A 253557-nucleotide genomic window follows, 5' to 3' on the forward strand; every position below is an offset into this window, starting at 1 on the left:
ACACCTCTAGAGGTCTTCTATAAGCAACAGAAGACCTCTTGAGGTCTTCCATAGGCAAGAGAAGACATTTTGAGTTATTTTATATGCAACTGAAGACCTCCTGAGATCTACTACAGACAACAGAAGACCTCTTGAGATTTTCTGTAGGCAACAGAAGGCCTCTTGAGGTCTTCTATAGGCAAGAGAAGACCTCTTGAGGTCTTCTATAGGCAAGAGAAGACCTCTTGAGGTCTTCTATAGGCAAGAGAAGACCTCTTAAGGTCTTCTATAGGCAAGAGAAGACCTCTTGAGGTCTTCTATAGGCAAAAGAATACCTCTTGAGGTCTTCTATAGGCAAAAGAAGACCTCTTGAGGTCTTCTATATGCAAAAGAAGACCTCTTGACGGCTACTATTGAAGTCTTCTATAGGTAACAGAAGACCTCTTGAGGTCTTCTATAGGACACAGAAGACCTCTTGAGGTCTTCTATAGGTAACAGAAGACCTCTTGAAGTCTTCTATAGGCAACAGAAGACCTCTTGAGGCCTTCGATTAGCAACAGAAGACCTCTTGAGGTCTTCAATATGAACCGAAGATCTCTTGAGGTCTTCAATAGGTAACAGAAGACCTCTTGAGGTCTATAGAAGACCTCAAGACCTCAAGAAGTCTTCAAGACCTCAAGAGGTCTTCTGTTACCTTATGAAGACCTCAAGAGGTCTTCTGTTACCTATTGAAGACCTCAAGAGATCTTCGGTTCCTATTGAAGACCTCAAGAGGTCTTCTGTTGCTAATCGAAGGCCTCAAGAGGTCTTCTGTTACCTATTCAGGAACACGAAGTCAAAGCCCTGTAGAATGAAACAGGTGGGGTGATATTTCCGGAACTATTTAACCTCTACCTCTCCTTATTCCGTCCACTCCAGACGGCATTGAGATCGTAACGTATGCTAACTATGTTGCCTAGACTTCCAGTAGGTGGCTTTTCAACAATTTGTGTAGCTAACTTTCATACAAACAAACGTCAACATAGTTCCATGTTTGGGTGTAACCCCACGCAATTTCATGTATCTAGAAAGTTTTAGTCATTAGTTATCTCGATCATAATACAAAGGTTCAATATTTCTAGGATATGTACTGATGTCAGTCTCAATGTAAAGATTGGGCGCCAGTAACTTTGTAGTGGGGAAATAGTGTGAGTCTTTGCTAAGTTTAAGTTGCTTTGCCTTCCAGTAGGTGGCGTTTCTAACATTTTTAGATTTTTTTCTCACATATCAGTTCTTCTCGATTGCAGATATTGAGAGGGTTTAAGAGTCTTTATCACGGAGCTTATCAGAAGTTACAAAATCCTGCCAAAATTGTAAACCCAAATTAATTCCTTCAAAAATTCCTTTTTCATTTCAGCCACCCTGACACCCCGTGAACGTGCCCTAATGGAAGCCAAATTTGAGATAATAACCTCAGAAGCCAGCTACCTGAAATCACTGAATCTCTTGCGTAATCACTACATGAATCATCCGGTATTTCGTGATCAAAATTTGGTCAACTCCCGCGATCGCAAGGCTCTCTTTGCCCACATTGTACCCGTTCACGAGTGTTCCGAACGTTTACTCTCCGAATTGGAGTCCTGCTGGCAGGATAATATAATGCTCATTGGACTCAGTAAACGTATTTATGCCATAGCAGAAAAGCATTTCCATGTCTATATCGGTTTTTGTGAAAATCAAGGTCGTATGGATCGCACTCTGAAGCGTTTACGCGCCAGCAAGGGTCTATTTGCTCAAAATCTCGAATTACTTGAATCAAGTCCGCTGTGTTGTGGTTTGAATCTCCATTCATTTTTAATGTTACCCATGCAACGTATTACCCGCTTGCCGCTGCTCATCGATGCTGTGTTCAGTAAATGTCATCCGAATGATGATGAATATGAAAATTGGAAAATGTGTTTGGCCATAATGAATAAAATTGTGACGCAATGTAATGAAGCGGCCACGAAAAGTGATCAGGCCTATGAAATTGAGAAAATTTCCCGGCAATTAGAATTTAATCCGTCGGTAATAAGGCCCTTGGCCATTGCGCCAGCCGGAGTATTGGCCCCCGGCACAAAGCCACGATACTTGGTGAAAAAGGGAGAATTCACACATCTAATATGGCGTGGTGATGATGCCAAGCTAACGTTTGGCAAGAAGTTCACCAAGACCACCATCTATGCCTTCCTCTTTTCGGATCTGTTGGTGTTGACAAAACGCAAAGGTGAGGAACAGTTTGCGGTATTTGACTATTGTCCACGCAATATGTTGACAATAACATCAGGTGATTCACTGCCACAAGTTCCAACCAAAGATTTGAATAGTCAGACTAGTAAAAATCTCATATTGATGACATTGCTAGAGAATCATCAGCGTAAAACAAATGAACTGGTAAGTTGGAAGAAGCTAGATGGGAAGAATATAATTTAATTTTGTCATTTCTGTCATTTTTTAGCTTTTGTCATGTCCCTCAGTGTCGGAGCAAGAAAGATGGTTACAGGCCATGCGGCCACCGGAGTCTGAGACTCCCGGCGAGAAACTCTATGAACAATGGGATTGTCCACAGGTCATTGCCAAACATGCCTATGAGAGCAATGAACCGGATGGCCTCAATTTGGAAATTGGAGATGTGGTTAATGTTACCAGAAAGTTACCGGATGGTAGGTTTTTGAGGGAAAGTTTTTACCTTTCTACAGATAATCTAATCAAAATTTCCACTTTTTCAGGTTGGTATCAAGGAGAACGCATACGTGATGGTGCCGTTGGTTGGTTCCCCGGAGATTATACCGAAGAAGTTAACTCTGCCCATGTTAGGGCCCGCAATCTCAAGCTAAGACATCGCCTGCTTACATTTACCGCCACCTATTTAGAGTCACAAAAACGCAATAAATGATCCAAAAGAAAAACCAGCTTATGGTCGACAAAAACAAACAACATGAGGGCTAACTAGCTCCCACAACCCCAAATCTAGCCTTTAATAATTTAAGCAAATCACAAAACTAAAGTAAGAAAAATAATATATTTTTATATAAGCTATTGCAATAACCCCCCATTACTTTTAATGTATTTATTTTATTATTTTTTGTTTGTAAACATGTGATATCAAATTATTAGAAATATTTGTTTTTTCGAAAGAGATAAAATTTGTTATTAACTAAAACTCATATGTATTTGTTTTAAATTTTTAAGGTTATGTTTTTCTCATTTGTTTATGATTTTTAAAATATATATGTCATATTAGTCAATAGTTTTATATGAAATTTATTAATAATAAAAAAATAGTTTATATTGGTATAAATGCATATATTCTCTAGACTTTCAATATTTTAAGTTGTGAATAAACTGAGAGATTTTATTGTAACGATAAGTTTTGTACAGTAGCTTTGTGTAACTTTAATCAAATAAATCTATCTATATATACATACACATATGTGTGTTAATATTTAAATATTTCCATATAACTTTTTAATTTAGTCCGAAATGTAAAAAATATACATACATAAAACGAATATTCAAAATAAAACAAAATACATATTATATTAAAATTTAGAAAATGTATTTTTTCATGGTAAGACCATAGACGAATGAATGTATAGACTAAAAATTTTCTCAGCTCTTAGCTTCGAAAAATTTTGAAGCAATAGATGTCGCAGACAGTTTTTTACGGGTTGATTGAAAGCTACTCGCTACTCACAGAAACCAAAATTCACAAAAATATAAAAATTTATGAAGTTATTATTTTACAAAAAATAGTTTTTATGTCATGTTCACACGAGCGTTTCAAGTACGTTGTTTGACTGTCGAACGACGTACATGAATTAACCCGTTTCCACGACACCATTCGTAATTAACAGAAACATAAACAAATTTTTCTTCATTTTTGTTTCCTTGTTTTCACGAAAATTTTAACCGAAAACACATAAAATATGCATTAAATGAATAGGAAAAGCAATAGACATTCCTTCAAATGTACATATCTTCTATATTTAACTACACACATTTCATTCATTTTTTCCATAAATTCTGAATAATTGTGTATTTTCAATATACTTTTATATGTATGTATGTTTCTGTTTTCAAAATTAAAGAGAGAGAGAGACATGTTAAAACAATATTTGTGTATACAGACTTTCAGTTATTTGTTTCTGATTTTTTACGCGATTTTGAACTAATGGACAACCATCTTCCTTCCGCATCTATATAAAATGTTTAGTTCATTAATCTTTTTCATTTTTTCTAAAAAATTTTGTGTTTTCAAAAAAATTTCAATTTTGAATTTAGACATCTCATAATTAATTTTTTCGATAAATTCTCTTATTTGTTAGGGATGGGACATACAGTGCCCGGCATAATTATTTTGACAAAATTTACATTTGTCATAAATGGCATATAATTATTGTCAGCATTCATATAACGGGATATTAACAGCTTAGGGGTTTTCTTTGTCCTCTCAGCTAAATAAAAATTAGTGGTTCAAAAATATTCCAGCTTTATTTGTGATTAGGTAGGCAAATGTTTAAAAAGGGAGGCAAACGCAAAACGGCATAAGTATATTGACATGCTATAATTATGTTACTTTTGGTACTTAATCGAACTTTTTGGTAACAAAATTAATTGATTTAGCTAAATTATTAACATTTAAGAAAAAATGTTCTTGAGAGTCATAGATTTTTAATTCAAATAGGGAATATTGGTGTCAAAAATTGTAGTGAAATTTAAAATTACAGTTTCGGTGATAAATGTAGCTATTGTTTAGACATTGCTGCCGTTATCTATTTATTTTAAAACGAATAAATCTCAAAATATTGAAAACGCTGTAAATATGGTCGATCTAGGCAGAAAATGTGAAATTACAGAAGTTGCTCTCCGGTAAATAGAGCAGAATTGCAAATCTAATCTTACTTAAGCACACAAATCCTCATCTTCTGAATAATTTCGATGTCAAAGCAAACTCTCTATTAAGACTAGAACCTCTAAACATTAGAAAAAAATCAATTTGAAATCAGTTTTTGCTATTCCACTCGATTTATAAATCATAGCCACAAAAATGTTCAATTAGATTTTCAATAAAAATCACTTGCACCCCACCAATCATTGTGGTAGAGCATATTGTGGACTGATAAAAATAAATTTGGACATAATTCATCTTAAAATATCCTTTTTAGTATGCTTGAGTGAAAAAACCGCCAAAAAGTTTGATATCTTTGTGAAATAAATGTCCTTCTGATGCTATTGCCATGCCCAAATATATCCAAGCATCAGAATATGTTGATCCGCCATTTAAAATACTGTGATATTTAATTTTTATCTATAATGCTGTGGACTATAATGAATATTTTGGCATTTTAAACAATATTTCATAACAACATGGTATTAAACCGATCGAAATGTTATGTATTCATTTGCAGAACACTGCTACTATGGTAAGCCTGAATTTTGTGGAGCAAGTTTGGGGCGTCTTTCGGGTTCAAACTTAAAGTAGTATCCTTCAAATATCACATTTGTAAGAGAAAAATGTTCTTACTCTCATTAAAAAGTGGAAATGTGGAAAATAATGGGAGAAAATCATCGAAAATGTTGTTTAGTGATAAATCCCTAAATCCTTGAAACATCGACCCGTAAATGGGTCCATAGCGGTACAGATGTGTGTGAAGCATATTATTTTTTACCGTAACTAATAATAATCATAAGTATAAATAAAACATTTTTAATTGTTGAGGTCTATAAATCAATAAAACAATTTTGTCAAAATACTTATGCCACGCAGTGAAATTTTATTTACATCACAAAAGTGGAAGCGTAAATTTAAATTGATAAAATTTATTACTAATTATAAGTACTCTAGTAAAGGATTAGCCAGAATATTTTTTCATATTTTTGTAGAAGACTAATCCGGTAAAAAACCAAACACATCATTTTTTCAAACTTGTCAAAATAATTATGCCGGGCACTGTAGTTATTCGTCGTTCAGAGAGTATTTCTACTCGAACAACGTAGAAAAATCGTCGTTCGTTCATAGAATTTTGTGTGGGGAAATAAGTAATTTATTCGTAGTTATGGGTCGAACAACGAATAGAGAACGAACGACGCGTCGCGACGTACCGTGGAAACGGGCTATTAGTTCATTTGTCTTACAGAGTACACGATCAAGTTGAAACATTTACAAAGACAGCCATCAAATTGTAGAAAAACGAATAAATTGTTTTCGAAGTCAAGTCAATTCCCTAGCCCCAGTTAGATGTGAGTAAGATGACTAGCCCCAACATCAATTGGTGCGACATCTGTTAGGCACAGAAAATCGGAGATTTTGTTGTCTATACATTTATTAGTCCATGGTTAGACCAGGAAGAAAATTAAGACAAATAAAAAAGTATCCTCCTGTGTAAATTGAAACACTTGTTATACCCTCAGAATTATGCTAACGAGGGTATATACACTTTCATACGGGCAAAATGTGTCTCATCGAAATAATGGTTTTAGACCCCAAGTATGTTTGGACGAAATGTGTTGCAGACAATTTGGAGTCGATTGAGCACTGTCCGTCTGTCTGGCTGGCTGGAGCGCACCATAACTCCCGAACGGATAAACCAATACGGTTCAAATTTTGGCTTTCGTAATATTTTAGCCAAACATAGTTAAAGTTCGAAGATGAGCTATATCGGTCCACTCCTTCCGGTACCTCCCCCACAAAAGTTCGAAAATGTTCGGAAAATTTGTGCGCACAATAACTCTTGAAGGGAATAACCGATTTGGTCCATACTTTGCCAATCGTGAAATGTGTACTAGACTTAAATAAGGTTTCAATATGGACTCAATCGGTCCACTCCTTCGGGTACCTCCCACACAAAATTTCGGAAAAGTTCAGTTTAGGGACATCTCTCGAATCGCTTTGATTTTTGTTTTAGCAACTTGTATTCACTGCTCTCCATGCGACGGTACAAGTTTCATCAGGGGCAAGTCCATACTTCCTGAGAAAATAACCTGAAAGTTGCAAAAACCCCCTATTACACCATGTGAGGTGGTTGGAGCGCAAGATAACTCTCGAACGGATCTGCAGATTCGTCCGAAATTTGGCCTTAGTAATATTTTGTCCAGACATAATTTAAGCTTGAAGATAAGCCATATCGGTCCACTCCTTCAAGTACCTCCCCCACAAAAGTTTAAAAATGTTCGGAAAAATTGTTCGTACGGTAACTCTTAAAGGGAGTGCACTATAGGTCAAACAGTCCATTTTACTGGCCAAAATTCAGGTTTCGCACATTGTATTTTCACTTATTTTGTGTTACTTTCTTGTAAGAAACACTTCAAATATAATAAAAATAAATTTTGTTTTTGTATGAGAAATTATACCGTTACATGGCAGGCTGCCAAATATGTATTATCCAAATATCTTTAAAATTTTTTTAACGAAATATGTTTACTTGTATACGTTCAGGGTGAAACAAAACCACAATATTAGCATAAGTAACGATTTGATTAGAAAGTATTCGATATCTATTTATCAAAAATGCCCTCCTATCATCATTTATGTGTATAAGTAGTTATTAAATGGGTGTTAACTTTGAATTTTCGAAGAAAGTAGAAATTTTTGAGGTTATGTACGGTTTTAAAGTCTCGGCAACGTTCGGCAATGAAAGTGAAAATTGAAACTGCTTCATTAACTCGTGCCGAATGCAGAAAATTTTATGTGATTTTGCGTAAATTTGCTCGACAAGAATTATACAACTTTTTTTAGGTTACCATATTTTCCATAATATTGATTTTTTTGAAGTCAGGGTTAAATCTCTTACCAAATAATGTTAGCCAAATTGGAGTCTACAGCATTCTGCTATGTTCTAAAGTCAAATTATTTACAAATCTTTTATAAATATATACAGTTATAGTCAAAATATGTCACATCATATTGTGGGATTTTCAATATAAAAATTTTAAGGCATATTCACATTAAAACTAAAACGAAACACTACAAAAAAAGCTTCTGAACTTATCGGACGTCGATGCCTTCAATTCTGTAGACAAATAACAGACCTTCCAGTTTTTGTCCCCAAAGGGTTAAGGTACCAGTTGTGTATTTGGTCCATAAAGGGTTAATTTTTTGGTCCACGTTGTTCCATTTTTCTCCCTGAATCTAAAAACACTATATTAACTTAAACCAAATACTTATTTTAACTTTAAGACTTTTGGCCAATAAAATGGCCCGTTTGACCTATAGTGGATTGGCCGCATTGGTCTATACTTTACACATCCTAATATATCTACCAGATATAGATTAGGTTCAAATATGGACTATATTTGTCCACTCCATCCGGTACCTCCCACACAAAATTTCGGATAAGTTCACTTTAAGACCTGCTATCGAAACACTTTGATTTTTGTTGAAGCAACTTGCATTCGCTGCCTCAATTACGATGGTAAACTTTTTTTAGGGGTAAGTCCATACTTCTTGAGAAAACAGCCCGAAGGGTGTAAAAACGCCCTATGACACCATCTGTTGTGACTGGAGATCCACTTTTAGTGGTATCTTCCCAGCAAAATGTTCGATGCCAAGGATGCTATTCAAGAATGGGTGCAAGTGAAATGGAATGTAATTTTTTCAGCATCTTCACTCATTCTTTTTACAAGAGCGTGACCCCCAAAAGATGCAATTCATTTTCAGATCCTAAGCATGTCATCTTTACTAACTCGATGGAATGGCATCTTCAACAATTCTTTGGAATGGCATCTATACCAATCCTTTGGCATGTCATCTTAACCAATTCCCAAGAATAGCTTTTTCACTAATCTTTGGCATGTCATTTTCACCAACCCTTTGGCATGTAATTTTCACGTCTTGTTCGGAAAATGGAAAATGCTGTATTGAAAAATGATTTTAATTTTTTATTTTATTAATTCAAAGGAATTAATGAAATAACTATAATTTATTTATCATCATAAAGTTTACATCTATATTTGCAGTTTGTTCTCGTTGTTGTAACAGTAGCTAATTGATCCTAAATTCTACGTACTACTGTCATCCACACTTAAAATTTATTATCCAACGTTTCAAACTTGGACAGTGCGTAGTCTGCTCGATGACATCAAACAACGAGGGTGCTTGACAATATCAAAGGGCTTTGCTAAATCAAGTGTCACTATCACTGTTCTATCGCACAGCTTGCTCTGAGTGAGTCTTCGGCTAATATGGAGATGGCCTTCAGCTCAGTTGTTGTGCTGCTTATGGATCCTATGCTATTGATCGGCAACTGGAAAGTTATTTCTGATGGTGGAAGAACTAAAGCCACAAGGGTCCTTGCTACGGGCGACAAAATCGGCCTGTAAGATTCACCTTTGCTGGCATCCTTTTCGGGCTTCAGTAGCTGACCTATTTTCCAGACTTCGGGAACGATGTGTTTGACAAGCGACAGGTTGTAGATTTAAGTGAGAAACTGGACTTCCGGCTGTCCCAGCTGTGGCAGTCTAAACACCGCCGCTGCACTGATTTTGTTTCATCTTACAAAAGCTTTTCTATTATCTTCTCATCACCAGTTCAGATTTCGACATGGACTCCAACGGCACTCCTTTAAGAATTTCTAGTTCGTGAACCTACATTTATGGTCTGTTCCTTTACTTTTGAAAGTGGTAAAACCGGCAAAAGTAGCAAAAGTTGTAAACTGCTTCCATATGAATTGTATGGTGTCTGAAGTAAAGGAACGCTTTTCGAGTAAAAATTTGTAAAACTTGAAGATTCTTGCACGTAAAGGAACAGAGCTTTAACTTGTAATTTTATAACAAAATTTTTGAAAATGTATACTCTTTTGTTTTGATGTCGCCACATGTAGGGATGTACAAATCGACTTGTTTTTTTTTTTGTAGTGATCTGTAAAAATGATTCAAATGCTGATGAAAAGATCGGATCTTTCACGACTTCCTTTGCATGGGTTTAAATGCTAATGAAAAGATCGGATCTTTCACGACTTCATTTGAACCAATGCAAAAGATCCAGTGAAATCATGGCATCTCATGGAACCACTTCCATAAAATTTTGGATTAAAGTTCAAAAGTTTTGCGGAGGAGGTACTTAAAGGAATGGACCGACATAGACCATGGGGGTGCCTAGGGACTTTTTACACCCTTCGGGCTGTTTTCTTAAGAAGTATGGACTTTGCCCCTGAAAAAACTTTTACCATCGTAATTGTGACAGAGCATGCAAGTTGCTTCAACAAAAATCAAAGTGATTCGAGAGCAGGTCTTAAAATGTACTTATCCGAAATTTTGTGTGGGAGGTTCCGGATGGAGTGGACAAATATAGTCCATATTCGAACCTGATCTATATCTGGTAGATATATTAGAATGTGTAAAGTATGGACCAAATCGGTCACTCCCTTCAAGAGTTATCATGCGCACAATTTGTCCGAACATTTTTGAACTTTTGTGGGGGAGGTACCTGAAGGAGTGAACCGATATGGCTTATATTCGACCTTAAACTTAGTTTGCACAAAATATTACATAGGCCACATTTTGGACCGAAACAGATCCGTTCGAGAGTTATCTTACGCTCCAACAACTACATACGGTGTCATAGGTTTTTTTTGCACCTTTCGGGCTATTTTTTTTCAGGAAGTATGGACTTGCCCCTGATGAAACTCGTACCGTCGTATGGGGGCAGTGAATATAAGTGGCTACAACAATAATCAAAGCGATTCGAGAGCTGGCCCTAAACTGAACTTTTCCGAAATGTTGTGTGGGACGTACCCGAAGGAGTGGACCGATTGAGTCTATATTGAAACCTTATCTAAGTCTGGTACACATTCCACGATGTGCAAAGTATGGACCAAATCGGTTGCTCCCTTCAAGAGTTATCGTGCGCACAACTTTTCCGAACATTTTCGAACTTTTGTGGGGGAGGTACCGGAAGGAGTGGACCGATATAGCTCATCTTCGAACTTAAACTAAGTTTGGACAAAATATTACGAAAGCCAAAATTTGAACCGAATCGCTTCATCCGTTCGAGAGTTATCGTGCGCACCAGCCAGACAGACAGACGGACGGACACACATACGGAAAACATAGACCAAAAGTTGTTCAAAACCCAAAATACTAAAATCGCGTGTTTAAAAACGAACTGTTGGTAAGCAGTATCCTGACTCTTTCCCCGTTCGTTATGACCATCCGCGGTTTCTGCGGTTAACCAATCCAACACAGCAGTCAATTGAACTTAGCCATAATGAAAGGAAAAAAGTACATGTTCGAATACTATAAAATTATGTGAACATTAAAATAAAACAATTTTCGCGAAAAATTATATTTTTCAAAGTTTTTTGTTTTTGTATATTCCCTGAATAAGATAAGCTTATATAAATTCCAAATTGTTTTTACATCTTCATTCTTTAATAATGGTGGTACGTCTCTTCTTTCATGCATATTTTTTTTAAGATAATTTTTAAGATAACTCAAATTTCAAAAGTGCATGATGCGAACGTTTGCGGACCATAATTACTTTTGATGATTTATGCACTGAAGTCTCCAACATCAGATCCAATCATAATATATTGCGCATATATGCTGCATTCTGAAAAAATCTAATTTTTATCAACTAAAGCCATTGAAATATTTAAATATGGAAGTATTTAAGAAAGACATTTACAAAATTGAAATATGTATATTTTGGTTCCAGCGTTCGCCAAATCTACTTATTTTATTTGTACTCATGTGCATTAGAGCTCATAAAAATCGCCAAAGATAATTGTTTTTGCATCTTCCCTCTTAGTCTATTGTGATACATCTCGTCTTCCATATACATATATCTTTTATGACAACTCAAATTTCAATGGTGAAAAACTACATGATGCAAACATTCGCGGACCATAGTTACTTTTGATGTTTTATGCGCTTTAATCTCGAATATCAGATTCAAACATAATACGCTACGCATAGTTGCGCCAATCTAAAATAAACACATTTGTCTCAACTGAAATCATTAAAACCTTTAAATTTGTTTCTGCAGTAAAATTGGAATAATTTATGTAAAACAATTTTAAAAAAATATTTTGGCAACGTTTGCCAACACTATTTTTTATCTTTGTTATAGCTGGGACTCTTATTTATCAGACCAATTCATAGCTTTCGATAAATGTTTGCGCCATTCGGAAAAAATCACGTGTTTTTCTGAAGTAAAATTGGAAAAATTTATGTAAAACAATTTTAACAAAAATTAAAAAATATTTTGGCAACGTTTGCCAACATTAATATTTGATCTTTCTTATAGCCGGGACTCTTATTTATCAGACCAAATCACAATTTTTGATAAATGTTTGCGCCATTTGGAAAAATCACATGTTTTTCTGAAGTAAAATTGGAATATATTATGTAAAACAATTTTAACAAAAATTAAAAAAAATATTTTGGCAACTTTTGCCAACATTAATATTTGATCTTTCTTATAGCCGGGACTATTATTTATCAGACCAAATCACATTTTTTGATAAATGTTTGCGCCATTCGGAAAAATCACGTGTTTTTCTGAAGTAAAATTGAAATAATTAATGTAAAAAAATTAAAAAAAATATTTTGGCAACGTTTGCCAACACTAAGTTGGCTATAAGTTTTAATATATTAATGGTTATAATTTTGTTTTTAAAATATTATTTTTGAGAATTTACAAAATGTATAAGATGTGGCGAAGCCTCCTCACCCATGGGGCTGCTATCGATATTGAATATTCTCCAACGGACTCTAAAACTGTAATTTACCATACTTCTTCCTTAAATATCAACATTATGCAAAAAAGGAACATGTTTTCTATTGAATAATCAAAAATGATTTTAAAATTCTAGCGGTTAATTGAAGTAGGTTCCTTGAATTTAGGTACAAAAACCGTAATAGGTATAACTAAAACAAGATACGTTTAGGATAATATTTGATTTTAACTTCACATTATAGTGTGGTATATCTATGGTATAAAGAATTTAAGTTAAACATGACAAATTTCTAACATTAACCCTCCACGCCCCTATCATGGCGTAGGCGCACAACCCCTTAAATATTTCATAATATTAATATATTAACATTTGCAATTGCTTTTTTCATGGGAATTATTGCGATTTATTTTCTTCAGTAGTTGTCTTCTAACGGTATAAAATGTGTTTTTGATAGAAGATATCACAAAAAATACCTACCATAATTATTTTCCCAATACCCTGAAAACACAAAACCGCGTGCGTCCGCTATCATACCTATGACACAATTGCCAACTTTTGGGGGATGATAGGTCATCATTGAACTCACAATTTTGCTTTTAACGGATTTTATCTAGCACTTGTATTTTGCGAGAAAATCGGCGCTGGCGTAGCCGCCCCAGTGGCGAAGGCGCCCCATGTTACCATATATGTTATAAATACATATGTACATATTTTTACTACACGACATTTACTGTTCAAATTCGAAAAATAAAAGCCCTGTTCCTTTACGTGCAAGAATCTTCAAGTTTTACAACTTTTTACTCGAAAAGCGTTCCTTTACTTCAGACACCATACAATTCATATGGAAGTAGATTACAACTTTTGCTACTTTTGCCAGTTTTACCATTTTCAAAAGTAAAGGAACAGACCAAAAATGTAACGCATTTCCTCAACTGTGCTTAAATTTGACGCCGTTCAGTATGCCTTGGCTTTGTACTCTTTCATCGATTGTTTTCGATTACCATGCACTCGAGTACTCGTTATCTGCCCATTTATTTTTCGATCTACAGATCTCTGGCTTTTAGTAGAGTTTTTATTTTGTTTATTAATTTGTTTTTATTAGTTTTTGTTTGTTTTTATTTATTAATTTGTTGTAAATTAATTAATTTAATTAAAATTAATTTTATATTAATTTAATTTCAGTTTCAAAGTCAGTTTACGCATCCCTAATTCATCAGCTGTTTGCGTTTTCCTATGTCACATTCGTAAACAATGGCCAGTTTGCTTTGATTTCATGTTTTATGATTGATTCTCTTTTGTGGTCTTTTTTCGGGCCGCAAGATGGCGTGTTCGTAGATGTTGTTGCCGTCTGTCCGTCTGTCAGCGTTGTTAAACAAAGGCACATTTGATAGAAGCGGAAGATTTATTGAAGATAGTAAATCGGGCAGAAAACTAAAATATCTACAGAAAGAAAAATATGCAAGAAAAGAATTCATCTAATGGAGCAGCTGGCTACATGCAGGTAAAAACCTAGAACAAACAAGGGTTGAGTTATCTCGGAGAATTGAAGTTATTGAGTCTGTGTTAGAAAGAAATAAAGGAATATGTTATCTAGTGAAGGAAAGACATGCCACCGAGCAAGTAGCATGAACAAATTTTAACACAACGTCTACACCATTTCCGACAATAGTAAGAGAAGAAAGCATTTGATCACACATTCTGGAAACATGAAAAAGAAAAAGGTTACAAATAAGTTAAAAAATAAATATATAATTAAATTAATCGATTAGATTTAAAGTGCAACAATGTTACCAATCGTGAAATTAAGACCGAGTTATGAGTTATGGTTTATGTGTTTGAAAACAATGGGAAGGAACCAGTCATAGAAAAGCCTCATCGTATAATAGAAAAGTGAAAATGAAAATGCGTTTCTTAGAAATTGCTAAACAATTCTAAATCGGAGATTAGCATTTCAATGTAAACTTATAATGCCAACTACTTTACAATCATGAAATAGTATGCTAAAGAAATTGGTACCAATGCAAGTGGCTTTACCATCCATTATCAATGCACAGTCTTTGAACACAACGTGTGCTCAACATCCATCGCGCTTACATTAGCATATCCCTAGGAAATTATCGAAATTCTGTGTAGATAAGTCCAAGGCCAAATTAAGTGTGTTCGTTTACTAAATAATTTGTACAAGTCCAGTAACTTCTTGTAATCGACTAAGGTATTTTACATTGTACTGTAGAGTAAACGAACAACATCCAGTAACAATGTGTACAAATTGTAAGTAAACGAACACACACATAGTGAAGAAGCTCGTTTTCACATGCCTTTCTAGAGGGCGCATATTTATTCATTTTATGTCATGACCTAGCCAAAGTAGTCTTCGGACCTTATGGCTATAGAGGATATAATACTTTTAGACGATCAGATAGTTGACTCATTCAAAGGAGCGGGTTGAATGGACTGGATTCGGATTGATCTGAAAATTTTAGCACAGGTATGTAGGTCTGGACAGGAAATCCATACTTTCCGAAATATAGGCTTCAAAAGATAAAAAATTCCCTTGGTGTGGAGATTTCAGACTTTCTCCTATGAAAGGGAATGGGAAAAAATCTCGGCTAACGCCAACAAAATTTTCGTTTAAATCGAAATTTTTTAAGTTCGATCCGAATCCAGTCCAAACATTCAAATTATGCCGCTGTTCAAATATAGTTTTACTAATTGCACCAGGCTTCGGAACCATACATCAGCACGGGTAGTATCATTGTTTTGTAAAGAGTAATTTTTGTTTGGCAAGATGTGGCTTTGTTGTTAAACTACTTAAGCCAAAGTAGCATCTGTTGGTCAATACATTCTTACATTATAATAAATTGTTCTTTTTATTTCACAACTGATGTCGTTTGTTGTATTTACGGCGGTGCCAAGGTAGACGAAGTCCTTTACTACCTCAAAATAATAGGAACCAACTTCAACAGTTGGTCCAAACTCAATGGACGCATTGCGCGTCGACACCATCAACTTGGTGTTTCCGCCGTTTACCGCCAGACCCACTTTAGCAGATTCTCCTTCGACCTTCATAAAGGTATCAGTTACTTCTTTTACTGATCGTCCCATGATGTCTATATCATCAGCATATGTAGATTGTGCCACTTCTTTTGACGGTTGCCTCTCGTATAACCTTGTAGACATATGCCCCTATAGTTAGAGAATACAGTCTTATCTCCTTTCTTGTGGACGGGGCACAGGATACTAAGGTTCCAATCGTCGGGTACTCGTTCTTCCTGCCAGATGGTGCTAACTAGCTGATGAATACACCTTATCAGCGTGTCGCCTCCGATTTTGAACAGCTCGGCTGGTAAGCCATCGGCTCCTGCTGCCTTATTATTCTTCAGCCGGTTTATTGCTGTCTTTACCTCATCTTGGCTGAGCGGTATACATTCAATACCATCTTCTGGGACTGGATCTGTGGTATCATCGTCTTCACTACTATTGGATACCAGCAGATTAGAAAAATGTTCCTTCCGTATTCTGAGCACGCTATCTGAATCAGTTACCAAATTACCTTGGTGGTCTCTACAGGAGGAGGTACCTGTACCAAAGCCATCAGTTTGATGCTTCAATCTTTGGTAGAATTTTCGGACTTCATTCTGGCTCCTGTACATCTCGCACTCCTGCTTTTCCATCTCTCTCTCATTCCTGCGGAAAAGACGTTTCTCCTCTCTTTTTTTCTTCCGATACCTCTCTTATGCGCTACTCTTTGCTACTGTTTGTAGAGTAGCCCTATATGCCGCATTTTTCCCTTTGGTAGCAGCACGACACTCCTGGTCATACCATGGATTCCTTGGTGGAGGTCTCTGGTATCCTAGTATGGATTTTGGCGCTGTTTGCATGGAATGGGCAATACTTTGCCATTGTGCTGATATGTTTTCGGGACGAGGAGAGCTTTGATTAAGCAATTGGCCCAGTTGAGTGGAGTATGCTGTGTCTATCTGTTGTGATTGCAGCTTACCGATGTCTAACTTTCATGTTGTGTCTGTCGTACTTTGTTTGCTACGTTTAACCGGGTGCGTACCTTTGCTGCAACAAGGTAGTGGTCCGAGACTATGTTTGCACCTCGGAACGCTATGTTATGGGCAGGACAACGGTCATATGTTTCTTCTAAGCGCTCATAAAATATATCATTGGTATGTTCGTCCTTGTCTTCAGTGGGAGCATGAACGCAAATAAAGCTGATGTTGAAGAATTTTGCTTTTATTTGTTTTAACCTCCGACCAACTACAAATCCGCAACATAACTCATGCTTTATGTCATGGCAGCTATAATACAGTGCGTTGTTGTGACGCCTTTCCCATTCCATCGTATTTCCTGTATGGCAGTAATGTCGGCCTTGAACTTTTCAAGTACATCTGCCAATGCGTAAACTGCACCTTCTCTATAAAGAGTGCAAACATTCCAGGTGCATATTCGCAGATCATGGCGCTAAAACTTTGCGGGGGTCGTCAACTTTAGAGGGATTTGTTTTTCTTTTCTTTTGTTTTTTCATAGAAGGCTGCTTTTTTCTAGGGGAGGGTTACTAACCCGGCGTTAAACCCAAGTTTGTAACGGTCTTATGGGTGAACGCGCGGCACATTTTAGGTCACTACCTTTAACGGATGGTAGTGGCAGCTACCTCAGGTAACACCACGGGGAGGTCAGTGTCCACTTGATATGTAAAAGGGGGCCAGATAAATCCTGGTGTTTGCCGGCAGGGATCGTTCCTTGGTATCTCTCATCCTCTGCGTCACCTACGCAGAATTTGACATTTATAATATTTTGTCAAACTTAGACCAAGTTTGAAGATGAGCCACATCGGTCCACTGCTTCGGGTACTTCCCCCATAAAAGTTCAAAACATTGCTCGTGATACCTCTCGAAGGAAGTAACCGATTTCCACATCGTAATACTTTTGCCAGACGTAGATCAGGTTCGAATATGTACCATATGGGACCAATCCTTCGGGTACCATCCACACACAAATTTCAGAAAGGTGCAGTTTAAGACCTTTTCTCGAATCGTTTTGATTTTATTGATTTCTTTGGGCTCAAATTACGAAGGTAGATTTTTTCTGGAGCAAGTCCATATTTACTGAGAATGTTCCGAAAGCTGTAGCTTCCCCAACAAGTTCAAAAATTATCCCTAAAATGGTCCAAACTTAGTTTAAGCCCGAAAATGCGAAAATGAGCAACATCGGTCCACCACCTGACACCTCCCTCACAAAAATTCATTTTTGTTAAGTGCATTTCAAGATCTGTACGAGGATCTTTGGAAAATTTTACAGAAGATATTCCTGTACAGTGACATTATATTTTTCGTGGGCAAGTCCGTGTTTCCTGACATAATGGTCCAAAAGCTCCAACTGAAATGACTAGTGGGAGCTATATCTATCCACTTCCAAAATAAATGTGTCGGTTCATACGTTCAGGCACCTCCTCTGCTACACTTTTGAGCTTTAATCTAAATCCATATTTTTTGTCAGTAATTCCACAAAAAAGCCACAATATTCTGAAACATTCTATATACATCGTACCTGTTCAACAAAAGGGTAGTAACTCAAAATTTTCTATCATAATGTATCGTTTTTAAGTGAAAATTTCAAAAATTTTGTTTACTGCCCTTCATGGTAGAACAAATATAAGGTAAAGTTAATACTACAACAAATACAACTCGAACAACAACCACAAAGGAATTTGTTTTTGTTTGTAACGTTACTGCCAGTTGTGTTTGTAAACAAAACAAGGAAATGTCTATAAATTATTGGAATTTAAAAAAACTAATAATTTTTCACATTTGGTTGAATATTTTTGGAAAACATGAATGAAAATTCGTTACATTTTCAATTTTTATGTTTCCACATCATTCCACTAAATGCATAATTTCTCGCAGAAAGTAGAATTCTTGCAGAAAAGTTTGGGGTCGCTGGAAATGCATAGAAAAAGGAGAAGCTGTTTCAATGTTTTGTTTTAGAAATCAAAGAACCACATGTTTATTTGGGCTTTATTTTTTTAAATTTTAACAAAATACCTCACATATTAGCAAACGTTGTATCGCCTCTACAAGCGGGGATTTACTGCGCGGCTTATCGTTCGAACTTGGAGGAGGTTACATATCATTGATATGAAGAAGTCTTTCTGGGAAATGGTTTTTTCCGAATGATATATTTTTTTCTCAAAAAATATATGTCCCTAATGTACATCGATATAGAAATAAATGTATAAAATGCCATATGAAATTTGACACTAACGTTACAACCCAGTTCAGTCAGCTGTGTATTGCTGCTACCTTTTCTTATTCTACCATGACTGCCCTTGTTGAAAAGGTGCGACATAATTTTTGGGGAAAGGATTTTGGTTGTGTAACCGGCATTCGAGGTGTCTGTCCATAGATGTACGTTTCAGTTCACTATTTTCGGAGTATATGTCTTTCGGCAAAGCCAACTGATACTTTTTATACCCTCCACCATATGGAGGGTATAATTAAATTTGTCATTGCGTTTGTAACACATCGAAATATTCGTTGGAGACCCTATAAAGTATATATATTATTGATCAGCATAAAATTCTATGTCGATTTGACCATGTCCGTCCGTCCGTCTGTTGAAATCAAGATACAACTCGCAATTTTAAAGATAGAGAGTCAAAATTTGGTAAAGAAGTTTTTATTACTTGCAGGATGGTTGGTATTGAAAATGGGATATATCGGTCCACGTTTTGATATAGCCCCCATAGAACGGTACCTCCCGATGTTCGGTATTTTTAAGATTTTAGCTTCATTATCCTACCAAAATGGCTGAAATTTGGTACGTAGTCTTCTTTAGGGGTAAAAAACTTTCCCCCAGAATTTTGTCGGTATCGGTCCACACCTTCATATAGCCCCCATAGAACGGTACCTCCCGATTTTCGGTATTTTGAAGGTTTTAGCTTCATTAACCTACCAAAATGGCTGAAATTTAGTACGTAGTCTTCTTTAGGGGTGTGAAACTCTTCCCCAGAATTTTGTCGGTATCGGTCCACACCTTCATATAGCCCTCATTGAACGGTACCTCCCGCTTTTCGGTATTTTGAAGGTTTTAGCTTCATTATCCTACCAAAATGGCTGAAATTTAGTACGTAATCTTCTTTAGGGGTATGAAACTCTATGTTTTAGCTTCATTATCCTACCAAAATGGCTGAAATTTGGTACGTAGTCTTCTTTAGGGGTATAAAACTTTTTCCCCAGAATTTTGTCGGTATCGGTCCACACCTTCATATAGCCCCCATAGAACGGTACCACCCGATTTTCGGTATTTTGAAGGTTTTAGCTTCATTATCCTACCAAAATGGCTTAAATTTGGTACGTAGTCTTCTTTAGCTTCATTATCACACCGAAATGGCTGAAATTTGGTACTTAGTCTACGTTGGTGGTATAAAACTTTCCCCCCAGAACTTTGTCGGTATCGGTCTATGCCTTCATATAGCCCTCATAGAACGGTACCTCCCGACTTTCGGTATTTTAAACGTTGTGGCCTCAATATTCCACCGAAATGACTGAAATTTGGTATTTAGACTTCGTCGGGGGTACTCAAACTTCGCCCTTTAAATTTGTGGGTATAGGTCCACGCCTTCATGTAGCCCCCATGGAAAGGTACCTCCCGATTTTTCGTATTTTGAAGGTAGGTCTTCAATATTCCACCAAAATGGCTGAAATTTGGTAGTTAGTCTTCAATGTGATATAAAACTGTTCGCCAGAAATATGTCTGTACAATGTCTTCTGTATTCCAGAAGAGTATTATCAGTATAGGTCCACGTCTTCCTATATCCCCATTGAAGCGTACTTCTTGATTTTCCGTATTTTTTAAGTTTTAGTTACATTCTCTTACCGAAATATAGGAAATTTGGTATTTAGTCTTCTTTGAGCCTAAAAACTTTCCGTCAGAAATTTGTCGGTATAGATCGACGTTTTGAAATAGCCCCCATAGAATGGTGCCTCACATTGTTTTACCGAAATTGCTGAAATTTAGTATTAAGTCTTCTTCATACACGAAAGGAAACTAATTATTCCAGTTTACTTCAATACAACTTGTGGTGGAGGGTATAACAAGTTCGGCCCGGCCGAACTTAACGCCTTTCTTACTTGTTTACTTATAAAAATTAGTGTTCTGTTCATAGGACATTTAGTTCCAACTTCTTAGTAGTTATAATTTAAAAAAAATTAGCAGTCGGGTACCACCATAAGCACATCCCCTGGCTTTTGACATCCCCTCGGTGTAGTGTTGGTGTAATTTCCAAAGTATTTCAGCCCTGAAAAAGTTCTCTATAAGTGGTGACATGACGTTTGTACTGGGCGACAAAAAGTGGTGCCATATTATTGAGCCAATATGAATCGGGTGCACTCATTGATATTAGAACATATAATCATTATTAATAAAATAATAAATGATATTTGAGCTTGAGGTCCTGAGACCTCGAAAAAACACAACAATAATATAATCATTATTTTTTATTATTTAGCAGCTGGAAAAGCCCACAAAGAGCATTGTTTAATTCTTTTGTTAAAAAATTTCTTCGATTTTAATAAAAAATCTCTAAAGGCTATATTTAAACACATACAACTCGCCCACTTATATTCCCTTCGAAAAGTAAAACTAAAATGGATGTAGATTATTTTATAGCTGTTACATTATTTCAAATCCTAAAATATCGAATACAACGACATGGTTATCGCAAAGTCTCGGTTTGAGGTCAAATTTTGTTGTTTTTATTATTGTTTTTAATTTGTGGTCGTCCACATTATTTTTCTGAAACGCACCAACAACTACACGCTGTTCTGATGAAGGCCCTTATCGGCAATTTCAATCTCTGCATCAAGCGAAAAGTACAAAAAACCCAAACAAACATACAAAAAGTCAATTATAAAAAAATAACAATCAAGTCCAGCCATTTATGGCAATGCGGAGTATTTAGTTCAGTATTTAGTCAGATCAAATGAAGAAGCTCTTAGTGAGTTGAACAGTTGTTGTGGAATAAATTTTATTATTTTCAAACAACAGGAGCACCATAAACATATTTATTTAATATTCATTTGTTAATGTTCTTTTACAGACAAAACGTATGATTAATCTAAGCAATTCATCAGATGAATATCACACGGCAAATGATGAATCCTTTACAACAATAAGTGCAACAGGCCAACAACAACAACAGCAAAGTGGTGTTGTGGGTGCAACACCGCCCACAACATTAGCAGCACGCAAACAATTGTCACCTGCCGATCCGAATGAACCGGCTAAACCTTTATCCGCATATGCATTATTTTTCCGTGACACAGTCAGTGCCATTAAGCAGCAGAATCCAAATTGTACATTTCAGGAACTGTCCAAGATTGTGTCTTCCATGTGGGAAGCCTTGGATCCAGTTCACAAAGCAGTATATAACAAGAAAAACGAGTTGGCCAAAAATGAGTACATCAAACAAATGAGAATTTATAGACAACAACAACCACAAACAGCAGCAGCAGCAGATGGAAGTGTGACAATACAACAAACGCAATCTCCTAATACCAATAAACAGTCCACAATATTTACTACCATGAATCTTAATCAACAGCAATCCGCAACACCAAATTTCAATCAAAATAGTGCAACAACACAACCACAAATGGCAGAGACAGTGGTCAGCAATAACCAAGCTCCGGCTACTGTAACAGCTGCCGCAACTGTTAATCCTCCTGCTGCCTCTTCGGGCGGCGGTGGTGACCAAGTACAAATTATCACTGATGGTGGGGAAGTCATACAAAAGTGCACCAGGGAAAATTGCAATAAAAGAGCCATCGTTAATCCCGATTGGGAAGATGAATATTGCAGTAATGAATGTGTAGTCATACACTGTCGTAATGTTTTCAATGCATGGGTTCAATCCAATTTGGAGGCTAAGAAGCAACAACAGCAACAAACATCTGAAATGCAACAGACACCCGGAGCTAATACGTGAAATTAGAGGGTGGACTACACCACACATTTTCTGGATAATCCACAACAGATGCTACTAACTTTCCACAAAACTTACAAGAAAACATTTGTAATGTTTCGTTTTAAATTATTTAATTTGTTTTTGTTTTTCAATCCGATAACCGAAGAACATCGATTTAAATGCTATGCAATTATTTTCACATTTGGATTTCATTGAGAAACACAAATAATTATTTTTTTTTATTAAATTTTGAATTTAATGTATTTTATAAATAAACAAAACACAACGTTTTATATAGCATATACATACATAGAAAATAAATTATTAATTTTAAGATAGAAGTTTGAAGTTTTCATTTGGAAGGGAGTAGTTTTGTGGGTTTTTGCTTAATGGATTTAGACCAATGCACAGTGCGAAATATGAGCACTTTAGCGGAACTTTACTAATAACGTTTAAAGTAAAGGGCGTAGATTCCTAAAATTTTGCAAAAATGTTTCTTATATTAATGGATATTGTGGGGCTCAAATTGGTCCACATAGGCCCGCGGTTTCCCGTAGCGTTCATGTAACGGCGGCTGTCGTTTTTACTTTTTACATTCATTTTTCAATCGATTTTGCTGCAAATTGGTATATTGAGTTTTCAGCGGAGAGAAAACTTATGTACAAAATATTTTCAATATAGGTTCGCGTTTTGGTATAGACCCCATTGAACGGTACCGGTCGATGGGACATATTTTAAATGTTACAGACACATTTTCCAACGTATTTGGTTGTATTTTGGCATTTTATGTTCTTCGTAGATAGAAAACCTCTGTGCGAAATATTAACATCGTAGCTACGCGTTTTTGGTATAGCCCCCATATGACGGGTTCCCTCATATTAGGTATTTTAAATGTTGAAGACAAAAATTGCAACAGATTTTGATGAAATGTAAATTTTAAGATGTTAGCGAATAAAAATCCTCCTCACATAAAAGCTGTCAACATAGGTCCACTTCTGGGTGAAGCCCCACAAGGAGTAAATGTCAATAATTTTTGTTTTCATTTGTAGCTATAATGTTTATTGGTCTATTTAGCAGGTCTGTACCATTAACTTTATTAATAAAGTCTCTCAAATCAAGGTCAGGTTGGAACTGCATTACAATTTTTAACGTCTATTGGTACTTGTACCACAGCATCCAAAAATGTTGCACTATATATAAATCATCAACATTTACAGGTCAAAACTATTAAAAATTGCGAGAGGATTCTTAATTTAACAGAAATCATTATTTGTTAATATTAGTGAGTCCATTTCTTCAAAACACAGTCAACAGCGGCGTCCATCGCCACGTTTACCTTCCACTTTCGAAAATGCAATTAAATGTTTCCGAAGTCATTTTAAAAAAACTTGAATTTCTCCGAAGACCGCACGTTACCGCAGCTGTTTTATGGCTTTGCGAACAGAGGAGACCCCAATCTTTCAGATCATATATATCTTAAAACGTGAATGTACGTGAATCACTTTTGAAATATCCACGGAAAATAAAATAAACTATTTTGAAAAATTCAAAAAATCACTTCTTTCTGATTAAAATTGCACGAAAACAAAATGAAAGTTTTTGCATTTTTTTAAGAGTAAAATATTATAATAGTTTTGTAAAATATTAAGAAAAATAAATCATGGCATACTGACCTACCATTTGTCCGCGCCACGCTATTTTTTTTAACGAATCCAAATTATATTTTTTAGAAAAAAAAAATATGAAACGAAAGTGCAACTTTAAGTGCATTTTTAAGTCGTTTCGCGGAGTAAATCGCCAAACTGAGTATGGGCCATTTGCATTGGAGTACTTAGCTAACGAATTCACTAAAATGTAATTAATTTTATGTACTTTCAAAATCCCTTAAAGTTCCACTAAACTTCCCATATTTCGCACTGTGCAATGGTGGGCAAATTGCGAGAGACTCATGTATTTTTTACACTTTTGTGTATGAGGCCGAGCATTTCTGCCCAACAGTGATTTAGACGCCAACTAAGTTTAGGCCAAATCGATTAAAATTCAGAGTCAATTTTACCACGTCCTTACGTCGATGTGGTTGAGTGGTGTACAAAATCTTGAAGGGATTAACCAATTTGGCTCGAATTTTGAACACGCTTACATCAAGATCGAAGATGAAGTTTATCAGTCAGCTTCTTTTTTAACGAAAATTAAACATTTCTGGATAAAATCGATTTGGTTCAAACTGTACACAGCGTAATATTTCTTTCAGACATAGATATGTTTCGAATACGGAATATATCTGTCCATTCTTTCGAATAACTCCCACACAAATTTTCGCAAGTCTTTTGTGAACTTTGCAATTGACTGATTGGCTGACTTCCGTATCGTCATTTGCTTTGTGTTGTTTAAACTTTGTTAAAATATTGTATAGCAACTGACAAGCTAGCCATTATTTTGGTTCGTGTCTCGGATATGTGCCTCGAATTAGAGGAGATTCAAGCCATTGTAGAATATTTGCATAAAAGTGTAACATACTTCTAGGTGCTGTTAAACACATCAAGATAGCGCCATCTATTGAATCACATGATTGAAAATCGAGGTCTTAAAATACGAGGCCTTAAAAATTATTAAAATTTCTTAAAATTCACTATTCACGGACACTGTGAATATTTAATTATGTTCAGACAGCACTAAAGTCATATTAATTTTTTTAATGTTGAAGTAAAAAAGTATCAGTCGGCTTGGCCGACAGAGATATACCCTCAGCCTGTGTATATTGAAACAATTCTTTCCCCAAAAAACGTATGTATTTAGGGGGTTTTAAAAATTTTGGGAGTATGAAACGACAATAATGTTGATTAGGATTAAAGAGCAAAAGTTTTGCGGAGGAAATACTTAAAGGAATGGATCGACATTGACCATTATGAAAGTGGATCTGCAGCCACAACATATGGTGCCATAGGGGGTTTTTACACTCTTCGGGCTGTTTGCTCAAGAAGTGTGGATTTGCCCCTGAAAAAACTTTTACCATCGTAATTGAGGCAGCGAATGCAAGTTGCTTCAACAAAAATCAAAGTGATTCGATAGCAGGTCTTAAAGTGAACTTATCCGAAATTTTGTGTGGGAGGTACCGGATGGAGTGGACAAATATAGTCCATATTTGAACCTGATCTATATCTGGTAGATATATTAGGATGTGTAAAGTATGGACCAATTCGGCCACTCTCTTCAAGAGTTATCGTACGCACAATTTTTCCGAACATTTTTGAACTTTTGTGGGGGAGGTACCTGAAGGAGTGGACTGATATGGCTTATCTTCGAACTTAAACTATGTTTGGACAAAATATTACTAAGGCCAAATTTTGGATCGAATCGACAGATCCGTTCAAGAGTTATCTTGCGCTCCAACCACTACACACGGTGTCATAGGGGTTTTTTGAAACTTTCAGGCTTTTTTTCTCAGGAAGTATGGTTTTGCCCCTGATGATACTTGTACCGCCGTATGGGGGCCGTGAATACAACAAAAATCAAAACGATTTGAGAACATGTCCTAAACTGAACTTTTCTGAAAATTTGTGTGGGAGGTACCCGAAGGAGTGGACCAATTGAGTCCATATTGAAACCTCATCTAAGTCTGGTATAAATTTCACGATGTGTAAAGTAGGGACCAAATCGGTTACTCCTTCAAAAGTTATCGTGCGCACACATTTTTCGAACATTTTTGAACTTTTGTGTGGGAGTACCCGAAGGAGTGGACCGATATAACGCATCTTCGAACTTAAACTAAGCTTGGACGAAATATTGCGGAAGCCAAATTTTGGACCGAATCGGTTGATCCGTTCGAGAGTTACCGTGCGCTGCAGCCAGACAGACAGACGGACGGACATTGCTCAATTGACTCCAAATTGTCTGAAACACATTTCGTCCAAACATACTTGGGGTCTAAAACTATTATTTCGATGAGGCACATTTTGCCTGTATGAAAGTGTATATACCCTCGTTAGCATAAATGCTGAGGGTATAAAAACGACTGATGAGCACGATAAAATACGAAATGAATATCCAATTTGGTCGAAACTTTGCACATCGTAAATGTTCCAAGAAGGTCTATACATTGGCCAACACTTTCGGAAACCTCCTCCACAAAAGTTCAAAATTATGGCTCAGGTGTAGGTTAGTGTTAATCGAACGAAGGTCCCTTAAACTCGTTCCATCGTATTTTAAACCCAGCTTGATAATTCGTATAAACGGACGTTTCGCCCCTTTGCCTATGTCGCTGTGATACATACAGATACAAATATAACCTCTGTTCCTTTACGTGAAAGAATATTCAAGTTTTACCAGTTTTTACTCAAAAAGCGATCCTTTACTTTAGACACCATACAATTCATATGGAAGCAGTTTGCAACTTTTACTACATTTGCCGGTTTTACCATTTTCAAAAGTAAAGGAACAGACCAATAGAAATTTAATCTATATATATAAAAATGGTATAAAAAATGTATAGTAATTCATAAAATGAGAACGGCTAGGCCAATTTCTGTAAAATTTTTTGTCAGTTATTCGAATTTTCGAGGAGAAGGTCTTTACGGAAGAAAATTTTGGAAAATCTCGCTGGAAAAGTCGGAAAATTGGAAAAATCGAAAATTGAGTTTTTGTATGAAATTTTATTCCTTAATAGCGAGACGAAGTTCGCCGGGTCCGCTAGTATTATATATTTTTTGCTTTAATTTCATAATTTTAGCAATTTTATTTTTTAACGACATGTAAAATTTCAGCGTTTTCATGGGTATGAAGAAAAATGAGTGTGCCAATTTCACTCATATGTTTCAATAGATGGCGCTATCCCGATGTATTTGCCAGTGTTGCCAATCATTTGTAAATGCATTACCATAACTTACATTTTGCAGTATACTTTTAGGCATAATAAACAAATGCCGAGTGAGTACATCTTTTTCTACCTAGCAAAATAAATTGGAAGTAGTGCAATGTGGACTAGTTCTGTCACGGCATGTTTTGATGCAGTTCAAACGGAGTAGTGAAAAAGGCACTCCATTCCTCACATTTTAACTGCATTTGGATGCAATCCAAAGAATCACATCCACTTGTCAGATTTTAACAACATCCGGATGCAGTTCAACGGAGTCGTGAAAAAGGCACTCCAATTCCTCACAATTTAACAGCATCCGGATGCAGTTTAAACGGAGTCGTGAAAAAGGCACTCCTTTCGCTACATTTTATTAGCAGTTGTTAGAGATCCCTACATGTACATAAATCAGTTTGTACATCTCTAAAGGCAGCGGAATACATTTTCCAATAAGAGATAAGCGTGTTAACATTTCCAAACATTTGTTAATACAAACTACATAATATTTAATTTGTGAACATTTTTCCGGTAACTCACGAGAAGAAAATTTCCGAATGGAGTGCTGTTGGAGTACATGTCGATATCTTAACTGGTGATGGGAAGACAACCCATTTAGCAAATGAAGTAAAAACAGTTCAGCTTGGAACAAATGGAGAGAGGAGGAAACACGCATGTTTGCGATTGAATTCAATGGAGAATTTTCATAATTTGTGTTGATGTAATAAAGTTCTTAATATTTTTGTTTTAAACAAATAATAAATGCATTTTATTTGTTCTGGCATATTTTGTAATGGCTTGCGCAATTTCCGCAGAATGTCTGTATCAAAACACGTGCTTTGGACTGCCTCCTATTCTACCCCAAAGGGTTAGTTAAAATGCAATGCCAAAGGGTCAGTTAAAATGCAGTGCCAAAGGGTCAGTTAAAATGCAGTCCCACAGGGTCAGTTAAAATGCAGTGCCAAAGGGTCAGTTAAAATGCAGTGCAATGGAGTGCCTCTTTCAGTAGCCACGCTCTTGTAAAAATCATGAGTGAAAATGCATAATTTGATGCACTTCCAGATCACTTGTACATATCATTTAACTGTCTCTTTGGAGGCAAACTTTTTGCTGGGTATGAATTCACTTATGAATTTTACAAGAGAGCGCGCAGCTAGGATGCACTCCATTTTCGATCCAAATCACAACTGTTGATGTAGTGTTTTAGATTGAATTTAAAAGCACCTTTCGGATTGTGTTTTTAATCAATCTAAAGATGCAGTAAAAATGCAAGCTACTGCGAAATATCCCAGAATAAATAAAATGCATTGTTTAATTGTGTAAAACAAGAATGCAAAGAACTTTATTATATAAATACAAATTAAAAGTTTCCATTAAATTCAATCACAATTGAGTGTACTTCCTCCGTTCTCCTTTTAATCCAAGCGCATCTGATTTTGCTTCATCATACTAAAGGATTTTTATGTTGCCTTCTCATCACTAGTTCAGCTTTCGAAATGGACTCCAACTCCACTCCATGAAAAATTCCCTTTCGTGAATTACCGCACAAATTTTCGCAGCCTAAATTTATATACTGGGCAATCATGAATATTTCCCTCGGAATTTTCCGCACGGAAAATAATTTTAAAAAGTGAAATTCTCTTAGAACCAATATTTGAAAACGTAGAAATCTGCTGGAATCACTTAATTATGAAATATTCTCGCTGAATCGACAAAAATATTCTCTTTTTGGACATAAATATGGAAATAAAAAATTGTGAAATTGGGGAAAGGGGACAAATTCCGCACGGAATTTTCATTCATGATTGCCCTGATTATCTTTAAATTGATACACTCTTTTTTGTTTTTAGAAAAAAAATGATTTCGCCACCGGCGCGTAGGGATTAACAAACTGACTTGCTTTGTAGGGATCATTAAGCATGTGCATATAAAATGTATCCAACGGAGTGAATTTTTCATAACTCCGTGTGGACTGCAACGAAGGATGTAGTGAAATCATAACTCCACATGCACAACTTCCAAAATTTTATGCTGGGATGCATATAAAAATAGGGATTAACTGATTATCTGGAATTTTGCTGAACAAAATAGGAATTTGTCTTGCATTATTGCATCTGGTTGGCAGTTTCAGTGTTTTTGTTTGAATTGAAAAATTTACTATTTCAAATACACCCTTCCCAGCTAACATTTTGTTCCGAATTTGGACAGAATTTCTGAAAAAAATTCCGAGTCTGATGCCAAATGCGGTACGAAAGTTATATCGACACCTCCAAATAATAGCATGCTAAGTCTGAAAAGTGACTTTTGCAGGAGAAGCTCTCAAAGTTTACAGTTTTCTTTGACCTTCACTACTATTCTGAGTAAACATTTGTTTATAACTTCTGTTCGGATTGACCGATCATTACCAAAATTTGACAGAATTTAAGTTAAAGGAAGTAAAATGTAAAAATGTTAAGAACTTGAAAACATGCTAAGTCGACTTAGCATACTATTGTTTGGAGGCGTCGATATGGACGTGGTAACCGAATTTGGAAAGAATTTTCTAAGGAAATTCTAAAAAATATTAGATTTTCGCGACGAATTCGGTCCGAATTCGGAGGTAAATTCTTGGAAAATTCGGAAAAAATAGATTTTCTGTTAGCAGTAACGATTGTGTAGACAAATTGTCGATAAACTTTCAAAAGCTTTCAATTTTGAATGTATTCCTAAACAAAACATACACACAAACCAAATCAAATCCAATATTGAAAATTTTTGTCGATATAACCTACAAAAATTTTTGTGTTGTTTTTATAACGACATACATATTTAACAATAGTCGTTAAAAATTATTTACGGAATACCAAGGTTGTTAATTATGTTGTTAAAATGAGTTTCTCGAAAAAATAACAATATCGCCTGTCGTTAAAAAGTTACAGAATAGGCCCACTAATGCCTTACAGGGTCTCTAGCAAAAACTTCATCATGCCATAACGCGAAAGTTCGACTAACGGCTGATCTGTCCTTTGGGATTCTTAATATACTCACCAAGGCCTTTCATCTCCAATACGAATTATGTCTGCCACAAAATTTGTGTTCACAGTGTTATTATATGATGCATATATATAAAAAAGCTAAAAATTGTATTTGCGAATTTCATAACCAATAACTTTGTTTTTCGATAACAACCAAATAAAAACATCCATTAGAAATCGGAACGAAGATTCTTAAGATACTTCAGAAAATGTGCAGAGATTCTTAAAAAAACTTTTAGCAAATCGGTCAAATTTGCAGGAAAAATTTAAAGAAATCGGTTCTAGAAAAATATTTGGAAAATCTCAGAAAAAAATCGGAAATCAGAGCAATCGAAAAAAATGCTAGCTGGATTTTTTTCACCATGATTTGAGAACTCTCCTCCAAATGAAACAAGCACAGACATGCTTTTTTAATTTTTGTAGCTCGTTTAGGGATTTATTCTTTTCATTTAATTTACCTTGCAAACACAACTTGAGATCAACCGCCAAGATAAGAAACACAATAATTAAATTGTTTTCGGCTATAATAATATAGTTTTAATTTTATTTGTATTCATACATAATTGGTTTTGTTGTTGATTTTTAATTGTAATAATAATAGTAATAATATTTTAATAATTATGATGTTTACTTATTTTCATTTTATTCAATAATGTTTGTGGTTTTTTTGGAAATTGAAAATAGGCAGAATTGGGAAAACTTATTTTCAAATAAAAAATAGACAAAACGTTGTTGTTGTATGTTATTAAATTCATAATTATTGTTTTTAGAGATAATTAAATATTTTATAAAAAACATATGTATGTAGATAGCTTAAATATACAAAGAGGCTTAAATATTACATAAATAATAGTAATTAATATTTATATTATATATAAAAAAGAAAAATGAAATTAATAATAAATCACTTTAGGGGGAGAGAAATTCATTCTTTCCTTTTTTAAATTGTAAAAAAATATCCAACAGAATATAAAAAATAATACAAAATACTATTCATATTTCTGTTATTTTGTTTTCTTAATAATTTGTTGGTGTTGTTTTTCACTTTTGTTTTTCGCAACTATAATTAATAAGTCGTTTCGCAGAAACCTTATACAAAAAAAAAAACAAGTTTTAAAAAGTAATTCCATTAAAAGCAGAAGAAAAAAACACAATACTTAAAAATTATGGCTTATGAAACTAAAACCGTTATGCGGAAGAAACAAACAAAAAAACAGGCAGAGTGTGTGTGAGAGAGCTTAAAGCTGTAAACAAAATTGTTGAGAAAATATTACCGCAAGAAAACAAAAATGAACGAAAATTTGTTAATTTTGAATAATTAACCAAAAAATATTTATAAAAAATAACAACAGAAGAAAAGCTTTAGAAAAAAATCTTATGATTAGAAAAATATGTTAATTTTTAAATTATATCTTAAATGGAGATTTCTTTATAGAGAATTTTTCACAAATCAACAGAGATTTGTTCCATTTAAAAAAAGCTTTTGTAAAAACTAGAATTGAGTGTGTTTCAGTTTTTGTTGGTTTAGATTTTAAGCAGGGATAGGATAGATCATCTGCACATAGCATATAGTTGTGAGTGGGTGTGTGAGTTTTGTTTTTCTTATTTATCTTCTTTAGCATAATTTGTTTTGAAGAGAGATACAGAGTTTTAAACCCGAAGGCAGTTTAATTATTATTAATTTTTAGTTTTCAAGCAAACGAAATTTTTTACCAAGCATTTCAATTCAGGTTTTTGTTTTTGAAAATTAATTTTTAGTTAAAGCATATTTATAGTTTGTTCAGAGCAACTGTGGGATTTTGAAGGTGGATGGAAATTATAATAGGAAACCCGAATATTTTACATTTACGAAATCCACTCGATTTCAACTGTCAATTCCATTGCTTGAATGTCAAATGAAATCCAATGGATTTCAGATGAGTTTTCATTTGACGTATACGCAAAGGAATTGATAGTTGAAATCGAGGGGATAAATGTAAACCAAGCATTATAGTCTATTTGCAAATCAAATCATAGACAGATTTACTTTGACTTTTTAATGAATCAAACGAGACTACATGAGAAATATAATTTGGATTGAAGGTAGAAAATTCTCAAAAAAAAAAACCCTTAATAGGAAAAAAAAACCTGAATATTTTGATGTTCCTTTAGGGTTTTAGGAAAAATTACTCTTATATTCCATCTGCATATCAAATCGTAGAAAGATTTACTCTGATTTTCTAATAAATCAAACCAAATGTCATATGAAAATTTGTTTACACAGAATGTAGAAAATGTTAAAACTGCATCCTAAAAGTATGCTATGAAATTATCACGACATAACACAATATAATAAACGTGCGTAAAGCTGGGTACACATTGTCAGTTTTGAATGACAGCTTTGTTGTTGCTTGCTAGTGTGGCCGTTCATTTTTGTCATTCATCATGCAACCACAAAATGTTTTGTGGTTGCTGGACGGTTGGACCGTTATCGATAACTGCGAAATATCGACATTCAAAACTGACAATGTGTACTGCTCTTAATAATACAACTGCTGCATGATGATTTAGACCAAATGTGTTCTTCTTTGGCACGGCGGTGTCGATGATTTTCGGCAATTTACACACACACGACCCGAATGCACAGAAAGAGCGTACAAAAGAGAACAAATGTTTTGATTTGTTATTGTTTTATAGCTTGCGTGAATACAAACTTACTAACACACTGTTATAAGTTGCCAATATTTTGAATTTTCTCCGTTCTCTTTTTGGTCATGTCTGATTTAGACACATGTTCAATACATTAAATATAAAAAAATGATTGTGACACGAGGGGAAATGGACTACGAACTTCTTGTTTTGACATGATTTAAATTGGTTTATACAACTCCATCCACCTTTTTCAAAGATTTCACTTTCAAATAACAAATTTATTTATTCACTTAAAATGTTTACCCTTGAAAACGATTTAAGTTGCCGAAAAAAAAAAACTGTTATAAAAATTCTTCAATTAACATCAAAATTTAACCAATCAATATTGTGTTAAAAAAAGCTTATAATTTATATTAATTTTCAAATTTGTTCCTGTTCATTATATTTTATATTTAATATTCATGGTTTTGTTATCATTTAATTCTAAATAATATCACCAAAAAAGGTAGTTTTGTTTTACATTTCAAATTGTATTTTAAATTATTATTCTTTTTTAATATGTTATATAACTTATGGGCTAAAACTAAATGAGGGGGAGGGGGAAGAAAAAGAAAGTTTTTTTTTTTCAATTTTCATGTGTTATTTTCTCCGATAAATTTTTGTTTATTTTAAACACAATTCTAAAATAATTCAAATTCATTACTTTTCACTACATTTGCATGCGCAATCATTCATGCTGCTGTTTTAAGTTCTTCTTTTCATTTTTATTTTCTCATTAAATTTGGGCGCGGGTTCGATTTGATGTAGTTTTTCCATATTTTTTTCTTTTTTACTTTTTTATTTATATAAATTTGTATTTTATTATTATTAATATTCTTGTTGTTGTTTGTTTTTTTGTAAGTATTGTGCTTTAGTTCATTAGTTATGTTTGTATTTCCTTTTACTAATTTGAAATGTTTGAGGGGGCTGCTATAAATAGATGTGGGGTTAAGGATATGGGGGGAGACTTTGAAAAGGTTTTTGTTCTTCTAACAAAATAAAAAATCAAACCTTTGATGCGCTGGTGGTTTTATTTTTTCTACAGTGTCGCGTCTCAACTAAAGCTTAGTAAACATTATATTTATTGTTGTTGTTGTTCTTGATTTTCGTTTAGTTCTTTATGTTGTTGTTGTTTTTTTAAACAAGCCTTTAAATTGTTTATGTTTTATTGACTAGAGTTATTTATGTTGTTGTTGTTGTTGCTATTTCTGATCTACTGTTGCGCGCCGCTGTAAAAGTTAAGCCAATTTTTCATTTTTTGTTGCTTTGTGAGTTATCAAAATAAACAAATAGCCAAGGAATACATGTTGTAACAATCGAAAATCGGGATAATTTTAAATAATCTGCAAAGAGAAAAAAATGTTAATTTATATTCTTATCAAAAAGGAATAGCAATGAAGGTTTTTGCTAGAAGCTCCATCTCTGGAGTAGCACGATTGTAGTGCAAATAAAAAAGGAAGGTTGGATAATAAGTCCAAAAGCAAATCAAATACAATAATCAAAATGAGTAGAATCATAAGACGCTTGCTGAACAGCGGCAAGGACACAGTTCTCAAATTCACAAGTTTTTGGTAGAAAGCTTGTTTTTTAATTGTTGACCACATTAATTTCCCACAGGGAGACCTGGACCCACAACTCCCCACGTCGGGAAACGGGAACAGGAACAGGCGTCTGCAGCGATACCCTCAATATACGACTCTCATACAGGCTGAACGAAAATTGTAGTGCCTTCCAAGCCGACATTTTTGCAATCAAAAAAGCCATAGAACTGATAGACAACATGAAAAGGGACATAGTTGGACCGGTGACTATATACGTTAATAGACCAGCGGTCTTTAAATCACTTAGTTCCCATACTATCAAGTCTGCGGCGGTTTTGGGCTGCCAGAACGCCCTGTAGACACTGAAATGAATCGTTACCTTGTGTTGGCTTCGTTCCAAGTCATTGCAATATTGAAGGAAATGGGCCAGTTGTAACAATTATATCGGGATAAGGCTAGTCAGATCTGACACAATGAATCTAGATGTAAGGTATTCAAGGCAATCTGGACAATTCACTCCAAACGAACAACAACTCCTCGCTTTCCATGAAAAAATCTCAACTAAAACAATTAAAAAAGTTGCAATCGACTTGGCCGACAGAGATATACCCTCAGCCTGTGTGGATTGAAATACCTTTTTCCCAAAAAAAAAAAAAATTATGTATTTAGGGGGGTTCTCAAAATTTTGGGCGTATGCACTGACAAAAGCATGGATAGGATTAAAACTCAAAAATTTGCGGGAATATCGATAGATAGGGCTTTTTAGCGAATATTTTCGAACTTCTGTGGGGGAAGTATCGGAAGGAGTGGACCTATAAGCACCACCTTCGAATTTCATGTAAAATTTGAAGAAATATTACAATATCCAAAGTGTGGACGAACGCAGTGTAGTATTCGGTTCGAGCCCTCCAGCCACTACATGTGGTGCCATAGGGTTTTTTACAGTTTTCGGGCTGTTTTCTCAAGAAGTATGGACTTGCCCCTGAAAAAAAACTTTTAGTGTCGTAACTGAGGCAGGAGTGAACAAATATAGACCATATTCGAACCTGATCTATATCTGGTAGATATTTTAGGACGTGTAAAGTATGGACCAAATCGGCCACTCCCATCAAGAGTTATCGTGCGCACAATTTTTCCGAACATTTTTGAACTTTTGGGGGAGGTACCTGAAGGAGTGGACCGAAATGGCTTATCTTCGAACCTAAACTAGGTTTGCACAAAATAGTACGAAGACCAAATTGTGGACCAAATCGGTTGATCCGTTCGAAGGGCTTTTTGTAACTTTCAGACTATTTTCTCAGGAAGTATGGACTTGCCCCTGATGAAATTTATACCGTTATATGGGGAGCAGTGAATACAAGTTAGTTGGCAGGTCCTAAACTGAACTTTTCCGAAATTTTGTGTGGGAGGTACCCAAAGGAGTAGACCGATTGAGTTCATATTGGAACCTCATCTAAGTCTGGTAGAAACTTCACAATGTGCAGTATGGACCAAATCGGTTACTTCCTTCAAGAGTTATCGTGCGCACAAATTTTCCGAACATTTGTGGGGGAGGTACCGGAAGGAGTATACCGATATAACCCATCTTCGAACTTAAACTAAGTTTGGACAAAATATTACGAAAGCCAAATTTTGGACCGAATCGGTTGATCCGTTCGAGAGTTATCGTGCGCTCCAGCCAGCACAAATTTTCCGAACATTTCCGAACTTTTGTGGGGGAGGTACCGGAAGAAGTATACCGATATAAGCCATCTTCGAACTTAAACTAAGTTTGGACAAAATATTACGAAAGCCAAAACCTAATCGATTCATCCGTTCGAGAGTTATCGTGCGTTCCAGCCAAACAGACATACGGACGGATCAACTAAATCAACTCCAAATTGTCTGAAACACATTTCGTCCAAACATACTTGGGGTCTAAAACCATTATTTCGATGAGGCACATTTTGACCGTATGAAAGTGTATATACCCTCGTTAGCATAAATGCTGAGGTTAGTTATTACTTACTTAGTTGGCCCATTACAGAACATTTGTTCCATAGACCGAACTAAGAAAAGATCTCCATTCCTCTCTGTTTTTCGCTTGACTTTTTGGAATACCGCGCCTTTCCATTTCTTCATCCACTTGTGTGCTCCATCGAAGCTTAGGCCTGCCGATTCTGCGTGCACCGCCATTTGGCATGTATTCATACGCCTTTTTAGCGGGTTCATCATCGCTCATTCTCATGATATGGCCTAGCCAACGCAATCGTTGCATCTCGATACGTTTAACTATATGCATGTCTTTGTATAGCTTATATAGCTCGTGGTTCATACGACGTCGATATTCACCGTCAACGCAAATCGGCCCGTAGATCTTTCGAAGAATTTTCCTCTCAAACACACCAAGCACTGCCTTATCTGCTTGCGCAAGTACCCATGCTTCGGAGCCATACATTAGCACGGGTAGTATCAGCGTTTTGTATAGTGTTATTTTTGTTTGACGAGATGTGGCTTTGTTTTTAAATTGCTTACTTAATCCATAGTAGCATCTGTTGGCCAATACAATTCTTCTTCTTATTTCACAACTGATGTTGTTTGTTGTGTTTATGGCAGTGCCGAGGTAGACGAAGTCTTTAACTACCTCAAAATTGTAGGTACCAACTTCTACGGTTGGTCCGAGCTCTATGGACGCTTTGCGCGTCGACACCATCAATTTGGTCTTTTCGCCGTTTACCGCCAGACCCACTTTCGCAGATTCTGCTTCGACCTTCCTAAAGGTATCAGTTACTTCCTTTACTGATCGTCCCATGATGTCTATGTCATCAGCATAGGCAAGTAACATGTGGCTATTAGTGTAAATTGTGCCATTTCTTTTGACATTTGCATCTCGTATTACCTTTTTCAGCAAAATGTTGTATAGGTCACACGAAAGGCTGTCTCCTTGTCTGAAACATCTTTTGGTACAAAATTCTTCGGAGAGGTTCTTTCCAATTTTAACTGAGGACCTAGTATCAGTTAAAGTCATCTTACAAAGCCGGATGAGCTTTGCGGGGATACCAAATTCAGACATTGCATGGAATACCTTTGATCGGAGGGGACTGTCGAATGCTGCTTTATAATCGACAAAAAGGTGAAATGTGTCGATCTGCATCTCTTGGGTCTTCTCTAGGATTTGCCGCAGGGTAAATATCTGGTCAATGGTGGACTTGCCAGGTCTAAAGCCACATTGGTATGGTCCAATTATTTCGTTGACCATTGGCTTTAGTCGTTCGCACAATATCCCTGACACTATCTTTTAGGCAATAGGGAGAAGACTTATGCCCCTATAGTTGGAGCATACAGTCTTATCTCCTTTTTTGTGGACGGGACATAGGATGCTCAGGTTCCAATCGTCGGGTACGCGTTCTTCCTGACAGATGGTGTTAACTAGCTGATGCATACACCTTATCAGCGGGTCGCCTCCGGTTTTAAACAGCTCGGCTGGTAAGCCATCGGCTCCTGCTGCCTTATTATTCTTCTGCCGGTTGATTGCTGTTTTTACCTCATCTTGGCCGGGCGGTATACATTCTATACCATCTTCTGGGATTGGATCTGTGGTATCATCGTCTTCGCTACTATTGGATACCAGCAGATTGGAGAAATGTTCCTTCCATATCCTGAGCACGCTATCTGTATCTGTTACCAGCTTACCTTTCTGGTCTCTACAGGAGGATGTGCTGTACCAAAGCCATCTGTTTGATGTTTCACTCTTTGGTAGAACTTTCGGACTTCATTCTGGCTCCTGTACATCTCGATTTTTTCACACTCCCGCTTTTCCATTTCTCTCTTTTTCTTGCGGAAAAGACGTTTCTCTTCTCTCCTTTTCTCCCGATATCTCTCTCGTGCGCTACGCGTTGCTACTGATTGTAAAGTAGCTCTATATGCCGCATTTTTATCTTCGGTAGCAGCACGGCACTCCTGGTCATACCATGAATTCCTTTGTGGAGGTCTCTGGAATCCAAGTATGGATTTTGCGGCTGTTTGCATGGAGTGGGCAATATTTTGCCATTGTGTTGTTATGTTATCGGGACAAGGAGTGCTCGCGTTAAGCAATTGGGCTAGTTGAGTGGAATATGCTGTGGCTATCTGATGTGTTTGCAGCCTATCGATGTCCAACTTCCGCGTTGTGTCTGTTCGTGCTTTATTTGCAACGTTTAGACGGGTACGTACCTTTGCTGCAACAAGATAGTGGTCCGAATCAATGTTTGCGCCTCGGAACGATCGTACATCCAACACGCTGGATGAATGTCTTCCATCTATCACAACATGATCAATTTGATTACTTGTTCTTTGATCTGGGCACAGACAGTTGCCCTTATGAATATCGAGATGATTAAATCTGGTACTGCTAACTACCATGTTTTTTGCAGCTGCAAAGTCTATCAGCCTCATACCATTGTCAGATGTTTCACTGTGGAGACTGAATTTCCCGACTGTTGGGCCAAAGATATTCTCCTTTCCAATTTTGGCATTAAAATCGCCTAGAATGATTTTAATGTCATGGGCAGGGCAACGGTCATATGTTTCTTCTAAGCGCTCGTAAAATATATCTTTGGTCTGTTCGTCCTTTTCTTCAGTTGGAGCATGAGCGCTAATAAAGCTGATGTTGAAGAATTTAGCTTTTATTCGAATTGCAGCAAGTCTTTCATTCACTGGGGTGAAGCTGGATACCAGATGTTTTAGTCTCCGACTAACTACGAATCCGCAACCAAACTCATGCTTTACGTCATGGCAGCTATAATACAGTGCGTCACCTTTAGGTGTTGTTGTGACGCCTTTCCCAATCCATCGTATTTCCTGTATGGCAGTAATATCGGTCTTGTACTTTTCAAGTACGTCTGCCAATGCGAAGACTGCACCTTCTCTATAAAGAGTGCGAACATTCCAGGTGCAGATTCGCAGATCATGGTCCTTAAAACGTTTGCGGGGTTCGTCAACTTTAGAGGGGTTTGTTTTTCTTTTCTTTCGTTTTTTCATAGTAGGCTGTTTTTTTCTAGGGGAGGGTTACTAACCCGACGCCCAAACCCAAGTTTTTAACGTTCTTATGGGTGAACGCGCGGCACATGTTAGCTCACTACCTTTAACGGGTGTTAAAGGCAGTTCCCCAGGTGACACCACGGGGAGGTCGGTGTCCACTTGAGATGAAAGAGGGACCAAGATAAATCCTGGGCTTTGCCATGTTAAAACCGGTCAGGACCGTTCCTTGGTATCTTCCATCCCCTACGTCACCCTAGTTTGTTATACGGTAGGAATAATCACGGGTCACTGTAGAATAAAATCAATGTTCTGCAAATAGTACTGCTTACTACTTACTGCAGGTTATGCGAAGATGAGGAAGAAACAGAGACAATCGAGCACTTATTAGGTTTGTCTTGTCACCCTAAAATTTGTAACAAATTGTACCAATTGTTGCTGGAAGGAACATGAACAGCAGAGATATTCGAGAGAGACATTTGACAGTTCTTTTACTGAAAACAATCAATTTATTGTGGAAATTGGAGAACAAAGTTACAAAATTGAAATTTCCTTTTTTGGGTCATCTTCTTTTTTTTTTAAATAATATAGAGTGCTACCGTGGTGCAATGGTATGCACACCCGCCTTGCACTCAGAAGGTCGATTGCCAGGCCAAGCAACATAAAATTCTTAACGATGGCAAAATACCCCTGAGTAATGTTGGCGACATTTCCTGAGTATTTCAGCCATGTAAAACTTCTCTACAAGTGGTGTCTTGAGAAACGCCGTTCGGACTCGGCGATAAAAAGCAGGTCCCATATCATTGAGCTTATATGAATCGGGGTGCACTCATTGATATGAGAGAAGTCTCCCTTATTTTATATAATAAAATATTATATAATAAAATATTACATTCTGAAATGCTTTGGTTCCTTCAATGACTTCCAAGTTTTTGCTGGGTAGATGTCTGTTTACTTTTTACAAAAGAGAAAAAATAACTCCTTAGTCCCAATTTACATTAGGCGAGTTTACTTGCGGCAATTGTCAGTTTGTAGGTGAGAGAGGGGGCTGAGAGGCAAAAGGTTACCATATGCCTCACCTCTCTCTCCATCAAACTGACAATTGCCGCAAGTAAACTCGCCTAATGTAAATTGGGACTAACTCTCTGAGAAAGTTTTTGATCCGAAATCGTAAAAAAAAACGTCAAATCGTCAACAAAATTTGGAAAATCGTCAACATGGTCCGATACTAGGTTTGGTTACCGTTTTTGCGATTTTTTGCTGATAGTTTTGTCAATAAGACTGACAACAACAAATATACAACCCACAGCAATAAATCTAACCCAATCTCACTTAAATACCGCTTTGAAAAAGCTTGCAGTTTTGCCTATGATTATCGAGTTTGAAGTAATGCAGCAAGGTAAAGCTGGGTACTCTTTACCAGTTTTGAATGACAGCTTATAGGTCAAATATCGATTGCTTGACAGTGTGACCCCGTCCATTTTTGTCGGTACACGTACATTTTGGTAGTTGGGCAGTCGGAAATCGATAAAAACTGTCATTCAAAACTGACTCACCGCTTAAAGTGGGCAGTAGGCAGTATTATACCTCTAAAACTTTTCAAGGAAAATTTTCATCCATTAACAATCCTAAACGAAAATTCTCAGCGGATGTAAATCGAAGATATGCGTCTAAATATAGCTAATCCGTCTGGAAATTGCTTAAAACATTAAAAAGCTCATAAAATCGAGTTTGGAACGTTGTTTTCCTTGAAGTCTATCGTGAAATGTTGGTCAAAATATAGTTATTGTCTTTTATCAATTGGACCATAAAATCGTCAAATCGTCATTTTTTATTTTGGGCCAAAAAATCGTCAAAATAATGAATGATAAATCGTCGAATTCGCAACACTGGTCCTACGTCCTCACGATCCAATCTCCGACAACTTTCTGCCAAACCGAGATAACAAGACTACTTCTTTTTTCCAATGGTTCTTAAGTAGTTGCAGGGAGAATGAACTCTACAGCGGCACATATATAAAGTCTCACATTCACGATTTACGATTTTTGTCGGTAACTCAAAAAATGAATTACTGGTCGGTACAACAAGTGACTAGATCTGAAGATTTGATATTGAAGCAACTAGTGAGTTGTGGGCAACTGCTAGGTGCCTTTCGAACTCTGGAAAGAAGCTCACGTTTGGCGACGTTACGCCGACTGATCCGCAGATGTGCGCAAATAATTTTAATCGGCAATATGTCGAGCACTCTTGGAATGACAGGGCAAAAACCAAAGTACTTTGTCGCATTAGACCTCTTCCCGCCGAGGATGAGGCATCCACCTCAATTTACAATGAAAGATGTTGCAAATGTCATTAAAGCTCAAGGCACTAACGGACCATCTCCATAGAAATGCCGAAAGAGCTGCATGAGTCGGGAGTTCAGTACACCTCATGAAAGTTCTCAACCTAGTCTTCGTCCCCGAAGTGTGGAAAAGGGGCAGGATGGCCCCGCTACTGAAGTCAGACAAAGATGACAGTAAGACAGCCTTGAACGCCATCTCCACAGATATTAGTCTATGCCTCAACCACAACAAGCCGTGCGATACGATAGTGTTGGTGGCGCTCGACTTATCAAAAGACTTGTTACTGTCAAACACTACACGCTGTTTGAGGAGATCTAGCAGACTACCCTCTGTTCCAGTTTGAAATGTTGGATAATCAATATGCGGGAGTACAAAGCCCCCTAGAGTGAAACCGGAAGGACGGCAACGTGGGGTGATATCTGCGGAAATGTTTAACATCTACGTTAACGTAACGCAGATGATTGTACCATCTTAGCGCCTGGTTATTTGTGAAAGGCTGAACTCCAATCATATCAGCCCATTCTGTAACAATAGTAGAGCCCCTACAACCATAACTCTAATATAAAATTTTGCTCTCCAATTTTATCTTCATTTCTGTAAAAGGGCAAACCATGCATCATGCTAGTACAAAATAGATCTCATTAGGACCGAAAAATCTGATACTCTGGGGCAGGACTTAATTAATGGCATGCATTACACCCGGAAGATTATCAATTTTGATCAGGTTAGTAGCTCGTCCAATAATGGAAGACAATACTATTTAAAAAGCGAAACCATGGCGTGCATATGAAGAATTTTATAATTCTTCTTCCCATTGACAAAACGAATATGAATCCCAACTTCATCCGAGAGAATCTGAATCGTTCCGCCCTTTCTGATCGAATTTCACTATGAGGAAGTGTCAGACCAACGAGGCTACTATGATGGCTGCAGAAGCTGATCTCAAAAATGTTAAACATGACATAGTTCCTAGTAGAAATCCCTTCCTTCCTAATGACCCCAGCCTTGGATTATTCACGAATGAATAATCTAATGAAACATCTTAAAAGAATATAAAATAAAACGTAAAAGAAACACTTGACCTTGAATACATACCTCAATTAAATTTAGAGTTCCAATGGTTTTATTCGTGAAGATAACCAACTTGATTTGTGGTATTTCCCCTCGATTTATAATTATCCAAGCATCATCATCGTCATCACCATCAACATTTCAATTATCATTTGTTGTAACCCTCGCTTTCTCTCAGTCACTGTCTGTCTGCTGCATCTACTGTGCGACAAGTGGTGTGGTTGGTTTAGTTTAACTTCTTTTATTCGATAATTTGTAATTCATTTATATCGGCCACATCGGCTGAATCTTTACAAAATGTGCTAGAACGTTCCAATTTTGATTCGACCACAATTGATGGATGATCATCATCATTGTTGGTTGCCGCCGCCGCCGTCGCTGCTGCTGATGTCTTGATGAGCAATTCAATTTTTTGTTTTACCGCCTGAGATGTATGATAGATTTCACCGCCCGTTGATGTCTTGTGATTGCGTAAATTGTTGTTGCTATTGTTTTGATTTGTTTTTGCATTGTGGGATTTTTTCAATTGCAAGGAATTCGGTCTTCTTGTGGGTATATTCGAGGGAGGGCCATTGTTGCGTAGTGTTGTCATTACCGAAGAGTGAGAGGCAGAACGCATAACAGGTGCTCCACCAACAGAGAGGTTGGTTTTATTGTTGGCCACTTTCGTGTCGCTATTTTGAAGGCGTTCCTTTTGCGATTGTTTCAGCAACTCTTCTTGTTGTTGTTTGTTCTTTTCCTTTTCGGCACGCCTTGCCAGAATTTCCCGAGATTTGGCCGAGAGGAAACTGTGTTTGGTTTGGGGTTGATTTTGTGTACTATCAGCAGCGGCTCCACCACTTTGACCTGGCACCGAAATGGAGCGTTTATAGAAATCTCGCGTTGACTGTGTGGAGGATACTGAGGAAAGACGACTTGTGGCTGATTTTGTTGTAGTAACTGATGATGGACTGGAACCGGTGGAGGTTATTTTCTGTTGCAGATATTTGGGCGCTCGAGGCCCTAGACTTGTGGGTCGAACTGGTTTTACTGTACCATTTGCCCGGGTCTTTTGACTATTGCAGGAATCACTTTTCAATCTAGTAGGCCTGCCTAGTCTATTCGAAAGTAGCGACTCCCTTGAGGCCGACTTATTGGTGATCACAGAACTTTTCATGCTATCATTTGTGGAGTCAACACAGAGATCGGATAGGCGTTCGTTATCGGAAGACTTGTTGGTTTTAGATCTGTTACGTGCCGTAGCAGATGTGAGGCTATCCAAAGACATGTTGTTTGTGGATTTTATGTTGGCGGCGGTGACCTTGCCGTTGAGATGTTTGCGGGCAGCTGGACTGGAATGACGTGAGCTTTCGCTGGATGAATGTTGGTAATTTTGTTTCTTGGCCAGATTGGCAGGTATACTTGAGCTGGTGGAACTGCGAACAGGACCATTGCCCACTGCGGGAGGATTGTGTACTTTTTTCGGTTCCAAATAGCGTGGCCTAACATCGGCCAGTTTCAAGGATTGGCTACGGCTTTTTGTGGTATGAATTTCAGAGACTTTGGTTTCCAGGGGTTTCTTTGGTTCAGTGGATTTAGTGGTTGCTGCTGTTGTTGTTGCTGCTGGAGCCTCGGATTTGGTGCGACGATGATGTACAATAGCTGTGCTGACACTGTTACGTTCGGAGGCCATACTACTTTGAGAGATGCCCTTTAATGCTTGAGGAACATGAGCCCGCGAATTGGATTTCAAAACACGACCTATAATGAGAAAAAAAAGATTTAATATGGATTTGAAGAGAATTTTTTCGGGCCTTGTACTTACTTGTTCCCTCTCTCAAATCATGATTTGCTTGAACTCCCCGTTCCGTAGTTTGTACAGCATCATGTGTTGTCTGTGTGGCTTTATACAATTGGGTATCCTGGGCCAATGCCCGCTTGGAGTGGGCCTGTATGGCTGCCTTAACCTGTTGCAAATCTTGACTTCGTGTACTGCCACCAAAGGAGAAGGCCTTTGAAACCGGTTTACCACGTTTGAGATCTAGTGGCTCTGTGAGGCGGGCCAGTGTTTGGATTTTCTTGCGCAAATCCAAGTCCATACGTTGCCAGGCGGTAACACGCATCGCCCTTGAGCATTGCCTGATAAGGCATTGTTCTACCGCCGATAGTATGGAACTTACCAAACGTATGTATTCCGTATCCCAGTCGAGATCTTCTTCCTGAAGACCCTGTAGTTCTTTGGCCAATTCTCCCAAACCAGGAGGCATTTGTATTACTTTGGCTTGGAGTACAGTATTGAGACGTGTTATCCTTTGATAACTACGACAAGCTTGATCGGGTGTTAAATTGGCGGCAGTACGCAACAGTACACCTTCGAGACGTGGTATATGGCAACTGCGATCGTGTCCCAAGGAGAGGAATGAATCGCTGGCTATTAAACTAGCGAAGTGATCGGCTATATAACCATAGGCGGCATCCAAAATGTTACGAACTAAATTCTCACAAACTCCACCCCAACGGTAGGAGGCCAATTGGGCCAGGAGATTATCGCAATCCAAAACGGTATCCAACACTGATTCGGAGGTCTAAAAGAAGAAATATGAATTTGAAACAGAGAACTTATTTATTTTTGTTTTGACTTACCAAATATGCCACAATTTGTTGGCGACATCTAGCCAAAATATCCGAGGGTAACTGGGCAAATTGCCGCGTAGGCCAAACCTTTAGATAGTGGCGACATGTCCACCTCAAACATTTCCTATAGAGATCATCCAGAGCATGATTTAATGCCACCGGCAATACCTGGAGTATACCATCAATGCAACCGGAACAGGGTTTGTGGAAATTATGACAATAATTGGTTTTCAAAGCATGGGCCGTGACTTCCTTGAGTCCCTCCAAACCCAGCAAATCTGCCAGGGCCGCCAATTCCATGAGACTTATGCCATCAGGAGGATGTGAGGCACCCGAATAAATGTGGCACAAAGCAAAATGTACGGCAGAATAGGAATATCCCTGCAGCGAAACCACACTGGTTGCCTGATTACCGGCCAACATGGCAGCAAAATATTGACAACGGGAACGTAAAATACACTTGTGGGCCTTGATTCTACGTCCATGGACCTCCACAATCATATCAGTGGCAATTTCTTGTAAAAACATTTTGAGCAAATCCTCTCCCAGTCTTCTTGGTTGCCGGCAAGACATTGACGATTCATCCATGCCGGAACGACTAATGCTCGAAGCCAAACTGGAATCGTTGCTGAGATCGGTTTGTATGTAATCCATGTTATCCAAACTCATGTCATTTGGTAAGGAGTTGGAAATTTCCTTGGAGAAATTGGGAAAGAGTCTTGAAAGGCTGCGTAGATTTTCCACTGAACTGGTGAAGTTTTGGAAACTGTTACCGGTGGAGCGAGACATGGTCCAGGAATGGGGTCTACCAGCCCTATGATTATCATCACGATAAAGGCGACTTATTTGCCTATGATTGGTGCCACCACCCACACTGGATGTCATGCGCTCCGGTGATTTTAGGTTTATATTTAATGGCTTATCCATATCGGAAAGTTTGACAAAGGTATTGCCGTCACCTCCGCCACCATTCGTTGTGTGGGATGTTTCGGCATGTTCATTGACAGTTTCCAGCAGCATTTTTTGTTTTTCAATTGTTGCTTGCAGTGAATCTAGACCAAGATTTTGGGCCACCTTTTTGGGTGAGGAGGTTTCCTTGGCCTCAACAATTGTCTCCATGATAATGTTGGATATGCGATTTGAGGACAGCGAGGAAGTAGAACCAATTGACAATGCCGATGTGTTGCTTTGCTGTAGGTGGGCCAAGGCTTCTTCAGTTTCTCGGGCGGCTTGTTCTTCATCCTGTTGAAAGGTTAGATCATCAGTATCTGTGGTCGAGAGCGGTGACAGATCTTTGGATAAAATGCCATCGGTAATGGAAGCCAAACTTGATTTATCAAAAGTTTCATTAATTTGTACATCCCGTCTTCGTTTCTTTATGCGATTCTGTTGGACATTTTGGCCACTTGCTGCATCATCTTCACGTTCACCACCTGAGCTGGTACTCAACTCTGATTTGGAGCCGGTGTAATCATCATAAGGTGATATACTGCTATCCACAGATAATGAAGAAGTTTTCGAAATAATTGGTATTTTGTCAATAATGCTCATTAGTCCTCCCTTGCCGGCCGAGGAAGAGCCTGCATCTCCATTATTTGTTAGACTAATGGATCGTTTATAGTCTGTTGGTGGCCCACCGCCAGTGCCGGTATTGCTATTACCCCAGGAGTGGCGTTTATTGGCCTCATGTTGGGCCCTTTGTTGCATGGAAAGCCTGCGTATGGCCGCCACTGTTATGGGTGGCTCGAAATTACATTTATAATCCAAAGATTTTGTTTCACCTCCAGCCTCTGGCTGGCAATCGCTGGAGATTTTATTTTGATTAGATTTTGACATAAGGGTCTCTGTAGAACTTGTTGCAGATTTTAATGTCATTGTAGCCATTGTTGTAGGTGCTGAGGATTCCTCCGCTTTCTTTTGTTGTGTGGTCGTCGTGGTTGTCGTAAGTGATGTGCTTAATCGTTGGGCCAGACTGAATGGTTCTTTGCGCAAGGGTTTCAGCGGTTTCTTATCACCATTACTAATGTCTATAAACATACTAAAGAGATTTTTCTGTGAGCTGCTATTAGAACTATCTGCTTGTTGGAGATTATTTTGCGGTTTTGCTGCCGCCACCTCCACCACTTCCTTGCCCTGCTGCTGCTTCTGTTGTTCTTTCGGTTTATATTCACTGGTGGATAGATTTACAAAGAATCGTGTTGAGCTGAGTGTGGGGGCAGCGTGAAATGACTTGCTCATGGGTGAATCAATTGCGGTTGATCTTTTCTCTTTGGGTTTCTTTTCCATGTCATCGAGGGAGACATAAAAACCACAACCACTTTTGTGTGAGCTAGTGGAATCGGAACGTTCTCTGAATTTGGAATTCGAGGTTTCCAAACTGGATGAGGAGCTGGTGCTTTTACGTCGTTCTCCCGTTGGTTGGCAGTCGCTCATATCGACAACCCACGATGCAATACCGGCAATGGGTTTGCGGGGTTTTGTTTTGTTACGCAACTCTACTTCGATTTCTTCATCATCATCGGCCAAGGGTTGAGTGGGTTCGAAATCCAAGGATGTAAAGCCACCCGAAACAATGGGACAATTTTCGGTTTTCCTTTTGAGCGAGGGACTTTCACACAACTTTTCCGGATAATCTGAGATCAAGGAGCCACCTGATATTATGGGATTGGCTTCATCAAATTTTGAGCGTTTGGGGGTCCTTGGCATGGGTATGGGTGAATCGGTGGCATCACTACAATATGCCCCTGAATCTCGGTGATGGGAAAACGATGAAGAGGATAGGGTATAGTCCCTATGTATTGATGAGGTATTCGATGAACAATTGGGTTCAATGTGGACAATGGAGTTGTGTGGAGTATCTGGTAGTAGGCATTTGTTTTTAATGGCAACAAGGTGATCATAATCCTCTATGCTTAACTTTTGATTGTGGCCCGTTGTGGAGGAACGATGTTCATGTTCTGACCACTGCAGGCTTGGGGCTGGACTAGATGAGGAATAATCTGTGGTGTAGCTGACATCACTGTGATTGTTGGTATGCTGGTGATGATGGTGGCCAGTAACATGTTGCGGATGATGATGATGGTTGTTGTGGTGGGTATTAAGTAACTTGTTGGCCAAAGGTGGTAAACCCATTGGCGCCGCTGAGTACTGCTGTTGCTGATATTTGCGCTCATTTTCCCTTTTAATGCGAAACATGTCCGATGAATCTGAGGAGTCTGCATCCTGGGGCAGGGTTGAGGAGGAAACATTGTTGTCCGATATTTTCATATCTTCTTCCTCTCCCTCCTCCTCGTCCGCTTCCACATCTTGTGGTGATGCCTTGTGATCCCTTTTCCACAACTTTTCCTCATCCGATAAATTACTTATGGTGGTGGTGTCATTTTGCTTATCATGATTTTCTTCTGAGCTACAGGAGGAATTTGAGGATCTGGGTCTTGTGCTGCTGGTGGTGGTGTTAATGGTGGTATTTGCCGTATCGGCGTTGGGACTAAGGGTTGCATCATCTTTAGATTTTACTTTGCACCGGGCAAATGATTTATGGAATGTTTCTAATTTCTTTGTGGGTGATTCATCTTCCAATTGTTCGCCATCATCATCCTTGCAGGACATGGTGGTGGTGGTGTCAGCTGCCGCTGCTGTTAGCTTCGTTTTGGGATATGGTGGCACTTCATCTTCATCGCACAGCGATGAGGCATCTATGAAACAGGCGCTGGTTTGTGAAGAACTCATGGGATTATCGGCTTTGCTTAGCAATTCCCTTTGCAACGACGAAGAACTTATGCCCTTGAAGAGCGATGAAGTGTCTGCCGTCAGAGGATTGTGGCCAGCTGAATAGGTTCTCTCCCTTACCATGGGCTCTAAATCTAATTCCTTATTTCTTAATGTGCTGGAGGAGCTAGACGATGCCACCCCGCCGTCTTCCTTTTCTTTGGTTTTTATTTTCAATTTATTGGGCGTGGTCAAACCCAAATTCTTTTCCAAGAAACCCACACAATAGTTGGTTAAATCCACATCTGCCTGCGGCACCACAGATGAGGAACATGTGGAGGAGCCTGCAATGTTGTGGGCATTAGGTGGAAATACCGATTCCCAGGAACCTGTCTCTGAGGATATCGACGAAGTTTCCAAAATCACAATTTCCTCATTTTGCCTTTGTTTTTCCTCCTTGGAGGCTGGTGGTGCGGTCACCACAAGCGGTGCAGACGACACCACTGTCTGCAGGGTATTGTTTAGTTTTAACTTTAAAGGTGTTACCACCAAATCACCGAATGCTTGCTTATAATCTTTGGCTGTTGACGAATTTGAGGCTGTGGAACAGCTGGCCTCCATGCCATTCAAAATGGTCGATGTACTGGAGGCAGCCATTTGATTTAGATTTTCCATTTCGGGACTGTTGTTACTGCTTACCGGCGAAAAGGTATCCCTTTCCTCATCGCCCAAATCCACTTCACAAGTTTTGGTGGACGAACCACTGCCTTGGCGTGGCAAGAGATCTAGGTTTTGTAAAGGTCGTCGCACCTCATCGCTGTATTGGGGTGCCGATGATGTGGTGGAGGAGCTTGTACTTGCCGTACATGTATCCGGCGTTACAGGTGTTGTTGTTCTACTGGTGGAACTATCCATTGTTGTTGTTGTAAATATCTATTAATACGAAAGAGAAGAGAAAAACTCTATCTAGGCTTATGAATGCATTTAGTAGTTGGGTTCGTTTTTGGTTGGTATTGTTTTTGTTGGTTGGTATTGTCACCGGACGGACAAGTGTGTGGTCACGTTTGTTTTTAACGTTGTTCCTTTGCTTAGCTTTTAGGATATATAGGTAATGTTGCTGGAGGTTGTTGCTGTTGGTGTTGTTGTTGTTGTCGTCTTTGTGTTTGCTTAGAATAATTAATGAGTAACAACAACACTGCTGATGATGATAATGATGGAGATTTTGTTGGCGCTTTGATAGCTGGCTTTTTTCGTATTTGCGTTTTTTTTTTGTTTTCGTTCGTTCGTATACGAGTTGTCTGTGGGGAAGTTGAAAGAAACTATTGTTGCCTCCTCTTCTATTTTGTTTAGGTTGCAAATATAGAAGTTCCCCAACAACACGAATTGTAATGATAATGTGGCGGCGTTTTTTCTACGTTTTAAATGGCAACAGCAGACAAAAGTTTTGCCCAAAAATATACCGGTCTATTGTTGTCGAACGACGAAGAACGCCTTGCCTTGGCGTATGGATAAACAATGGCAACTCCTCAGGCAAGCAAATTCTACACTATTACAACGACCGAATGAATGGTTGGTTGTTAGGTTGGCTGCCTGGTATGGTTGCTCACAGCAATCCTTTTTTGTGAAATATTTTAAAAATAAAATAGGCAGCGAAATCAATATCGGTGGCACAAAACCACTCGCACACACATACACTGGAGCAGTTTGTAACACTACCACATATAACTTCAAAGGTTTTTCATCTCTAGCCCAGTGTTTGATTTTGCTTATTCCGCCGCTGTCGTTGTCTTTTCAGGCCAACCAAAAAAAATTGAAAACAAAGTAAAATTGGTTTCTCTTCTCACTCACACTTTGCGGCTCTAGGGATGTGGTCGATAATGTAATGCTGCTGAGAGGAAATTGCTGTCCCAAAGTATCTTTAGGATTTTTTGTGCATTTCTGTTCTGTTTTTGGTTAGCACCCAATTTGTAAATGTAATGGTGGCTGTTGTGGCTTCAATGAGTATTGCCTGCCAGGCGGCGTTCGTTGCCTTACTTCCAATGAACGGGGTGTGAATGTGTTTATTGTTGTTGCTGTGGTTCGGTCCAGACACTTCTTAGATGGTATTTCAGTTGAAATACATTTTTTCTATTTAATCTCTTTCAATACTTTTTATTTTATTGGTGACTGATGATCCCGGTCGAACATAGATGCGGAGTATGTTCTTCCTTGTACGCCTTGTAGACAACAACTGTGTGGATGTCGATGTTGTTGTTGCTGCGGAGTGAGAATGTGGATACTTGGTGGTTGTACATGCATTTATCTTCTATTTCGTGTATCCTCCCCTCCTCTAAATTAATGTAGTAAGTGTTTTCTTGATTTGCTCGGATGTGATGATGTTGAGCTGTTGTGTTATTCGTTGTATTTACAATTCATATCTGTTTGGAGAGAAAGAAGAACAAAAACATAAAATTAAAAACACATCTAATTAGTTGTTAACAGAAACAAAGAGATTTTGTTTTAAATATATTTGGAATTATTGTAATGAGGGCACAATGACATGAACGTGTGGAAATGAAAAATATTGGAAGATTAGGGAAATAGAAACTTATAAACAAGGTGAAATATACTACAATAGGATTCATATCCATAAAATGACAGCAAATCCATCACCACACCGGATTATATAATACGGCAATTGGTGAAAACCAAAAGCTTATTTTATTTTGGTTATGTCGTGTGGCTTTAAAAGTGACTCCAAAATTTTTTCAAAAAAGCTTATATAAAAAACTTCAAAAGCTTTTTGTGCTCGAGCTTTCTTTGTCGAATCACCTTATAATTAAGTTTTTATCTAATCTTAGGTAAAAGTTCATCAAAATATGATACAGGGATACGAGGTTGTAAAAAGTCATAACCCCAGTATACAACCAGGAACATATACTTTAATTTTATCCCATCAATATGGATAATTTTTCCATTAATTTAATTTTATCCACCAGGATAACACTATCCACCAGCCTGGATAATTTTATCCACAGGGGCGGATAATTTTATGCATTAGTGTGCATAATTTTATTCAACAATGTGCATAAAATATGGATACTTTTATCCACCAATGTGGATAATTTTATCAATCAATGTGGATAATTTTATCCACCAATTTGGACAATTTTATCCATCAATTTGGATAAATTTATACACCATAGTGGATAATTGTATCCGCCACCATGGATAATTTTATGCACCAGCCTTGATAATTTTGTATACACCAACCATGTGGATAATTTTATCCAACAATTTGGATAATTTTATCCACCAATGTGGATAATTTTGTACACCATTGTGGATAACTACACCTACCAAGTCGTACAATTTTATCAACCAATGTAGATAAATTTATACACCAATGTGGATAATTTTATGCACCAATGCGAATAATTTTATCCACCAATGTGGATAACTTTATCGACCAATGTGGATAATTTTATCCACCAATGTGGATAATTTTATCCGCCAATTTGGATAATTTTATAAACATGCGCGGATAATTTATCTGCCGATGTGGATAATTTTATCCACCAATGTGGATAATTTATCCACCAATGTGGATAATTTTATCTACCAACGTGAATAAATTTATCCACCAACGTGAATAATTTATCCACCAATGTGGATAATTTTATCCACCAATGTGGATAATTTTATCCACCAATGTGGATAATTTTATCCACCAATGTGGATAATTTTATCTACCAACGTGAATAATTTTATCCACCAACGTGAATAATTTTTTATCCACCAATGTGGATAATTTTATCCACCAATGTGGATAATTTTATCCACCAATGTGGATAATTTTATCTACCAACGTGAATAATTTGGATAATTTTATCTACCAACGTTAATAATTTTATCCACCGATGTGGATAATTTTGTCCATCAATGTGGATAATTGTATCCATCAATGTGGATAATTTTATCCACCAATGTGGATAATTTTATCCACCAATGTGGATAATTTTATCTACCAACGTGAATAATGTTATCCACCAATGTGGATAATTTTATCTACCAACGTTAATAATTTTATCCACCAACGTGAATAATTTTATCCACCGATGTGGATAATTTTGTCCATCAATGTGGATAATTTTATCCACCAATGTGGATAACTTTATCGACCAATGTGGATAATTTTATCCACCAATGTGGATAATTTTATCCGCCAATTTGGATAATTTTATAAACATGCGCGGATAATTTATCTGCCGATGTGGATAATTTTATCCACCAATGTGGATAATTTATCCACCAATGTGGATAATTTTATCTACCAACGTGAATAAATTTATCCACCAACGTGAATAATTTATCCACCAATGTGGATAATTTTGTCCATCAATGTGGATAATTGTATCCATCAATGTGGATAATTTTATCTACCAATGTGGATAGTTTTATCCACCATTGTGGATAATTTTATCCACCAATGTGGATAATTTTATCTACCAACGTGAATAATTTTATCCACCAATGTGGATAATTTTATCGACCAATGTGGATAATTTTATCCACCAATGTGAATAATTTTATCTACCAACGTGAATAATTTTATCCACCAACGTGAATAATTTTATCCACCAATGTGGATAATTTTGTCCACCAATGTGGATAATTTTATCTACCAACGTAAATAATTTTATCCACCAATGTGGATAATTTTATCCACCAATGTGGATAATTTTATCCACCAATGTGGATAATTTTATCTACCAACGTGAATAATTTTATCCACCAATGTGGATAATTTTGTCCATCAATGTGGATAATTTTGTCCATCAATGTGGATAATTGTATCCATCAATGTGGATAATTTTATCCACCAATGTAGATAATTTTATCCACCAATGTGGATAATTTATCCACCAATGTGGATAATTTTATCTACCAACGTGAATAATTTTATCCATCAATGTGGATAATTTTATCCACCAACGTGAATAAATTTATCCACCAATGTGGATAATTTTATCCACCAACGTGGATAAATTTATCCACCAATGTGGATAATTTTATCCACCAATGTGGATAATTTTATCCACCAATGTGGATAATTTTATCCACCAATACGTAAAATGTTATAAAACAATGTGGATAATTTTATCCACCAATGTGAATAATTGTATCCACCAAATGAATAATTTTATCCACCAACGTGGATAATTTTAACTACCAATGTGGATAATTTTATCCATCAATGAGGATAATTTTATCCACCAACGTGGATAAATTTATCCCCCAATGTGCATCATTTTATCCACCAATGCGGATAATTTTATAAATCAATGTAGATAATATTATCCACCAATGCGTAAAATTTTATAAACCAATGTGGATAATTTTATCCACCAATGTGAATAAATGTATCCACCAATATGGATAATTTTATCCACCAACGTGGATAATTTTAACCACCAATGTGGATAATTTTATACATCAACGTGGATAATTTTATCCATCAATGTGGATAATTTTATCCATCAACGTGGATAATTTTATCCATCAATGTGGATAATTTTATCCACCAACGTGGATAAATTTATCCACCAATGTGCATAATTTTATCCACCAATGCGGATAATTTTATAAATCAATGTAGATAATATTATCCAACAAAGTGGATAAATTTATCCACAAACGTGGATAATTTTATCCACTAGCCTAGATAATTTTATCCACCATTGTGGATAATTTTATCCACCAATGTGGATAATTTTATCCACTAACCTAGTTAATTTTGTTCACCATCGCGCATAACTTCCAATCCAACAATGTGGATAATTTTATCTACGTCTACTGTGAAGCTTGGTTTAGGTCGGGATAATTTTATCTACCATTGTGGAAAATTTACCTATGTGCATCTAGGTTTTAAATAATCTCACCAAGAGTTCAAAAAAATATATATAAACCCTCTTTGACCTCAAAACCCTGACCCAAAAAGGTTTACAACAAAAGGAGACTTTAATTTTTATAAGGTTTTTAAATTATCATTTGATTAACGTTGTTGCTGTTGTTGCTATTGATGATTTTATTATATTCCCACACACGTTACCAAACAATCATTACACGATTCATTTCATCTTCCACCACACCACACACTCAATCGATTTTATACGGAAGTCATAAAGACGACGACGACGATTGAAACATGTCTGTCCGTCTGTCAGTTACATTGATCGTCATTTGCATGGCATGGAGTCGATTTGCATGTGTCTTTCCGTCATACCATATCTATGTATGAATGTTTGATTACATTGTTATTCTATTGTTGGGGACGGTGGCGGTGGCGGCGTTGTCGGTGGAAGCACTCTTTCATCCATCCATCCGTCCATACAAGTTTAACAACAAATATTTTACAATAAAATACAAATTAAAATCAATCGATTTGGTGTTGTTTGTTGTGTTTTTTTGTTAGTTTTCTTTTTTTTCTAAAGGTCAGTTACTAAATCAGAAAAAAACAACATACCTACATATATGGAGCGACCGACGACCAAACGCTTTGCATAAATCAGTTGTTTTACATGGAATTTATGTTTTTCCCCTGCTTCTTCTATTTCTATTCAAATACAAAAGGTTTTATGGTATGGAAATATTTACAAATTATCATAAATTCTGCCATAAATGGAAAAACAAGTGAAGTGAAAAAAATCGTGTACATAAAATAAACATATGGTCGGTCGATCGGCGGTGCTTACTAGCGGAAAAGTACAAATAAATTACATAATATAAATTAACGGAGACAGCAAATAACAAATATTATCATTCTATAAAGTGTTTTATAGATAGGGGTTCAAAAATTGAATGTTTTTGAAGGTGTTCTATTAGTAGAAGAACTTCTACGATATCTTCCAAAAGTCATCTACGGTCTTAATTAGATAAAAACCTCTTCTATGCATACAAGACCTTGAACATGTATTCAGATCTTCTACGGATCTTCTTTTGATAAAAAAAACCTTCTATGGAAAGAACACCTGCTATTGATCTTCTATGGATTGAAGGTCTTCTATATAATGACACGTGCATGAAATTTGTGGGAGTAACAGTCAGGTGTGGGGCTGCCAAGGTAGAATTGCTAAAGTATACATCCGGCAGATTAATAACTGTTACTCCAGGCCCATCATTTGTTTTGGCATTCAGTCCCATCACTGACTGAGCAGATTGATAATTCTATGTTTTGCATATCAGAATTAGCGAAGAGTGCCACGGTTCCCACAGAAATAACTATCATGTTATCTGGTTTGGCAAATGAAGTCACCTGAAGTAAACCCGTCTCGCGGTCATAAGTGCATAGCGTTGGAACAATATTCAAACCTGTCAGAAATCCGACCTGTGAACTGCCTCTTCTTGTCATCACCTCAAGATTCTTCCACTACGTCAACACAATAATGGCATGCTCTCGTTGTAATAGTGTTACCGTGAAAAGTCATCCTAATTATATGGTGGATAGGACTTCCCCACCCGCGCATATCAAGAAGGATCTTCATGATCTAGAGAATGAGTGGGTCAACGTTACAAGAAATAATCCCTATTTCAGGAAGCCTATCAATCAGGTTTGAATATCACTCTCACAGATGCAGTCGCAGATGTTAGAAATAACTATATGAGGAGGCAGATTTACTTGTGTAATGAAAGAGCAAAAATCAAAATACAGTCGGACCTCGATTATCCGTGATGCTAGGGACCGGAGGCATTACGGATAATCGATTTTCCCGGATAATGGAGGCAATGTTTTTATGCAGTTTTTGAATATATTTTTAAGTAAAAACGGCATAGAATTGTACAATAAACTCTGCAATTTTTATTATATTTGTAAAGGTCATCCACCAAATCTTAAAAGCACACACAATATCATCGTCATCAGATTCATCTGAATTGACTTTGTTCCATGCTTTTGGTGATACCATAAATACACAAATTGTGTAAAACGGGAGAATTTCCAGTTTTCTTTTGTGTACACTTTGTTTCCTTAGTAACTTTTTTTTTGTAGGTGTGCTTTCACTCCGGGATAATGGTGTTTACAGCGAAAACTAGAGGTAATAGAAAACAGACTAGCATTTCTATTCTATCCCCGATAGTGGAGTTTCCCGGATAATCGAGGTTCAACTGTATAACAATAACAACCACTCTCTTGGAGCACAAGCTGATGTCATATAGGCCTTCAAAATGGCCTTAAAAATAACCACACCTATAGAGCTCAAGATGGCCTGCAAAATATTCTTAAAAATACACATCACATTTAAGCCAAATAGGCCTCCAAATTTTCCTTAAAAATAACCACGCCTATAGAGCTGAAGAGGGCCTCTAAATAGCTATAAAATCCTTCAAAATATTCCTAGAAATATCCAAGCCTAAATAACTTTAAGAAGACTAACAAATAGGGTCCAAAATATTCCTAAAAACATCCACTCCTAAATAGATTAAAATAGCCTTAAAAATAACCTTCAAAATATTCCTAAAATATTCACGCCTAAATAGCTTAAAATAAACTCAAAAATATCCTTCGGCCATACAATGATTGAACAAATATTCAGCGTTGTAAAAACAAATTGAATTTGAAAGAGGAAAAGTTAGATGATAGTGAAGCCGCTCCACAGCCGATATGTCTGAAGAGCCTCTGCCAAAGGCGAAACATGTCACATAGTGGTGGTTGTGTGGGTTCGAATCTTCGACTTTCCTTTTTCACTTGCATCATTGCTCATTAAGCTCGATTCTATTGAGAAATTAATTAAAATTCCTAAAAATATTCACACATAAATAGCCTTAAAAATATCTTTCAAAATATTCCTAAAAATATTTACGCCTAAATAGCTTAAAATAGCCTTTAAAATATTCCTACAAATATTCAGCCAAAATAGCGTTAAAATATTTCTAAAAATATCCAAGAAAAATAGCCCCAAATAACCTTAAAATATTCCTAAAACTATCCACGCCCTAAATAGCTCAAAGTAGTCTTTAAACTATTCCCAAAAATTTAGCTCAAAATAGCCCTCAAAATATTCCTAAAAATATCCACGCATTAATAGCTCAAAACATTCTTCAAAATATACCTAAAAATATTTACGCCGAAGAGCTCAAAATTGCCTTCAAAATATTCCTAAAAATATCCACGCATTAATAGCTCAAAACAGCCTCCAAAATATACCTAAAAATATTCACGCCTAAGAGCTCATAATTGCCTTCAAAATATTTTTAAAAATATCCACCTAAAGAGCTCAAAATAGTCTTCGAAACATTCCTAAAAATATCCAGGCCTAAATAGCTCAAAATTGAACTCGAAATTTTCTAAAAATATCCACGCCTAAATTGCCTTCAAAAAATCCTAAAAATATTCACACCAATATAGCTCAAAATATCCTTAAAAATATTCCTAAAATAATCACGCCAAAAAAGCCTTAAAATATCCACATCTATCAAAATATTCCTAAAAATATCCACACCTAAATAGCTCAAAATAGTTATCAAAATATTCCTAAAAATATCCACGCCTAAATAGCTCAAAATAGTTATCAAAATATTCCTAAAAATATCCACGCCTAAATAGCTCAAAATAGTTATCAAAATATTCCTAAAAATATCCACGCCTAAATAGCTCAAAATAGTTATCAAAATATTCCTAAAAATATCCACGCCTAAATAGCTCAAAATAGTTATCAAAATATTCCTAAAAATATCCACGCCTAAATAGCTCAAAATAGTTATCAAAATATTCCTAAAAATATCCACGCCTAAATAGCTCAAAATAGTTATCAAAATATTCCTAAAAATATCCACGCCTAAATAGCTCAAAATAGTTATCAAAATATTCCTAAAAATATCAACGCCTAAATAGCTCAAAATAGTTATCAAAATATTCCTAAAAATATCCACGCCTAAATAGCTCAAAATAGTTATCAAAATATTCCTAAAAATATCCACGCCTAAATAGCTCAAAATAGTTATCAAAATATTCCTAAAAATATCCAAGCCTAAATAGCTTAAAATAGCCGTCGAAATATTCCTAAAAATATCCGTACCTAAATAGCTTAAAATAGCCTTAAAAATATTCTTCAAAATATTCCTAAAAATATTCACGCCTAAATAGCTTAAACTAGTCTTAAAAATATTCTTAAATTTTCCACGCCTAAATACCTTAAAAATATCCTTAAAAATAATCCTAAACATATCAACGCCTAAATAGCTTTAAAAAGCCTTATAATATCCATGCCAAATAGCCCCAAATGACCTTAAAATATACCTAAAACTATCCACGCCCTAAATAGCTCAAATAGTCTTGAAAATGTTCCCAACAATATAGCTCACAATATTCCTAAAAATATCCATGCATTAATAGCTCAAAACAGCCTTCCAAATGTACCTACAAATATTCACGTCTAAGAGCTCAAAATAGTCTTCGAAATATTCCTAAAAATATCCACGCCTAAATAGCTTAAAATTTAACTCGAAATATTCCTTAAAATATCCACGCCTAAATAGCCTTCGAAACATTCCTAAAAATATACAGGCCTAAATAGCTCAAAATTGAGCCCGAAATATTCCTAAAAATATCCACGCCTAAATAGCCTTCAAAATATTCCTAAAAATATACACACCTGAATAGCTCAAAATATCCTTAAAAATATTCCTAAAATATTTACTCCAAAATAGCCTTAAAAATATTCCTAAAAATATCCACGTCTAAATAGCTCAAAATAGCCTTCCTAATATTTCTATAAATATCCACGTCTAAATAGCTTAAAATAGCTATCAAAATATTCGTAAAAATATCCACGCCTAAATAGCTCAAAATAGTTATCAAAATATTCCTAAAAATATCCACGTCTACATAGCTCAAAATAGCTACCAAAATATTCCTAAAATAACCATGCCTAAATAGCTCAAAGTAGCAATAACAATGTTCCTAAATATCCATGCCCAAATAGCCTTCAAAATATTTCCAAAAATATCCACACCTAAATAGCTCAAAATAGGCTTCGAAATACCCCAAAAATTGCTCAAATAGCTTTCAAAATATTTCTAAAAATATCCACGTCTAAATAACTTTCAAACAATTCCGAAAAATGTTGCTTAAAATAGCCTTCAAAAGGATAACATTTGAACTTTTGGAAGTAAAATGTACAAAAAAATTTCTAAAATTTTACCACTTCGACTACATCGGTGATTCGAAGTATATACTACCTAGTGAATTGTATACACAACTAGGCCTATGATCAACTAAATTATGGGTTTATTCTAGTGGTTAATAGATAAATTCATCGTCTTACTCAACATCCAAAAGAAGTCCTACTACCTTCATGTATAATACAAGCTACATTCAATAGACCTATAAGGTCTAAGGAAGTCGATCCTCAATTCAGCTGCAAGAACAGACGGTATAGTGTTATATTCTTCCACTATCGCGAGTAAAGGGGTGCCGAATGCCGCTCAAATGAAGCATCAACTCACTTTAAAACATTCCCCTCTCTCTCTCTCTCATGAAAACATCTTAGAGTTGGCAATCAGAGAAGCATGTTGTTGAAAACAGTATAAACAATTCCCAACATGTCCATGCCAACCTACCAACAATAGAATAGACCAAATGTGTCTGCTGCCATCAAGAATTTAAGTTGGTATTTATGTGACTATTTAAGAAGTCCCATGTAATGAATGCTACAAGTACAACAACAACAACTACAATGTTGACAACCATCCATCTATTTCAAGATTCAAGAAATACCACAAATGACAACAAAAGCACTCCATACTTGTAGCCAGCATAACATGTTACGTGTAATTTCTGACAGGGAATGCGTAGGCGCGCAGATAGATCCCCAAGATGGTTGGTTTGGTGTAACATGGTTCGTTCGTCACACCAAACGGCCAACAAAACACATGAAGTAAATAATAGAAATGTTTATGGTACGTTCGTCCCCCACCTATTCGTGTCAAGTTATGTGAGGAAGTTCATAAAAGGCTTGACGGCTATTTTCTTTCACTTCTCTCACATCTTTTGTTTTATGGCCGTCCAGTTCACATTTCGCTACGTTTTTTTTTTTGCAGATTCTCAAGTTGTTTCGCATGTGTCTTTTACTTTAAACACCACCGCAACATCACATGTTTACTTTCAACTTGTATTTCAAAGAGATCTCCATTTGTCTGACATACTGCTTGCTAACTGACGACTGACTTCTAGCCCAGCTGATGGACTCTACTGGCAGACGTAGTGTCTCTGTTCATCTTTGTGGTCATGTGTCATGTTTCTAATGAAACACTTTTAAATGTAAAGAAATAAATCTGCACCAAAATGGACATGCGGGATGTGCGAATGAGCGAGGTATATGTGGTATAAGTGCGTGCGTGGTTATGGCCAAAGGCAGAAATCTGTCCATCTTCGTTAGTGTCATCCAACAACCACAACACAATTCAAAAGTAATTTTTCAAACCTCGCAAACGATAAAAAAAGATTTGTCAGAGAGTAACGGTTGGATTTATTTTCACACGATATTAAAGCGTAATGGAACCTGTCAAAATAGGATCATTGTAAGAGTATGAAATGAATAAATTGGATTCATAAATGTTGCCGATAGGAGTTTCTATAATGAAAACATAACTTTCTAAATTAAAATCTCTATTTTGACAGATATGTGAAAGGATGGATGTATAACGCTGTTTTTTTAGAGCAAGTCAATGCAGTTATGTTGACGAGATTTCACCCAGAGGGTCATGGGTTCAAAACTCCAGCACAACACATACACATAATACATTTTGGACTTTATCAAGTTAATCTTATATAACAAGTAAAAATAAAAAGGATCTTACAAGAAAAATAACAATATGAATGGTGGACCCTACTGTATAATGAACAATCCAATCAATCCTTTCGATAGTTACCACGTAAACCCGCTATTTATGCTGATCACCCTACGATTTTTAGAGCTTTTGCACCCATATTGACTTACCCGCGAAAAAACATATTTCTGTAAATAGTACGGTAAAACGATGGTCGTACAGCCTTTAAGGTGTACTTAAATTTTGAAGTCAAATTTACAAAATAGTTTTCAAAATATTACCAAAAATAACTTTCAAAAAATTCCTAAAAATATCCCGGACTAAATAGCAAAAAATAGTCTTCAAAATATTCTCAAAAATTTAGTTCAAAATAGCCATCAAAAATATTCAAAAAATATCCATATATCGTCAAAATATTCCCAAAAATACAGCTGACAATTGCCTTCAAAATATTCCCAAAAATATCCAAGGCTAAATAGCTCTAAAATATTCTAAAAATATCCACGCCTAAACAGCTCAAAATAGTCTTTAAAATATTTCTAAAAATATCCGCGCCTTTATGGATAAAAATAGTCTTCATATTTTTTAGAAATATCCCCGCCTGGTTAGCTCAAAAAAGCATCTAAAATATTTCCAAAAAATATCCACACAAAATAGCTCAAAATATTGCTAATAATAACCACGCCTAAATATTTCAAATAATTTTTCAAAATATTTCTAAAAATATTCGAAATGGCCTCCAAAATATTCCTAAAACCATCCACGCACAAACAGCTCAAAGCAGTCTTCAACATATTCATAAAACTATCCACGCCTAAATAGCTCAAAATATTCCTCCAAATATTACTAAAAATATAACTTAAAATAGCCTTCAAAATATTCCTAAAAATATGCACGCCTAAATAGCTCAAATATTCCACGCCTAAATAGCTTAAAAAGCCTATAAAATATTCGCAGAAATATAGCTCAAAATAGCTTTCAAAATATTCATAAAAACATCCACTCCTAAATGGCTCAAAAAGTCTTCAAAATATTCCCAGAAATATAGCTCAAAATATAGCTAAAACTGCCCACACATAAATAGCTTAAAAGCCTTCAAAATATTCCTAAAAATATCCACGCCTATATAGCTCAAAATATTCCTAAAAATATCCACGCCTATATAGCTCAAAATATTCCTGAAACTGTCCACGCCTAAATAGCTTAAAAGCCTTTAAAATATTCCTAAAAATATCCACGCCTATATAGCTCAAAATATTCCTGAAACTGTCCACGCCTAAATAGCTTAAAAGCCTGTAAAATATTCGTAAAAATATCCAAGCCTACATAGCTCAAAAAATTCCTGAAACTGTCCACGCCTTAATAGCTTAAAAGCCATCAAAATATTCGTAAAACTATCCACGCCAAAATAGCTCAAAATAGTCCTAAAACTGTCCACGCATAAACAGCTCAAAATATTTCTAAAACTGTGCACGTCTAAATAGCTTAAAAGCCTTCAATATATTCCTAAATCTGTCCATGCCTAAATTGCTTAAAAAGCCATCAAAATATTCCTAAAAATATCCACGCCTATATAGCTCAAAATATTCCTGAAACTGTTCACACCTAAATAGTTAAAAGCCATCAAAATATTTGTAAAACTATTCACGCCGAAATAGCTCAAAATATTCCTGAAACTGTTCACACCTAAATAGTTTAAAAAGCCTTCAAAATATTCCTAAAAATACCCACGCCTAAATAGCTTAAAAAGGTTCCAAAATATTTTTAAAACTGTCCACGCCTAAATAGCTCAAAATAGTCTTCAAAATATTTCTAAAAATATCCACGCCTAAATAACTCAAAATAGTCTTCAAAATATTCCTAAAAATATCCACGCCTAAATAGCTCAAAATAGTCTTCAAAACATTTCTAAAAATATCCACGCCTAAATAACTCAAAATAGTCTTCAAAATATTCCTAAAAATATCCACGCCTAAATAGCTCCAAATAGTCTTCAAAACATTTCTAAAAATATCCACGCCTAAATAGCTCAAAATAGTCTTCAAAATATTTCTAAAAATATCCACGCCTAAATAGCTCAAAATAGTCTTCAAAATATTCCTAAAAATATCCACGCCTAAATAACTCAAAATAGTCTTCAAAATATTTCTAAAAATATCCACGCCTAAATAACTCAAAATAGTCTTCAAAATATTCCTAAAAATATCAACGCCAAAATAACTCAAAATAGGCTTCAAAGTATTCCTAAAAGTATCCACGCCTAAACAGCCTTCAAAATATTCCTAAAAATATCCACGCCTAAATAGCTAAAAATAGTCTTCAAAATATTCCTAAAAATATCCACGTCTAAATAGCTAAAAATAGTCTTCAAAATATTTCTAAAAATAACCACGCCTAAATAGCTCGAAATAGTCTTCAAAATATTCCTAAAAATATCCACGCCTAAATAGCTCAAAATAGTCTTCAAAATATTTCTAAAAATATCCACGCCTAAATAGCTCAAAATAATCTTCAAAATATTTCTAAAAATATCCACGCCTAAATAGCTCAAAATAGTCTTCAAAATATTCCTAAAAATATCCACGCCTAAATAACTCAAAATAGTCTTCAAAATATTCCTAAAAATATCCACGCCTAAATAGCTCCAAATAGTCTTCAAAATATTACTAATAATATCCACGCCTAAATAGCTCAAAATAGTCTTCAAAATATTTCTAAAAATATCCACGCCTAAATAACTCAAAATAGTCTTCAAAATATTCCTAAAAATATCCACGCCTAAATAGCTCAAAATAGTCTTCAAAATATTTCTAAAAATATCCACGCCTAAATAACTCAAAATAGTCTTCAAAATATTCCTAAAAATATCCACGCCTAAATAGCTAAAAATAGTCTTCAAAATATTCCTAAAAATATCCTCGCCAAAAAAGCTAAAAATAGTCTTCAAAATATTCATAAAAATATCCACGCCTAAATAGCTAAAAATATCCACGTCTAAATAGCTAAAAATAGTCTTCAAAATATTCCTAAAAATATCCACGCCTAAATAGCTAAAAATATCCAATAAATAGCTAAAAATAGTCTTCAGCATACATATTCCTAAAAATATTCACGCCTAAATAGCTAAAAATAGTCTTCAAAATATTCCTAAAAATATCCACGCCTAAATAGCTAAAAATAGTCTTCAAAATATTCCTAAAAATTTCAACGCCTGAATAGCTCAAAATAGTCTTCAAAAAAAAAAAAAAATCCTAAAAATATCCACGCCTAAATAGCTAAAAATAGTCTTCAAAATATTCCTAAAAATTTCAACGCCTGAATAGCTCAAAATAGTCTTCAAAAAAAAAAAAAAAAAAAAATCCTAAAAATATCCACGCCTAAATAGCTAAAAATAGTCTTCACAATATTCCTAAAAATATCCACGCCTAAATAGCTAAAAATATCCACGTCTAAATAGCTAAAAATAGTCTTCAAAATATTCCTAAAAATATCCACGCCTAAATAGCTAAAAATATCCACGCCTAAATAGCTAAAAATAGTCTTCAAAATATTCCTAAAAATATCCACGCCTAAATAGCTAAAAATAGTCTTCAAAATATTCCTAAAAATATCCACGCCTAAATAGCTAAAAATAGTCTTCAAAATATTCCTAAAAGTATCCACGCCTAAATAGCTAAAAATAGTCTTCAGCATACATATTTTTAAAAATATTCACGCCTAAATAGCTAAAAATAGTCTTCAAAATATTCCTAAAAATATCCACGCCTAAATAGCTAAAAATAGTCTTCAGAATATTCCTAAAAATATCCGCGCCTAAAAAGCTAAAAATAGTCTACAAAATATTCCTAAAAATATCCACGCCTAAATAGCTAAAAATAGTCTTCAAAATATTCCTAAAAATATCCTCGCCTAAATAGCTAAAAATAGTCTTCAAAATATTCCTAAAAATATCCTCGCCTAAATATTTCAAAATAGCCTACAAAATATTCCTAAATATATCCACGCCTAAATAGCTAAAAATAGTCTTCAAAATATTCCTAAAAATATCCTCGCCTAAATAGCCCAATATAGCCTTCTAGATATTCCTGAAAGTATCCACACCTAAATAGCCCAAAATAGCCTTCAAAATATTCCTAAAAATATCCACGCCTAAATAGCTAAAAATAGTCTTCAAAATATTCCTAAAAATATCCACGCCTACCTACAAATTATTCCTAAATATATCCACGCCTAAATAGCTCAAAATAGTCTTCAAAATATTCCTAAAAATATCCTCGCCTAAATAGCCCAAGATAGCCTTCTAGATATTCCTGAAAGTATCCACCCCTAAATAGCCCAAAATAGCCTTCAAAATATTCTTAAATATATCCACTACTAAATAGCTAAAAATAGTCTTCAAAATATTCCTAAAAATATCCTCGCCTAAACAGCTCATAATAGCCTACAAAATATTCCTAAATATATCCACGCCTAATTAGCTAAAATAGTCTTAAAATATTCCTAAAATATCCATGCCTAAATAGCTAAAAATAGGATTCAAAATATTCCTAAAAATATCCACGCCTAAATAGCTAAAAATAGCCTTCCAAATATTCCTAAAATATCCTCGTCTAAATAGCCCAAAATAGCCTTCAAAATATTCCTAAAAATATCCACATCTAAATAGCTCAAAATAGAATTCAAAATATTCCTAAAAATATCCACACCTAAATAGCTCAAAAAAGCCTCCAAATATTCCCCACAGATTATAAACCTTTAATTATACAGTGATGATTATTCTAATGAGCGCTTACTAAATTCTCCCACGATGTTATTACCATTTCAAAAAAAACTTCTAATTGTTTTTGACAACTGATGATAGAGAGAGATAATTATCTCCCTAAAAGCATATCAATGCAACTCAAGCTTTGTTCAAAAAATATTTTGACAATAATAATACCGAATTATTTGTTCTTTTCAAACAAACTTCTCCAAAAGCCGTATAATTATATTTTAAGTAGCACTGCAGTTTCAGATCATTATTATTAATATTTTCAAATCGTTGTTCAAGGTTGTAAGCCATCAAAAAACGTACATACATTTTAATTCCGAAATTAATTTTATTGCAATGTTTAAGTTTTATTTCTGTAAGGCAATAAGCCAATTATTTATTGCTTTGTTGTGATGCATAATGACTTGGGAGCTTGGGAGGGAGTAATGCACAACAACAACAACAACAAAAAGAACTATAAAGAAGATATTTTGGGCGATTAATAAAATTCAATTAAAATGAATTGCTCAAAGCCAATGCCGCCGAACATATTCAAATCATTGTCATTTGTTTGGATTAATAGAAATACAACAAATCTTAGGGGAAGGAGTTGGGAAGGAAACTAATGTCTGTCTATTACTTTTTAAAGTAATTGCAGAGCCATATAATGCAAACAAAACACACATTTTAATATGTTGACCATTTTGGAAAAATGTGACAATGGATCTTAGGCCACAATGGCTTTGCATTTTGGGCATTTGGTAGGCAGGCAAACAATAGGAAATCACTGAGACAAATATGTCGTTGTTGTCGGTTGGATAAAGAAGATAAAAATATGATTTTTTATTGTCCAAGCTTTATAAACTTTTTTATTTGATTTAATTCTATTTGAAAAACCAAATAAATAAATAAATGCACAAAACTGAATTCCCACCAACTAACTGACCAGCCTTGTATTGTTCCCGTCGCCGACATCGTCGATCATCATCCATCGTAAATGGTATTTGAAATGCGCCTCAAACAATTGATTGGAATTTTTATTGGAAATGGAATTCACTGTGATTTTATCACTGAAATGGGGTGTTAATTCGACGCGGCCTTAAATGCAAATCAATGCAAAATAAAAAGACAAATTAGGTCTACAGTCAATTTGAATAGACATAAAGAAACAAGCTATAAAAATAAACAAATTACGAATAAAACTTGAATAGACTGATGGCTATAAATAGATTGTTAAAATAGCCTATAGAGCTCAAGAGAGGCTTGAAAATATTCTTAAAAAACGAAAATATGTTTAAAAACCCACGCCAATAGAGCTCTAGAGAGGCTCAAAAATATTCTTAAAAATCCACACCAAGAGAGCCTCGAAAATATTCTTAAAAACAACGCCAATAGAGCTCAAGAGAGGCTCAAATATATTTTTAAAAACCACGCCAATGGAGTTCAATGGAGGCTCAAAAATATTCTTAAAAAATCACGCCAAAAGAGCTAGAGATAGCCCAGAAAATATTCTTAAAAATAACCACGTCTATAGATAGAGCTGAAGATAGCCTAGAAAATATTCTTAAAAATAACCACGCCTATAAATAGAGCTCAAGATATGTAGTCTCGAGAATATTATTAAAAAACCACGCCTTAAAAAACTAAGATAGTCTCGAAAATATTCTTAATGTTCTTAAAAAAATAGGGTGACGTAGGGGATGAATGATACCAAGGAACGGTCCTAACCGGCTTTAACATGGCAAAGCCCACGATTTATCTTGGTCCCTCTTTCATCTCAAGTGGACACTGACCTCCCCGTGGTGTCACCTGGGGTAGCTGCCTTTAACAAACGTTAAAGGTAGTGAGCTAAAATGTGCCGCGCGTTCACCCATAAGAACGTTAAAAGCTTGGGTTTGGGTGCAGGGTTAGTAACCCTCCCCTAGAAAAAACAGCCTACTATGAAAAAACAAAAGAAAAGAAAAACAAACCCCTCTAAAGTTGACGAACCCCGCAAACGTTTTAAGGACCATGATCTGCGAATCTGCACCTGGAATGTTCGCACTCTTTATAGAGAAGGTGCAGTTTACGCATTGGCAGATGTACTTGAGAAGTACAAGGCCGACATTACTGCCATACAGGAAATACGATGGATGGCGTCACAACAACACCTAAAGGTGACGCACTGTATTATAGCTGCCATGACATAAAGAATGAGTTTGGTTGCGGATTTGTAGTTGGTCGGAGGTTAAAACACCTGGTCTCCAGCTTCACACCAGTGAATGAAAGACTTGCTACAATTCGAATAAAAGCAAAATTCTTCAACATCAGCTTTATTTGCGCTCATGCTCCCACTGAAGACAAGGACGAACAGACCAAAGATATATTTTACGAGCGCTTAGAAGAAACTAAAAATTATACTAGACGATTTTAATGCCAAAATTGGAAAGGTGAATATCTTTGGCCCAACAGTCGGAAAATTCAGTCTCCACAGTGAAACATCTGACAATGGTATGAGGCTAATAGACTTCGCAGCGGCAAAAAACATGGTAATTAGCAGCACCAGATTTCAACATCTCGACATCCATAAGGACACCTGGCTGTCTCCAGATCAAAGAACAAGTAATCAAATTGATCATGTTGTGATAGATGGAAGACATTCATCCTGCGTGTTGGATGTACGATTGTTCCGAGGCGCAAACATTGATTCGGACCACTACCTTGTTACAGCAAAGGTACGTACCCGTCTAAACGTTGCAAATAAAACAGGAACAGACACAACGCGGAAGTTGGGCATCGATAGGCTGCAAACACAACAGATAGCCACAGCATATTCCACTCAACTAGCCCAAATGCTTAACGCCAGCACTCCATGTCCCGATAACATAGCAACACAATGGCAAAATATTGCCCACTCCATGCAAATAGCCGCAAAATCCATACATGGATTCCAGAGACCTCCATAAAGGAATTCATGGTATGACCGGGAGTGTCGTGCTGCTACCGAAGAGAAAAATGCGGCATATAGAGCTACTTTACAATCAGTAGCAACACGTAGCGCACGAGAGAGATATCGGGAGAAAAGGAGAGAAGAGAAACGTGTTTTCCGCAAGAAAAAGAGAGAAATGGAAAAGCGGGAGTGTGAAAAAATCGAGATGTACAGGAACCGGAATCAAGTCCGAAAATTCTACCAAAAAGTCAAGCATCAAACTGATGGCTTTGGTACAGGCACATCCTCCTAATTTGGTAACTGATACAGATAGTGTGCTCAGGATATGGAAAGAACATTTTTCAAAACTGTTAGTATCCAATAGCAGCGAAGACGACGAAGATACCACAGACCCAATACCAGAAAATGGTATTGAATGTGTACCGCCCAGCCAAGATGAGGTAAAGACAGCAATAAATCGGCTGAAGAATAATAAGGCAGCAGAAGCCGATGGCTTACCAGCCGAGCTGTTCAAAAACGGAGGCAACACGCTGATAGGGTGTATTCATCAGCTAGTTAGCACCATCTGGCAGGAAGAACGAGTACCCGACGATTGGAACCTGAGCATCCTGTGCCTGTCCACAAGACTGGAGATAATACTTTATGCTCTGACTATAGGGGCATAAGTCTTCTCCCTATTGCTTACAAGATAGTGTCAGTCCGAACGACTAAAGCCCATGGTCAACGAGATAATTGGACCATACCAATGCGGCTTTAGACCTGGCAAGTCCGCCATTGACCAGATATTTACCCTGCGGCAAATCCTGGAGAAGACCCAAGAGATGCAGATCGACAGCCCGCTCCGTTCAAAGGTATTCCCAAGCCATGTCTGAATTTGGTATCCCCGCAAAGCTCATCCGGCTTTGTAAAATGAGTTTAACTGACACGAGATCCTCAGTTAAAATAGGAAATAAACTCTCCGAAGAGTTTTGTACCAAAAGAGGTTTAAGACAAGGAGACAGCCTTTCTTGCTGGAAAAGGTTATACGAGAGGCAAACGTCGCAAGAAGTGGCACAATCTACACCAATAGCAACATGTTACTTGCTTATGCTGATGATATAGACATCATGGGACGATCAGTAAAAGAAGTAACTGATACCTTTATGAAGGTCGAAGGAGAATCTGCTAAAGTGGGTCTGGCGGTAAACGGTGAGAAGACCAAGTTGATGGTGTCGACGCGCAATGCGTCCATTGAGCTCGGACCAACTGTGGAAGTTGGTTCCTATAATTTTGAGGTAGTAAAAGACTTCGTCTACCTCGGCACCAACAAACGACATCAGTTGTGAAATAAAAAGAAGAATTGTATTGGCCAATAGATGCTACTTCGGTTTAAGTAAGCAGTTTAAAAACAAGTAAAAAAGTATCAGTCGGCTTTGCAGACAGAGATATACCCTCAGCCTGTGTATATTGAAACAATTTTTTTCCAAAATACGTATGTATTTAGGGGGTTTTAAAAATTTTCGGCATTTGAACCGACAAAAATGTTGATTAGGATTAAAGATCAAAAGTTTTGCCGAGGAGATACTAAAAGGAATGGATCGACATTGACCGTTATGGAAGTGGATCTCCAGGCAAAACATATGGTGCCATAGGGGGTTTTTACACTTTACGGGCTGTTTGCTTAAGAAATATGGACTTGCCCCTAAAAACTTTTACCATCAAAGTGATTCGATATCAGGTCTTAAAGTGAACTTATCCAAAATTTTGTGTGGGAGGTACCGGATGGAGTGGACAAATATAGTCCATGTTTGAACCTGACCTATCTATTAGGATGTGTAAAGTATAGACCAATTCGGCCACTCCCTTCAAGAGTTACCGTGCGAACAATTTTTCCGAACATTTTTGAACTTTTGTGGGGGAGGTACCTGAAGGAGTGGACCAATATGGCTTATCTTCAAACTTAAACTATGTTTGGACAAAATATTACTAAGGCCATATATTTTGTACCGAATCGACAGATCCGTTCGAGAGTTATCTTGGGCTCCAACCACCTCACACGGTGTCATAAGGGGTTTTTGCAACTTTCAGGCTATTTTCTCAGGAAGTGTGGACTTGCCCCTGATGAAACTTGAACCGTCGTATGGAGGGCAGTGTATACAAGTTGCTAAAACAAAAATCAAAGCGATTCGAGAGATGTCCCTAAACTGAACTTTTCCGAAATTTTGTGTGGGAGGTACCCGAAGGAGTGGACCTATTGAGACCATATTGGAACCTTACATTACTCTGGTAGAAAGTTTACGCTGTACAGAATATGGACCAAATCGGTCACTCCCTTCAAGAGTTATCGTGCGCACAAACTTTCCGAACATTTTCGAACTTTTGTGGGGGAGGTACCGGAAGGAGTTGACCGATGTAGGTCATCTTCGAACTTAAACTAAGTTTGGGCAAAATATTACGAAAGCCAAAATTTGAACCGAATCGGTTCATCAGTTCGAGAGTTATCGTGCGCTCCAGCCAGCAGGACAGACAGACAGACGGACGGACATGGCTAGATCGACTCAAAATTGTCTGAAACACATTTCGTCCAAACATACTTGGGGTCTAAAACCATTATTTCGATGAGGCACATTTTCATCGTATCAAAGTGTATATACCAGAGCTCCAAATACTCGCTCCAATTCGCTCGAATTCCACTCGCGAGTGAAACTCTTCTCGAATTCGGGCAAGTTGAGTGGGGTAACTTGCCCCCTCCAAACCGCCAAACAAAAACTTACCCTAATACGAAAAAAACTTGCACCACCCCCACTAAAAAAAAATTTCACCCAACAAAATTTACCACCTCCCACCAAAGTTTCACTCGCGAGTAAATCGGAGCTCTGGTATATACCCTACTTAGCCTAAAGGCTGAGGGTATAACAAAGCCACATCTCGTCAAACAAAAATAACGCTCTACAAAACACTGATACTACCCGTGCTGATGTATGGCTCCGAAGCCTGGGTACTTGCGCAAGCAGACATGGCAGTGCTTGGTGTGTTTGAGAGAAAAATTCTTCAAAAGATCTACGGACCAATCTGCGTTGACGGTGAATATCGATGTCGCATGAACCACGAGCTGTATCTCGAGATGCAGCGATTGCGTTGGCTAGGCCATATCATAAGAATGGGCGAAGATGAACCCGCTAAAAAGGCGTCTAAATACGAACCGCTTGGCGGTGCACGCAGAATTGGCAGGCCAAGGAATAGATGGCGCAAACATGTGGATGAAGAGATGAAAAGGCGCGGTATTCCATAGTGCGAAGCAACAAATAGAGAGAATTGGAGATCTTTTCTTAGTTCGGCCTATAGAACAAATGTTCTGTAATGGGCCAGCTAAGTAAGTAATAAATAATAATTTTATTATACATTCCATAATTAAGAACTTGGTTCAGTTTACAGTCTGACATCTGTGGTTTAGAACGACATTTTCACATAAAAACGTTTTCCACACACCGATTATCGAAAGTAGTTTTGCGATAACAATATAATAAAGCAACTTTGTGACATATTTGCATTACAACTTCAAATGATACTTGAACTTCTGACCCACACAGAGTTTAGTGGTGGGTAAAAGAAAGAAAACAACAACATTATTTTACAAAAACTAAAGTGGGTCATAACTTCATTTTGTGTGTGCGCTTTGGTGGAAAGTTTAAAAAGAGGTTTAGTTTTATGAAGGTAAACAATTTTAAAGGTAGACACTATTCTACTAAACTGATAAAAACACACTCACACACACAAATGGTAAAGATAATTACCTTATTGTCAGGGTAAAACTCTTGAAAGTAGACCTAACGATTACAGTAGAAATATATTTAATTTTCTAAACGGATACGGATTTAGAACTTGTTTTACGATTCCTTACAAAATCCTAGATGCCTTTCTAATACGTCTAAAATTTTTTCTATAAAAATAAAAACGTTTGTAGTTGGTCTTTCACAAATTTACCAATTAGCATTCTATTGTCAGTAGTTGTAAACTTATGGTCACTTGTAATAAATCAAAATCTAATTGACATTCCTTTTTTCATTGCAATTTAATTTGATTGTTTTCTAAGATCGAAACCCATAATAAAAAATAAATAGTAAAATTTAAGTGTTTTTTCATTGTTATGTTTTACATGATTGTCCGTCCGTCCGCCTCTGCCCGTTCGTAGTTGTTAGTCTTCTCATAAAGTTTTATTTAATTCATTCAAACGTTGCTCATCGAACGAAGGGTTTGTCTGCCAACATGTCTAACTATTTCTATAATCGCCATGCCACGCCTCTTGTCACAACAACTCGCTTAGATAGCAACGCAAATAAATCGTGACAATATTTTAATCGCCTCACTCACATCTTGGATAAGACGACGTCGGTCGGACAACTTGCAGAGAATGGATTTTTAATGTTTCCGTCTCATTTAGCATTCTTTAGAGCATGGCTGGCTAAGTTCGACACTGTCTTTCTAATTCTAAACTGTAAAAAAAGAAAAGAATATAAATAAAAACTTAAATGTTTTTTTCCATGGAAAACATAAAAAAATGAAAGCGTTCAGTTCGGTCCCTTCAATGAGCGAACGAAGTTTAATGACATTTGCGAAAAGTAAGAGGGAAAAAAGTTCCAGCAGTTACTCCCCTAAAAAATACTTGACTTGCAAAATTTAAATTTGAGACATGTTCGCATTGTTGCAAAGTAAAAAGTTGGCAAATACAGCAAGTAAATAATAATGTAATGCAGAAATGGCATTATATAAAGGCGGTCGATAAAAGAGGGCAATGTCATAAACTGATTTATTTGAATAGTTATGTCCACCCCCACCCTCAGCCTTTAGGCTAACGTATGTACCCAACACTTTCATACGATAAAAAGGGTGGTCTCATCGAAATAGTTCTTTCAGAACCTAAGTATGCTTGGACGAAATCCGTTTCAGATAATTTTGAGTTGATTTTGCCCAGTTCGTCTGTCCGTTCGAGAGTAATCGTAGCCACTAGCCTGCCGGAGCTGCCTACGATAACTCTCTCAAACTCTCAAACTTATGTGAAATTGGAAAATGAGCCATATCGGTCCAATCCTTCCTCTCGAAGGGAGCAACTGATCATCGTACTATTTCTGCGAGACAGATCAGGTTCCCACACAACATTTCGCAAAAATTTAGCCTAAGGCCAGCTCGTATACATCCTGCCGATTAATAGCTGTACTACAGGTTATATGCCTAAAATTATCCCACTTTTTGAAGGTCTACTAGTCGTTATTACGTACTTTTATGTTCATTACTGAGCAGATTATTAGCTCAACGTTTTGGACGATCAATGAGGACTCCCCTAACAGGATTAGACAATCCCACGGCAGCGGGTTCTTTGTACCGGATTGACCCGGAACCACACAACATCATTGTTCCGGCCAGCGGCTGCCACCTCAGTGTACATATGTTTGTATTTGTTTCGTTTTTCTGTGTGGGGAGCAGCATATCCCGGAATGCCTGCTCCGAATCCTTTTGGTCCGTGCCGGGACGGAGGAAAACCCAGGACCAATATATTTGTGCACGGTTTGTCACATCAGCATCTTCACCCACATCCAGCATTCGATGAGATGCAATAGATGTCAGGAGTGGGTGCATCTAAGGGGTTGCTCTGGACTTATCCACGTGAGGGACTACGACAGGGACTATGTTGCTGCATGCTGTGTGAATACAGTCCCCAGTGAGTCGTCATCGGATTACGAAACACCCCCTGTCATCTGATTATGAGACTCCCCCGCAGTCCCCTCGACAACAACCGCACACGCAGCCTTTAACACCAGCCGTTGTTGTCCCAATCCCGGAAAATGCATCCTTTTTGCAATTTTATTGCAATGGACTCCAAGGTAAGATCGAGGAAATAGTAGACTTCATGAGTCGGAGGTATATCAAGGTCGCTGCGGTGCAAGAAACCAAGCTCAACAACAACTGTAGCTTACAACGTTGCGATGCTTACAACGTGCTAAGGAAGGATCGCACCACAAGTGGAGGTGGGCGATTAGCTTTCCTATTGCACCAGTCTGTCCAATACAGACCTATCTCGCTTGAGCCTGTCTCTAATGACCCGTACATGGAATGTATGGGGGTAGCAGTCAGGTGTGGAACTGCCGAGATAGAGTTGCTGAACGTATATATCCCGCCGAGAAATAGCTGTATCTCAGATTACGTGCCTAACATTAGCCCTCTTTTTTTAGCCCTGGGGGACTTAACTGCGCATCATGAAATGTGTCATTCGGCCCTCGGAAACGAGCAGAGAGGTAAAGCGCTGGCTGAGCAGATTTACAGCTCTACGTTTTGCACGGTCTATGAGGACGCCCCTACCAGAATTAGAGGAGAGTGTCACAGCTCGCCAGACATAACCATCGTGTCACCTGGTCTGACAAATGACGTTACCTGGCAACCCGTCATTTCCCTTGGATCAGACCATCTCCCCATAATTGTCTCCATTAGCAGGCCACCCGATATATAGGTGAATTGTGGGCAACGTTTAAGTCACTCTCGAACCCTGGAAGAAGGGAAGATAGGAACTCAGTCACGTTTGGCGACGTTACGTTGACTTACGTTGACTCAATCCCACGGCAGCGGGTTCTTACGTACCGGATTGACCCGAAACCAAAAGTGTTTCGACCAGCGGCTGCCAACACAGCATTATATGCTGCTACAACAACAACAATGTTACGTTGACTGACCCGAAGAGGTGCGCAAGTTATTTCAATCGACGGTTTGTCGAGCACCCCGAGAGTGACAGGGCGAAGAGAAGAGTATTACGTTGCATCAGATCTCTTCCTGCCGAGGAGGAACCACCACAGTTTACAATGGATGATGTTGCCAATGCCATCAGGAAGGCTAAATCATTTAAAGCGTTGGGCCCTGATGAAATCTCCATGGTAATGTTGAAGCAGGATGAGTATCTCACTAAAGTTCTCAACTTGTCGCTATCCACCCTCATTGTTCCCGAAGTCTGGAAAATGGGCAGGGTGATCCCACTACGGAAGCCCGGCAAGGATGCCAGCAAAAGTGAATCGTACAGACCGATTTCGCTTTTGTCGCCCGTAGCAAAGACCCTTGAGGCCTTAGTCCTCCCCAGTATCAAAAAAAGCTATCAAGTTCCCGATCATCAGCATGGATTCCGTAAGCAGCACAGCACGACAACTGCGCTGCACGCCATTACCACACATATTTGTCAGTGATGGTGGCGCTTGACTTATCAAAAGCCTTTGATACAGTCAGGCACTCCACGCTGTTTGAGGACATTGAGCAGACAACCCTCCGGCCAAGCTTGAAACGTTGGATAGTCAATTATATGTGTGGACGCCAGTCGCACGTGGAATTCAGGAACGAGAAGTCCAAACCCCGTAGAGTAAAACAGAGAGTTGCCCAAGGTGGGGTGAAATCTCCGGAACTGTTTAACCTCAACCTCTCCTGTATTCCGCCCCTCCAGACGGCATCGAGATCGTAACGGATGATTGCACGATCATGGCGTCGGGTACCTATCCTGATGACATCTCTGAGAGACTGAATAACTATTTAACCGATCTTACTACCTTTTTCCATTCGAGGAATATGCAGATTTCCGCCACAAAATCAACAGCCACTCTATTCACCACATGGACAGCGCAGTTTGGAAGAGAATTGAATGTCGTGGTCGACGGTAGCAGAATTCCGACCACAAACTGCCCCAAAATCTTAGGGGTCACATTCGACACTACTTTCACGTAGTGCGCGCACGCCACAGCTATCTGCGACAAACTGAAAAGTAGGAACAAGGTCCTCAAGTCCCTAGCCGGCAGCACTTGGGGCTGCAGATAAAGAAACCTTGTTGACCACATATATCGCGATAGGTCGGTCTGTGGTAAGCTATGCGGCTCCAGTTTGGTCCCCGAGATTATGTGATACGAATTGGAAAAAGATTCAAACTTGCCAGAATGCCGTCCTGAGAACAGCAACAGGGTGCCTCCACAAATCTTCAGTGGACCATCTACATGAGGAGGCAAAGATTCTTCCAGTAAAGCAACACAATGAGATGCTTTCGTTGCATTACCTGCTTGGATGTTACCGTGTTAGCTATCCCAATCACCATCTTGTGGGTAGGCCCGACACATTCAGGCAGATCAGGAAGGATATCCATGCTCTAGAGGGAGAGGTCCAACAATACAGGAGAGAACCCCTAGATCAACAACCATATCAAGCAGGTTTGAATAGCATTCACACGGACGCAGTTGCCAAGGCCTTAAGCAATTATAGTGTGAATAAAGTACTCGGAGTGCATCCCCCATCTATCGCTGCAGCTGAGGAGCGTCAGCTGCCACGACAAACCAGAGTAGTTTTGGCTCAACTACGCTCAAGATATTGCAGTCGCCCAAAATTCTTATTGGGCGGAAATCGATCGTGCCATGCAAGACATCTGCCCAGTATGCGGCATGGGCCCGCACGATACAAAACACCTTTTCAACTGCCCAGCCAAACCTACTCATCCAACTCCAGTGGATCTGTGGTTACATCCCAGAGACCCAGATCCAGATTGAACAGAAGAACGAACATACAAACATAATAACAAACACTGTACAACAACAACAGGATTAGAGGACAGTGCCATAAAGATTGTGTCACCTAGTCTGACAAATGACATAACCTGACAACCCGTCGTTTCTCTTGGATCAGACCATCTGCGAATATTGACTACATCGGACCACTCTTTCGGTTACCTCGCACACAAAGTTTGCAAAAAGTACAGTTTGATCCAAACTTTACACATTGTATTATTTATTCCAGATATATATCGGGTTCGAATATGTACTATATCGGTCCTCTCCTTCGGGTACCTCCCACACAAAATTTGGAAAAAGTGAAGTTTAAGAGCTTCTCTCGGATCGTTTTAAATTTTTCTTTAGCAGGTTGGCCTTGCGGCTCACTTTAAGACTGTACATCTTTTCGTGGGCAAGTCCTTAAGTTACTAAAATGGCAAATCCGCAAGACAACACTCGCAGGGGGTTCGTCAATGGTCCAAACTTTGCATATCGTATTATTTCATCCATTTATGTATCAGGTAGGAATATGGACTATATCGGTCCACTCCTTCGGGGACCTCTCTTCTTTTTTTACTTGTCTAGATAAAGGACCGTCTACAGGTTTTATATTAGGGTGGGGCGATTTGAACACCTTAATGGGCCCTTTGCGTTTCTGATTCCTGGGATTATACTGAACAAAAAAATCCACTAGACCATATGTCTACGGTGAAAATCGAGCCTCCCTTATTTGACTTGAAGTTTTTTATCCACAAAGTCAAAACTTCTTGAAGAAGCGTTCAAATTTTGTGATGTACTAGAGAGATCTTTATTGTTGTCTTGACTACAATTTTAGTCCTAGTGTTGGATCGAAAATCTCAATAATTTTCGTGTTATATGCCAAAATATCCAAAAAAACGTGGATTTCCACCGAAGGCATATCGTCTGGAGTAGTTGTTTTGCTCAGTACAAACCCAGGAATCAGAAACGCGATGGAACCATTAAGGTGTTTTTTCTAACATTCAAATCGCCCCGGCCTATTTTATATAAGAAACAAACAAATCGTTAAATTTTTCCATTGGCCACTACTTGTCCATAATTTGGGGTCAAACGAATAGTGCGTAGTTTGTAATTGTGGCATTGTTTTAATATTCAAAATATCTCCAAGGATGATTCGGAGGAATTCGATGATTTGTATTGCGTCTTATTTTTCTGCTCAATTTAAATAAAAATCAACGAGGTCTTTAATGTTTTGACCTCGTTCTAAAGAAGTGAAGAGATGTTTTTGACGAGAAAGGGAGAGGTTCGGTTGGTGGTTGTTATTTTGTTGCACTTGACGAATGAATTGTTGTTGCATTGCTTTGCCGCTTTTTTAAGTTTGTGTTTTTTTTCTTCTCGTTTAACGTTTCACTTACAAAATTTGCAATAATAAACACAATTTGGGGCAGGAGCGTGGGAAAATTCAAACTTTTGGAAGGGGAACCTAAAGATTTTTTTCTGTTTTTTTTTAGGATATTAGAAAAGAGATTTTGTATAGAATGGTTATACACTCATACCTCTTTATACGACATAGATACGTTCCCAAAATATCGGCCGTAAAGCGAAACGCCGTAAAGCGAGGCAATACATTTCATACAAATCCATATTAACAGTAAGAGATCGGTTCCGATTTATTGTAAAAATAAGGTTTGAATTCACAATTTTTAATGGCATCCTTGATTGAATAATTTTTCCACACCTCTTTTATTGAAGATTTGTCATCACTTTTGTTTATAACTTGATGTAAAGTTCTTCGTAAGTAATATGATTAAAAATTTGCAATGACTTCTTGATCCATAGGTTGAATAAGAGAAACGCATATTTCGGATGTCCTGGAACATTCTCCATTAGGAGTAATGCCTTGTGACTTAAATTTTTTTCTGCAAATAGGCTTTCACTACTGGACAAAAATTACTTTTGAACCAATCCACAAAAAGATATTTAGTCACCCAAGTCTTCTTGTTAGACTTCCGTATAACATGTAACTGCTTTTTGACCAATCCTTTAAAAGCTCTCGGGTTTTCGGACATACATATAAACCAACAATGGTTTAAGTTTGAAGTCTCCAGAAGCATTACCACAGAGCAAAGATGTGAGTTCTTCCTTGGCCACCTTGTAACCAGATGTAGATTTTTTATCTCTTGAAATAAAAGTTCGTTCCGGAATTCGCTTCCAGTACAACCCTGTCTCGTCAACATTAAAAACCTGTTCGGGACAATATCCTCCATTACGTATAATCTCTTTCAAAATGTTTGGATAATTTTTTGGTGAGTGTATGTATGCTTTTTTTTACAATTCATAGCAAAACGGTAAATTTCTTCTGGCCGTATAACGAGACACAAAGCGCCGTAAAGCGAAGGTGTTCCATAATTTAAACAGACCGTTATAGTGAAATGCCGTAAAAAGAGGGGCCGTATAAAGAGGTATGAGTGTAGTAGACATGGACACCAACACACGCTGACATAGGGGGTTGTTCTGAATGAAAACTCGCCGTGAGTTTTGTCTCTTTGTTGTGCCAACTTAAAGGGTTTCCTCTACTTATCACTTTCAAAACATCGAAAAAATTTTATTGGCTTATTTTGAAGTACAGAGTAGTACAAAGTATGCCACAAAAATTTTCAAGTCGATCGGAGCAAAAATGGCTGAGATATGACCATTCAAATTTAAGAACTCGTTGTATTTTGTGTGTAGATGCACAATTTAAAACGTGTTTTTTTCTCCAAATGACATTTTTGAAGTCGGTGCCAACGATAGCTCGAAAACGAAGGGAACGATCTTTATATAAATTGGCGAGCTTACTAAATACGTAAAAGTTTTGTCTTTAAGCGAGACAGATTTTTTAAAACATTTTTTGCCCGATTTTTGGACGAAAAGGACAATTTGTTCATTAAAATCGAAATCTGACAGTTCACAATTTTTTTTAAAACAATCTAATCTTTTTTAATTCTGTTCCGCTTAAAGACAAAATTATTAGGTTTTTAAAATGCCCACAAATATATACGGCAAAACGCTTTTACAAACAAGTAAAAAGTATCAGTCGACTTTGCCGACAGAGATATACCCTCAGCCTGTGAATATTGAAACAATTTTTTTTTTTCGAAAAAACTTATGTATTGAGGTGGTTTTAAAAATTTTGGGCGTATAAACCGACAAAAATGTTGATTAGGATTAAAGATCAAAAGTTTTGCGGAGGAGATACTTAAAGGAATGGATTGACCATTAAGGAAGTGTGACCCCAGCCACTACATAGGTGCCATAGGGGGTTTTTACACCCTTCGGGCTGTTTGCTCAAGAAGTATGGACTTGTCCCTGCAAAAACCTTTTACCATCGTAATTGAGACAGCGAATGCAAGTTGCTTCAACAAACATCAAAGTGATTCGATAGCAGGTCTTAAAGTGAACTTATCCGAAATTTTGTGTGGGAGGTACCGGATGAGTGTACAAATATAGTCCATATTTTAAACTGATCTATATCTGGTAGATATATTAGGACGTGTGAAGTATAGACCTGTTCGGCCACTCCCTTCAAGAGTTACCGTACGAAAAAATTTTCCGAACATTTTTGAACTTTTGTGGTTGAGGTACCTGAAGGAGTAGACCGATATGGCTTATCTTCGAACTTAAACTATGTTTGTACAAAATATTACTAAGGACAAATTTTGGACCGAATCAGCATATCCGTTCGAGAGTTATCTTGTGCTCCAACCACCTCACACGGAGTCATAGGGTTTTTTTTCAGGTTATTTTCTCAGGAAGTATGTACTTGCCCCTGATGAAACTTTTACCGTCGTGTAGGGGGCGGAGAATACAAGTTGCTAAAACAAAAATCAGAGCGATTGGAGAGCAGGTCCTAAACTGAACTTATCCGAAATTTAGTGTGGGAGTTACCAGAAGGAGTGGACCGATTAAGTCCATATTGGAATCACGTCTAAGTCTGGTAGACATTTCCCTATTTGCAAAGTATGGACCAAATCGGTTACTCCCTTCAAGAGTTATCGTGCGTACAAATTTTCCGAACATTTTCGAACTTTTGTGGGGGAAGTACCGGAAGAAGTGGACCGATATAACCCATCTTCGAACTTAAACTAAGTTTAGACAAAATATTACGAAAGCCAAATTTTGAACCGAATCGGTTGATCCGTTCGAGAGTTATCGTGCGCTTCAGCCAGCCAGACAGACAGACGGACGGACATTGCTCAATCGACTCCAAATTGTCTGAAACACATTTCGTCCAAACATACTTGGGGTCTAAAATCATTATTTCGATGAGGCACATTTTGCCCGTATGAAAGTGTATATACCCTTTCTAGCCTAAAGGCTGAGGGTATAAAAAAGGGTTTCGCAGGTAGCCATTTACCACAAAACTTCCAGGAGGACGGATTGGGGTAAATTCGAAGCTCTGACGGACTCAAAACTAAGTGGAAGTAACACTCTCCATACTGTCGAGGAGGTTGAGAGAGCTGTGGATTCCCTAACCAAAACCCTTCTGACGAGCTATGAGGACTCTTGTCCAATCACCTATCCGGGGAAGAAATCCCAACCGGTGTAGTGGACCAAACAATTAGCCAAGCTGCGTAAAGCAGCAAGGCAATCCTACAATAAAGCCAGTAAGACGAAACACAGTACGGATTGGGATGCCTACAAGGTCAATTTCAATAAGTACAAGAGTAAAATCAAGAAAGCTAAGCGAAATTCTTGGGTTAGTTTCAGCAAGTCGATAGAAGGAGTTAGTGAAGCTGCAAGGTTCCGTAAGATAATATCTAAGGACCCAAAATCCATAGGTAGTATTAAACGGAGCGATTCCTGGACTAACTCCGGTCTAGAGACTTTGGATCTGCTGTCAGGGGTTCATTTTCCCGGTTTTGTTGACTTCGACGGAGCCTTTCCAACAGCAAGTCACAGTCGAGTCCGAACTGTCGAAGATGAACAGCTGATTGACAGAATAACTAATCACACAAGAATTCGGTGGGCGATCAACAGTTTCCAGCCTAATAAATCACCGGAACCGGATGGTATAATACCGGCAATGCTACAGAATGTGGCTGAGTCGGCGCTATCAATCCTGGTAGAAATGTTCAAGGCTTGTTTATTGTTATCGTACATACCTGGTCTGTGGATGGAGGTTAAGGTGACCTACATCCCCAAAGCGGGAAGCCAAGTCATACTCTACCAAAAGACTACAGACCAATTAGTCTTTCTTTCTTTCTCTTAAAAACATTAGAAAGGTTACTGGATCTTCAGGCTTCATGCTGGCGTCCTTCCTCGATATAGAGGGGGCTTTCAATAACGTGAAGCTTGAATCAAGCCACAATGCTCTCAGGAATACAGGCATTTCCTCCGTCCTTGTGGAATGGATTGATGAGATGCTGAAGAGTAGAATCATCAACTCATGTATAGGAGAGAGTTCCGTGAGGAAATCTGTTAACAGAGGCACTCCGCAGGGAGGAGTTCTCTCACCCCTGCTATGGCTTCTGGTAATAAATGAAATACTTGCGTGCTTTGACCGGCTGAAGATCAAAGTGGTTGCTTATGCTGATGATGTGGTTGTGCTGATAAGTGGCAAATTCCTGCCAACCCTGTCTGACCTCATGCAAGGAGCCTTAGTACAACTTTCAAACTGGGCCCAGAAGAACGGTCTGGGAGAAACGCAAAATTCCCAATTTCGAGCCTCCAGTCCTGGACTCCATTGGGAAAAGCTGGGGATTGAGACCACAGATCGTACACTGGCTGTATGTAACCATGGTCCTGCCCATACTTACCTATGGTGGACTGGTCTGGTGGCAAGCTCTTGAGAACAAAGCGTTACTTTCCAAATTATCAAGTGTACAAAGAACCGCGTCACTGCTGATTACCGGATCGATTAAAAGCACTACTCAAGCTGCTTTAAACGTCATCCTGGATCTCCAACCTCTGGACATCCTAATCCAGTTTCAGGCGGCGAGAACTGCTTTTAGATTCCGGGAGTCAGGGTGTTGGCGTGGTTCACACTTTGGACACTCGAATGTCCTAAAATTAGTTGATAGTCGACTTGAGTTAGGTGACAAGTCATGCAAGTTTGACTCCTTAACTGTTATCTTCCCAAGCAGAGACGCATGGGCCGAGTGCATATCTCCTCTGGACGGTCTGGCAATTTAAACAGACGGGTCCAAGATGGAAGAAGGTCCTGGCGCTGGCGTCTACTGCGAGAATCTTACTTACTTACTTAGATGGCCTTTTACAGAACATTTGTTCCATAAGCCGAACTAAGAAAAAATCTCCAATCCTCCCTGTTTGCCAATCTGGGATATGTAGCTTTATGATATCTCGTTTCACTTGTTCGCTCCAACAAAGCTTTGGCCTTCCAGATCTGCGAGAACCTCCATGCGGCCCGTATTTATACGCCTTTTTAGCGGGTTCATCATCACTCATTCTTATCGCAATCATTCTTCGCCATCGCAATCGTTGTATCTCGATTCGTTCAACTACATTGATGTCATTGTATAGTTGATACAGCTTGTTGTTCATAAGACGCCGATATTCGCCGTCAACACAGATTGGCCCTTAGATCTTTCGAAGAATTTTTCTCTCGAACACGCCAAGCACCGCCTTATCTGCTTGAGCAAGTACCCATGCTACGGAACCATACATTAGCACGGGTAGTATCAGTGTTTTGTAAAGTGTTACTTTTGTTTGACGAGAGGTGGCTTTATTCCTAAACTGCTTACTCAGCCCAAAGTAGCATCTGTTAGCCAACACTATTCTTCGTATTTCACAACTGATGTTATTTGTTGTGTTTATGGCGGTGCCGAGGTAGACGAAGCCCTTTACTACCTCAAAATTGTAGGTACCAACATTCACAGATGGTGTGGGGTTTATGGACAGATTACGCGTCGATACCATCAACATGGTTTTTATCGCCGTTATCTGCCAGACAAACTTTAGCAGATTCTCTTTCGACTTTTGCAAAGGTGTCAGTTACTTCCTTTACCGATCGACCCATGATGTCAATGACGTCGGCATAAGCCAGTAACATATGGCTGTTCGTGTATATCGTTCCATTTCTTTTGACCTTCGCGTCTCGTATGACCTTTTCCAGCAGGATGTTGAATAGATCACACGACAGGCCGTCTCCTTGTCTGAAACCTCTTTTGGTAATAAACTCTTCGGAGAGGTTCTTTCCTATTCTATCTGAGGATCTCGTCTCAGTTTATGTCACTCTACAAAGCCGAATGAGCTTTGCAGACAAAATCAGACATGGCTTGGAACACCTTTGAACGTATAGGGCTGTCGAATGCTGCTTTATAATCGACGAAAAGATGGAAGGTGTCGATCTGCATTTCTTGGGTGTTTTCCAGGATTTGTCTCAAGGTAAATATCTGGTCAATGGTGGATTTGCCAGGTCTAAAGCCGCACTGATAGAGTCCAATAATTTCATTGACCATAGGCTTTAGTCTCTCACACAATATGCCAGATACTATCTTATATGCAATAGGGAGCAGACTTATGCTCCTGTAATTGGAGCACACAGTCTTATCACCCTTCTTGTGGACTAGACATAGGATGCTCACGTTCCAATCGTGGGGTACGCGTTCTTCCTGCCATCTGGGGAGAATCCACTAATTAAAAACTCATATACGCTTGACGATAATTGTGGTGTTTTTCAGGCGGAAATTCTTGCTATCAAGAAAGCAGCTGAATTGGTGAAAGGACCTTGAAGGCAGTCTTACAGGACCGGTGACTATATATGTCGATAGTCAAGCGGCCCTCAAGGCTATCAAGTCACGGACCATAAATTCAAGAGCTATTCTTGATTGTAGGAGAGCTCTGCAAGATATACACGATATCGTAAAGCTATGTTGGGTTCCGGGTCAGAGCAACATCATGGGAAACAAGGTAGCAGATGAACTGGCTCGAGGTGGCCCCAGGTCTATCGACTTATCAGTTGATGAAATCGTCCGGCCACCGATCTGCCACTACGTCGGCAAACTTCGGGAGATCTTCAATGAGAAAACACATCAAAGATGGCTATTGGAACCTGGTTGTAGGGTATCCAAGGCAATCTGGCCTGTGGTTTCTCGTCGAAGAACGACTTCCCTCCTCTCACTTTATAAGTTAGGGTTGAAAATCGCGGTGGGACTTATAACAGGTCACTGCAGAGTGAGGTCCCTAACTTCAAAATGGGACGACAGTGGCATTGACTACTGCAGACTATGTGAAGATGCGGAGGAGATAGAGACTGTCGAACATCTGCTGCCGTACACTAGGCAGATATGAGATAGACACTCTGACCTTCCTGTCTAACATTGATCCCATCGTCCTACTCAACTTTGCCAGTCATCTAGCATGGCTTGGCAAGGTCCTTAACAACCCTTAATAATCAGATTCTTTTCACACTTCCAGAAAATTCCTTGGCGTCAATCTCTACATCTCCTACACTCACCAACATCTCATCATCTCTATTCTATCATCCTCATCTCATCAAGCTGCATCAGCACTCTATCATCTCCTTCATCTTTAATCATCTCAACAACACACCTCCATCATCTTTAAATAGCCTACACAGGATGAACACAATGGACCAACGGTCGCCGAGTGAAGCAGTCACCTATTCTAATAGAGGGCTGCGCATCCTTAAACCTAACCTAACCATGCAACAAAAACTTATACTACACGCAGAGAAAAAATATTTTTCGCTTTTGTTGGAACAAAAATATTTGTTTTGGTTCCAAAAATGTATTTGTTTTGTTCAAACATTGTAATCCAAATCCAAAAATACCATCTTTTGTTCCAAACATAGAAAACAAAAACAACTTTCGAATTTCCGCAATATTGTAAAAATCGTTAACAATACCGATTGTAGGAACTATCATAATCTAATTTTGTTTACAAAAAGTATTGTCAACCCAGAAAACCAGCACAGAAATTTTTGATTTGAGTGTATATACTTCTCATATACACTTTTCACATAACTTGGATATAAATGTCGCGTATAATATTGCAATCACTGATGAACACAATACATGGTTTGCTGCATCGGCTGACAACAAAGACAAACAAAAAGCAACAAGCACCCACCACAACATAAGGAATAATTAAACGCCATAACAAACTCCGTTATAACAAAGCACAATGAAGATAGAAGAATGAAACAAAACAGAAACAAATAAAAACAAGAGTCTCATTGTTGGTATCCATACACACAAAAACAAAGATAAAGGCATCATGTCATACAAACAAAACTCACCATAATTGTTTTTTTTTTCAACACGGCATCGAATAGCAAGAGAAGAGAAAAAAATTTCGAAGAAAAGAGAGAACTATTGTCCAGTTGACAAAAACTATTTTTGGATTTAACAAAACCCAATTGTTGGAATTACAATACTACATTTGGAATTTAACAATATCTTTACAATACATATTTTGCTCTTCGAATATTGTTGGATCAATCATATTTTTTTCTCTGCGTGTACGATGTGCTCTTTCAGATGAAAGAAAGAAATTCTTAAAAATATTGGTAGTTTATTTGAAAAAAATTCATGAAAAATGAGTTTTTTGGTCTGCACAACTAGGGATAACCCCTTAAAGTAGAATATGAAAAAATTCACGGGGACTTTTTATTCACAATAACCTCCATAAAATTACCTATCTTCGCGAGATGCTGATTATTACACCGGTTGTGTACGTGAGGTACTCAGCAGTTCACAGGGTTAAATAATTCTGTCTGCGTATGTTGTATTGGGGTCCGTGACTGAACTACAGATTTGAAAATACTTGCCTTTTGTGCCCATTATAGAAAAAGAACTTGTTAGGTTTCACTCACCTGAAAAGAGAAAAAGAAAATTGTTAAAAATTGGTATTTAGTATTTTAAACATATTTTAAAATTTGTAGTCGAAAATTATTTTACAAAATTTAATCAAAAATGTTGGACAAAACTCTCGCTGAAAGATATTATCAACTGAAACCCCCCTTTAAACCCATATATTTTTCAGACCCAAAATTTCCCACTTATAAATATATTCCCCATATGTTGCTCCGCACCTGTTCTCCCCCCAAAAAATACATTGTTGTTTATATCGGTTGTTTTCGTTTATGGCAGCCAGCTAGGCTCTGTTTGGCTTATTTCACTACACTGTTGTTTACTTTGCAAGTTGCAACTTGCAACATAAAATTAAATCTTATTTGAAGACCTACATTCCCCCACATAGAGAGCTGTATGTCATTCGGCCCCATGTGCCTGCCCGGTATATACAGCAGCAGCAGCGGCAATAAACACTCGTTGATTTTTAGTTTAAAATTGCATGAGGAGGCTCTTGCTTGGAGAAGATGGTGTGAGAGAAGAAGTTGGTGGCGTAGGCAATGGTTTGGTTGGCATTTTCCAGCATGTGTTTTGTTTTCCAAACTCATTCATACGTTCGGACTAATGAATCTAGTGGCTGACTAGCGGGTTGTTTGGTCGGTCGGTCGGTCGGCTGTTTGGTTGGTTCGTTCGTTGGTAATAAATAAAAAGTCAAATAAAAAACACACAAGTCAGCAATAAAAAAAAGGTTAATTGGTCTTAAGTAGCAATAACAATAGATTCGTTTGGTGCAATTTTCCTGCCATTTCAGCCGGCACACAAACATGAATTCATTTTGTTGTTTTTTTTTTCTTTCTTCTCTTTGTGAAGGATACTTTCGCAATTTAAAAAAATATTTTTTTCAGATAAGGGGAAAGAGTGAATAGAAAACAAATGCAAAGAAAGAGAGTAGCTTTAAATCAAGGATTTATTGGCCAAGATTTTAGGCAATTGATAAAAATGTTAAACAACTTTTAGTTTCATTTGGATAAGGACAATTTATGTCCTTTAAAGTTTGCGAAATTTTCGAAGGTAGGAAAGGAGGAGGAGTTGGGACAATGTCAAAGATGGAGATATTGGCAACTTTGTAAATTATTTATGTTTAAGGGGTTATCCCTAGCTGTGGAGAACAAAACAAGTAAAAAAGTATCAGTAGTTTTTGCCGACAGAGATATAACCTCAGCCTATCTGAATTGAAACTATTATCTACGGACAGATCGAATGTATTTAGGGCCTTTTATGAATTTTGTGGCCCTTGTTGAACATTTGAACTTGCCGACAAGAATGTGGATTAGGATTAGTGTTGCGGAGGAAGTACTTAAAGGAATGGACCGACATAGTTCATTACAGAAGTGGATCTTATTTTTGATATATATCGCGCCCACTAGTCATTTCAGTGTGTCATCGTATAATTTTTGAACCAGTATGCCAGGAGGCATGGACTTGTCTACGGAAAACAAATATGGCTGTAAACAAGACCACAACGAACAGCATCGGTATACATTTCCAAAGGATCATCGAACAGCCCCCAAAACAGTACTTAGACACACATTTTGATTTTTTTGGGGGAGGTCCATTAAGGAGAAGATCCATATCGGCCATTTTGGAAGTTAAACTAAATTTGGGCCAAAGTTTTGAACAAATTGGTTGTCCCGTTCAAGAAATATCATGCATACCATTTTAGTGAAATTTTTTTTAAATACTGAGGGGGAAGTACGGAAAGTTGTTGCCCATCTTCGAACTGAAACTAAGTTGACAAAAAATATGACGAAGGCCAAACCCCATAGGGGTTTTTACACCTTTCGGACAGTTTTCTCAAGAAGTATGGACTTGCACCTTAAGAAACTTTTACCGTCGTTATTGAGGCAGCGAATGCATGTTGCTTCAACAGAAATTAAAGTGATTCGACAACAGGTCTTAAAGTGAACTTATCCGAAATTTTGTGTGGAGGAGTGGACCGATATGGCTTATCTTCGCACAAAATATTACGAAGGCCACATTTTGGACCGAATCGGCAGATCCGTTCGAGAGTTATCTTGCTCTCCAACCACTACACACTGTGTCATAGGGTTTTTTGTTTGTATCTTTTCGCAGGAAGTCCATAGGCTTGCTCCTGATGAAACTTATACCGTCGTATGGGGGGCAGTGAATACAAATTGCTACAACAAAAATCAAAGCGATTCAAGAGCAGATCCTAAACTGAACTTTTCCCAAAATTTTGTGTGGGTGGTAGCCGAAGGAGTGGATGTCGTAATTGAGGCAGCGAATACATGTTGCTTCAACAGAAAGTAAAGTGATTCGAGAGCAGGTCTTAAAGTGAACTTTTCTGAAATATTGTGTGGGAGGTACCCGAAGGAGTGGACAAATATAATAAATATTCGAATCTGACCTATACCTGGTAAATAAATTAGGGTGTGTAAAGTATGGACCACATCGGTCACTCCCTTCAAGAGTTGTAGTGCGCACAATTTTTCCGAACATTTTCGAACATTTGTGGGGGGGGGGGGGGTACCGGAAGGAGTGGACCGATATAACCCATCTTCGAACTTAAACTAAGTTTGGACAAAATATTACGAAGTCCAAATTTTGGACCGAATCGGCAGATCCCTTCGAGAATTATCTTGCGCTCCAACCACTATACAGGGTGCCGCCATAGGTTTTTTTGCACCTTTCAGGCTATTTTCTCAGGAAGTATGGACTTGCCCCAGATAAAACTTGTACCGTCGTATTGGGGGAGGTGAATACAAGTTGTTATAACAAAAATCGAACCGATTCGAGAGCTGGTCCTAAACTGAACTTTTCCGAAATTTTGTGTGGGAGGTACCCGAAGGAGTGGACCGATTGAGTCCATAATGCAACCTTATCTAAGTCTGATAGAAATATCACAATGTGCAAAGTATGGACCAAATCGGTTACTTCCTTCAAGAGTTATCGTGCGTACAAATTTTCCGGACATTTCCGAACTTTTGTGGGGGAGGTATCTGAAGGAGTGGACCGATATTGATTATATTCGAACGTCAAATTTTGGACCGAATCGGCAGATCCGTTCGAGAGTTATCTTGCGCTCGGACCACTGCACACGGTGTCATAGGGGTTTTTCACCTTTCAGGCTATTTTCTCAGGAAATATGAACTTCCCCCAGATGAAACTTGTACCGACGTATAGGGGGCGGTGAATACAAGTTGTTACAGCAAAACTCAAAGTGATTCGAGACCAGGTCCTAAACCGAACTTTTCCTAAATTTTGTGTGGGAGGTACCCAAAGGAGTGGAACGATTGAGTCCATATTGGAACCTTATCTAACCCTGGTAGAACATTTACGATATGCAAACTATAGACCAAATCGGTTACTATCGTGCGCACAAATTTCCCGAACATTTTCGAACTTTTGTAGGGGAGGTACCAGAAGGAGTGGAGCGATATAACCCATCTTCGAACTTAAACTAAGTTTGGACAAAATATTACGAAAACCAAATTTTGGACCAAATCGGTTCATCCGTTCGAGAGTTATCGTGCGCATCAGCCAGCCAGACAGACGGACGGACATGGCTAAATCGACTTCAAATTGTCTGAAACACTTTCGTCCAAACGTACTTGGGGTCTAAAATCATTATTTCGATGAGGCACATGTTACCCATATGTATATACCCTCGTTAGCATAAATGCTGAGGGTATAAAAACGTTCGATGGTCTCTGTCTATAGAAGATTGGTACACAAATATATTAAATACAGGCTTCCTTAAGTGTTCCTCATAGAATTATAAATAATCTTGCTTTATGTGAACCATAGCTTTTCTTCGAGTGTTACATAATCCATCACACTGAGCATTATGTGTGTCTCTGAATATTTCTTAAAATACATAAATTGTGTACCGTGTTGTATTGAATAATATGTTTGTTGTTTTTTTATGGATTTTTGTGAAAACAAATAATCATAATTCGTGATGTGCCCCCTTCTCTCTGCCGTGTAAGAAATATTCATGAAAGGCATAAAAATATTTAAAATGTTGTATTCTAAAGAGTCAATAAACTTGAACCGAACCGAAAAAGTGGTGGTGACTTGCATCTTTCACCGAGACTTGAAGGGGGGGCAATGATGAAGATGAACTTACTACAGTGGCTTAAACATTATTTACTTTTTTATTTACTTTATTTTCTTAAATGAAATATAATGCCTGTTCCAGAACCTGCAAGAATCTAGAAAATTGTACTACGATAACAATTTTTCCTTTATGTTATCGAAAAAAATAATAATAATAAAAAATTGTATATTCTTGAAGTTTTGGAACAGGCCAATATAAATAAGAATGGCTCCAAATGTACTAACAAATATGGATGTTCGGATTATCGAGTACAAAAATTTCGATAATTCGGACAATTTTAGCGGTGAATTAACTAGTCTCCGCATTATTAAGACTGTACTTTAATATAAGATACATAAACCAATGAAATAAATAATAAAAAAATCAAATAAATAAGAAAGATAATAAAATAAAATCAGTATAAAATATTTATAAAACATATAAGAAAAAATAAATAATAAAAAACTGTTAAATTATAAAATATACATATAATCAATATTTTCATATTGTGTTTTATCTATTTTAATAATCCTTTATTTTGCTTATTTTTTGTGTTTTAAATAATTTATTTGATTTTGTTTATTTTTAATTTATTTTATATTGATTTTATTTTCCTATCTTTTAATTAATTGTATTTATAATAATAGTAATTATTTTTAATTATTTTAATTTAAAATTTATTTTACATCATTTATTTGGCTTTTTTATATATTTAACGTATTTTTTAATTTTTTAGCATTCAACTTTGACTTTCATTTTAATTTGCTTAATTGATTTGTTATTAATATTACTTTATTCTACTAATTATTAATGATTTTATTTTTTAATTTTTATATCGTTATTTTTTATTTATTATTTCTTTTTTCTAATATATATTTTATTTAAATAAATGAAATAAATGCTATTTTTATTTTTTTATTATTTCTTAAAAATATTTTTGGCTGAAATAAATGTTGTTTATTTTAAGTTATTTTAAATTTAATTTTATTTATGAATGTTTTGCATGTTTTTACGCATTTTATTTAGTTTTTTTTTTTTTTAATTATTAATGTTTTATTAACTTATTATATTTCATTTATTTATTTATTTATTTTCATTTATTTGGCTTTTTTATATATTTTATTTTTTTTAATATTTTAACATTCAACTTTGACTTTCATTTTAATTTGATTAATTGATTTATTGACGTAGGGGATGGAAGATACCAAGTAACGGTCCTGACCGGTTTTAACATGGCAAAGTCCAGGATTTATTTTGGTCCCTCTTTCATCTCAAGTGGACACTGACCTCCCCGTGGTGTCACCTGGGGAACTGCCTTTAACACCCGTTAAAGGAAGTGAGCTAACATGTGCCGCGCGTTCACCCATAAGAATGTTAAGAACTTGGGTTTGGGCGTCGAGATAGTAACCCTCCCCTAGAAAAAACAGAAAAAACAACCTACTAAGAAAGAAAAGAAAAATAAACCCCTCTAAAGTTGACGAACCCCGCAAACGTTTTAAGGACCATGATCTGCGAATCTGCACCTGGAATGTTCGCAGTCTTTATAGAGAAGGTGCAGTCTTCGCATTGGCAGACGTACTTGAAAAGTACAAGGCCGATATTACTCCCATACAGGAAATACGATGGATTGGGAAAGGCGTCACAACAACACCTAAAGGTGACGCACTGTATTATAGCTGCCATGACATAAAGCATGAGTTTGATTGCGTATTTGTAGTAAGTCGGAGACTAAAACATCTGGTATCCAGCTTCACACCAGTGAATGAAAGACTTGCTGCAATTCGAATAAAAGCTAAATTCTTCAACATCAGCTTTATTTGTGCTCATGCTCCCACTGAAGAAAAGGACGTACAGACCAAAGATATATTTTACGAGCGCTTAGAAGAAACATATGACCGTTGCCCTGCCCATGACATTAAAATCATTGTAGGCGATTTTAATGCCAAAATTGGAAAGGAAAATATCTTTGGCCCAGAAGTCGGAAAATTCAGTCTCCACAGTGAAACATCTGACAATGGTATGAGGCTGATAGACTTTGCAGCTGCAAAAAACATGCTAGTTAGCAATACCAGATTTAATTATCTCGATATTCATAAGAGTACCTGGCTGTCTCCAGATCAGAAAGCAAGAAATCAAATTGATCAAGTTGTGATAGATGGAAGACATTCATCGAGCGTGTTGGATGTACGATCGTTCCGAGGAGCAAACATAGACTCGGACCACTACCTTGTTGCAGCAAAGGTACGCACCCGGTTAAACGTAGCAAATAAAGCACGAACAGACACAACGCGGAAGTTGGAAATCGATAGGCTGCAGACACAACAGATAGCCACAACATATTCCACTCAACTAGCCCAATTGCAAAGTATTGCCCACTCCATGCAAACAGCCGGAAAATTTATACTTGGATACCAGAGTCCTCCACCAAGGAATCCATGGTATGATCAGGAGTGTCGTGCTGCTGCCGAAGTGAATAATGCGTCATATAGGGCTACTTTACAATCCGTAGCAACGCGTAGCACACGAGAGAGATATCGGGAGAAAAGGAGAGGGGAGAAACGTCTTTTCCGCAGGAAAAAAAACAGAGATGGAAAAGCGGGAGTGTGAAAAAATCGAGATGTACAGGAACCAGAATGAAGTCCGAAAATTCTACCAAAGAGTCAAGCATTAAACCGATGGCTTTGGAACTGGCACATCCTCCTGTAGAGACCAGCAAGGTAATCTGGTAACTGATACAGATAGCGTGCTGAGGATACGGAAGGAACATTTTTCCAATCGTGTGGTATCCAATAGTAGCGAAGACGACGAAGATACCACAGATCCAATCCCAGAAGATGGTATTGAATGTATACCACCCGGCCAAGATGAGGTAATGACAGCAATAAACCGGCTGAAGAATAATAAGCCAGCAGGAGCTGATGGCCTACCAGCCGAGCTGTTTAAAACCGGAGGCGACGCGCTGATAAGGTGTATGCTTCAGCTAGATAGCACCATCTGTTAGGAAGAACGCGTACCCGACGATTGGAACCTGAGTATCCTGTGCCCCGTCCACAAGAAGGGAGATAAAACTGTATGCTCTAACTATAGGGGCATAAGTCTACTCCCTATTGCCTACAAGATCGTGTCAGGGATATTGTGCGAACGATTAAGCCAATGGTCAACGAAATAATTGGACCATACCAATGTGGCTTTAGACCTGGCAAGTCCATCATTAACCAGATCGACACCTACCACCTTTATGTCGATTATAAAGCAGCCTTCGACAGCCCGTTGCGTTCAAAGGTATTCCAAGCCATGTCTGAACTTGGTATCCCTGCAAAGCTCATCCGGCTTTGTAAAATGACTTTAACTGACACTAGGTCATCAGTTAAAATAGGAAAGAACCTCTCCGAGGAATTTTGTACCAAGAGGTTTCAGGCATGGAGACAGCCTTTCGTGTGATCTTTTCAACATCCTGCTAGAAAAGGTTATACGAGAGGCAAACGTCAAAAGCAGTGTCACATGTTATGAAGGTAGAAGACGAATCTGCTAAAGTGACTCTGGCGGTAAACGGCAAGAAGACCAAGCTGATGGTGTCGACGCGCAATGCGTCCATTGAGATCGGGCCAACTGTTGAAGTTGGTTCATATAATTTTGAGGTAGTAAAAGACTTCGACTACCTCGGCGTCTCCGTAAACACAACAAACGACAAAGCCACATCTCGCCAAACAAAAATAATGCTTTACAAAACACTGATACTACCCGTGCTCATGTATGGTTCCAAAGCCTGGGTACTTGCGCAAGCAGATAAGGCATTGCTTGGTGTGTGTTGAGAGAAAAATTCTTCGAAAGATCCACGGACCAATCTGCGTTGACGGTGAATATCGACGTCGTATGAACCACGAGCTGTATCTGCTATACAAAGACATGAATATAGATAAACGTATGGAGATGCAACGATTGCGTTGGTTAGACCATATCATAAGAATGAACGATGATGAACCCGCGAAAAGGCGGGGCCGACTATGTAATACCTTACACCAGTCGAAATATGTAAAAATGGAATAATTAGTATACATCCCAATACGCAAATTGGAGCCATATTTGGGGAAAATCGTTAAAATACCTAAAATCGGGAGGTACCGTTATATGGAGGCTACAAAAAAACATGGACCTATCTTAACAATTTTAAGTGGCGAAATTTCGTGGCCACTGTGAACCACATATGTAAAATTTCAGCTAGTTCAAGCAAAAAATGTGGCTAAGATCCCTAAAATACCTTAAATCGGGAGGTATCGTTATATGGGGACTATACCGAACCGTGGACCTATCTTGACAATTTTTAGTGGAGCAATTTCGCGGCCATTGAGAACCTCAAATGTAAAATTTCAGCTAGTTTGGGCAAAAAATGTGGCTAAGATCCATAAAATACCTTTAATCGGGAGGTATCGTTATATGGGGACTATACCGAACCGTGGACCTATCTTGACAATTTTTAGTGGAGCAATTTCGCGGCCATTGGGAACCTCAAATGTAAAATTTCAGCTGGTTTGGGCAACAAATGCGGCTAAGATCCTTAAAATACCTTAAATCGGGAGGTACCGTTATATGGGGGCTATACCAAAACTTGGACCGATATAGCCCATCTTCGAACTTGATCTTCCGACGGCTAAAAAAATGGTATTCCCCAATTTTCAGCGAAATCGGTCAATAAATGCGACCTGTATGTTGCGAACGGACGGACATGCATAAATCGACTCAGAAAGTGATTCTATGTATATCCCTAGAAGGAACTATGGGTCTATCTTGCTTCCTTTTGTATGTTACATACAAATGCACTAACACATAATACCCCTTACCACATAGTGGTGTAGGGTATAAAAAACAGAGAGAATTGGAGATTTTTTCTTAGTTCGGTGTATGGAACAAATGTTCTGTAATGGGCCAGCTAAGTAAGTAAGTAGGCATGTTCTGAGGATTTGTGTGTTACATGCCAGCGAATATTTTTCCAAAAGAAAAATTAACGGTTTTGGTGATATGGTGCGAAATGTATAAATATTATGGAAATTTTCGATATTTTATAAAATTTGAGGCATTAAATGTTATTTTTCGATTTCATTATTTCTCCAAATATTTTATTCTTGCCCTTATCTACAAATATGCTTCAGAGCTCAGATGAAGATTCACATAGGTTTCAGAGATATAGCCCAGAATTTCTTTAAAAAGTCAATATTTAACCATGTTTAGAAGGGGCCATAAAATCCTAAAGGGATCTTAAACAATATAAAACGACTAGGGTTTACGTCGTTTAGGTCTGTACTTTCAGCAAATCCTAAGCTCATATTGTTTACAAAAGATTACCTTAAAAATGTTGCACAGTGTTATCAATCGATGTTAACCATAGTGTACATTTTGTAAAAATTACGTTATCTTCTTTAATTTTTAATAATTTTTAATTATTACTCGGTGTGAGCCACTGTGTACATTCGTCTTTATCTTTGAGGCATTATGTTTTTCTTCTTGTTGTTGCCTCCACCACAAATAAGCATAATCACATATTCAAAGAAAAAATAAAAAAAAAAAACACATAAAATATTTACATAGGTCAGGTACAAATAAAACATGTCATTCATTTGTACCTACATACAGAGTCAAACAAACAATAAATTATGTAAATTTTGAAAAATAATAAAAAAAATATTACTAAGAGAAAATAATAAAAATTCAACAAACATACTCTTGAGGGCATGTAAACACCTGAGATTTTTACAGTGTTTTATTTAACAAAATAAATATATAAATTTTTGTTATATATGTATTATGACTTTTAAGTATTTCCAGTGTTTATTGGTTATTTAATGCATTGCCTTTTTCCCCACTATGCATTAACAATTAAGGTAATCAGTCCATCTGTCAATCATTCAATCAGTAGTGATTTTGGTGTTCATCATTAAGAAGATGTAGGAAGAAGGAAAAATAGAGATGATTGATTATACTTTTGATTTTCTTTATGGTTGGGGTTGGTTAATGTCTTTATAGATCTCAGCGTGTGGTGTCGATGACTTTAATTTAAATGCACAATCATACAAATATTTATGTTACATCATCACCGTGCCATTATGCAGATATTTTTTTTTTTTCATCCGAAAAGTTAATGGATCAACAAGAGAGGAGAAAGAAACACAATTTTGACAACTTATTTGTAAGGTAAATTAATTGAATAAAAAGTAAACATGAAGGAAAATAAAATATTTCTCCGGCTTTGTATTTCCATTTCAAAGGTGCAGCAAAAATTGGGTCAAAATTTCCACATGCTAAACAACTTAAATTTTAGCTGCTTCAATTAGCAACTTTCTCCACACCCAAGCAATTAAATTGAATAAAAAAAGAGAACCGCATCACCACCCTAGAGGCATAATTAAAATTGCAAATTATTGCCAATTGACATATCATTTTTAAAGGTGTTATAAATTCCAAAATGTCACAATAAATCTAAAAGACCGACAATGACAATTTCTCAAAAGAAAACAAATAAAAATAAACATTTAAGAGAAATAACAAAAAATTAAACAAGTCTTGTTAGAAAAAAAAAGAAATAAACATCAATTAAAGCAACAACAAAATTCTATCTCAAGAAAAAAAAAGAATTAAGATAGCCATCGATCATGAAGAAGAAACTGTTATACCGTAACGTTGTTGTGTAGGCAATGAGAATTATTTTCATTGTTTAATGGCAATTAGTGTGTGAAACACGATTTTATTGGGGAAGAAGGAGAATTATAAAAAAATACAACTTAAGAGAAACTTGAAATACCAAAAAGAAGACAACCGTCTTTAAGTTGTAAATGGATTTTTAACATAAAGGTTCTAATTACGACCAATTTTGCTTGAGGGCTTCATCATTCCGTCATGTTATTATTTTTTTAAGTAACAAAATTTAGACAATGGATATGTAATATTTTTATCGAAAATAAAAGAAATCAAATTAACATGTTTTAAAATTTATCTGATAGATTTTATTCAATTCAATTTTTGATTATTTAACGAATCATCGCCAAAATAAGAAAACAAAAGAAGACAAAGAAACATCAGTTGGTTTGAATGAACTATGAAGACCTTTTGATTTTATAAATTTATTAATGGTTGAAATTTGTTATGTATCCAAAAAAAAAAAAATGAAAAACACACACAAAAAATCTTAAAGACATAGATTAATTATAAAGTTACATGGAAAAATACATAAATAACAATCAATAAATAAATTAAACAACAAACAAAGAAACTTGTTACATACATAAGATACAGAAAAGAGCGGCAAAAACACAAACTGGTATATATATATTATGAAAATAACTAGACAGTGACTCACAAACTTATCAATTATAATGAAAAATTATCTAAACTATTCGATGTAAAATAAATTGCTTCCTGATACCAATAAGGCAAATAGTATTACATAAACTCTTAAGGTATTTAAATAAGGACGCACAGGACGCATGTTCAGGCTCTGGTCTACTCCTTATGTCAAAAGTTTTGTGAGAAAAATCCATAATGAAGAAGAAAAAAGAACAAAGGATATTTATTAAATACTAGCAGAACCGTGTCCGCTTTGCTGACCCCTCGTTTTGTTTTTAAATGCAAGTTTTTATTCCTTTTATACTTTACAATTCAAAAATAGGTATTATCTACCTCATTTATTCGGGTCCATTATCAAACCGGATTATTATTGAGTATTTTAGATTTATCAACAGATGCTATAATCTATAATCTTCTTTTTCATATCTTTATCCTAATGCGATCTATTTATAAAAGTTTGAAAAAAATTAGAAAGTCTAATTCTTCCGCTTGTTCATCAGTTTTCAAGATATAACATGTTTAAAATGTGGGCGTGGTCGGATATTTTGGTATATGTTGGCTAGGAGACCCAATCCCATTGTCTCCCAAAATTAATGCTCAAAGCGATGTGGTCAATTTTTGCATACATAGCCTTAAAAAAGGACATGGGAAGTGCCCCACGCCCTCCGTAAGGAATAAAAATATACACTACCACTGCAAACCTTGACAATTTTATCAAGCATTGGAGATATAACAAATTCCAAAAAAAGTGGCCGTGGTCGTGTCTTTAGGTCCCAAAGAAGTTCCTAGATGCTGAGATGCAATCACCATTTTTTGCAAATTAATTTTCAAGCCGATACTTCCATAATTTTTTCACATAATGTTTTAAAAAAAAATAGGGAACAGGGGTTGGTCATGGGACAACTTTCAACATTGTCATCAAATATCAGAAAACATGTTCAGTAGTTTTGTAGATACATTTAAAAAAAAAACGGGCGTGGTATTGTCTTTAGGCCTAAAATAATTGGTAGGAGACACAACCACCATTGTCTGGCAAATTTATTTTCAAACCCATACATTCGAATGTGTGTGAAAATAAATTGGAATTTAAATATTCGAAATTTTTGTAAAAATAGCGTTTTTAAAAACTATGCAATAGGGGAGGTACCGCGCCCACCGAAATTCAACAAAATATGTAGCCTATTTTCACGGGACAACCCTGTACATTCTCTGAAAATTTCAAGAAAATCGGTTCAGCAGTAGATCTAACACATTTAAAAAATGGAAGTAAGTAGTAGTTTGTAAATATTACATATTTAAAAAAGTGGGCGTGGTCAAATTTTCTTTACATAAAAACCTTACTTGGGCTATGACGAATATTTAATAATCGTCAATATTTTTCAAAAAATGTTATTCAATATTTATTTATGCACTCGGACCATAGATAAACACTCGTCTTTACGTCTTCATACAATTCACCATCCAAATGCTCTCTTCGTGTTCATCATTGATTCAGACATGTCTGATAGAAATCTGAATGAATTCTGAACATTCTATATGGGGTTATTCTGAACAATTTCCCGTGAGTTTTGTCTTTCGCCGTTTCAACTTAAGAAAGTGAGAAAACTCACGGGGAATTTACGTTCAAAATAACATAATAATAATAAGTAAAACAGTGTCAGTCGGCTTTGCCGACAGAGATATACCCTCAGCCAATTTGAAGTGAAACTTTCATCTACGGAATGTATCGAATGTATTTAGGGTCTCTTCAGGATTTGTGGCCCTTTGGACATTTGAACTTGTCGACAAAAATGTGGATTAGGAATTAACTGCACTAAGACACAAATGTTGAACTTTTGTTGGGGAGGTACCCTTAGGGAGGACTGATATGGGCCATTTTAGGAGTTAAACTAGATTTTGACAAAATATTAGGTGCTCCAAAGTGTGAACCAAATACCGGAAATTGTGGACCGGTATTGCCCCATGAAACTAAGTTTGGATAAAGCATGACGAAGACCAAATGTTGGACCAAATCGGTAGAACGGTTCGAGAGTTATCGTGGTCGCCACATATGGTGACATAGGGTTTTTTACACCTTTCGGGCTTTTTCCCCAAGAAATATGGACTTGCCCCTGAAAAAACTTTTACCGTTGTAATGGAGGTAACGAATGCAAATCGATTCAACAAAAATCAAAGTGATTCGAGAGCAGGTCTTAAAGTGAACTTATCTGAAATTTTGTGTGGGAGGTACCAGAAGGAGTAGACAAATATAGTCCAAATTCGAACCTGATCTATATCTGATAGATACATTATGAAGTTCAGAGTATGGATTACATCAGTCACTCCCTTCAAGAGTTATCGTGCACACAATTTTTCCGAACATTTTTGAACTTTTGTGGGGGAGGTACCTGAAGGAGAGGACCGATATGGCTTATCTTCGGACTGAAACTAAGTTTGCACAAAATATTACGAAGACCAAATTGTGGACCGAATCTGCAGATCCGTTCGAGAGTTAACTTGCGCTCCAACCACTCACTACACACGGTGTCATAGAGGTTTTTTGTAGCTTTCAGGCTATTTTCTCAGGAAGTATGGACTTGCCCCTGATGAAACTTATACCATCGTATGAGGGGCAGTGAATACAAGTTGCTACAACAAAAAACAAAGCGATTCGAGAGCAGGTCCTAAACTGAACTTTTCCGAAATTTTGTGTGGGAGTTGGCATAACTTAGAGGTTTTGGACAACTATGTCAGGAAGCATGGACTTAATTACAATAACTTCGATATAAGTATAAGTTTCGAAGCATTGCCAGGGACTAACAGCGAAACCGGTCACATAATTTGGTGGTTGTCTGGGTTCGAACCTTCGGCTTTTCTTTTTGACTTGCAAAACAATTTTCGATCATTACGCAACAAGAAAAATAGAAATTTTGTCAAAATATTTGTAGATCCAAATTTTGGACCAAATCGATTGCTCCGTTCAAGATACATTTTTTAGTGAAATTTTTTGAACTCCTGTAGGAGAGGTACCGGAAAAAATGGACCAATATGACCCATCTTAGAACAGGATCTAAGTTTGGGAAAAATATTACGACTGCCAAATTTTGGACTGCTGACTCTGGCGGCTCTGGGTATATCTCCAGTTCTAGGATTGTGGATGGTTCTATGGGTTGTAAGCATAAAAATACTGAAGTTAGTTGAGTAGGGATCAGTGTCACATGCTGGGTAGATGTTTTCCACGATATTATTAATTCTTGCTCTACTACGCACTAGAGTTGTGTCGTTCATGAACGAACCGGCTCAAAGGAACGATTCCGTGAAAAGAACGAACGGATTCGTATCCAGCTCATTCTTTTATATCGTTCATTAGATCCCCGATGGACGAGCCATTGCTGCTTACAAAATTAACAGCATTGGTTTTGCAGTCAAACTCTAAACAAACGCTGCGTTAGCGCAATCAGCACAAATTTCCACACAAAACAAACAATGATTCAGAGAGCTACTCTCGCTCAGTAACTCACCTCATTCAGTAGGACATATCGGTCATATCTTTCTTTTGCATCAGAAACAAAACCACCCCCATTAGCACACAAACAACAGTTGTGTCATTCGTGAACGAACATTTTCAAAAGAACGATTCGGTGAAAAGAACGACGGAGTCATATGCAACAGAGAACGAACGACTTCAAAAGAAAATAATACAGTCAAATGTATTGTTGAACGAAAAAGAGCCAACGAACGAAGTAAACGACCCGGATCTTTTTGGTGAACGGAATGAAAAAGATCGATCCGCTCAATGAACGAGATTGCCCAACACTACTACGCACGCACCATCCTGAGCGTAGTTAAGCCAAATGTACTTTAGTTTGTGGTGGCAACTGACGCTCCTCAGCACAGTGGTTCCGCCCGTGGACAAAAATCGAAAATTTGATGGAGACAAATTTTATTGCGATTGAAATAACTATTCTCTAAACATATCAAATTTTTAACATCCACCATTATTTTTGTATATTTACAGCGGTTATACGCCAAGTTAAGTCGAAAAATTGTGATTTTTATGTGAGGCCTTAAAAACGAAAAATACATCCGCAAAGCATTCGTAGGTTATGAGTAAAATTATAAAAAATTGGAAAGGTAAATGTGCAATTTTCAATAAGGAGACTTAATTTATATTGAGTTTTACTAATGTTGTGAGCATTTGTGATTCTCGAAATTTTTTTTAGAATGCAGGGGAAAGTTTCTTGTTTACGATTAAAAAAGTCCAGCTGCCCCCATCTGCCACCCGCTAATTTATTCCTCTTATACCACGCCTGTAAAATCGTCAAAATTCCGAAAATCGGGAGGTACGTTTATATGGGAGATATACCTAAACGTAGACCGATATTGACCATTTTCTGCATGGAGGTATTTGGTTCACTCAGAACTCAAAATGCCAAATTACAGCCAAATCAGTTGGAAAAGTTCGCTAAAATTTGCAAAATACCGAAAATCTGAGGGTACATTTATATGGCGGCTATACCAAAACGTGGACCTATATTGAATATTTTTTGCAAGGAGGTAGTTTATTCACTCAGAACTCAAAATGCAAAATAACATCCAAATCGGTTGGTAAATTTGGGCAAAATCGTCATAATACCAAAAATCGGGCAGTACCTTTCTATGGAAGCTATACCCAAATATGGACCTACATCGACTAAAAATGGTTTTCTATCTTTTTGTTATAAATCTACGTTTAAAATTTGGAGGCCGTAGCTCGATTAGAACTATTTTTGACACTCTTTTCCATAAAAGTGGACCATTTTGCTCAGCTGCGATAGATGGGAGATGTTTTCCGAGGACCGCATTCACACGATAGTTGTTTATGGCATTTGCGACTGCATCTGTGTGAATGCTATTCAAACCAGCTTGATAGGCTTACTGATCTAGGGTTTCACCATTGTGACGTTGGACCTCTATGTGTAGATTATGAACATCCTCCCAGGGTTGGTCCTATCCACTATATGTTTATTACGATAGTTCTCACGGTAACATGAGCAAGTACTGCAACGAGAGCATACCATTATGTTGCTGTACTACAAGAAATTTTGCCTACTCATGCAGATGGTTCACTGAAGACATGATGAGGCAGGCACTCCCGACATCAATTACATCTTACCCAAGCTTGAGTGGAGCACTATCTCACTATCTCAGAAAGTATAGACTTGTCCCCGAAAACGACAATTGGAAAACGACGTTGGAATAGGGAAGGTTAAGTTGCAGCAAAACGATCCGAGAGCTAGTCTTATAATCAGCTGATCCGTTCGAAAGGTCTCGTGCGATTTAGCCAGCCAGACGCATAGACAGGACTAAAAATCTAAAAATTTTCTAAAACTTATTTCGTCCAAAGATATTTGTGGTCGGAAACCATTATATCGATGAGGCACATTTTTAATCGTATCCTAGTGTTTGTAGCCACGTTAACATGCCACGCCAAAACCTTCCAATATTATGAACATATTTTTGATTCTGGTTCCAATATGTTTACACAGAGAAAAAAATTGGCGATAAAAAAATTATCATATTGACGAAATTCGATAAAATCATTTGATACAATAAAATTTTAATATTGACTAAAATATTTATCGATTTTTTTTATATTGAACTGATAAAATATTTCACATATTGACATATCAAGCAAAATGTGGAATATTTTGATAAATATAATAATTGTTCCACAAACATGCCATACGGGACAAGGGAGACTTCTCTCATATCAATGAGTGCACCCCGATTCATATTAGCTCAATGATATGGGACCTACTGTTTATCGCCGAGTCCGAACGGCGTGTCTTAAGACACCACTTTTGTAGAGAAGTTTTACATGGCTGAAATACTCAGGAAATGTCGCCAACCAAAATTTTGATATGACTGGCCGGGGTATCTAACCCACAACCTTCAGCGTGCAAGGCGGGTGTGCATACCATTGCACCACGGTGGCACCCTATATTTTGATAAATATTTTTGTCAATAGGTGAAATATTTTATGAATTTGTATTTTTTACTTTGTGCTCAAATAATTTTATTGAATTTTGTCAATATGACAATTTTTTTATCGCCGGAAAATCGATACATTTTTGATTGAGTCTTTGAATTTTATTATCAAATGGCTTACATTTTTTTCTGTGTACTTTCGAAAGTCGTATATAAATTAAAAATCAGTGATAACAAAAATTGTCATTTATGATTAGTGGAAAGAGAGGGATCACTAATCACTGTGTCTAATTGAATCTGATTTCAACATGTTTACTCTTGCATTACATTGTCAGATTCCACAAATTATTCAATGTTTTTTTTTTTTTTTTTTTTTTAAATTGCTAATACATATGATATGACAATATCTTAATATTATGGTTATGGTTATATGCATCATGGAATAAATTGACCATAACATAGTTGGGCAAACAACAAACTATTCTAAATGACTTTTATACAAAACAATAATTATTGAGAATATTTATTTCCCCTATAACATAGAAACATGAAATACCAAAAGTTAAATGAGCTATGATGTTCATGATGATGATGAGGAGATTTATTAACTTTACTAGGGTTTCTTCTTCTTGGGCAGCACTGACTTTGTAACAACAACGTTAAAGTTTTTGGTCGATTTGTCATCATCGTCAGCGTCTCATGTTGTAACTAAGCCTAACCATATAATTTTCTAAATTCTATTCAACTATGAAATGATGTCGTCGTTCATTTTTTATGAGAAGAGCCCTTGAAAATTAAGTACAAGTTTAGATACTGACTGTGGTGACGTTTTTGTAGGTTCCATAGAATTTTGATACACCATCACCACCAGCTTTTTTTTTTTTTTTTTTTTTGTGAAATCAAACCATTGACGCTGAGACGCAGAACATAATACCCCCATTTGGCTGTGCTATTGGTTGGTTATGCCAAACAAAGGAAATGAAATGAAACGTCGTGAAATAAATACCACAACAAAATAATCAAATTTAATATCAGTTATTGGTATCTGATTTAACATGATATTGTCATTTGTAGTAGCTGAAGATCTGTGATATCTGTAGCGCTTAATGCACAAAAGATGCTGTGGCTTAAATGAAGCTCAACAAAAGGTAAATATTCAATTAAAATTGTGGCACATCGAGCAGAGCAGAGTTATCGGTTGTGTGTTAATAACATATGACAATATAATTCACAAATGAAATGGAAACAGATACAAAATAAGGCGAGAGAGGCAGTAAAACCAGAATTAAAAGCGATAATTGAAATCAGTTCAATTTCATAGGCAAACAACAAACCAGCCAACGAACGCAACATGCATTTGGGCGTAATAGACAATGATTCATTTAACACATGTGGTTGGTTGGTGGTGGCGATGATTGGGATGAAACGAAAAATAAAATATATTTGACCTTTGAGTCAAGATTTATCTTCTCCCGCTACGTCTCTTTGTCTATCTCCTCTTTGATGAGTTAATATTTGAGACAATTTTGACATCATGGCATGATGACACATGATTTGCTTTTCTTCTTACAAAATCATATCTTGCATTTTGTCGTCATCAGTATTGTTTTTTGAAATCTTAATCATTTCAAGTACTTGGCGCTACCAAAAAAACAACGAATTTATTTTTGTTTAAATCGAGTTTAAAAACCATTCATATATCAAAAACAAACAAGCAATTTTACCATATTTAAAAATTTGAGAACACCCATTTAATGTTATCTCGAAAATTAAGTCACACTTTTAAAATAAATTGGTGGGATAACCGGTATATTCCGTTGAATAGGTTTATACAATATTCGAAACTGAAATGTTAGAATAAGTCACTGTGCTTAAATTTTGTTTCTTTTTTTTAATTTTATGCAAATTTAATTAGCAAAAAATAACACCAAAAAAGTGTGTTTGTTTTCGGTTTAAACGAATTCGTGGAAAGCTTAGCTCGTAAACACAAATAAAAAAGTTTCTATTGTTTATGGGTTATAAACGTGGTGGTCGTTGTGCTAGGTCAAGCTAATCAGCAATGAAATTCATGTTTATTTTTAAAGCTAAACAGGCATTTTTTTGTGGAAATGTAGATCCAGAACATGAAGAAGTAAATAAATATCAGCCGATCGACAGAGATATACCCTTAGCATAAACAACAAGTAAAGGTAGGGTCACATTAGGCAAATATTTGCTCAAAAGTGACAAATATTTGTTTGCCACAATCTGACCAGCAAATATTTTTCAAAGGCAAACAAGAAAACAGCTGATTTTGAGAAAACAAAACTATTTGGAAGCAAACAAAAATTTAACCAAATTGGTTTTAATGTGAACACCGTTCAGCAAATATTTTCCACCTTTTTTGACAAACATTTATTTGGTCTTACAATTTGTTTGTAAGAGCAAATATCTGCTGAAACACATTGTTGTCACATATTAAAAAGGGGCATTATGACCATAAAATGACGAAATTTCTTGTAAATATATAATACGAAGTCTCTAATTAGTGAATAAAGAAATAAATAAATGCGAGGTGAGGGATTTATATATATCGTCACCATAAATGCCGGAAGACATAACCCACAAAATCAAAACTTTACAGGAGAAGCAAAAAACGTTATAAAATGAAAAACTGGTTTATGGAATATAATTCTTATCAGGGCGAGTATTCGGGATATTATCAATCCTATACGAATCGGAGCAATAAATGAAACCAAAACAGTGGAAACGCTTGGTTTTGGGATGCGTTATTACAATAAAGTCTGCAATATTATCCCATTTTCCGAAATGCATTTTCTTGAATAGGATCGTTGTTTTTGAACGTAGAAGCTTGAAATTTTGCCAGAGCATGTATTTTAACTTTATGTATCAGATCCCGACAAAAAAAGGAATTTCGATTTGCGTGTGGGTTTCGTCTTCGGGCATTTTTGGTGACGATATGTATGTATATACATATATTCTCCTAGGTTCGTGATGTTCGAAATTAAACTCCTCCGAAACGGCTGGACCGAATTTGATAAAATTTTGTGTGTAGATTTGTTAGGCAGCGTAGTATGTCGTAATCTATTTTTTATCGTAAAATTGAAAGGGTGGATTTTAGCAAAACGCGAAATCTGAGAAATTATTAGACGTATTGGTATACATTACAAAAGTAATTGTGACGTAATTATTGGTTGTGGTTATAATTGTACTGCTACGCGGATTCATTTTTGTTATTTATAATCCAATACTGTCTTGAAAGCAAAAACTGACGTTTTAATCCCGATTATCTGTCAACTTTAACACACCTTCTTTCTTAAAAATATTACCATGGCAAACTGTAAATAGCTGCGGTAAAATATCAATTTTTTTGAAAAATTTTGAAGAAGCCAAACAAAGTACCGCATATCGAATTTCACACTGTATTACATTTAATTATTGGTTTTGGTTATTATAGTTATACTACGTGGGGTTTTATTTATACGCCCAATATTATCTTCACAAACTTCACCAACTAATTTGACAGAAAAGCGCGATATTTTTATAAAATCTTTAATTTTCATAAGTTAATACAAAAAAACTTCGTTTTCTATGTTTAAAAACATTACCTTGTTAAACTGTATATTATTTTCATTAATAGAAAACGTTTTCATTGCAAACGGTATTTACCCTTTTGGTTGAAATACAACGTTGACAACATTTAAATACAAATATCTTTGAATTCATAATAATCAAAATTGAAAGCTGCTTATAAAAATATTTTTCCAAGGCACAATGTCAATGTGCCATAATGCACATACATACATTCGCAACAATACAGAAATGAACTCATTCCGAGAAGGTGGTCTTTGATTTGCCTTCTCCACAATAAACAAACCGCCATTTTCATTATTTCTCTCTTTTTCTCTCTATTTTTCTCGGCCACATAATTTTATATTTGCTGGCAGTTTGCTCAAACAGTTTCTGGGTGAAAATATCTTTTCAAATGTGAACACACGGCAAACATGTTTGCCCATTGCGTTTTTTGACACTGTTTGAACAAACAAAATGTGTCAAATATTTGCCTGTAATGTGAACACAAATACAAATTTGTATGAAATTCACATTTGTTTGGGCAAATATGGGAAAACGAATTTGTAGCAAATATTTGCCTAATGTGAACTTACCTTAAGAAAAGCGTTAAGTTCGGTCGGGCCGAACTTTTTATACCCTCCACCACAAATTTCAAACCACAACCTTTAAAATACCGAAATTCGGAAGGTACCGTTCTATGGGGGCTATATGATGGCGTGGACCTATACCTACAAATTTCTGGGGGAAAGTTTTATACGCCTAAAGAAGACTAAATAACAAATTTCAGCTATCTAGGTGAGGCTAAAACGTTCAAAATATCGAAAATCGGGAGATATTGTATTATGGGGGCTATATCAACACGTGGACCTATATAAACATTTTATGGTAGAAATTCTTAGCCTCTGGAAACACTAAATACAAAGTTACAACCGATTCTTTGGTCAAATGGGTCTAATACATTCAAAATATATTAAAATGACGCGTACTTTATAAGGGGCCTTATGTGGGGGCTATACCAAAACGTGGACCTATATAACCCAACTTTGGTAGGAATGTTTTCTGGCCTCTAAAGACACAAAATACCAAATTACAACCAATTCTGTGGTCAAATCGGTCTAATACATTCAAAATATATTAAAATGACGCGTACTATATATGGGGGCTATACCAAAACGTGGACCTATATAACCCAACTTTGGTAGGAATATGTTTTGGCCTCTGTAGACACAAAGTACCAAATTGCAACCAATTCGGTGGTAAAATGGGCCAAATATCTTAAAAATTCTTTAAAACGACGACGCGTCACGCGTCATTTTGTATGGGGGCTATACGAAAGCGTGGACCTACATAGCCCGCTTTCAATACCAAAAGTCCTACGTAAATATAACATATTTTCCCAATATGTCATCAACCTACGTCAATCCGTTCGGACGCTAGAGTGATTTCCACAGACGGACAGACGGACGAACATGGCTATATCGATGTAGAATTACACGCTGATCAAGAATATATATACTTTGTGGGGTCTACAATGATTATTTCGAGTAGTTACAAACTTAATATAAAAAAAGCAAAACATGGGCTAGTTTTCCCAAAACAAATATGTTCCTCCCGACGTCTAAAATTATTTTGATTTTAAATACTGTGTTTTAGGATTACATTTTTCTGGAAAAATCTCCAATTATTACCACCACCGATATCTAATTAAACTATGGAATTCGATGGAAAACATATTGAAAATCAAGGAAACCAAAAAAAAAAAAAATAGTTAAAAATATTGAAAGGTGTAGTGGTGTACATTATTCGAATGAGTGCAGTTTAAGGACATGCATCAGACAGATCAGAATGTTTTTTCTACACACAGAAAAAATGGTCTCTCTAACATATCGCTCATTTACTCAAAGAGTGGCATAACTCAAAAAATGCGTTTTCTGAGATAGCAATTTCTATTTTTTCTGCGACTTCTATTTTATCTTGTGTCAAATTTTCGTGTTGATATCTCTAAAACTCTACGAGTTACAGCTCATTTACTACGAGTTTGGCATTAGACAACAAAAAAGTTTTATGAGTTTATGAAGCATTAAAACACTTCAAATCATGCTTGATCTTGCACAGAAATTTAGCAGTTATATCTGGCAAGCTGTTTGCCAAATATGGCCCATGTAGTTATTTTAGTTTTTGTGTAATAATCTTTTTAAGTTGGGAAGTCAAATTTCAATCGTCAACTTAAAACGCGTTTTTCTCGAAACTCGATTTTTTGAAATGTGTCACTCTTTGAGTAAATGAGCGATATGTATGTCCCAAAGATATTTAGCAGCAAACATATATTTGTTTACAAGCAGTCCCAAACATAACAACGCCTTTCATAAAGCAAAAATACTGTTTTTTTCTGAGAGATTAAAAAAAAACAAATTTGGCGAGTTTTTGTTTTTATTGACTAACAACCACCACACACCACCAGACAAAGCAGAGACAAATTTTGCTGTTATTTATTTATTTATTCTTTTATTTTGTAATTTTGTATCTTACCGTTTCTTCTAAAGATTTTCACTGTAGTGGTTATCGTCTTGTAAGCATAGCAGAACAATATGAATCATATGTACATACATACATGTTGAGTCTATCAGCGCTAGGTTGAGATATTAGATGTTGCCTTTATAGAAAGTACAAATTTGTAGTTGCGAAGTATTTGACTATACGAACTTTGTATTTTCGACACCAAACGCACTGTAGTTGTTTGGTTTGTCAGTTAACTAACAACAATTGTTGCGACAGCAGTAGTTGTTGTGTGTGCCCAGCTAACATTTTCTGAAGAAATATCAGAATTTCTGAAAAAATATCCGATTCTGATGCCGAATTCGTACCGAATTCGGTAAGGAAATTCTTAAAAAATATTGGAGTTTCGCGACGAATTCGGTCCGTATTCGGAAGTAAATTCTTGGAAAATTCGGAGAAAAATTTAGATTTTCTGACAGAATGCGATCCGAATTCGGAAGAAAATTCGATGAAAAATTTAGATTTTCTTAAGAAAATCCGTCCAAATTCGGAAGTAAATTCTGGAAAAATTCGGAGAAAAGTTCAGATTTTCTGAAAAAAATCGGAAACAATTCTGACGCTGACGCCTTTGATATTGACACAATACGTGTCGTACTGTACTGAACAAACCTCACTCAGAGACAATTTTCTTTTAATGTTCTATTTATGGAAGATTTTAATTTTAAACTTTCTAATGATTTTGCCTGTTGTTATCATTTTATGATTAACAGTAGAACAATGTGCAGAAGTATGTTGAAGCTATGAACACTAGCTTGAATTATTATATGTTGCATTTATATTAAACAAATTGTAAAATTGTATATGCGAATTTTATGTCCAGTCATTTTGTTCTTCGACATCAACCGAAAAAAAATTCCCTTAGGAAATCCATTAGAAATCGGAACGAATTCGGAATGACGATTCTTAAGATTCTTTAGAAAATGTGCAGAGATTCTTAAAATAAACTTATAGAAAATCGGTCCAATTTCTAGGAAAATATTAGAGAAATCGGCCACATTTCTAAAAAAAAATTCAGTAAATCTCAGAAAAAATCTGATATCAGAGCCCTCGGAAAAAAATGTTAGCTGGGTAGCAACAAATCACAACACAACCCCCCACCATCGTCTCACCTTCACATTGAGACTTTATCAACAAACCACCGATTTTTGGGCAAAAATCGATCCATTTTTTTTTTTGTAAAAATCGAAATTTTGACTTTTACAGGTCACTATTTTTGTTTAAAATAAATTTTTGAAAATTCTGTCTCGCTTAAAAACAAGATTATTAGGTTCTTAAAACGCGCACAAAAATATATGAAGATCGGCCCATTCCTTTTCGAGCAAGCGTTGGCACCGCAAAACGCGCTTTTACAAAAAATGGGTTTCGAAGGTAGCCATTTACCACAAAACTGTGTAATATTTTTCAACAACATAAATTCCAAAGGTAGTTTTAGATGTGCTCTTTCATAGGAATAAAGGATTTACCTAAAAATATTGGTAGTTTTCAGAAAAAAAAATATGAAAATTGAGTTTTTTGACCAGCACAAACCAGATAACCCCTTAAGTTTCTTTATGTATTTGGTTCCCAATACCCTTTGTAATGTTTGTTGTACGAGTCTTAATAAACTTAAGCTTAATTTCTCCATCTGAATGATGGAAAATATTTTGTAAATGAAAGAGAGACTCCCCCCACACAACCACCAAATTATGCGACAGGTTTCACATTTAGTTACGCAGTTCGTCGTGTATACACCCCACGTCAGTAGAATAGAACACCTAAAATTCTGTTAATGTTAGCTTATTTATCCCGAAGCGAATGAATCTACGTTTTTAATCTTGTACGGATTTAAAGCCTATGATGTTCCGTATCAAACACAGAAAAAATTATGTTTCTAGCTTTTCGCGAAATGATTTTCTGATAATTTTTCCGATAGTACTATGAAAAATAGGCATTTATTTTTGGTCATCAGGACAACAGTCATTTTATTTTCGCGAATTGTGGAGATATTAACGTCGAATTTTCTTTCAGTCGATAAAGCGGGGCTTTCTAATAATTTTTCACCAATTAAACCATATAAATAATTCCGCGGACGCCGAAATAACAGCGTAAACGGTTTTAAATTGACAGATTATTGAAACATCTCGGAATATCAAAAAGAGTCGCGCAGTTATGTCATATTTCTTCACAATAAGATAGAATATGACACAGACAACCTCGACGGATACATTCGAGTGCTGCGGATGCCGATAACATGGAACATTTTCAAAATAAGTATGAAACACTTATAAAAACCTTGATGTTTTGTTCAATAAAATGATTTTTCCGCGAACAATTCTGCCGTTTAAAGGTTTGGAAATATGCTCCACATTTAGAGGAAGATAATCTGATATGAAAACAACCGCTATTTTAATACACTGAGCAAAATTTTAGTAATTTTAATTTTTAAAAGCAACCTAAAACCTCAATTTCCATGACTGTGTTTTCCCGCGAAAACGGGGCTTTTACATATGCGAGTTCAGTTAAAAAAACGACTAATTCGTAAAATCCGGTATGGAGAGCATAATCTGGTCCATTATTATTGGAACATAACACTATTAAAAACAGTCGCGGACGCCGAAATAAGAACACATATAAAATGTAAAGTCCAAAGGGTGTGTTCAATTTGAAAAATGTGCTAAAATTTCCTTCAGTGTATTAAAATAGTGGATGTTTTCATATCAGATTACCTTCCTCTAAATGTGGAGCACATATCCAAACCCTTAAACGGCAGACTTGTTCGCGGAAAAATCATTTTATTGAAGAAAAATCAATGTTTTTATAAGAAATTTTGACGTTTTTCATACTTATTTTGAAAATGTTCCATCTTTTCAGCATCCGAAGCACTCGATTGTATCCGTCGAGGTTGCCTGTGTCATATTCTATATTTTTGTGAAGAAATATGACATAGCTGCGCGACTCTTATAGATATTCCGAGACGTTTCTATTATCTGTCAATTTAAACCCATTTACGCTGTTATTTCGGCGTCCGCGGAATTATTTATATGGTTTAATTGGTGAAAAATGATTAGAAAGCCCCGCTTTATCGACTGAAATAAAATTCAGCGTTAATACCTCCACAATTCACGAAAATCAAATGACTGTTCTATCCTGATGACAAAAATAAATGCCTATTTTTCATAGTACTATCGGAAAAATGATCAGCAAAATCATTTCGCGAAAAGCTAGAAACATAATTCTTTCTGTGATTGATACGGAACATCATAGGCTTTAAATCTCTACAAGATTAAAATCGCAGATTCATTGGTTTTGGGATAAATACGCTAACATTAAAAAAAAATTAGGTGTTCTATTCTACTGACGTGGAGTGTATATGTAGAATGTGGAAGTGGCTACGCCAAACCTACCATCGAACTTTGATTTTAAAAACGCAATGCGTTTTGTTACAACCATCATATGACGGTACCGTCCGCTTTGAGCTTTTTTACGGTATGCCTGAAAGTTTATATTTTGGCATTTTAGCGAGTAAGTAGCATTATGCCTTTTAATTTTTATTTTTTACTACTAGTATGTTTTCGATTTTCATATTTTACTTTTTTTCTTTTTTGTTTAATTTTTAATATTTTTATGGTTTTTATTTTTGTATTTTTAACCCTTTGAAACCCGAATTTATTCCGTAGAGATAAAAATATTTTTAATATTTATTATGATTAGTAGACGCAAAAATAAGTCCTCTGAGAAAAAATATTATAAATTCCTCGTGGTTAGGGAGTTACCAAATGTTGCCTGTGAACAACATTGGGCCATTGTGGTTATAAAAATTAACAAAGTTTGTTTCTTAAGCCTTTATATGATCGATATATTTTTTATTATTCATGATGTGGAAATGAATAAACTGATGAGTTTGTTTAATTATAGAGGAAAATTTATGGAAATGGAATGGAAAATTTGTCTATATTAATCATATATAGTTCACGAATTAGCCAATTTGAAATGCTCATATTGACATTTTACAGAGTAGACGCGTTTGAAAAATATTTTCTATTTTGTATGCAGACTCTAAACCTGGTAATATTGACCTTTATTCAGTATATACAATTATCATCATCGATATTTGAACAGATATTCGCTTGATATCTTACAGATTCCTAATATGTAATATGTATATTGACCAAAAAATGTGTTAATCTCCTCTTAATTCAAGTCTAATCTTTGAACAATAATATAAATATAACATTTTTCACAAGCCCCAAAGTCCCAATGACCCTTCGTATTTTATTGAATACCACTAACCAGCATTTTTGATTTCCACTAATGTAACTACTTTATTACCACAATGGCCCAATGTTGCCCACAGGTAACTTCCAAATGTCAAAAAATTATAACTATTGATTAGAGCTGTAAATTGTATGTTTGATTTTTTATTTTATTAGATCAACATCTCAGTAAGATTTTTCAAAAAATTTAGGCTGCAATTATTCAATTCGTTTGATATTTATCGGCATTTTATAAAATCACTAATATAACTTCGCCCATCTAGCTATTCTTTTAAAAGCAATTTTTTATTCTTCTGAAGTCAACCTACCGATACCTACTTAGTATACCTAAATATCTCAAACGGTGTGGGAAATACGCATGCACAAACATGCAAAATTGCCCACAGCGATGTTGCCTGTTAAAGGGTTAATAATTGTTATTATTTTCTTAATTTTTTATTGTTTAGATTTTTTTATTATTTTAGTAACTATTACTTTATATTCATATTTTTATTTTTTTTTACTTATTATTTTTATATCTTCAGCATTTATGCTAACGAGGGTATATACCCACTCATCGAAATAATGGTTTTAAACCCCAACTATGTTTGGACGAAATGCGTTTCAGACAATTTGGAGTTGAATTAGCATTGTCCGTCCGTCTGTCTGTCTGTAGCGCACGATAACACCTCGAACATATTAACCGATTTGGTCCAAAGTTTGGCTTTCGTAATATTTTGTCCTAACTTTGTTTAAGTTCGCCATATCGGCCCATTTCCTCGGGTACTTCCCCCATAAAAGTTAAATTTTTTCGCAAAAATTATGCGCATGATAACACGATATCTATTATTTTCATTTATTTATTACTAGTTTATTATTTTTATTTGTTGTTATATTTTATATTTTGTATTTTTATATACTTTGTATTATTTATTTATTCGTTTTTATTTTATTTATTTTTTTTAATTTGTTAGTTTTTTGTTTTTAAAATTTCCCAAGTTTTTATACAATTCTGCAGTGATAAACATCTAATTTTTTATATTTTGTTGTTTTTTATTTTATTAGTTGCTATACAAATAATAAGAAAATAAAAATGGGTTTCTTATTATTTTTTACATAATTTTTATTAAAAAATTGTTTCAATTCACGCATACAGAGGGTATATCTCTGTCGGGAAAGCCGACTGATACATTTTTACACTTGTTTGTATATTTTTTATTATTTTTATACGTTTTTTTATTTACTTATTTTTATTATTTAATTTTTATTATTTAATTTTTTTAAATTTTTGGTTTTTAATTTTTTATATATTTTGTTTTTAAACTAGTTGCTAATTTTATTTTCTTAATTGTTTATTTTATTAGTATTATTTATATTAGTTGTTTATTTTTGCTACTTTTTTATTTAATAAAATATTTATATTATTTAAAAAATAACAATCCGTTTATTTTTTTATATTTTTATTCTTTTATATTATTTTATTTGTTATTTTTATTTTTATTATTTCCTTTTTTAAATTTGTTATTTTTTTTTTATTTTTTTATGCAAATATAGAATATAAAAAAATTCCTATTTGGTTAACATATACTTTTTTATTTTTGTTTTTTTTTTTATTTTTTATATTCCATCGTTTTTTTATTTTTGTCATTTGCTATTAGACTATTTTGTTACTTTATAATTATTTAATTTTCTTTTTCAATTTTGTTTTTTTATATGTTATTTATTTCTTTGTGTTTTCTTAATTATTATTTTATTATATCTATTATTTTCATTTATTTATTATTATATATTTATTTTATTATTTTTATTTATTGTTATACTTTTTACTTTATATATTTTATTTTTTTTTTTTTACTTTTAATTAGTATTATATGTTTTTAATTTGTTTGTTTTTTAATTTGTTTTTTTTTTTTTATTTTTACTTTATTTGTTATCTATGTTATTATTTTTTAATTTTTTTCTTCTTATATTTTATTTATTTTTTATCATTTTTGTATTTTTAATTTTCCACTCTGGTAATTTTCTTATTTTTTTATTTACTTACATATATATTATTTTTTAATATTATTTATTTTTTGTTTACTTTTCTTTTTTCTTTTATTTTTTTTTACTTTTTTTATTTACAGACAAACATCGGTAAAATGAAAACGCAAAATTATGAATTAAAAGAAAAAGATAAGAAAAAGGCTTCAAAAATACTTCATATCTGCATATCTGCAAATTTGCAATAATGTTTGTACAAATAGAAGTTATCAAAATCAGCCGTTGTCTTCTAGCTATTCACATCCGATATGACTGATGAGCTGAATTAAACCACCGGCGGAACGATCGTAGCATATTGGTTGGGTGCGTGGGACTTCGCTAGAATTCACTTTTTCAATACACAACTCCTAAGGTCATGTTAGCTCGATTAATTCAATTAATATAATCATTTTAATTTTACCGATTTTTTCAGTAACTCAAAAATGGCTTTGAGAATCACACTGTCCACATAAAACTATTTGTCCCCTACACCCGGAGGGAACCAAATGTTTGACATCCGAGACGTCTACTTAAAGTCTGGAGTTTTTCCAACGCGTCTAACAGTTTTCGACATTGAGTCACGGACCTGGGTGGCACTGAATGTGTATAAAATAAAAGAATTTATTTGCTATTTAATTCTTATTATTCTTCAACTAATGGTAATGCAACAAATGTTTAAATTATTTTGCAAAGGTTTATCCGCCCATGGAAATTGATAGATTTAGGAGTTTTGTCCATCAAAGTGGGACTAACAATTGATACATACACCTTTGACTTTCTTCAAACTCACCTCATATAAATCATTTTGATAGCGTAAAATTTCCACTAGATTCTGCAGATGTTTTATAAAAAAATGTGTGTTTAAAATTTTTAACAATCAAAATAAACTTCAAATTTTATTTGTAAAAATTCTCACAAATTTCGCGGTGGCAACGCCTGTCACTTTTTTTAGCACCATAACAAATTCAATTAACACTCAAATTTCAATATTTTCATCTTCCTTGATTTTGTATTTTTTTCATGTTAACAAAAAGGGAAAGTGAATGGAAAGTTTCGTTTTATGTTTCGTATTTGATTTGGCGTTCTGGCGGAATTATCAAACGTGTCCGATCACAATATGGGAAATGATAACAATAAAAATAACTATAACTAAAATTCATTAATTGACAATAACAAATAAAACAACACAACAACAAAAAAAGTAACAACAATAACAATGAAAATTGATTACAAATATTTAAAATGTACGAAATTAAAAAAAAAATTAAAAAAACGAAACGGAAACCAAATTTATAACAAAAAATGGAATTCTGATCGTAACAACAAAAAACACTCACAAAGCAAAAAAACTAAACGCTAAAACAAATCAACGGAACGAGCGAGAGTGGCGTACGAAGGAAAAAAAAACAAAACATGAAAATTGTACCGCGCGGCATTTAGTTAAACAAAAAATCGCGTATGGAAAAAAGGCAGAACAGTTCCGCTACATTAAAGAGTGCTAAACAAACTGAATCATCCGCCGCCCCAGCCACACGTAGTGAAGTACTAACCCACTTTACACAAAAACATAATCACAATCATCAGCAAAGCAAACAAACAAACCAAAATTTCTACTACTGCTGTTCGCTGCTAACACTCTATGAAAAGAAATGACAACAAAACCAAAGCACATAATGCCAATCATATGTGGTGTTCTCTCTCGCTTGGAACTCTAAACTACACAATGACCGTTCATACATCGACCAAGCGTATGAAGCTATCTCTATTTACAAGTATGCATGGAATACCAGTGCAGATAGGAGCGTGACTAGAAAATGAAATATGAATCACAGAAATTTACCACAAATCTTGCAAATTATTTGGGGAAATATAGCTGAGAGCTGGCTGGGGCACGCTTACACAGATTATGAATAGGGCACTGTGAATTTCGAATCAAATATTTTTGTATACAAAATATTTCGAATCATCACCATCAAATATTTTCGTATAAAAAATATTTCGAATCAAATATTTTCATATAGAAAATATTTCGAATCAAATATTTTGGTATAGAAAATATTTCGAATCTATATTTTCGTATAGAAAATATTTCGAATCAAATATTTTCGTATAGAAAATATTTCGTATCAAATATTTTCGTATAGAAAATATTTCGTATCAAATATTTTCGTATAGAACATATGTATGTATTACGAATCAAATATTTTCGTATAAAAGTATTTCAAATCAAATATTTTCGTATAAAAGTATTTCGAATCAAATATTTTCGTATAGAAAATATTTCGAATCAAATATTTTCGTATAGAAAATATTTCGAATCAAATATTTTCGTATAGAAAATATTTCGAATCAAATATTTTCGTATAGAAAATATATCGAATCAAATATTTTCATATAGAAAATATTTCGAATCAAATATTTTCATACAGAAAGTATTTCGAATCAAATATTTTCGCATAGAAAATATTTCGAATCAAATATTTTCGTATAGAAAATATATCGAATCAAATATTTTCGTATAGAAAATATTTCGAATCAAATATTTTCGTATAGAAAATATTTCGAATCAAATATTTTCGTATAGAAAATATTTCGAATCAAATATTTTCGTATAGAAAATATTTCGAATCAAATATTTTCGTATAGAAAATATTTCGAATCAAATATTTTCGTATAGAAAATATTTCGAATCAAATATTTTCGTATAGAAAATATTTCGAATCAAATATTTTCGTATAGAAAATATTTCGAATCAAATATTTTCGTATAGAAAATATTTCGAATCAAATATTTTCGTATAGAAAATATTTCGAATCAAATATTTTCGTATAGAAAATATTTCGAATCAAATATTTTCGTATAGAAAATATTTCGAATCAAATATTGTCGTATAGAAAATATTTCGAATCAAATACTTTCGTATAGAAAATATTTCGAATCAAATATTTTCGTATAGAAAATATTTCGAATCAAATATTTTCGTATAGAAAACATTTCGAATCAAATATTTTCGTAAAGAACATATTTCGAATCAAATATTTTTGTATAGAAAATATTTCGAATCAAATATTTTCGTATAGAAAATATTTCGAATCAAATATTTTCGTATACAAAATATTTCGAATCAAATATTTTCGTATACAAAATATTTCGAATCATCACCATCAAATATTTTCGTATAGAAAATATTTCGAATGAAATGTTTTCGTATAGAAAATATTTCGAATCAAATATTTTCGTATAGAAAATATTTCGAATCAAGTATTTTCGTTTAGAAAATATTTCGAATCAAATATTTTCGTATAGAAAATATTTCGAATCAAATATTTTCGTATAGAAAATATTTCGAATCAAATATTTTCGTATAGAAAATATTTCGAATCAAATATTTTCGTAAAGAAAATATTTCGAATCAAATATTTTCGTATAGAAAATATTTCGAATTAAATATTTTCGTATAGAAAATATTTCAAATTAAATATTTTCGTATAGAAAATGTTTCGAATCAAATATTTTCGTTTAGAAAATGTTTCGAATCAAATATTTTCGCATAGAAAATATTTCGAATCAAGTATTTTCGTTTAGAAAATATTTCGAATCAAATATTTTCGTATAGAAAATATTTTGAGTCGAATATTTTCGTATAGAAAATATTTCGAATCAAATATTTTCGTATAGAAAATATTTCGAATCAAATATTTTCGTATAAAAAATATTTCGAATCAAATATTTTCGAATAGAAAATATTTCAAGTCAAATATTTTCGTATAGAAAATATTTCGAATCAAATATTTTCGTATAGAAAATATTTCGAATCAAATATTTTCGTAAAGAAAATATTTCGAATCAAATATTTTCGTATAGAAAATATTTCGAATTAAATATTTTCGTATAGAAAATATTTCAAATTAAATATTTCGTATAGAAAATGTTTCGAATCAAATATTTTTCGTTTAGAAAATGTTTCGAATCAAATATTTTCGCATTGAAAATATTTCTAATCAAATATTTTCGTATAGAAAATATTTCGAATCAAATATTTTCGTTTAGAAAATATTTCGAATCAAATATTTTCGTATAGAAAATATCTCGACTCAAATATTTTCGTATCGAAAATACGAAAATAATTCATTCGAATTATTTTCTTTCCGAAAATATTTTATTCGAAATATTTTCTATTCGAAAATATTTTATTCGAAATTTTTTCTATACGAAAATATTTTTTTCGAAAAAATTTCTTTAAGAAAATATTTTATTCGAAATATTTTCTATACGAAAATATTTTATTCGAAATATTTTCTATACGAACATATTTTATTCGAAATATTTTCTATACGAAACCGTTTTATTCGAATTATTTCCTTAAAAAAATAAGTCCTTCTAATTTTTTTCTTTACGAAAATATTTTATTCGAAATATTTTCTATACGAAAATATTTTATTCGAAATATTTTCTGTATGAAAATAATTCATTCAAACAATTTTTTTTTTCGAAACAAATTTATTCACAATATTTTATATACGAAAATAATTCGTTAAAAATATTTTCCATACGAAAATATTTTATTCAAAATACCACCGTACCACTCCTTGAGAATCGCAAAAATATTTCGAATCAAATATTTTCGTATAGAAAATATTTCAAATCAAATATTCTCGTATAGAAAATATTTCGAATTAAATATTTTCGTATAGAAAATATTTCGAATCAAATATTTTCGTATAGAAGATATTTCGAATGAAATGTTTTCGTATAGAAAATATTTCGAATTAAATGTTTTCGTATAGAAAATATTTCGAATCAAATATTTTCGTATAGAAAATATTTCGAATGAAATGTTTTCGTATAGAAAATATTTCGAATGAAATGTTTTCGTATAAAAAATATTTCGAATGAAATGTTTTCGTATAGAAAATATTTCGAATGAAATGTTTTCGTATAGAAAATATTTCGAATGAAATGTTTTCGTATAAAAAATATTTCGAATGAAATGTTTTCGTATAAAAAATATTTCGAATGAAATGTTTTCGTATAGAAAATATTTCGAATGAAATGTTTTCGTATAGAAAATATTTCGAATGAAATGTTTTCGTATAGAAAATATTTCGAATGAAATGTTTTCGTATAGAAAATATTTCGAATGAAATGTTTTCGTATAGAAAATATTTCGAATGAAATGTTTTCGTATAGAAAATATTTCGAATGAAATGTTTTCGTATAGAAAATATTTCGAATGAAATGTTTTCGTATAGAAAATATTTCGAATGAAATGTTTTCGTATAGAAAATATTTCGAATGAAATGTTTTCGTATAGAAAATATTTCGAATGAAATGTTTTCGTATAGAAAATATTTCGCATCCAATATTTTCGTATAGAAAATATTTCGAATGAAATGTTTTCGTATAGAAAATATTTCGCATCAAATATTTTCGTATAGAAAATATTTCGCATCAAATATTTTCGTATAGAAAATATTTCGCATCAAATATTTTCGTATAGAAAATATTTCGCATCAAATATTTTCGTATAGAAAATATTTCGCATCAAATATTTTCGTATAGAAAATATTTCGCATCAAATATTTTCGTATAGAAAATATTTCGCATCAAATATTTTCGTATAGAAAATATTTCGCATCAAATATTTTCGTATAGAAAATATTTCGCATCAAATATTTTCGTATAGAAAATATTTCGCATCAAATATTTTCGTATAGAAAATATTTCGCATCAAATATTTTCGTATAGAAAATATTTCGCATCAAATATTTTCGTATAGAAAATATTTCGCATCAAATATTTTCGTATAGAAAATATTTCGCATCAAATATTTTCGTATAGAAAATATTTCGAATCAAAAATTTTCGTATAGAAAATATTTCGAATCAAATATTTTCTTATAAAAAATATTTCGAATCAAATATTTTCTTATAAAAAATATTTCGAATCAAATATTTTCATATAGAAAATATTTCGAATCAAATATTTTCGTATAGAAGATATTTCGAATCAAATATTTTCTTATAAAAAATATTTCGAATCAAATATTTTCGTATAGAAAATATTTCGAATCAAATATTTTCGTGTAGAAAATATTTCGAATCAAATATTTTCGTATAGAAAATATTTCGAATCAAATATTTTCGTATAGAAAATATTTCGAATCAAATATTTTCGTATAGAAAATATTTCGAATCAAATATTTTCGTATAGAAAATATTTCGAATCAAATATTTTCGTGTAGAAAATATTTCGAATCAAATATTTTCTTATAAAAAATATTTCGAATCAAATATTTTCATATAGAAAATATTTCGAATCAAATATTTTCATATAGAAAATATTTCGAGCCAAATATTTTCGTATAGAAAATTTTTCGATTCAAATATTTTCGTATAAAAAGTATTTCGAATCAAATATTTTCGTATAGAAAATATTTCGAATTAAATATTTTCGTATTTAATTATTTCGTATTTCAAATATTTTCGTATAGAAAATATTTCGAATCAAATATTTTCGTATAGAGAATATTTCGAATCAAATATTTTCGTATAGAAAATATTTCGAATCAAATATTTTCGTATAGAAGATATTTCGAATCAAATATTTTCTTATAAAAAATATTTCGAATCAAATATTTTCGTATAGAAAATATTTCGAATCAAATATTTTCGTATAGAAGATATTTCGAATCAAATATTTTCTTATAAAAAATATTTCGAATCAAATATTTTCGTATAGAAAATATTTCGAATCAAATATTTTCGTGTAGAAAATATTTCGAATCAAATATTTTCGTATAGAAAATATTTCGAATCAAATATTTTCGTATAGAAAATATTTCGAATCAAATATTTTCGTATAGAAAATATTTCGAATCAAATATTTTCGTATAGAAAATATTTCGAATCAAATATTTTCGTATAGAAAATATTTCGAATCAAATATTTTCGTGTAGAAAATATTTCGAATCAAATATTTTCTTATAAAAAATATTTCGAATCAAATATTTTCATATAGAAAATATTTCGAATCAAATATTTTCATATAGAAAATATTTCGAGCCAAATATTTTCGTATAGAAAATTTTTCGATTCAAATATTTTCGTATAAAAAGTATTTCGAATCAAATATTTTCGTATAGAAAATATTTCGAATTAAATATTTTCGTATTTAATTATTTCGTATTTCAAATATTTTCGTATAGAAAATATTTCGAATCAAATATTTTCGTATAGAGAATATTTCGAATCAAATATTTTCGTATAGAAAATATTTCGAATCAAATATTTTCGTATAGAAAATATTTCGAATCAAATATTTTCGTATAGAAAATATTTCGAATCAAATAAAGGGTGTTTTTTTAAGCTAGATAGAACTTTAAATTGTAAAAAGTAACACAAAAAATTAAATTTTGATGAAACTTTTTTTTTATTTGGTTCAATATACTCTGACAAATCATCATGAATAGACTCACGCTTGAACAACGCTACGAAATTATCCAAATTTACTTTGAAAATCAGTCGTCGATTCGCGCAACTTACAGACGACTTCGTCATTTGTATGGCGTTCAGCGATGAGGCGCATTTTTGGCTTAACGGGTTTGTTAATAAGCAAAATTGCCGCATATGGAGTGAGACCAATCCACAAGAGACCCTACGGACTCCATTACATCCAGAAAAATGCACCGTATGGTGCGGTTTTCACGCTGGTGGCATCATCGAACCTTATTTCTTCAAAAATGAGGCCGGAACTCGCGTTTTTTTGTTTGAAAATATGGATGACATTGATCCGGAGGAGATGTGGTTTCAACAGGATGGCGCTACGTGCCATACGGCGAACGCAACCATCGACTTATTGAAATCAAAATTTGGCGATAAGTTGATTTCGAGAAGTGGACCTGTCAATTGGCCTCCAAGGTCGTGCGATTTGACACCTCTCGATTATTTCCTGTGGGGCTACGTGAAGTCACTGGTTTATGCTGATAAACCAGCAACAATTGATGCCTTGGAGGCCAGCATTGTTCGTGTTATTCGTGACATACGGCAGTTCTCGAAAAAGTGCCCAAAAATTGGACGTCCAGAATGCACTTCGTCAAGAACAGCCGCGGTGCCCATATGCCCGAAATCATTTTCAAATGTTAAAGTCACGTATTAATCTTTCGAATAAAAAAAAATTTATTACAATTTAATTTTTTGTGTTATTTTTTACAATTTCAAGTTCTATCGGGCTTAAAAAACACCCTTTATTTTGTATAGAAATATTTCAAGTCAAATATTTTCGTATAGAAAATAATTCGAATCTATATTTTCGTATAGAAAATATCTCGAACCTATATTTTCGGATAGAAAATATTTCAAATCAAATATTTTCGTATAGAAAATATTTCGAATCAAATATTTTCGTATAGAATATATTTCGAATCAAATATTTTCGTACAGAAAATATTTCGTATAGAAAATATTTCGTATCAAATATTTTCGTATAGAAAATATTTCGCATCAAATATTTTCGTATAGAAAATATTTCGTATCAAATATTTTCGTATAGAAAATATTTCGAATCAAATATTTTCGTATAGAAAAAATTTCGAATCAAATATTTTCGTATAGAAAATATTTCGAATCAAATATTTTCGTATAGAATCAAATATTTTCGTACAGAAAATTTGTTTTCTTTAATAAAATATTTCATTTTAATTATTTTCTGTACAAAAATATTTCATCCGAATTTTTCTGTTTAAAAAATATTTTATTCTAAATATTTTCTATACGAAAATATTTTATTCTAAATATTTTCTATACGAAAATATTTTATTCTAAATATTTTCTATACGAAAATATTTTATTCTAAATATTTTCTATTCGAAAATATTTTATTCGAAATATTTTCTATTCGAAAATATTTTATTCGAAATATTTTCTATTCGAAAATATTTTATTCGAAATATTTTCTTTAAGAAAATATTTTATTCGAAATATTTTCTACACGAAACCGTTTTATTCGAATTATTTTCTTTATGAAAATATTTTATTCGAAATATTTTCTATAAGAAACCGTTTTATTCTAATTATTTTCTTTATGAAAATATTTCATTCGAATTATTTTCTTAATAAAATATGTCATTCGAATTTTTTTCTTTACGAAAATATTTTATTCGAAATATTTTCTATACGAAAATATTTCATTCGAAATATTTCCATACGAAAACATTTCATTCGAAATATTTTCTATAGGAAGACTTTTAATTCGAAATATTTTCTAAACGAAAACATTTCATTCGAAATATTTTCTATACGAAAACATTTCATTCAAAATACCACCGTACCACCCGCTTTTGCACCCTTCCAACACAATGAGAAACCTAAATCGATCTTGTTTTAAGGCCCCATAAAGTAAACACCACGAATTCAACCGCCAAGGATGGAGACTAGATATACTCCGGCATGACTTTCCAGATGGCTCCAAACATACTTCAATTCATACATTCTTATTAATTTCGCCCAGGATGTGGAGAACCTAAAGTTCGCCCCGTACGAACCATAGAGAGATTCACTCATGGACACAAAAGTTACCTACAATTCTAGTGTCAGAGAATCTATCATGAGATTCCATATAAATTGACTTAAATAGATCATTGAGGGCATATATATGCCCAGAACTTCGCACTAACTGCCATGCCATAATCATCCTTTTTTCCCTAACTAGAATAGACAGGCCCGATACAAAATTCATACTACCTGTTACCGGAAAACCTTTGTTGGGAGGCTATTACAAGACAGGGAATTAAATGAGCGTTTAAAGTCCACTAATATCTCAATGACATATTAGGTATTCGACCCGTTCAGACTATTCTATACTTGCATCCTTGCGTCCAGCGTAACTCTTTATGGTATCCCTCGCCGAAACCCAACTGATGTACACCCTCATCCTTACACTATTAAATTTTCACCACAATAATTCTCTCCAGCATCTTTACAAATACAGGAAGAAGTTTTATGTCCCCATACGAAGCAGGATAATTCCTCAACCGATATGGTGACTTAAGCAGAACCACAACTCGAGCCTGTTACCAAGCACGCGTGAAGGAAACAGATGACTTTATACATACTTCCAGACATACCTCCGATACCTGCCCATTTTCTACTTCTAATCTGGCGTATACTGTCCCCAATACATCTCCGCGTCCAAGTCCAAGTAAGCGGGCACGATCTTCCTGATGACTTTATACATTCTTCCAGGTATACCTTCGATACCTGTTCATTTTCTGCATCGATTTGGATCATGGTAGCAGCAGAGACGAACTGTTTTGCAGCCGATATATTTTTTAAATTGCTAATTGCGAATAGTTCAACTCTCTTCACGCTAACCAATAGAAAATTAAATTATGCGAATTTCCAAATGACTCACTCTCGTCGTTGGGCAGTAAGCGACACAAAAAGGCTATGCTTTAATAAAACGTTTGACAAATTTTTGACAGTAATTTTTGAAATTTCGTTAACGACCGTCAGCCACATCAACGATTATTCTGATGATGATAAACATAACGCTCCGCTCTTGTTACTGCAAACCCAACTTTTTGCGATCATTGCGAACGCCACATCGGACATTAGATGATTTACATTGTGTGCGTGTACTTTGGTTGTTTGCTTGTCTGTGTCTGTCCCTCTGCCTTCCAAAAAGTCCCAAATTTATGACAGTCTTACATTTTCGAGAGAGCTTAATTTGTTACGACGTGTGGCATGATGGCAGTGGCATAAAAATGACGTCGCACAGCCGTGTTGTTAGTGTCACTACAAGTAGCTGCCATTATTACGCTTGATGGGGTCTAACGCAAAACAAAAATATTTGTTAGACCGTGGAGCAAAAAAAGCACACACACACTGAGGACAGGCAGGCACAGAGAGCCAAACCGCAACAAATGTGGCCAATTTCAATGGTTGTTAGTGAGCGAGAGACAACCGTTAAATTAGCACATAACTTAGTAACTCATTTGTCATAATTTGAATATAAGCCGCCACTTCAGTGCTTTTGTTTCTTTTGGGGACACCTAAACTAAACTACCTGTGTCAGTAATAATGGTAATTTGATTTTTCGGTTTTATTTTTCGGTGGGGGTTTGTTAAGAATTTAGTGAATATGACCTACTTCAAAATACTCACAGTAGATTGGTAGATAATTTGAAGGGATAGGCAATTGCAAATTTATTCATAGATCAGAATTGTGGATTCTGAAGATTTCCTTCAAGGCTTTTGGTTTACCTGCAAAATAAGAAAAGAAAAAACTAGATTAGAATATAATTTTGAAATGTTATAATATGAGATCAAATAAAATATATTTTTTAATTAATCTTTAATTAATCATTTTCCATACGAAAATATTTGACTCAAATTATTTTCTATACGAAAATATTTGACTCGAATTATTTTCTATACGAAAACATTTCATTCGAAATATTTTCTATACGAAAACATTTCATTCGAAATATTTTCTATACGAAAACATTTCATTCGAAATATTTTCTATACGAAAACATTTCATTCGAAATATTTTCTATACGAAAACATTTCATTCGAAATATTTTCTATACGAAAACATTTCATTCGAAATATTTTCTATACGAAAACATTTCATTCGAAATATTTTCTATACGAAAACATTTCATTCGAAATATTTTCTATACGAAAACATTTCATTCGAAATATTTTCTATACGAAAACATTTCATTCGAAATATTTTCTATACGAAAACATTTCATTCGAAATATTTTCTATACGAAAACATTTCATTCGAAATATTTTCTATACGAAAACATTTCATTCGAAATATTTTCTATACGAATACATTTCATTCGAAATATTTTCTATACGAAAACATTTCATTCGAAATATTTTCTATACGAAAACATTTCATTCGAAATATTTTCTATACGAAAACATTTCATTCGAAATATTTTCTATACGAAAACATTTCATTCGAAATATTTTCTATACGAAAACATTTCATTCGAAATATTTTCTATACGAAAACATTTCATTCGAAATATTTTCTATACGAAAACATTTCATTCGAAATATTTTCTATACGAAAACATTTCATTCGAAATATTTTCTATACGAAAACATTTCATTCGAAATATTTTCTATACGAAAACATTTCATTCGAAATATTTTCTATACGAAAACATTTCATTCGAATTATTTTCTATACGAAAATATTTCATTCGAATTATTTTCTATACGAAAATATTTCATTCGAATTATTTTCTATACGAAAATATTTCATTCGAATTATTTTCTATACGAAAATATTTCATTCGAATTATTTTCTATACGAAAATATTTCATTCGAATTATTTTCTATACGAAAATATTTCATTCGAATTATTTTCTATACGAAAATAATTCATTCTAATTATTTTCTATACGAAAATATTTCATTCGAATTATTTTCTATACGAAAATATTTCATTCGAATTATTTTCTATACGAAAACATTACATTCGAAATATTTTCTATACGAAAACATTTCATTCGAAATATTTTCTATACGAAAACATTTCATTCGAAATATTTTCGTATAGAAAACATTTCATTCGAAATATTTTCTATACGAAAACATTTCATTCGAAATATTTTCTATACGAAAACATTTCATTCGAAATATTTTCTATACGAAAACATTTCATTCGAAATATTTTCTATACGAAAACATTTCATTCGAAATATTTTCTATACGAAAACATTTCATTCGAAATATTTTCTATACGAAAACATTTCATTCGAAATATTTTCTATACGAAAACATTTCATTCGAAATATTTTCTATACGAAAACATTTCATTCGAAATATTTTCTATACGAAAACATTTCATTCGAAATATTTTCTATACGAAAACATTTCATTCGAAATATTTTCTATACGAAAACATTTCATTCGAAATATTTTCTATACGAAAACATTTCATTCGAGATAATTTCTATCTGGAAATATTTCATTCCAAATATTTTCTATACGAAAACATTTCATTCCAAATATTTTCTATACGAAAACATTTCATTCGAAATATTTTCTATACGAAACTATTTCATTCGAATTATTTTCTATACGAAAACATTTCATTCGAAATATTTTCTATACGAAAACATTTCATTCGAAATATTTTCTATACGAAAACATTTCATTCGAAATACTTTCTATACGAAAAAATTTCATTCGAAATATTTTCTATACGAAAACATTTCATATTCGAAATATTTTCTATACGAAAACATTTCATATTCGAAATATTTTCTATACGAAAACATTTCATATTCGAAATATTTTCTATACGAAAACATTTCATATTCGAAATATTTTCTATACGAAAACATTTCATATTCGAAATATTTTCTATACGAAAACATTTCATATTCGAAATATTTTCTATACGAAAACATTTCATATTCGAAATATTTTCTATACGAAAACATTTCATATTCGAAATATTTTCTATACGAAAACATTTCATATTCGAAATATTTTCTATACGAAAACATTTCATATTCGAAATATTTTCTATACGAAAACATTTCATATTCGAAATATTTTCTATACGAAAACATTTCATATTCGAAATATTTTCTATACGAAAACATTTCATATTCGAAATATTTTCTATACGAAAACATTTCATATTCGAAATATTTTCTATACGAAAACATTTCATATTCGAAATATTTTCTATACGAAAACATTTCATATTCGAAATATTTTCTATACGAAAACATTTCATATTCGAAATATTTTCTATACGAAAACATTTCATATTCGAAATATTTTCTATACGAAAACATTTCATATTCGAAATATTTTCTATACGAAAACATTTCATATTCGAAATATTTTCTATACGAAAACATTTCATATTCGAAATATTTTCTATACGAAAACATTTCATATTCGAAATATTTTCTATACGAAAACATTTCATATTCGAAATATTTTCTATACGAAAACATTTCATATTCGAAATATTTTCTATACGAAAACATTTCATATTCGAAATATTTTCTATACGAAAACATTTCATATTCGAAATATTTTCTATACGAAAACATTTCATATTCGAAATATTTTCTATACGAAAACATTTCATATTCGAAATATTTTCTATACGAAAACATTTCATATTCGAAATATTTTCTATACGAAAACATTTCATATTCGAAATATTTTCTATACGAAAACATTTCATATTCGAAATATTTTCTATACGAAAACATTTCATATTCGAAATATTTTCTATACGAAAACATTTCATATTCGAAATATTTTCTATACGAAAACATTTCATATTCGAAATATTTTCTATACGAAAACATTTCATATTCGAAATATTTTCTATACGAAAACATTTCATATTCGGAATATTTTCTATACGAAAACATTTCATATTCGGAATATTTTCTATACGAAAACATTTCATATTCGAAATATTTTCTATACGAAAACATTTCATATTCGGAATATTTTCTATACGAAAACATTTCATATTCGAAATATTTTCTATACGAAAACATTTCATATTCGAAATAGTTTCTATACGAAAACATTTTATTCGAAATATTTTCTATACGAAAACATTTTATTCGAATTATTTTCTATACGAAAACATTTTATCATTCGAAATATTTTCTATACGAAAACATTTCATTCGAATTATTTTCTTTTCGAAGTATTTTATATGCGAAAATATATTATTCGAAGTATTTTCTATGCGAAAATATATATCATTCGAAATATTTTCTATGTGGAAATATTTTATGAGGATCCCAAGACCACATCACACGTGGGTTTTTTAAAGACTTTTAGGAGGATCCTAAGACCACATCTCACGTGGATTTTTTAAGGACTATTAGGAGGATGCTTAGACCACATCACACGTGGATTTTTTAAAGACTTTTAGGAGGATCCTTAGACCACATCACACGTGGATTTTTTTAAAGACTTTTAGGAGGATCCTTAGACCACATCACACTTGGATTTTTTAAAGACTTAGGAGGATCCTAAGGCCACATCACACGTGGATTTTTTAAAGACTTTTAGGAGGATCCTTAGACCACATCACACTTGGATTTTTTAAAGACTTTTAGGAGGATCCTAGGGCCACATCACACGTGGATTTTTAAAGACTTTTAGGAGGATCCTAAGACCACATCACACGTGGATTTTTTAAAGACTTTTAGGAGGATCCTAAGACCACACGTGGATTTTTTAAAGACTTTTAGGAGGATCCTAAGACCACATCACACGTGGATTTTTTAAAGACTATTAAGAAGGATACTTAGGCCACATCACACGTGGATTTTTTAAAGACTTTTAGGAGGATACTTAGGCCACATCACACGTGGATTTTTTAAAGACTTTTAGGAGGATCCTTAGACCACATCACACGTGGATTTTTTAAACACTTTTAGGAGGATCCTTAGACCACATCACACGTGTATTTTTTAAAGACTTTTAGGAGGATCCTTAGACCACATCACACGTGGATTTTTTAAACACTTTTAGGAGGATCCTTAGACCACATCACACGTGGATTTTTTAAACACTTTTAGGAGGATCCTTAGACCACATCACACGTGGATTTTTTTAAAGACTTTTAGGAGGATCCTTAGACCGCATCACACGTGGATTTTTTAAAGACTTTTAGGAGGATCCTTAGACCGCATCACACGTGGATTTTTTAAAGACTTTTAGGAGGATCCTTAGACCACATCACACGTGGATTTTTTAAACACTTTTAGGAGGATCCTTAGACCACATCACACGTGGATTTTTTAAACACTTTTAGGAGGATCCTTAGACCACATCACACGTGGATTTTTTTAAAGACTTTTAGGAGGATCCTAAGACCACATCACACGTGGATTTTTTTAAAGACTTTTAGGAGGATCCTTAGACCACATCACACTTGGATTTTTTAAAGACTTTTAGGAGGATCCTAAGGCCACATCACACGTGGATTTTTTAAAGACTTTTAGGAGGATCCTTAGACCACATCACACGTGGATTTTTTAAAGACTTTTAGGAGGATCCTTAGACCACATCACACTTGGATTTTTTAAAGACTTTTAGGAGGATCCTAAGACCACACGTGGATTTTTTAAAGACTTTTAGGAGGATCCTAAGACCACATCACACGTGGATTTTTTAAAGACTTTTAGGAGGATCCTAAGACCACATCACACGTGGATTTTTTACATACTTTTAGGAGGATCCTTAGACCACATCACACGTGGATTTTTTAAACACTTTTAGGAGGATCCTTAGACCACATCACACGTGGATTTTTTATAGACTTTTAGGAGGATCCTTAGACCACATCACACGTGGATTTTTTAAACACTTTTAGGAGGATCCTTAGACCACATCACACGTGGATTTTTTAAAGACTTTTAGGAGGATCCTTAGACCACATCACACGTGGATTTTTTAAAGACTTTTAGGAGGATCCTTAGACCACATCACACGTGGATTTTTTAAACACTTTTAGGAGGATCCTTAGACCACATCACACGTGGATTTTTTAAACACTTTTAGGAGGATCCTTAGACCACATCACACGTGGATTTTTTATAGACTTTTAGGAGGATCCTTAGACCACATCACACGTGGATTTTTTAAACACTTTTAGGAGGATCCTTAGACCACATCACACGTGGATTTTTTAAAGACTTTTGGGAGGATCCTTAGACCACATCACACGTGGATTTTTTAAAGACTTTTAGGAGGATCCTAAGGCCACATCACACGTGGATTTTTTAAAGACTTTTAGGAGGATCTTAATACCAAATCACACGTGGATTTTTTAAAGACTTTTAGGAGGATCCTAAGACCACATAACACGTGGATTTTTTAAAGACTTTTAGGAGGATCCTTAGACCACATCACACGTGGATTTTTTAAAGACTTTTAGGAGGATCCTAAGACCACATCACACGTGGATTTTTTAAAGACTTTTAGGAGGATCCTAAGACCACATCACACGTGGATTTTTTTTAAGACTTTTAGTAGGATCTTAAGATCACATCAGACGTGGATTTTTTAAAGACTTTTAGGAGGATCCTAATACCACATCACATGTGTATTTTTAAAAGAATTTTAGGAGGATCCTAAGGCCACATCACACGTTGATTTTTTAAAGACTTTTAGGAGGATACTTAGGCCACATCACACGTGGATTTTTTAAAGACTTTTAGGAGGATACTTAGGCCACATCACACGTGGATTTTTTAAAGACTTTTAGGAGGATCCTTAGACCACATCACACGTGGATTTTTTAAAGACTTTTAGGAGGATCCTTAGACCACATCACACGTGGATTTTTTAAACACTTTTAGGAGGATCCTTAGACCACATCACACGTGGATTTTTTAAACACTTTTAGGAGGATCCTTAGACCACATCACACGTGGATTTTTTATAGACTTTTAGGAGGATCCTTAGACCACATCACACGTGGATTTTTTAAACACTTTTAGGAGGATCTTTAGACCACATCACACGTGGATTTTTTAAACACTTTTAGGAGGATCCTTAGACCACATCACACGTGGATTTTTTAAAGACTTTTGGGAGGATCCTTAGACCACATCACACGTGGATTTTTTAAAGACTTTTAGGAGGATCCTTAGACCACATCACACGTGGATTTTTTAAAGACTTTTGGGAGGATCCTTAGACCACATCACACGTGGATTTTTTAAAGACTTTTAGGAGGATCCTAAGACCACATCACACGTGGATTTTTTAAAGACTTTTAGGAGGATCTTAAGAGCACATCACACGTGGATTTTTTAAAGACTTTTAGGAGGATCCTTAGACCACATCACACGTGGATTTTTTAAAGACTTTTAGGAGGATCCTTAGACCACATCACACGTGGATTTTTTAAAGACTTTTAGGAGGATCCTTAGACCACATCACACGTGGATTTTTTAAAGACTTTTGGGAGGATCCTTAGACCACATCACACGTGGATTTTTTAAAGACTTTTAGGAGGATCCTAAGACCACATCACACGTGGATTTTTTAAAGACTTTTAGGAGGATCTTAAGAGCACATCACACGTGGATTTTTTAAAGACTTTTAGGAGGATCCTTAGACCACATCACACGTGGATTTTTTAAAGACTTTTGGGAGGATCCTTAGACCACATCACACGTGGATTTTTTAAAGACTTTTAGGAGGATCCTTAGACCACATCACACGTGGATTTTTTAAAGACTTTTGGGAGGATCCTTAGACCACATCACACGTGGATTTTTTAAAGACTTTTAGGAGGATCCTAAGGCCACATCACACGTGGATTTTTTAAAGACTTTTAGGAGGATCTTAAGAGCACATCACACGTGGATTTTTTAAAGACTTTTAGGAGGATCCTTAGACCACATCACACGTGGATTTTTTAAAGACTTTTAGGAGGATCCTTAGACCACATCACACGTGGATTTTTTAAAGACTTTTAGGAGGATCCTTAGACCACATCACACGTGGATTTTTTAAAGACTTTTAGGAGGATCCTTAGACCACATCACACGTGGATTTTTTAAAGACTTTTAGGAGGATCCTTAGACCACATCACACGTGGATTTTTTAAAGACTTTTGGGAGGATCCTTAGACCACATCACACGTGGATTTTTTAAACACTTTTAGGAGGATCCTTAGACCACATCACACGTGGATTTTTTAAACACTTTTAGGAGGATCCTTAGACCACATCACACGTGGATTTTTTAAACACTTTTAGGAGGATCCTTAGACCACATCACACGTGGATTTTTTAAACACTTTTAGGAGGATCCTTAGACCACATCACACGTGGATTTTTTAAAGACTTTTGGGAGGATCCTTAGACCACATCACACGTGGATTTTTTAAAGACTTTTAGGAGGATCCTAAGACCACATAACACGTGGATTTTTTAAAGACTTTTAGGAGGATCCTTAGACCACATCACACGTGGATTTTTTAAAGACTTTTAGGAGGATCCTTAGACCACATCACACGTGGATTTTTTTAAGACTTTTAGTAGGATCTTAAGATCACATCAGACGTGGATTTTTTAAAGACTTTTAGGAGGATCCTAATACCACATCACATGTGTATTTTTAAAAGAATTTTAGGAGGATCCTAAGGCCACATCACACGTGGATTTTTTAAAGACTTTTAGGAGGATCTTAAGACCACATCACACGTGGATTTTTTAAAGACTTTTAGGAGGATCCTAAGACCACATCACACGTGGATTTTTTAAAGTCTTTTAGGAGGATCCTTAGACCACATCACACGTGGATTTTTTAAAGACTTTTAGGAGGATCCTTAGACCACATCACACGTGGATTTTTTAAAGACTTTTAGGAGGATCCTAAGACCACATCACACGTGGATTTTTTAAATACTTTTAGGTTGATCCTAAGATCACATCACACGTGGATTTTTTAAAGACTTTTAGGAGGATCCTTAGACCACATCACACGTGGATTTTTTAAAGACTTTTAGGAGGATCCTAAGGCCACACGTGGATTTGTTAAAGACTTTTAGGAGGATCCTAAGACCGCATCAGACGTGGATTTTTTTGAAGACTTTTAGGAGGATCCTTAGACTACATCACACGTGGATTTTTTAAAGACTTTTAGGAGGATCCTAAGACCGCATCAGACGTGGATTTTTTAAAGACTTTTAGGAGGATCCTAAGACCACATCACACGTGGATTTTTTAAAGACTTTTAGGAGGATCCTTAGACCACATCATCCTTAGAAAATTTGTTTAAAAATATTTTTCCCACTTTAGTTACCATTTGAAAATTGTCCCATACATGATCTCAATCTTCAATTTTCATTGCTAATTTCACTTAACAACAACAACAAAAAGCTGGCGAAAAACATTTAGCAAATACTCAGAACATTTAACATTTATGACCACCAATAAAATTGAAAAATGAATAGGACTGGCATTTGTATGGTTGCCGGTCAAATGCTTGGTTTAGTGGGTTGGCGGAAGAGGTGGTTGGTTGGATGCAGCAGCGTTGACATTGTTGGTTTTAAACATTTTCTCTATATATTTTCCTCTCAGCTGTCCGGGGTAGTATTATTTTCACGATGATGTCACTTTTGGTGGTTTTCATTAAGAAAAAAAAAAAACAAAACCAACAACCAGAAACAACAACAAGCTACAATTTCCATTACATTTGTTTGTTGGCAATGTTGTTTTTTGCTGTTGTTTTTGTAATTATACACTTTATATGAGAAATTCTGAAATTCTATGCACGTAAGGAAGTGCCACTGAGGTGTCGTTTCATTGTTGGGTGGTTGGCTGACTGACTGACCAGTGTTGCCCGTGAATATGATTCCCTCGTACAGTTAATGTTGAGGTTGTTGCTGTAGTTGTTCCTGTTTTTATTTGTGGCGTATTTCCATTCGCGTTCATTGATACACAATGACAACCAGAACATTGTAAAGCTTTGCTCTGCTGGCTCCCAAATGCTGCTAATATGATTAAAATAATAATTAGAAAATGAATGAGTGTTATTTGTATTGCCACAATATGAATGATAAACAGACAAACAAACATACTTATTTAACCTAACCCCAAAGAATTTTCTTATGATACTTTGCACCTGTGCCTGAGTGTAAAAGTGTGTTGCCAATAATTTTATTTACATTTTACATATGTAGTATCAGGTGTATCAGGTGTGTATATAATATGTATACTTCCCCTTTTCCACCTAACGTACGTGGGTGGCCTCCATATAACAGAAATTGTTGAAACTTTTTTCCTCTGCCGGAAGGAAAACTTTTTATTTGTGTCAACAAAGTTTATTGGCCTAGGCAGGAAAGCGAATGAATTAAAAGCTGCGAAAAGAAGGAAGTATTTTCTAAAGAGCTGGGTAAATAGGTAAATGGATAATTAATTTATTAAGAAAATCCACTTTTAGTTTGGTATTTGTTAGCTCCCAAATATCTTAATGAGATCTAAGTTTCATTTGGTCTTTGGTAACTCCAAAAAATCTTTAAAAAATCTTTGGTTGCTTTAAAAATCTTTAAAAAATCTTTGGTTGCATCAAAAATCTTTAAAAAATCCACGTCTAATTTGGTCTTTGGTAACTCCAAAAAAATCTTTAAAAAATCCACGTCTAATTTGGTCTTTGGTAACTCCAAAAAAATCTTTAAAAAATCCACGTCTAATTTGGTCTTTGGTAACTCCAAAAAATCTTTAAAAAATCCACGTCTAGTTTGGTCTTTGGTAACTCCAAAAAGTCTTTAAAAAATCCACGTCTAATTTGGTCTTTGGTAACTCCAAAAAATATTTTAAAAATCCACGTCTAATTTGGTCTTTGGTAACTCCAAAAAATCTTTAAAAAATCCACGTCTAATTTGGTCTTCGGTAACTCCAAAAAATCTTTAAAAAATCCACGTCTAATTTGGTCTTTGGTAACTCCAAAAAATCTTTAAAAAATCCACGTCTAATTTGGTCTTTGGTAACTCCAAAAAATCTTTAAATAATCCACATCTAATTTGGTCTTTGGTAACTCCAAAAAATCTTTAAAAAATCCACGTCTAATTTGGTCTTTGGTAACTCCAAAAAATCTTTAAAAAATCCACGTCTAATTTGGTCTTCGGTAACTCCAAAAAATCTTTAAAAAATCCACGTCTAATTTGGTCTTTGGTAACTCCAAAAAATCTTTAAAAAATCCACTTCTAATTTGGCCTTTGGTAACTCCAAAAAATCTTTAAAGAATCCACATCTAATTTGGTCTTTGGTAACTCCAAAAAATCTTTAAAAAATCCACGTCTAATTTGGTCTTTGGTAACTCCAAAAATTCTTTAAAAATCCACGTTTAATTTGGTCTTTGGTAACTCCAAAAATCTTTAAAAAATCCACGTCTAAATTGGTCTTTGGTAACTCCAAAAATCTTTAAAAATTCCACGTCTAAATTGGTCTTTGGTAACTCCAAAAAAATCTTTAAAAAATTCACGTCTAATTTGGTCTTTGGTAACTCCAAAAAATCTTTAAAAAATCCACGTCTAATTTGGTCTTTGGTAACTCGAAAAAAAATCTTTAAAAAATCCACGTCTAATTTGGTCTTTGGAAACTCGAAAAAAAATCTTTAAAAAATCCACGTCTAATTTGGTCTTTGGTAACTCCAAAAAATCTTAAAAAAATCCACGTCTAATTTGGTCTTTGGTAACTCCAAAAAATCTTAAAAAAATCCACGTCTTATTTGGTCTTTGGTAACTCCAAAAAATCTTTAATAAATCCACGTCTACTCTGGACTTTGGTAACTCCAAAAAATCTTTAAAAAATCCACGTCTAATTTGGTCTTTGGTAACTCCAAAAAATCTTAAAAAAATCCACGTCTACTTTGGTCTTTGGTAACTCCAAAAAATCTTTAAAAAATCCACGTTTATTTTGGTCTTTGGTAACTCCAAAAAATCCTTAAAAAATCCACGTCTAATTTGGTCTTTGGTAACTCCAAAAAATCTTTAAAAAATCCAAGTCTAATTTGGTCTTTGGTAACTCCAAAAAATCCTTAAAAATTCCACGTCTACTTTGGTATTCGGTAACTCCAAAAAATCTTTAAAAAATCCACGTCCAATTTGGTCTTTGGTAACTCCAAAAAATCCACGTCTTATTTGGTCTTTGGTAACTTCAAAAAATCTTTAAAAAATCCACGTCTAATTTGGTCTTTGGTAACTCCAAAAAATCCACGTCTACTTTTGTATTTGGTAACTCCAAAAAATCTTTAAAAAAAATCCACGTCTAATTTGGTCTTTGGTAACTCCAAAAAATTTTTAAAAAATCCACGTTTAATTTGGTCTTTGGTAACTCCAAAAAATCTTTAAAAAATCCACGTCTAATTTGGTCTTTGGTAACTCCAAAAAATCTTTAAAAAATCCACGTCTAATTTGGTCTTTGGTAACTCCAAAAAATCTTTAAAAAAATCCACGTCTAATTTGGTCTTTGGTAACTCCAAAAAATCTTTAAAAAAAATCCACGTCTAATTTGGTCTTTGGTAACTCCAAAAAATCTTTAAAAAATCCACGTTTAATTTGGTCTTTGGTAACTCCAAAAAATCTTTAAAAAATCCACGTCTAATTTGGTCTTTGGTAACTCCAAAAAATCTTTAAAAAATCCACGTCTAATTTGGTCTTTGGTAACTCCAAAAAATCTTTAAAAAAATCCACGTCTAATTTGGTCTTTGGTAACTCCAAAAAATCTTTAAAAAAAATCCACGTCTAATTTGGTCTTTGGTAACTCCAAAAAATCTTTAAAAAATCCACGTTTAATTTGGTCTTTGGTAACTCCAAAAAATCTTTAAAAAATCCACGTCTAATTTGGTCTTTGGTAACTCCAAAAAATCCACGTCTAATTTTGTCTTTGGTAACTCCAAAAAATCTTTTAAAAATCCACGTCTAATTTGGTCTTTGGTAACTCCAAAAACTTCTTTAAAAAATCCACGTCTAATTTGGTCTTTGGTAACTCCAAATAACTTCTTTAAAAAATCCACGTCTAATTTGGTCTTTGGTAACTCCAAATAACCTTTAAAAAATCCACGTCTAATTTGGCTTTGGTAACTCCAAAAAATCTTTAAAAAATCCACGTCTAATTTGGTCTTTGGTAACTCCAAAAAATCTTTAAAAAATCCAAGTCTAATTTGGTCTTTGGTAACTCCAAAAAATCTTTAAAAAATCCTCGTCTAATTTGGTCTTTGGTAACTCCAAAAAATCTTTAAAAAATCCACGTCTAATTTGGCCTTTGGTAACTCCAAAAAACCTTTAAAAATCCACGACTAGTTTGGCTTTGGTAACTCCAAAAAATCTTTAAAAAATCCACGTCTAATTTGGTCTTTGGTAACTCCAAAAAATCTTTAAAAAATCCACGTCTAATTTGGTCTTTGGTAACTCCAAAAAATCTTTAAAAAATCCTCGTCTAATTTGGTCTTTGGTAACTCCAAAAAATCTTTAAAAAATCCACGTCTAATTTGGTCTTTGGTAACTCCAAAAAATCTTTAAAAAATCCACGTCTAATTTGGTCATTGCTAATCTTTAAAAAAATCACGTCTGTTTTGGTCTTTGGTTGCTTTGAAAAATCTTTAAAAAATCCACGTTTATTTTGGTCTTTGATTGCTTTGAAAAATTTTTAAAAAATCCACGTTTATTTTTGTCTATGGTTGTTCCAAAAAATCTTTAAAAAATCCACGTTTATTTTGGTCTTTGGTAGCTTTGAAAAATCTTTAAAAAATCCACGTTTATTTTGGTCTTTGGTAGCTTTGAAAAATCTTTAAAAAATCCACGTTTAATTTGGTCTTTGGTTGTTCCAAAAAATCTTTAAAAAATCCACGTTTAATTTGGTCTTTGGTAGCTTTGAAAAATCTTTAAAAAATCCACGTTTAATTTGGTCTTTGGTAGCTTTGAAAAATCTTTAAAAAATCCACGTTTAATTTGGTCTTTGGTTGTTCCAAAAAATCTTTAAAAAATCCACGTTTAATTTGGTCTTTGGTTGCTTTGAAAAATCTTTAAAAAATCCACGTTTAATTTGGTCTTTGGTTGTTCCAAAAAATCTTTAAAAAATCCACGTTTAATTTGGTCTTTGGTTGCTTTGAAAAATCTTTAAAAAATCCACGTTTATTTTGGTCTTTGGTTGCTTTGAAAAATCTTTAAAAAATCCACAATTATTTTGGTCTTTGGTTGCTTTGAAAAATCTTTAAAAAATCCACGATTATTTTGGTCTTTGGTTGCTTTGAAAAATCTTTAAAAAATCCACGATTATTTTGGTCTTTGGTTGCTTTGAAAAATCTTTAAAAAATCCACGTTTATTTTGGTCTTTGGTTGCTTTGAAAAATCTTTAAAAAATCCACGTTTATTTTGGTCTTTGGTTGCTTTGAAAAATCTTTAAAAAATCCACGTTTATTTTGGTCTTTGGTTGCTTTGAAAAATCTTTAAAAAATCCACGTTTATTTTGGTCTTTGGTTGCTTTGAAAAATCTTTAAAAAAATCCACGTTTATTTTGGTCTTTGGTTGCTTTGAAAAATCTTTAAAAAATCCACGTTTATTTTGGTCTTTGGTTGCTTTGAAAAATCTTTAAAAAATCCACGTTTGTTTTGGTCTTTGGTTGCTTTGAAAAAGCTTTAAAATATCCACGTTTATTTTGGTCTTTGGTTGCTTTGAAAAATCTTTAAAAAATCCACGTTTATTTTGGTCTTTGGTTGCTTTGAAAAATCTTTAAAAAATCCACGTTTATTTTGGTCTTTGGTTGCTTTGAAAAATCTTTAAAAAATCCACGTTTATTTTGGTCTTTGGTTGCTTTGAAAAATCTTTAAAAATCCACGTTTATTTTGGTCTTTGGTTGCTTTGAAAAATCTTTAAAAAATCCACGTTTATTTTGGTCTTTGGTTGCTTTGAAAAATCTTTAAAAAATCCACGTTTATTTTGGTCTTTGGTTGCTTTGAAAAATCTTTAAAAAATCCACGTTTATTTTGGTCTTTGGTTGCTTTGAAAAATTTTTAAAAAATCCACGTTTATTTTGGTCTTTGGTTGCTTTGAAAAATCTTTAAAAAATCCACGTCTAGTTTGGTCTTTGGTAACTCCAAAAAATCTTTAAAAAATCCACGTTTATTTTGGTCTTTGGTTGCTTTGAAAAATCTTTAAAAAATCCACGTTTATTTTGGTCTTTGGTTGCTTTGAAAAATCTTTAAAAAATCCACGTTTATTTTGGTCTTTGGTTGCTTTGAAAAATCTTTAAAAAATCCACGTTTATTTTGGTCTTTGGTTGCTTTGAAAAATCTTTAAAAAATCCACGTTTATTTTGGTCTTTGGTTGCTTTGAAAAATCTTTAAAAAATCCACGTTTATTTTGGTCTTTGGTTGCTTTGAAAAATCTTTAAAAAATCCACGTTTATTTTGGTCTTTGGTTGCTTTGAAAAATCTTTAAAAAATCCACGTTTATTTTGGTCTTTGGTTGCTTTGAAAAATCTTTAAAAAATCCACGTTTATTTTGGTCTTTGGTTGCTTTGAAAAATCTTTAAAAAATCCACGTTTATTTTGGTCTTTGGTTGCTTTGAAAAATCTTTAAAAAATCCACGTTTATTTTGGTCTTTGGTTGCTTTGAAAAATCTTTAAAAAATCCACGTTTATTTTGGTCTTTGGTTGCTTTGAAAAATCTTTAAAAAATCCACGTTTATTTTGGTCTTTGGTTGCTTTGAAAAATCTTTAAAAAATCCACGTTTATTTTGGTCTTTGGTTGCTTTGAAAAATCTTTAAAAAATCCACGTTTATTTTGGTCTTTGGTTGCTTTGAAAAATCTTTAAAAAATCCACGTTTATTTTGGTCTTTGGTTGCTTTGAAAAATCTTTAAAAAATCCACGTTTATTTTGGTCTTTGGTTGCTTTGAAAAATCTTTAAAAAATCCACGTTTATTTTGGTCTTTGGTTTCTTTGAAAAATCTTTAAAAAATCCACGTTTATTTTGGTCTTTGGTTGCTTTGAAAAATCTTTAAAAAATCCACGTTTATTTTGGTCTTTGGTTGCTTTGAAAAATCTTTAAAAAATCCACGTTTATTTTGGTCTTTGGTTGCTTTGAAAAATCTTTAAAAAATCCACGTTTATTTTGGTCTTTGGTTGCTTTGAAAAATCTTTAAAAAATCCACGTTTATTTTGGTCTTTGGTTGCTTTGAAAAATCTTTAAAAAATCCACGTTTATTTTGGTCTTTGGTTGCTTTGAAAAATCTTTAAAAAATCCACGTTTATTTTGGTCTTTGGTTGCTTTGAAAAATCTTTAAAAAATCCACGTTTAATTTGGTCTTTGGTTGTACCAAAAAATCTTTAAAAAATCCAGGTTTATTTTGATATTTGGTTGCTTTGAAAAATCTTTAAAAAATCCACGTTTATTTTGATATTTGGTTGCTTTGAAAAATCTTTAAAAAATCCACGTTTATTTTGATATTTGGTTGCTTTGAAAAATCTTTAAAAAATCCACGTTTATTTTGATATTTGGTAGCTTTGAAAAATCTTTAAAAAAAATCCACGTTCATTTTGGTCTTTGGTTGCTTTGAAAAATCTTTAAAAAATCCACGTTTATTTTGGTGTTTGGTTGCTTTGAAAAATCTTTAAAAAATCCACGTTTATTTTGGTCTTTGGTTGCTTTGAAAAATCTTTAAAAAATCCACGTTTATTTTGGTCTTTGGTTGCTTTGAAAAATCTTTAAAAAATCCACGTTTATTTTGGTCTTTGGTTGCTTTGAAAAATCTTTAAAAAATCCACGTTTATTTTGGTATTTGATATTTTCACATAGAAAATTTTGCGTGTGAAACCTGTTCACGGAGACAATGTTGCGTTTGAAACATTGTCACGGAGACAATGTTGCGTTTGAAACATTGTCACAGAGAAAATGTTGCGAATAAAATATTTTCACATAGAAAATGTTAAGGTGAAACATTTTCAAGGAGACAATGTTGCGAGTTACACCATAATATTGTGGCATAGACATTTCTCAACAAAAATTAAATATTTTCGATTCGAATATGTTGCCAAGAAACATTTCCATATAAAAACATGTTGCTGATACATAAAATTTCATTGATTTCCATGCAAGTCAACAGCGTTATTTACTACAAGTTAATGCCAATTAAAATATATTTCTGTATAAAAATATCTTATACAACCCTCTCCGTTTCTTCAAGCACCTACCACAAATTCCATTCCATTTTATTGCAAAAAGAAAAAATCCTTCAAAAAAATAACAAAAATTCTTACAAATAAAATGCACTTGTCAAACTTATGAAAAACAAAAAAAAATCATGCACAGAAAAAAACATCTGCCAACAGATTGTAATTTTTTTTACAATCTATTTGCTGTCTTTAGCCTCTCAAGTAGTCGTGGAAGAGTGTGCCGCCATATAAAAACGACATTAAAAACAAACAAGAAAACTATTCACTCTGAACAACGTCAACAGAATCATCATAAAAATCAAAGGCAACTTTGTATAGAAAGAAACTATGAAGAGGAGGAGGCGGGCGGGGAAGAATTACGCGACACATGCGGCAAAAGGTGGACAAAACCAAAGCCAACAACGACGAATCACATCGTCGTCGTCATCGTTGCAATATGTGAATAAGATCAAGTTTTGTGGGTAGATTGAAATGCAACCAACACACAAAATAACAACTACACAGTTTTTTGCTTTGCTACAATGCCACCAATCACCTACCTCCCAGCCAACCCAACCAACAACCATTAGCATCAGCACCAATGAAAACATCCACTTCAGTGTCAAGTGTAGAGCAGCTCCACCAGCAGCAGGCCCAAGTCAGTGTTGCATAGCAGCCGATATGTTGCTAAGATACGCACACAATTTATGATGTGAAGTGCAAAGTACGACAGACAGACAAACAATGCGATGCGATGTGATTCGATACGGCGGCATTTCTTGTAAACCACGACGGCGACGATGACGACGACATCATCATTGTGCGTTACGATACTTAAGTGTCCAAGCATTTATCGCACCTACTTATTAAAAATTTTATACACATGATTGTAGATTAATGGTAGAAGGGTGGGTGAGGAGGAGAATATATGCGAGTACAGTGGTTTAAAATATTTTGAATGAAACAACATTTTGGAGACATATACACCGGAGATAGGGTAAAGTCTTCATCAAGAGGCCCGTTTTTTGAAATAAATAAGTATAAATAATTTCTTGTATTTCATGCTTTCCGTTTTTTGTGACAAAATGTGACATGAACGTGTCATGCGTGTCACGTGCATGCCACATGGTAGTCTAAATCTGTAACCTCTAATGCCACATCGAGAATATTCATGAACAATAGAACCTAAAATATATAAGATTATTTTGATTCTTTTGTCCAATAACTTTCGATAGTTCGCTTAAAATCTTAGATTTTTTCAAAGAAGTGGTCGAAACATTTCACTCGTGCTTTTGTGTTAATTTGATCTAAATTGAATCTATATACAAAATCAAGAACATTCATGAACAAATTGAATATATTTTGGTTATTTTGTTCAAAAATGTTCAATAATTTGCTTAAAATCTCAGTATTTTTCAAAGAAGTGGTCAAAGGAAAAAAAACGGGGATTTTTAAAGGAAATGTTCGAGAGAACCAAAGGACCAAAAAACGTGGATTTTTAAAGAAAATGTTCAAGAGAACCAAAGGACCAAAAAACGTAGATTTTTAAAGAAAATATTCGAGAGAACCAAAGGACCAAAAAACGTGGATTTTTAAGAATATCTCCTAGAGGACCCAATGACCTGTAAACGGGATTTTTTAAATTATATTTTCAAGAAGACCAAATATCCAATAAACGTGAATTTTTAAAAATATTTTCTAGAGAGCCAAAGGATCAATAAACGCGGATTTTTTAAGAACATTTTTAGAGAACCCAAAGGACGATAAACGTGGATTTTAAAGATTATTTTCTAGAGGACAATTTTAGCCATAAACGCGGAAATAAACGCTGATTTTCAAGGAATATTTTCTAAAGGAAAATCTCAGCAATAAACGTGGATTAAAAAAAAATATTTTCTAGAGGACAATCTCAGCCATAAACGAGGAAATCAACGCGGATTTTTAAGGAATATTTTCTAGAGGACAATCTCAGCAATAAACGTGGGTTTTTAAAGAATATTTTCTTCTAGAGGACAATCGAGCAATAAACGTGGATTTTTAAAGAATATTTTCGAGAGGTTATTCTGAGCAATAAGTGCGGTTTTTTTTCAAATAATATATTCGAGAGAACTAAAGGACCAATAAACGTGGATTTTTAAAGAAAAATTTCGAGAGAACCAAAGGACCAAAAACGTGGATTTTTAAAGAAAATTTTCAAGAGAACCAAAGGACCAAAAACGTGGATTTTTAAAGAAAATTTTCTAAAGAACCAAAGAACCAAAAAACGTGGATTTTTAAAGAAAATTTTCGAGAGAACCAAAGGACCAAAAACGTGGATTTTTAAAGAAAATTTTCTAAAGAACCAAAGAACCAAAAAACGTGGATTTTTAAAGAAAATTTTCGAGAGAACCAAAGGACCAAAAACGTGGATTTTTAAAGAAAATTTTCGAGAGAACCAAAGGACCAAAACAAGTAAAAAGTCGTTAAGTTCGGCCCGGCCGTTGTTGTTTTTATACCCTCCACCATAAAATAGTCTTAATTAAAATGGAATAATTAGGGTCCTTTCACAATTTTAGGTGGAACAACTTTTCGGCAATGGATAGACTCCTACTGCCTCCCACTATAGCTTAAATTACATTGTGATCACAAATGTTGGGGCAGAGATAATGGAGATGAAAGCCCTTGGTGTGTGTATATTAAAAACCCCGAAGGACAGATGCGCCGTGAGTCGAACTTCCGCGTTATGGCGTGATGAAGTTTTTGCAAGAGACCCTGTAAGCCATCATGAATTAGCATTATATCTCTCACGGCGGATCTGTCCTTCGGGGTTCATAATATACTCACCAAGGACTTTCTTCCCCAACAGGAATTTTCCGTGCCCCAGACTTTCACCTCCGTTTTGTTGCACAGTGTTATCTAATCTAATCTAAAAAATGTGTTCAGCTAGGTGAAAGGTACCACCTACGGGGCTATATCAAAGAGTCCACCTATCTTTAAATTTTTTGGCGGAAAAGTTTTATAGCTGCAGGGAACTTCAAGAGTCAAATTGAGGGTAGTTTCATCAAAACAATGTAGACCCTCAAAAATGGACCCATGTTGACGAATTTAAGTGAAGAAATTTCGTGACCACTGAAAATTCCCCGAAAATCGGGAGGTACAGTTATATCCCCCCATATACCAAAACTTCTATAATGACGATTTTTTTAATAGACAAAATTGTAGCTAAAATTCTCAAAATACCGATCATTACAGCTAGTACGGTTAAAAATTGCAACTAAAATTCTCAAAATACCGAAAATCAGGAGATACCGTTATATGGGCGCTATACCAAAACATGGACCTACGTTGACGATGCTTCGTTGGAGATGTTTTATGACCACTGAGAACTTCAAATGTCAAATTACAGCTATTTCGGTTAAAAATTGTAACTAAAATACTCAAAATACCGAAAATCGGGAGGTACCGTTATAAGGGGGCCATACCAAAACATGGACCTATGTTGACGATGTTTGGTGGAGATGTTTCATGACCACTGAGAACCTTAAATGTCAAATTGCAGATAGTTCGGTTACAAATTGTGGCTAAAATTCTCAAAATACCGAATATCGGGAGGTACCGTTATATGGGGGCTATACCAAAACATGGACCTATGTTGACGATGTTTGGTGGAGATATTTCATGACCACTGAGAACCTCAAATGGCAAATTACAGATATTTCGGTTAAAAACTGTAGCTAAAATTATCAAAATACCGAAAATCGGGAGGTACCGTTATATGGGGGCTATACCAAAACATGAACCTATATTGACGATGTTTCGTGGAGATTTTTCATGACCACTGAGAACCTCAAATGGCAAATTACAGCTATTTCGGTTGAAAATTGTAGCTAAAATTCTCAAAATACCGAAAATCGGGAGGTACCGATATATGGGGCTATACCAAAACATGAACCTATATTGACGATGTTTCGTGGAGATTTTTCATGACCACTGTGAACCTCAAATGTCATATTGCAGATAGTTCGGTTAAAAATTGTGGCTGCAATTCTCAAAATACCGAAAATCCGGAGGTACCGTTATATGGGGACTTTATCAAAACATGGACCTATGCCCATATCCTTTGGGATATAAGTTTGTTGATCACTAGGAACCGTAAGTGCCAAATTATAGCTAATTCGGTCTGCAAATGTGGCGAAGAACGTCAAAATACCTCAAATCCGGAGGTACCGTTATATGGGGGCTATACCAAAGAGTGGACCGATATGGCCCATCTTTGAACTATGGAAAAAAGACCATAGGATGCAAAATTTCAGCACTCTATCTCAATTATTGCGGACGCTAGAGTGATTACAACAGACGGACAGACGGACGGACGAACAGACGGACAGGGCTAGATCGTCTTAGAATTTTATCCTGATCAAGAATATATATACTTTATAGGGTCGCAAATGATTAGTTCGATATGTTACAAACGGAATGACAAACTTAATATACCCTCCATACTATGGTGGAGGGTATAAAACGTGGATTTTTAAAGAAAATTTTCGAGAGAACCAAAGGACCAAAAAACGTGGATTTTTAAAGAAAATTTTATAGAGAACAGGGCACTAATAAACGTGGAGTTTTATAGAATATCCCGTAGAGGATCCAATCACCAATAAACGGGTTTTTTTTTAATTATATTTTCTAGAAGACCAAATATCCAATAAAAGTGATATTTTAAAAATATTTTCTAGAGAACCAAAGTATCAATAAACGTGGATTTTTTAAGAACATTTTTAGAGAACCCAAATGACCAATAAACGTGGATTTTTAAATAACAAAGGACCAATAAACGTGGATTTTTAAAGAATATTTTCTAGAGGGCAATCTGAGCAATAAACGTGGATTTTTTAAAAACATTTTCTAGAGAACCAAAGGATCAATAAACATGGATTTTTAAAGAACATTTTTAGAGAACTAAAGTACCAATGAAAGTGGATTTTTAAAAAATATCTTCCAGAGGACCCAGTGACAAATAAACGAGGATTTTTAAAGATCTTCTGGAGGACCCAATGACCAATAAACGGGGAATTCTAAAGAAGATCTTCTAGAGGACCAAATGACCAATAAACTGGGGATTTTTAGAATATATGTTCTAGAAGACCCAATGATATTTTCTAGGGGACATATTGTCTTCTAATACATATTCTATAAAAATCCACGTCTATTGCTCAGATTGTACTCTTGACAATATTCTTTAAAAGTCCATGTTTATTTCTCAGATTGTCCTCTGGAAAATATTCTTAAAAAATCCATGTTTATTGCTCAGATTGTCTTTAAGAAAATGTTCTTTATAAAGCCACGTTTATATCTCAGATTATTCCTCAGATAGTATTCTAAAAAAATATTCTTAAAAACCCCACGCTTATTTCTCAGATTGTATTCTAAAACAAATATTCTTATAAATTCCACTTTTATTTCTCAGATTATTCCTCAGATTGTATTCTTAAAAAAATCCACGTTTATTCATCAGATTGTATTCTGAAACAAATATTCTTATAAAATCCACGTTTATTTCTCAGATTTTATTCTAAAAAAATATTCTTAAAAAATCTACGTTTATTTCTCAGATTTTATTCTAAAAAAAATCTTAAAAATCCACGTTCATTATTCGAAAAAAAATTTATTAAAAAATCCAAGTTTATTTCTCAGATTATATTTTAAAAAAATAGTCTACGTTTGTTTCGCAGATTATTGCTCAAATTGTATTCTAAAATAAATATTCCTAAAAAATCCACGTTTATTTCTCAGATTGTATTCTAAAGATATTCTTAAAAAAATCCTCGTTTATTGCCCAAATAGTTCTCTAGAAAATATTCTTAAAAAATCACGTTTTTGATCAGGTTGTCCTCTAGAAAGTATTCTTTAAAAATCCCCGTTTATTGTTCAGATTGTCCTCTGAAAAATATTTGTAAAAAACCGCGTTTAGTGCTCAGATTTTCGAGTAATCGTTACTACTGTGCGTGCCACAGTACTTGTCGTAAATTGTCTCCGAGAAACGCATCGGCGGACGATTGACTCTCAAAATTATAACGAAAAGCACTAAAAAAATGGGTGCATTTTCATTTCTTTTATATTAACTTACATTTTTGCCATGACATTTTTGTGGACCTTGTAGTCCAACATCTTCAAGTAGACACACAAGAAAAAAATCAATACACCAAAACAAATATGGGAATGTTTTTGTTGTTTTAAATAAAAATAAATGTAATATTTTAAGAGTTAATTAATTAAATACGAAGAATTGACACAAAGAGGTATTGGGTTGTGTAAATTTAGAAGTATTCGTCTTTTCTTAGCACATCTGCTAGTCTTTTCTTCTCGACAATTGAGACAATCTAGTTGCAGGAAAACCTAGATTCCACACAAATTACAATGAAATTCTTGTTTACACAAAAAACGACGAATTTAAGAATTTAGTATCTTGGAAACTTTGCCACATCTACCCCTTTTCAGCTCACATTTGATATGAATCCAATGGATTTTTTCAGTGTACATTCCCCTTTATATGTCCGCAAATATATAAGAGACACTAGGTACTAAAGTATGCGCCTAAAACAGACACGAGATGAATAGTTAGCAAATAACTTGATACAATAACAATGTCGTGGTGTCTGTTTTTGTTTCATTTGCCTTGAACAACAACGACCGACAAGCAGCAGCATAGCAAAGAAACGTTTTACAGCATTGCGAAAAATGTTTTCATTTTCATTTCCATTTTTTGTTTTGCATGCTTTCACATAGTTTTGTCTTTTGCATATTCATTGCCATGCAAGGCGGTGTACGAGGACAGACAACCTAATGATGCTGTTGACTTTTCTTTTGCTCGTCGATGTCAATGAAATACAAATACATTTCGAACTATTTTTAATCTCCAAACTTATGGTCGAGTGAACCTTTGCTGGCTTTTCACCAAAAAGTTAAAAAGCAAAACAACAAAAGCAAATCCTTGTGCAAAAGGAAAATGTTTCAGATATGGATGTTTCAGTTTCAGATATTTTCATAAAGCAAAGGTTTGAAATGGAGAATTTTGTACAGAAAATGTTGCGGATACAGTATTTCACAAAAATAATGTTGCGGATACAGAAGAAATGCTGCGGATACATCATTTGGCATAGAAAATGTTGCAGAAACAAAAATTGATATGTTGCGGATAACAAATATTTCTGATGAACAATCTACACAGCTACTCACAGATTGTTCTAATTGTCCTCTAGAAAAAATTCTTTAAAAATGCACTTTTATTGCTCGGATTGTCCTCTGGAAAATATTCTTTAAAAATCCACGTTTATTGTCCAGTTTGTCCTCTAGAAAATATTCTTAAAAAATCCACGTTTATTGTTCAAATTGTTCTCTAGAAAATATTCTTTAAAAATACACGTTTATTGTTCAGTTTGTCCTCTAGAAAATATTCTTTAAAAATCCACGTTTATTGCTCAGATTGTCCTCTAGAAAATATTCTTTAAAAATCCACGTTTATTGCTCAGATTGTCCTGTAGAAAATATTCTTTAAAAATCCACGTTTATTGTTCAGATTGTCCTGTAGAAAATATTCTTTAAAAATCCACGTTTATTGTCCAGTTTGTCCTCTAGAAAATATTCTTAAAAAATCCACGTTTATTGTTCAAATTGTTCTCTAGAAAATATTCTTTAAAAATACACGTTTATTGTCCAGTTTGTCCTCTAGAAAATATTCTTTAAAAATCCACGTTTATTGCTCAGATTGTCCTCTAGAAAATATTCTTTAAAAATCCACGTTTATTGCTCAGATTGTCCTCTAGAAAATATTCTTTAAAAATCCACGTTTATTGCTTAGATTGTCCTCTAGAAAATATTCTTTAAAAATCCACGTTTATTGCTCAGATTGCTCTCTAGAAAATATTCTTTAAAAATGCACGTTTATTGCTCAGATTGTTCTCTAGAAAATCTGATTTAAAAATCCACGTTTATTGCTCAGATTGTCCTCTAGAAAATATTCTTTAAAAATCCACGTTTATTGCTCAGATTGTCCTCTAGAAAATATTCTTTAAAAATCCACGTTTATTGTTCAGATTGTCCTCTAGAAAATATTCTTTAAAAATCCACGTTTATTGCTCAGATTGTCCTCTAGAAAATATTCTTTAAAAATCCACGTTTATTGTTCAGATTGTCCTGTAGAAAATATTCTTTAAAAATCCACGTTTATTGTTCAGATTGTCCTCTAGAAAATATTCTTTAAAAATCCACGTTTATTGTTCAGATTGTCCTGTAGAAAATATTCTTTAAAAATCCACGTTTATTGTTCAGATTGTCCTCTAGAAAATATGCTTTAAAAATCCAAGTTTATTGTTCAGATTGTCCTCTAGAAAATATTCTTTAAAAATCCACGTTTATTGTTCAGATTGTCCTCTAGAAAATATTCTTTAAAAATCCACGTTTATTGTTCAGATTGTCCTGTAGAAAATATTCTTTAAAAATCCACGTTTATTGTTCAGATTGTCCTGTAGAAAATATTCTTTAAAAATCCACGTTTATTGTTCAGATTGTCCTGTAGAAAATATTCTTTAAAAATCCACGTTTATTGTTCAGATTGTCCTGTAGAAAATATTCTTTAAAAATCCACGTTTATTGTTCAGATTGTCCTGTAGAAAATATTCTTTAAAAATCCACGTTTATTGTTCAGATTGTCCTCTAGAAAATATTCTTTAAAAATCCACGTTTATTGTTCAGATTGTCCTCTAGAAAATATTCTTTAAAAATCCACGTTTATTGTTCAGATTGTCCTGTAGAAAATATTCTTTAAAAATCCACGTTTATTGTTCAGATTGTCCTGTAGAAAATATTCTTTAAAAATCCACGTTTATTGTTCAGATTGTCCTCTAGAAAATATTCTTTAAAAATCCACGTTTATTGTTCAGATTGTCCTCTAGAAAATATTCTTTAAAAATCCACGTTTATTGTTCAGATTGTCCTGTAGAAAATATTCTTTAAAAATCCACGTTTATTGTTCAGATTGTCCTGTAGAAAATATTCTTTAAAAATCCACGTTTATTGTTCAGATTGTCCTCTAGAAAATATTCTTTAAAAATCCACGTTTATTGTTCAGATTGTCCTCTAGAAAATATTCTTTAAAAATCCACGTTTATTGTTCAGTTTGTCCTCTAGAAAATACTCTTTAAAAATCCACGTTTATTGTTCAGTTTGTCCTCTAGAAAATATTCTTTAAAAATCCACGTTTATTGTTCAGTTTGTCCTCTAGAAAATATTCTTTAAAAATCCACGTTTATTGTCCAGTTTGTCCTCTAGAAAATATTTTTTAAAAATCCACGTTTATTGTTCAGATTGTCGTCTAGAAAATATTCTTTAAAAATCCACGTTTATTGTTCAGATTGTCGTCTAGAAAATATTCTTAAAAAAACCACGTTTATTGTCCAGTTTGTCCTCTAGAAAATATTTTTTAAAAATTCACGTTTATTGTTCAGATTGTCGTCTAGAAAATATTCTTTAAAAAATCCACGTTTATTGTTCCGTTTGTCCTCTAGAAAATATTCTTTAAAAATCCACGTTTATTTTTCAGATTGTCCTGTAGAAAATATTCTTTAAAAATCCACGTTTATTGTCCAGTTTGTCCTCTAGAAAATATTTTTTAAAAATCCACGTTTATTGTTCAGATTGTCGTCTAGAAAATATTCTTTAAAAATCCACGTTTATTGTTCAGATTGTCCTGTAGAAAATATGCTTTAAAAATCCAAGTTTATTGTTCAGATTGTCCTCTAGAAAATATTCTTTAAAAATCCACGTTTATTGTTCAGATTGTCCTGTAGAAAATATTCTTTAAAAATCCACGTTTATTGTTCAGATTGTCCTCTAGAAAATATTCTTTAAAAATCCACGTTTATTGTTCAGATTGTCCTGTAGAAAATATTCTTTAAAAATCCACGTTTATTGTTCAGATTGTCCTGTAGAAAATATTCTTTAAAAATCCACGTTTATTGTTCAGATTGTCCTGTAGAAAATATTCTTTAAAAATACACGTTTATTGTTCAGTTTGTCCTCTAGAAAATATTCTTTAAAAATCCACGTTTATTGCTCAGATTGTCCTCTAGAAAATATTCTTTAAAAATCCACGTTTATTGCTCAGATTGTCCTCTAGAAAATATTCTTTAAAAATCCACGTTTATTGCTTAGATTGTCCTCTAGAAAATATTCTTTAAAAATCCACGTTTATTGCTCAGATTGTTCTCTAGAAAATCTGATTTAAAAATCCACGTTTATTGCTCAGATTGTCCTCTAGAAAATATTCTTTAAAAATCCACGTTTATTGCTCAGATTGTTCTCTAGAAAATCTGATTTAAAAATCCACGTTTATTGCTCAGATTGTCCTCTAGAAAATATTCTTTAAAAATCCACGTTTATTGCTTAGATTGTCCTCTAGAAAATATTCTTTAAAAATGCACGTTTATTGCTCAGATTGTTCTCTAGAAAATCTGATTTAAAAATCCACGTTTATTGCTCAGATTGTCCTCTAGAAAATATTCTTTAAAAATCCACGTTTATTGCTCAGATTGTCCTCTAGAAAATATTCTTTAAAAATCCACGTTTATTGCTCAGATTGTCCTCTAGAAAATATTCTTTAAAAATCCACGTTTATTGTTCAGATTGTCCTCTAGAAAATATTCTTTAAAAATCCACGTTTATTGCTCAGATTGTCCTCTAGAAAATATTCTTTAAAAATCCACGTTTATTGCTCAGATTGTCCTCTAGAAAATATTCTTTAAAAATCCACGTTTATTGTTCAGATTGTCCTCTAGAAAATATTCTTTAAAAATCCACGTTTATTGTTCAGATTGTCCTGTAGAAAATATTCTTTAAAAATCCACGTTTATTGTTCAGATTGTCCTCTAGACAATATGCTTTAAAAATCCAAGTTTATTGTTCAGATTGTCCTCTAGAAAATATTCTTTAAAAATCCACGTTTATTGCTCAGATTGTCCTCTAGAAAATATTCTTTAAAAATCCACGTTTATTGCTCAGATTGTCCTCTAGAAAATATTCTTTAAAAATCCACGTTTATTGTTCAGATTGTCCTGTAGAAAATATTCTTTAAAAATCCACGTTTATTGTTCAGATTGTCCTCTAGAAAATATTCTTTAAAAATCCACGTTTATTGCTCAGATTGTCCTCTAGAAAATATTCTTTAAAAATCCACGTTTATTGTTCAGATTGTCCTGTAGAAAATATTCTTTAAAAATCCACGTTTATTGTTCAGATTGTCCTCTAGAAAATATTCTTTAAAAATCCACGTTTATTGTTCAGATTGTCCTGTAGAAAATATTCTTTAAAAATCCACGTTTATTGTTCAGATTGTCCTCTAGACAATATGCTTTAAAAATCCAAGTTTATTGTTCAGATTGTCCTCTAGAAAATATTCTTTAAAAATCCACGTTTATTGCTCAGATTGTCCTCTAGAAAATATTCTTTAAAAATCCACGTTTATTGCTCAGATTGTCCTCTAGAAAATATTCTTTAAAAATCCACGTTTATTGTTCAGATTGTCCTGTAGAAAATATTCTTTAAAAATCCACGTTTATTGTTCAGATTGTCCTCTAGAAAATATTCTTTAAAAATCCACGTTTATTGCTCAGATTGTCCTCTAGAAAATATTCTTTAAAAATCCACGTTTATTGTTCAGATTGTCCTGTAGAAAATATTCTTTAAAAATCCACGTTTATTGTTCAGATTGTCCTCTAGAAAATATTCTTTAAAAATCCACGTTTATTGTTCAGATTGTCCTGTAGAAAATATTCTTTAAAAATCCACGTTTATTGTTCAGATTGTCCTCTAGACAATATGCTTTAAAAATCCAAGTTTATTGTTCAGATTGTCCTCTAGAAAATATTCTTTAAAAATCCACGTTTATTGCTCAGATTGTCCTCTAGAAAATATTCTTTAAAAATCCACGTTTATTGCTCAGATTGTCCTCTAGAAAATATTCTTTAAAAATCCACGTTTATTGTTCAGATTGTCCTGTAGAAAATATTCTTTAAAAATCCACGTTTATTGTTCAGATTGTCCTGTAGAAAATATTCTTTAAAAATCCACGTTTATTGTTCAGATTGTCCTGTAGAAAATATTCTTTAAAAATCCACGTTTATTGTTCAGATTGTCCTGTAGAAAATATTCTTTAAAAATCCACGTTTATTGTTCAGATTGTCCTGTAGAAAATATTCTTTAAAAATCCACGTTTATTGTTCAGATTGTCCTGTAGAAAATATTCTTTAAAAATCCACGTTTATTGTTCAGATTGTCCTCTAGAAAATATTCTTTAAAAATCCACGTTTATTGTTCAGATTGTCCTCTAGAAAATATTCTTTAAAAATCCACGTTTATTGTTCAGATTGTCCTGTAGAAAATATTCTTTAAAAATCCACGTTTATTGTTCAGATTGTCCTGTAGAAAATATTCTTTAAAAATCCACGTTTATTGTTCAGATTGTCCTCTAGAAAATATTCTTTAAAAATCCACGTTTATTGTTCAGATTGTCCTCTAGAAAATATTCTTTAAAAATCCACGTTTATTGTTCAGTTTGTCCTCTAGAAAATACTCTTTAAAAATCCACGTTTATTGTTCAGTTTGTCCTCTAGAAAATATTCTTTAAAAATCCACGTTTATTGTTCAGTTTGTCCTCTAGAAAATATTCTTTAAAAATCCACGTTTATTGTCCAGTTTGTCCTCTAGAAAATATTTTTTAAAAATCCACGTTTATTGTTCAGATTGTCGTCTAGAAAATATTCTTTAAAAATCCACGTTTATTGTTCAGATTGTCGTCTAGAAAATATTCTTTAAAAATCCACGTTTATTGTCCAGTTTGTCCTCTAGAAAATATTTTTTAAAAATTCACGTTTATTGTTCAGATTGTCGTCTAGAAAATATTCTTTAAAAAATCCACGTTTATTGTTCCGTTTGTCCTCTAGAAAATATTCTTTAAAAATCCACGTTTATTTTTCAGACGTGACGTAGGGGATGGAAGATACCAAGGAACGGTCCTGACCGGTTTTAACATGGCAAAGCCCAGGATTTATCTTGGTCCCTCTTTCATCCCAAGTGGACACTGACCTCCCCGTGGTGTCACCTGGGGAACTGCCTTTAACACCCGTTAAAGGTAGTGAGCTAACATGTGCCGCGCGTTCACCCATAAGAACGTTAAAAACTTGGGTTTGGGCGTCGGGTTAGTAACCCTCCCCTAGAAAAAACAGCCTACTATGAAAAAACGAAAGAAAAGAAAAACAAACCCCTCTAAAGTTGACGAACCCCGCAAACGTTTTAAGGACCATGATCTGCGAATCTGCACCTGGAATGTTCGCACTCTTTATAGAGAAGGTGCAGTCTTCGCATTGGCAGACGTACTTGAAAAGTACAAGACCGATATTACTGCCATACAGGAAATACGATGGATTGGGAAAGGCGTCACAACAACACCTAAAGGTGACGCACTGTATTATAGCTGCCATGACGTAAAGCATGAGTTTGGTTGTGGATTCGTAGTTAGTCGGAGACTAAAACATCTTGTATCCAGCTTCACTCCAGTGAATGAAAGACTTGCTGCAATTCGAATAAAAGCTAAATTCTTCAACATCAGCTTTATTTGCGCTCATGCTCCCACTGAAGAAAAGGACGAACAGACCAAAGATATATTTTACGAGTGCTTAGAAGAAACATATGACCGTTGCCCTGCCCATGACATTAAAATCATTCTAGGCGATTTTAATGCCAAAATTGGAAAGGAGAATATCTTTGGCCCAACAGTCGGGAAATTCAGTCTCCACAGTGAAACATCTGACAATGGTATGAGACTGATAGACTTTGCAGCTGCAAAAAACATGGTAGTTAGCAGTACCAGATTTAATCATCTCGATATTCATAAGGGCACCTGGCTGTCTCCAGATCAGAAAACAAGAAACCAAATTGATCATGTTGTGATAGATGGAAGACATTCATCGAGCGTGTTGGATGTACGATCGTTCCGAGGCGCAAACATTGATTCGGACCACTACCTTGTTGCAGCAAAGGTACGCACCCGCTTAAACGTAGCAAACAAAGTACGAGCAGACACAACACGAAAGTTAGACATCGGTAAGCTGCAATCACAACAGATAGCCACAGCATATTCCACTCAACTAGCCCAATTGCTTAATCAAAGCCCTCCTCATCCCGATAACATATCAGCGCAATGGCAAAGCATTGCCCACTCCATGCAAACAGCCGCAAAATCCATACTTGGATACCAGAGACCTCCACCAAGGAATCCATGGTATGATGAGGAGTGTCGTGCTGCCACCGAAGAGAAAAATGCGGCATATAAGGCTACTTTACAATCCGTAGCAACGCGTAGCGCACGAGAGAGATACAGGGAGAAAAGGAGAGAGGAGAAACGTCTTTTCCGCAGGAAAAAGAGAGAGATGGAAAAGCGGGAGTGTGAAAAAATCGAGATGTACAGGAGCCAGAATGAAGTCCGAAAATTCTACCAAAGAGTCAAGCATCAAACTGATGGCTTTGGTACAGGCACATCCTCCTGTAGAGACCAGCAAGGTAATTTGGTAACTGATACAGATAGTATACTCAGGATATGGAAAGAACATTTTTCAAATCTGTTGGTATCCAATAGCAGCGAAGAAGACGAAGATACCACAGTCCCAATCCCAGAAGATGGTATTGAATGTATACTGCCCAGCCAAGATGAGGTAAAGACAGCAATAAATCGGCTGAAGAATAATAAGGCAGCAGGGGCCGATGGCTTACCAGCCGAGCTGTTCAAAACCGGAGGCGACACGCTGATAAGGTGTATTCATCAGCTAGTTAGCACCATCTGGCAGGAAGAACGAGTACCCGACGATTGGAACCTGAGTATCCTGTGCCCCGTCCACAAGAAGGGAGATAAGACTGTATGCTCTAACTATAGGGGCATAAGTCTACTCCCTATTGCCTACAAGATCGTGTCAGGGATATTGTGCGAACGACTAAAGCCAATGGTCAACGAGATTATTGGACCATACCAATGCGGCTTTAGACCTGGCAAGTCCACCATTGACCAGATATTTACCCTGCGGCAAATCCTGGAGAAGACCCAAGAGATGCAGATCGACACCTACCACCTTTTTGTCGATTATAAAGCAGCCTTCGACAGTCCGCTGCGCTCAAAGGTATTCCAAGCCATGTCTGAATTTGGTATTCCCGCAAAGCTCATCCGGCTTTGTAAAATGACTTTAACTGACACGAGGTCCTCAGTTAAAATAGGAAAGAACCTCTCCGAAGAGTTTGGTACCAAAAGAGGTTTCAGACAAGGAGACAGCCTTTCGTGTGACCTCTTCAACATCCTGCTAGAAAAGGTTATACGAGAGGCAAACGTCAAAAGAAGTGGCACAATCTACACCAATAGTCACATGTTACTTGCTTATGCTGATGATATAGACATCATGGGTCGATCAGTAAAAGAAGTAACTGATACCTTTATAAAGGTCGAAGGAGAATCTGCTAAAGTGGGTCTGGCGGTAAACGGTGAGAAGACCAAGTTGATGGTGTCGACGCGCAATGCGTCCATTGAGCTCGGACCGACTGTGGAAGTTGGTTCCTATAATATTGAGGTAGTAAAAGACTTCGTCTACCTCGGCACCTCCGTCAACACAACAAACGACATCAGTTGTGAAATAAAAAGAAGAATTGTATTGGCCAACAGATGCTACTTTGGATTAAGTAAGCAGTTTAAAAACAAAGCCACATCTCGTCAAACAAAAATAACGCTCTACAAAACACTGATACTACCCGTGCTGATGTATGGCTCCGAAGCCTGGGTACTTGCGCAAGCAGACATGGCAGTGCTTGGTGTGTTTGACAGAAAAATTCTTCGAAAGATCTACGGACCAATCTGCGTTGACGGTGAATATCGACGTCGCATGAACCACGAGCTGTATCTGCTATACAACGACATGAATATTGTTAAACGTATCGAGATGCAGCGATTGCGTTGGCTAGGCCATATCATAAGAATGAGCGATGATGAACCCGCTAAAAAGGCGTATGAATACATGCCACATGGCGGTGCACGCAGAATTGGCAGGCCAAGGAATAGATGGCGCAAACAAGTGGATGTTGAGATGAAAAGGCGCGGTATTCCAGAGAGCAAAGCAACAAATAGAGAGGAATGGAGATCTCTTCTTAGTTCGGCCTATAGAACAAATGTTCTGTAATGGGCCAGCTAAGTAAGTAAGTAAGTAAGTTTATTTTTCAGATTGTCCTCTAGAAAATATTCTTTAAAAATCCACGTTTATTTTTCAGATTGTCCTCTAGAAAATATTCTTTAAATATCCACGTTTATTGCTCAGATTGTCCTCTAGAAAATATTCTTTAAAAATCCACGTTTATTTTTCAGATTGTCCTCTAGAAAATATTCTTTAAAAATCCACGTTTATTGCTCAGATTGTCCTCTAGAAAATATTCTTTAACAATCCACGTTTATTGCTCAGATTGTCCTCTAGAAAATATTCTTTAAAAATCCACGGTTATTGATCAGACTTTTCTCTAGAAAATATTCTTTAAAAATCCACGTTTATTGCTCAGATTGTCCTCTAGAAAATATTCTTTAAAAATCCACGTTTATTGCTCAGATTGTCCTCTAGAAAATATTCTTTAAAAATCCACGTTTATTGTTCAGATTGTCCTCTAGAAAATATTCTTTAAAAATCCACGTTTATTGCTCAGATTGTCCTCTAGAAAATATTCTTTAAAAATCCACGTTTATTGTTCAAATTGTCCTCTAGAAAATATTCTTTAAAAATCCACGTTTATTGCTCAGATTGTCCTCTAGAAAATATTCTTTAAAAATCCACGTTTATTGCTCAGATTGTCCTCTAGAAAATATTTACATACGTAATGTTTGATACAATATTTCATATATACATAAATTGTTGCAGATACATAAATTTGTATAAGAAATGTTGCAGAAACAACAATTGATACATTGCCGATAAAACGTATTTTTGAGGGACCATCTACTACACATCTATTAACAGATATACCAATCTTAAACATACCTCTAAATCCCATATGTTTCCCATTCCATCCTTCTATAGAAAATGTTTCAAATAATGCAAATGTTGATGGGGAAAAATGTTGCAGCAACATTCTAATTAGATACAAAATGTTTCAATTGAAAAAAAATCGAAATAAACCATCTCCATATTGATATTTTTGTCCCCATTTGAATCTCTCTAAATCTCAACAGTAATCTTTTGCCCCTTTCCCCTCCTCCATTTGCTGTCCCCCATTTTCATTCATTAGATATGGGGAAATGTGCCAACCAACATCTTATTCAAATAATTACAAGTGGTTAGGTAAGACGCAGAAGACTAAGAAAAAAAAGAAAGATATTGCATTTTGTGGTTTAAATAAATATTTACACTGCCATAGCTTTTCTTGTTAACTTTTATTTTATAATAATGCATAACGAATGTGAAGTTTGTTTGCCTCCGTACGTACCTCTGTGCTGTGCTGTAATTACATATTAACTGTTTAAATAAATACCACAAATGACGAGCGATAGCAATATGAACAGAGAGACAGACATAAGGCAAGACGTTTATCTTGAAGCAGCCAGTGCACCATGGAGTTTATATCTGTCTATTGTAAACAAAACCAAAGAAAGCTATTATAACGAGAAATAAACACAACAATAACAACAACAAAAAACAAATCATAATAACAATAATAATATTTGCTAATAGCAAATAATCTACATAAAACTTGTATGAAAAGCAACTCTCGTTAAAGTTAAACTCAAAGAAAAGTGCTAGCTTAAAACGTGAAGTTTCGAGGAATATTTTCTAGAGGACAATCTTAGCAATAAACGTGGATTTTTAAAGAATATTGTCTAGAGGACAGTCTTAGCAATAAACGTGGATTTTTAAAGAATATTTTCTAGAGGACAATCTAAGCAATAAACGTGGATTTTTAAAGAATATTTTTTTAGAGAACCAAAGGACCAATAAACGTGGATTTTTAAAGAATATTTTCCAGAGAACTATCTGAGTAATAAACGTGGATTTTTCAAGAATATTTTCTAGAGAACAATCTGAGTAATTAAAGTGGATTTTTAAAGAATATTTTCTAGAGGACAATCTCAGCAATAAACGGGGATTTTTTAAGAATATTTTCTAAGCAATAAATGGGGATTTTTTAAGAATATTTTCTAGAGGACAATCTGTGCAATAAACGTGGATTTTTTATGAATATTTTCTAGAGGACAATCTGAGAAATAAACTTGGATTTTTAAAGAATATTTTCTAGAGGACTATCTGAGCAATAAACGTAGATTTTTAAAGAAAATTTTATAGAAGATAATCTGGGCAATAAACGTGGATTTTTAAGGAAAATTTTATAGAAGATAATCTGAGCAATAAACGTGGATTTTTAAAGAAAATTTTATAGAAGATAATCTGAGCAATAAACGTGGATTTTTAAGGAAAATTTTATAGAAGATAATCTGAGCAATAAACGTGGATTTTTTAAAGAATATTTTCTAGAGCACACTCTGAGCAATAAGTAGATTTTTAAAAAATATTTTGTAGAGAACAATTTGAGCAATAAACTTGGATTTATAAAAAGTATTATCTATAGGACAATTTGACCAGTAAACTTGGATTTTTTAAAGAATATTTTCTAGAGGACATTCTGGACAATAAACGTGGATTTTTAAAGAATATTGTTAGAGGACAATCTGAGTAACAAAGGTGGATTTTTAAAGAATATTTTTATGGATATTATATTGAGGACCCAGCGACCAATAAAGGTGATTTTTTTACAGATATTTTATTGAGGAACGAATGACCAATAAGCATGGATTTTTATGAATATTTTCTAGAGGAAAATCTGAGCAATAAACTTAGATTTTTACGGATATTTTATAAAGGACGCAATGACCAATAAACGGCAATTCTTTACGTATACTTTATTAAGGACCCAATGATCAGTAAACGTAAATTTTTAACGGATATTTTATTGAGGACCCAATGACCAATAAAAGGGCATTTTTAACGGATATTTTACTAAGGACCCAATGACCAATAAACGTAGATTTTTACGGATATTTTATAAAGGACGCAGTGACCAATAAACGTGAATTTTTAACGGATATTTTATTGAGGGCCAAATGACCAAAGAGCGGGGACTGTTTACGTATATTTTATTAAGTTTAAGTTTTTTCTTAGGTCCTAAGGGTCAATAAAAGTTGATTTTTAAGGATTATTTATTAGAAGTCAGTCGGACATATAAAAACGGATTTTGTGATAATACCACTAAGGTCTGAATTCGAAAGGAGCTAAATAATAAACGTACACCTCGCCAGCATTTGAAAAATGGTCTTACATTTAAAATCCAAGTTATACTGAAGGAGTTATAAGTATTTTAAAAAGTGTACGCTAGTGCGTATGATTGTTATTAATTACACTGTGAACCTAAATTTTGGGGGGTGGAAAATTCCTTGTGGGGGTGAAAGCCCTTGATGAGTATATTCAGAATCCCAAAGGGCAGATCTGCCGTGAGTCGAACTTTTGAGTTATGGCGTGATGAATTTTTCACTGGATACCCTATAAGCCATCAGAAACTAGCGGTATATCTTTGTTCGCAGTTATTTTAGCTTATTTTTAAGATGACATTTCTTCAGTCAAATCTAATGAGGATCTTTTTCATAGAACATTTCGACCTTCTAACTCGGTTCCTTCAATGTCCTTTTCGTCCTTTATTTTAAGAGCCGCCATAAAAATACCACAAGATGACGTTTTTCAGCTTCGAAATGTTCTGCAAAAATGTCGGCCAGAAAATTTTAGGTACGGCTCTCATTGACAACAAATCGATATTGTCGCGTTTTCGTGGTCTTTTTGTGCATTTACCCTGTTTTTGTTAAGAAAAAGACTTTATTTTGTTTTTTGTATATTCCTTACAGAACATACAAAAACACAAAACACAGTTTTTTTCTGAGCAAACAGGGGTAAATGTAAAAAATATCTATGAAAACGCGACAAAATCGATTAGTTGTCAATGAGAGCCGTACCTAAAATTTTCTGAGCGACATTTTTGCAGAACATTTCGAAGCTGAAAAACGTCATCTTGTGGTACTTTTATGGCGGCTCTTAAAATAAAGGACGAAAAGGACAATGAAGGAAGCGAGATAGAAGGTCAAAATGTTCTACGAAAACAATCCTCATTTGATTTGGCTGAAGAAATGTGATCTCAAAAATAAGCTAAAACAACAGCGGACAAAGATATAACGCTAATATCTGAGGGCTTATAGGGTCTCAAGCTAAATATTCATCGCGCCATATCTCAAAAGTTCGACTCACGGCGGATCTGTTCTACTGGGTTTTGTATATACTCACCAAGAGCTTTCATCCCCAAAAGGAATTTTCCACCCCCCAAAATTTCGGTTCACAGTGAAATAAACGTGTAATAAACGTACACTGCTTTTCAAAAATGATCTAACATTTAAAATCCAAGCCATACTGAAGGAGTTATAAAGATTTTAAAAATTGTGCGCTAGTGCGTATGATTGTTATTAATTATTGAATTGTTTTACAAAAATCAACGTATTTTCAAAACTAAGGCACCGGTTTTAAAAAGTAAACTAGTTTTAGAAAGCTTAGAAATGACGTTATATTCAAAAACAAATACAACATTCTAAGCTGGAACTGAAGTAAAGAAAATTGTTATGGAATATAAGACCATACAGTTTTCATGTTTTATGAACATAAGATAAAGAAAATAAACCTGGATTTTTTTGATAAAATATTGCTTGAAAATCTTCATTTCTTAACCCTTTCTACTGTCAATAAGGTTATCCAAAACGATAGGAAGACGTTTCCAAATTTTGACAATAGATACCCAAAATTGTTATATATAACAATTTCTTCTTACCCAGTATAACTACAGGTTTTTTCAAGTCGATTATATTACAGCTTGTACCAACCTGAAAAATAAGAAAATACAATATGTTAATAATTAATTATAAATTTAATAAATAATTAAAATGTTTAAATATTTTCATATTTATTTATTTAATTAACAATAATGCCTAGCCTTACGACATAAGGGGAGTTCGACAGTTTGATTAACATAACATGATTTATATATAAGTATAAATAGAAGGGATCACTTACTACTCAAACAAAAATACGTTAATATAATATTATTGTAAAATTTTTTTACAAAAACGAACTAAACAAGTAAAAAAGTATCAGTCGGCTTTGCCGACAGAGATATACCCTCAGCCTGTGCAAATTGAAACATTTTTCACAAGAAACTTATGTATTTAGGGGGTTTCAAAATTTTAGTCGCGTGAACCGTCAAAAATGTTGACTAGGATTAAAGTTCAAAAACTTTGCGGAAAACGTACTTGAAGGAATGGACCGACATAGACCATGGGGGTGGCATAGGGGGTTTTTACACCTTTCGGGCTGTTTTCTCAAGAAGTATGGACTTGCCCCTGAAACAACTTTTACCATCGTAATTGAGGCAGCGAATGTAAGTTGCTTCAACAAAAATCAAAGTGATTCAATATCAGGTCTTAAAGTGAACTTATCCAAAATTTTGTGTGGGAGGTACGGGTTGTAGTGGACAAATATAGTCCATATTCGAACCTGATCTATATCTGGTAGATGTTATGACAATGTGTAAAGTATGGACCAAATCGGTCACTCCTATCAAGAGTTATTGTTCGCACAATTTTTCCGAATATTTTTGAACTTTTGTGGGGTAGGTACCTGAAGGAGTGGGCCGATATGGCTTATCTTCGTACTTAAAGTAAGTTAGGAAACAATATTACGAAGGCCAAATTTTGGCCGGGATCGGCATTTCCGTTCGAGAATTATATTGCGCTTCCACTCATAGGGTTTGTTATTCAACTTTCAGACTATTTTTTCAGGAAGTATGGACTTGCCCCTTATAAAACTTACAGCGTCGTATAGAGGACAGTGAATATAACTTGCGGAAACAAAAATCAAAGCGATTCGAGTCCAGGTCCTAAACTGAACTTTTCCGAAATTTTGTGTGGGAGGTACCCGAAGGAGTGGACCGATTGAGTCCATATTGGAACCTCATCTAAGTTTGGTAGAAATTACACGATGTGCAAAGTATGGACCAAATCGGTTATTCCCTACAAGGGTTATCGTGCGCACAAGTTTTGCGACAATTTTTGAACATTTGTGAGGGGAGGTACCTGAAGGAGTGGAGCTATATGGCCCATCTTCGAACTTAAATCGAATCTGGACAAAATATTTCGATACCCAAAATTTGAACCGAATCGATTGATCCGTTCGAGAGTTATCGTGCGCACCAGACTGCCAGACAGACAGACAGACAAAATTGTCTGAAACGGATATCGTACAAACATACTTGGGGTCTAAAACCATTATTTCGATGAGGCACGTATCAAAGTGTAAATACCCTCTTTAGCCTAAAGGCTGGGGGTTAAAAATAATTTTAAATGTCCAAAAAATTAAAAATTTCAAAATTATTTCAATCAAATTTTTTAACAAAAAGGTGGCAAAACATTCAATATATTTTATTTAATATATCAAAAATAATAAAATGAAACTCGTAAAAACTAACAAATGTTTTTGCAAAATTAAAAAAAAAAAACAAGTGAGAAAAGGCTATAGTCGGTACGGGGCCGACTATGTGATACCCTGCACCACTACTTCTGTGAATAACCTTTTCACTCGAAAAAATTTCTTTTTTTCACCTATCTGGCTTTTATACCAAATGACTTAAGGCGAACTGAACCAAAATAATTAATATTTAATTTTATATTTGACTACTGTCGAGATCACCAACATCAACAGGCTTCTATCTCTGTGAGAAAATTTCGTGATGATCCGATCAAAATTCCGACCTGTAGTGTGATTGCAGAAAAAGTGGAAAAAAGGGATGCATTAACGACTATTGCGGTATCTCTATTATTTGACTACCTACGCCAACCTACTTTGCATAATTTCAAAGATGGGATTTTCTACTTTCTTAGTCAGGCTTTGCTTTTAGAAGGTCCCTAACCAAAGGTGTGAAATCCGTCATTATTATTAAAATCGCAAAAATGAGAAGTTGGGTTTTATTAGCGACTATTGCGATATCTTCGTTGTTAGACCACCTACGACAGCCTACGTTACATTGTTGTAAAGGTGATATTTTATACTTTCATTGCCAGGTTTGGCTTTTTGTAGACCCCTTATAGAGTTATTTGCTTTGGAATAAAATATTGACTTTTTCTCCAAATAAAGTTTTTGCTCATTCCGACCCCTAAATATTATCCGACCATCATCAAAATCAATAGGCTTCTTTCTCTATGAGACCCTCATTAATCATCGAAATTTCGTGACGATCCGATCAAAATTGCGCCAAGTAGCGTGATTTCCAAAAAAATGGAAAAATGGGATGTATTATCGAATATTGCGATATCTCCGTTATTTGGTCACCTACGCCGACCTAGTTTGCATCATTGTAAAGATGGGATCTTCTGCTTTCATCGTAAGGCTTTGCTTTTGGAAAGTATCCAACCAAATATGTGATATTCGTCATTATAACTAAAATCGCAAAAATGAAAATTTGGATTTAATTGGCGACTATTGTGATATCTTCGTTGTTTGATCACCCACGAGAATCTACTTTACATCGCTAGAAAGGTGATATTTTCTACTTTCATTTTCAGTTGGTTTTGCTTTTGGTATACCCGTTATAGAATCTGAGATATTCGCTTTGGAAAAAACGTTGTCTTTTTATCCACATAAGTTTTTTGCCCATTCCGACCCCTAAATATTATCCGGCCATCACAAAAATCAATAGGCTTCTTCCCCAGTAGAGGCCCCAATAACCCCTAAAATTTCTTGACGATCCGATCAAAATTGCGGCCTGTAGCGTGATTTCCAAAAAAATTGAAAAATGGGATGAATTACCGACTATTGTGATATCTCCGCTATTTGGTCATCTTCGCCGACCTAGTTTTCATCATTATAAAGGTGGAATCTTCTACTTTCATAGTCAGGCTTTGCTTTTGGAAAGTCCTTAGCCAAAGCTGTGATATTCGTCATTATAACTAAAATCGCATACATGAACATTTGGGATTTATTTGCGACTATTGTGATATCTTCGTTGTTTGATCACCTACGAGAACCTACTTTACATCATTAGAAAGGTGATATTTTCTACTTTCATTATCAGGTTTTGCTTTTGGTATACCCCATATAGAAGCTGAGATACTCGCTTTTGAAAAAAACGTTGTCTTTTTATCCACATAAGTTTTTTTGCCCATTCCGATCCCTAAATATTATCCAACCGTCAACAAAATCAATAGGCTTCTTCCCCTCTGGGACCCCATCAACACCCAAAATTTCGTGACGATCCGATCAAAATTGCGACCTGTAGCATGATTACAAAGTTTAGATGGGCAGACGGACAGACGGACGGACTGACGGACGGACACACATAGCCAGATCGACTCAGTTCGTCGAGACATTCATTTTGATATATATAAGTATGGGTCTACGACCATTATTTCGATGCGTTACAAACTTTTTGGCCAAAACCAACTTATAATACCCTCCCCACATAGTGGTGCAGGGTATAAAAACATTTTATTGAATCGGTGGTTTCGGATCTCAGTATATTGTTATGTTTTTCACTGATTCTTATATGTATGTTTCACACATATAGCTTAAATATATAGTCTGTTCCACATAGACAATTTAAGTGAACGCTTTCATAACATTTGTCTAATTTAAATATTTTTTTTTTCAATTACAATCATCAATGACCACACAAATTATAGATTCACTTGAATGATATAAGCGTGTATGTTCATTGTATATATATTTCCATATTAATGTATGTATTACAAATCAAAACCATTTGTTATAATATGCAAAACAAAGAAAGAGAAAAAGTAACAGGAATAAAATAAAAAAAAATAGAAAAAAACACACACAATTATTATGAAAATTGTGGCCAATAAAAAATGAACAGAAATTAACTCAGACAATTTTATAACAACCACTTCTGCTGCTGCTGGTCATATTCATCATCAAAGCTAACAACAACTACAGCGAACAACGAACATTAACAATTGAAACCGACAAATTATGAAAACATTCATTGAATTGAAATAGAAAAAAAACAAAATCTAGTAGAAAATATAAACAAAAACAAATAGAAAAATACCAGGGAGATTTCTAAAAACAAAACAGAAAAACAGTAACGCAAAAAGTTATTAAAAAATAGTGTTCAGTTGAATGTGCCGCTCTAATAATTTTTAATAAATGAAAAAGAAAAACAAACACAAAAAACGGAGAATTAAAATAAACAAAAATTTAGCTTTAGAAGCAGAAGTGTGAAAATGTGGTGGTGGTCCACAATGGAGAAGTAATGAATTTAACCCAGATATGCCCATTGCTTGATCGTGATCATTTTAAAATTATTTTTATATTATTTTAGAAGCAAATGTGAAATAATAACAGTATGTTTATATGTTTTTTAAAAATTTTTTGAAAAAAGTGGGTTTTGAAGCCACTTTTGGACACAAGGTTTTATCATATAACTGGGAGTTATGGGACACAAAACCTTTGATATATAGTCCAAAGACACCTTTTCGTCATCTAGTTAACGTTTTTGCGTAGTAGGGTCCACATCGTGTATGTTTTCGTTATAAAACTACCCAATAATTAATCGGTCATAACGCAAATCATTGTAAAAACTAAGCGATAGGTGGAAACTTCGACGAACTAGACCTCAAAACTCAAAAATAGTAGCTTAAAATAATGGAATCACATAATATCCCAAGAGCTACAGATGTGTACTGAGTATATCTCCAAAATAAACGGTACTTTGATAAACATAACATATCAAATTAGCAAGAATTTTGTGTGTCCTATATATAGGACGTTGGGCATATCTGGGTTAAATTAGTTATGTTTCCAAAACCAAACGACAAATTCAAATAAAAACGGATTTTGGAAATAAAAGCAGCACAGCAGTAGTGGCCGAACTAATGTAATTCTGGCTTCATTACATGGTTAAGAAAAAAGGGAAATCTTTCCATATCTATGCTATAATTCAAAATTGCATACATTTTTAATGTTTTAGTTTTTGTATGTATGTCAATATTAATTTCTTGTCCATTTTTTTATATGTCAATACTAATTACAATAGACAATAGGGGTGTCTTTTTACTTACTAAATGTTGCTGAAAAATTTTTTTCAGCAACTTTTCCTATATACAACTTTCAAAATCTGCAACATTGCTAATAATTATTACTAATAATCACGTAAAGACACAGCTAATATTAGTTTCCTAATATTTTTTGTATTGCCAAATTTTCTATTAACCAGTGTTGTTATTGATTGATTTTTTGGTCATTTAATATTGTAAACAATGGCCAGAATCGCCCAAATAATGTTTGGGGCACCGTTGGCGACATACTGTCCCCAAAACTACAATAAATTAATTTGACAATGGGTATTTTTGTGAAATGTATTAATTTAAAATTTTTTGGCATAAATTATTAATGATTTATTATTTGGCCATGTTTCTTTGCTTGTGCATAGACAACAGCAATGTTCAGTTATTATTAGCAAATACCTTTTGTCAAACTATTGGTAATGTGTTATTAGTTAACAAATGTTAACTAATAGCAATAATAATAATAATCATAGATTTATAGAGGTCGTACTACTACCACATATCAAATATCCCCCGGGGGGTGGTCTTTTGGTGGTCAGATCTTTTCACTTTTATTAAAAACCAAAATGGAACAACAAAACGTAATTTTGGCAAAACACGCAAGCTGTGGAAACGCCCTTCTATTTTCGTTGTGGTTTCTCTCAACAGTTTAATAGTTCTAAAGTTTCATTTCTTCCTTTCCCTCTTGAGTTTTTTTTAGAAACACCATAGATTATGTATTTAATTTGGCATGTCATGTTTTTCTTCGTAAATCATATGTCAAATAAAACTTTGAGGTGTAAAGAAATTATCTTGAGAGGGTGAAAACTATTCACAAGAATTAAAAATATGACGAATGGATATAATGGGCAAATTTTCTAAGACATTTATTTGTAGACCTTTAGACCTTTGCTCACAGTTAGGAGCCCGCCAAAACAATAGAGTGTGCGTGGCCCTATACACGTCATATAGTGTTTTATATTCCGCCCTTTTAGGGCCTTTAAGAAAGGTCAATGAATCGGAACAAATTGCAACAAGAACGAACAAAAAATAAATTATAGTAATAATAAATATTAGATAACAAAATGTAAACAATACATTTGAAATAATAAACAGTAATAAATAATATATAATACAAAATATATATTATATAATAAAGAAAAAATTATTAAAAAATAAAAAATAATTATTAATAAATAAAATTAATAAAAACACTTGACAGCGGGTTCTTTCGTACCGGATTGACCCGACTGACCTATGCTTCTACGTAGGTTTAAATGCTGCTACAACAACAACAATAACTAAAAACAAAGTTAGTAAAAATAAATTAAATATATAACAAACGGAATGTAATGAATTATATTGTAATAAACAATATAAAATATAAATAAATTATAATTTAAGAATAATAAGTATAAAATAATTAAATAAAGAAGATTTAATAACAAACAGTAAATTACACTGTGCAACAAAATGGAGCTCAAAGTCTGGGGGGCGGAAAATTCCTATTGGAGATGAAAGCCCTTGGTGAGTATATACAGAACCCCGAAGGACAGATTCGCCGTGAGTCGATCTTTCGCGATATGGCGTGATGAAGTTTTTGCAAGAGACCCTGTAAGCCATCCGGAATTAGCGTTATATCTTTGTTCACTGTTGCTTTAGCTTATTTTTGATATGACATGTGTTATATCTCGATGAGATGTAGTAAATTGAAAGTCGCTGGTTATGATATACACGTTTATTTAAATTCTAATGACTTAACAATAAAATGTAGGTTAATTACAAAATGGTGACCGGTTGATACAATTGAAAATATGCGAATGCATTCAAAAGAGATTGTAATGACATTTGACATGTGTTATTGTAAATACATACATATATGCAATATAAACAATACAATAATATGCAAGCATGTATTAATGATCAGTGTTTACAACTCGAAATAAGTCACAACAGTTCTCCCCCACTTAAAAAGAACATGTATGTTCCTTAATTATTCTAATGGGGAACATAATCACCAAAATGCTGAGGCGGTCTACGTTGTCTTGTAGATGTACGACGTCCTGGTGTAGATTCAGCTTCAAACTGCTGGTTTGAGGTTGTTTCAATTTCAACTGATGCTTCGGTTGCCGTTGAATTTGGTGACGTTGTATTACTATGTAGTCTCGTCTCATTTGCTGCAACATCTGGTGGAATGTTTTGTGTCATTAAGAAGTGATGGAATTGTTGTTGCTCACTTTCAGGCGTAAGTTCTGGAACCGAATCAGATCGCTGAGTGTCTGAAGTGTTCGATGGTTGATTATTTATGAACCGGAGTTGATTTATGTGCCGCTTGAAGAGATAACCGTTATCAAGTTTGACGATATAATGAATTTTGCCAAGTTTCTTAAATATAACACCAAATTTCCAAGAAGGCTTATTCCCCGTATAGTATCGTGCTTGAACTCGGTCTCCCTCACTAAGTTCCCTAACTGTACTTTGAGGCGTAGATACATCCGTTAATTTTGATGGCTTCAATGCATCTAATCTAATTCGTATATTCCTTCCCAGGTACATTTCGGAAGGGGTTTTACCATTCTGAAGGGGTGTTGCTCTGTATTTGAATAAAATGTCTCTTACTTTTCTGTAAATAGGTGCTGGGTCCTCTGCCATAGCCACTAAACGCTGCTTAAGTGTTTGGACATTCCTCTCGGCTAGACCATTAGTGGCGGGATGACCCGGGGCAATGAATTTCTGAAAAATACCTGAATTACTGCAGAAATTTTTAAATTCTTCGCTTGTAAATATCGTAGCATTGTCAGAGACCATGACGTCGGGGTATCCATTGCGTGCAAAGATGTTGTTTAACGTCTCGATTGTTGAAGCTGATGTTGGGGCAAATGAACACACGCCCACTTCGGCCCACTTTGATTTGGCATCGACGACAATAAGAAACTGATAGCCTTGGTATGGTCCCGCATAGTCAATATGAATCCGTTGCCAATTGCTTTCGGGCTCCATCCATGGATGAAGGGCGACCTTCGGAGGACTTTTCTTCACTACAGCACATGCAGAGCAGGATCGCACAAGTTGTTCAATATCCTTATCAATTGAATGCCAGTACACATGTCGCCTCGCCAATTGTTTCATCTTGGTTATACCCAAGTGAGTGTAATGTAATTCGTCTAATACTGCCTTTTGAAGTATTGTTGGCACAACAACCCGTTGTCCTCTGAACAGTATGTCGCGATCCGCCGTGAGTCGAACTTTTGAGATATGGCGTGATGAATATTTTGCTGGAGACCCTATAAGACCTCAGATATTAGCGTTATGTCTTTGTCCTCTGTTGTTTTAGCTTATTTTTGAGATCACACTTCTTCAGTCAAATCAAATGAGGATTATTTTCGTAGAGCATTTTCACCTTCTATCTCGCTTCCTTCAATGTCCTTTTCGTCCTTTATTTTAAGAGCCGCTATAAAAGTACCACAAGATGAAGTTTTTCAGCTTCGAAATGTTCTGCAAAAATGTCGACCAGAAAATTTTAGGTACGGCTCTCATTGACAACAAATCGATTTTGTCGCGTTTTCGTGGTCGTTTTGGGCATTTACCCTGTTTTTGTTCAGAAAAATACTATATTTTGTTTTTTGTATATTCCTTACAGAACATACAAAAACACAGAACACAGTTTTTTCTGAGCAAACAGGGGTAAATGTAAAAAATTACTATGAAAACGCGACAAAATCGATTAGTTGTCAATGGGAGCCGTACCTAAAATTTTCTGGCCTACATTTTTGTAGAACATTTCGAAGCTGAAAAACGTCATCTTGTGGTCTTTTATAGCGGCTCTTAAAATAAAGGACGAAAAGGACATTGAAGGAAGCGAGATAGAAAGTGGAAATGCTCTACGAAAATAATCCTCATTTGATTTGGATGAAGAAGTGTGATCTCAAAAATAAGCTAAAACAACAGAGGACAAAGACATAACGCTAATATCTGAGGTCTTATAGGGTCTCCAGCAAAATATTCATCACGCCATATCTCAAAAGTTCGACTCACGGCGGATCTGTCCTTCTGGGTTCTGTATATACTCACCAAGAGCTTTCATCCCCAAAAGGAATTTTCCACCCCCCAAAATTTCGGTTCACAGTGTTATATATGTAAAAAAATAAAAGAACCATAAATAATAAATAACTTAAAAAATTAAGAATAAGCATAAAATAATGAAATAAAGAATATTTAATAACAAACAGTTAATTATAAATGAAGAAATATTAGTTGAAAAATAATATATAACAAATAATAAATAAATAAAATATATTTAAGAACAAATTGAACAAAAAATATTCAAAACCATTTCTTGACAAAAATATATGAAAAAAAAACACTGTGCAACATTTTTGAGCCAATCGCGTGCAAACAACTTCTGTCCAGAATTTTATGAAAGTAGGGCACCAATAGGCAAAAACCATATTTGGGTTTTGTTTTTTTAGATCGGGTTCGGTTGTTATGGCCTCATCTAAACATGGTTAAAGATCGAATTTTTAAAACAAATCGGGACTGCATCTCTGAAACCAATACGAATCTTGTTTTGATATCTGCAACAAACTTGTAGATAAGAACAAGAAGAAAATATTTGGAGGAATAGTGAAGTCGAAAAACTGCATTTATTGCCTCAAATTTTATAATATATCTAAAAATTCTATAATTTGTGTATATTTTGCAGCGTATCTCCCAAAATGTTAAATTCTTCTTAATGTTACATTTTGGGAAAATATTCTCTGGAATGTAATACACAACTCTTCAGAATATTATATTGTTGTAAAATGCCTCTATCGCCTTGTTTATAGCAACTTTTTCAAGAACAATTTGGTAAATATTTCAATAATTGTTTGAAATAAGTTTTGTAAAAGGTGTGTTATGAAATACACATTAAACAACGTTAAATATCCATTTTAGAGTTTCAGGATGTTCTGAAGAATTGATGGTCACATTATTTGGAAAAATTTTAGAATGGTTACTTGTTTTCAACTCCCAACAGTTTAGTTGTTACTGACCAGAATTTCAGAAATTATGTAAACTGTTCTTTATTTTAACGAGTTTGATGCGCTATATGCAGCTTTTCCTAGTTTATCTGTTTAACACATAATTTCTACTACTTTACGGCTACAATATTGCTGAAGACTGCAAAGCAAAATTCTTATTAGTTTCGGAGATAAAGGTCCGATCACTAAAAAAAGGCTCATTTTAGGTCGGTTTAGATGACGCTATAAAATCTAAACCCGATCTAAGAACACAAAACCCAATTAAGGTTTTTGTAGTCTCAATATGTACTTTCAGAAAATGACAATTAGATGTTGTTTGCATTTCCAGTGTTGAACAGTGAAATCCAAGATTATTGAAAAAAAAAAATATTTAAAAAAAATTAATATTAAAAGATACACGTTAATTGAACAAAAAATATTAAAAAACATTTGTTGATAAAAAATATTTAAAAAATGCACGTTTATTGAAAAATATTTCAAAAATTTAAGTTTATTGAACAAATATTCAAAAAATCCACGTTTACAAAATCCACGTTTATAGACAAATCTCTAAAAATCCAAATTAACATTTATTGAAAAAAAAAACATTTAAAATATCCACGTATATTAAAAAAAAATATTTAAGTCATCCACGTTTATTGAAAAATATATTTAAAACAATCAAAATTTATTGGGAAAATATTTAAGGAAATCGACATTTATTGCAAAAATATATATTTAAAAAACATTTATTGAAAAAAAAACTATATATAAAACATCCACGATTCTTAAAAAAATTAAAAAAAATAAAATTTATTTGAAAAAAAATTAATTTATTGAAAACAATATTTGAAAAAGACAAGTTTATTGAAAAAAAAACATTTTTCAAAAAATTTAAATTTATTAAAAAAATATTTAAAAAATCCACATTTCTTGAAAAAAAAATATTTTAAAGAAATTAAAATTTAAAAATTCGCATTAATTGAAACAAATTTTTAAAATAATCCGCATTTAATCCACGTTTATTGAAAAAAATATTTAAAAAAATAACATTTATTGAAAAAAATATTTAAAAAATCCATGTTTATTGAAAAAAGTATTTAAAAAAACAAAATTTTTCAAAAAAAAAATATTTAAAAAAACCATTTTTATTAAAAATATTCATATTAAATCCACGATTTTAAAAAATATTTAAGCAAATCAATAATTATATATTTAAAGAACATTTATTGAAAAAATATCTAAATATCTATACGTTTCTTAAAAAAATTAAAATTTTTTTTTGAAAAAAAAACATTTTAAAAAAAATTTAATTTATTGAAAACAATATATAAAAAATCCAAGTATTTTGAAAATCATTTTTCAAAAAAATATAATTTGTTGAAAAAAAAATATTTAAAAAACCCCTTTCCTAAAAAAAAATATTTTAATAAAATTGAAATTTAAATATTCACATTAATTGAAAAAATATTTTAAAATAATTCGCATTTAAAAAATCCACGTTTATTGAAAAACATTAAAAAATATTTAAAAAATCCATGTTTATTGAAAAAAGTATTTAAAAAATATATTTAATAAATCCACGTTTTTTTTTTTAAACAAAAATGTTATTGAAAAAATAAATAAATAAAAATAACAAAATAAATATTGAAAAACATATTTAACCAGTAAGGAACGGATCAAAGTCGGGCGGGGCCGACTATATAATACCCTACGCCACTGTGAATACGTAATATATATATGGGAGCTAAATCCAAATCAGAACAGATTTTGATATAATTTTTCACATTTATTTGTAGACCAAATTCTGTCACATAGTCCAAATTTCATCAAAATTGGTTTCAAATACCTCATATCTGTCTAAAATACAGTCTGTCGCAAAAGTTAGTATACACCGTTGAAACCAAAATGTATTAGGGATAAATATCACTATAACTTATTGAATACAACAAACAATTAGTTTTATTTGATAGACAAGAAGGTTGTCTTCCGTAATAACAATTAAAAGTGCGCAATAATTGCATACATTAGCAAATGTACGGTTCGAATCCCAAAAAGACCAAAATTTATGTCGCAAAAGTTAGTATACAACGGAGAATCCTCGTGGAACTGTGTAAAAAATTCTTGATATTTTTGAACAAAATGAAACTAAATATGTACTTAAGATCATAAAGAGTATATTAATTGGTTTTAATGGCAGTCATAGTACTTATAGTGACAAGTCCAAGGTACACTGGATCGTAAAATCCACAAAAATTGGTCATCTGCAAACACAACAACTGTAGCGACACAATTCCGAGTGTTATGTCCTGTTTATAAATTCTAAAGACATGAAATGCTCAGAAAAGCTCTAAAGTTTCATTATGGGGTGATCCTGGTCGAGTTTCGACTTGTCCTGTTTGAAAACACGGGGAATTCTTGAAGGAAACCCATACTTTTGAGGACATTGTCCTTTTGAAACATGTAGTAATCCTTAATCCTTACACATAAGGACTTTCCTTTTGAGTTAATTTTCTCACAAATGTTGCCCCTTTGTATATTCCTACCAAAAGTAAATAGTAGGAGAACCTCAAGGTCCGTTTTAAGCCCTACAGTTATACTGTCCTACTGGCCTTTTAGCAGTATCGGACATGCTTCTCGTGTCCCTAGTGTCTAATGTGCTACTAATGCCTAATGAACTACTTCTAACTGATCCACTTAGTTGTATTTGGTCCTATGTGAAGCGAACACAGCTTTTCAGAACGTTTTGCACAACCCATGCATTATAACAGCAGAGAAAGCTGTGTATTAAAATTTTTAATTAGCTATCATATCCTTCTGTGGTGGTGGAGTATCACTGTAGGGCTTACACCAGAACTTGAGGTTCTCCTACTATTTATTATTGGTGGGAATGTGAAAACGGACATAATTTGTGAGAAAATTAACTGAAAAGGAAAGTCCTTATGTGTAAGGATTAAGGATTATTACATGTTTCAATAGGACAACGGCCTCAAAAGTATGGGTTTCCTTCAAGAAATTCCCGTTTCTTCAAAAAGGACAAGTCGAAAATGGATCAAGATCACCCCATATTGAAACTTTAGAGCTTTTATGAGCATTTCATGGCTTTAGAATTCATGAACAGGACATAACACTCGGAATTTTGTCGCTACAGTTGTTGTATTTGTAGATGACCAATTTTTGTGTATTTTGCGATCCAGTGTACGTTGGACTTGTCACAATAAGTACTATAACTGCCATTAAAACCAATTAATATACTCTTTATGATCTTAAGTACAGATTTAGTTTCATTTTGTTCAAAAATATTAAGAATTTTTTAAACAGTTTCACGGGGATTCTCCCTTGTATACTAACTTTTGCGATATAAATTTTGGTCTTTTTTAAATTCGAACCGTACATTTGCTAATGTATGCAAATATTGCGCACTTTTAATTGTTATTACCGAAGACGACCTTTGTGTCTCTCAAATAAAACTAATTGTTTGTTGTTTTCAATAAGTTATTGTGCTTTTTTCCCCTAATACATTTTGGTTTCAACGGTGTATACTAACTTTTGCGACAGACTGTATATATGAGAGCTATATCCAAATTTGAACCGATTTCGACATAATTTGGCACACTTATTTCTGGGCCAAATGCAGGCAAGCATTTCAAATTTTATTGAAATCTTACATATATAGCGCGTTTCGTTAAATCGGGCGAAAATATATATGGGGGCTATATCCAAATCTGAACCGATTTCTATATAATTTGGCACACTTATTTCTGGGCCAAATCCAGGCAAACATTCCAAATTTTATTGAAATCGTACATATATAGCGCGTTTCGTGAATCAAATACCTAAAATCGGCCGAGAATATATATAGGAGCTGTATCCAATTCTGAACCGATTTCTATATAATTTCGCACACAAATTTCATTGAAATCGGAAATATATAGCGTGTTTCGTACACCAAATTCCTTAAATCAGACGAAGATATATATGGGGGCTATATCCAAATCTGAACCGATGTTTACAAAAATACATGGACAGACTCTCAGACGGTCAGACGGACATGAGTAAAGCGACTCAGAAAGTAATTCTATGTATATCCCTAAAAGGAACTATGGGTATATCTCGTTTCCTTTTGCATGTTACAAACTAATGCACAAAGTCATAATACCCCTTACCACAAGGTGGTGTAGGGTATAAAAACAATCACAATTTATTGGAAAAAAATTATAAAAAATCTATATTTATCGAAAAAATGTTTAAAAATTCGCGTTTATTGAAAATATTTTAAAAGAATTTTGATTTAATGAAAAAAAAATATATTTGAAAAATCCACATTAATTGAAAAAAATATAATTCAAAATTATCAACATTAAAAAAATATTTAAAAATTCCTTTTTTATTAAAAAAAATATTTTAAACAAATTAATATTTGAAAAAATTAAAAAATACATTAATTGCAAAAAATATTAAAAATTCACGTTTATTGAAAAAAATATTTTAAATAAAAAAATAATTAAAAAAAATTAAGTTACAGTGTTTTATTTATAAATGCACCAAAAACTAGAAAATAATTTTTCACTAAGCCTTCTTCATGATGGAATCTCTCAAATAAAACGCTTACTGTTTAATTTTGTTAGCATTTTTTATTTAAATGCAAGCTAAGCGATAAAATATTTTCTAGTTTTTGGTGCATTTATAAATAAAACACTGAACTTAATTATTTTAATTATTTGTTGGTACTTACTAAAACGTTAGTAAATAAATTTGTTTGCCCAGTGAGAACCCACCCCATAACCAAATTACAGTCAATTTAGGCCGAAAATGTGGATAAAAATTTTAAAATACCTGAAATCTGGACCCATATCCCCAATTTTTGTGGGGAAGTTTCTGTACTATTGGGAACTTCAAATGCCAAGTTACAACCGATTCGGACTAAAAATGACTATCAAATCCTTAAAAATACATGAAAATCGGGTGGTAGCGAAATGTGGGGGCTATACCAAAACCTAGACCTAGGTCCTCAATTTTTGTTGGGGAAGTTTATGTACCATTGGGAACTCCAAATGCCACGTTACAGCCAATTCGGGCTAAAGAGAAGATAAAATTCCCAAAATACCTGAAATCGGTTGGTACCGCTACATGGGGGCTACGCCAAAACCTGGATCTAGGTCCACAATTTTGGTGGGGAAGTTTGGAACCTCAAATGCAAAGTTACAACCAATTCGGACTAAAAATGAAGATAAAATCTTCAAAATACCTGAAATCGGGTAGTACCTCTATATGGGGGCTACACCAAAACCTAGGCCTAGGTGCTCAATTTTTGTTGGGGAAGTTTCTGTACCATTGGGAACTCCAAATGCCACGTTACAGCCAATTCGGGCTAAAAAGAAGATAAAATTCCCAAAATACCTGAAATCGGTTGGTAGCGCTATATGGGGGCTTACTAGTAGACTAGTTTTAACTGCGGCACCCCGCTAAAGTGTCTAGTTTTGTTGTTTTTAAGATTTTCAAAGTTTGTCTCAAAGTTTCCATAGAAATTTGGTGAATTTTTACGAAATTGCTCGGAAATTGATTTTTTTTCTCCAATGGGGGCTAAGGAAAAATGGGCTCGTTTTGGTTTCATATTTACATATGTGTTGCCATCCAAACCTGAAAAGTGTGCTGTGTTAAAAATGACAGACAACAAAGCAAGTTAAATAAAACACTGTAAAAATAGTAAATTATAAATAAAGAAGTAATAATAAAACGATAACAAATAACAAGTAAAAAAGTATCAGTCGGCTTTGCCGACAGAGATATACCCTCAGCCTGTGTATATTGAAACAATTTTTTCCAAAAAACGCATGTATTTAGGAAGTTTTAAAAATTTTGGGCGTTTGAACTGACAAAAATGTTCATTAGGATTAAATATCAAAAGTTTTGCGGAGGAGATACTAAAAAGAATGGATCTCCAGCCACTACATATGGTACCATAGGGGTTTTTTAGAACTTCACGGATGTTTGCTCAAGAAGTATGAACTTTCCCCTGAATCAACTTTTACCATCGCAATTGAGGCAGCAATGCAAGTTGCTTCAACAAAAATCAAAGTGATTCGATATTAGGTCTTAAAGTGAACTTATCCGAAATTTTGTGTGGGAGGTACCGGATGGAGTGGACAAATATAGTCCATATTTGAACATGATTTATATCTGGTAGATATATTAGGACGTGTGAAGTGTGGACCAATTCGGCCACTCCCTTCAAGAGTTACCGTACGAATAATTTTTCCGAACATTTTTGAACTTTTGTGGGGGAGGTACCTGAAGGAGTGGACCGATATGGCTTATCTTCGAACTTAAACTATGTTTGGACAAAATATTACTAAGGCCAAATGTTGGACCGAATCGGAAAATGCGTTCTAGAGTTATCTTGCGCTCCAACCACCTCACGCGGTGTCATAGGGTTTTTTTGCAACTTTCATCCTATTTTCTCAGGAATTATGGACTTGCCCCTAATGAAACTTGTACCGTCGTATGGGGGGCAGTGAATACAAGTTGCTAAAACAAAAATCAAAGCAATTCGAGAGATGGCCTTAAACAGAACTTTTCCGAAATTTTGTGTGGGAGGTACCCGAAGGAGTGCACCGATTGAGTCCATATTGAAACCTTATCTAAGTCTGGTACACATTTCAGGATGTGCAAAGTATGGACCAAATCGGTTACTCCCTTCAACAGTTATCGTACGCACAAATGTTCCGAACATTTTCGAACCTTTGTGTGGGAGGTACCGGAAGGAGTGGACCGATATAGCCCATCTTCGAACTTAAACTAAGTTTGGGCAAAATATTCCGGACGGACATTGCTCAATCGACTCCAAATTGTCTGAAACACATTTCGTCCAAACCATTATTTCGATGAGGCACATTTTGCCCGTATGAAAGTGTATATACCCTCGTAAGCATAAATTCTGAGGGTATAAAAATCAACGTTTATTGAAAAAAAAAACAATTTTAAACATTTTAATTTATTGAAAAAAATATTTAAAAAATTCACATTTATTAAAAAAAATATTTTAAAGAAATTAAAATTTATTGAAAAAAATTTAAAAATCCACATTATTTTAAAAAAATATTTTAAAATAATCCGCATTTAAAAAATCCACGTTTATTGAAAAAATATGTTATTGAAAAAAAAAAATATTTAAAAAATCCATGTTTATGAAAAAAGTATTAAAAAAAAATTCCGAAAAAGAAATATTTAAGAATCTGTTTTTATTGAAAAATATTTTATAAATCCACGATTTTTAAAACAAATATTAAAAAATCAATAATTATTGAAAAAAATTAAAACATCCACGTTTATTGAAAAATATATTTAAAAAAAACAATCAAAATTTATTGGAAAAATGTTTAAAATTCGAAATTTATCGAAAGAAATATTTAAAAAATTCGCGTTTATTGAAAATGTTTTAAAAAATTTAAATTTATTGAAAAAAAAAATATTTGAAAAATCCACATTAATTGAAAAAAAAATTCAAATAATCAACATTAAAATAAAAAATAAAAATCCTCCTTTAGGCCCATACCTATATACGGACGTATGTATACCCAGGGCGTGTGTGGTGAAAAAGTAGAACACATGTATTCTTATGAGAACTACCGAAATACGTCGAGCGTATACTTTTTGTAAGTTGAAAAAGTTTAACTTTGACAAAACGTTATTGTTTGTATGTGTGTGTGTGTGTTTTGTATTTTAAAAACAAAAGCCCAACAAAACATGAAATACAATTCATTACAAAGGAAAATTATTTATTTTATGAATGAAAACATTTAAGTAAGTTTCGGTCGCGGATTTTGTGTTTTAAATGTGATTTGGGACTCATCGTATTTGGGTAATACGGACGCTCAGAGAGCGTTGTTTTGGTAGGTTGGTGAAATCGTCTTTATTTAGGTTTAGCAGTTATTGAAAACAATATTTTAAACAAATTAACATTTAAAACAAGTGGGCAAATGGTATAGTAGGGACGGGGCCGACCATGTGATACCCTACACCACTACCCCTGTACATAAGCTTTTCACTGGCTAACATTTCTTTTAGGTAATATAATCCGACTACCACAAAACATATGCCTCTTTCTCTCTGGGACCCCCATAAGCAACCAAAATTTCGTGACCATCCGATGAAAATTGCGAACTGTAGCGTGATTGAAAAAAAAAATTAAGCATTAGATGTATTATCGACTATTGTGTTATCTCCCTTGTTTGACCACCTTCGCCAACCTACTTTACACCAAGAAAAAAAGGTAATATTTTCTTCTTCCATTGACAGGCCTTGCCGTTGGAATACCTTTACTAGAATCCGATATATTCACAAAGAATTAAACTTTGAATTTGTCTCCACATGAGTTTTTCACCATTCCGACCCCTAAGTATTATCCGATTATCACCAAAATCAAAAGGCTTCTTCTTCTGTGGGGCCCCCATCAACCCCAAAAATTTCGTGACTATCCGATCAAAATTCCAACCTGTAGCGTGATTACAAAAAATGGAAAACATACATTGCATCAATATAAAGGAGATCCTTTTGGAATACTCCTACCAGAAGCGGACATATTCGCATAAGAAAAAATTTTGACTTTTCTCCACATACGCTTTTTGCTTATTCCGACTCTTGAATATTATCCGACCATCACCAAACTTAATAGGCTTCTTCCTCTGTGGGACCCGCATCAACTCCCAAAAAATTCTTGACGATCCGATCAAAATTGTGACCTGCAGCGTGATTACAAAAAAATCGGAAAATGGGATGCATTACCGACTATTGCGATATCTCGATATACTCGATATATCTGGACCCATGTCCACAATTTTGGTGGGGGAAGTTCTGTACCAATGGGAACTTCAAATGCCAAGTTATAACCAATTCAGACTAAAAATGAAGATAAAATTTTCAAAATACCTGAAATCGGGTTATACCTCTATATGGGGGCTATACCAAAACCTGGACCTAGGTCCTCAATTTTTGTTGGGGAAGTTTCTGTACCATTGGAAACTGCAAATGCCATGTTACAAATGTTACATCCAAGTCGTCTTAAAAATGAAGATAAAAATCTCAAACTGCCTGAAATCGGGTGGTACCGCTATATGGGGGCTTAGACTGGTTTTAACTCAAATCGAAAAAGTCCATGTCGAATTTTTTATACGGCACCCCGTGAATTTTCATGAAATTGTTCTAAAGGCCACATTTATTGTCCAGTTCATTTCTGTGGCTAAACAAGTGATCCTACAAAAATTTGTGAAAATCGGCTGGATTTTAATATAAAGCTATATTATAATGACCCTAATTGGCCAAATATACTATTGGAACTATATCAACATTTTTCCCGATTTTCATAAATCTTTCGTTCTCTAGCCACAGCAGTGAACTGGTAAAAAATTCTCATCGATTCCACAATAAATACGGACTTTATAGAGCATTTTCGTGAAAATTCACCTTTGGTCCCAAAAATAGTTTCATATTTATGTGTTGTCATCCAAATCTTAAAAGTGTGTTGTGTTAAGAATGACAGACAACAAATCAAGTTAAATAAAATACTGTAAAAATAGAAAATTATAAATAAATTATAATAACAAATAACTAATAAAAAGAATTAAAAATTAAATATCAAATAAAAATAATTTAGAATGAAAATTTAAAAAATAATAAATAATTATTAAGAAAAAAAATTAAAAATAAATAATAAAAATAAATCTTTTTTGAAAAAATATTCTTATAAAACATTTGTGAATTTGTTGTGGCATAGATTAAAGAAAAAAACCATTAAAATTGTTTGCTCATTAAAATTGATTTGTTATTTGATATCAAATTTTCAATATTTGTTCCACTTAATTTCCAATCCAATCATTATGGCTAATTTCCGCGAAATTAATTGATTTCGTTTAGCGAGAAGCCACACCACATGAAACTAAATATAAATTGAGAAACAGAATAGTAGAAGGGAAAGGTCGAAGACGTAATGGAATAGTGTTGCGAAAGAAGTATTCTACGACAAAAAAAAGAATGCTTATAGAATTTCCTAAAAAAATTGGTAGTGTTAAGCAGGCAAAGTTCATTGGCTTTTCAAGAAGTCCAAAATAGAACAGAAAACCAATCAAATAAAGTATAAACAAAAACAACAGCAATCACAAAGCATTTACTAAAACTGCAAGTTAATTTGTTTTCATAGCCCGAGCCTTGAAAGCAGAGACGAAAAAGAGACTCGTATACGATTTCAAGAGACTTTTAATGAATTCGTGAATAAAAATTGATGTAACCCAGTTGGAAAGTAGTGAAAGGAAAAGCGCCTCATATTGGTAATTACTTTCCGAACTATGAAACAAAAAAATCTACTACAAAAACTTGGCAACGTCATCACTTTATGCCGGCTGTTTGTCAAATAACATTTCCTTGGGGCGGAGGGGGAGGTTTTAAATTTCTCAACGGTTGTTTTATTTGAAAAGTGAGATATGACGTCATACTCTGACGCTTGTCTGTTCTTTTTGACATGCAAGCTGGATTTTTTATGTGTGTACTATATATCTTTGTTTGCATGACGACAACGTCGCTGCTGATGATGATGATGATAAATGTTATTGACCATATGTTACCACTTTGTTTTCTTCCATCATCCACCCTCTGCTCTCTTCCAAAACACCCTTCCTTCACAACGCCTTATTTATCATTTGGGTTAAATATTTTGCAGTTAGGGTGTTCAGTTGACTTTATTGACTTCTATGTATTTATTTCTTTGGCTTAAATGTTGTTGTTACTGGTGGCGTTTTGTTTTTTGTTTCGAGTGAATGACTGACTTGCTGATCGATTATTTTGTTTAATTTCTTGACTCCTCCTCAAGTTGAGAAAAAAACAGCATTTGAAGTGTTGTCATTTCCTTATATGGCAGCTCTCTTGTTGACCATTAAATTGTACTTGATATTGTTGTGGTTGGTTAGTTAAAACAAAGCAAAAATGTGGTAACACAGAAAATTATTAAAGTGAAACATGTTTTGAACAACAACTGTCTTTTGTTTTAAATAATCAGTTACAAATAACCAATTTTACACAAGGCAACAAAATCTTAATTTATTTTTTTATAGCCCCAGTCTTATGGCCTTAGAAGAAAAGTCCAGCATTGAAAAAAGTGCTTTGGACCCCACATATGTTAAGGTCAAATTTGTTTTAGACAATTTAAAGGCGACTAAGCCATTCCGGTCCGTCTGTCTCTCCGAACTTTGTTCATTGTCATATATTATCCAATCTTAAATCATTTTCGGGTGACGTAGGGGATGGAAGATACCAAGGAACGGTCCTGTGCGGTTTTAACATGGCAATGCCCAGGATTTATCTTGGTCCCTCTTTAATCTCAAGGGGACACTGACCTCCCCGTGGTGTCACCTGGGGAACTGCCTTTAACAACCGTTAAAGGTAGTGAGCTAACATGTGCCGCGCGTTCTCCCATAAGAACGTTAAAAACTTGGGTTTGGGCGTCGGGTTAGTAACCCTCCCCTAGAAAAAGCAGCCTACTATGAAAAAAGAAAAGAAAAGAAACACAAATCCCTCTAAAGTTCACGAACCCCGCAAACGTTTTAAGGACCATGATCTGCGAATCTGCACCTGGAATGTTCGCACTCTTTATAGAGAAGGTGCAGTCTTCGCATTGGCAGACGTACTTGAAAAGTACAAGGCCGATATTACTGAAATACGGTGGATTGGGAAAGGCGTCACAACAACACCTAAAGGTGACGCACTGTATTATAGCTGTCATGACGTAAAGCATGAGTTTGGTTGCGGATTTGTAGTTAGCTTCACCCCAGTGAACGAAAGACTTGCTGCAATATGAATAAAAAATCTAAATTCTTCAACATCAGCTTTATTTGCGCTCATGCTCCCACTGAAGAAAAGGACGAACAGACCAAAGATATATTTTACGAGCGCTTACAAGAAACATATGACCGTTGCCCTGCCCATGACATTAAAATCTTTCTAGGCGATTTTAAGGTCCACAGTGAAACATTTGACAATGGTATGAGGCTGATAGACTTTGCAGCGGCAAAGAACATGGTAGTTAGCAGCACCAGATTTAATCATCTCGATATTCATAAGGGCACCTGGCTGTCTCCAGATCAGAAAACAAGAAATCTAATTGATCATGTTGTGATAGATGGAAGACATTCATCGAGCGTGTTGGATGTACGATCGTTCCGAGGCTCAAACATTGATTCGGACCACTACTTTGTTGCAGCAAAGCTACGTACACGTCTAAACGTTGCAAATAAAGCATGAACAGACACAACGAGGAAGTTGGACATCGATAGGCTGCAAACACAACAGATAGCCACAGCATATTCCACTCAACTAGCCCAATTGCTTAATCACTCCCTGTCCCGATAACATATCAGCACAATGGCAATGTATTGCCCACTTCATGCAAACAGCCGCAAAATCCATACTTGGATACCAGAGACCTCCACACAGGAATTCATGGTATGACCAGGAGTATCGTGCTGCTACCGAAGAGAAAAAATGCGGCGGCATATAGGGCTACTTTACAATCCGTAGCAACGCGTAGCGCACGAGAGAGATATCGGGAGAAAATGAGAGAAGAGAAACGTCTTTTCCGCAAGAAAAAGAGAGAAATCGAAAAGCGGGAGTGTGAAAAAATCGAGATGTACAGGAGCCAGAAAGAAGTTCGAAAATTCTACCAAAGAGTGAAACATCAAACAGATGGCTTTGGTACAGGCACATCCTCTTGTAGAGACCAGCAAGGTAATCTGGTAACAGATTACATTTTTCCAATCTGCTGGTACCCAATAGTAGCGAAGACGATGATACCACAGATCCAATCCCAGAAGATGGTATAGAATGTATACCGCCCGGCCAAGATGAGCTAAAAACAGCAATCAACCGGCTGAAGAATAATAAAGCAGCAGGAGCCGATGGCTTACCAGCCGAGCTGTTTAAAACCGGAGGCGACGCGCTGATAAGGTGTATGCATCAGCTAGTTAGCACCATCTGGCAGAAAGAACGAGTACCCCACGATTGGAACCTGAGCATCCTGTGTCCCGTCCACAAGAGAGGAGATAAGACTGTATGCTTCAACTATAGGGGCGTAAGTCTGCTCCCTATTGCCTAAAAGATCGTGTCAGGGATATTGTGCGAACGACTAAAGCCAATGGTCAACGAAATAATTGGACCATACCAATGTGGCTTTAGACCTGGCAAGTCCACCATTGACCAGATATTTAACCTGCGGCAAATCCTGGAGTAGACCCATGAGATGCAGATCGACACATATCACCTTTTTGTCGATTATAAAGCAGCATTCGACATTTCCCTCCGATCAAAGGTATTCCACGCAATGTCTGAATTTGGTATCCCCGCAAAGTTCATCCGGCTTTGTAAGATGACTTTAACTGATACTAGGTCCTCTGTTAAAATTGGAAAGAACCTCTCCGAAGAATTTTGTACCAAATGAGGTTTCAGACAAGGAGACAGCCTTTCGTGTGACCTATTCAACATTTTTCTGGAAAAGGTAATACGAGATGCAAATGTCAAAAGAAATGGCACAATTTACACCAATAGCCACATGTTACATGCTTATGATGATGATATAGACATCATGGGAAGATCAGTAAAGGAAGTAACTGATACCTCTAGGAAGGTCGAAGCAGAATCTGCGAAAGGGGGTCTGGCGGTAAACGGCGAAAAGACCAAATTGATACAGTCGACGCGCAAAGCGTCCATAGTGCCCGGACCAACTGTTGAAGTTGCTTCCTATAATTTTGAGGTAGTTAAAGACTTCGTCTACCTCGGCACCTCCGTAAACAAAACAAACGACATCAGTTGTGAAATAAAGCGAAGAATTGTATTGGCCAACAGATGCTACTTTGGTTTAAGTAAGCAGTTTAAAAACAAAGCCACATCTAGTCAAACAAAAACAAAAGCTGTACAAAACACTGATAATACCCGTGTGATGTATGGCTCCGAAGCCTGGGTTCTTGCGCAAGCAGACATGGCAGTGCTTGGTGTATTTGAGAGAAAAATTCTTCGAAAGATCTACGGACCAATCTGCGTTGATTGTGAATATCGACGTCGCATGAACCACGAGTTGTATCTGCTATACAACGACATTAATATCCTAAAACGTATCGGGATGCAGCGATTGCGTTGGCTAGACCATGTCATAAGAATGGGCGAAGATGAACCCGCTAAAAAGGCGTATATATACGAACCGCTTGGCGGTGCACGCAGAATTGGCAGGCCAAGGAATAGATGTCGCTAACAAGTGGATGAAGAGATGAAAAGGCGCGGTATTCCAGAGTGCGAAGCAACAAATAGAGAGAATTGGAGATCTTTTCTTAGTTCGGTCTATGGAACAAATGTTCTGTAATGGGCGATGTTCTAAAAGGCGACTTAGCCATGTCCGTTCGTCTGTCTCTCCGAACTTTGTTCATTGTCATATATTATCCAATCTTAGATCATGTTCGGAGATGGACTTTATCGGACCACCCTCCTACGTTTGAGATGGGTTCATTAGATCCGTCGCGTAAAACAACTAAATTCAAGCAAAGAAAATTTAATGGCACTTGTAAATTTTAAACGCAAAAGACAGGTTTTTTAAAAAAATTCACGCATCAAATATTGGCCTCTAGACTCCAATTACTGCTGTAAGGAGCTCACTCATGAGATATTCATTAAACTACGTAAAATCACGAGTTCTATAACACTGTGCAACATTTTTAAGGTGATCTTGTGCAAACAATTCGAACTTAGGATTTTTTGAAAGTACAGACCCAAACGACAAGAAACCCTAGTTGGGTTTTGTTGTGTCAGATCCAGCTCGGATCTTATGGCCGCATCTAAAAATGGTAAAATATTGAGTTTTTAAAGGAATTCGGGGCTATATCTCTGAAACCAATGCGAATCTTCTTCTGATCTCTGAAGCAAATTTGTAGATAAGGACAAGAATAAAATATTTGGAGAAATAATGAACTCGAAAAATTAAATTTATTGCCTCAAATTTCAAAATATATGCAAAAATGCCACAATTTTTATACATTTCGCACAGTATCTCCAAAACCGTTAATTTTTTCTGAATATTGTCTTTTGGAAAAATATTCCCCGGGATGTAATACACAACTCTTCAGAACATGTCATTGTTGTAAAATGTCTCTATCCTGTTGTTTTCAGTACATTTTACAACGACGATTTAATAAAAATTTCAATAATGCCGTGAAATCCGAAATGCGAGATTAAACTGTTGGTGTGAACTGTGTTTGAAATACGTGTTGTAAAATATATGATGCGAAATACCGCTGAAACAACATAAAGTAAGCATTTTAGAGTTTCAGAATGTTTTAAAGAATTGTTGAGAACTTTATTTGGAGGATTTTTGCTAAAGGTTACTTGGTTCAACTCCCAATAGTTTAGCCGATACTGAACAGAATTTCAGCAATTATGTAAAATTTTCTATATTTTATAGATTTTGATGCCCTAGACGGAGTTTTTCTTATGTGGTATTTTCAAAAGATAAATTCTACTAGTTTGGGGCTACAATATTACTAAAGACAGCAACGCCAAATTCCTATTCGTTTCTGAGATAAAGGCCTGATAAATGCAAAAAAGTGTAGATTTAGCCCAGTTTCGATAAGGCCATAAAATCCGAACTGGATCTGACAGGACAAAACCCTACTACTAGGGTTTTTGCATTTTCAGTGTTGCATTGTGTAACCCTGTTATGACTTTTGAATATTATCTTGTTGCGCGTCCGAATTATTAAAAAAGCCCCGAAATTCCGGCTTCAAAATGTCAGCATCAATCTTAGGTAGATGCAGTGGATATATCGAAAAATGATACACTAGTATCATATTGCCCATAAAGTATTCTTTGAGTCTTTCTTTGGGCATATGTGTGTAAAATGTAAGGTTAAGCCAGAAATCGGAAGGGAGCATAAAAAACTTGTTGGCTTCAATCCATTTTTACCTATTTTTCTACATTGATGCCAACACAGCTTCCACGTAAATTAATTTTAATGGTCGACCTTATGGGATTCCTCCTAAAACACTTCATTTTAAAAAATATATATCATACTATATAGAATATGTTAAAAGTTCGCGAATTCGGATCAGCCAATTCGTTCCAAAATTTGACCTTCGTAATATTTTGTCCAAACATAGTTTAAGTTCGAAGATAAACCATATCGGTCCACTCCTCCCTCACAGAAGTTCAAAAATGTTCTGAAAAATTGTGCCCACGATAACTCTTGAAGGGAGTGACCGATGTAATCCATACTCTGCACATCCTATTATATCTACCAGACATAGATCGGGTTCAAATATCGACTATATTTGTCTACTCTTTCTGTTACCTCCCACACAACATTTCGGATAAGTTCACTTCAAGACCTGCTCTCGAATCACTTTGATTTTTGTTGAAGCGATTTGCATTCGCTACCTCCATTACGACGGTAAAAGTTATTTCAGGGGCAAGTCCATATTTCTTGGGAAAACAGCCCGAAAGGTAAAAAACCCTATGCCACAATAACTCTCGAACTGTTCAACCGATTTTGTCCAACATTTGGTCTTCGTCATATTTTATCCAAACTTAGTTTTATGGGGCAATACCGGACCACAACTTCCGATACTTCTCCCCCAATAAAATGTCACTAAAATGCTAGGACGATATCACTTGAATTGGTCAACCAATTTGGTCCAAACTTTGGTTCTCCTAATATTTTGTCAAAATTTAGTTTAACTTCTAAAATTGTACCCTAAGGGTACCTCCCCCACAAAAGTTCAACATTTGTGTCTTAGTGCAGTTAATTCCTAGTCCACATTTTTGTCGGCAAGTTCAAATGTCTAAAATGGGCCAAAAAATTCTGAAGAGACCTTAAATACATTCGATCTGTCCGTAGGTGAATGTTTCACTTCACATTGGCTGAGGGTATATCTCTGTTTCTATTATATTTGTTATTTATTTCTTAATTTTATTTTATTATAATTATCATTTATTTGATATTTTAATTAATTTATTTTGAATTAATATTTTTAATTTATTATTGTTCCTGTGATTTTTTATTTATTACTTGTTTATTTTTTATGTATTACATTTTATTAAGAATTTAATTATTTATTTTTTTATTCCTTGATCAAATTTTATATTACATAGTTTAATTACAATTTTTTTTTTTTTGATTTGCATAATTTATTGCAATTTTTATTTAATAATATTTAAATTTTTGTTTATTATATTTTAGTCAACGTCGATTCTTTCTTTTTGATTAATTTTTTATATTTATTTTTTATTTTATTTCATTATTTTATATTATTTTTATTTATTTAGAATTTATTTATTTGTAATTTGTTATTTTATTATTACTATTTATCATTAAATATTATATTATATTTATTTGATATTTTTATTAATTGTTCCATATTTAATTTTTTTATTATTTTTCATTTTTATGTTATTTCATTTATTTGCAATTTATTTATATTTGATATATTTATTTTGTTATTTATTTTTGTAATTATTATATTTCATTTATTATTATTTGTACATATATTGCTATTTTCATTATTTATATTTTAATATAATTATTTTTATTTACTATTTTTCGTATTTTAGTTATTATTAAATTGTATTTAAATTATTTTTGGTTATATTTAAAATTATTTAGCTACAATTTATTTATAACTTTTTTATATCTATATATTTTTTATATTTTTTATTTATTTAATATTATTATAATCATTTTGTTACAAATTATTTATAACATTTTTATATTATTTATTTTATATTTTTTAGGTACAATTTATTCAAAACTGTTTTGTATTTATTTATTTTTTATTTATTATTTTATTTATTATATTTTATTATTCATTATAAACGAAATTTTAAATTGTTGCTATTATTTATTTTTTTTTAATTTCTTTTCATTTATTATTTGCTCATTGTTATTTGTTATTTTACTATATCATATTTTTATTAAATTATTCGTTATTTATTTATTTATTTATTTATTTATTTATTTATTTATTTATTTATTTATTTATTTATTTATTTATTTATTTATTTATTTATTTATTTATTTATTTATTTATTTATTTATTTATTTATTTATTTATTTATTTATTTATTTATTTATTTATTTATTTATTTATTTATTTATTTATTTATTTATTTATTTATTTATTTATTTATTTATTTATTTATTTATTTATTTATTTATTTATTTATTTATTTATTTATTTATTTATTTATTTATTTATTTATTTATTTATTTATTTATTTATTTATTTATTTATTTATTTAATTATTTATTTATTTATTTATTTATTTATTTATTTATTTATTTATTTATTTATTTATTTATTTATTTATTTATTTATTTATTTATTTATTGTTAATATATTAATATATAATGTTAATATATTAATATATTAATTTATTTCTAATTGTTATTTTTATTCATTGTGGTTTTTTATTTATTTATTTCTTGCTATTTATTAATTATTATATATTATAATTATATTTATTATGTACTATGTTTTATTCCTAAATTTTTTTATAATTATTTATTACGTAACAACAATTTTTGTAGTCCGTGTTCCAAATAATCCACACTTTTTTAAGTAGGCTTTTACTCAAATGTGTTTTTTCTTCAAATTTCCTTATTCGCATTAACAAGCTTTAGATATAATTGCAAAGATATTTGGTGCCTTTGTCGCCGCTTTGAATTGGCAAGATGAGATTAATCTTTTAGCGCGCTTTTATTTACAATGAGTGTGGGAGTCAAAACTACAAAACGAGTGAGAGATAGTTGTGATTGTTGGCAGTGGCATTGTAGTTTAGAAAAAAATGAAATAATTCAATTGAAATCTGAAAAAATGTTCATAACACATTCGATGATTACATTTACGCTTTTAAATAAAATTAAAAAATAAAAAAATATATATTTTTTTTGTTATAACAAATCGTGTGAATAATAGAGATTTGTATAGTATGTTGTTGTTGTTGATGGCATGTATTTCCTTATAAATATATCAAAGGAATACACACAGATATACGAAAAAATGTTCCGCAATGCTGATGGCGATGGCGCGCGTTCAAGCTTCAACAATTACAATTTAATTTGCATAAAAAATCCATTATCAAACTATGAATTAATTAATAATGATCACCATCATCTCTTCCATCAGTTTGTGAGGAGGAAGAGGGAAAAATCAGGAGACAATATGACACATATTGTGTGACTGACTGCCAGAGATGATTTAAGATATATAAATGGCGAAAATATTATTTAAAATTATAGAATAAAAACACGATTTGTGGTTCGTAGTGGTGAATAAGTTTATGTTTTCTATGCGAAAGGTATAAGTAAAGTTTTTAGTGGCCAAGTCCATACTTCCTACTCTTTCAAGTTTGTTGTTATTTTCAGAAAATAATTTTAACAACAATTAGGTAATTCCAAATCTTATGACTCATATCCAATTGAAGATCAATTTCCTTTTTTTGATCAAAAGAAACCTCTTAAGCTATTTTACCATTTGTCTATGTATTCACTCAAATTTTTTTTTTCAATTATATGTATTATTTTCATGCATTTCTCTTTCCAAATAATGAGTCAGAAGATAACCAGAAGTTATTGTCGATTTGTGCTGGTGGCTGGTATTGCGTTATGCCGTCCATCGTCGTCATTATTGCTGCTGCTGGTGATGAGTAATTTATTTGGCAATTTTTTATATTGAATTGTCAGTTTGTCGATATGTGTTTACAATCGATATATAAATGCTCGTGTGTGGTCGGTTGGTGGTCGCTGGGGCTCGACGCATTGGATATCGCCTGCCATTAAATGAAAAGTGTGTTGGTGGTGTTTAATTGATTTAAGGGTTCGTTGGCATAATGCCAGCCAGCTGATTTTTTTATGATCGTTGGTCGTGGTCACACAGTGACCGCCACACTTCATGACTTGAGTGCATGATTAGCTGGCATTTACAACTAACTAGCCGTTTAGTGAGTGCATTGATACAATTTTAATGGGAACTGTAAAAAAATGCAACAAATTCCAATTAATGGAAACACAACCTAGTTAAGGGTCTGTCTGCTGTGGCCCCTCATAAAAGTTTGTAAACGTGCAGATATTTAAATTGAACAAATTTGCATTATTTCAGTCGAACTTCTCTATATCAAACTTTAAATAGAAATGTAATACTCTAAATGTTGTATGTCCACAACACATCCCCGAAGGGACAAGGGTGCTTCTATACAACCTTTCTGAAAGAAAGGGTGCTTCTATAGTCCCTTTCTGAAAAAAAGGGTGTTTCTATACAACCTTTCTGAAGGAAAGGGTCGTTATATAGTCACTTTTTGAAAGAAAGGGTGCTTCTGTAGTCCCTTTCTAAAAGAAAGGGTGCTTCTGTAGTCCCTTTCCAAAAGAATGGGTGCTTCTGTAGTCCCTTTCTAAAAAAAAGGGTGCTTCTGTAGTCCCCTTCTAAAAGAAAGGGTGCTTCTGTAGTTCCTTTCTAAAAGAAAGGGTGCTTCTGTAGTCCCTTTCTAAAAGAAAGGGTGCTTCTGTAGTCCCTTTCTAAAAGAAAGGGTGCTTCTGTAGTCCCTTTCTAAAAGAAAGGGTGCTTCTGTAGTCCCTTTCTAAAAGAAAGGGTGCTTCTGTAGTCCCTTTCTAAAAGAAAGGGTGCTTCTGTAGTCCCTTTCTAAAAGAAAGGGTGCTTCTGTAGTCCCTTTCTAAAAGAAAGGGTGCTTCTGTAGTCCCTTTCTAAAAGAAAGGGTGCTTCTGTAGTCCCTTTCTAAAAGAAAGGGTGCTTCTGTAGTCCCTTTCTAAAAGAAAGGGTGCTTCTGTAGTCCCTTTCTAAAAGAAAGGGTGCTTCTGTAGTCCCTTTCTAAAAGAAAGGGTGCTTCTGTAGTCCCTTTCTAAAAGAAAGGGTGCTTCTGTAGTCCCTTTCTAAAAGAAAGGGTGCTTCTGTAGTCCCTTTCTAAAAGAAAGGGTGCTTCTGTAGTCCCTTTCTAAAAGAAAGGGTGCTTCTGTAGTCCCTTTCTAAAAGAAAGGGTGCTTCTGTAGTCCCTTTCTAAAAGAAAGGGTGCTTCTGTAGTCCCTTTCTAAAAGAAAGGGTGCTTCTGTAGTCCCTTTCTAAAAGAAAGGGTGCTTCTGTAGTCCCTTTCTAAAAGAAAGGGTGCTTCTGTAGTCCCTTTCTAAAAGAAAGGGTGCTTCTGTAGTCCCTTTCTAAAAGAAAGGGTGCTTCTGTAGTCCCTTTCTAAAAGAAAGGGTGCTTCTGTAGTCCCTTTCTAAAAGAAAGGGTGCTTCTGTAGTCCCTTTCTAAAAGAAAGGGTGCTTCTGTAGTCCCTTTCTAAAAGAAAGGGTGCTTCTGTAGTCCCTTTCTAAAAGAAAGGGTGCTTCTGTAGTCCCTTTCTAAAAGAAAGGGTGCTTCTGTAGTCCCTTTCTAAAAGAAAGGGTGCTTCTATACAACCTTTCTGAAAGAATACAACCTTTCTGAACGAAAGGGTGCTTTTATAGCACCTTTCTGAAAGAAAGGGGGCTTTTATAGCACCTTTCTGAAAGAAAGGGGGCTTTTATAGCACCTTTCTGAAAGAAAGGGTGCTTTTATAGCACCTTTCTGAAAGAAAGGGGGCTTTTATAGCACCTTTCTGAAAGAAAGGGTGCTTTTATAGCACCTTTCTGAAAGAAAGGGTGCTTTTATAGCACCTTTCTGAAAGAAAGGGTGCTTTTATAGCACCTTTCTCAAAGAAAGGGTGCTTTTATAGCACCTTTCTCAAAGAAAGGGTGCTTTTATAGCACCTTTCTCAAAGAAAGGGTGCTTTTATAGCACCTTTCTGAAAGAAAGGGTGCTTTTATAGCACCTTTCTGAAAGAAAGGGTGCTTTTATAGCACCTTTCAGAAAGAAAGGGTACTTTTATAGCACCTTTCTGAAAGAAAGGGTGCTTTTATAGCACCTTTCTCAAAGAAAGGGTGCTTTTATAGCACCTTTCTCAAAGAAAGGGTGCTTTTATAGCACCTTTCTCAAAGAAAGGGTGCTTTTATAGCACCTTTCTCAAAGAAAGGGTGCTTTTATAGCACCTTTCTCAAAGAAAGGGTGCTTTTAAAGCACCTTTCTCAAAGAAAGGGTGCTTTTATAGCACCTTTCTCAAAGAAAGGGTGCTTTTATAGCACCTTTCTCAAAGAAAGGGTGCTTTTATAGCACCTTTCTCAAAGAAAGGGTGCTTTTATAGAAAGGGTGCTTTTATAGCACCTTTCTCAAAGAAAGGGTGCTTTTATAGCACCTTTCTCAAAGAAAGGGTGCTTTTATAGCACCTTTCTCAAAGAAAGGGTGCTTTTATAGCACCTTTCTCAAAGAAAGGGTGCTTTTATAGCACCTTTCTCAAAGAAAGGGTGCTTTTATAGCACCTTTCTCAAAGAAAGGGTGCTTTTATAGCACCTTTCTCAAAGAAAGGGTGCTTTTATAGCACCTTTCTCAAAGAAAGGGTGCTTTTATAGCACCTTTCTCAAAGAAAGGGTGCTTTTATAGCACCTTTCTCAAAGAAAGGGTGCTTTTATAGCACCTTTCTCAAAGAAAGGGTGCTTTTATAGCACCTTTCTCAAAGAAAGGGTGCTTTTATAGCACCTTTCTCAAAGAAAGGGTGCTTTTATAGCACCTTTCTCAAAGAAAGGGTGCTTTTATAGCACCTTTCTCAAAGAAAGGGTGCTTTTATAGCACCTTTCTCAAAGAAAGGGTGCTTTTATAGCACCTTTCTCAAAGAAAGGGTGCTTTTATAGCACCTTTCTCAAAGAAAGGGTGCTTTTATAGCACCTTTCTCAAAGAAATGGTGCTTTTATAGCACCTTTCTCAAAGAAAGGGTGCTTTTATAGCACCTTTCTCAAAGAAAGGGTGCTTTTATAGCACCTTTCTCAAAGAAAGGGTGCTTTTATAGCACCTTTCTCAAAGAAAGGGTGCTTTTATAGCACCTTTCTCAAAGAAAGGGTGCTTTTATAGCACCTTTCTCAAAGAAAGGGTGCTTTTATAGCACCTTTCTCAAAGAAAGGGTGCTTTTATAGCACCTTTCTCAAAGAAAGGGTGCTTTTATAGCACCTTTCTCAAAGAAAGGGTGCTTTTATAGCACCTTTCTCAAAGAAAGGGTGCTTTTATAGCACCTTTCTCAAAGAAAGGGTGCTTTTATAGCACCTTTCTCAAAGAAAGGGTGCTTTTATAGCACCTTTCTCAAAGAAAGGGTGCTTTTATAGCACCTTTCTCAAAGAAAGGGTGCTTTTATAGCACCTTTCTCAAAGAAAGGGTGCTTTTATAGCACCTTTCTCAAAGAAAGGGTGCTTTTATAGCACCTTTCTCAAAGAAAGGGTGCTTTTATAGCACCTTTCTCAAAGAAAGGGTGCTTTTATAGCACCTTTCTCAAAGAAAGGGTGCTTTTATAGCACCTTTCTCAAAGAAAGGGTGCTTTTATAGCACCTTTCTCAAAGAAAGGGTGCTTTTATAGCACCTTTCTCAAAGAAAGGGTGCTTTTATAGCACCTTTCTCAAAGAAAGGGTGCTTTTATAGCACCTTTCTCAAAGAAAGGGTGCTTTTATAGCACCTTTCTCAAAGAAAGGGTGCTTTTATAGCACCTTTCTCAAAGAAAGGGTGCTTTTATAGCACCTTTCTCAAAGAAAGGGTGCTTTTATAGCACCTTTCTCAAAGAAAGGGTGCTTTTATAGCACCTTTCTCAAAGAAAGGGTGCTACTATAGTCTCTTCCTGAAAGAAATGTTGCTACTATAGTCTCTTCCTGAAAGAAATGTTGCTTCTATAGCCCCTTTCTGAAAGAAAGGTTGCTTCTATAGCCCCTTTCTGAAAGAAAGGTTGCTTCTATAGCCCCTTTCTGAAAGAAAGGTTGCTTCTATAGCCCCTTACTGAGAGAAAGGTTGCTTCTATAGCCCCTTTCTGAAAGAAAGGTTGCTTCGATAGTCCCATTCTGAAAGAAAGGTTGTTTCAATAGACCCTTTTCGAAACAAAGGGTGCTTCAATAGTCCGTTTCTGAAAGTGCGTCTATAGTCCTTTTCTGAAAGATAGGGTGCTTCTATTTCCGAAAGAAAGGGTGTTTCTATAGAGCCGTCCTGAAAGAAAGGGTGCTTCTATAGTCCGTTTCTGAAAGAAAGGGTGCTTCTATAGTCCGTTTCTGAAGGAAAGGGTGCTTCCGTAGTCCTTTTCTGAAAGAAAGGGTGCGTCTATATTCCATTTCTGAAAGAAAGGGTGCGTCTATATTCCCTTTCTGAAAGAAAGGGTGCTTCTATAGACCCTTTTCGAAAGAAAGGGTGCTTCAATAGACCCTTTTCGAAAGAAAGGGTGCTTCTATAGACCCCTTCTGAAAGAAATGGTGCTTCTATAGACCCCTTCTGAAAGTAAGGATGTTTCCAAAGACCCTTTCTGAAAGTAAGGATGTTTCCAAAGACCCTTTCTGAAAGAGAGGGTGTTTCCAAAGACCCTTTCTGAAAGAGAGGGTGTTTCCAAAGACCCTTTCTTAAAGTGAGGGTGCTGCTATAGACCCTTTCTAAAAGAAAGGGTGCTTCTAAAGACCCCATCTAAAAGAAAGGGTGCTTCCAAAGACCCCCTCTGAAAGAAAGGGTGCTTTTAAAGACCCCCTCTTAAAGAAAGGGTGCTTCTAAAGACCTTTTCTGATAGAAAGGGTGCTTCTAAAGACCCTTTCTAAAAGAAAGGGTGCTTCTAAAGACCCTTTCTAAAATAAAGGGTGTTCTACAGACCCCATCTAAAAGAAAGGGTGCTTCCAAAGACCCCCTCTGAAAGAAAGGGTGCTTCTAAAGACCCCCTCTGAAAGAAAGGGTGCTTCTAAAGACCCCCTCTGAAAGAAAGGGTGCTTCTAAAGACCTTTTCTGATAGAAAGGGTGCTTCTAAAGACCCTTTCTAAAAGAAAGGGTGCTTCTAAAGACCCTTTCTAAAATAAAGGGTGCTTTTAAAGACCCCTTATAAAAGAAAGGGTGTTCTACAGACCCCATCTAAAAGAAAGGGTGCTTCCAAAGACCCCCTCTGAAAGAAAGGGTGCTTCTAAAGACCCCCTCTGAAAGAAAGGGTGCTTCTAAAGACCCCCTCTGAAAGAAAGGGTGCTTCTAAAGACCTTTTCTGATAGAAAGGGTGCTTCTAAAGACCTTTTCTGAAAGAAAGGGTGTTCTAAAGACCCTTTCTAAAAGAAAGGGTGCTTCTAAAGACTCTTTCTAAAAGAAAGGGTGCTTCTAGAGCCCCTTTCTAAAAGAAAGGGTGCTTCTAAAGTCTCTTCCTGAAAGAAAGGTTGCTTCAATATTCCCTTCCTGAAAGAAAGGCTGCTTCTATATTCCCTTCCTGAAAGAAAGGCTGCTTCTATAGCCCCTTCCTGAAAGAAAGGGTGCTTCTATAGTCCCTTTCTGAAAAAAGGGTGCTTCTATAGTCCCTTTCCGAAAAAGGGTGCTTCTATAGTCCCTTTCTGAAAGAAAGGGTGCTTCTATAGTCCCTTTCTGAAAGAACGTTACGATAAGATACGGCTGTATTTCCCTAACTTCATCCCATAGTGCAGGATTATTTTCTAAATTTCCTTTTGGGAAAATCAGATTCCAACCTCCCCTCCTCTCTCCACCCCTTCACCAATATTAAATTTCACCACAGATGTTTTCCAATCTGCGGTGCCATTCTGTTATGTCAATATAACAAATGTCAGACTAAAAGACATTACTAAACTCTTGGCACATTGCCCTCCCCCTTCTAGCAATCAATTAATAAAAAAACGACTACTTAAAATTAAACATTTTTTGTTAGTTTAATTTATTTATTTTTGTTTAACCAAAAATAGATTTGATGATTGTTTTTGTTTTCATGCTGATTTACTGCTGAAAAAAACAGGCACACGAAAGTTGGTGGAGGAGGAAAACACAACAAACATCTGTTTTCACCACCACCACTATGGTCGGCAACAAACAAGGTGATAAAGAAAATTAAATAATTTTCTTTTTGCTGATACAGACAACCAGCCAAGAGTTGGTGTGCAATGCGTTGCTGATGATGATGGTGGGTCTTTTGTGATGGCGTTTATCTTGGATGGATGGGAGTCTGCAAGTCTTGTGTTTTTATTTTCACTTTCACAACATGTCAACATTCATTAACAACACTTTTGACGACAAGTTTGCTTGTATGACACCCATAACTGCCACATATCAATGGGCCTATAAATGTTTAACAAAAGTCAACATCTTTTATCTCTTAAATGGCAAAAAGATAAATTCAATTCAATTATGGAAAATATATAAACTTGATTTATTATTATAGTTACAAATAAAATTTTTTAAAGTTCATTAAACTTAATGAAAATAAGGAGAAACGGCAAGAAACATGGCTTGAATAACCCATTACAAAATCAAACAAAATTTTGCAACAGTGCAAAACCAATATTGTTTTTTTTTTTTTTGTCAATTCATGCTAAACAACAAAAATGTCAAATTCAATTTGTTCCACTCTTTATTTTTTTTAGAATGTTTTAGTTTTTATTTTTCCATTTAAATGAAGGTGAATCATCATTCCTGCCGCTGCTGCTGCTGTCGGTGATTGTTAATGACCCAAACAAACCACCGTTTTTTTCGGTTGCTACAACATTTAAACGGATTGGCCAAAATAAAACGTGCAAAAATACAACTGTCTGTTTTTTTGTTGTTATTTTTTGCAAACTGGGGTTGCCTAGCACCACCAAAATGTTATTCGATATTTTGCCAAAATTTCACAATGAAGAAGCAAGTCAAACAAAAACAAACAAAAAATAAACAGTTGCTGCTGGACATAAGAAAGCATACCGAAATAGAAAATCCTAAAATAAGGCCAATTAAAGAAAGCATTACTGTGTGTCGAAGAACACTGCCACTTGTCAAGAAGAGAGGGAGGCACATTAGCAATGAATCATGACAAAAAAAAACAACAAACAGAAAAAAAGTAATTATTATTTTCTTTGCCACTTGAAGCGAAGACAAATATAAGGAAATTTTCACTACTTAAATAATTTATGGGAAGTGATAAAGAAATTACAGACAGAGTGTACAAATTACTTTTGTACATACTTTTTGCTTGTGTCGAGGCGCTGGAAATTCTGATGATAAAGAATAAATTTTCCACTCGAGTTTCCAGCAGCCATATAAATAAAATAAATATTTTATTACCATTATGAGTTCAGATCATAAGTGGTAAATTATGTTGTCATATGTCGGGAACACTTTAAAAGCATTTAAGATCCCACATGCAGCGGTAGCTGTTATCACTAGTGTTGTGTGTGCATTACGAGCGACCGCACTTTAGTTTTTATGACTCTTCTTATGACACACACGATGTTGGAAAATTCTTCATTGATCAACGGATTGTTTGGTTTGGTCAATGAAGGGTTTAGAGATAAGAATTAGTGATAGTCTAGGTTAAGAAATATTTTGTAAAGTAGCATGTAAGTTGCAATTTGAAAATAAAAAAATCAGTGTCTCATCAGCACCCAACCATACCGTTCTTATTTCTGTACATTTGGTCCATCGAGCCTTCCCTTTGAAGATGGAAAGGGAGACCGGCGGCGGAAACGAACGAGTATAGAAGATAAACGGATGACGTGAAGAAAAACAATGCACAAGGGCGGTTGACGAGAAGATAAACGAAGAAGACGAACAGATGGCGAGAGCAACAACGAAGTAGAAGAATAGTTGACGAGAGGAAAACGAAGAGGTCGAACCGATACGAAGAAGTTATACAAAGAAAGCGAAACGAAGAAGACGAAGACGAAAAAAATTACGAAGAAAAGAGGAGCGAAATTACGAAGAATAAGAGGAGCGAAATTACGAAGAATAAGAGGAGCGAAATTACGATTACGACGAAGAGGAGAAGCGAAACGACAAATGAATCGAAATTACGACAAACGAAGCGAAGGAGAACGATTCGAGTAAGGAAGTAGTATTACGAAGAAGAAGGACTCGATACGACGAAGACGGAAGGGTTTACGAAGAAAAAATACGAAGGAGGAAAGAAGAACGAACGGAGAGGATGACCTAGCGGGGAAGAAGTGGAAGAAGCGAAGAATTAAAACATACATACGATCTACGAGCGGAGAAGATTTGAAAAAAAAACACCAATAAAATTTAAAGCAGCAGTGTGCTCAGTGATAAGAAGAGCATTACTCTACAACTTTAACAACGGCGGCGGGAAGATGCATTCCCATTATGCTTAAAACGAAGACGAGAGGAAGAACGAATACGACGAGAGAAGTCGAAGTATAGAAAATTAAACCTTCGAGAAAAAACGATAAGAAAAACGAGGAAGACGAAAGAAGAGGTAATCGGAGCAGCGGTGAAAGTGGAACAACGGACGACGAAGAAAAAGAGCAATTCTGCGACAACAATCAAGAACTAAGCACTATTCCATAGATTAAGAACTAATACATCATAATTTAATCAACATGGATGCAGAAGATATTTTATACAAGAATCGATGGTTAAGAAGTTTAAGCAGAGCATTTAATTTCACTCTGGCGAGACTCAACGAGATGATGGCTGACGTGGTAGAAATCGAAGGAGATTACTTTTTAAAACAAACGTATAGATCCTTGGACCACATTATGAGGAATCTTAAGGAGAGATACGACATAATTTTAAATCAAGGAGGAGGTAACTGTTTTATGGAAAAGCAGTTGGAGCAAGCACAAACAGATTGTTTCTGGACACAAAGAGCAATAATGAAAAAGCTGGGTGCCATTAAAGAATTCGAGGCCGATTTCGAGAAGAAGTCAAACAACTGGAAACCAAGATACTCCTGGTCACCAGCAGTTGAAACATCTTCGAAAGAAACTAAAACGTCGATATACAAGAAAGCAATCAATTATATTGACAGTAGTGAGAAGGGGTCAAATGAAGCTGAACCATCATCCATGGCCAATAATCAATCCAAAGCAATAAACGCCGAAAGCGGCATGGTGGGAGAAAAAGAAAAAGTGCAGGAGTCGTTAACAAACGAAATACAAAAAAAGATCAAGAAACCCAAACTCAATATAAATCCAAATTCTATTAACGACAGTCCAACAACGATGCAACAACATCTAAATCAGCAACATGAGTCGGAGACAGCAGCAATATGTGGCCAAAAGTTGCCACTCTTTGCCCTTGAAGAAGATGAAATTAACGGTGTTTTGATACATCGAATCCATAATAACAATATTAATCTGGAGGAATTACAACAGCAGCATCATCACCAGCAGCGACATGAAATGTTGTCATCGTCCTTATATGTGAACGACCAGTTGGTCGAAAAGAGTTCCTCCATAAAAAGAAACATCGAAGACAGTAAAGCAAAGGAGGTTCTTGGCACTAAGCGGTGGGAACATCAGAAGACCACTCGAATAAAGGAGATTCAAAGGAAAGTATTTAGGTTTCTAACGGTCAACAGAAAGAGATGTTCCATACGAAATATTGAGCTAAAGAAGGAGGCCATTCTTGAGCGACGGAGGTCGCCAAATAATTCCGAAGTCTGGAAGATGAGACCGACTGATGCAGGTGAAGGAAAGCGCAACAGAAATTCTATGGAGAGATGGTTGCAGCGATTGGCAGGTGCCATCACGTAAACGCAGATGCAGGCTTGGTCACATTTTTATTATATTTTGATAGCCTGCCCCAGGATGTTTAATTCTTAAACATTCATTTCTTTTATTTTTTCGCAAACCTATAATTATTTTTATATGCAGGTCAAGTCAACACTATCAAACATTAATTTTCTTCATATATTGAGTTAGTTTATATTTAGTGAATCAACTACGAATATTTTTTAAATATTATTATTTTTAAAGGTCGCCCAGAATGTTTAATTCTTAAACATAAATTTCTTCTAATTGTTAAACGGTTTTATAGTTATCTTAGATACAGTCCACAACTAATCTTTAATTTCTTAATTTCATGTATTTATTCATATCTCAATCCTAATCATTAAACTCCAAGCTGTTTTTTATGCCGGCCGCGAGAATGTACAAATTACTTTTGTACATACTTTTTGCTTGTGTCGAGGCGCTGGAAATTCTGATGATAAAGAATAAATTTTCCACTCGAGTTTCCAGCAGCCATATAAATAAAATAAATATTTTATTACCATTATGAGTTCAGATCATAAGTGGTAAATTATGTTGTCATATGTCGGGAACACTTTAAAAGCATTTAAGATCCCACATGCAGCGGTAGCTGTTATCACTAGTGTTGTGTGTGCATTACGAGCGACCGCACTTTAGTTTTTATGACTCTTCTTATGACACACACGATGTTGGAAAATTCTTCATTGATCAACGGATTGTTTGGTTTGGTCAATGAAGGGTTTAGAGATAAGAATTAGTGATAGTCTAGGTTAAGAAATATTTTGTAAAGTAGCATGTAAGTTGCAATTTGAAAATAAAAAAATCAGTGTCTCATCAGCACCCAACCATACCGTTCTTATTTCTGTACACAGAGTTAAATTCTTATGAAAATATTAGAAAAATTAGAAAAATTTTCTTAAAATAATGAGAATAACCTTCATATTTTAGAGTATAATGAAATTACTTACGGTGATAAAGGTTATACAACTTATATCATACATATATTTTACTGGAACTGACCTAAAAAGAGAATAATACAAATATTGAATTAGTTTGCAGTTTTCAAAAAGAAATTTCAGATGTTCAATGTTAAACAAATTTGTGGTCTATTGATCTTTGAAAAATATTCTTAAAAATAAGTAAAAACAAGTAAGAACGGCGTTAAGTTCGGCCGGGCCGAACTTCTTATACCCTCCACCACAAGTTGTATTGAAGTAAAATGGAATAATTAGTTTCCTTTCGTGTATGAAGAATACTTAATACTAAATTTCAGCAATTTCGGTAAAACAATGTGAGGCACCATTATATGGGGGCTATTTCAAAACGTCGATATATACCGACAAATTTCTGACGGAAAGTTTTTAGGCTCAAAGAAGACAAAATACCAAATTTCCTATATTTCGGTAAGAGAATGTGGCTAAAACTAAAAAATACCGAAAATCAAGAAGTAATCTTCTATGGGGATATAAGAAGACGTGGACCTATACTGATAATACTCTTCTGGAATATTTTATAACTCTTGGAAGACGAAATAACGAATTTCAGCCATTTCGGTTGGATATTGACGTCACAATCGTCAGTATTACGAAAATCCGGAGGTACCGTTCTATGGGGGCTATATCGAAACGTGGACCTATACTGACGAATTTTAGTCAGAAATGGGGCAATATGAAAGCATGGACCTGTACAGACATATTTCTGGCGGACAGTTTTATATAACATTGAAGACTAAATACCAAATTTCAGCCTTTTCGTGGAATATTAAGGCAACAACGTTCAAAATACCGAAAATCGGGAGGTACCGTTCTATGGGGGCTATATGAAGGTGTGGACCGATAACGACAAAATTCTGGGGTAAAGTTTTGTACCCCTAAAGAAGACTACGTACCAAATTTCAGCCATTTTGGTAGGATAATGAAGCTAAAACCTTAAAAATACCGAAAATCGGGAGGTACCGTTCTATGGGAGCAATATGAAGGTGTGGACCGATACCGACAAAATTCTGGGGGAAAGTTTTATACCTCTAAAGAAGACTACGTACCAAATTTCAGCCATTTTGGTAGGATAATGAAGCTAAAACCTTAAAAATACCGAAAATCAGGAGGTACCGTTCTATGGGGGCTATATGAAGGTGTGGACCCATACCTACAAAATTCTGGGGGAAAATTTTATACCTCTAAAGAAGACTACGTACCAAATTTCAGCCATTTTGGTAGGATAATGAAGCTAAAACCTTAAAAATACCGAAAATCGGGAGGTACCGTTCTATGGGGGCTATATGAAGGTGTGGACCCATACCTACAAAATTCTGGGGGAAATTTTTATACCTCTAAAAAAGACTACGTACCAAATTTTCAGCCATTTTGGTAGGATAATGAAGCTAAAACCTTAAAAATACCGAAAATCGGGATGTACCGTTCTATGAGGGCTATATGAAGGTGTGGACCGATACCGACAAAATTCTGGGGGAAAATTTTATACCCCTAAAGAAGACTACGTACCAAATTTCAGCCATTTTGGTAGGATAATGAAGCTAAAACCTTAAAAATACCGAAAATCGGGAGGTACCGTTCTATGGGGGCTATATCAAAACGTGGACCGATAATAAAAACTTCTGTACCAAATTTTGACTCTCTATCTTTAAAATTGCGAGCTGTATCTTGATTTCAACAGACAGACGGACAGACGGACGGACAGACGGACATGGTCAAATCGACATAGAATTTTATGCTGATCAATAATATATATACTTTATAGGGTCTCCGACGAATATTTCGATGTTTTACAAACGAAATGACAAATTTAATTATACCCTCCATATGGTGGAGGGTATAACAAGTAAGAAAGTATCAGTCAGCTGCGCTGACGGAGATATACAGTCAGCTGTGCTAACGGAGATATATATGTGCAGGCAGGGTTTAGGAGCTTTTGGCCATAATGTCAGGAAGTACTGACTTACTCCGGAAAAAAATTTTACCTTTCTTAATGAGCCAATCCCGGAAAATGCATCTTTTTTGCAATTTAATTGCAGTGGACTCCGAGGTAAGATCGAGGATCATGAGTCGGAAAAACATCAAGGTCGCGGCGATGCAAGAAACGAAGCTCAACAACAACTGTAGCTTACAACGTTGTGATGGTTACAACATGTTAAGGAAGGATCGCACCAGAAGTAGAGGTTGGGGATTAGCTTTTCTATTGCACCAGTCTGTCCAATACACACCTATCTCGCTTGAGCCTGTCTCTAATGGCCCTTACATGGAATGTATGGGGGTAGCAGTCAGGTGTGGAACTGCCGCGATAGAGTTGCTAAACGTATACATCCCGCCGAGAAATAGCTGTATTTCAGATTACGGGCCTGACATTAGCCCTCTTTTGGAAGGTCATAATCGTGGCATTCGGCCCTCGGAAACGATCAGAGGGTACAGCGCTGGCTGAGCAGATTGATAGCTCTACGTTTTGCACGGTCAATGAGGACGCCCCTACCAGAATTAGAGGAGAGTGTAACAGTTCGCCAGACATAACCATCGTGTCACCTGGTCTGACAAATGACGTCACCTGGCAACCCGTCATTTCACTTGGATCAGACCATCTCCACACAATTGTCTCCATTAGCAGAACATCCGATTTCATAACCTCTGAACGCCGCCCATTCGTCAATCATAGGAAAGCTGATTGGTCGAGTTTCAAAGAGTTCACCAATCACCGCTTCAGAGAACTGCCCAAATCTTCTGATGTTCGGGTAGCGGAAAGGACGTTCCGAGACATCATCACTGCTGCAGCCGCTCGCCATATCCCTGCTGGTCGAATACCCGAAGTAAGACAAAACTTCCCAGCAGAGGCGACGGGATTAGCAATTGAGCGTGATGAGCATCGTCGAGCCAACCGCAATGACCCCAGAGTCAGGGAGCTGACACAGGAAGTTAACAGGCTGGTCGGCGAACATAAGCGGAACAAGTGGTTAAATCAGCTGAAGAGTTGCAACATTGGAGCCGGTATAATTAAATTGTGGGCAAAGGTAAAGTCACTCACGAATCCAGGAAGGATGGAAGATAGGACCTCAGTCAAGTTTGGCGAGGTTACGTTGACTGACCCAAAGAGGTGCGCAAGTTATTTCAATCGACAGTTTGTCGAGCACCCCGAGAGTGACAGGGCGATGAGGAGAGTATTACATCGCATCAGATCTCTTCCTGGCGAGGATGAACCATCACAGAATACAATGTATGATGTTGCCAATGCCATCAGGAACGCTAAATCATCCAAAACGTTGGGCCCTGATGAAATCTCCATGGTAATGCTGAAGCAGCTGGATAAGCCGGGAGTGGAGTATTTCACTAAAGTTCTCAACTTGTCGCTAGCCACCCTTATTGTTCCCGAAGTCTGTAAAAAGGGCAGGGTGGTCCCGCTATGGAAGCCAGGCAAGGATGCCAGCAAAAGTGAATCGTACAGGCCGAGTTCGCTTTTTTCACCCGTTGCAAATACCCTTGAGGCCTTAGTCCTCCCCAGTATCAGAAATAGCTATCAAGTTGCCGATCATCAGCATGGATTCCGTAAACAGCACAGCACGACAACTGCGCTGCACGCCATTACCACACATATTTGTCAAGGACTCAACCAGAGACGGCCGTGCAATAGAACACCGATGGTGGCGCTTGACTTATCAAATGCCTTTGATACAGTCAGGCACTCCACCCTGTTTGAGGACATTGAGCAGACAACCCTCCGGCCAAGCTTGAAACGTTGGATAGTGTGGACGCCAGTCGTACGTGGAATTCAGGAACAAGAAGTCCAAACCCCGTAGAGTGGAACAGGGAGTTCCCCAAAGTGGAGTGATATCTCCGGAACTGTTTCAACTCTCCTGTATTCCGCCCCCACCAGACGGCATCGAGATCGTAACGTATGCGGATGATTGCTCGATCCTGGCGCCAGGTACCGTCCCTGATGACATCTGTGAGAGGCTGAACTCATATTTAACCGATCTTACCACCTTTTTTCAAGCGAGGAATATGCAGGTTTCCGCCACAAAATCTACAGCCACTCTGTTCACCACATGGACAGCGCAGTTTGGGAGAGAATTGAATGTCGTGGTCGATAGTAGCAGAATTCCGACCACAAACTGCCCCAAAATGTTAGGGGTCACATTCGATATCAAGTCGTGCGCGCACGCCACAGCTATCTACGACAAACTGAAAAGTAGGAACAAGGTACTCAAATCCCTAGCCGGCAGCACTTGTGATGCAGATAAAGAAACCTTGTTGACCACATATAACACGATAGGTCGGTCTGTGGTAAGCTATGCGGCGCCAGTTTGGTCCCCGGGATTGTGATGCGAATTGGAAAAAGATTCAAACCTGCCAGATTGCCGTCCTGAGAACAGCAACAGGGTGCCTCCTCAAGTCTTCAGTGGACCATCTACATGAGGAGGCATGCTTTCGTTGCATTACCTGCTTGGATGTTACCGTGTGAGCCACCCCAATCACCATCTGCTGGATAGGCCCGACACATTCAGGCAAATCAGGAAGGATATTCATGCTCTAGAGGCGGATGTCCAACATTATAGGAGAGAACCTCTAGATCAACAGGCATATCAAGCAGATATAAATAGTATTCACACGGATGCAATTGCTAAGGCCATAAGCAAATATAGTGTGAATTAAGTCCTCGAAGTACATCCCCCATCTATCGCAGATGAGGTACGTCAGCTGCCACGACAAACTAGAGTAGTTTTGGCTCAACTACGCTCGGGACATTGCAGTCGCCTAATTTGCAGTCGCCTAAAAATTGGGCGGAAATCGACCACGCCGTGCAAGACATCTGCCCAGTAAACACCTTTTCAACTGCCCCGCAAACCTACTCATCTAACTCCAGTGGATCTGTAGTTCATCCCATCGAAGCAGCCACTTTCCTGGAACTGGAGATAGACCCAGAACCAGTTTGAACAGAAGAACGAACATACAAACATAATAACAAACACTGTTACAACAACAACAACTGAAAAACAATCAAAACTATGCGAGAGGAGCTCTTAAAGTTCACTTTATCCGAATTTTGTGTGGGAGGGCCCGAAATAGTCCATATTCCAACCCGATACATGACTGGATGAAACAATATGATGTCCAAAGTTTGCACCAATCTGCAACTCCCTGCGAGAATTATCTTGCGGATTTGCCATTTTGGTTGGTGACGTCAGGGTTTCTTGGAGCTTTTAGGCCAATATCTCCACAAAATATTGACTTGCGCAAGAAAAAAATTGCACCATCGTAAAGAAAGCCGCAAGGACAACCTACTGAAAAAAATTCGAAACGATCCGAGGGGAGCTCTAAAACTTCACATTATCCGAATTTTGTGTGGGAGGTATCCGAAAGAGTGGACCGAAATAGTCCATATTCCAACCTGATACATGACTGGATGAAATAATACTCTCTGCGACATTTATCTTGCGGATTTGCCATTTTGGTTGATGGCGTCAGAGTTTCTTGGAGCTTTTGAACCATTATCTCAGGATGTATTGACTTGCACAAGAAAAAAATTGTGCCGTCGTAAAGGAAGGCGAAAGGACAACCTACTGAAAAAGATTTCAAAAGGATCCGAGAGGAGCTCTTAAAGTTCACTTTTTCCGAATTTTGTGTGGGAGATACCTGAAGGGGTAGACCGATATAATCCATATTACAACCTGATACATGACTGGATGAAATAATATGATATGAAAAGTCTGCCTCAATCAGAAACTCCCTGCGAGAATTGTCTTGTGGATTTGCCATTTTGGTTGCGCCCGTCAGAGTTTCTTGAGCCTTTAGGCCAATATCTCAGGAAGTATTGACTTGCGCAAGAAAAAAATTGTACCTTCGTAAAGGAAGCCGCAAGGACAACCTGCTGAAAAAAATTCAAAACGATCCGAGAGGAGCTCTTAAACTTCACTTTATCCGAATTTTGTGTAGGAGGTACCTGAATAGTCCATATTCCAACCTGATAGTCTGCACCAATCAGAAACTCCCTGCGAGAATTATCTTGCTGATTTGCCATTTTGGTTGGTTTCGTCAGGGTTTCTTGGAGCCTTTAGACCAATATCTCAGGAAGTATTGACTTTCGCAAGAAAATAATTGTACCGTTGTAAAGAGAGCCACAAGGACAATATACTGAAAAAATTCGAAACGATCCGAGAGGAGCTATTAAACTTCACTTTATCCGAATTTTGTGTGGGAGGTACCCGAAAGAGTGGACCGATATAGTCCATATTCGAACCCGATCTATATCTGGAAGAAATAATACGATGTGCAAAGTTTGTACCAAATCGATTGCTCTCTTAGAGAGTTATCGTTCACACACTTTTACAGAAAAGTTTTGAACTTTTGTGGAGGGAGGTACCCGAAGGAGTAGACCGATATGGCCCATCTTAATCTGTTCGAGAGTTATCGTGCGCACAAGACTCCAAATTGTCTGAAACAAATTTCGTCCAAACATATTAGGGGTCTAAAGATGTTATTTCGATGAGGAACCTTTTTGGTGTTATCAATGTGTATATAACCTTTCTAGCCCAAAGGCTCAAAAAAGTTAGAGGTGGAGCTATAAAACGTTGCCTAACATGACAAATAAATAATTTTTGGCAGGCGACAAAAGAAATTTTGGAAGTATCCAGCTTCAATTTGTAGGCGTTTGTGGGGTAGTTATCATAAGCAGTTCACCAAAAAAAAAAAAAACAATCCTTCTTATCAATACCACGGTGGCCGGTTCTATGCGCCGGATTGACGGATTGAGGGAATCTTCGACCAGGAGCCATCATTGACGCTGTACTTGAGGACCACCCCCAAATGAATGCCAGCTGCCAAGGCAAACACGAGTAGTTTTAGTCCAGTTAAGATCCGTACGATCCAGCCACCTCAATTCGTATTGGGCACGAGTCGATGCCAACACATTCCCGCTATGCTATGTGGATTTAGACGACACACTGCATTTGTTTAGCTGCCCTGCTAACTCCATTCACCTGTCTCCTGATTCTTTATGGACGCAACCAGTTCAGATTTCAGAATTTTTGAGTTGAGGATAAAGAGGAACCAGAACCTGATAACTGAAATAATACACGAACCAACATATTTGCGTTGCTACAACAACAACTTTATGAGTCTGATGAACATGGACGCCGCAATCCAGGAAACAAACCTCACCGTCACCTCACCGAGAGCATTTTTAAGAATCGGCAATTTTGGATCTACCCAATTTTCAGATGTAGTTCGAATTATTTTAAATTAAATTCATAACATTTCATTTGTAATTCGAGAATTAAATTTGTAATTCGAAGCATTTCTATAGTAATTCGAGAATTCCATTTGTAATCCGAGAATTCCATTTGTAATTCGAAGCATTTCAATTGTAATGATTCCATTCGAAATTCGAATTATTTCATTTTGAATTCGAATTTTTCTATTTGTAATTCGAATTATTCCATATGAAGTTCGTATTATTCAATTTGAAATTCGAGTTATTTCATTTGTAATTCGAGACATTGTATTTGTAATTCGAAAAACCAGATAAAAAACCAATGCAAAAATAAAAATTTTAATTTTTTTTATTTCAAATTTTAAATAAAATAATTCGAATTACAAATGAAACAATTCGAATTTCGAATGGAATATATCGAATTACAAATGAAAAAATTCGAATTTCGAATGGAATGTGACAAATTACAAGTCAAATAATTCGAATTAGAAATGAAATATTCGAATTACAATTGCAATTGTTTCGAATAACAAATGCAATACACGAACTACAATTGAAATGTTTCGAATTACAATTAAAATGATTCGGATTACTTCTGAAAATGGTGTTTTGTTCCTCTAACAAGGTATTCTTTCTAAGCTCTGGGAACCATCCTACCATCTCTGGATTCATGTCTCGCTTATAACAAATTTAAATCTCCGTCAAATATCTCCTAAACTACACTAGAAGTTGCAATATTTAGAGATCATTGTCATTAAATCAATATTTAAATAAACAATAATACTTTGCAAACAAATTAATCACCCTAATGGAGAAGAATTTTTTAACAGATAAGAAACCAGCCAACCGTAACAAATTGCATTCCCATGGTTTTCCTCCTCCTCCTCCTCATCATCCTCCATGGCTGTGAATTTGTCTTTGTTGTCCCGGTTAAAAGAACTGATACTGGTATTACTGGCTGGTTGTTGCTCCAATGTACTATGGAAATTTACTACAAACAACAACAGCAACAAATCATAATAGTCCTCAGTAAATATTTTATTCCAGACTTTAAGAAGAAGAAAAACAAAATGATCTGCTGTCCCATACTCTTTTGTGACAAACACAAAAGTTATCTGAAGCGGTTACCCTTTAGAAAAAATCCAACAAATAAATAGTAGAATAAAACAACAACAATTCTACAAAAAATAAATAATAATTTCTACTAGATTTTTTTATTGTGGAAGCAGCAGAAGAGGGCGAAACAAATAGAAGAATCATTCAACCATTCCAGAGATAAAGAAATACTTGCATGAAGTTTTTATAATACGGCAACAAATCATTTACTTAACGCATTTCAAAGTGCACGAGTAGCGAGAACAAGAAGAAGAAGAAATCAACAACAAGCTCAACGTTTTTTGTATTGAAGTGTTGTATTGATACAACAACAATTACAACACAATAAAACATTTATACAACATTTTGGCAGCCGATAAAAAAAGTTTAGGTATGGAGAAGAGTTTTCAGTCAGCCACTCAGTCATTCAGTTTGCATTCCATATGCATGCAGATAACTCAAGAGCAGCTGCAAGAGCCACCACAGCATCAATTATTTAAACATTTCATATCCATAATGATGATGATATTGGGTGTTGGTGGCGATAATGATATGACCCACATATCAATAGCATTGCAAAGACGACGTTGAAGACGCCCCCTTTTGAAATAAACGATAAACAAATAAACTTTATTCCCTTAAACAATTTCTTTAGAATTATCAACAATTTGTTAATTCAGCTTTTTTTCTAAAGAAAGGCTATCTTGAAGAACTTTTTTATACCGCCAGTGCTTTATGGGTACAGTGGAATTACAATTAGGACAGGATTTATACACAGAAAAATATATGTTAGAAATATGTTTGGATCCACAAAAATATATGTTTGGGACTGGTTGAAAACTTGGCTGGCAACCCTATTTTTTAATGCTCTATTACAAATACTATGGCAGAATTTTGTCCACCTTTATTTGTATTTGTCCATCTGTAGTGCGATTCTCTAACACATATTTGGAGTTACCGAAAAAAATCTGTAAAATTAAAATGTTCATAGGTTAGGTTTTAGGATACGTAGCTGCGGTGATGGCAGCCACTCCACTCGGAGACCTTGGGCTCCATTGTGATCATCCTGAATGTTGAAACGGATTATAGATGTGGTTATGATATAAAGGAGATGTAGATGTGTGATGGTAGTTGTGGATAGATGAAGATTTTGATTTGGATACGTAGCTGCTGTGATGGCAGCCACTCCACTCGGAGACCTTGGGGTCCATTGTGATCATCCTGAATGTTGGCGGGGGAGATGCAATGATGTAAAGGTGATGTCTGTACATTGGATGTAATTTTCCGATGCAACTGTAAGAGTAGAAAGTGGTTGTAGATGTGGTAGTTATACAGATATAGATCAATGCCGTTCTTTGGTATTGTTGAAGTTACGAAGTTTTTCGGCAATTCACACACACACGATCCGAACGCAACGAAAGAGCACACAAAAGAGATCAAATGTTTTCATTTGTTTTTGTTTTGCAGCATGCATGCATACAACCTTACTACTGTTTAGAGATGGTGCTTGTCCTGTTCTCAGCACGTTGGAGCCATTTCAGGCCCTTTGCCATGTGTAGTAGATCCTACGGCTCTGTTTGGCCAAATGCTGTTAAAGATAGGATGGTGAGCACACCCATGGTGCATTGTCTTCTAGAAAGGAGCATAGGACAGCGACATAATTGATGCTCGATCGTCTCTACTTCTTCATCCTTGCACAGCCTGCAGTAGTCAGCCGTGTCGTCTTCTTCCCATTTGCTCGTCGTGGATTCTATTCTGAAGGGACCCGTGATGATCCCCACTGCTAGTTTCAGGTCTGATTTCCTCATTGAGAGCAGTGAGGCGGTTCTTGACTTGGGCGGGATTGGCCAGATTGTCCTTGATGTGCTGCAGTTTGGCGTGTTTTGCCAATGTTGGCAGAATTTCTCCCGACATTTTTGCTTTATTGTTTTCCTAAAGTGGCACAGTGGTGGCTTGATGGAGTAGTCGATTTCAATGGTGTGTGACTCCGATTCGCAGCGTGCCAGTTCGTCTACTGCCTCGTTTCCTTTGATGTTGCAATGCCCTGGGACCCAACACAAGGTGACGATTGATTTTAGTGGCTCCAAAGCGTGTTTGCAGTCTAGAACAGCCGCTGACTTGATATAATGGGACTTGAGTGATTTTACGGCCGCTTGACTATCGACATAGATAGTCACCGGTCCAACTATTTCCACTCTCATGTTGTTTATCAGTTCCGCGGCCTTTCTGATCGCAAAAACTTCGGCTTGGAAGACACTACAATATTCGTTCAGCTTGTATGATTGTCGTAGACCAAGGGACTTGCTGTAGACGCCTGCTCCTGTGCCTGTTTCCATCTTAGAGCCATCAGTATAGATCTCTATACCGTCTAGAGGTTGGCTGCTGTGTGTCCACTCATCCCTGTGGAGGGGTATGTGCACCTTCGTTGCCTCGAAGCACATTTGTGGTGATATATAATCACTAATGTTCCCCGAGGCCGTTGATAGTCCGAATCAACGTAGAATTGCAGTTCACCCTTGTTCGGAACTGCGCCATGAACCTAGCTCCTTAAGACGAAGTGCACTCAGGTACCTGAAGGAGTGGACCGATATGGCGTTTCTTCGAATTTAAACTAAACTTGCACAAAATACCGCCACATTTTGGACCGAATCGGCAGATCCGTTCGAGAGTTATCTTGCGCTCCAACCTTTACACACGGTGTAATAGGGTTTTTTTGCACATTTCAGGCTATGTTCTCAGGAAGTATGGACTTGCCCCTGATGAAACTTGTACCGTCCTATGAAAGGCAGTGAATACAAGTTCTATGCTGAAGTTTTCCGAAATTTTGTGTGGGAGGTACCCGAAGGAGTGGACCGATTGAGTCCATATTGGAACCTCATGTAAGTCTGGTTGAAATTTCACGATGTGCAAAGATTGGACCAAATCGATTGCTCCCTTCGAGAGTTATCGTTCACACCATTTTAAAGAAAATTTTTGAACTTTTGTGGGCGAGGTACCTGAAGGAGTGGACCGATATGGCTCATCTTCGAACTTAAACTAAGTTTGGACAAAATGAGAAAAAAAATCCACGTTTTGAAAAAAAAAAATCCACGTTTTGAAAGAAAAAAATAAAAATCCACGTTTTGAAAAAAAATCCACGTTTGAAAGAAAAAAATAAAAATCCACGTTTTGAAAAAAAATAAATAAAAATCCACATTCCGAAAAAATATAAATCCACGTTTAAAAAAATAAAAATTCATGTTTAAAAAAAAACTCCGAAAAAAATCTTAAAAAATCCAAGTTTTGAAAAAAAAATTGGAAAAAAATCTTAAAAAATCGACATTTTAAAAACAATTAAAAAATTCACGTTTTTAACAAAAAAAAAAATATAAAATTCACGTTTTAAAAAATGATTAAAAAAGTCTACGTTTTGACAAAATATTCGTAAAAAATTCACGTTTAGAAAACATCTTTAAAAAGTCGACATTTTGAAAAAAAAATCTTTGAAAATCCACACCAGAGAAATCCTTTAAAAATCATTATCACGTGTACCTTTAAAAATTTCTTTAAAAAATCCACTTTTTGAAAATATTTCTTTAAAAAATCCGTGTTTAGAATGATTTTTTACGTGTTTATTTTTATTTTTTCCGAGCCACTGTAAATGTCAACAACATTGATGTGCCTTACAAAAATCCGAAAGACGCCCTTATCTATTACATTTAGCAAATATGTTGTATGTCGTCTGTCTTATCATTGATTTCTAGATTTATTTCATCGAATCGAAAACCTGGAAGTAAGGACGGAAATAATGATGGTAGATTAAAGACGCTTAGAAATGCTATCTATATACCTATGTTTGTGTGCACACAACATTTCAAATAGCATAAATCTATAATACAAATGAATAAATAACCTTCATAAAAAATAAACGCTGCTAAATAAGGAACATGGAAATAACAATGGTTGATGGTTGGTGATTTTCAACTAATAAATAGCGTAGTTTTTTTATTTTTTGATGGATTGTCAAATCCAAACAATGATTGCAGCCCCTATGTTTCGGCTGATACTGCAGCACTTCAAAAGATATTAAACATAATTTTGTTGTCGTCACAGTCGGTCTATGGCAAACATTTTTTGCTCATTTAGAAAACGTGTGCGTGTGGTTCTTGTATAGATATCTTCTTCAGTTTTCATTGCGATAATGTATAATGTATAAAAACACAACAATATACCTATATATGTTGTATTATTAGGTGTATAGATATAGAAGAAAACAACACAGGTAAACAGTTGATAGAGGAGAAGCGGAAAAGAGGTTGACAGTAGATTGTTGTCGTATTTGATAGCCCCAGCTAGCTACATATATTCAATCACCAAATAACAAAAAGAATAGAAACACATGTTTGCATTGTTATTCTCGTGTGTGTATGTAAGAAATGTTTGTAAGTTTTTTTTGTTTGTCCATATCTATGATTACCCAAATTATTATCATTGGCAAAAGCGTAAACAGAAAAAAACTGCTGGTTTTCAAAATTTTGTCTACAAGTTGTTTACCTGGCTTGATTACAAGAGGTAAACATATTTTTTCTGCTTTTTGTTTTCCTAAGTTTCCCTAAAATATTGTTACAGCGAATAAAATTAAAATGTTTGTAAATAATATTTACAAACATGATTGGCTCTCAATGGTTTTTCTTGTAAAATTAAAAATACTTACTAACTTTTAATAAAAATTAAATAAATCATTTAAAATTTATATAATAGTCCATGTTTTCATAAATAAAATAAAATAAAATAAAATAAAATAAAATAAATAAAACATACAAAAATATTTTTTTCATGGACCATCCATCATAAACGTAAATTTTTAAACAAATATTTTTATGGATCATTTTTAATGTGGATTTTTTAAAAACATTTCTTTCATAGACGTTTTTTAAGGTATTTAAGAAACATTTCATGGTTTAATAAACGTGGAATTTTTAAAAAATGTTTTTAACAAACGTTGATTTTTTTTAAATATTTTTTTCTTACATTTTTTTCATAAACGTTGATTTAAAAAAAATTGTTCATACAAAAAAATAAAAAATTGGATTTTTTAGAAAATATTTTTTTTTCATAAAAAATTGGATTTTTTAGAATATATTTTTTCATAAAAAATAGAATTTTTTAGAAAATATTTTTTTCATTAAAAATTGTTTTTTTTTAGAAAATATTTTTTTCATAAAAATCTGAATTTTTTAGAAAATATAAGTTATTTTATAAACGCGGGCTTTATTATAATTATTTTTATTTAATTTATTTAATTTTTTTTTCATAAAGGGGATTTTTTAAATTTTTTTTTCTTAAACGTAGATTTTTCTTAGGAAATATGTTTTATAAACATTGATTTTTCAAAACATATTTTTAAATTTTTTCTTAAACGTGGATTTTTTAAAAAATATTTTTTTCATAAAGGTGGATTTTTTTATCAAATATTTTCTTCATATACGTGGATGTTTTAAAAAATATTTTTTATAAGCGCGGTTTTTTTAAATAGTATTTCATAAACCTGAATTTATTAAAAAAATGATTTTTTAAAAAATATTTTTAATTTTTTTCATAAACGCGGACCTTTTGAAAAAATATTTTTTCCCAAAAAATGGAATATTTTTAAAAATATTTTTAATTTCTTTTTTTAAAAACGTGGATTTTTTAAGAAATACTTTTAATTTTTTCTTAAACGTGGATTTTTTTGGAAAATATTTTCTTTATAAACAAACGTTGATTTTTTAAAACATATTTTTAAATTTTGTTATCAAACGTGGATATTTAAAAAAATATATTTTTCATAAACGTGGATTTTTTGAAAAATATTTTTTTCATAAACTTGGATTTTTCAATTTTTTTTCAAACGTGGATTTTTAAAAAAAATTGTCATAAACTTGGATTTTTTAAAATTTTTTTTATAAAATTGGATTTTTTAAAAATAAAAAAATATACAAACGTGGATTTATTAAAAAATTATTTTTGAATTTAGAATTAAAAATAAATTATACAAACGTGAATTTTTTAAAATATATTTTTTATAAACGTGGATTTTAAGAAATATACTTTTTCATAAACGTGGTTTTTAAGAAATATTTTTTTCATAAACGTGGATTTTAAGAAATATTTTTTTTCATACGTGGATTTTTTAAAAATATTTTTTTTATACGTTGACTTTTTAAAAATATCATTTTTTTCATGCGTGTATTTTTTAAAAATATTTTTTTTTTCTTAAACGTGGATTTTTTTAAAAAATATTTTTTTTCATAAACGTGGATTTTTTTAAAAAATATTTTTTCATAAACGTGGATTTTTTTAAAAAATATTTTTTCTTAAATGTGGATTTTTTTAAAAAATATTTTTTTATAAACGTTGATTTTTTTAAAAATATTTTTTCATAAACGTGGATTTTTTTAAAAAATATTTTTTCATAAACTTGGATTTTTTAAAAATATTTTTTCATAAACGTGGATTTTTTTAAAAAATATTTTTACATTTTTTCTTAAACGTGGATTTTTTTTTTAAAATATTTTTTTCATAAACGTGGATCTTTTAAACAAATATTTTTTTCATAAACGTGGATTTGTTAAAAACTATTTTTTCATTGACGGGGATTTTTTTAAAAAATATTTTTTCATTGCCGTGGATGTTTTAAAAATAATTTTTTTTTTAAACCGCGGATTTTTTAAAAATATTTTTTTATAACCGCGGTTTTTTTAAAAATATTTTTAACCGCGGATTTTTTAAAAATATTTTTTATAACCGCGGATTTTTTAAAAATATTTTTTCATAAACCTGGATATCTTAAAAAAATATTTTTTCATAAACCTGGATTTCTTAAAAAATATTTTTTTTTTAAAAATTGGGTTTTTTAAAAAATATTTTTAATTTTTTTCATAAACGCGACTTTTTAAAAAATATTTTTGTTTTTTAATTTTTTTTTTAAGGCGAACTTTCTAAAAATATTCTTAATTTTTGTTTCAAAAACGCGGATTTTTTAAAAAATATTTTTTCATGGGCAATCATGAACGTGGATTTTTTGAAAAATATTTTTTCACAAACGTGGATTTTTTGAAAAATATTTTTTCACAAACGTGGATTTTTTGAAAAATATTTTTTCATAAACGTGGATCTTTTTAAAAAATATTTTTTCATAAACGTGGATTTTTTTAAAGATATTTTTTCATAAACGTTGATTTTTTTTAAAAAATATTTTTTCGTAAACGTGGATTTTTTTAAAAATATTTTTTCATAAACGTGTTTTTTTTTTTAAATTTTGTTTTTAAATATTTTTAAATTTTTTCTTAAACGTGGATTTTTCTTAGAAAATATTTTCTTTATAAACGTTGATTTTTTAAAACATATTTTTAGATTTTTTTCTTAAACGTGGATTTTTTTAAAAAATATATTTTTCACAAACGTGGATCTTTTAAAAAAATATTTTTTTCACAAACGTGGATCTTTTAAAAAAATATTTTTTTTTTCATAGACGTTGATTTTTTTAAAAAATATTTTTTCATAAACGTGGATGTTTTAAAAATATTTTTTTTAAACCGCGGATTTTTTAAAAACATTTTTTTAAACCGCGGATTTTTTAAAAATATTTTTTATAACCGCGGATTTTTTAAAAATATTTTTTCATAAACCTGGATTTCTTAAAAAATATTTTTTCATAAACCTGGATTTCTTAAAAAATATTTTTTTTTAAAAAATTGGGTTTTTTAAAAAATATTTTTAATTTTTTTTCATAAACGCGACTTTTTAAAAAAAATATTTTTGTTTCTATTTTTTTTATAAAAGCGGACTTTCTAAAAATATTCTTCATTTTTGTTTCAAAAACGCGAATTTTTTAAAAAAGTATTTTTTCATGGGCAATCATGAACGTGGATTTTTTGAAAAATATTTTTTCATGGGCAATCATAAACGTGGATTTTTTGAAAAATATTTTTTCACAAACGTGGATTTTTTGAAAAATATTTTTTCATAAACGTGGATTTTTTTGAAAAATATTTTTTCATAAACGTGGATTTTTTGAAAAATATTTTTTCATAAACTTGGATTTTTAATTTTTTTTATAAATGTGGACTTTTAAAAAAAGATCTTAATTGTTTTCATAAACGTGGTTTTTAAAAAAAAAATATTTTTAATTTTTTTCATAAACGTGGATTTTTTTTTAAAAAATATTTTAATATTTTTAATTTTTTTCATAAATATGGATTTAAAAAATATATTTTTTTAATTTTTTTTAAGAAAATATTTAAAATTTTTTTTTTTTCTTAAACGTGGAATTTTTTTAAACAATATTTTTAAATTTTTTTTCATGAACGTGGATTTTTAAAAAATGTTCAAATTTTGCTCAAAAACGTGCATTTTAGAAAAAGTTTTTAAATTATTTTTCATAAATTTTTTTTCATAAACGTGTGGATTTTGTCAGTTTATTTCATTGACAATAATAAATGTGAATTTTATATATTTTTTCATGGACCATAATAAAGATGTACATTTTCCTTTCCTTTAAAAACCTGCAGCATTATCCGAGATTAACAGCCTGTTTCTGTATGTCGAAAGAAGAATGTGTGCGAAAGAAACACGTCCAAACTCGTGTGTATTTTTCAAATTTGTTTTTTGTTTTGAAGCAAAAACAAAGGTAAAATTATTTCGAAAACTAAAGTGTTTCATTCGCACACATTCTTCTTTCGACATACAGAAACTGGATGTTAATCCCAAAAGTTTTGAATTTTTGTGTGGAAGGTACCCAAAAGAATGGACCGATGTTGCGCATCATCCATCCTTGATTTAATGTTGAAAGTAATATTAAGTTGATTATTCCAGGAAAAACAAAAGCATGGAATTGCACAAAAAATGCATCCTTGTAAAATTATTAAATTTTCTGTGGGCCCCAACATTTTAAACAAGTCGGTTACTACTATCCTCGAATGTTACCGTGGTCACCATTTTGGGGGAATTTTTTTTAACATTTGTGGGAAAATTGGACAAATATGGCCCATCTTTGAACATGATCTAAGTTTGCGAGGAGCAAAGTTTGGAAAAAATCGGTTTATCCGTTCGAGAGTTATCGAGTGTTATAACACCAATTTTTTTTGAAACGGATTCGATAGTAAGCTCTGCATATGCCCGATATCTAAACCAGATACAGTGTCGTTTTTATTTATTTCAATAAAAAGAAGACTTTGTAAAGTAACGCAAATACCACATAATTTCCTCCACTTGTATTGATTGGCCCCTCCCAAAAAGGACAACCCTTAACTTAAATATCCACCAAGTTTACACACGAATTGTGTTCACAATTATCAACCTAAATAAAAAATATTACAGTATTAAGTTGGTTTAATATATTTTGGGGTGTGATTAGCGTCATTCGTAACTAGCACTGCCAAAAAACAGGTCTTGTTTGCTTGAGTTTTGTTTCTTTTGTATAACCTCCATCCACCTTCTTCTCTTCCTCCACATAAACTTTGTTGGCTCTCTTAACCTATTTGACGGTTATTTTATGGCATTGTCCAAGTTTAATGTTGACACCTTGACAAGACGAAAACAGAAACAGAAAAGCAAAAAAACCAGAGTATTTTTCTTCTCTATATTTGAGTCCATGTATCGCAAAGCTCGCTCGTCATAGCCAATGGCCGTTGGCATTTTAAGTTAGAATTTCAAACAATCAAGACAAAACAGAAAAAATAACAAACAAACAAAAACATAACCGGCATTTGTATCTGGGTGTGAACGAACAATTATATGGAAGATTGTTTTCTCGCTGATAGATAATCTGATTAATTAACACATCACGTAATTGCTTGGCAAGGAGAGAGGGCAAAATAAACAAAATGTGGATGCAAAAATAGAAGATTGAATATTTATTTTTTGGCAGAAAATTATGGAAAACAAAGAAAACTAAAATAACAAAAAAAAAAACAGCTGATAAGGATGATACAAATCACATAACAATTTTTCAATTTTATATGAAAATATAAAACCAAAGAATTTTAAAAATGACTTCATTAATCTCCAATGTTGAAAAAAACAACTTCCTATAATAAATGAAGTTATAAATCACAATCGACAACAAAACACAAAAAAAAATTACAAATTATTTCATCACGTATAAAACAGAGATAAGGAAAAAATACAAAGTATATGTCACCACCTCTTTTTCGTTGCTATTGCATTGTTTCAATATTTTATTAAAATCTAAAAATCTATAAATTTGTTTGAAAGTAATTCATTGTTATCTTTGTGATGATAATTTTGCCATAAACATTTTGATACGATTTTCGATTTTTTTTGTTTGCAAAATGATGAACGATTAAAACGACCACACACAAAAATTTTTCTGTGAAATTATGTCAGGGTCTTTGTTTTTTACGATAGAATAGATACTTCGATAGATTAAAATCATCTAAAGGACATTAAAATTACAGATAATTTTTTAATTATTTTCTGCTGATATTGGCAAAATATTTCCACAAAATACCCGCCATTTTAATCTCTCGTTGAATTATTTCACCAAAGTCCACTTATTTAATAGCAGAGACCGCAAGTGGTCTGTTTTATTTTAGGATCTTTCGCAATACTTGCATTAGGTAGGATCTAACATCAACAATGGGTTGCGATTTAGCCATAACATCATTTTGGTGTAACCGGCATTCGTCTTAGAAGCCAATTCCAATTCCCCTTTGGTGAAGAGAGTAACCGACTTGGTCCAAATTTCGGGTACCTCTCACACTAAATTTAAACATTTTACAATGACGCCAATCTGTTCTCAGGTTGGACAACATCGGTCCATTCTTTTGGGAACCCACACAACAATTTTGCACTTTCGAGATTAAACCAATTTAGGGGTATTCTCGGAAAATGGATTTTTTTAAATCCACATTTGTGGGTTATCACAAATGAAATAATATTTTTTTAAAAACTAAAAACATATTTTTTTAATCCACGTCAATGAGAAAGTATTTTTTCAAAAATCCGCGTCGATGAGAAAGTATTTTTCCAAAAATCCGCGTCAATGAAAAAATATTTTTTCAAAAATCCGCGTCGATGAGAAAGTATTTTTCCAAAAATCCGCGTCAATGAAAAAATATTTAAAAAATCCACGTCAATGAAAAAATATTTTTTTAAAAATCCACGTCAATGAACAAAAAATATATATTTTTTTTAAAAATCCAGGTCAATGAAAAAATATTTTTTAAAAATCAACGTCAATGAACAAAAAAAATATTTATTTGAAAATTTTTTGCCTTTTTAGGCGAAGATCATTTTTTAAGATAAATTTTTTAATTTTTTTTTTTAATCGAGCTTTATGATCTATTATGCAAGTGAAAAAGGAAAGCCGACGATTCGAACCCACACACCCACCACTATGTGACATGCATGTTTCGTCTTCGGTAAAGACTCTTCAGACATATCGGATGTGGAGCGGCTTCGATGTCCTCGAACTTTTCTTCTTTCAAATGCATTTTTGTTTTGTATTTTACAACAACAATGAGAGCCAAACAATCAGAGCCAAACTCATAACTTTCAAAGGCAGCGCTAAGCGTTTGTCATGAAAGCACAACTAAATGGGAAAATCCTCATTGTTGTTGTAAAATACAAAACAAAAATGCATTTGAAAGAAGAAAAGTTCGAGGACATCGAAGCCGCTCCACATCCGATATGTCTGAAGAGTCTTTACCGAAGACGAAACATGCATGTCACATAGTGGTGGGTGTGTGGGTTCGAATCGTCGGCTTTCCTTTTTCACTTGCATAATAGATCATAAAGCTCGATTAAAAAAAAAAAAATATTTTTTAAAAATCAACGTCAATGAACAAAAAAAATATTTTTTAAAAATCAACGTCAATGAACAAAAAAAATATTTTTTAAAAATCCACGTCAATGAACAAAAAAAATATTTTTAAAAATCCACGTCAATGAACAAAAAAAGTATTTTTTAAAAAATCCACGTGAATTAAAAAATATTTTTTTTTTTAAATCCACGTGAATTAAAAAATATTTCTTAAAAACCAGGTCAATGAAGAACTATTTTTTAAAAAATCCACGTCTATGAAAAATATTTTTTAAAAATCCATGTCAATAAACAGAAAAATATTTTTTTATAAAAATACACGTGAATTAAAAAATATTTTTTAAAAAAACCACGTCAATGAAAAACTATTTTTTTTAAAAAATCCACGTCAATGAAAAACTATTTTTTTTAAAAAATCCACCTCAATGAAAAACTATTTTTTAAAAAATCCACGTCAATTAAAAGCTATTTTTTTAAAAAATCCACGTCAATGAAACAAATATTTTTAAAAAAATCCACGTCAATGAAAAACTATTTTTTAAAAATCCACGTCAATGAAAAAATATTTTTAAAAAATCCACGTCAATGAAAAAATATTTTTAAAAAATCCACGTCAATGAAAAAATATTTTTAAAAAATCCACGTCAATGAAAAAATATTTTTAAAAAAACCACGTCAATGAAAAAATATTTTAAAAAAAAACCACGTCAATGAAAAATTTTTTTTAAAAAAAACCAGGTCATTGAAAAAATATTTTTAAAAAAACTACGTCAATGAAAAAATATTTTTTTAAAAAAACCACGTCAATGAAAAATATTTTTTAAAAAAACCACGTCAATGAAAAAATATTTTTTAAAAAATCCAGGTCAATGAAAATATATTTTTTAAAAAATCCATGTCAATGAAAAAATATTTAAAAAAAAAACTACGTCAATGAAAAAATATTTTTAAAAAAACCACGTCAATGAAAAAATATTTAAAAAAAAAACCACGTCAATGAAAAATATTTTTTAAAAAAACCACGTCAATGAAAAAATATTTTTTAAAAAAACCACGTCAATGAAAAAATATTTTTTAAAAAAACCACGTCAATGAAAAAATATTTTTAAAAAATCCACGTCAATGAAAAAATATTTTTTAAAAAAACCAGGTCATTGAAAAAATATTTTTTAAAAAAACTACGTCAATGAAAAACTATTTTTTAAAAAAACCAGGTCATTGGAAAAATATTTTTTAAATAATCCACGTCGGCATAAGATGAATGTAGTGACTGGACTCAGAAAGTTTTTAAATTTTGTTCACTGGTAGGTCTTGGAATACTGATTACGCCAATATGTATATCATTCATGGGAAATCCGTATTTCCCGAGATATAGGCTTCGAAAGTTCCGAAAAACCATATGATTTTTGACAAAAAATTAATTTTGAAAAAATATGATCGCGTTAGCCCTGTTTAGCATATGTCCATAGGAGAAAGTCTTAAATGCCTGCCGAAGGCCGGCTATTTTCGACAAAAAATAATTTTTGAAAACTTTTTGTGAAAAAAGTTTCAAATCCAGCCACTACTACATTCAACTTGCTCCCAAAATATTTCAAAACATGTAAGAAAACGTTAAGTTCGGCCAGACCGAACTATTTATACACTCCACCAAAATTAAATTGAAAGAGAATGGAATAATTAGTTTCATTTCATCTACGAAAGTACTTTTTGGTGGGATAATGAAGCTAAAACCTTCAAAATACCGAATATCGGGAGGTACCGGGGCTATATGAAGCCGTGAACCTATACCAACAAATTTCAGGTGGAACGATTTTTTATATCCTCAACGAAGACGAATTACCAAATTTCAACCATTTTGGTGGGATACAGAAGCTAAAACCTTAAAAATACCGAATATCGGGAGGTACCGTTCTATGGGGGCTGTATGAATGCGTGGACTTATACCAACAAATTTCAGGTGGAAAGTTCTATACACCCAACGATAACTAAATACGAAATTTCAGCCATTTTGGTGGGATAATGAAGCTAAAACCTCCAAAATACCGAATATCGGGAGGTACCGTTCTATGGGGGCTATATCAAAACGTGGACCGATATATCCCATTTTCAATACCAACCCTCCTGCAAGTAATAAAAACTTCTGTACCAAATATTGACTCTCTATCTTTAAAATTGCGAGCTGTATCTTAATTTCAACAGACAGACAGACGGACGGACAGATGGACATGGTTAAATCGACATAGAATTTTATGCTGATCAATAATATATATACTTTATAGGGTCTCCGACGAATATTTCGATGTGTTACAAACGGAATGACAAATGGTGGAGGGTATAAAAAAAATAAAACATGCCAATGAAAAAAATATTTTTTTAAAAAATCCACGTCAATTAACAAAATATTTTTTGAAATTTTGCCTGTTAGGGCGAAGATAATTTTTAATGATTTTTTATTAATTCTCTCGTTTAGAGTTAAGCTTGATGATCGGAAAATGTTTGCAAGTGAAAAAGGAAAGCCAAGGACTCGAACCCACGCAGTCACCAAATTACGTTACCTGGTTTCGCTGTTGGTTAAGCAGCTCTTCAGACATATCGACTGTCGAATGGCTTTCGTTTTTCAAATGCAAATGTGTTTTTATACATTAACGGATATTTGACCATTGAAATGTATTTCTTCATGACAAACGCTATTTTGCGCTGCCTTTGAAGTTATAAGTTTGGCTTTGAACGATAAATTAAATTGTACTTAAGCAACAATTTTGAACTTTTGTGAGGGAGGTAACATAGGGTATTGTACGACTCTGACGTTCTGGAAAATATTACGATGTGCAAAGTTTCGGCCAAATCGGATACTAAATTCATAACATATCGTGCTCATCAGATATTTTAGTTGGTGCCAGCTTGGTTTCATAGAGCAATCGAACCATTATCTCAAGAAGTATGGAATTGCCCTCGAAAATCAACCAGATAGATAGATACGTAAAGAAACATCGCTGAATCGCCGCCAAATTTTCTGAAATGGATTTCGTCCAAACATACTTAGGGTCAAAAACCATTCAAATGAGGCACTTTTTTTGTTTTCAGGCACATCAGAGTATCAGATCTCGGGTAGTGTGGACTTTATAAGCTATATTGTGTGAGAACTATCAGTGTAACAAATTTAATCACTATGCAAGCTTATGTTAGGTATAAGAACGCTAATAACCAATGACCGCTTCCCTCATAGAACTTTGGTCCATTGTGTTCATCCTTGGCAGGTGTGATGATAAAGAAAATATCCTATGGTTATTAATTGTTGAAGTTGAGTGAAAAGTACGTTGACCAACCGTGCTCTATTATAGAGTGCAGTACTTTATTTTAGGTATCCAAAATTAGTTGAATTTTCTGTTAAAGTCTTACATAATTCTGGTCGTCTTTTTAGCCGGGATATTGAAGTGTTGTTGCTCAATGGCTTATACTATGGCATTTGTGGCATTGCTTGCCAGAACTGTATATTCAATAGTTTTTATAGAATGCTTTGAAGTGATGTTAGGCTACAACAAAATCTCATATTTTTGAAAAAAGAAAAATGGTTCATATATTCCGCAAAATATTTATTACATATTTTTATTTCAATTCATTTCATTTAATTGCTTCTGTATGCTAAAAAAGAGGCAAAAATGTATATGCGATTAAAATATCAGTCGAATATTGATTTTTCTGCAGCAATTTGCTGATGTGTATTTTGTTGCTATTGTTTTTTTTTTGTGAATGGAGGAATTATTTTAGTAAAACAAAAGTTGTGTGCAATGGAAAAGCGAATTCATTGCAAAAAAACAACAAAGAAAATCTGAAAGAAAAACAACAACTTAGCATTTTGTGGGCAGAGGAGCGAGCTGCCCCACAAAGAGGGTGCAAAGAGGAAAAAATGGAAAGGAAAAGAAGACTAGAAAATAATGACAACATCAATGGATGAAAGGGCGTGGGGTTTTTGAAAGTCTCCCCTCTCCAACCACATTCTTTGCAACATAAAACAATGAATGCGTAGTACGTGTACGTGGTGTTTAAAATAAGGCTTAAATGTACCACAACAACAAAACCACATTTCTTAAATTCAAGAAAAAAATATAATAAAACAATACAACTAAAACAATGTAAACGACGACAGTATAAACAACAAAAATAAGCGTTGAAGAATTTCGTCCATATTAATACAGAAAAAAACGCACAATACATTTTCAATGTCCTTGACTTAAATGAGCCGCACTCTTCTTCTCTTAAAAATTGAAAGAAAAAAAAATAAAAACAACTACAACATACCTACTATAAGCGGCCAAGTAGAATAACCACAAAAGCTTGCCTTCGTCTTCTTGATTTTCTTAAAAAACAACAACAACAGCAACAACAACATCAGATACAAGTTGTACATCATCTCTAAAATATTATGAAGTACGATGAAGAGAGAAAAATTATATGTATGAATAATAGTAAAGTAAAAGCCACAGCCGAAACACCATCGACCAAAATATTCATCAATCTCCAGTGCGGTTTTTATTTAACTACAGACAGACAGCAAGCACGTAATAGAATTCATGTTTATATTATACTTAAATTTATGTTTATAATAAATATTTTTTAATTTAGTTTTTTTTTTTCTAAGCTACGAGGAATTATTATGGACTGAAAACAAGGGATAGAGATGAAAAAGGGTAGCTACTGACAAATGAAAATAATAATAAGTAAACAAGTAAGAAAGTATCGGTCAGCTGTGCCGACAGGATATTAGCTGATGAGCTTCACCGAACCATCCCCAATGACCCCAGAGTCAGCGAGCTGACATTGGAAGTTAACAGGCTGAAGAGTTGCAACATTGGAGCCGGTATAGGTGAATTTTTTGGCAACGCACAGTGGATCCACTTGTATGCAGAATGTGGCCAAAAATATTTAGAGTGTAAAAATCAAGCCAATACGCCGGTTACAGCTTTGTGCTGCTGCGAAGAGTGTTTTAAGGAACCAAGAGCGTAACATTCTCCCCCCTTTCCCCTCTGGAGCGGGTATATGGTAAGAATTGTTTAATGATGTTAATACAAAATGACATGTTCAAAGGTCCCGATTATCTTATGATGCAAAAATAGGCTGGTGGAAACAAAACAATCTCCAAAACAACATAAAATCCAACCAATTTAGCGGATTAAAAAATCAAAATTTTTGTCTGAAAATTGGTAAAATTTTAAAATTAGATCTTATAGCGCTCTCCCTGGAAGGCACGTACCGTCAACGTAAGTCAAATTTGGAAGAAGATTTCTTCATGTTGCCACTGATGCCAATTATGTTAATGTACGTGGCCAGATAACAGAGTTATACGCTAATATATCCATAGAAACCCTCTTTTAGGGCAGCTTTAGTCAGCGACCCACCATTTATAGTCTGGCACTAGATGACAGCTGATTTTAATACTGAATAATCTTAAACCCATGACCTACTTTGGAAAATTTTTCGCGAGGTGGGCACTGGTGGGCATCATGACTAAAACCTTAAGTCAAATTTAAGTATATGATCGAATTGGCATTACAAAATATACTAAGAAAAGATGCAGCTAACTAGAATTCTACAACACGCTAAAACACTATTTTTTAATGAAAAGTAAGGTATTACCTCCTCCTTCAAAATCCACTATAATATTTTGCTATGCGTATTAGTTTCGCGATATTTTGAATATATTTACTTGTACTTAAAATATAGGTTGTACTCACAACAAAAAATATTAGTCAAATGTTCCGATTTTTGAAGCTATTCTTAAGAAGATCGCGTTCGAATGAAACAAAAACTAATATATTTTTAAAAAGGTCCATGTCATAGCTATCAGAGTTGCCAGATGTTGTACCAAAATGTTGACATTAATTTTTTTTATTTTTGGCCAATGGGTGGATCCACTGTGCAACGGTTAAGTCACTCTCGAAGGGAATGGAGATAGGACCTCAGTCACGTTTGGCGACGTTACGTTGACTGACCCGAAGAGGTGCGCAAGTTATTTCAATCGACAGTTTATCGAGCACCCCGAGAGTGACAGGGCGACGAGAAGAGTATTACGTCGCATCAGATCTCTTCCTGCCGAGGAGGAACCACCACAGTTTACCAAAGATGATGTTGCCAATGCCATCAGGAACGCTAAATCATCCAAAGCATTGGGCCCTGATGGAATCTACATGGTAATGCTGAAGCAGCTGGATGAGCCGGGAGTGGAGTATCTCACTAAAGTTCTCAACTTGTCGCTATCCACCCTCATTGTTCCCGAAGTCTGGAAAATGGGCAGGGTGGTCCAATTACGGCAAGGATGCCAGCAAAAGATGTCTGTGAAAATAAATTCGTAAACAACTCCAGCGTCTCTGCCCATTTTGATTTAGACGCTTACCAACACTGAAAATCTTTTTACGGTAAAAAACACGAATTTAAGTATAAAATCACATTAAATTATAATAAAAATTAAACAAATTTAATGCAAAAATGCTTAATTAATAATTTTACATAAAATATGCCAACATTTTATTAATATTTAAGCAGATATTTGAGTCTGAATTATTATTCCGCCTCAAGTATCCCACGTGCCATATAGCAACATACACCATACGATAGGTAATAAAAATACCTATTCGACAGTACCCGATATATATCCCAAAACGTTTTGGGACCCGATATATCGGCCATTTTATATCTATGCCGAAGGGCCCCATATAGTAAATGGCGTGTTTCTCAGGAACGGCTCCACGTGCCATATAGCCATATATACCATATCATAGGTAATCAAAATACCTATTCGACAGTACCCGATATATATCCCAAAACGTTTTGGGACCCGATATATCGGCCATTTTATATCTATGCCGAAGGGCCCCATATAGTAAATGGTATATGTCGATATATGGCACGCGGAACCGTTCCTGAGAAACAGACAATTTACTATATGGGCCCTTCGGCATATATATAAAATGGCCGATATATCGGGTTCCAAAACTTTTTGGATATATATCGGGTACTGTCGGATAGGTATTTTGATTACCTATGATATGGTATATATGGCTATATGGCACGTGGAGTCGTTCCTGAGGAACACGCCATTTACTATATGGGGCCCTTCGGCATAGATATAAAATGGCCGATATATCGGGTCCCAAAACGTTTTGGGATATATATCGGGTACTGTCGAATAGGTATTTTGATTACCTATGATATGGTATATATGGCTATATGGCACGTGGAGCCGTTCCTGAGAAACACGCCATTTACTATATGGGGCCCTTCGGCATAGATATAAAATGGCCGATATATGGGGTTCCAAAACGTTTTGGGATATATATCGGGTACTGTCGAATAGGTATTTTGATTACCTATGATATGGTATATATGGCTATATGGCACGTGGAGCCGTTCCTGAGAAACACGCCATTTACTATATGGGGCCCTTCGGCATAGATATAAAATGGCCGATATATCGGGTTCCAAAACGTTTTGGGATATATATCGGGTACTGTCGAATAGGTATTTTGATTACCTATGATATGGTATATATGGCTATATGGCACGTGGAACCGTTCCTGAGAAACACGCCATTTACTATATGGGGCCCTTCGGCATATATATAAAATGGCCGATATATCGGGTTCCAAAACTTTTTGGATATATATCGGGCACTGTCGGATAGGTATTTTGATTACCTATGATATGGTATATATGGCTATATGGCACGTGGAGCCGTTCCTGAGAAACACGCCATTTACTATATGGGGCCCTTCGGCATAGATATAAAATGGCCGATATATCGGGTCCCAAAACGTTTTGGGATATATATCGGGTACTGTCGAATAGGTATTTTGATTACCTATGATATGGTATATATGGCTATATGGCACGTGGAGCCGTTCCTGAGAAACACGCCATTTACTATATGGGGCCCTTCGGCATAGATATAAAATGGCCGATATATGGGGTTCCAAAACGTTTTGGGATATATATCGGGTACTGTCGAATAGGTATTTTGATTACCTATGATATGGTATATATGGCTATATGGCACGTGGAGCCGTTCCTGAGAAACACGCCATTTACTATATGGGGCCCTTCGGCATAGATATAAAATGGCCGATATATCGGGTTCCAAAACGTTTTGGGATATATATCGGGTACTGTCGAATAGGTATTTTGATTACCTATCGTATGGTTTATGTTGCTATATGGCACGCTGAACCGTTCGGGAGAAATAGGCCATTTACCAAACGGGCCCTTCGGTATATATAAAATAGCCGATATCTCGGGTCCCAAAACGTTTTGGCATATATATCGGGTACTGTCGGATAGGTATTTTATTGCCTATCGTATGGTATATGTCGATATATGGCACGCGGAACCGTTCCTGAGAAACAGGCAATTTACTATATGGGCCCTTCGGCAGATATATATAATTGGCCGATATCTCGGGAACCAAAACGTTTTGGGATATATATCGGGTACTGTCGAATAGGTATTTTTATTACCTATCGTATGGTGTATGTTGCTATATGGCACGTGGGATACTTGAGGCGGAATAATAATTCAGACTCAAATATCTGCTTAAATATTAATAAAATGTTGGCATATTTTATGTAAAATTATTAATTAAGCATTTTTGCATTAAATTTGTTTAATTTTTATTATAATTTAATGTGATTTTATACTTAAATTCGTGTTTTTTACCGTAAAAAGATTTTCAGTGTTGGTAAGCGTCTAAATCAAAATGGGCAGAGACGCTGGAGTTGTTTACGAATTTATTTTCACAGACATCAGCAAAAGTGAATCGTACAGGCCGATTTCGCTTTTGTCGCCCGTGGCAAAGACCCCTGAGGCCTCAGTCCTCCCCAGTATCAGAAGTAGCTATCAAGTTGCCGATCATCAGCATGGATTCCGTAAGCAGTACAGCACGATAACTGCGCTGCACGCCATTACCACACATATTTGTCAAGGACTCAACCAGAGACGGCCGTGCGATAGAACAGTGATGGTGGCGCTTGACTAATCAAAAGTCTTTGATACAGTCAGGCACTCCACGCTGTTTGAGGACATTGAGCAGACAACCCTCCGGTCAAGCTTGAAACGTTGGATAGTCAATTATATGTGTGGACGCCAGTCGTACGTGGAATTCAGGAAGAAGAAGTCCAAACCCCGTAGAGTGAAACAGGGAGTTCCCAAAGGTGGGGTGGTATCTTCGGAACTGTTTAACCTCTACCTCTCCTGTATTCCGCCCCCTCCAGACAGCATCGAGATCGTAATGTATGCGGATGATTGCACGATCCTGGCGTCGGGTAAATATCCTGATGACATCTGTGAGAGACTGAACAACTATTTAACCGATCTTACCACCTTTTTCCATTCGAGGAAGATGCAGATTTCCGCCACAAAATCAACAGCCACTCTGTTCACTACATGGACAGCGCAGTTTGGAAGAGAATTCAATGTCGTTGTCAATGGTAGCAGAATTCCGACCACAAACTGTCCCAAAATTATAGGGGTCACATTTGACACTACTTTCACGTCGTGCGCGCCACACGCCACAGCTATCTGCGACAAACTGAAAAGTAGGAACAAGCTCCTCAAGTCCCTAGCCGGCAGGACTTGGGGTGCAGATAAAGAAACCTTGTTGGCCACATATAACGCGATAGGTCGGTCTCTGGTAAGCTATGCGGCGCCAGTCTGGTCCCCGAGATTATGTGATACGAATTGGAAAAAGATTCAAACTTGCCAGAATGTCGCCCTAAGAACAGCAACAGGGTGCCTCCTCAAATCTTCAGTGGACCACTCACATGAGGAGGCAAATATTCTTCCAGTAAAGCAACACAATGAGATGCTTTCGTTGCAGTACCTGCTTGGATGTTACCGTGTGCGCCATCCCAATCACCATCTTGTGGGCAAGCCCGACACATTCAGGCAGATCAGGAAGGATATCCATGTTTTAGAGGGAGAGGTCCAACGATACAGGAGAGAACCCCTAGATCAACAAGTATATCAAGCAGGTTTAAATAGTATTCACACGGATGCAGTTGCCAAGGTCTTAAGCAATTATAGTGTGAATAAAGTCCTCCAAATACATCCCCCATCTATTGCAGCTGAGGAGCGTCAGCTGCCACGACAAACTAGAGTAGTTTTAGCTCAACTAAGCTCGGGATATTGCAGACACCTAAATTCTTTTTGGACGGAAATCGACCGCGCCGTGCAAGACATTCGCACGACACAAAACACCTTTTCAACTGCCCAGCCAAACCTACTCATCTAACTCCAGGGGATCTGTGGTTACATCCCATCAAAGCAGCCACTTTCCTTGAACTGGAGATAGAGCCAGATTGAACAGAAGAACGAACATACAAACATAATAACAAAAACTGTTACAACAACAACAACAACAGATATATACCCTCAGCTTCGGACCTAAAGAAAAGAAGCAAACACAATACTTCTGACGCCTGTAAGGGTTTTCTGAGTTTTTGGGCCGATTTCTCAGGAAGTATAGATTTCTACATGAAATAATACGACGTGCAAAGTTTCGACCAATCAGAATCTCCCTGCGATAGTAATCTTGCGGATTTGCCATTTTAGTTGGTACCGTCAAGGTTTCTTGGAGATTTTAGGTCATTATCTCAGGTAGTATGGACTTGCGCCCGAAATAAATTGTACAATCGTAAAGGTAGCCGCAAGGACAATTTGCCGGAAAAAAATTTCAAAACGATCAGAGAGGACCTCTTTTACTTCACTTTATCCGAATTTTGTGTGGGAGAGGTACCCCAAGGAGTGGATCGATATAGTCCATATTCCAACCTGATACACGACTAGATGAAAAAATACGATGTACAAAGTCTGCACCAATCAGAAACTCCCTGCGAGAATTATCTTGCGGATTTGCCATTTTGGTTGGTGCCGTCAGGGTTTCTTGGAGTTTTTAGGCCAATATCTCCAGGAATTATTGACTTGCGCAAGAAAAAAATCGTACCGTCGTATAGGAAGCCGCAGGGACAACCTACTGAAAAAGATTTCAAAACGATCAGAGAAGAGTTCCTAAACTTCACTTTATCCGAATTTTGTGTGGAGTGGACTGATATAGTCCATATTCCAACCTGATACATGACTAGATGAAAAATAGTCTGCACCAATCAGAAACTACCTGCAAGAGTTATCATGTGGATTTTCCATTTTACTTGGGACCGTCCGGATTTCTTGGAACTTTTAGGCCAATATGTCAGGAAATATTGACTTGCGCAAGAAAAAATTGTACCGTACAGGAAGCCGCAAGGACAACCTACTGAAAAAGATTTCAAAATGATCAGAGAGGAGTTCCTAAACTTCACTTTATCCGAATTTTGTGAGGAGCGGACCGATATGGCCCATCTTCGAACTTAAACTAAATTTGGTCGTATCAAAGTGTATATGCCCTCGTTAGCCTAACCGCTGATGGTATAAAGAATAATAAGTAAAAAAGATCATTTGGCTTTGCCATCAGCTACAAAACAAACAATAACAGAAGTGGTGGACCTAGATGAACGATGAGCAGGTCCATAAATTTCAGCACTGGGGCCATTAGTATAAGTATAGAGAATAAAATTATAACGTTGACTTTGTTTCAAAGAATAGAAGGAGTTACCTAAAATATTGGGCCATTTGGGGGCCCATATCTTAGGGAGTATTGTCTTCCCCTAGCAAATAAAAATATAATACTGTACCATGACTATCCGATATTAAAATTTCAACTGGATCCGAGAGAGTAGCCTCAAACTAGATTAAATCGCAAAAGTGTAGAACCTTTGCGGATGAGGTACCTAAAGGAACGTGTCGGCATAGTCCATCTTGGAACTTGTAGTGCGATTCTCTAACTCACTTTTTGAGGTACCGAATTTTATCCGCGTATAGCTATTTGAGACAAGATTAGAAGTAGGAATAAGCTCCTCAAGTCGCTGGCCGGCAGCACTTAGGGTTCAGACAACAAAACCTTGTTGACCGCTTATCAAGCAATAGGTCGGTCTGTGGTAAGCTAAGCAGTGCCGGTGTGATATGCGAATGTTAGCGCTACGCAGTTGAAGAATATTCTTCAAACCTGGCAGTATGCCGCCCTGAGGACTGCAACAGGGTGGCTCTTCATGACACCAGTGGTCCATCTTTACGAGGAGGCGAAGGTTTTACCGGTGGGTGTTATCGTAGTGAGCATCCCTGTCACGCTATAATGAAAAAGGCTTCCGCACCCAGGCACATCAAGAGATAACTTCATGATCTAGACCAACGTTACAGCTGCATCAATTTGTATCGGGTCCGAACTGATGCCACATGCGCGGCATGTAGATTGGGATCACACATCACAACCAGAACCTCATAACTGAAATAATACACCATCGAACATATTTGCGTTGCTACAAAATCAATATCTCACCCTCAGAATCGAACCTAAAGAATAGAGGTACAGTCAATACCTCTCACGTATGTAGGAGTTTTTGAGTTTTTGGGCAAATATCTCAGGAAGTAAATAAATAAATAAGTATGGACTTGCCCCCAAAAAAATAATTACACCTGTCTGTAAGAAATAGTACGATGTACAACGTTTGGACCAAATCGGTTTCTACCTTCGAGTGTTATCTTACGTACTACTACCCGGTTTAGTTCGTACCGGCAGGCTTTTTTGAAGCTTTTGGGCCATTATCTCAGGAACTATGGACTTTCCCCGAAAATAATTGCGCCGTCGAAACAGGGCCCGCAAAAACTCTTGTTGCAAAAAATTTCAAAACTATCCCAGACGAGTTGTACCATTTTAGCGAAAATTGTGGAACTTTTAAGGAAGGCAGATACCGGAAGCAGTGGACCAATGTGGCCTATATTCGATCTTAAACTAAGCATGGACAAAATATTACCATACCCAAAATTTGAACCAAATCGGTTGACCCGTTCGAGGCTTATTGGGACACCAGCCGGACAGACGGACGAACATGGCGAAATCAACTCTAAATTGTCTGAAACGTATTCCGTCAATGTGTGTGTGTATACATTCTTCCTTAGCCTGAAGGCAGAGGGTATAGCAAGGGTAGACATTTCATGATGACCGGTATATTAAAAAACCTGATAATTGCCCTCAATCTCCCAATTGGATTTGATGAACCTGTCTCATGTTTGCAATTCACATCATTCAAACAATAACAAATCCCACTGATTATTGATAAACAAAAAACAAACAAGAAACAAAAATATCAACATGCAAAATAAAAAGAAAACATTGCAGGTTTCATCGCATGTTTGTGTGTGTGTTTGGCATGACATGACCAAAATGAGACATCACATCATGCAACTTTACTTGCGGCACAAACCGGCAACTCAGTCAAATGGGGGGTATCAATTACAAATTCATATGAAAAGTAAGTTTTCTCTTTCGGTGTTTTCTCCGTCATTCTGCTCCTGATCTTAGATGCAGTGTCTGTCGTTTATTCGATTCGTTTTGGTGGAGCTTGCATTACTCCTGTTTTTCCACTCCACAAGCTTGAAAAGCGGATAGACAAGGCAAGGCAACCAGCAGCCCGTCAGTCAGTCGGCAACCACTTTCTATTACTACATCAACCACTCGCATTACTCTTTGTACTGCTCTGCCTATGTTTTATTATGTATTTGAGTGGATGACTCTGACTGTGGACTGTGGTGTTGTGTATTGTTGGTTTTTGTATCCCGTTTATGTTATTTATGTATTTCCTTTTATGTCACCACTGACTCGTTTTTGGCTAAACGACCAAAGACTAAAGACTGGTTTATAATTCTTTGGGCGATTAGCAAGTATTCCAATATTATATTATCTTAACCATTTACAACACATGTTAATAATTTTTAGGAAAACACTGGGGCTTTGTTTTTTCTTTACCTTTAACTTGATATTTGTTGTTTTCTTTTTTCACAGCTTTTCACATTGGTTTTCAGAAATTAATTCTTATTTCATTTACACCACATATGTTAATTATTCTTTTTATTCACTCTCTTAAAAAACACTTTCCACATACAAATATTTTTTGCCTTACTGCTTCACACTCTGTTCGGTTTTTATATCCTTTTTCCAAAAATGATGTACATATTTCCGTTTTTAGACTTTTCTCACTTTTCTTTTTCACTTGTCTGTCACACACCCGTCCATTCGCAAAATTTGTATATTATTGATAAAGGAAAAAAAAAACAAAAAATGATATATAAAAGAAGTCGCTTCGCTCGGCTAATTAATGTTGCTCGTTTTTTATTTGTATCTGGCTCTGCTTTTTTGTTTATATAAATTTCGTTTAAGTAAACACAAATGATTTCATAGAAAACTTTTTTCTATTTTATAGAGAAAAATTTTATTCAACTCTGCCTGTTATTTGTTTTTTCTATCTTTTTCATAAATTTTTGTTGCCGTTTTTCATCCGTAAACAGCAATAAATTTCGCGCACACTCTTATTTCTACGAATATTTTTGACGAAGTGATTTTAGGGATAGGAAAGTTCGACTTTCGATTGGTGATTTAGGGATATAGAAGTCGAGTTGCCGATTAGTCGACTTTAAGGTTGGAAAGGTAGAGCTGGCAAACCATCGATATTCCCAACATTAGATATTTTCGATATAATGTTTTAAAATATCGATTGCTATCGATATTATCGTTAAGTTGTCATTGCCATTAATTTGGAGATGAAAATGGCGGAAATGTCAATGATTTTCTTGAAATTATGGAAAATTAGTTCACAGAAATGTAAAGAAGAATAAACAACTGCTTTTATTTTATAAAAAATGTAAAAAATACATTTTATTTTACTGAAAAATATGTACGTGTGACTACGGACTTACACTTACACATAACCGAAAAGCATCGAAATTTCTATATATTTCAATGGATTTTAGGTTAGGGGTTTTTATTCCGATAATATCGATAGGCAAAACTATCTATCGATATTGAATTTTTAAATAATAATCGATATTATCGATAATACCATCGATTTTTTGCCACCTCTATGGAAAGGTTTAAAAATCGAAGTCGTTACAGAAAAAATCGAATAGTCGACTTTTAATGGTCGACAATAGGTGTGTTCGTTTACTCAATAATTTGTTCAAGTCCAGTAACTTCGTGTAAACGACTGATGCCCGTAATTTTTACGCGTAGTTTTCTATGAGTTCATTGATATACCCCGTGTAAGCAAAATTTCGTAATTTTAATCCATAGGTAACGTTACCGGTTCGAAAACGGTCGTGTTACTTTCACCAAGGATTTTTGCCTGGTTGATCGTTGCCAATGTGTTAAAAATTGTAAAACACTTATATGTGGCAATGTTTTTACGAAATCATGATTGAAAATCACCAATGTTACCACATGTTTTCAAAACGTACACGCCTCGGTAAATGGCACGTAGAAATTAGCAAACGCGTAGGTAATCTCATGGTTCACACATACGCAACAGTTGCTGCAATTTTTCAATTCCGTTTTGACCGTTTTTCTTATGTTTAACAGAAGGGTTGCATTTTTTAGCATTTTTGTAACAAACGTACTGTGTGAACCAAAACAATTTAAATTACCTGTAATAACAAATAAATTTGTGTGTTTTATGAGATAAAGAGGCTCGAAACTATGTGTGTGCGGGTTTAAAATAGATGAATTCGGATGAAAACCAACCCTACAGGTAAAAATTCCTCCAAAAATGCGTGATGTAGAATTACCATAATTTCATTGTACGTTTTCTACCCATGTTTGCTACTTTTTTTCTAACCCTGCTGAATGTGAAAATGAAGGTCAAAACGGAGTTGTAAAATTGCAGCAACTGTTGCGTATGTGTGAACCATGAGAATGATAACTAATAGGTAGCTACCTACCCGGTTACCTAGTAGAGCTGGCAAAAAATCGATGGCACTATCGATAATATCGATTATTTTTTAAAAATGCAATATCGATAGATAGTTTTTTCTATCGATATTATCGGATTAAAAACCCCTAACCTAAAATTCATTGAAATTACTAGAAATTCGCGGCTTTTCGTTTTTGTGGATGTAAGAAAGTAAGTTGGTAGTCACACGTACAAATTTTTCGAAAAAGTAAAATGTATTTTTATTAAATAAAAGCAATTGTTTTTTCTCCTTTTTGATTTCTGTGAACTATTTGTGCAAAATGTCAACAAAAGCGTAGACATTTCCACCATTTTCATTTCCAAATTAATGGTGGTGACAAATTAACGATAATATCGATAGCAATCGATTTTTAAACTATTATATCGAAAATATCGAACGTTGGGAATATCGATGGTTTGCCAGCTCTATTACCTAGGGCTAGAAATTACGGGCATGAGCTGTTTTGTATTGTAGTGTGGAGTAAATGAACAACATCCCGTAACGATTTATACAAATTTTGCGGTATAATTTTTAATAATTATTACGAAACGTTACCGAAAGTTGTCTTTTTACACAGAACAGTTTTGCTGCTGTTTGCGTGGGAACTTGCCATGTCACAATTACGATGGTAGATTAGAGCTGGCAAACCATCGATATTCCCAACATTAGATATTTTCGATTATGGGTACTTTACACGATATGTATTTTACATATGGGTTGACACTTTGCGTATACATTTTGTATATAAAAAGTGACAACCCATATGTAAAATACATATCGTGTAAAGTACCCATTAGAGTTGTACAATCTAGTTAATTTGAAAGATCTAGTTCAATAGCTCAGCTCTTTAAACTGAACTAGGTCAGTAATCTAGTTCATAGTTCACTGTCCAGTTCAATCATTCGGATAAAAATCGTTCACCGGCTCATAATCGCATACATACACCAAATGCAAACAAACAAAAGACTAATATAATTTAACTACTCCATAACAAAAATATTTCATTTACATAGTTTAACTAGGCGTTTACACACAGACAGTATTGGCTAGACAATAGCAAAGTTACAAACCATTTTCACCAATACATTCATACTTTCCTCTATACATATTTAAAAATTTGTAAATGTATTTGTGAAAAAGGTTTGTATTTTTGCTATTGTCTTGCCAATACTGTCATTTGTAAACGCAGGGTTATTGCATTCTTAAAGAAAGATTAATTAATTTTAGAAAAAACATCCTTAATTTAGGTGCCTGGCAAAAAATCTTATGTTGTGTGTGTGTAGAAATTGTCATTGCGAAAAAGCTTTGTGCGTGTGGGTTTCTTTTTATTGGTCTGTTCCTTTACTTCTGAAAATGGTAAAACCGGCAAAAGTAGTAAAAGTTGTAAACTGCTCCCATATGAATTGTATTGTGTCTGAAGTAAAGGAACGCTTTTCGAGTAAAAAGTGGTAAAACTTGAAGATTCTTGAACGTAAAGGAACAGAGCTTGTGTTTTCCTTTTTTTCTATCCAAAAAGGCAGATTCATTAGGTAATGGATTCGACATACGAGGGCGGTTCGGAAACTTCTTAGCCTATCAATGAAAGAGAATAGTTAGTTTTTCAAAAATATTTTTATTTTTCAATATAATCTCCTGAAACTTCAATACTTAGTCCAACGCTTTTTTAGCAATTCTATCCCTTGATTAAAATGGTTTTCCTCAAGGTCTTCAAAATAGTGGTTTACAACTGTAATTGCATCTTCATTTGAGGTAAAACGTTTGCCAGCAAGTAATTTTTTTAGATTTGGGAACAAGTAAAAGTCACTGGGAGCTAAATCAGGAGAATAAGATGGGTGGTCAAGCAATTGGTCAATTCGTTGATTTTAGCCATTGTCGTATTTTAATATGTTATGTCTCTATGTTTTTGTAGAAATCTTCATTTTCGGACAGCTATTCCATGTGTCTTGATCCAAAACATAAACAACCTGATCACATTAGACCGTGTTTAGACATTCAAACTGGAAAGAAAATTTTTCTTCTCAATTTCTTTTGTCCCTGTTTATACAGGGAAAGTTTATGGGAAAGAAAATTGAGTTTATTGGCGAGGGAGTAGAGAGGAATAAGAGGGGGTACACACACTTCTGTACTGGCAAATTCTGTTTTGTTTCGTTTTTCTTCGTATACAACCTGAAGTTGGCTGCAGATTTGTTTTTGCATTTTCTTTCATTTTATTTTCTCTGTCGAGAAACAAACAACAGCGGAGACAATTGAAAAAAAAAACCATTTGGAGGAAAAAAACTATTTTTTTAAGCAAAAACAATTCGAAATAAGTGGAAATATCAAAATTAAAATGCAATTCAAGGGTTCCTTTAATAATTAATTGTTTATCACACACGTCCATTTTTACTTTTCATTACAATTTTGCCTTGGCTTTGTTTTTGAACGGCGCAATGAGAAAATGAGTGTGAAGAAGAATAAGAAAAATTATAAAATTGACACAAACATGATTTCCGTGTCTAAACAACAAGGAAATTTTAAAAGAAATTGAGAAGAAAAATTTTCTTTCCAGTTTGAATGTCTAAACACGGTCTTTAAAATTTCCTTGTTGTTTAGACACGGAAATCATGTTTGTGTCAATTCTATAATTTTTCTTATTCTTCTTCACACTCATTTTCACATTGCGCCGTTCAAAAACAAAGCCAAGGCAAAATTGTAATGAAAAGTAAAAATGGACGTGTGTGATAAACAATTAATTATTAAAGGAACCCTTCAATTGCATTTTAATTTTGATATTTCCACTTATTTCGAATTGTTTTTGCTTAGAAAAATAGTTTTTCCTCCAAATGGTTTTTTTTTTAATTGTCTCCGATGTTGTTTATTTCTCGACAGAGAAAATAAAATGAAAGAAAATGCAAAAACAAATCTGCAGCTAACTTCAGGTTGTATACGAAGAAAAACGAAACAAAACAGAATTTGCCAGTACAGAGGTGTGTGTACCCCCTCTTATTCCTCTCTACTCCCACGCCCATAAACTCAATTTTCTTTCCCATCAACTTTCCCTGTATAAACAGGGACTTACGAAGGCATCGCTTAACATAGACGACGCCGCACAGTGTTGCCGCTTCCATACAAATGTGGACAAAAATAGAAAGCGTTGACCTAGGTTGATGAATTTTTGCACAAGTACTTATGAGGGCACAGGAATGAAAAATATCAACTTTGGTCCATATCGGTTCAGATTTGGATATAGCCCCCATATATATATTTCCCCGATTTTTCTATAACTCGGTCAATTTTAATCGAATAGCCTTCAAATTTAATATGTGATATTTTCTTAGGATCCTGAGTAGTTTCAACGATTTTCATAAAAATCGGTTATTGTTTGGATATAGCTCCTATATATATCTTTCCCCGATTTTGCTACAAATCGATCAATTTTTGATGAATAGTGTTTAAATTTAACATGGGACGTTTCCCCAGGCCCCTTTTCAGTTTTACCGATTTTGATTTGATTTCGCAAAAATCGGAACAGATTTGGATATAGCCCCCATATATATTTTTCACCGATTTTGCTATAAATCGGTCAATTTTTGAAAAATAACCTTCAAATTTAACTTTGGGTGTTTTCTTAGGCCTGTCCCCTTATAAGTACTTGTGCAAACATTCATCAACCCAGGTGAACGGTAAAACTGAACAGGGGCCTGAGGAATCCCATGTTAAATTTGAAGGCTATTCATCAAAAATTGAGCGAATTATAGCAAAATCGGGGAAAGATATATATAGGGGCTATATCCAAATCTGAACCGATTTTTGCTAAAACCGGTGAAACTACTCAGGAGCCTAAGAAAATATCACATATTAAATTTGAAGGCTATTCGATTAAAATCGACCGAGTTATTGCAAAATCGGGGAATGATATATATAGGGGCTATATCTAAAGCTGAACCGATTGTTGTAAAAAATCGGTGTAGCTACTCAGGGGCCTAAGAAAATATCACATACTAAATTTGAAGGCTATTCGTTCAAAATTGAGCGAGTTGTAGCCAAATCGGGAAAAGATATATATGGGGGCTATATAAAATCTGAACCCATATATCTCACAAAGTTGCAGGGATGGGCAGAATGTTTTTACACATTTTGATTTGGAAGAGATTTCCAACTAACGGAAAACAGGAGCCAAGGTGGCAATAGGTGGCAATCAAAAGACCAGTAGTGGGATTCTCTAACTCATTTTTTGAGTTACCGACAAAAATCGGTAAAATTAAAACGCAAAATTATGAATGAAAAGTTCAAATAAAAGTTGACAACACTCTTGCTATCGGTAGAACTTTACGACTGCTTTTTATTCGTCGCTAACTTATCGAAAAACATCGGTAATTACCGAAATTATAAGCATTCTAATTTTACCGACAATTGTCGGTAACTCAAAAAATGAGTTAGAGAATCGCACTACTGCTCTACTAAATATTAAGAATTTTGAATTTTTTATCAAATTTAAATTTTGAATTCTTGATAACGGTACATTGCCCATGTTCAGTTAATGTCAACTTTTTGGACTAAAACGTTATATTTATAGCCCACTCATCAAATCCCCATCCAAAACTTTTAGTATTATCAACAATTTTTTCAGAAAATGTTATTTTAAATGTCGTCTAATTTTCATATCATTATCGCCTTAGATTAAATGCGAAATATTTTTCATATTTAAATAGCTATAACTTCATTACGGATGCACATATCCACAAAATTCTTTCAGATTCCTTGTATTGGATGTGTTTACTGTAAGAAAAAAACATAAACATATGTAAAAGTTTACATCACATTTTTTATTTTTGTCCACGCGGCAACACTGTGCGCCGTCACTTTATGTATTTGTGAACGACATGTTGAACTAGATTGTGAATCGTTCGTTGATCGTACGGTCACCGACTGATTATAGTTCAGTGAACTATTGAACTACAATGAACTATATCGACTGATCTAGTTCATACGCTCTTTTCAATGAATCGTTCAATTGAACTAGTTCGTTCATGAACTATACAACTCTATTTTCGATATAATAGCACTGTTTCTTTACGTGCAAGAATCTTCAAGTTTTACCACTTTTTACTCAAAAAGCGTTCCTTTACTTCAGACACCATACAATTCATATGAGTGAAGGTTACAACTTATACTACTTTTGCCGGTTTTACCACTTTCAAAAGTAAAGGAACAGACCAAATATTTAGACTGACTGTCCAACATCCACAAAAAATTTTGTGGTTGCCTGATGACTGACAAAAATGAACGACCACACTGGCAAGCAACCGATTATTTGAGCAAAGCTGTCAGTCAAAACTGATCGTCTGAACCCCACTTAAGTTGTCAATACCATTACCTTGGAGATGAAAATGGCGGAAATGTCAACGATTTTCTTGAAATTATGCAAAAGTAGATCACAGAAATGTAAAGGAGAGTAAACAACTGCTTTTATTTTATAAAAAATTTAAAAAAAAAATACATTTTATTTTACCGAAATATGTGTACGTGTGACTACGGACTTACTTTCTCACGCACACAAAACCGAAAAACAGCGAAATTTCTATTTATTTCAATAAACTTTAGGTTGGGGGTTTTTGTTCCGATAATATCGATAGGCAAAACTATCTACCGATATTTATTTTTTTAAATAATCGATTTTATCGATAGTGCCATCGACTTTTTGCCAACGAAAAACAACAAAAAACCTCATGTTGTACACTTATACCTTGTTTACATTTACGAAATCCACTCGATTTCAACTGTCAATTCCTTAAGTCCCGGACCACACTAAGAGTAATTTCACTTTGACATGAAAGTAAAAGAAAATGTAAAATAAAACGGTCTGTTTGTTTCATACGAATATTGCAACAAAGCAAAATTGCAGAAAACATGAAACCGTGTACACTAGTTTCTTGAAATTACACTAGTTTCCCAAAAAAATGCAAAGTTTCATGTCAAAATTTCATTGTAATTACTCTAGTGTGGCCCGGGACTTACGTATACGTCAAATGAAAACTTATCTGAAATCGATTGGATTTCATTTGACGTTTGAGCAATGGAATTGATAGTTGAAATCGAGTGGATTTCGTAAATGTAAACCAAGCATTAGTCGATGGTCAGACTTCAGATTTCAACATGGCGACGTCAAGTTTGTAGCTCAGTAGTCACACGCGCAAAATTTGCGACGAAACTTTCCCATTATTTTGGCGTTCATAGATCGAGTTCCCCAATACAGCATTTTCATAAAATTACTTTAGTATGGAACTCGATCTGTGAACGCCAAAATAATGGGAAAGTTTCGCCGCAAATTTTGCGCGTGTGACTACAGAGTAGGCGAGGGTATGAAGTAGTCATGGTACAATAATTCATAGGTAGGCCAGGTATGAGAATCGCCAAAAAAATACAACCCTGTCGCTATGGCTTAAAACGTCAAAATTGTTTTGATGAATGATAACGGATGAGTATACAAAGAAGAAGAAGAACGAAATGTTGAAATGAAAACAAAACAGAGTTGAATTTTTTGATCAATAATAAATATCAACTCTGCATGTCAACACGGTTTTGACAGATTAAGCCATAACAAAAAAAAATTGTAATCAGCTGTCAGCTGTTAGTAGTGTTGCATCTTCTTGTTATTCGTTGCAAGATTATTTCTTCCATTTTTATTTTCTCAAGCAAACGTTAAAAAAACAAGCAAGAATGATTTAATAAAAACATTTAATTAATGAAATAATGAAAATTTAACTATTAATATTAATTATTTTGGCTTTGTTCCCGTACTTTTTAATAGTAAAACTCGTAAAAGAGGGAAAAAGAGAGAAATTGTTGCCACACAAAAGTTTTTTCAAAAAGTTCGTGAACGCAAAAATGGAAAAAACGTCACAAACGCTGGAACAAATGTCAAAGACGGCCTACCAGACAAGCAGACGCCGGCATCCATCTCAAATTTGTCGAGTAAAAAGTTTTTAAAGAGAGCGTCATTCAGCGCCATTTTTGTTTAAAGAGAAGTGAACATTTTACAACATTTTTGTGTACGGTCGTGTAAAAGTCGTAAAAATTGTAAAAACTTTTTAGTTCTGGAACAAAGCTTTTGTGTTGTTTTTTAGTTTATTTTACTATAGCCTTTTGCAGGGTTAACCCTCTTTATGAGGATTTATTTGAAATATAAGCAATGGAATTGACATTTGAAACCCAGTGGGTTTGTTAAATCCGGTTATATATAAACGTACTATAAGTCTATGAAAATGTTTACTAGAAAATTCTTTGACATTCTCTTTTAAATTTTCATTGACGTCCACACACATATATGAAATCATATGAAAATTTTGGTATTTTCATTGCTTTGAATTGGTTTGAGAGTTAGGCCATGTTTATATTCTAGCCTTTACCAGGGTTAACCTACTTTATGAGGATTTGTTTGACGTATATGTAATGGAATTGACATTTAAAACCCAGTGGGTTTGTTAAATCCGGTTATATATAAACGTCCCAGCAAAAAAAATTTGGAAGTTGTGCAATTGGAGTTATGATTTCACAACATCTTTCGATGTAGTCCAACAGAGTTATGAAAAATGCACTCCGTTCGATACATTTTATAAGCAGTTGCTTTAGAGATCCCTAGAAAACAGTTGTTTGATCCCTACCCGTCGCTGCCGGCATAATTTCTTCAAAAGAGAAAGAAGTGTGAATATATTTCGAAGAAATTGTTTTAAAATAAAAAAATACAACATTTTTGTGATAATTTACGAGACGGAAATTTGTAATGGATTGGAGTACATGCCGAAACTGAACTAATGATGGGAAGTCAACATAAAACCCCTTTATACTATGTTTACATTTACGAAATCCACTCGATTTCAACTGTCAATTCCATTGCTCAAACGTCAAATGAAATCGAATCGATTTCAGATGAGTTTTCATTTGACGTATACACAAAGAAATTGACAGTTGAAATCGAGTGGATTTCGTATATGTAAACATAGTATTAGGATGACGAAGCAAAACCAGTTGCGCTTGGATTAAATGGAGAAGGGAAGCAGTACACTCAATTGTGATTGAATTTAATGAAAACTTTTTTTAATTTATGTTTATACATATGTATAATAAAGTTCTTTGTATTCTTGTTTTACAGAAATAATAAATGCATTTTATTTATTCTGGGATATTTCGCAATAGCTTGCATTTTAACTGCATCTTTGTATTGATTAAAAACACAATCCGAAGAGTGCATTTAAATTCAATCCAAAAGACTACATGAAAAATTGTGAATTGGATCGAAAACGGAGTGCATCCTAGCTGTCTGCTTTGGAAGCAAAATGGAGTGCATCCTAGCCGCGCGCTCTCTTGTAAAATTCATAAGTGAATTCATAGGGAAAGATGTACTCCAACGGCAAATGTACTGTACACTTGTATTGATTCAACTGCATCCACGGATGCAAACTTTTTGCTGGGTATGTCCCGGTCCACACTAGCGTGAATTTCATTAAAAAAATTCATGAAATTATGCGTCTCTAGATCAGCCATGCACGCGTCTTTACGAAAAAGTTAACTACAACTCTCTCTCCCATACAAAAACCCAAAACAGCATTCTCTTCTTGTGCACCATTGCTCTAGATCGACTTCTGTTAAGTTTACATTTACGAAATCCACTCGATTTCAACTGTCAATTCCATAGCTCAAACGTCAAATGAAATCGCATCTGGATTTCTTTTGACGTTTAACCTATGGATTTGACAGTTGAAATCGAGTGGATTTCGTAAATGTAAACCAAGCATTCCATAGAAGAGTAAAGTCCATGGCACAATTACCCAGGTAGTGGCATCGTAAAATTTTGAATATGTTATGTCAAAACATTCTTTATGTTGTTGGGGAAATTACAACAAAAATATTTTTTTTTATTTGAAAATTTTGCCTATTTAGGCGAAGGTCATTTTTTATTAATTTTTTAATTAATTTCTCGTTATAGACGAGCTTACTGACCAAGATGCTTTTGAAAATGGAAAGCCGACGATACGAACCCACACAATTACCACTGTGTGACATGCATGTTTCGCCTTTGGTTTAGGAAGGCTCCTCAGACACATCGACTGTGGGGCGGCTTCGCTATCCTCTAACTTATTTCCTCTTTCAAATGCAAGTTGTTTTTTTACAAAGTTGAATTTTTTGTTCAAATCTTTGTATGGCTTTCATGACAAACGCTTAGCGTAGCCTTTGAAAGTTATGAGTTTGGTTCTGAACACTAACACGCCGTGACAACACTTTTTTCCATGTGTTTTTCAAGGACGTGGGTTCGAACCCCAGCCTGGCTCAAGCTGATTTTTATTTTTATTTGAAAATTTTGCCTATTTAGGCGAAGGTCATTTTTTTTATTAATTTTTTAATTAAATTCTCGTTAGAGACGAGCTTACTGACCAAGATGCTTTTAAAAAGGAAAGCCGACGATACGAACCCACACAATCACCACTGTGTGACATGCATGTTTCGCCTTTGGTTTAGGAAGGCTCCTCAGACACATCGACTGTGGGGCGGCTTCGCTATCCTCTAACTTACTTCCTCTTTCAAATGCAAGTTGTTTTTTTACAAAGTTGAATTTTTTGTTCAAATCTTTGTATGGCTTTCATGACAAACGCTTAGCGTAGCCTTTGAAAGTTATGAGTTATAATTTTTTATAAAGGGATTTGACTTTTCATATTCGATCAGCTGGTGTGATATCACTACCTGGTAGTTCTACCATGATAAAATCATAAAATTGCTGCAGTGAGGAATTCGATTTAAGTCACGGGCCACACTACAGTAATTTCACTGAAATTTTAATATGAAATTTTGCGTCACTAGATCGACGTCCATAGTAGAGTAAAATCATAAAATTGCTGTAGTGGGGAATTCGATTTAAGAACACCTAATTTCATGAAATTTTTAATGAAATTCACGCTAGTGTGGACCGGGACTAACAACGCCTAATTTCATGAAATTTTTTAATG

At 34.7% G+C, this 253557-nt stretch overlaps 3 protein-coding genes across 26 annotated transcripts in view; 2 read left to right on the forward strand and 1 right to left on the reverse strand.

The window, feature by feature from the left end:
* Positions 1 to 3545, forward strand: part of Exn (Ephexin) — a 408096-nt gene extending 404551 nt beyond the window's left edge. For all 18 annotated transcript variants that reach the window (XM_073980802.1, XM_073980796.1, XM_073980795.1 and 15 more), the window contains 3 exons: positions 1376 to 2391; positions 2456 to 2660; positions 2727 to 3545. In XM_073980802.1, coding sequence (XP_073836903.1) covers positions 1376 to 2391; positions 2456 to 2660; positions 2727 to 2893 — 1388 coding nt within the window. In that variant the 3' untranslated portion in view covers positions 2894 to 3545. The remainder of the gene's footprint in view (positions 1 to 1375; positions 2392 to 2455; positions 2661 to 2726) is intronic.
* Positions 3546 to 13967: 10422 nt separating this feature from the next.
* Positions 13968 to 22986, forward strand: LOC141404269 (uncharacterized). 3 transcript variants are annotated; one of them, XM_073987691.1, is made up of 2 exons: positions 13968 to 14178; positions 21784 to 22986. In XM_073987691.1, the coding sequence occupies exons 1-2, from the start codon at positions 14134 to 14136 to the stop codon at positions 22669 to 22671; spliced, it is 933 nt and encodes a 310-aa protein (XP_073843792.1). In that variant the 5' UTR covers positions 13968 to 14133; the 3' UTR covers positions 22672 to 22986. The 3 variants fall into 3 exon arrangements, with proteins under 3 accessions (XP_073843792.1, XP_073843794.1, XP_073843793.1); XM_073987693.1 differs by lacking the exon at positions 13968 to 14178 and adding an exon at positions 14275 to 14398; XM_073987692.1 differs by lacking the exon at positions 13968 to 14178 and adding an exon at positions 21582 to 21681.
* An 11040-nt stretch (positions 22987 to 34026) lies between these two features.
* LOC141401022 (uncharacterized) lies at positions 34027 to 242201 on the reverse strand. 5 transcript variants are annotated; one of them, XM_073980821.1, is made up of 9 exons: positions 241602 to 242184; positions 207573 to 207624; positions 166704 to 166755; positions 129213 to 129311; positions 88110 to 88287; positions 45752 to 51867; positions 44934 to 45693; positions 43154 to 44869; positions 34027 to 34523 (listed from the first exon to the last, which is right to left on the reverse strand). In XM_073980821.1, the coding sequence occupies exons 6-8, from the start codon at positions 50363 to 50365 to the stop codon at positions 43371 to 43373; spliced, it is 6873 nt and encodes a 2290-aa protein (XP_073836922.1). In that variant the 5' UTR covers positions 50366 to 51867; positions 88110 to 88287; positions 129213 to 129311; positions 166704 to 166755; positions 207573 to 207624; positions 241602 to 242184; the 3' UTR covers positions 34027 to 34523; positions 43154 to 43370. The 5 variants fall into 5 exon arrangements, with proteins under 5 accessions (XP_073836922.1, XP_073836921.1, XP_073836920.1 ...); XM_073980820.1 differs by lacking the exons at positions 166704 to 166755; positions 207573 to 207624 and having other exon boundaries at positions 241602 to 242189; XM_073980819.1 differs by lacking the exons at positions 88110 to 88287; positions 166704 to 166755; positions 207573 to 207624 and having other exon boundaries at positions 241602 to 242190.
* Between the last annotated feature and the right edge of the window lie 11356 nt (positions 242202 to 253557).

This window comes from Musca autumnalis, unplaced genomic scaffold (assembly GCF_047663935.1).
Source record: "Musca autumnalis isolate F117 unplaced genomic scaffold, ASM4766393v1 scaffold_4, whole genome shotgun sequence".
Lineage (NCBI taxonomy): Eukaryota > Metazoa > Arthropoda > Insecta > Diptera > Muscidae > Musca > Musca autumnalis.

Excerpts from the sequence above, each read along its gene's own strand:
- LOC141401022 (XM_073980818.1), bottom strand. The coding sequence starts at position 50,365 with ATGGATAGTTCCACCAGTAGAACAACAACACCTGTAACGCCGGATACA. Across the intron at positions 45,694-45,751 it reads AACAAATTGTGGCATATTTG|ACCTCCGAATCAGTGTTGGA; the intron begins GTAAGTCAAAAC and ends TTCTTCTTTTAG. Across the intron at positions 44,870-44,933 it reads TGATTTGAGAGAGGGAACAA|GTCGTGTTTTGAAATCCAAT; the intron begins GTAAGTACAAGG and ends TTCTCATTATAG.
- LOC141404269 (XM_073987691.1), top strand. The coding sequence starts at position 14,134 with ATGCAAGAAAAGAATTCATCTAATGGAGCAGCTGGCTACATGCAG. Across the intron at positions 14,179-21,783 it reads GAGCAGCTGGCTACATGCAG|ACAAAACGTATGATTAATCT; the intron begins GTAAAAACCTAG and ends GTTCTTTTACAG.